Source organism: Catharus ustulatus, chromosome 11 (assembly GCF_009819885.2).
Source record: "Catharus ustulatus isolate bCatUst1 chromosome 11, bCatUst1.pri.v2, whole genome shotgun sequence".
Lineage (NCBI taxonomy): Eukaryota > Metazoa > Chordata > Aves > Passeriformes > Turdidae > Catharus > Catharus ustulatus.
The window spans coordinates 5,378,001-5,666,358 of NC_046231.1; the positions used below are offsets into that span (position 1 = coordinate 5,378,001).

Consider the following 288,358-nt stretch of genomic DNA (forward strand, 5'->3'; position numbering starts at 1 on the left):
CTGGCACACCACACAGCTCCCACCGCACGGCCACGCTGCTTCCCGACTTCGTCCCGGCTGGTGGCGGCCACACTGCTTCTCTCCGCTTTCCCGCAGTGCCGCCCCTCCGCTTCTCCCCGCTTTCCCAGGGCTGTGCCGCTTGTCGCCGCTTTTCCGCAGCCACAGGGGCTGTGCCACCACCACCACTTTCCCGCGGCTGCCAGGGCCACGCCACCGCTGCTCCGATGCTGCCTCCGGGGGGCTCTGCTCAGGGCTGTTGCGGGCTCGCACTTCTCGTTCCCCCCGTGCCCGGGCCAGGGAGACCTGGCTTCTCGTCTCCCCCACGCCGAGACCAGCACCACATGGCTTCTCGTTTTCCCCCCTGCACCCAGGGTGGCGCCGCCCCGCTTCTTGTTCCGCCCGTGCCTGGGCCGGGACCGGCGGCAACTCCCTCCCTCTCCTCGCGGCTCCTGCCAGCCATGCTTGCCCGCTTCCACCCCACCCTCTCGACTCGGCGCTCCCGCGGCACCGCCCCTCCATTGTGGCTCACTCTTCCACTTTGGCAAATTTCACAACTTTGTCCATTATATACGGCGCACCACACTATAAGGCGCACTTCTGGGTTCGGGGAAAAAAATTTAGTCAAAAGGGTACGCCTTATAGTCGTGAAATTACTGTACATGAAAACTTGTAGTAGTCTGTTTGTGTTAACTGATAACCCTAAGTACATTAGGGTGTTGAGAGGAGGAGAGAAATTCTTATAATATGAAACAAATATTATGACATTTCTCTATTGCCATTTTTTATTATTTGGTGGGTTTTTAAATGAAGTTGTATGGTTTCATTCTGTCCTGGTTTAAAGGGACAATATTGCCAGGAAAAGGAAAAGGCGAGAGTTTTTTTTTTCCAAAAAAATTGGATAGTGAAAATCCCCTCCCTCCGAGTTTACTATAATTTGGAAATTCAGGAACTCTCAGGCAAAAGGTATGGGTTTGAAATAACAGTTCTTTACTGATATATCTACAAGACAAAGAAAAACAACATCAACTATGAGAAAAAAAACTAGTGACAGAACAGAACGAAACTCAGTCTCAGTCCCTTTTTCCAGTCACAGATGCCCTCCTCGTCCGCACAGTCCTGATGGAGCAGGGCAAGGCAGCCTCTCAGTGGCGGCTGCTGCAGGAGCAGGGGAGCGAGGCGGCGGCGCCGTCCCAGGTGGGAGAAGGTGAGGGAAGAACTCTGCTCACCGTAGGCGTCCCAATTCTCAGCGCTGTTCTCAGACGCAGGAAGCTTTAGCAGTCAGAGTGCAGGGGCCTGGTCCCACCACGGAGAAAAGCAACCTCTCTCTCTGAGTTCGGGCCGGTGAGCCGCGAGTGTCCCCCCCCATCCCCGGAAGGACAAAGCAGCCCTCGACCATCCCTTTGTCTTGAGCACTTAACAGCTAAAGGGAAACCACCCCGGCCAGCTGAACGTAATAATGGGAAAAATTTCTAAAAACTCCCTCAACCCCCAACACATTCCAGATTATTTTCCCTTGTACTGTAAGCTACTGTCTTCAAAGAGAAATGTGTCATAAAGCCAAGCATTCTGCACTGGAGGCTAGGAACCTGCTGAAAGGATTTTGAAAATAAAAATGGATGAAAATGGTTGCTTGAAGAATTGAAATACAACGGGCAAAGACAGGGTGCTGTCAGACTGCTTCTAGTCCTCAGGATCCACATTCTCAAACCAATTTGGCCGTGTATGAGATAGCTCTTCCAGGAGGGTTTCCAAAGTGTCTAAAGTGTTTAAAAAAAATGACAAGCAAGCTACACGAGGATCCAAGAGCCCAGGATGTGCCAATTCAGTGCTTGCTGAGAGTGAAAGGTGAACTGAGGTGAACCCTGGAAATGTCTGACACCTTGCCTGGTGCTACAGGAACTCTACTGCAGAAAACCTCCTGAGTTGCAGCTGCACTTGCAAAAGCAAGGCGGCAGCAGGATGGAAAGTCAGGACAGTAGCTCTGAGAGATCAAGAGAGACTCCAAAGCAGGTCCGAGCCCCATTATCTGCCAAGGCAAAGCAGACAGTGAGGTGAGCACTACTCCAAGGTACTCCAGAAGTGAAAAACACTATTTCACTTCAGAGCAGGCGAGTCTAGAACTCCTGGGGGCAGCAGCCCAGCTCTCCTCATGGATGCCTGGGGAGCTGAGCTGCTGGAACACCATCCAGAGATCACAGAGTGCCTAGCACCTCACAGGATACACTGGCTGGTGCTCCTGCAGGGACAGGCTTTGTCATGTCCCAAGCCTGGGACAGGGCAAAGCCAATGCTTTGCTTTTACTGGGACAGAGCCTGCTTTAAACAGCTTCCAACCCAGCAGCACCCCCAAACCAGAAATAACCCTTAGAACTTGGCAGAATCACCCATATCCAGGAACAAACCCCAAAAACAGATGCACCCCACACCTGGTAGCAACATCCAAAGCCAGCAGCATGCATCTGACACACACAGAAACACCCCCCAAACCTTGAAGTTTCTCCCCCTAATTGGCAGCAACCACCATACCCAGGCACATCCCCAAAATCTGTTGGCAATGTCCAAACCCATAAACTTGCCCAAGCCCCGGGACCACCAACAGTCCTGCACGTCCAGGAAGAACCACCAGAGAAATTACTGAACCAGGCACCTTCCCCCAGGCCAGGAAGCACCCAAAGCTAGCAGCACTGCCCATTAAGCTGAGCTGTGCCATGTCCTCCTGCTAGGCTCCCAGCCCAGCCAGGACAGGGAAGGCACAGTCAGTGCAAGGGATGAAGAGAATCCACTGGTCCCATACCCTCAAGAAAGGCATAGGAGAATGGCTGACAAATGAGAGCGGGATCCCCAGGGTAGAGGCGAAGACTTTACTGTGCTGGGTGAGAGAGGCCCAGCCTCAGGGCTGGCATACGGCTGGTCCTGGGGTGGATGTCTGGACGGCTGTAGGGCTTCTCCTTCCGCCGTTCCTGCCGCAGGAGGTGCCGGATCCGTATGGGCCCAAAGTGGGAATGCCTCTCCCTCTTCATGGTCACGGTGCAAGGGGAGCACTCCCAGGAAGGGTCTTGCTGTGCCATGGCCAAACAGGCCAGGCCAGTGGCAAGCACTTGGAGAGCCTCTGTCAAGCCAGAGGGAGCAGCAGGACACGTGCAGAGACCCTGCAATGCCCTCCTCCCTCAGCAAGTTCCTTCTTCCGCAGCCCTCCTGTCACCTCCACAGGTCACCCAGCATCCTTTTAACACTGGTTTGGGTAATGATGTCACAGTGGCGGTTGTGACATCACCACTTGCCCATCTGTGTGCACACAATGGCCCCAGTTTGGGACAGGGACAGTGGTGATGTCTCTGCACAGCTTAGTGGGGAACACAGGGACAGGGACAGCTGTGGGGGATGTGGAACTGGGGAACAGGGGACCTTGAAAAGGTTGGGACTTGGTGATGACAGGAAAATCACAAACTCCGCAAGTTTATGTCCAAAAAGGAGACAGAGGAGTGCTTTAACTCTTTTCGAATGAAGTAAGAGAGTCTATTGGGCCACATACCTGTGGTGTTTTCGCTCTCGTGTTTGGGAGGGCACAGCCTCCTTTTATCCCAAACTCTCAGATGTTGCCCTCTTCTTTATCCCATTGCTGAGGCACTAGGAAGGTGCAGTCTTTCTGAACTGCCTACCACATATCCACCCTTGAACCTACTGTCTTACACCATGTTCAGAAGTTCAGGCTTCTTCAGACCCCCTTATCTGGTAACAGACCTGCTGCCTAAAGTCAGTAGAGATGTTAAAACTCCTTTCAAAGACACTAACACCCATACCTTTACTCATCAAATCATTCATGAAAACATTAGAAAAGAGGTGTGCTATCAGTGACATGCAAGTGTGGCATGGGACCATGCATGCAAAGGTATTTCCCGTGCTTGGTAAGTTTAGGGGTCAGCAGCTCTGTATGTGCAGGCTGCTGCTGGCACTGCGCTCCAGAGGAGGCATGTCAGGCCCTCTGGAGGGTGCCGAGTCGCACGCGAGGGGATGGGTGACGCACTTGCCAGTGCTGTGCTGGGCAGAGAGGGCCACTCCAGGCCGAGCGAAGCGGTGCGAGCATCCCCGGGCAGAACGGACACCGCTGTCCGTCTGCCAGGGAGCGCCCGGGCCGGAGCCCGCCGGGCAGGGGCTGCCAGACACGCGGCAGGGGGCAGTGCAAGCGGCGACAGGCCGCTGATCGCAACACGGGTGAGGCGGCTATGGACACAGGACTGGAGCAGGGGAGGCTCGGGGAGCGCCGGCCCCATAGAGTGACTGAGGTCCCTGCATGGCCCGAGGCCTGCGCAGTGCCCCGGGCGGTGATGGGCCGCAGCACTGGACAGCACCACAAGGCGGCAGCACCACCTTGCTACATCTGACATTGTTATTCATTAATGTATATGTACTTTAGTTATATTTGTGAAACCCATTAGATATAAGAAAAATAGAATAATGGATATGAGGCTATATTCAAATCAATTTTTGTTTGAATGTAGTTGTATATTATATATAAAATGAGAAACTTTAGTTGTTTTTTTCCACCTTTCCCTCCTATGAATTGTCAGGCATTTTGGGGCTACAATCTCCCTCTTCTGACAGAGTCTGCATGACACCCCTTCCTCTCTTCTGCTCCTCCACCCTGTCACTCCCTCAATGTCCTCGTTAGGGAAGGCTTCAAAACACAGGAAAATTATTTCACCGAGTTCCTTAGTGCAGGAGAAGGGTAGAAGTCCACATAAGTTCCAAAATGCAACTGCACTTATGCAAGGCCCCAGGAACACTCTCCTTCATGAAAACGTGCTTGAGGCAGAAGAATATTCTTGACATACTGCTGGTGTTTTTTACGCTGTTCTTTATAGACTGGGACTTTCAGCTGCTAAGAATGCATGGCTAAACCCACTTTTTGCTTCTATTTCACAGAAGAAGCCTTGTTTCTTAAACAAAAAGTAGAGGTACATCTCTTAAATAGCCCACTAGAGACTAATCTACCATTAAAAAAAAAACAAAACAAAACAAAAACAAACAAAAAAAAAATCTTCCATTATGTATTTAGAGATTAAGTCAAAGAATGGAACAAGCAAAGGCCATCTGCTCTGCAGGTTTGGTTTTTTTTTTCAAGTTGGTAATTTCTGTTGTCATCAGGATGCAGAGCCAAGACCAAAATACAGATTACATCAGCTCTTAAGTGTTCTTACACCAGGTACAGCTTTGCCAGTACCTGTTCTCAGGTGAAGATTATAATTAAACACAGCCACAGTCAGGTTCTAAGGGCATTAATGTTTTCAATTAACAGTTACATGAACAAACCATAATTACAGCATCTATCAACTCAATAATCAACAATTACACCGTTTAATTAACAATAATACAATTCTGATCAGAGGAGAAAGGAATTTCTCTCCCAGTTATTCATCACTTTCTGTATCACTGTCTTCTGAGGACTCAAACCAGTCCTCAGATCCTGCAGGAGGGTAACTCAGTTTTGCAGTACCTGGAAGTAATTAACAAAGTGCAACATTTATAAACCAGGACAAAATTAGCTCCAGGACAAATACATGGTACTATTAAATGACCAACCCAGCAAGCCCCAATGCTTTTGACTACAAACTAGACCAAAACACTCAGAACCACTTCTATCTGCCCTTAGTCTGTGCTAAGCTGATCCAAACCCTGCTGCCTCTAGGTTCACTCTAGAGGTCAGCTCTTTTCAGAGAATTTGAGCAACCTGCTGAAATAAATGAGTATTTCAGATAAAGCCAATGCAAAAAGGGGAATGCTGATCATTTTATGTATTATAAACACAGACTCATTCAATCCTTACCAACTGTAAAAGGCCCTTCATCTTCAGACTCTTCCCAGTGTTCAAAATCTAAGGACACGTGAACATTCTGTTGACAAAGACACTGTTTGAAATACCTGCTCTGATGTATAGCTAACATGTTCAGAACATTTAATAACTCTCAAATTAATTTTCACTTCACCTTGTTCTTCAGTAATTTGCACCATGCTCCTTTTTTCTCCTTTACCAGTAAAATCACAGCTTCTGTATCCTTAATCACACATGTTGACTTCTCTGCAATTACTGACTGATACAGCTCCAGGTCAGCCACATAAAGTTTCCCTTCTGAATAAGCACTGCAATATACAAGAAGTTTAAAAAAACTAAATCAAAGCAAAGACACTTTGCTGATTATAGTGAAATTTCTTAAACCTACCTGAAAGCCACCTTCTCTCTAGAGAACTCACATTTACTGTCAGCTGCCCTCAGTATTTGTACCTTCAGCGTCACAGTCATTTTATCTTGAAGCCACTTGATTTGCGGATGACAGCTGAAAAAGTGTTAATTTAATAAGTATTTTCCAAAGCAGGAAACCACTGAGGTTTAGCCAAGCTGTCTCACACAGAGCTAGAATTTGCCCATGAAGTCACAACTCAGCCAAGGAGCCTGGGCCATGCAGATCTGACACCAGCAGCAGTGCCAAGGAAGCAGGTAATGGGACACCATCTAGCTTCCTACAAAAGCACCACATTCCTAGTCTTTGAAGAAGCACATCTACAAGTTCCATGCGGAGACATGCTCCACTGACTTTAATATCCACAAGAATCACATTTACTGCTTCACTTACTGCCACCGTATCTGCCCTTCAAGTGCCAAAGGAAAAGCTAACAGCAAAACCAACCTCCAACAGATAAAAGGAACTTTTCAGCTGACAACAGAGACAGAACAATCCCATTTGGCAGTTCATACAAAAGTAAGATGGGAACAAATCAGTATTTTCTTACCTTTTCTGCTGATGCACAGTCGAGTCTTCTGCTTCTTTTGCTTGTACTACATCATCTAAAAAGAAGACATGCAGAAACATCTTTTATACTTCCCTATACTACAGAAACCAGGTATTTCCAGAATTCCCGTAAACCATCATAAAAATAACTTGCTAGCAATCAAATTACTGTCTTTGTCCTTTATATTGTGTACTTACTATACTGAAAGATTTCATGAAGTTAGTAATTCAACAACAAGTTTTAATTATCAAGAGTACTATAAGAAGATTTGAAAAAAAAACCACCCTAATCAAAGATGCAGTTTTCCAGCTCAGGTAAAGGTTTTTACCAGTTTCAAAACATTTATTTGATACCTGAAACATAACATTTTGCAAATTAGTGGGGAGTTTCAGGAATGAAATGACTAATACTGGTGTCAACACCACAGCTTGAAACATGGCATTGGTGTGACTATTACCAGTGGAAAAACCCTTCTATAACAAGCACTCCAGCCTTTTTATCTGCTGCAACTTCTTCACCTTCCACTGCTCCAAACTCATGTGTCAGCTGCTAGCAAGTAATCCTGTCCCCCTGCTATGCCAAAGCATTTCTAATGCTCTACAGACACAACAGTAAGCATATCCTTTAGATTAAAAAGATATGGGGGGGACGGTGGGGGGGGAGGGGGAAGCTCACTCAATTTTCTGCCATCCTGAATCTTGGGAAAAAAAATTAACCTCTCAAGCGAGCAGCATTATTATTCACACTCATATTTCAACAGATTTCAACTCATTTTAGCCCTGTGCCCTTGGACAGCAGACCTCTTGTCCTCTCTACAGCAGACACTTCCCGCTGACACGTTCAACTTGGAGCCAAAGAATTTCAAATGCCTGAAGGACAGAGCATTCCTCAACCAACCACACAGTTACAGTAGCCAGAGTCACTCTCGCAGCATCTCCTGACTGCTCAACGGAACGCAGCTCAGGCTGACTGCTAACATCACTCACACGGTGCTGCTCTGTGCAGCCAGAGCAATCTGCAGCTGCCAGGATGACTGCTAGGTTGGTATCAAGCACCTAACTTGAATTCACATTTGAAAACGTCAGAAATGATGGAAGGCTTACTGCCTGGAAGACCCACAGAACTGCTACAGTTTCCAGCAGAATTTTCCTGTATCAATGTATCCTGTGGACTGGACGCCTCCTCTGCACCAGCTGTGTCCTCTTTTGTGCTTCTGAAGACAGGACAAAGCAGTTTTAAAAGCAAACCCACAAACGACAGTCAGCTTCACCTTACTTTGCCTCCCCTTTCTTTAACCTGTACCTTACTAACAAAGCCTGTACTGAAGTTCCAAGTTTTCCAGATTTTCCAACAGTAGTCTCAGGTTTAGCAGGTCTGTAAAAAAATGATCCAAGCAGCTGCATCACACACATTTCAGCACACAGCATCACAGTAGAGTTGTCTGGTCCCTAGCATTACATGCTTTGACAATGACATGGAGGTTCTCAACCTTTCTTTGCCAGGAGAAAGGAATAAATGCAAACGGGTTGTGCCTGAGATACCAGATGTTTACTGACTGGTAAGCACCCAAACCAGCTTCTGAGCATTGTAAATTGTAACAATCTGAATGCAGACTCCTTACTTTTATTACTAACTCGCCTGTCTGCATCATGTAGGTTAGTATTTTCTAGAATTACAGTTTTCTTTTCCATGTGGTTACGGGGCTAAAGAGTAGTTCATGGGAAGCAGACACATTACAAACACAACTGTTTCTGCATTTAAATGAAAAGAACTGTCAGCAGTATTAATTGTATCCAAATAGAATTCTTCTCTTAATAAAGCATATGCTGAACAAAAATTTGCAAACACTTACAAATGCTCCAAGCTCTGTGCATGATCCAAAACTGCTATCTGTCTGCACAGCTTCTGAATTTCTCCTACATGTTCAGGATTGTCGGTTCCCAAACCCGTTGACAAAATCTCAGCTCGAATGTTGTACTCATTGATCCACATCTTCATTGTGGGAAGATTGGTAACCCCAACCTTGATTACACAACACAGGGAAAGCACAGCTCTTCAATGGTCTCTCTCAAACTCAAAGCTGCTTTTCCAGTCAAACTTCAAACGCAGCCCTACTGACTTATGCCTGCAGGCAATTTGGTTTTCCTCATTTTTAGAAAGGAACCTCTCCATGTTTAACTGTTTCCCTAGTATCACCATCATTTGCATTGTGATAATGGCTCAGGTAACTGGCTGTTTGCCCTACAGAACCAGGATGGCAATTAAGTAAACAGTGCCAGCCCTGATCATGGAAGTGACAGCCATAATATACCTCATGCAGTAAAGAACTGTGAGTCTGAAACAACCTGAGAACAGCTGAGGGGGACACAATAAAAATCTCCAAAGCCTAGAAATTGGTGAAAGATTGAGCTACACCATATGGGAACAGAAGCTACTGAAAACAATGACTTCCAGATAATTTTCTCTTTCCAATCCATTTTTCACTTGACTTGCTCCACAAAAATCAACAAGTCTGCTGGATGCTAATGGATGTGAAACTGCAGAACAACAAAAATCCAGGAACAAGAGCACCCATTTTTCCTGTTCTGATCATGAAAATGAAGAAGAAATGCTTGAACATTTTTAAATTTGCAGAAAAACTTAGACTAAAACCAACTGCAAACTAGCCTAAGAGAGCAGACTTAGCATTATTAACAGAATAAATTATGTCTACCTCAAGAGCTGTTGGGTATCAATAAACCATCTTGGAGGATCCAAGTTTCATTCTTCCATAGGAATGTGACAAACTGCACAACTGACTTCACAAGACAAACTACTGAACACCAGCAGCTCCCAAATACACTTCTATTACTAACTTTGTGGAATAATCTTGGACCACATGCAGATATACTGATTTCCCAGTGCTGCCATTCTATACCTACCATTGGGTCAACCCAAACTGTTCTTCCCAAGGTATGCACCACTTTTGCATGATGAAGTTTTCCTTTAATTTTGTGATTAATGTGGTCAGTCACCTAGGAAAAACAAGTTGCCACTGCACTTGAGATGTATGGATACCAACACAGCTTTACAGTCACTTCAATTACGATGAAACAACATCTTCTGAGCTTAACTGAAAAGGGCATCCAACAAATAAATACAGTTTTGAGTAAACCAGTGGAACACTAAGTTAGAAGAGTATTAGCCTTCAAGGAAAGAGTTTCCTTAACAAAAGATCACTCAAACACAGGTCAATTTAGAGAGGCTACACTTCCCCTGTTCCTCCCCCAGAATCCAAAGCAGTGAGAACCTATTCTAAAAGAAAGACATCTAAACCAAAAAACCCATGAACTTCACTGTATTATTTCACAGAAGAACAAAAAAGGAAACCAACCTTCTTAGAATCTGCCCCAATAGCAGGTATTTAGTGTCAATACTAGTAAGCAATGCAACTTGGTACCTAAGTTTACAGTTTGTAACTGCTTTCTTGTAGAAAATTACAGAAAGAGAAGGTAAAGAGCATAAAGGAAGTATCATGCAAAACCTGCTTATTACCTTTGGATTCCATTCAACTTCATTATCTATGGGTTTTACTCTACAAACTACAATTTCCACAGCCTGAGGTGGCAGACTCTGAAACTCTGAAGGTAAGTGAAGCAGCTGATCACTATTAACTTGACTTGTCCTGCCTTCATCTATATATTTAATTGTGACCTTACAGATGTTTTCTTCATCTTTTGCGGGAGTCTCTACCACCTGAACCCTTCATAAAGTAGGAAAAGAAACACAGAATTATTATTCATGTAACAAGTTGTGCAGAGTAATTTTTAAACCTGCTCTCATTTTAAAACTGGTATTTTCATTCTGCAACCAAGTGCACTTGTGGGCAATCATCTTGTTTGCCACTCAGGAACTCAGAGCAGGCAAAAGCTTTTCAAAAGCATTATTGGCATAACAGTGAGTTTTTGCTGCTTTTGAGTATGGGCTGACTTTTTCCTTTACCCAACAGTCAAGTTTTTAAAAAGCTTTGTATAAATATATGTACATGAATAAAGTAAAAAGCCAACAAAATTTTACCTGTGGTAATTGGCTCCCTCATGTAACCCATAGTACACTGACTTCTCCACGGTGTTAACGGATATCCTATGTTCCGGGACCTTGAAATAATCATTCATTTCTTTAGCAAGAACTGTATATTGATCCTTTTGTTTCTTGACTATTCGACCAAAGTAGTTTGTTGCATGTATAATGAAGAGAGGCAGGATCTGAAAGGATCAAATACATCAGAAGAAAGGAGGGATGGATGACTTCTCAAACCAATGAAATTTAAGCCTTTATATACAGATCACATACCTCTTTCCTGCCCAAAAGGTGAGAGATGTTGCCATACACACACATTTCTGAAAACAGTTGTTTATTGCTATTCTCAATCCTAACTGCCCATAGCTCAGTCAGTGGTGGACAGCAATGTATGGAGCAAGAACTGCTGGGTGGCAGGTGATGATACTCCACCCTCAGTGAACACCAGTGACTTCTGCCAATTATCTGCCAGGCTACTCACCACTCACATTCTGTACCACTCCAGCTCTACTTGGAATACTCCAGCCTTCCAGGAGTTTTACAAGAACTGACTGCTTTTTTTTTTTGCACCAAAATTACTTAAATAAAAGACTACAAACACACAGTGCACACCAATGCATAAAATGCTGCAGTGAGTGCACCTCAGAAAGCCCAAGTCTCAAAGGGAGCTAGAGACACATACTCTTACTGGGATGTCAAGAATCATCATAGCAAAGTCAACCTTCTAGCCATGAGGGTTTCATGAACGTGGAACTACTGAAAAAGAAGTCTGAAACATCACTCTGTAGCAGAAGAGTCTCCCAAAGCACTGATATTTTTGAAGGAAATAACTAAAATGTTCTGCCTACATGAGAGGAGTTCGCATTTCTTTGGCATACTATAAACAAAAAAATCATTCTCTAATCCCAAGGCCAGAAAATGCTCTTTTTTCAGAAGTTTGCACCAACATGTCAGCTAAGAAAAAAATCTTTCCGCTTCAACTTTTCTTCACTCCTACAGATCACTTTGTGTTTCCTCTACAAGAAATATGTTTCTAAAAACCTCCATCTTTGTTAATTTTGATCTATGGTCACAAATAATAAAGGGAATTAATACACAGCACACAAGTCCTCCTCCCGCAAAATAGGAATCTACAATGCAGAAAAATAGCCTGAGGCAAACTCAGAATCACCTGCAAAGTTCCAGTTCAAGCTAAGGTCACAAAGAACATCTGTAACACTGATTCATGCAAGGGATAGGGCAAAAAACTAGACAATAACGAACAGCTATGTCAAATGATATCCACACTGCAGTAAGATTAATGGAATACAAAAAAAATGAGGTAATGTGCCAAGCAGCTGGTTAAGACCTGTCCTCTTGGTACCCAAGCCCAAGGAAAACTGTAACTTACTGTCACACGTTCAGGTGTTTCTACCATCTCAGCTGCGATATTCTGGGCCATGTCTATCGAGAAACTGATTTGATGGCGATCTGGACACTCTGTTCTGTTCCTACATTAAAAAAAACACAACAGGTTTAGAAAAAAACAGTCGTTTACAACTGAAAGCAAAGAGCTAAGTGACTAGCAACAGGCAACAAAAAAGAATAAAAAAAACCCGTGAGCAAAACCTATTTTACATAAAAGCATCCAACAGGAAAAATTCCTCAAGGAATCAGCAGCGATCATCATTCAGGGCACAAAAAGCTGACATGTCCTTACCTGCAAATCCCAAAGGTTTTAAGGGAAGCACACAAAGGCCTTGAAGATTTCTCATTTTCCTCAGATTCCAGCACCTTGGCAGTCAAATCACAGAATTCTTCTGGAATTTCAGCTTCTGCACGCTTCAAATAGTGGAGAATCCCAGGTGCATGACAGAAACTGTTCTCTGCCAGCAGAATGACTGACTTGGCCTTAGTATGTTCCTCATCTACAGCAGAATCCTAGAAGTAATAAGAAATATTTTGGAAAACGTTGATGTATTCACCAGTAATAATCCCACGTAGCATCACCCAATCAAGGTTCACCCAAACCTTTATCCCAGCGCAGAAATCGTCACTCATGCTTTGCAGGCGCTGCTCAAAGACTCCTGGAGATGGGAAACTGAAATGGATCACACAAGTTGCATCTCTGATTCCCAAGGACTGCAGGCAGTCATCTGTTAAAACTAAGCACATTTTTCACACATATATATATATAACTGTAATAATTCAAACATGGGAAGGATCACATCACATGCACCACAGCTGATTTCCTTCTCCCCACCCACTGACTGGAAGAGGAATTTTTCCCCAGTGTACTCCTACAAGGCTTTTTATTTCTCCAGTCAATAAACTCAGCAGCATATGGCAGACACAGCATTTCATGCCAATCTCACAGAAGTCTCTATTTCCTGTCAGCACCACAGAATACAGAGAATTGAGCACCGCCCAGTAATTCACAGAGTAAGACAGGAGACAGCTGAAATAATGCAGGAATTCTTACAGCTCTGCATGAAACTACAAAGCAGAGGGAAGTCCATCTTCTTGGTTTTGTATAACATGAAAAACAAATTGAGTCTGAAAATGGATAAAGGCCTTCGTTACAGCAAAAAAAAATTGAAAAAAAAAACCACAAAAAAACCCCCTAATGAACTTACAAATCTGGAAATTATTTCAGACTTAGCATCTCCTCTGCAGCAGACACAACTGTGAAATGATGGAAAATCTCTGAAAATATTGGTAGTTCTTTTAACTAAGCACAGAAAATAGTAACAGGAGAAAAGAAAATTAAATAAAACCCAAAGGGTTGTAGCATTGAGAAGTAAACAGAGAACTGGAAAGAGTTCATAGGGATCTGCCCCTGTGGAAGTGGTAAGATAAGCCAGTGTAAGTTCTTGGCGCAGATCTTAGCTTTACACTAAGATACAATCCCAACCAGACAGAGAATCCTCACCTAACACAGCAGGAGTGCCAGAACTGTGCATTTTTCTCCACCTCTCCAAGACACACTTAGCATTACACTTGCTCTCCTTATGCTTTTTCAAGGAAACTACTGAGTTGCTCTTCAGTGCCTGCATAACAAAGTGAAAAGTTACACATTCCTGCAACGATGCAGTATGTGCTTCAATCACCTCTAATAAGCAGCATCTCTGGCTAAAATTTAGCACACCTTACTGTAGAGACACAAGAAAACAACTAATGAAATTTAGGTTGCTTACATGAAAAAAGAAAGGTATTAATGGAGATAAGGTTCATTATTTTCCTGCATAAAAAGAAAACAACAAGCTCATGTTCCCATGTATTAATACATTAGATGACATTTAAGAAAGTAAAAATGTCAAGCTTTTCCCCACATTAATGTGTCATCTCTAATCTGATTCCACGATCTAACAACACACAGATTCATGTTTCAGTCTCTCAGAACAAGCACTCTTCATTACATGAACCCCTGAAGTATTTTCATAGGCCAGGTAAAATATTTGATGTTGGTGTACACAAGGATTACTATGAACAGATTCAATCTAACATCAACAAGCACTTTTTAAAGTGGTGGTAGGGTTGGTTTTGATATGCTTGAACCCTCAAATATTCAAGGGAAATGTGTTAGTCACAATCTCAAACCAGAAACTTTTAAGTATCACATGATCTATGCCAGCTATTTGCTGGCAGTCAGTTTGGGGTTACTTTCAGCAGGAATTATTAACTTCCAAACTCACATTCCTCCTTTTCTTGTCAGAAACCGAGATACTTCAGTTCGTTATGACTTGAAAATTTTATAAAAAGCCCTGCTTAGCAATCTACATTTAAATGCTTTCTTACCTTATGAATCATCTCTACTTCAGTTACTGAGTCAGTGAATACCAGCACTTTCTGAAGATTCCTCTGGGTAAAATCCAGGATTTTGAGTAACTCAGCAGTTCTGCTGCTGTTCATGCAGGGCTGCACCACCTAAAAGCAAATACAAAACAGAGGGCTGGTAACTCATATAACCCATACATATTTTACTATATAATTCATCCTAACCTTAATGCATCCACTCATTGACACTTGGAGTTCTGCTCAACCATTAAGGCTTCTCACAAAAACTCGTGGGCTGTTTCCTGACATGCTCAGAGTATCTACTTTTGGAGATATCCCAACATTTAAAATTTGCAAACTACTCCATTCTGAGACAGAGTAATCCAAATCAAACTTAAACCATCTCGTATTATTCTTAAGGGCTATACCATGCTGACTGGAAACTAAGGGAAAAGATACCTAAAAATATGTAATAGACCTTCTAGACATTTGAGGCCAAAAGTTTGGTATTTTGTGAAAGCAGCAAACCAAGAACTTTACTAGATTTGCTCTGGCACAGCTTACCTTGTAGTTCTGATAGTCACAACTCAGAACTGCAAAAACATTCTGGCAACATCATGGTCAAAAACTGTACTGTTTGCAATTACATCTCATCAAATTCAGACTCATTTGCACTAACCACGAAATACTCAAGGGACTGTCTTCATCTTAGTCTTGAAGAGACCTCCAGCTCCTTCAGTGACTCACCTGCATGAGCTTTCTAACAGCCAGTTCAGCTCACACTGGGAGGCAGCACTGCAGCACCACCTGCTTCCAATAAACCAGCACCAGCCATGTATCCAAGCAATGACATCGTTTCCAAAGTTTTACCTGTTGCACATTTCCAAAGAGGGCAGCTTCTTCGATAACTGTTATCACAAGGTGAGGATCATTCATGAACTCCTTTATCAAGGGTGTGATGTGTTTATTCCACTGAGTTCCCACAGCAATGATCTGATGTGGAAGACCTCCCTGTGCCTGAGCAGTGGCTTTCTTGTAACAATCCAGTATAGTAAACACCTAGGAAGAAAAGAGGTTTTTCTTCTCTCCTCTCATCATATTCCAGCAAACACATGTCAGCCCAGAAAAACACATTGTTTTTTCCACTCACAAAGCCACTACCACAGCAAACTACAAGTTTCACACCTCAAAAGAAGTTTTGTTTGTACACTTTTATCCTATTCTTTGAATGACTTCTGAAGCAAGAGAAAGCAACAAGACAGCATGTAGTGACAGCATATGTGTGTGCACATAACTGTAATGCAGGATTCTGTCCAGAGAAGATGGAAATCTCAGGAAAAGGATCTGTTCAAACCTGCAATATAAAAAGCCTAGAAAAAGCAGATCTGAGGGCAGAGGCCTTCAGAAAGAACTAGGTGGTAACTAGAAGACAAGCCCAACCTGCTAACACAGTAATTTGCAAATTACAAAAAAAAAGGAGGGAAAAGGGGAAAGGGGAAAGGTTCTCCATAAATCCAATTCCAGTGGTTTTTCTCCTCAGTGTGTGCCACTGTTTCAGACACATGCACAACTGGAACAGCATTTTGCCCAGTGACTGTGTAAGCCATTTACCTGTTCAGTAGTGTCAGAGAACAGCACTTCAATCTCATCAAGAACAAGGTGGCAAAGCCTACACAAAAACCTAGTGTTGTGTTCCAGCAGTCTCAGGAGGTTGAATGGTGTAGTCACTACTACTTCACCTACAAGTTAGGAAAGACAGTTACCATTAACTTACAACTTGGAATAGTATCACTATCACACCAAAGAACACAGTAGCTTTATTAGAAAGGGTCACATTTGTATTCCAGATTCATCATGTTGAAGCTTGGGAGTTTGAATTTTTCTACTCCTGCAAGTATTCCAAGACTTAAGTGCACCCACTTATGTGAGGCTCTCATATTCTGAAATCCAATGAAATGTCTGAAGGTTAACAAGTTTACAAAGCAGAATGTAATTTCATTTTCCTGTAAGGTATTGGAAGTAGAAGTAAGAACTTCAGAACCAAATAGCCAGAAGGGAAATATTTATAAATACATGCAAGAGCAATCTCAGGAAAGTTGTTTCCGTAGTGGAATAAAGCACACATTGTAGCCTAGCAATTTACATAAATGTGTGTGTGCACATGTATCTATCTACACACAGAAATAAAACCACACTAATCTTCACTGGTGCAAATAAAACAACAGCTCTGTTGCTAAAATCCACCAGGCTCAAACTTGAATGATGGATGAAAGAATACCAACTGCTGTAATAGATAATAGAGTTGTACACAATTCTTCACGATTTTATCCATAGTTCTTATTCACTTGGCACAACAAAAGCTGCTTTTGAAAATGCAGGTATCAACCAAAGCTTAACAAAGACATCAAATCAGAACACACCTAAATGTTTTAAGTACATACATCCAAGCAGGGCAAGTCTCCCCACAGCTTTTTCATTATTTCTATGCTGCTTCTCTGTGGAGCACCCTCTGCATGCTACTGAGTTAGATGCACAAAGTACTGAGCATTTATTGCAACAGCAAGTTGCAAAGTACCATTTAAACAAACAAAACCCCAACTGCACTTTATAAACTAGGTACTTGAGAAGCAGAAATTGCTCTTTCACGTGCTCCTGCAATTAAGGCAGCCCACACAGCCTCCAAGCATAACTAAGATGACAAAATATTCTTACAGCCTTGAATTTCCACTTGGCTGGCTGCTTCCTTGTTCTGCCCAAGGATTACCAGCACTGGATGAAGGCGTCTGCCACCTTTCCCGTATGTTTTCAGCAGGTCAAAAACAAGTTGTGCCTTCTTCCATCCAGGACATAAAATCAGTGCTAGGGGCTACATACAGAGGTACAAAAATTGACAACACACTATTAGACAGAAGTACAGAACCTCAAGAATCTTGTCTTACTTGGGCTGTACTGGGCCATTTTCAGAGGTCCCTTAGAACCTCAGTAATTCTGTTTCTGTGATCTAACAAGCTAGAAAATGCATTATAGTATTTACAACAGCTAATACCCATTTTAGTTTAATGAGTACATACTACTCATGCAGAAATAAAGCTCCATCATGTATCTAAGTGCCAGGGCATGAACCACTCGTTAGGAATTGCTTTAAAAGTAAGTTTGGCACTCCCCCCATTCACACAGTCCATCCAAGTCCTCTAAGCAGAGGCCTTACAGAAACTGGCAGGCATCATGAAGATACACTGAGATTACATTAACGTATACATTCCAAACATTCAGAGTAACAACAGATTCTCTGGTCTAATAGATACATACTCCACTCATGTCTGGCAAGACTTGGCAGTCACTTTCCAACTGCAGAAGTGTAAGAACTGGTGGAATATATAATAAGGGATCATTTCCCTGATGAGAGATGGCAATGACATCACATCCCTGAGCTACTGGTGGCCAACAATACGACTCGGTGAAGGTAGGGCCTGAAAACTTGTTCCAAACAAGTTCCTACAGAAAGAGATATTAAGAGTTGCCCATTAAATCTGTGTACTTAAACGCCAACTAAACAAGACAAAGCATAACAACAAAAAATGCTTCTGACCCACTACATAATAAATGTCCTCAACAGGTAATATGAAATACCATCTTCTGGGCTGAGCTATTAAATCACTGTATTAAAATTCAAATCCACTTGTAGCAATAGCTAATATACCAGAAAAAAAGAAAAAAGTAAAGTTCTTACAGCATTGCTCCAAAGCTTCACTTATTCAATCACATGAAAAACCTTGGACACATTCCTCAACCAAACTGAGGTATTACTGTAATATTTACTATGTAGATTTGAGGTATGAAACTTGTCTTAAAAAATAATCAATGTAGTATCATCATCGCTACCTTTTTCAGACCATCAAAAAGCGGTGCTGTTTCCAAAACTGATGATGGCTCGATTTTCTTGCTCAGGAATACAAAGTTTTCTTCTTTCCCAACTCTTTTACAACTCTGAAACCATGAGACAAATAGATGACAAAGGTAACCCTTAACAAAAGGAGTTTAATTCACAAAAACTCAGAAGCACTCACTGTATTTTAGTAAATGGCTTTTTGATCTAAATGAATCAAATCCTAAATTCACTTTAAATATGATTCATACATACTGACCAAGGGCGAGATAAAAACTCATCATTGCTATTCTTGAAGAAAGATTTTCAAAGATGGTCTTAACTGTCTTAAACCCCTGAACAGATGCAGTGGATGCTCTGTTGTAGAGCAGGCACTCAGTCCCACGATGAGCAGCATGAGGCAGGGACTGCAGTCACAACGCAGATGGCAATTTCTCTCCACTGCTCCTTCTCTCTTCTCTTGTCTGCTCCAATACAGGTCCTCTACAGACTGCAGCCCCCTCAGAAACACCTGCATGGAGCTCCTTCTACTCCTCTGACCCTGGCATTGCCTGTTTCTCACTTATTTTTGTTCTCCTCCCTGTGTTTTTGCCCTTTCTTAAACTCAGAGAGGCATCCCCAACTTGGCTGCTGGCTCAGCTTTAGCCTGCAGAGGCCAGTGCAGGTGCAGACAGCCCCTGACCTCCTTCCACAGAGGCCCGATGCTACCAAAACCAACAACACAAGTTAAATGAAAGTTAATGCTTGAAATACCTGTTGGTCATCTTCCACTGTGTGTGTCTGGAGGGAATCGGGATTTAAGAACTGTGGAAGCCTGAGAAACAGAGTTATTAAATCCAACATCAATGCAAAAGAAAACTGTCATTTATAAATACCACCAAGTACTTCCCATGTGTCATGAAGCAATTCACTCGAAGTATTTCTGACATACCTATGCCAATGAGAAAAACCCTCAGTACAAAAGGAGAAATCAAAACTCACCACTTGACAAGCAAAATTTAGTGAAAACAATCCTTCAGAATATTTTTCAAAGTTAACTGGTAAATTGCCTGATATTAGAAGAAAAATAGACTGGACTGTAGAAAAAAAAAAGGTTTCTTAAAGTTCCAAAACATAACTCATCTTTGCATCAGTTAGCAACTGAAAGAAGGAATACTCCTGAGGTTTATTACATATACATCAACTAACCTGCAGCACAGTGAAAGCATTGCACAAATTCATCCAGTCATGTTCTATTAAATCTGAAAACTTTATAAATCACACTAAGAATAAAACTGAGCAAGCTTACAGATTTAATGTGCACGAAAAAACCTCCCCACCACACCCCCGTTGTCAAGCTACTACAGAAAGAACTGTTGTTTTTCTAGTCCGAGTAACTATCAGCACCTTCCAAATCCCTCCTTCCCTAAAAGTATGTGTATGTACCTTCCCTTTCCCTCTGCCCTTCAGAGGCCTAAGAACAGGAACTGCAACCATACTACAGCTCCCAACTATCTGACTACAGAATCATTCTGAATATTTGTAATGCTGCACCACACCTCTCTGTTTGAACTGCTTTATCTTCCTTGGAAGGTACAGCTGGCACCATGCTGACCACCTAGAAAGAAAACACATTTTAAGCACTAAAATACTATTCAAAACCAATACTTAAAACACGAAATTGAAAGTGGTTTTCTTACCAAGACGTTGTATTCTACAACATTCTTTTACAAATTGGAAGTTCCTCTAAGGCAATAATTTTGATGAAACAAACTTCAGAAAACTCTCTAAGAATATCAAGCTGCATGACTGCAGCACACCTAATTTGGCCTACACGTTTACTTTAGCTTGTATTTCACCATTTAATAGAAGATGTAATACTTACAGGCACAGTTTTGTCCTTTAGAACCGTGTGTGGCCTTTGGGATCTCTTCTGAAGAACAGAATTACAACCAGCAAGATCTAAAAAGGTAAACAAAATGGAGATACCCATCTCTGATTATCTGAACACATGAAAGCCACAGATGGACACCACGTGTCCCCGTCACCAGGATCCAAACCAAGGCAGGAAATTCCCATTCCACACATGCAACCAAACACACAAAGTGCTGCATGCAGGACTGTCTCCCACACTCGTGGGTCTCACCTGGCTCAAGATGTGGTGACACCTCCTCCCCAAAGGGCAGTTTAGGCCTGGCAAGAAATGTAGGACCAACAAACTCCACTGGAACACACTCAGCATTTAAGGACACTTCATCATCAGAATCATCTGCAGAACCCCCTGCAGTCCCTTCAGCTTCCTTGTAATAAGCAAAGTGCTTTGCAACCAGATCATCATTAACACAGATCTACAAAAAAACAAACAAGGTCTTTTTCCATCTCTGTCAACAAGCAAGAAGCTACAACAGCACATACTTGGTTAGAACTTATGTAAAGCCTTAAACAAAAGCAGTGCTTTTTTAAGTGATGAAAAGCCCCAAACAAAATCCAACCAAACAAAACCCCAGACATAAGGAGTACCAGTGAACACTTTCTGTCAAATATTCATTCCAAAAAAGCAAAGTCCTATCTTCCAGTATGTTCAGCAGCTGTTAACTAGTGAGTTTTATGTGTCTGGCCAAAATTCTGTACTGAATTTAACTGTTTCTATGAGCCCTACACATCTAAAAGAACCCTCTGATTCAGTCAAGCCTGTTTATTCCTTTTGGATCAAAATCTGGCAGAAGAAAAAAGTAGTATTAGGTCTAAAACTTCTTGTATCTACCATACAGCTGCTTAACTCCGGCAGAAGATACAGTAGAGATTTGATACAAGTTACACATTTTGGCAAGTGGAATTATACTGGATGTTTTTTCCAGCTCCTTGAGAATTCAGCTGTATGCAAGAGTGTGAAGTTTTAGTTATTTTTATTTATGCAGCTGCTTCACAAAAGCATCTTCAAATGTTTACCACAAAAAGTACACCAAATAACGCATAGTTAACCACTTAAATACTGGCTGGACTTCACTTGCTTGTCAGAAATTTCCAAAAAAATGTTCATATAGAGAAAAATACAGGTTCTGCCTATAAGAATTTCTCCAGAGGTTTACAATGAACACAACTGTAAGAAAAACCTCTAGTAAGTTAATGATTTGGTTTCTACTGTATCTGACTGAAATTACAAAACTCTTAACTCATACTTCCCAGTCTTAAACTAATAGCAAAGTACATCTATAGAGCTGGAAATACAAAAGTATCTTACCTTTTCATCTCTTATAGTCACAAAAAGAAATACCTCTAACACTTTATCTTCTACTGCCTGTATTGTGGCTTTAATTTCGGTAGCCTCTAATAAACACAAGAAAAAAGATTATAGCCTTATCACACTAGCACCATTGTTTACTTTCTGAGACAGAAAAAAAGAGAAATCACAATTAAAAATTTGTAACACATGTCAGTTCACCTAAGTGAAACAAAGAATTTAACAATAAGAACTTCAAACCTCCAAAAAGGAACCTGTCTTAGCCTTTGAAGGAAGACTTAAGAGTTGAAACAAATTAATTGTCTTGAGACAAATCACTTAGTTATACACTGGAAGTCATTGTTTGCTCTTACACTCTGACAGTCTGGGGCACTAGCATGTACTTTCCAAGTGTGACATTTCCTTTTCTTGAAAGAAGCTGCATTTGCACATCTGTACAGCTTTGCTGCGCTTTTCATTCAGGCAAACACAGCTGATAAAAGTCTGTTCCCAAACCCTGAAGCACGTCTGCATACACTCATGCAGGACAGCTGTGATGCCGATTCAGAGTCTCAGGCTGAATACACAGAGTGGTTCCCATGTTCAAATCAAATGTGACATGAATGCTCCCTCTGCCTAATCTAGCCCAACACCATCTACTTAGCTACCAAAATTTATGCAGCACGGAAGCACAGAGTACTCAAAGTACAGCTCCTTTCTCAGTGTTTGTAACAAACAATATTTGCAAATATAATCAAATTCACAGAAGTATAATAAACGTGTATGTAAGTATTGCATTGCTTTAACTATTGATTTTTCCCCAACCTGAAGTGCTATGTACCTTCAAGAAGTTTTCGAAAATGCTGGATAGCAGCAGTATCCCATCTTTTGGCTGGTCTAGGAAAAGAAACACAACCAGTTTTTCCACATTATAAAACATGAAAACAATAATTTTAAAAAACCTCTATACAAGCATAAAGATCTAAGTCATGCAAATTCTTACAAAGAGCAGAACTAGACAAATCAGCACAATCTGATTACTTAGCAATAGTCTTGGCAATATTGTTCCAGCTCACCAATATCATGAACTGATTAAAATTAAAATACACTGTTTGGTCAAGGTATCATCTAACATAAAATATGAAGAAATCACAGAATAATTTAGGTTGGAAAAAAAAAAACCAAGATCATTGAGTCTTAACCCCTAACTCAGCAGTGCCAAGATCACCACTCAACCATGTCCCTTAGTGCCACACCTAGTCGTCTTTTAAATCCCTCCAGGCATGGTGACTCCATCGCTTCCCCAGGGAAGCTTTGTCCTCACAGCTGGAAGAGAGCTGATTTTCCTCTTAGTAGCTGGTACAGTTCTGTGTTTGCTATGAGAATAATGCAGGTTTCTTCTGGAACTATAATCCCTTCTAAAAAATTCTGCACTAAACCCTCACACTTCAGAAATGCATGAATAGAGAACAGATTTACCAAACTCTCCTTACCCTATTTTGGCAGTGTTTTCACAGTAGTCAATATGCAGAGTCAGTGGCTTCGTGCAGTGCAGCCGACACTTCTTTGCTCTGTGTGGGATCTTTGCAAACGCTCCTGCTAAAACTCGAATGCTGCAAAACAAAATCAAAATGACCTCATTTTGCAGGGCAGAATTTCTTCTCCAGAAGTTACTGGTCTCATAAACCACCTCCTGTTTACCTGAACTTGACAACACAGTTCTTCCAGGAGTTTGGATCTCACTGGCTTCCATCCTGGAACCAGGGTCTTACTCTAAGGATTACTCAGGACCAGCTGGTGAACAGAACTGCTTTTCTATTCATTCAGCATCAATACACATCCTAGTTACTTGGAATCCTTCTGATTCTCTGTCACACCACTTTCAAGTCTTCTTGCTATTCAACTTCTAAATATCTACAATGGTATTTAACCCACTGTAAAGTTGCCTTCCAACAAAGCAGCAGTCAACTCACAAACTTTATTTCTTTTAAAATATTTTAAGTAAGTTCTAATTCTGTGGAATACCACCAAAACCAGTTTGGTCAAGTTTCTCATGCTCCAAGTTGCGCATTTTAATACAGAAACAACCTTTGAGAGCTGGACTAGGTTGCTCCAGAACACAGAACGTATTTTTCAAGATTTTAGAGACCGAAAGTTTTGCATTCATTTTATTAAGAACTCAGAACCTGGGAAAATTCACCTTTTTTGGCACCATAACAAGACAAACTGTCAGCTCTTAGAAAAAAAGTTGGACAACTGCAGTGGGAAAACCCCCATATATTTCTGTTTAGACCTCAAAAGCTGCTGCAGCAAGTGAAACCCTGCTTCTATAGATGACTTGTTGTGCCTGACCTTCACTGGCCATAATTTATTTTTTTAATATGGAGAAATTTATTAAGGAAGAAAAAAATATAAAAATAAGCTTTAACTGGCAAGCATACATTTCAATCACAAAAAATTGACATTATTTCTATTCAGAATCTTTAAAAAAGCAAAACCTAAAATGGAAAGCATCTTAAAAATATCACAAAGTAAGGACTGGTTTGCACTTAAGCTCTTTTAAGTGTTATCATCGGGTCAGCAGCTTCTTGTGGACACAATCACCTCAATTAAACCAAAGCATTGACTAAATAAGATTAATAGCATCTGTACCTATCAGCAAATATATCACAGCAATTAAAAACTCTTAATACATACTTCTCTGATGCAACAGAACAGTACTTGGCATAATCCACAAGGAAACATCTCAGCTGGTAACCATCTGCCCGGCACTGGACTGACTCAACCAGTGCCCTACACCAGCACTGGAGCTCCTCACTGAAAATCACATAAACCTGAAGAAGACACAAAGAACAAGACAGCAGCTCTTCCAAACGGCCCCAATTACACTCAAAGGTTTTTCAAAGGCAAGGATGCAGTATTTATTACACAGCCTTCCATTCTCTTTGCAAAATGCAAGCCTTAAATCTTGCACAGTTAGGACGCCTACAGATGAGAAAACACAATCCGTAGAGATGCCATTATCTACTTTTCTGTTTAGAAACAAAAAACCCCATATATTTGATACTTCACCCCTAAATCCATTCAAGTAATAGATTATTTCTATGCAGAGCAATGATCTTACCTGGCCTTTTTCTACCTCTTCTCCTTTTATTTCATCTGCATCTTTGTTATAAAAGTGTTTCATTTCAGTGTTCAGGTTTTCATAGACAGTGTCACTGAGGAGCTCCCCGACGCATTGTTTCATGGCAATCCAAAAGCAACTTGGATCTTCAACCTGCAGTAAGGAGCAGAGAATAGATACTACTAACATTTAGGAGTACCTGAGCAGCAAATGTAAAAACAAAACTTGATTTTTACAAGGCACCTTCAAAATTATGGTGACTGATACTGAGATGCACAATGTTAGAAACATCTTTCACCTTCACAGCATTAGCTCATGAAATGGCTTCTCAGGTTTCAAGTTTCTTTGGCATTGCAACAAACACCGTGTGTGATCTACAAGGGAGCAGCATTATCTAAAAAGTTGGTTACACCAAACATTGGGCAAAGTGCAAAGACAAAGCTTTTTAATTCCATATGAAGTCCTCCTCACCAAAGGGCTTTTCTTTGCACTCAGAATGTCTGCATGACAGCCAGTTTCCTTAAAACAGGGTGATAACTTTCTGCTAAGCCTTTGTAAACTGTCACATTCCAGTGTTCCAGCTGATCTGGGTCCCCAGCTGTTGCGGCTTAATCCCAGTAGACAATTTAAAGCCCCCAGAGTTGCTCCTTCATTTGCATCTGTGCAGTAGGATGATCAGACAATGGGAAGGATAAAAGTGAGAAAACTCACAGGCTGATATTAAGACAACGGAATAGGCAAGGCAAGAGCTGCAGGTGCAACCAAAGCAACACAAGGAGTGCATTCACTGTCTCCCACTGGCAATTGCTCAGCCATTTCCAGAACACAGAGCTTCATCACACACAATGCTGCTGACTTGGGCAGGCAAATCTGACAACCACAGACAAACCTGCAGCTTTTTCTGCTCAGCATAACATCATATAGTAGGGACTGTGTCCTTAGTCAGCTGTATTCTGCATTTTCCACAACCTCCTGTGAAATACAGTATAATCTAGTACTATACTACACATCACTTAACACTGTGTTGCACAACCTCCACTTCAGATTTTAGCTGCCTCCCTACTGCTGGGAGGAAAGGATCACAAGGATAAAAATGGTGAGGAAGGTGGTACAATTGCTCAAGTGACCTTGCAGCTGGGAATGCTGAGACCTGGAGAATATCAGAGTGGGAAACCCCATCTATTATGCCTACTACTGCTGATCCTCCGTTTGGAGAAGCAGAATTTCTGTGGAGAGGTAACACAAGTGTTTGGAGAGGCTTGGAGGCACTCTCATGGCTATCTTGAGATCCATGTTGGGAGAAAGATCAAAGCTCAGAGATCATACAAAGCACAGGAGAGCGCACAGGGCTCTTGAAGAATCCTGCTGGGATGGGCTGAGCCTGCCAGTGTCCACCTGGGTGTGTGCCAGATCCTTCAGTCAGCCAGACAACTAAATAAATTTACTCTCTGTATTTCAGCTGTGGTTTTGTGGTTATTCCGGCTGCCTGCCTGTGTTAATTCACACACCTACTCACCTATTTTACAAGAAAAACAAGAAAATAAAACCTAAAACAAATGACAAAGTATATATAACCCAAATATGACCCCACAAGTGCAAAGAAGTGCTGGTAAATGGAAATACACAGGCAACTTCTTGTCTGTAAACGTGACCTCCAGAAAATCACTTGGAAACAAACACCTGTCCTTCAGATTAAAAAAAAAAAAAAAAAAAGCAGCATACCTTTAACAGCACGACTTCCATGATTATCTCCTGTGTGTCACTTATCACTACTGTAAAAAACCACAAAAAAAAACAAAACACTGATGAACCATTTCTATTGTCACCATTTTTATCCTGGTCCTATTTGAAGAGCTTATGCCTAAAGTAAGCCTACAGATTTTTACTACTCATGCCAGGAGTATTAGTCTAAGCAAATGATTTACATGTTTTCAAATGGTTCAAACCAGCTTCCTTAATGAGGAACTATGATAAAGTCTAATTCGGATTTGCCATCCATGCTGCATTTTTTCCATTCAAAGGCCAGCAGAAATAGGCTGATCATAGACAAGGCCTGTTACAACCTACTTACATGACCAAATGGACTGAAAGACCTGAGGAGAATATTCACAACTTTAAAAAAACCCCACAGCCTAATACAAAAGAGGAATCCCAAACTCTGCAAACAAGTTTAACGTCAAGTTTTTTATTAGTACTTCACACTACATCTGTCTGCAATGGTACATTCCAGTTCTAGGAGTTACTCCAGAATAATGAAACTTCCAGCAACTAACTGGCATTTCATTTTAGCACAAACCGAAATGAAATCACATCGTGGTATCATCACTGCAGTGCCTAGCTTCCAACTTAGTAGAATTAATACTTTAAGTAGGTGCCTAATGAAATGTTTCAGAAAAGGAAAATCACCAAATTGTCCTTCCGCTTCCAAAGCTGCGGTTGAACAAGCCAGAATTAAGCAGCAACACAGGTACCCTGTGGTGACAGCGCCAAGCTCTAAACGACAGCACTGATCATTCCCGGCTTAACATGACAATGGAACAGCCGAAATCATTGCAGCTTTACCCAAGATCATTTAACACAAGCAAAGCTCCCGAATTACACACTCGTTTCTGACCCTGTACTGTAATGTACTACAAGAGATACGCGGAGGCGAGGAGCATCACTAACTTCAGCTAGAGTCTCAGGTTAATTAGTGCAAACCCTCTACGTGGCCCATCAACGTGGCAGGGATGAAGCACACCCACAGAAAAGGCCAGCTCTCCCAAACAGCTCCAAACAGCATTCCCGCTTTGTCAAGAACGGAGTGGGAAAACAAAGACTTGCTCAAATCCCACACTCACCACTAGATAGTATCTAACCTGTCAAATGCTCTAAGTCATTAAAACCTTCGCCCCAACCCGCTGCATTAACACAGACCCACAGAAGGCCGAAGCCTTCTCGAGCCACCCCCGTGAGTGCAAACTCTGCCAGAAAGCACAGCTCGCTAGCTGTGAAAAAATAACCCCATCCCTCTGCCCAGCCGTGCTCCACCTGAACGCCGTTCGCCCAGGAGGCACGGAGCACTGCAACACGGTTTGAAAAAACACTTTCTTCGCTTCCCTCCCAATCCCCACTACCTGCTATCCTGCCACAGCTCCTCGCTGTTCCCCGAAGGAGCAGCACCTCGCTCTCGGGCGCCGCCAGCCTCCGCACGCCGCACCGCCCCGCCGAACCTTCCAGAAGGCTCATCCCAGCATTCCGGAGCACCTCCCACCGCCCCCTCCGGACCCTCCCGCCCTCCCCCGCGCCACGCCCGCCCCCGGCGCTGGCTCGGAGCGCGGGGCGGGCCCTGCCCGGCCCCTCACGGACCGGGCCGTGCCCACGGCACAGCCGCCTCTTCTCGGCGTTAAAAACGCCCGTGACGCTGCGGGAAAGCTCACCGAACGCAGGGAAATCCTTCGTCCTGGGTTTTGTATCAAGTGGAAACCAGCCTCATAGTGGAAGAATAAAAGCCTTTATTACAGCAAACAACTTGAAATCCAGAATATTTCACTGGGACTTGAGAGGAATTACTAGAATAAATCTTTGGGGTTTGGAATTTATTTCAGGCTTAAAGTCTCTGTAGCAGAGGCAATGGTGAAATAGCGCTAGTTCTTTGGAAATACTGGTAGTTCTTAACTAATGCAGGGACAACAACCCCAGGAAAAAAGTAAAAAACCAGCTGTAGTACCAAGAAGTAAATGGACAATTGGAAAGAGTTCATAGGGATCTGCCCCTGTGGAGGTGGTGAAATTATTTAGTATAAGTCATTAGTGTAGTCCTTGGCTCTGCAGGAAGACATAACCCCAACCAGACAGAGAGAGCCCTCTCCTAACACAAGCGCCAAAACTCTGCATTTTCCCTCACACTTGGCATCACCTCCCCTGCCCACACTCCCATAGCCGCACTCCTGATGTGCTCTGGGTGCTAAATAACTTCTTCATCAAAAATATTTTCTCATAATACCCACTTTCTACCATAAGAGTAAACTGGTAGAATAAGCGTAAGGGGCAGAACAATGAAAATAAAAGATCTTTTGTGTATTTGAATTCGAGGGATATGGTCCAGAGGAATAAAGTGAAAATTCTAGGAGGGCACACTGTCACTTGTTTAAGGAACTATTGGATGAGAACTCCTGGAATCTGCCCTCAGGGATAAAGGAGCAGGGGAGCAGAGAGCTGGCAGCTCTTTTAGCGTCTTTTCCTTGAACCACAAAAACTCTTGATTCTCACATGTAAGAAATCGGACAAAGCAGGCAGGAGACGAATGAAGCTGAGTCTTCCCTTCTGGTCTGACTCAAGTGCAGGAAAGAAATGCATGGGCACTGGAATCCATAGGGGAGGCTACAGGGATGGTGTTTGGGGATATAGGAATGGGATCAGGTGAACTAAGGCACAGCTGGAGCTGAATGTGGCAAGGGAGCTGGAAAAAAAAATAAATAAAAGAGCTTCCAGAGGTATATTGATTAGAAAAGGAGAACTTAAACAAATGTACAGCCCCACCCCCCAGTACATCAGTGATAATCCACACAGAGAGGGCTGACAGGATTTCTTGACATTTGACTTCTTTTTTTGGCTCAGTTTTTCTGCAGTCATGCTTCGCACATTTCCCAAATCCCTGAGCTCCAAGATGAGGAGGAGATATGAGTACTTTGTTTTATAGGAGAAAACCCAGGTCAAGATTATCGGAGAAACCTGAACATAGACAGGTCCTTGGGACTTGATGAGTCCAAGGGTTCTGAGGGACAGGCAAGTGTGGGTCCTAGGGCACTCTCCACTGCATCTGAAAAATGATGCAGGCCGGTGAAGCCTCCAGTGACCGGAGAAAAGGGAAAGTCAGAATATTCAGAAGGTGTTCTAGTGCGTAATACACAGTTCTGCTTCACGTGGTCATTGTCAGCCTGGGTTTAAAAACCTCAGGAAGGTCTGCAAAACCACCAACAGCCTGGGTATGTTCTAAGAGACAAGAGAAAGACACGCTTTTTATTCAGTATTTTTTTTCATCCAAATGAATGCTACAAACCAATTTAATGGAATTGTTGCAGAAGGTTTTAATTGAAACACAGAACAAAAACTGGAACGAAGCTTTCTGAACAACTTCACTGACTATTCTGAAATCATCATTCATTCTCCTTCCAGACAAAGAATTTACAAAACTGCTCCACTGACTCCACTTATTGCACAAAAGACAAATCCAACCAAACAAAAATCCAAACCAAAAATTAAGCAATATCTTTCCTCTTAAATTCTAAAATCTCAGTTATATTAGTTATATTAGTTAAGAAGCAAAAAGTGGGATGTTAGAATATGGAAGTGGGTATTTCAAGGAGCAATATTATTCCCTTAAGTTGCTGATATCTTTTTGAAGCTTAAAAAATCACACTTTTAATTTTTAAAAATTGCTTACAACTTAAAGACTTTTTAAAAATTGATGAAAAGAATGTACTCAATTCCTGCATAGATGACTTCATTTAAATTAGGTCTACCTTTGAAAATTGTAGTTTAGAATGATTAATAGAAAAGATTTAAGTATATAAAATACAAAAATTAACTTTATAATATTCTTTTTAAAAGTGCATTGTCATTAATTTATGTATCTATATCTATACATTCATTGCTTTTCCCCAAAATGGAAGAGAGAATAGAGTGGGAAATGTCAACAAATATGGGAGATTTGATTCGTTTCTAGACACACATTGCAGTTATCTAGTGGATAACTTTGGGAAGCATAGTAAAAGAATTCTTCGGCTCCTCTCTGCTTGTTCTGAACATAATATATACTTAAATTTTCAGTGAGAAGAGCACCTTTGTGAGACAACAGTGGCACAACTGTTCTGTTTCTAAAGACTCAAGAGTAGATACACATAGATGTGACATCACACACACACACAAACATAATGCTTTGGCAGGACAGAGGAATATTTTCATGACTATTTGGCAACAGTTTAAAAGCACCAAACCCATAGTGACATATATGCAATTAAAAATCTAGATTTAAACCAATGACATATTATAATCTGCTATTGTAATCTGAATTATCAGACTTCATCATCAGTGGATTTATATGCTTATATTTTGCTTGAATATTAACATAGATAGCAAGATTGTTGGTGTTTTTTATTACTATCCTGTGAAATATCCCAGCCTCTTTCATGAGATCTTCAACCTTCTTATTTGTTGACATAATCATTTTCTTTTCTCCAGTATAATCTGGATCTTCTGGATATAACTCATCTCCTGGGTGTAGAAAAAAGATTTAGTTATAGATTGCCAACCTTACTTTTCAGCTTTTTCACTGAGTGACACTGGCAATTTTTTAGGATTTATCAGCACACGTAAATCAGTGGAAATGTACTTTGCAATGCAAAAGTGAATTGCCTCTAAACATCTTCAGATTTAAAGACAGACCCATAAATTTCTGAAGTATGTCAGTGACACTGCAGTGCACACTCAATGTTATGCCATTAATATGCTGTAATCACAGCCTGGGCAGGTAGGAGTGTATATAAGAGGTGGAGAACAGGACAAGCACTTCATGTGTACAAGGATAGGACTAAGATCAGAAATTTATTTTGTTCTATTTTGTTGAAGGAAATAAATGTTTTGCCATCTCAAGGCATTATACTCTTGTTCAAGACTGATAATATACCCCAAATACAGAAGTCCTAGAGGGCAATTGTGACCAAGAAAAGGCAAAGCATAATGAAAAACAAAGTAAGAAAAGCAGAAAATAATAAATAGTATATGCAGCTTTTCTTAGCACTACATGATTATGAAACGAGAGAGATTTAAGTAGTAGAAAGGGCAGGAGGAAGATGACTATGTGTATGGTTTTAGTCCAGTGCCTTATCACTGCAGCTGGGAGGTGTGATACTGCAGCTGTGCTTGATTCCCTTCTTACGAAGTGATAACTGAAGTAAAGGAGATTTTCCACGGAAAAGGACTAAACAGAAGTTCTAATACATCCTTCAGGTTACACAAAGCTGAAATGCTGGACTTTCTTCACAAATACACATACAAATACACATATGATAACATGGTGAGACAATGAAATCATGAGCAACTAAGAAATAACTGTGCTGTCCAATCCCCTGGCTTGTCTCTGACTGCAGCCACTGTCACAGCTGCAGCAAACAAGGGAGAAACGGTGTGCAGTAACTTAGAAGAGTATTTTCCTTACAGTTAAGGATGGGTTATGTCATGTGGCTGCAGCATGCAGCATTCAGAAGATGCTGTATATTTAGGAGAACCCTCCAGCATGTCCTTACCTGGCAGCAGCTGGATGAGTCCATCTGCAGCACTCAGCATCACCGGCATCCAGCGCTCACAGCCCTCAAGAGCGCGTTCGGAGCTGAACTTCTGCAGCTCCCCCAGGGAAGAGAAGTTGCACAGCCTGCAGAATTCATAAAACTGAGGTGGAGGAAACCAGATCTCTTGAGACTTAAAACGTTCGATGGCTTCTGGAGGTGATGACCACTGGAAGATGAAAGCAAGTCTTAAAATAATAGTTTAGCTGCAGACAGAAAGTCTGAATGAACTGAAAAGTCATTTAGCAAGGAAGTCTGTACAGCAAAGCAGCTTGCAACAGACCATATCTGCTGAACACAATAAAAGCCATGTGTAAATGATGTTACCAAAGTAACAGGAAAGATGTTCTTAGAATTGAAAAACGCAATAAGCAATCTATAAAAGTTACTCCTTTTTTCCCAATGAAAATAAGTCTTTATTTTACACACTGACATGCCGGGATTAAAAACTGACATTTGTTTTAGGGGCATGACTAAAAGTTTACTGAAACCAACAGAAAATATTAAACTTGCTATTACCAGAGGTTCCCACTGATGCTTTGAGAATTAAAAGTATCTCTAGACATCTGCTTCTTAGAAGCATTGTTTTCAGAGCGTGAACACCCAGCTATTCATACTAATTCTGCATATTTAAACTATTGGTAATCCTGATTTCATCTCACATGGTGAATTTAAGAATATGTGCATAATCGTTTGCAGTAGATTTATGCTGTTATTAACAAAATTACGACGTGAATTCTTGAAAGTAAGGTTTCAGGTACTTTTAAATTTCTGTAGCAAAATGTGTTAAACAAATAAATATAGCAACATCAGTAATACCAAAACTGTTAGGTAGGCTTGTACAGGACTGTCTGTTTTCTCATCTACTTCTAACTTGTAATCAAACTTTTCAGAATCCTAGAAAAATGTAAGGACCCTAATGTACCTGACCTTGAGCTTTCTTAGAGCTTCATGAAGTTTGTTACTTTTACACACTCAGTTCAAAAAGAAAAAACATTTAAAAAATCAAAATTTCAAAAGTTTTACTAGACTATTGCAACAAGTTGGCATATTACCTAAAACATGACAAAAATTATTAGCATCTCATGCAGTCCTGGAGTATGCCTGGATATACCACATGGATCTCTCCCAGCATACTGAGGAGATGTGACAACCTTGCACTATACTGCAGGAACGAATGTAAAAAAAATGGCATTTGTCAACTGCCCTTGGAAGAGACAGTAATTCACGGTGAAAGGGATCTGATGTGACACAGATCACGTACAACGACCTCACAAAAAACCCTCTCCCGGCAGCTGCTGCACCTCTGCTGGTGGTGGTGGCAGCTCCAGGTGTCCAGGGGAGAGGGGCACCATGCAGGTAAAAACCTTTCCTCCCGTCTCAAGGAGCGTTATCGGGAGGGCTTTGGTCTGGAGAAGAGACAGTTGTGTGCGGACCTCACAGCACCTCCCAGGATCTGAAGGGACTGCAGGGAAGCTGGACAGGGACTCTTTGTCAGGAACCGTAGTGACAGAACAAGGAGTACAATGGGTATAAATGGAAAGACAGGACTTTAAGATTAGATATTAGAAGGCAGATTTTTTTCCTGTAAGGGTGGCGGGAGCCTGGCACAGGTTGCCGGAGAAGCTGTGGATGCCCCTGAATCCCTGGAAGTGTGCAAGGCGAGGTTGGACGGGGCTTGGAGCAACCTGGGACAGTGGGAGGTGTCCTGCCCATGGCAGGGGGTGGGACACAATGATCTTTAAGGTCCATGCCAACCCATACCATTCTATGATTTTACGTCTGTTCGATGTGTGAGGGCGGCAGTCTCGGCGGAGCCAGGGGCCGTTGGGGAAGGTCTCAGGGAGGAGCGGCCGCTCCCATCGCAGCACCAGCCCGGCCGGGCTGTGCTGCACCCCGGGCACCCCCAGCCCCTCTTACCAGGACGGCTGTCACCTCCTGGTCGTCCTGCGACGCGTGGGGCGGCCGCTCCTCCAGGCAGCACAGGTAGAAAGCCGTGTCATAGCGGCGGCCGCCGCGGCCGGCCCTGCCCACGGGTGTCAGCCAGTTGCTCCACTCGTGCAGCGCCCAGATATTGGGCGCGCAGCCCAGGTGCCGGCACAGCCGCAGGAAGCAGGACGCGTCCTCCCGCACCCGGCGCCGCCACGCCCCGAGCTCGGCGGCGGGCGGCAGGCGCTCGGCGGGCAGCGGCGGGGCCGGCCCGCGCCCCGGCACCACCAGCAGGATCCCCGCCTCCTCGAAGGTCTCCCTGAGAGCGCAGATGCGGAAAGCGACTTCCCCCGGCAGCTGCGAGCTCGGGCCCTCCCTGTCGGTGGCGAAGAGCGGGGCGCGGCTGCCTCCGGGCGGCGGCGGCTTCACGGCGCCCAGCCCGTAGTGCGGCGAGGCGGGTAGCAGCCCCAGCCACTCGGCGGAGAAATCCGCCGGTTCCGCCAGCCCGCCCGGGAACACGTGGGCGCCGGGCATGAAGCCGCTGCGGGCGCTGCGGCGCAGCAGCAGCAGCTCATAGTCGAAGGGGCCGAGCGGCGAGCGCGGCGGCCGGCCCGGCGTGCCCGCCGCCAGCAGCAGCGTGGCCGCCTCCCGCCAGTGCCGCAGCCGCGGGTTCATCTTTGCGGGGCGGAGGGCGCCGGAACAGCCACGGGCCCGGGCGGCACCGCCGCCTGCGCCCCCGGAGGAGCCACTGCAGGCGCGGGGCGGGCCGGCCCGGGGGAGGGCCGCGGGAGGCGGGCCAGCCGGGATGCCTCAGCCCCCCTAAGCCGGTAAGTAGCGGGTGTCCTCGGACGGCGAAAGCTTAAGGAAATACGGAGGGTTTAGGGCAGCGATGGCCGGGAGAAACGAGGCGATGGCTTTGAGTGGCTTGGGAAGCTGTGGCTTGGGCGAGCTCGCGCCTCCCGGGTGTTCACAGCACGGAGTATATTTACAGCACCGCAAGGTGTAAATGTCCGGGAGCTTCCCCGGAGCCCTGAGCCTTCCTGAGCACAGGTGAAGGGTCTGCAGTGACCGCCCCGGGAGTCAGCACGGGGTCAGGAGCCAAGGACTCGGATCTGTGTTCGTAATACTGCTACTGACCCGCCAGCTGGCCTCACAGAAATCTCCTTATCTCAATTCCACAGCAAGCCATGCTGACAGCAAAAGTCATTTTAGGTCTGTAGTTAAGCGTGACGTTTGCCAAGTTGTTTGCATTTATTCTAGTGCATTCCAGATGGGAAGAGTTTGCAGAGTTTTAGTTAATTATTACAGAGCTCTTCTGTTTTGTTGTTTTGTTGCCTGAAAAAAAGTACTCAGCAAGGTAGCAAAACCTTGAAAGGTTCTTTGAACCTTTAGGAAACATTTTATTTTGTTAATCGATTTTGATTCCTCAATTTTCTTTAATTCGTCAGAAATTTAAGCAGAAAAAAACTGATGGCACAGGTTGAGAAGTTTTGTAGGAATGGTATTTGCATGTAACATGGAAAATCCTCCCATCCATAATCCTTCTCTTTGCAGATTGCATTTGGCAAATACCCATGTACCTGTACGTGCTTCTGGCAATCTCTCAATTTGATTTCATATTTGAGCTCGTACTTGATGCCTATGAGGTGTGTGTCACTGGAACTGAAATGAAGTTTAGAAGCAGCTGAACCAGTGGGATGCTGGATCATGTCAATTGACAAACCCAGAAATGACCTTGAGGTGTGCCCAGGTACAGCTGGGCCATAAGCTCACCCTGGTGCATGGCTGCAGTGGCAGAGCAGGGCAGCCAAGCCAGCCGATACAAAATGAATGGCCTGACAATAGACAAGCCTGCCTCCCTCTCCTTCCCTTGCTTATCACCGAAAATACAAGCAAAACCAATGATACCTTGTAACCGGAGCAGCCCTTTTTCTCGCTAATTTAATCCTTTTTGCTCGTCAGTAGTTACCTTAGGCAGTTGAAGCACCAGGCTCATTAATTTGTTATTTTCTACTAAGGCATTTTGAATCTAAAATCATGACTTTCATCTTGATATTTGTTTGTCTTTTGTGCTCTTTGTGTAGTTAACTATTTCACTGTGTTAAGCATACATCTTGTTAGAAATGTGCTTTGCCTAAAAGCTGCTTTACTGGTGAAATATTAATAAACTACTGAGATTTTTTTTAAGATTTAATATCCAATGAACTTAATGGCTGATCAAAAAGATGTAGGGTCCATTATGTCAGATCATTTCAGCATAAAGGCATTTTAAGTAGAAAGTGTTCATGTATCAATAAGGAATGGTGTCACTTTCTTATCAGATATAATACCAACACATATACAAAACTCTCTTACTATGGCAATAATGAGGTGTCTGATAGCCATGGAACATAGTTTCAGAACATACCTAGGAAAATCTGATACCAGAGAATAGCAATGATTATAGTGTTATCCTAAGTTCCTAACTGGAATATTTGTTTGGGTTTTTTTATCTTGGACAATCTAAAGGCTCACAAGTGCTAGTATGTAAGGCAGGGATACTCGCAAACAGTGTAGGATCGTACAATGGTCTGGATTGGAAATGACCTTGAAAATCACCTTGTTCCCCTCTCTCTCTGGGCAGGAACACCTTCCACTATCCCAGGTATTGCCAAGCCCTGTCCAGCCTGGCCCTGGACACTTCCAGGGATCCCGGGGCAGCCACAGCTTCTCTGAACACCCTGTTCCAGTGCCTCATTGCCCTCACAGGGAATGAATTCTTCCCAGTATCCCACCTAAATCTCCTCTGTTGGTGTGAAGCCATTCCCCCTTGCCACTCCAGGCCCTTGTAAATTGTTTCTCTTCACCTTTCTTGCAGGCTCCCTTGAGGCACTGGGAAGGCACAGTTAGGTCACCCTGAAGTTTCTCTTTTCCAGGCTGAGCAGTCCCAATTCTCCTTGCCTTTCCTCATAGCAGAGGGGCTGATCCCCCTGATCAACCTGGTGGCCTTCTCTGGTTTCATTGGCATCCACTGGTGTTAAACCTCATGGGTCTGATTGTGCAGGCATTCTTGCAGGGGAGTGTAAACGGGGTGTGTGGCTGGCACAGTGCTGTGGCCTCAGACACCCAGAGAATGCCAGGGCTGGGGTTACAGCTCTGTTCAGGACTGAGCTGAGCATTGAGAGCAGTTCCTTGGGCCCAAAGACAGCCAAGTGCAAACTAAGGTAAACTTTCTTCCCTGCTCCATTTGTTGCATTTTTCCACACAGTTCTGCAGTATATGTCACCTGTTAAGAAGGTGCTGTTCCTTACCTGACGGTCAGCAGATTCACCCTATTGCTGGCATGGGTTTTTTTGCCTTTCCTTCAGAATTGACTTAGGAAGAGTAGTTCAGTATCCATTCACTGCACAGCTGAAGTCATCCCATATGAAATTCCAGGAGCATGTGAGTCCTGATCTGACCTAGTTATCAGGACTGGAGTTTGCAGGAGGTTCTGAGAATGAACACTCAGAAACTATGAGCAAAGATAAGGGATGCAGAGGGGTGTGTTGCCAGTTTCCTGCTAAGAAGGGCAAAAGATCAGCTCTTTGAGTGTGTATCTGTTCCCTCAAAGCTACAGCTAACCTGCTGGAGGTAGCTCACATGAATATGTAACAAATGCTAAAGGTAAATCAGATGTAAGGTTATCTATAGAGCATGTTTCTTCAATCTACTTATATTATTTTTTCTTCAATATATTCTCATAGAATGCAGAGCTTATCTCACTTTTACTTAAATATTCTATAGCTTTATGAGCGATTTCAGAAAAAAAAGATACAATCTATCACTAATGCTAAACCAAGCACACCAGTTTATTGCATTTACTTGTGGAAGGATTCCAGCACAAGGACATTATTCTTCAAGGGCCAGTAGTACGCTGGGGAATACAGGGCACTTTAATGTGGAGAGGTCTCCCCATAGCAAGAAGTAGCTAGATACATGTGTGACACTCAGTCAAATGTAACAGAAGGCTGAAGAGTCAGTCACCTCCAAATTAAATCATTAAGAAAGGAAAAAAAAGTGGTTTTGCTAAAAAGTTAAAAATTCATGCTTCTTGTATTCCAAAATATACAATTGTTTACTTAATGGACCTCAAATACTTTTTTCAAAACCAGATTGTATGTGTTGTATTGAAAAATAAACCATTCTGAGTGATGCAAAAGTTACATCAAATTAAATATCTTAAGATTATTGCAATGATAATAATTTTTTGTGGCATTATATTTCAGCAATGCAGAGGTTACTTCAACGTTTTCCTGTACAGTTCAATTACTGCTTACAAGAAAAAGCACAAGTTTGTTTATAAAAAAGAAGTTTAGCTCACTAGGTATATAGAAATTATTGTCAAGTTAATTTATGATTTCATTCCTTCTGTTACATCTTTGCATAAATTATTTGCCCAGACAGGTCAGTGCAGATCTCACTACTGTAATAATTAATTTCAGATGAAAAACAGGGCCCACCAATATTTCATCATTTAGTTTGGTTTACATGCTATCCTGTGAATTGGAGCTGATTATACTAAGTCAGTTCTTGGTTTAATTTAGATGCATTTTTGTCCCCATGCAGATGTAGTGTCTACAATAATGAGTCATGACAACTTCAAATATCAAAAAATGCAGAGATTTTGCAAGGTTTGTCTACTGTTTCTTAAACTGGCTTATTTTACAGTACTGTAGAATCACAGAAACCTTTAGATTGGGAAAAAACCCCAAAATCATTGAGCCCAACCATGAACCCAGCACTGCCACGTCCTCAAGTGCCCCATCTACACGTCTTTTAATTGCTTCCAGCTATTTCAAATGGTATTTCAAATATCTCCAGGTCACTTCAAAATGACATGCTTTTAGATTGTTTAACTCATATAATATCAACAAATAGGCAGACTTAATAACTAATGTAACAAGTAAATAGATTCTTCACTGTATAGGTTTTCAAGTATTGTTTCCAAATTGTGAATAAATGTCACATCTAGGACATGCAGGTTTATGATTATAACACCATTATATGGATTGACTAAAAAGAAAAATAAAAAACCAGTTAACTTAATACAAAATTATATTCCAACAAATCAGGCAGACGAGAAAACTAGGTTACAGATAGTATTAACAACTGGAACTGTTCTACTTCCAACAAACACATAATGGATTACAGGTCTTATGGAAATGGAAATTATCGTTCTAACTCTGCAGCTTTTAGTTATGGGAATAGTTTTCACTTATGTACTTTCTTGCCAGACTGAGTACTGGTGGCTTGTTTGAGGAATCATTTGGAGCACACCTTCCAGGACCCAGAATTCAAAAGCATCTATCTTAAGTTACACCTGCAATTAGCATATTAAGTTGCTAAGGGAGTATCATGTTTGCTGTCTCTGGCAGTCCTCAGTCATTTTATATGGTATAAATAGTTAAGTATTTTCTTTTGTCTTGTTTTTAATTTCCCTTTTCTTGTTCCCCACTCACCAAGGTTTATACTATTTTTGTATAGATTTTTCTGGATCACACAAAGGAATTGCATTTAATTTTTTTTCCCAAGAGAGTTATAGATAACTGTAAGACATGAGGTTTACTATTCTTTCAAGAGCCCCATGATTTTTAAAGTCAATTTTTTGGCTGTGTGGTTTCTTAGTGTACATCAGGGAGTTCAGCTGTGTGTGTTATTTGAACACGTGTGTGAGAGACAGACTTGGCTGATCAGAGACTCCAGTGATAATTTCATGCACAGTGGAAATGATCAAAATAACAGACCACATTTATACCACAACTGTGACTTCCATTTCTGTGCAGCTGAATTATATCTAGCTTTGAGAGGATTTGTGAGTTTGTTTAATTTGGTGGAGATTTAAGTATATGATAAATAATGCAATGCAGTGTAGATAAAACATAGAATTCAAGGAAAGAGGACAAAACCAAAGCCCACCTGACCCTGTGGAGAGTTGAGAAGTCAGTTTCTGTCACTCTGGTAAATCACAGTAGATATTCTCACAAAAGACTGGAACTGAGCAGTAAACACAATTGCATTTGGTAAGTGGCCTCTGTGGGTGACAGTGCCTGAGAGGTTGTGATTGGATTTGTGTTTGCCTACGTGGCTTGCAGTCACATTGCTTCCAGCACGAACGCTCGTGCTTGGCTGGCTGAGAGGATCCACCAGAGCCCGGTGCTGGTTAAATGCCATGTGACTTTTCACCTTTCCACAGGTTCAGCCATGGCAGCTGCTAAAGCTATATCCCAACTGCACCTAGTACCACAGCAGCAAGCTGTAAGAGGATGGATGATGGAATCTAGCCATGTGGGACTGCCTTCTTCCAGGAGAAAGTCATTTGTAGTGTGAAACCGAGGGAGATAAGGATTGTCTTTTGTAAAATGGATAACAACATGTAGCAAATCAAAATATTTTTACTCTTACTTTGTATGAGTTAACAAGAGAATGGATAATCAGTTCCAGTCAGGGATATTTTATATCCTCTGTCCTATTAGGCATTATATACTCCTTTTTTTTTTTATAGAGAAGCTGTAGTTTAACATTGGGATGCTGTTGTATGTAACAAAAAGCAAACTGGTATTTACTACATACATCGATCTCCTTTCCTTTTTTTGTTCTTCCCTAAACACATGTGGATAATTTTATATGAAAGACATTCTTTTCTAATCCCACTTTTATTGTACACTTATTATAGCAAATGCTGCTCACGTGTGAACTATTTTGTCCAGATCTCTTCCTGCATTAAAAGACTTATATAATCGTATTGAGAGAAAGCACTTAGAGATCTGTAATCCACTGGTCTTACTGAATGACTTTTTACATAATGAAAATCTGTGAAGGGTAAATATGTTGACGAAGAGTTCCATTAGCACTTAAATAGAAGGTATTTCTGGAAAGTGAACATAAACAATACAACCCTTCCAGATAAGGAAAAGCAAGCCTGTAACCAATCCTCTCTATGAACAATAAGCACATGTTTAATTTTTAATCTGAGAGCTAATTACATCAGTCATTTAGTCCAGTGTTAAATAATTGCATTACTGTAAAAAATATTTTCATGCTTACATGAAGAAATTTGAAACTAATTTTATTTTATATTCATAGTGCTGAAATTTGATGTTTGTAACATCAGGAGAAATACTTTAATTAGGGTCCTGTGTTCCTTTTATTACTTAACTAGAAAACAGTGTAATGGATTTTGATGGTAATAGACTGGAAATCCTGGAATGAAATTACAACTTGCTGTGTTTAACAGACTCAGTTCTGATGGTTTGATACAGCTGTTGATCATTGTTGCTACCAATAGCTTAGGACCAGGTTTCACACTCCTTAGGTCGTGTATACTTTTGCTAAAGTAAATGCCAACTTTGCTGGCTGAAAGATCAAGAGTTTGGATCCTAACACAAGGAGAATCCAATTGTTAGTCCAGTCTAGCCTGGTTTTCAGGTTGTCCAAGCGACGATTCTGTACTTATCTCTGGACAAGCAGCGCTGAAGGCAGAATCATCTGTTCGCCTAAATGTTATTGGTGCTGTTTCCTAAGGGAGGGCTTTCCTGGCTTTTCTGACTGCTGATTCTCTGGCAGTGTAAGTTATATCACTATTCAACTTGAGAGCTTGAGAAGGCTGTGTTTAAGTTAAAAAAATTAATGAGAGAGTGACAGCTTAGCGTATTACTTTTATTACTGCAGTTGAAACAGGAACTTGAGTTTAGAACAGCCTGCTGCAGATAAGCTATATTGATATTCCAGCTTTTCAAAGAGACATGGAATGGTTTGAGTTGGAAGAGACCTTAAATGTCATCTGGTTTCAACCCCTGTCGTGGACAGGGACACCTTCCACCAGACCAGATTGTGCCAAGCCCTGTCCAGCCCGGTCTTGAACATTTCCAGGGATCCAGGGGCAGCTACAGCTTCTCTGGGCACCCTGTGCCAGGGCCTGCCCACCCTCACAGGGAACAATTTCTTCCCAGTATCTCTTCTGAACCAGCTGTCAGTGTGAAGCCATTCCCTTTGTGACTCCATCCCTTATAAATAGGCTCTCTTCATCTTTCTTGCAGGCTCCCTTCAGGCACTGGAAGGGTACAATTAGGTCACCCCAAAGTTTCTCTTCTCCAGGCTGAACAATTCCAATTCTTTCAGCCTTTCCTCATAGCAAAGGTGCTTTATTCTTCAGTCAACTTTGTGTCCTCCTCTGCACTTGCTCTGACAGATTGTGTTTGGTTTGAATTACTGCTGCAAGCAAACCAATAAGTTATAAGGAAGTACTTTATTTTAAGTTAAATAAATAGTCACAGTAACAGGTTTGCATTATTGAAAGTGTAGAAAACACCACCCATGCACAGGCAAAACCAATGTAATTCAAGTCAGGAGTAAGATTTTAGTATACAGCAAATTTAATGTGTGTATTCTGTGAAAAAAGACTAAAGAACTGAAGTAGGTCAACACATATTAATTAAGCAATGACCATTTTCTTTTGTACTATAATTACAGTCACACTAATCAACATGAGAGTATGTGCTTTTTCATCATGCTGTTTCAATATAGAGTATTTTGAAGTATGAATTCCCATTTTTCACTTACAAAGTTGCATTTCCAGTCGCATTCCAATAGGGGGGAAAATGAAGACTGCAAATCTGTATCTCTATTTCTTAATTTACAGGAAGCCTCCATACTTTTGGGTAATGGAGGTTTCATTTAGTTTTGGTTTTGTGCAGTTATGCCAAACTCTGTCACATGGAGCAAACACATGTAGGAGATAAATGGCAGCATTTTATCCATGTAGACAGTGCCAATCCTCTGTTAGAATTCTACTTAATCTATTAATTTCAGATAGCCTAAGTATAAGATGATACAGATTTTTAGGAACATACTAATGATGAATTAATTTGCAACCAGCTTTATCTTAAGATTTGAAAATTCTTTTTCCAAGGCCATGTAAATAATAATTGTGTGCATATTCATAATAAAGCAAGACTTACATACTTAGAGGCTATTTATATTTATTCTTTGAGTCCTATTATTAAAAAAATCCAAATGTAAAAAAACCCACAAACTGCAGCGGACTGAAAACTTTCAGTTTACCAAACTACTGAGGCTTGCTTTTGAAGATGACTATTCTTAAAAGTTCTTCTACACAACTAAGCATGGATAAACTGATTATCTATGGTTAGGTGTGTGGAAGATACCAAGATAAAAGATAATGAACATTGTCAGTGTTGCCATTTGCCTATCCACCAGAAAAAAGACTTGCATTCATGACTCGGGGTTTGAGAACATGTGGTTCTAAATGGTCTGATTTTACAAGGTATATGGAGTTTTCAGGAAGCACAGAATAGAGCCCAATGGCTTCTCTACCTTCCTGTCAACTGAAAAACGTGAAACATCCACAGGTCCTTAATGACAAGTGGTGACAATCCAAATAGGTACATTCTCCTTCAGCTTTTGCTGTATTTTCCTTAAATATGTTTACTTATTGTTACTGTGAAGGAGATCATCCAATTTAAATGAACACTCAGCAATTACACCTTGCCTAGGCAGGCTGGAACTGTAGCACCGATAAATACAGACCTGGCCTTGTTAGAAAGCTGTCAGGGATCTCTGCAGACATAGATTAACTACATACAAAACATTATATGGAATGAGTGAAACATAACAGAAAGGAATGTGGAGTTGTCTTGTAACACTCTGAATTCCCAAGAGAATGGAGTTAGACTGGACCAATGTGCAGAGCTCGCGTATATCCTTCAACATAAGAATAATCTATGGCTTTGATTCAGGCCTCTGCTTACTAATTTTTTCCTCACCTACAAGTGACCAGATTCAAATGCACTTTCGCCCCCATAAATCCAGTTTAAAAGAATAAACTGTTTGCTGCAGTTTTTTGAAGTATATTTAGTTCTTAACTCAGAAATATTAATATTAGGTGTTTATGCATGTTGTCAATTTTATTTACCAAGACTGTTCACAAAACATGTCTGATTATTACTACTTTTTGATAGTGTACTTGTAATAATCAATGAAGAAAAATTACTTCTTAAACCTCCAATATTTTGGAGTTTTTATATTTGGCTGTGGAGTGCCCCATACACCTATGGCACTGTAGCACATGTACCAAGCATTCCTGAACAGATAGTGTGTGTTCACAGCACTAGAAGGTATTTCCAGAAGTAAATAATAAATCCTTTTTACAAAATACTGTAAAGCTTCTCTGCTAAGTAAGTGTCTGTTTGCACAGTTTTACATTTAAATGTTGACAATTCCACAGGGAAGCACTGGAAAGTTTTATGCTGTTACATTTCCCTTCCAGAATTATAGTGTTATCAAATGGGACCGATCCTACAAGCTTAATGTTTCCCAGATGATTAATCAGACTCGACTGAAATATTATGTTAGCATTTTTATCTTTGTCTGGATTTCTGCAATTTGGGAGCTTGCAGAAATGTAGCTGTACACATACAGCCATCAGTCCCTGCCCGTCAACAGGAGAGGGGATCCCATTGGGAAGGTCTTTTTAACTTAACATCATTTCTGTTTGCTAAAATATATTTTTCCATGTTATTGCATCTGTTGTGGGTAGATTCATTGCTCTTGTTTTCATAGTTAATCAAGGAGTGCAAATTACTTCTTCTTTAGAAAGATTAGAACAAGTAGCAAGAATCAGTCTTTCTGCAGGGAAAGATAAAATTCTGGTAAATGTGAATGAAAACCATGAGGCTTGCTAGTATTTTTCTGAATATGCAACTCTCCCTTTTTTGTGTCTGGATTTGGAAACCGATTAGTCATTCACATATGCTGTGCCAATTCATGCAACTGGGTCCCGTACAATCCAGTCTAAATCAACAAACAGTACTTGGTATCAAACATCATTCTGTTTTCTCCCCCTCCCCAACTTATTTAACTTATTAACTTATTTAAAATAGAGATTGGTTACATTTTTTTATTTCTTTTCATCCTTACCCCTTTCCTTCGCTTAAGAAATACTTTTTTGTATTTGATGGGAAAAAAAGTACTCTATTCACAAAACACCTACGTTAGCCATCAAATTTATGTTACCCTCCAATACTGTAAACAGTGACCAGCAGCAAACACCAGAGCCTAGTGAAGAACGAAAACCACAGGCTTCTGAGAATAGTGACCTATTAATAGCAGGCAAATCCCTGTTACAGCCAGCAGTGATAATACCCTGATACTTGGCTTGACTGTTACAAGTCCAGTAAATGAAGACATTCTATTCTGCAGGCTGATTTGGATCCCTTTTCTTCAAAAAGCATGAAGAAACAAATAGTGCATTTTAGGATATCCAGAGGCAAAAGTTCTGCTTTGTTCTTTCAAGTGCTCGTTTAAAATTCTCAGCTCATCTCCAAATGACACTCTTTGAAGTAAAGGTGAGGCATGAAACACTCCCGAGACAGGCTGGAGAGGGGTCGCTCGTGTCAGAGCGCCACCCTAAGACAGTTTTACCACACACACTGCCAGGACAATAGCGATAATGAGCACAGCAGTGAAAATAATCCCAGCTAGAACCTTGCTGATATCGCAGAAGGATTTATTTTCCTCCACAGAGATCATGCCAATAGAGGAAGCGCCCACGCTGATGGTGGATTTCAGTTCAGCCCCTGGGTCTTGCTTAGCCTCTACTGTCCACTGGGGGACATTGACCTTCATCTCCATCTCGTACATCATCTCTCCTACCTGATTGATCTCGTTCTCGAGGTCTTTCAAATCCACCACGTCTATGTTGTGCTCAGCCTCGTATTTCATGTTCTGGACGCTCATGGCGCGGGCGGCCACGCCGGAGGTTCCCCCGCTCATGCCCGTCTGGATCAGGTGTTTTTTGGGGACGTTCAGCGGGAACTCGTGGCCCAGCTCCAGGGCTCTCCTCATGTCGATCTCCAGGATCTCTAGGCACGTGGAGAAAATCACCCATAGCCTCTCGAACTCGGCTTTATCTTCCTTACTCACGGTTTTGTCCTTCAGGACCGTGGTGAGCTTGTTCCTGTTAGCCACCGCCAGCTCCTGAGCTTTCTGCCGGGTCTTCTTGAGCTCCTCCCGCAGGTTCTGGGAGTCCGAGGTGCCGCCGATCGTCAGCACCATGTGCCGGTAGCAGGCGGTCACCTTGTTGAGCGCGTCCAGCAGCGCCTTGCACTCCTCCTTCACCATGGTGGCGGCGGGGGCCGTGCCCGGTGCCGCCCTGCCCGCTGCCGCCCCGACTCACCCGCTGCCGGGCCCCGGGCGCTACCAGCACATGGCAAGCGCTGCCTCCGGGTCGCGCCCGCATCCAGCACCCCCCTTTCCCTCTGGTCAGGCGACGCCGGCGCCTCCGGGAGCCCGGGCGGGCTGCGGGGAGCCACGGCGGGCAGGCAGCATCGCTCCCCGCGCCACCGCCGCCTGCAGCGCCACCGGGGCGGCTCGGTCCGCGCCGCGTTCTGCGGGGCGCTGCTGTTTGAAAAGTGCCAAACACCGAGGATAGAAAAGAAAAAATTATTAATTCAAAAAAGCCAAGGCTAAAACTCTGGGGAGCGGCAGCCAGCGGTCCCCACCGCTGCCACCTAACTCGCCCCAGCTGGGCGCCCGTCCGATCACACAGCGGGAGTGCCCGGCCCGGCCCTATAAGCCCTCGCAGGCTCCGCCTCCGCAGGCTGTGATCCTAGCGGTGCTCTCAGTTCTCCGCCGGGTTCTGCTCAGCCATTGGCTTCGTGCGGCCGCGCCGGGCCCGCCCTGGATCCCGGTAGGGCTCGGTTGGGGCGCGGAGCAACGGGGGAGGCGGGCGGCGGCGGCTCTGCGGCCGGGGAGCAGGGAGGCGATGGTGTTGGTGTGAGTAGCCCTCCCGCCCTGGGCTCCCCCTGGGACCGTCCCGCTAGGGTGGGAGCGCTCCCGGCCCGCTGTGCTGTGCCGTACTCTGCTCTGGGAGCCTCTCGGCCGCGGCCTGGGCGGCGGCCGGGCTGTGCCGGCTCGGCCTTTGCCCGGGCGGGGTCGTGCCGTGCGGACACATGGCCCTGGGCAGTGACCGCCATGGCAGGCTCGGTGCTCGCCGTGCTGAATCTCGCTGTGCACGGCTGGTCGGTCTTGCCCGGCCCCCCGGGTGTCCCGTGTGGCGCAGACGCGCCAGGACCCGGCTGGGGAAGGAGCTTGCTGCTGTTGTCATCCATAGGAAGGGCTGGCGTGCGATCCGGAGCACCTGCAGTTAGCTCAAGCCGGGCGATGGCCCATCAGGAAGTGCAGGAAACACGGCAATTCTCCCGTCAGAAGCGCCGCTCTGGCAGCTGCCGAGCGCTCGGTGCAGCGCGGTGAGCGCTGGTGGGCACAGGCCGTGCCCGTGTGTGCGTCCGGAGGCACGGAGGGGGTGTGAGTGCCCCTGGGCGAGCTGAGCTGTGCTGTCTCTAGCCCTGCTGTGTCTGCTGAAGTGGGCTTCTGGAGAGTTTGCCTGTCACAACATATGCTATGATAGATGCCCCAGCATTTGTGGGTAGCTGAGTGGTTTTGTGATGCTACAGAAGCCTGAAAAAGCTGTGAAGCCGCAAGAGTCCCACAAGGGGAGCATGACCCGTTTATCTTTTATTAGTACCCTTGCAGAGCAGTGTGTGTTATGAGCAAGATAAGTTACCGTGAGGAACAGAGTTCAGGCAGACTGCCTTTCTGCTGCTTAGCCCAGCTTCAAGAGTCTTGTCTAGACCATGTTCCTCTTTCTGAATTTTGGTAGCTTGGACTCCAGTGACTTGGTGATTATGTTTGTTTATCTTGCTTTAATTCTGGCCCTAGTTTCGAAACGTATGTCGCTTCTGCAAGTTACTACCTGTGGAAGAACTGTCCTCTTAACTTTGTGTAGGTTATCAAATTATTACCAACTGAACTGAGTAACTGTCAATTTGCATGTTCGTAGCCTAGTAAAAACAAATCAGTCATGCCTATTTCTTTGTAGGAGTAAAGAAACACAGGATGATTTTGACCTGATTGTAAGTGAAGTCTTATAATTGCCTAATCATTGTCAGGTGGAAAAAGGATTAGCTCTGGGTTTGAATCTGGAGTCCTATGTGACATAAGTGTTAAGCTTATTGCTGACCAATTTATGCGTATTTGTGTGTCTGTTTTAGCTGTGTTTAAAGTCTGCTACAGAGCACTGAAGTTATGTGAGAATCTGAAAGCCATTTCTCTGAATGTGTCTGAGAAGAGGAGGGAGGGAGTATTGGTTCAGAAACATGTGACTATTTAAACCTGAAGGTAGCACCAGTCATAGTCTGTATCAGGTAATGCCTAAGTACATCTTAGGTGTGTCGTGTGGGAAGAGCCTGGTATTTAGATTAGTTCTAATTTAAGTTCAGCTGCATGCACTTATGCAATTTGCTTAGATCGAGGAAATGCTTAAAATTCAGTTGTTAGTCAGGATGTTCTGAAAATCCAAATCTTGATACTGCTTTCAAATAAGATGCTGACTAGGCAAATTACTGTCCTGGGAAAGCTATTAGGATGGAGATGAAAATCCTTAGAACTAACTTAGGAAGCAGGATAATGAGTAGTAGAAAAAATTTATTTCCTGGTTCTGTGGCAAGGCTTTCTTGCAATAGATGTTAATGATTGTATTCTTCCTCTGCAGTACTCTTAAAACTGTTTGCAAAGTATTCTTTGATGCATCTTGAACATCACTAATTAAATGTTATAGCATCATTTTAATACCTTTAAGTAGCATTTTAGTAAGTGCAGGTTTGTTTTGCTTAAATGGTTGGTAAGCCTTCTCTGAGGGACTTGCTTTTAGAGTAAGCTCATATACTAAGTTTGGCCTGTGGACTGCTATGGTTTGGGAAAGTTTGAAGCCACTGTGAGATGAAGAAGGAAAATAAGGATGAAATACAGTGAAAATGAAATGTGGTATCAACGCATTCCCTCTCCCTGATCACTGATAAATTGTGTGCTTCTTTGAATTCTGTGATTTGCTTTCTGCTAAGATTTTTGCTTGTAGTGTTGAGAGGATTTGATCCATAGGAATTAATTGCGGGGGAATGTTAGACTGATACTTGTGATTCATGATGTTTACTTTCAGGAAGCTCTTAATTAGCTTTGGCTGTTACGTGTTGCATTGTGTAGCATTTATAACACCAGTAGAGGTTAAAATAATTTGTTTTGCTAGAGCTTACCGTCTGAATTGTTTTCCAGACTTCTTACCTTTTCACTGGTGGCTAAATAAATGAAAATATTTGGCCTAACTAAACTTCTGTGTATTTCAACTCCATAAGAATTTACCACTGCCTCCCTACCCCAAAGAAGGGGAGTGAGGTAGCAAAGTGCTGATGCCTCTGGGAGCCTGAGGAGGAGGTCACCTTAAATGCAGCTCACTGATATTTGAAGGAAACATCCTTGTTTGAGAAGCTATTGTGGGAGCTTTGTGTTTTTCTGTTAATGTTCTCCCAGTAAATGTTCCTTGTAATTGTTGGTGGTTCACTGAAAAGCACTTGCACTTTGTTCTAGGGCTTGCTTTGAGTGGCTCAGGGCTGCCCTTCAGAGAATGTAATGCTTCAGTAGTGCAAGCCAAAGAATGAAACTTCTTTGCAGCCACTCTGGTGGATTTCTAAACCTGTGAGAATTGGGAATATAGGGTCTACCCTGTTGTGAAAAGAGAATTCAGCTTGTTCCTGACACTTGGCTAAGGACAAGCAAGATGTTTTTGAACATGTTGGAGTGACTGGATACAAGTGGGAAGCTTTGCTGTTGAAGGATCTGCACACATTGCAGTGTGCTTCCTCCAGAGGAAAGGGGATACTTAAGCCCTCAGGTCTGATACAAGGATGGATGTGCCCACCTCAAACAGTAGTGCAAATGCACTGTTAAAATATAAAGGGAGAACCTCCTCAGTACTTCTTAGGAGTGAGCTCAGTTCTGGAGTTTGAGGTGGGGCTCACAAGGATCTGGTACTGCCCCATGTGCTCGGTGCTGCTGCAGGGTCTGGGGAGGCCAGTGCAAGGAGGTGGTGCAGTGGCAGCAGGGCCAGAGCTGCCAGGCTTAGGAAAGGCTTGGGGGTGTTGGATGGAGGCAAACCCCAAGCCACGAGATCCTGTGCCAGCTCTTAACCCTGCAGTGGGAGAAATGTGTGCCTGGAAGGGGGATACTGAGAGAAATTAGCATCTTCCTGGGATGCTCATGACCCCTCCTTTCCAGATTCTGTTCCATTGCTGTCAGGCTGATGTTCTGTGATGATAAAACTTAGTTTTTCACTGGTTGCTAGTAAGTCTTGTGCTGACTGATGTGAATTCACCACTCTATAATCTGATAATTCAAAGGTGGTATTCTTCCGTTTCACAGAAATCAGTACAAGCTGAACCTGAATCTAAATAGGGTAGGAATAGATTTACTTTTTTATTCACTTGTGATGAGCAAGATGTGCTGGAATGTGTCAGGTGTTTTTCACGGGATGCTCAATGCTCATCCTTTAGAGTTTTTAAATGCTCAGAAAAATAAATGATCTTCTGTTTTTATTTTGAGGTGAATGCTGATGTAGGGCTCAAGTTCAGATTGTAGCTTTTGCCCAGAATCAGAGTAACTGATGAGTAATAGTGCTGGTAAAACAGGAACTGGAGTGCTAACTTGAGTTTTTGAACTGTTAGATTCTTGTTTGCTTCTAAAGAGCTCTTAAGAGATGCTTACCTTTGGCTGATCCTTCTAACAACTGGTGCTGTTAAGGTGTGTGGGGAAGCACTACTTTAAAAAAAACCCCTTGACTTAGAACAGGGATTGCTTCCTTTTAATGTTTTGTTTGTTTGTTTTTGGTGGAACTGTGCAGTTTGCTAGAATGATACATTTCTGTTAAAGTTTGTGCGTTTATCTACTACTCTGAAGTAAAAATCTTTTAGTTGTGTAGTGAGTTGCTCTTCCTCATTTACTCATGATTTTGAGCATTTTAGCAAATACCAAGTTGCTGGATTACTAAACCTGTTGCTCTTGTAATAGCTATTGTGAGCTAGGGTGAAGTTGATGTTGTCACGTGGAACTTGACAATATTGGTAAAATAAAATTCAGTGAATTTATGCTTCTTGCCATGTTAATGGAGCTGGTGTTGAAGGTTTTGGAGAACATGGCATTGTGCTCTCTCGAAGCTGGATGTGTGTGGAGAGGACACTAAGGTACTTGATATTAGTATCCCAATGTAACATCCTAATCGCTGGGGATTGGAGTTACTGAATTTGGCTATAGTAATTTTTACTAACTTTGGTAGCTGTTTTTCCTTTGTTCTGCTGAATTGTTAAAATACCATAGTGAAAACACGGAATATTGCTGCTCAGCATTGACTGTGTAGTATTTGTATATGCCATCCATCATGCTGTTATGAAAGACACTTTCTCTGCAGAATGTTTTAAGTCTTTAGTAGGGTTGTCACAGGATGTTCAGAAGACGATGAGCCTAAGGTTTGAGTCAATAGTTGTACAAGTTGAACGTGGACAGGAGGTAACTGCTAAGTAACAATGCAAATACAGCGACATCAGCCACTTCTATGACTGTTCGTCTAAATTTCAAAGAACTTAAAAGGAACCGAAACCCGCAAGTTTTGGGAAAGGTTCCTCACTTGTCCATCTCTAAAGACAAACACCATCAATGAGAAAATGAACTGTCAGAATTTATTCCTGTTCACTGTTTTCAGTACCAAAGGTAATTAGGCTTCATTTCCAGTGTTTTAGAGAAAACAGTGATATGCTTAGATTCCATGTTTTTCACTTGAGCTGTCCTTTGTACCATAGTTATATCATTGGAATTACCACTCTGATCTAGAAAGGATTAGCCTGCTGTAAGATTATCCGGTTTTTTTAAACTATAACATAAGGCTTATTAGATTGTCTGATCCAACTAGCTTCTGTTCTTCCAGCAATTGGAGCTATTTCTGTGTTTACAGGCATGAAGCCATACACTGAAGTGATTCTGTTTAACCTTTTATATAACATTAGTGCTTGAGTATTGCTTTACTGCTCAGCATGCTAAATTTGGTAAACTTCAAAGTGGATATAGCTGATGATAGTTTTTAATGAGTGTTCTGTTAAGCATTCATCAGTTCTGGCAGTGTATATAAGGCTTTATGCATTTTCTGCTTTTACTGTAAAACTAGAACTGTCCAAGGTGCAGGTAGAAAAGTAAGTCTATGTCATCCCCATGTTAAATTAGGTTAAAGCTGGATGTTTTGTTCTGCCAACAAACTCTTAATGGAGAATTCTAATGTGTTCCTAGAATTACAGCAATGTATTAGCCAGTATTTTCAGATGCATTTAACTTTTGGGGTGGAAAGAAATTGACTTAATCTCAAAAGTGCCTGAGCTTTGGAGAAGCTTTAATGAACTCACTTGAATTTGTAGACTAAATTCCTTTGGTTTGGGTTTGTTTTTTTTGTTTTGTTTTGGTTTTTTTTTTGGTTTTTTTTTTGATGGCTTAAATTGTTTCTACATCCACACTTCTGTCTCACTGGAGAATGTTGTGGGAAGGTGATGGAGGGCCAAGTGAACTAAGCTGTTTTAGGTAATAAGTATTCCACGTGTTGTTTTTCATACTGGCATTTTAATCAGATATGATAGCTATCCCCTAATGAGACACTGAACAGCTGCAGGGGTAAGGGAGAGAGAAAAGGGAAGGAAATTGAGAGTTGTGATTCTCGAAACAGTACTAATGTGGCCAGTGGGGCTTACTTCCTGCTGTGTAAAAATGTGCATGCAGGGAGCAGTGCAGAGTTCCCATCTGCTCAGCTCAAGGGTGTGAACTGGAAGTTTTACCTTCCTTTCTGGGGTGGAGCATGTCAATGGCACCTTAGGTGTATTACAGTAACTAAAATGTGAGAATTCAATGTTTGCAGTTTCTTTTCACTCCTTGCTGGAGCTCCAAGTGTGATTCAATCCTGTCAGTAGTTTTGTAGTAAAACTGTGGCATCAAATAAGTGTTTAGAAAACTAGTTATTTGTGGTTTGTACTCATGAATTGGGAATTGAAGATTATAATTTCAAGCTCTTCCTATGATGGTCCATTAGTAATGATTCTTAAAGTATTCCAGTTGCTTTTTCTTATTTTTTTAGGTGCAGGCAGTGTTATAAGAAGTCGGACAGACAGCAAGCTTCATGAGGTCAGGCTTTCTATGGGAGCTTCTCCTCCTCACGTAAATTTCTTACATCCTTTTTTGCCAGGGAATGAAATGTTACTTTAAATTTCTTTCTGGACAAAGCTTCTCAGTTGGGATTTTTTTCATGGGGAGGTGGAGGTTTTTAGATGAGGAAGATTTATGGTAGGTGTTCTCTTCCCCTCCTCTTATGGGAAGAAGTCTTCGGATTTGAAGAGTTATTAGGCTGAAAGACTGGCAATAAAACTGTTGGAGACATTTGTGCACTGCAGTTTTAGCACTTGCAGTCTTGTGCTTGGTTGCCTCCTTGTGTCAGTATGCTTTTTCCCCTGATAGTATGTGGTATGTTAACAACTTTTCCATCACTGCCTTGGGGAGGATCACATCAATCCCATCTTCTGCTGCTTGGACAGGTACACAAGTTCACCAAACTAAAGGCAGATGAAATTGCCTCAGTGGGACAACTGCATTAATGAAAGCTTGATTTAGAAAGTGTCTCAAAAGACCAGGTAATCCACCCTCCCAGCTCCACCATGTCCACTGTCACCTCTGGTAGATGTTTGTCTGACACATTCTTTGAGACTTACAGCCTGAGAGACTTGATAGCTTTGCCAAGCAATTGAAACCATGTGTTTATCTTCCCTTTTGAAAGGTGTTCCTGATCTATAACCTGAGCCTGTTTTCTTCAGTTAAAGCCTACTTCTTAGATGTGGGGAAAATGCCCTTCACTGAAGGCTTGATCCACCTGTGGGGAAAAAAATCCTTACCTGCTTCATGTAGTTTGTTTGTTTTAAGCATCACTGCCTTCCCTGGATTAGTTTCTGCTTACAGGGCTCCTTTGCCTTTCTTACTTCAGGCTCTGCTCTAGTCAGTTTATCTCCTGTGATAAGGACAGGAGCATCCAAAACCATCCAAAAGAAAAGGCATGTGGAAATCTCAGGTCTTGCTGTGGCAAGCTATTTTGCAGTTTGCACATGTGTATACATACCCATGTATACACAAGCACCCTGTTTGTGCTTGACTTTGACTAAATTGTATTTACTTATATATACTAATTTGTCACTGAGTCATGTTTGGACTGCAAGTTGCAGTCACTAAGACTTAACTTGGAATTGTGGCCTAGCCAGGGTTTTTTGTAGCTAACTAGACCTGCCTAAGAAGGTGTGTTTGAGCCCTGCTGTTGTGTGGATCAGCAGTGAGATATCTGTGTTCCTGCAACAGACCTGCCACGGGACTTGTGCTGCCTCTTCTTCCCGCAGCACTGTGGCTGAGGAAGAAGCCCACAGCTTGGACTTGGATTGCAGCTACCTGCCGTGAAATCTTTATACTAAACGTGGTGGAATTACTGGTGATCATCCTGCTTACCCAGACACTGTGGTAGGACAGATCATGGATTATAGATTGGTTAGTCTGGGTTGGAAGGGACCTTAAAGCTCTTCTCTGGCTGTGGGCAGGGACACCTTCTACCAGAGCTGTCCAGACTGGCCTTGGACACTTCCAGGGATGGGGCAGCCACAACTTCTGTGCCCAGGCCTCAGCACCCTCACAGGGAAGAATTTCTTCTGTACATTTAATACAAATCCACCCTCTTTAGTGGGAAGCTCTTTTCCTTGGCCTATCACTCCAGGCCCTTGTCCAAAGTCTCTCCCCATCCTGTTTATGTACTGGAAGGTGCAATAAGGTCTCCCTGGAGCCTTCTCTTTTTCCAGGCTGAATCCCCCCAGCTCTCTGCCTGTCTGCAGAGCAGAGATGCTCTTTGTCCCCCTCTCTGGACTTTGTGCAACAGCTCCATATCTTTGTGCTGGGACCTCAGGGCTGGGGCAGCTCTGCAGGAGGGGCCTCATCTGAGCAGGGTAGAGGGACAGATTTTCCTCCCTTGACCTGCTGCCCATGCAGGGGGATGAGCCCAGGACATGGTTGGTTTTGGAGCTTCAAATGCAGATTCCTGGCTCATATTGAGCCCATGTTAAGCTGGACTTTTTCTAGGTTCATGGTCTTTAATTACTCAACTTGGTATTCCAAAGGTGTCAATTAGCAAACATTTTCTTCCCCATTGTGTTAGCAAACTGCATAGCTGTGCTGATATGGGAGCACTGGATAAGTAGTCTTTTACAGCTCTTGATGTTATTGTATGCTTTGAAAGCAGATGGGCCATTTTGTCTGGAGTTGTGCAGGAAAACTGCTTGAGGCACTTAACCTGCCACTACCACCAGATCAATGGTTCAGGTTGGGGTTGTCCAAGCTGTAAGTAACTGGTGATACCTTTCTAGTGGAAATGACTAGTGGCTTTAACTGGTTGTATTTGTATTCAGCTCTCTAAGGGAACTCTGCTTGTGCCTGATGAGAAGGAGGGACCAGAATCCAGCTCAGTTACCAGGCTGCAGATCAGCTAATAGCATGACTGAAACTCAAAGGCTATCTGGAATCCATGGGAATTGGGTGTATGTTTCTCACTCCCTTGAGCTGCCTTACAGTGAGCTCACACTGAGCAAATAATTCTGCATTGGAGGAAACAGGGGGATACTGGTTGTGTAAGGGTGGTGTGCTCAAATTAAAGTCTCTAGATACGCTTACCCTTTCTTACTATATACAGCTAAAATTGCATGAGGAAATCATGCAACTTCTGTTGATTACTAAGGAAACCTGCATGAAGGGAAAGATAGAGAAAGCTTGTTATTTAACTATTTCTATGCCTGTTAATCTCAATTCTTGTTAAAAAAAAATCTGAAGTTATTCCAGGAGGGACCTGTTAGGGTTTTTTCTGCCCTTGAGTATGATGTGTTACAGAGAACTGGAATTGAGGAAGTAAACAGTTGAAGATCTGATTGTTTAGAGATCATCTTCTCCAAGGCACTGTGACACCTAGTGACGCCATTTCCAATGTTTACATGTTGGATTTTCACTCTCTAGTTGCTCTTTTGCTCTGTTTAGCTAAATGTTACTTACCAGCCTGACCTCAAATCACTGAGACTCTTTTCAGGGGAGAAGAGATGACCACAAATTATGATAAATTTCATGGTGGCTTTTTAATTACAGCATGGGTATTCATATCTCCGTGGTGTACCCCTCTAACTTTCCCTGGAAAGTTGAGGATTGCCTTACATGAGGGTTTCTGTTACACTGTCTGGGTGTCTCATTGGTGTGTATGAGTAATCCTTATAGAGGTGAGTTTTAAGACTTACATGAGCACATGCAAAAGTATCCATGTCCTGTGGTGCAATAGAATCTGCTGTGAAAAAGCTGTTAATTTGTCTCTTGGATTTAGCTCTCAGCAGGAGAAGTTAGTTTGTGTATCAAAGTGGTAATAATTCTGATCTTTACTTCTATCGGATATTCACAGTTAGACTCCAACACCTGGAAGACCTTAAGGAGACATTGAGGACAACTGTGATTGGAAATGTATAATCATGGGAAAATATTCTGTCTGAATAACTTGTAAGCAACTTTAGTTAGTAGTTAAGCAATGCCATTGTCTGCTTACGTCAAGACCTGAAACTGCATTTTCCTTTCAGACAAGGAGAATCAAACTGCCTCTAGGTATTCCCAAATATTATGTTTTAAGAGATACCATGTATGATACATCAACTGTTCTCCATATGTATTTTAGAACATCCCCTTGGAATATCTGAAGTCCATATGGCTATGTATGATGAAGATATCTTGAAAAATCCCTTTTATTTGGCCATTCAGAAGCAACGTCCTGATTTATGCAGCAAAGTTGCCGAGCTCCATGGTATTGTAAGTATGAAATAGTACATTTAAAAGCTGCTTAGTAAATAGTAGCTATTTGAATTTAAGTCGTGTCTGCTATGAAACATATAAAGATTAGTTCAAGCCTGCAAAACTTGGAAATGAAGCAGAACAATTTTTAGTTTAAGTTGAATGTTATTTACTAGTATGGACCTCCTGATAATCTTGCACAGTAGTAAAAAGCTAAGGTTGGTATTGTTTCTAAACTCTACAGGAAACTTATTTGCTTTTCTATGAACTGATACTACATATTCTCTCAAGCTTAAAACTTAAAAGGGATTAACCTTTTGAAATGGCTGGTGGACAAGCAGTTACTCATTTGAAAGCATTTTACATAGCAGAATAAAGCTATTAAACTCACCTGGCATAAAAACTCCAGCCCTTTATATTTACTAATCTGAGTGTTTTGTGATTAATTTTCATTCACAATTAAGTATGTAGAGACTTAATTAAACGTGGAGGTTATTGTTACCTGATGATAAAATTTCATTCTAATTAAGAGTTTGTCCCAAATTGCCAATCTGTTGGCCTAAACCCAAGATGTTTATCTTAGATATTTTTCTTTCTGATGGATTTTCATTTGAGTTTGAAAATATACTTTACTTTTTTACTAACTGCTTAATTTTAAGTCATTTTTTGTCATTGAGTCATTTGTGACTGGCGCTAAGTAACTAAAGATTACATTTACTTCCCTTAGTGTTGTTTGCCTCAGTTGCATCTGTCAGCCTTTTTCAGATAAGTTAGTAGGTGAAATTTCTGGGTTAATTGTCAGACTGTATGTCTAGTGATAACCTTTCCTTTTTATCTAAATAAAAGCACCTATTGTTCCTATATGTTTACTGTAAATATTTATAAGCCAAATTTAATTGCTTGCCTCTTAATGGTATTGATCTATAGCTGGTAATACAGAGCATTTCTCTCTTAAGCATGATTTAACCTTTTTTTAGGTGCTAGTTCCATGCAAAGGAAGCCTTTCAAGCAGCAGTCTTTCTACCTGCCAGTTTGAATCTTATGTTCTGAAGCCGCTAGAAGAAAATTTTCAAACCTTAAATGGAAAGGTATTTCTGTTATCTGAATGTAGTTTGGGGGCACTCCAGTAAGTGAGTTGCTGCTGCTGCTGACTGATTGTGTGAACTAATGGTTACAGAATAGGCAAGCAGGACTGACACTGCATAGGATCCTAGGTTTTTCATTTGTAATTTTGCAATACAGTCTGAGAACTTGGACATACAACTTGCACTTGAAGTAGTTTGCAGGCTGCCATCTGGATCTTCCTATTCCAGATATCTTTACTGGAGTTGCTGGAAAAGAAAGCCAGGTGTGAGAAATACAGACAAGGTGTGTGGTGTTTTTGTGAGGCTGGGCTTAAGTCCTGATCTGAAGTAATTTCCTTTCTACTAGAAGTGCTCTAAAATCTGCAAACAAGACTCTGGTGATTGTCTGAAATCTCCTGTAGCAGTAAACTTGTAAAAGAAGTGGCTGTAAGCCAGGTTCAGACAACCATTGCACAAAGAAGGAGCTTTTGTTTCAGTGTCAACACAGAATGAAAATGTGGAATTTCTCCAATTTGAAACTTTCTTGCCTTGCAAGTTTTTCTCTTCTCCCCCCGCCCCCACTTTGGAAATGTAACTGTGCAAGGCAGAAGCCAAAGAGTAACTTTTTTTCTTGCAGTTTGACACTTGATCTGCTCTTTGTTTTGTTTCAGGAGGTCTTCATACAAGGAAATCTCATCATTCTAGGAGCTGGTTTTAATTACACTCTCTCAGTACCTGTTCTCTTTGAGGAAACCTTTTACAATGAAAAAGAAGAAAGCTTTAGTATATTGTGCATAGCTCATCCATTGGAAAAAACAGAAAGCTCAAGTATGTATTGGTGTCAATTTGGTGGCTGCCTTTGCACAGTGAGCAAATTAGTGTTTGATGTGCTTAATAAACATGTTCATTCTGGAAAGCGTTGGCTTGGTTAAAAGCCCCTGGCATTTGTGAGCTACTGCAGAGAAATATGTAGTTGCTCCCAGCAAAACTAGTGCTGAGACTGGGGCATAAATCCTGTAGAATTAAGAATCTTCTGTGAACTACTTAATCCAGCATGATTTTTCTTAGTTGTGCTCAATTTAGTGCTGACTACTTAAAAAAGGGATTTAATCCTAAATGTGACCATGTGTGTCTTGAGATGCAAGGTGGATGCACAAAAAAATGGAGAGGTAAATTCTTTCATGATCACTTTGTAGGGGGATTGAGGTTATGTGGCAGAGTTAGGTAGCAGCCTCCTGATGGTGTCGCAACTTATGAAGTTGAATGCCTCAATTTTTGTCCTGCACTGAAAGTACTCCTTGAGGCTGTAACACTGTTTTCAAGACTACTGTCAGTACTGTAAATGTTAACAGCATGTCCTTGTGTACTTGTATAGCAATCTGTGTTTACTAATTATGAAGAACAGAGGCTCCTTAAGAAGCTTAGAAGCTTCAGCTTTTTCTGAAATAAAAACATTAGTCTTCCTAAATAAATAAGAATATTTGAAACAAGTGAATGCAAAGATAAATAGTACTAGGGTAGTGTGAAAGTAGTGCTGTGAGGGAAGTATGGAAGACTTTCTGAAAAAGATACACCAACCCAGCTGCCATTCATATAGCCTTGAATTCTGTAAGTGTTAATGTATATTTCAGAAGTCATTCTTATGATGTTCTGTATAGCCATTACTTAATATAGTCATATCGCAGTCTTTCAGAAGTGAAGGAGTTTCTAATTTTAAAAGTAATTTGAAAAGAATGATTTAAGCCTCTTATTAGCTGGCTGCTTTTGACTACAGATGAAAGATTTGCCTAGAAAAAATTTTTGGAAAAACAGCAGGAATTCTAAGTGAGGGATTCAGTTGTCTTTTTCAGAAGAAAAGTGGATTTGCTTTAGTGTTGCTTTTTGTAACTTTGCTCTCCCATTCAGAGAAAGCATGTCTAAATAAAGAATAGCTTATGTAAAAGTCAAAGATGGGATTTTTGCAGCTCACTTAAAGCACCCTGACTTCCTGCATGGGCACTCTCTCAACTCTAATGTGCTTTTCTTCTGCTTTCAGGCTTGACTTACACAACTCCTAAGCTGAGTGCATGTGGTAATAAATTATCCCAGTGTAAAAAAACAAGTGAAATCTATTTTAGCTATTCAAAATAAATCCACGACATAAAAAGCAGGGGAGCCTGCTCAAATGGAGCACATTAAATTCTTTTAATTGAAAAGGCAATACCTCTAGCTAAAGGTGCAGTGAGCTGAGTTCATGTTTCAGTGCACACAAGCTGACTTGTGTGTATATGTAGGGACAAAATTTATTTTAGCGTGCATACAGATTAAGCCTATATGTTAATTCTTGGCTTTTATTTTAGGTGAATCTACAGCTTCATCAAACTCTTATTCTCTTAAAAACATTGAAGATGTTAGAGAGTTCTTGGGAAGGCACTGTGAGAGATTTGATAAATACCTAGGATCATTCTATAGAACATTTAAAGAACACGAAAGGAAAAGCCTCCGTCACTACATAGTCAGTATCTTCCTTCCTATGGCTAACTTGTTAAGTATAATTCACTTTACTGCTACTGTTATCTTTGCCTTATTGAGCTTTTCTGTGTCAGAGTAGCTTAGAGTTGTGAAAGGGGAGGAGGGAGAAATGGTAATTCACATTCAAGAATTGTACTATCTGAACTGTTTAGTAAATGTAATTATTATTGCTAAAACTCTTACCAAACTCTTACACTTTGAGACAGAAGATTGACTTTACTTGTTTAGGCTTTGTTCCTTCAAGTCCCATTAACCCAAATCTGATGGCTTTTATCTTTTCTCCCCTAGGATTCTGTCAATGCACTTTATACCAAATGTCTGCAGCATCTTTTGAGAGATTCGCACTTGGTAAAGACTTACCCCTAAATACATAGTACAGTGTTACTTAAACAATAAATTATCTGACTTTTTCTTGCTGTTTATGGCTTTGCTTTTCTAGAAGATGCTTGCAAAGCAAGAAGAGCAGATGAATCTGATCAAACAAGCAGTTGAAGTAAGCATCTGAAATGAAGGAAAATAATTAGTAAGCTGTTTTAAATTCTCCCTTTCATGCCTAAAATGCTTTTTTTTTTTACAGATGTATATCCATCATGCTATTTATGATTTAGTCTTCAAATATGTGGGGACGATTGAGGCAAGTGAGGTAAGTTTCTTTGGTTGCTGTATACTAGTGATGTTCATCTAAGGCATTTAAAAAACCTGTTGCCTTTCTATTGATTAGGATGCTGATTTTAATAAAATCACGAGGAGCCTTCAAGACCTGCAGCAGAAAGACATTGGAGTGAAGCCTGAGTTCAGGTGAGAGAGATGATCATGGATGTTTGAAGATATACTGAGATCCTGTCTTAAGCAGGATCATGCTAGCCAAAGTGTCTTCCTTCAGACACTAGCAAGTTTTTTTTGTATACTTTCATTTGAGATGTAAAATCAAAGCTTTTCAAGTGTCATAGGAGGACAATCTTTGCATTGATAGTTGTCTCCTTTACTTTTATGTTTTTAAGTCATCTACAGGATACAGAAATACAGTGCACTGGGAGTAGATATGGGAATATTTTGGAACAATTCTTCAATTCAGCTCTGAATAACTTAAAACTTGGGCTTTGGACACCTGCAGAGGAATTCTGTATGCTAATCATTCCTTTCTAATTATTTTGTAGTTTTAATATACCACGTGCAAAGCGAGAACTGGGTCAGTTGAACAAATGCACTTCCCCTCAACAGAAGCTACTTTGTCTGCGTAAAGTTGTACAAATTATTATGCAGTCTCCAAGCCAAAGAGGTCAGTAATTAGTCAATTCCTAATTTTAAACTTAAACAGCAGACACAGAGCGCTTCAATATATAAACAACTGCTTGGAGACCAGTTGGGGATCAAACACAGCTGAACTGGACTCTCTAAGATCTCTGAATAGGGCAAAAGGGAAGGGGAGTGAGGTGGATGTCAGCACTGGTTCCTGTGGGCTGAGGTGGGATACTGGGTTAGCTTGGACATGTAGGTTGCTCACATCTGCCAGGACACTGAGGGTGATCCATTTTAAACACTGGAGATTGCTGCTAGATCATTCTTGTGTATTTGTCCATGCTTCCCTTGACATCTTGAAATTGATACTCCTGAGATGCATCTTTTGCAAAATGCACTGTTGGGTGGGGCCAAACAAATGTGCTGCTGTGGATTACAGAAATGATTCTGTGATATGAAAGCACAGTCCTCTTAACCTGGCATTTACTTTACCTAGCTTAAAAACAGCAGATACTTCTACAAAGCAAATAGAGTAGCACAGTGAATTCTGCTTTCCTTACTTCATCTCTTCTCTAGGAAGATTGCTGGGTTATGGGAAAATATATCAACTTTGAGCATAGTCTTTGCCCTCAAAAATTTCAGAAGTCTTGAGCTAATGCTCTGGCTCTTGCTGTGTGGAAGGGAGGGATGCTAGTCAAATACTGCAGTGTGTACTGCACAAATTACATCTTTGTGTTGGCTCCTGGCAGATTATTTCAGTGAGAGACTGAGAACATTTGGAGGCCTGCCCTGGGCTCTCTATGCATTCTCCATTAGTAGAGCTGGCCCTAGTCTTAAGAGGCAGAACTTCAGAGTTACTGCTCTTGGTTTGAACAGTGACATGACTAATACCAAATGTGAATATATTTTTTTTTTTAGTTAACATGGAAACCATGTGTGCAGATGATCTTCTCTCTGTTTTGTTGTATTTGCTCGTAAAAACAGAAATCCCAAACTGGTATGTAACTGTTTTGGCTATATAGAACTCCTTCCTACCATCTTGTGTAGTGCTGCTGTAGGGACAAATGTTTCTGAACATACAGTAATAACTGTATTGTAAGTGTAAGAGGTCCCATTGAAATGCTGAAAAATTTTTATAGGACAAATAGCAAAGATGTGTTATATGTGTAGCTAAATGAAGCAGCTATCAGGAATGTGCCTTTGTTTTGAGTCTCAACCTAGAAAAAAGTTTTAGTGGGAAGCCATCTCTGACCAAACCTGCATGTCAATACAGCCTTACAGAGTGGTTCTCTCTCATGTGTGTTGGGAGCTGTGACACCTTTATACATGTCAAGATTTGAGGCCATTCTTACAGAGAAACTAGATGTGAATATTTAATTACTTCCTGCTAGCCTGCACCATTGTCTCCTCATTTTCAGTAAAAGTCTATCTGAACCTTCCAGCTGCACCTGAACTGATTCTCAGTGCTGCTATATCCTAGATCTCTGAGTTTAGAATTTGGCCTTTAACTTTTAGCTATCACTGTGATGCTTATGGTGCTTGAAGCATTGCTTCACTCACTTCAAAGATGTTAATCTCCCATTCTATTGTCCTTATCTCATTCTTCATATTCCTTCTATCCAGTTAATAACTTTTCATTGAATATTTAAGAGATAAGTAGAATTCTGATCACTCTGCAAGCTCAGAACAGCCATATTGGTGGCCTAACAAGCTCTTTAGAGGCTTTTTCCCAACTCACACCTATTGTCTGCATGGATTGCCTAAGATGAGCTGCAATATGCCATGCTAGTGTCTTAGTTTTAGTGGTTTGTGGCTTTAACTTTCTTTTTTTCCAGGATGGCCAACTTGAGTTACATAAAGAACTTCAGGCTTTGCAGCTCAGTGAAGGATGAGTTGGGATACTGCCTAACCTCGATTGAGGCTGCAATAGAATACATACGACAAGGCAACCTCTCTGACAGATCAACAGTAAGCTACTCTTAAAGTCTGTCAAAAGCCTGTTTGATAACTTGTAGTTCTGTGTACCATTGTGGGTGTAAGGCCAGCCACAGGATACAAATAATTAACATATGAATTTCCTTTTTTTGCTTAAAAAAAAAAGTAGAGGTGACTACCTGAAGCAAATGCTAAATTTACCGAAATATTTTAATCAAGTCCTATGTACCAATATTTGTTCATTGTATACTTGAGGAAGTACTTAAATGTCAAGTCTGTCTATTCATATGTTAGAGGAAAAATGACGACACTGTTTTTTACAGATGAGTCTCCAGTATGTTTATCTCCTGTTTGTATTCTACCATGACCGTGATGCAGTGCAGTTCTTGGGAGCAAGCACAGCTTAAAAATTTTGTGTAGTTTTAAAAAGCTTAGCTGTGTTAGCAGAATGGAGATAGCAGTGTAATTTAGAATTATTCAGTAAAACTTGATACTGGAAGAATTCCGAGTGTTTGCAGTGTGAGTTACAATGCTGCACTGAGTTGATGGCTTAGGGGGATTGCAGGGCTGTGATCAGGTGCTGTTTGAAGGTCAAATTTGGCTCTTGGGATCTCTAACCTGGCGGGGCAGGAAATTTGTGGATGCATGAGATATTTCCTTCTGGGCAACTAGACCTGCTGTCAATCTGGTCACATCCCTGCAGGCCAGCTAAGGGTGATGCTGATGTGACTTTAGAAACTTCTATAATTTAAGAACTTTGTAGATTATTTAGTTAAGGAATCCAGTCTTACCACTCCTCTAAAATTTTCTACTGTTGTAAAACTAGGTTTTCCTGAGCTGATGTGGAAATCAAAAGAAGTGAACTTGGAACCAGAATGAATTCAATGTGTCTCAGTCTGCCCTACTGCAAAGCACTGGAATCTAACTGCAGGGGCCGGAATAATGGTTCAGTGTGCAGGGCTTGGGATGGGACAGCCTGGGGCACTTTAAGAAGCACTTAATGTAACATTTTGGCTTCTTGCTGTTTTTGGTTTGGTTATTTTCTGGGATTTTTCCATGAACTTGTTGTGCAAGTTTGTTCTGTACGCTCAAAAAAACTCCACAAACCACCAACACTCTTTCATATTGTGTAAAGAGTGGTATTTCATGTCTGTAATTGACTTATATTTAAAAAAAATAAAGATGTTAGTTTAAAAGAAACAACCTGCTCTACATGATTTTGCTTCCTGCAGTCACTTGGCTGTCATTCACAATCAATATAGAAAGAGCAAATCTGGTGCTCTGAAAGAAAACTGCAACCAAAGTAGGATTGTCTTCCACAACAATGCCAGCAAGCTAAGATAGAAAATACTACTCTTAAATTTCTAGAATAAAGACTGTTTCCTATTAAATGCCTGATCCTGTCCCTCTTGGTGTAGCTAAGGATGGCAGCTTTTATACTAGGACTGCATTCAGGTGTTGTAATTTAAGTGCCACTTTTATTAAGGTACTGTATTTCTTTGGGAGGCACCTGTCTTGAAAGATAAACTATGTTTTTGAGAAGTCTAAATGAGGACTTCGGTGTCTGCACCACGAGAAGAGAAAGCCATAAGTGTTTCTGCCCATGCTTCAGCTGGATCAGCTCCAGACCTAGAGAACTTCATCACTTTAGGGTGAATGTGCAACACAAAGTCCTCTTTCCTTGGAGTCAGCCTGGCTGGAAGGCAGCAGAACCCTGAGGATTAAGTGAGGGACAACTTGCCCTTAACACTTCTGGAAAGAAAAGAGCCAGACCACCCTTTTCTCCAGGGTAGGAGAAGGTAGCCCACAAAGAAGAGACTCTGAGGGAGAAATGGAAAAAGAGTAATGAGAAGATGGAGGAGCATTGCTCTTCATAAAGTTACCAGTTGAGATACTTTCTTTAATCTCTGGTAAAGGAGATGAACTTTAAAGCAGCAGCAGCTGTCATCTTGCTGCCCTATGATTTCCTTTTCCAGATTGTGCTGGAAGGGGGTGTGGGATTGAAGTGAGCAGGACCATTGCTGTGCCCTAGGGCTTCATTACAGCCCCTTATGTGGTTATGCTTAATTTTATAGCTGGCTTCAGATGGAGCTGCTGGCACTGAGTAATGCTGCTGTCCAATCCCTAATGAAGCTGACTCCAGAAAGAAACTCAGCAGGGGACTAATGTACCCTGTGGGATAATGGGCATGTTCTCACCCTCATGTCAGTAAGTGAATTGCACTCAGGACAGCTCTTGCCAAATCCTTTTACCCAAGGTCATGCTAGTCTTTGTGAGACAGTTTGGGAGGAAGAGAGGAGCCTGTAAAACATGAGAGTCAGTTTTATTTTCTGAATTGTCAACATTATTCAATTGGAATTTTTGTTAATAAGTACTGGATACTAGCTCATTTCTGTGCACAGCTAATGTGGAGTAAGGCTCTGTAGTTCAGAGGGCGTCAAGTGAGGTATAAAAAAGTAGGGAGTCGGAGCCAGCCATGAGGGAGTAGGCAGCATTTTGTTTCCTGTATGGGAAGAGCTTGAGATGGGAAAATGATCCCTACTCTCTCTCCCCACCAAACACTTTATTAGCCTTAGTTTGTGCTCAGGAGTTCCTCTCCTGGTCTCTGCCACCTGTCTTTCCTCCAAGTCATCAGTTGTAAGCTGTGAGAATGACTTGTGTAATGAGCTGTCCCAAGTACATTCTTGTAGGTACAAATACTCCTTTACATGCTGTACGGTTAGATAAAAAAGGTCATTAATGTTTGGTTGTGTATTTTCTAGAAAACACTTAAAATAACTGAAAGTCCCAGTCAAAGCACTCTCTTTTTAAAAGAAATACAAATTGTTGGGCTGTCAGTAAAGCTGGTACCAGTGAGTTCTGACTTTGAAGGCCCAAACTTCCTTAACCCTAGAGTGAATATCTTATTCTCTTGTCATTCCATGTTTCACTATTGAGGATATGTGGTTTCACCTGGGTTTTTATTCTGATTATATAATAAATATATACTGCTACATTAGGGTTGCTGTGTCATGTGATTCTCTTAAATAATGATTTCATTTGGGGCACACTTCTTTTAGACACTCACACTAGAAGGAGCAATAGTAAAGCTACAGTTCTTGCTGATGGTTACTTAGGTTCTCCACAGTGAAAGCATGAAGCTGTCTGTGACCATCCACACTAGAAAATCTGATTAGACATTAGGAACTTGTACCAGCAGTCTGATTTTTGATCAAATATTTTGTAGAGAAGTTATTCCTGTTCATAGTGAAGAATCTAACCAAGGAGACTAGTATCATATGCCTTGTAATTCTGAGAAGATATGCCCTGGGTATCCTTAGCTAAAGCACTGCAATTTGAAAAGATTGGTGAATATTTATCACCTTTGTGTATCTAAATGCAAACACCTTCCTGTGAAGTACAGAGAAAAACTTTCACCTCCAGATCTTGCAAACATGTTTTTAATGATGTTATTTACTGAACTCTTAAGGGTATTTTTGGACAGCTTTATGAGAGGCATCTGTGTTGATTTTGAAAAATGAACAGTCTGATTTCTAGAAAGTATTAACTCAACTGATCTTGTTTATTTGCAGTTTGCGAGGCTCAAATTTCATGCTGACTTACTAATGTAAGAGTGGAGTCAGGCTGGTCTTACTCATTTGCATCTGGTCTTGACAGACTTTAATTGCAAAAGCCATAGCCCAGATCCTAAACCATCAAAGCTCGCCTGATATGTGGGTGTGTGTCTTAAATGCAGTGGCTTTCTGTTTTATGGAGGCTGAAGTCTTTCCATTTGTAGCAAGCCGTTATCCTACAACAGCACCACTGCCAACCAGAAGCAGCTATGGATGAGAACCAACCACAGGCAAAAGTTTCCATCTGCATTCTTAGAAAGTGTTTTCCTTAGGTTGTTTTATTTCATGGGAAGGCCAGTGCTGCCATCTCAAAATCTAACTCCACAGTTTTCACCTGGTTTTGGAGGCATTTATATTGTTTAATGCATCCTGAAGTGTATCTTTAGTTGTCCCAGAGAGTAAGTACTGATGCAAGGGTATGATGCTAAACTGTATCTACTTAGCTCAAACAAAGTAGGAAATACTACATGGATGGATCTGCTGCAGAGCAAGGTTTTGCCTGGTACAATCTTTTATTTTTCAGCCAGCAGCAGAAAGTTTAGAATTCTTTGAGTCAGAGTTGTATCTGGATCATCTTTTTAGTAGCCATTGGACATGTTTTATTTGAATTTGTCTTAATTTCTCCTCTTGAGAAAGCTATGTTGTAGCCCTTACAGTTCATGCTGTCTTTAATAAGTATTTTTTAGTTTTGCTGTGTTCTTTTTTAGATGGTACAGCCATAATTTCATTAATGTTAATTCACGGTGAATTTCAGTAAAGAAATATTCTGGTGAACATCTACTTCTTATTTCTCTAAGTGCCTAGTCTTTTATGTCTCAAAATCTTAAAAGTGAAACTGATTCAGATTTCACATGTGTCTGATAATTCATACATAGTAAATAAGTGTTTAATAGTTTAAAAAGTTAATTCTACTGTTAGGGTTCTGCACTTTTGCCTTTGAATGACTGTATAGATAACCAATCTATCTATTAATTATTTTCAGGAATCTGAGAGTCTGTGTGACAAGCTGCTCTTAAGACAAAGGATGAACTTGTTGTCCCAGATGTCTGCTGCACCAATAGACTGCTTGTTTAAGGTTAATAACTTTTATGGCAGAATATGTATGTATTTGCATATTTCATGTTTATATCCCTCCTTTTCTGCAATTTTCTGGAATGTAATGAAGGGTTAATTGCATTAGTACTGTGAAATGTGTTTTAGTAGATGCTAAAAGTGTCTTTTGAATCAAGTACAGTAATTTCACGACCATAAGGCGCACCGGACTATAAGGCGCACCCCCCGGGAGCTGGTAAAACTCGCAACTTTGTAGATCAGATAAGGTGCACCGGACTATAAGGCGCACTTTTGTTTTTGCAGTGAGGCCCCGCCCCCAGCTCCCCCCACACGGTTGCTGGCCGAGGCCCCGCCTCAACCTGGCAGCCATTGGCCCCCGGGCCCGCCTGTACCCGGCAGGGGCGGTGCCGCGGGCCCCAGGCCCGCCTTCACCCGTGGCACTGCTGGCTCCCCCCGCGGCTCGCAGCTCGCACTTCTGGTTTGGCAAATTTCGCAACTTTGTACATCATATAAGGCACACCGGACTATAAGGCGCACTTCCGGGTTCGAGGGAATATTTTAGTCAAAAGGGTGCGCCTTATAGTCGTGAAATTACTGTACATTTGTGCCAAAGCCTTGCTAACATAATATAATCTTATGGATTTCAGCACATTTTATGTGAAATACTGAAGCAAATGAGGATGAAGTCTTACTGCTGTTGGTATTGTGTGGCTCATTTAGTGCACAGATGTGATAATGCTTGTGTCTCACAGCTTTTAGTGCTTGAAATTGGAGGAGTTTTCTGAAATAATTTAAATGTAGTCACCTGACAGCTACTTCATATTATCTGTTAATCTCATACTGTCATTCTAAAAGAATTTTGCCTATACAAGGACACAAAGCAGAGCTTCTAATTATATGTGTTCACAGCTTATGGCTGGAGACTTAGTAATTTTATGGACATGTTTTTGCACAGAGGGAGCTCAATTTCATGATTGAGTCTAAAGAGGACAATAGGAATTGTTTTAATTTTTTTATAGAAAGTGAAGTAAGCCAAGAACAGTTTCTTTTTAATACTGAATGCCCATTAGAGCGCTTTGTGCTGTGACATTGTTCATTTCTGCTTTCTAATGCTTGAATATGTCTTTCATAATCAGTGCCTTTCATTTTGTGCTTCAGTAAATTACTCTTGGCTTTTTTTTTTTTTTAAAGGAGGCCTTTTATATTGGTTTCTCATTCTCTCTACTCTTGTTTATTTTGCAGCATATTGCTTCAGGTAATCAGGAGGAAGTGGAGCGGCTGCTAAGTCAAGGTGACAGTGATAAGGACACTGTACAGAAAATGTGTCACCCGCTGTGCTACTGTGACAAATGCGAGAAGCTGGTTTCTGGGTGAGCACTCTTCACCCTACAAATGCATAGAAAGCTGTGTGGAAGCCTTTCTCTAAGATTTGCTTCAGAAAGTCTGCTGCTCTTGGTTATAGAGGAATTTGGTGGCACTTGGAGATGTAGTAGAGAGTGTGTGTGTATGTGTGTGGTTTGAAAAAACAGAAGAAATGCTGAGAGCAGACAGAAGCCTTTGGAACCCACCCATTCTGTGATGGAGCCTGTGTTTCCTTTGGTAAACATTGTGTTTCTTCTCTTGAATCAAACTTACATATCTGGGACTAACCCACTTCTCTTAACAAAATATAAAGTTCTATATAGAATATTTTGTCAATGTAAAAGGATAAAAAGTTCAAAAATCAGTTTTTTGTCATCCTTGGCAGCTTTTCTCTTTCTCTCTTCCTTCCAACCACCAGCTGGGTAATTAAGCTGTTTTAAAACCATTGTATTTTAAAGGAAACTGAATGACCCTTCCATTATCACCCCCTTTTCCCGAGATGACCGGGGATATACTCCACTTCACATAGCTGCTATTTGTGGTGAGTGGGCTTCGCGTTCTTCACTAGTGCTTCCTACTCCTTTTGCTTTTGTATCTTTATGTCAGCCTGTTTTCCACCTTTGTAATAAGGTTGGAATTCTGCATTAAATTGTTTTTTTGCTTCTGTGCTATTGAAATTTTGCTGTTTCTATCTGAGCACAGACAAGTTGTTGTCGATTCTTTTAAGCTCATTTTCTTATTGCTGAGTTACTCTTTGTTTGCTGAGTGTTTATTTTTGTCATAGTGACTACCACAGTGGTGTGTTCTTCAGTTTTGAAGAAAAGTAAAAATGTGTCCTCAGAAACCAGTCTTGTTTTAAAGGACTGGCAGATTGAGAAAGGGCTTTTCTCTTTCCTGCAGCTGGCTATGCATTGTAGATCTGTAATACCTATATTGCAATGTACGTTATTGTAAACTGCATAATTTCTTTTATTAGAAACTGTATTGTTTTCTTAGTGGGTGGTTTCTTATTTATAATTTCCTTTTGTTATTATATTGAATCCAAATATTTTCTTTTGTTACTTGTAGGTTTACAAATATACTTTACTTTTAGCTGGAGGTTATTTTACGGGGCTTTGACCTTGAGTAATCTGCCACAAAAAACCCCAAATACCAAGGCAGTGAATATGCAGTATATGGAATCATAGTATGCAGAAATTCAGGATATCTTGGTTTATAGTTACTGTTTGAATTTGAAAATTGGCAGTGTTCTTGTGCAAAGTTTACTCCTTTCTTTGAATGCTTATTTTCCAAGGTCAAACTTCCTTAGTGGATTTACTCGTAGCCAAAGGAGCCATTGTCAATGCTACCGATTACCATGGTTCAACTCCCCTTCACCTCGCCTGTCAGAAGGGATATCAAAATGTTACAGTAAGCACAACCCCTAACCTAAATAATGCATACACGACTCCTACTAAGTTCTTCTACTGGCACTGTCATTTAGATCTTCTGGGGAGCTTTTACCAGAACTGTGTAAGCTGTCAGAATGGAGGATCTTTCATCATTGTAGTTTGCAAGATATTTTTTCTTCTACTGCAAGGTTTTCAGCCATTGGTTATAACCAACTGGCAGCTCTGCGTACCTGATAATTCATCCACTTTATTAATACCAATGTCCAATACATAACACAAATGGAGAGCATCTCTGCTCTTGCTTGAGACAGAACAGCCATTGCAGTCAGTGGACTGAGTTAAATGCTTCAGACTTTGTTTAGGATGGACTATGTAACTACAGTACTTATTGTCTACTTGAATTTAATGTATGTGATATTCTTCAATTAGCATTGTTGAAATCAAGCTGTGTCTTAATTGGCTTGCATAGGCTCTTGAAATGTGAGGTAGATGATGTTGTGAATATATTGCAGTGTTTGCTGCAATAGAGATTTAATTTTTTTCAATTAAAATTCTGAATATGTAAGAGGAGACTTTTTGATTCTCCGGGTAGGGCACAAACAGTGCTGCAGTGCCAAGAGGGTGATGTCTGAAACAGGAGGCAGAACTAGTGTCTCCTGAAGTGCTTCATCATGCCAGAACCCTAAAGGAATCTGCAGAGCAATAATTGTATATTAATTTTTTAGTTACTTGAATGTCTACTTTTGTTTTTCTTTTAAGCTGCTCTTATTGCACTACAAGGCAAGTACTGATGTTCAGGACAATAATGGAAATACTCCACTTCATTTAGCCTGCACTTATGGTCATGAAGATGTAAGTAATTGTTTTGTAACAAACCAAATGGGCATTCTACTGGAATGGAATTAAACTGATGCAAATTAGCACTAAATTTACATATTTTTAAAGAGTAAATAAAATTATTTGAAGGCTAAATTGTTTCGTGCTCTAAATAAGGACTTTATTTGGTAGTTTGTAATGATTTTTAATGTGAGTTGACATTAAAGATAGCAGTGCTTTGCAAATGTAGTTATTTAAGTGTTTATTTAATGACACTGTACCACTAAAGTCTGCTCTTTAGGTAATGGGTTACATGAGCAGCAGTACAAACAAAACTTTTAGGATTGTGCCTGTTATCTGAACTGAGACACAACACTATAGATTACTGATAGCTTTCCTTTTCTTCCCAGTGTGTCAAGGCTTTAGTGTACTACGATGTGCATTCCTGCAGGCTGGATATTGGCAATGAGAAGGGAGACACTGCTCTGCACATTGCTGCTCGCTGGGGCTATCAAGGGATCATAGAAGTGCTTTTGCAAAACGGGGCAAACCCAGAAATTCAGAACCGCATGAAGGAGACTTCCCTACAGTGTGCATTAAATTCCAAGGTATTCCTCTTTATCTTCCAGCCAGATTTCTTTCTGATGCAACACCTCAGAGGTGTAAATGTTCACTGCTAATAGGGTTTCACTGTTAAAGAGAAAATTCGTGTTTCACTCTGAGAAAGAAAGGTCCCATTTTAACTCCAGCAGCGGGAATGCATTCTGTGGGATAGAACATGAATTTGCAAATGGGTACTTTTAATCCTCTCAATCATAATCTGTTACTAATTATTAGATTGTCAACTAATTTGTGTTTCAGTCAGTAGATTCCTCTATAAGTGGAGTTGCATTGGTTCTTTTTAATATTTTTATGCAGATTTTGTCATTGATGGAATTAAACTACCTAACGTTTGAGAGAGGACAGAGTGCTTCTGAGGTAACAGCCCATGCAAGTTGCTAAACTATTTCTTGCCTATGCTTAACCTCCTTAATTTGATATTTAACCTTTTCCAGTTGTTTGATTTTTATATGTTTTTTCCCAACTGCAAGTCACCGCTTAGGTCTCCTCAGCACTCAACAGAAACTTTCAGCAGAGGATCCTCTGTCTCAAGCCTGTCATCAGCATCAACTGATATAAGGCAAGAAGAAGCAAAAAACAGTTACAAAGAGGTAAGTCTAAGATAGAGGTTTTGACAGTAAGCAAAGTGAAGGAAGCTAGAAGAGTGATAATTTGCCACAGATTTTAAAGTGCTTTTTCAAGAATAGTTTTCTGTGTGGTTTGGAAAATGGTAACTGCTGTCCTCAGGGACTTGTCATCTCAGTACTTGAGCACTTATTTTTGTGTGGTTTCAACTGCTCTGTTGGTTATTTCTGATGAAAAATTGACACCATCTCTGAAGTAGTTGTTCCTATTTGTTGAAGTTAACTGTCTAATTTGAGAATTTGTTGAGATTTGTCAAAATGCAGTCAGTGCCCCAAGGACCTGTGTGTTCCATCCAGGAATTAGTTGCCGCTGGTAGCTGACAAAATCTGTCAGGGAAAGGAGACTAGTACAGGCAGTCTGGCAAACAACAAACTGGAATGTTAAGACATGCTTTCAAAATAGGCATGGGAACCAATTTTTAATAAGTGAAGTAGTACAGACTATATATTAGATATCTTGCATGTATGTGTTTGCTGCTTTTGCTTTGTCCACACTGGATGGCATCCTCTGAATATTTTTCCTGTGAGATATCAGAGCCACACTTCAACCCCTTCCCAAGACTGTCATGCTACCGCTCATTCTGATGCTTCTGTTTATTTTTCCTAGTCTGCCTATTCATTTTTTTTCCTAATTGACCTCCTAAGTATGTTTGTTTCTTTCAATATCAGCACTACATTAGAATTCTTCCTTTTCCTGCTATTAAAAGGTTCTTCTCTTGTCAGAAGTTTTAGTTTTCTAAAAACATTGAAGAAACACAGCAATGCAAATTTTGACTGGACATTATGATTTCACACTTGAGTTGCTGTGTGAGAGACTCAGTGTAGGGCTGTACCTCTCTGTTTGTACAGAGTCAAGCACTCTGAAGAAGTTCTTGTAGAATGAGGATTTGTTTTTCTTTGAAGAAACAAATTCGTCACATTCAAGTGCTAAGACTGTAGTTCAAACCAGGGGAAAAGATTACAAACTGCTTACACCTGAGGTCCTTGGGGTTAATGAGCTTCTCTGTAATCCAGCTTTATTTCTGTGTGCCAAGTTTCACCTGGGCTCCCTGCTCAGAAGTAAGAGCCCGGAGCTGGGAGAGCTTCATGAAGGAAATAATGGGAAACTGGTATAGTCAGTTTTCTAGATTTCAAGGCTTAAGTATTTGGATTAAGGGGGTTTAGTCAGACCTTTATTAATCAATACTCTTAAATGAGCCAGTGATAGTGGCTTGACTGAGAAAAGAGAAAGTGAAAGAGCCAGGATTGTAAATTTGGGACTTGATCTGTTGTAACTAAAATCTCCAGGCACAGTTTCTGTTTAGTAGCTGAAAAGCTGGCCATGCAGGTGAATTGTAGTAGATTTGTTTCTTCTATTTTTGCTTTTAAAGGAAGGTTCTGTTCCATGGAAGAGGGAGAAAACAAACCGGAAAGATGGAGAAATGGATGTAGTAGACATTTTGCCCTAAGTGCTCTTAATAAATTATCTATAAGCTGCATAACAAATGTTGTACCACTGCTGGGGCCTAAGGCAGCTTTTAGTCCTTTAAGAAAGTTGTTATTTTTGGAAAGAAATTACAGAGCTTGTGGGTCACTGCTATTACTGTTAGGCCTCTTGTATGGCATAAGATGACTCCTGAAAAATCATTAAGACCTTTACATTCTCCAGTGACATTATCCTGTATGATTAGGGGAAGTTTAGGGGAGGCACAGACCTCCCTAGTGTATATAGTCCATTTTAGCTGTATGTGTGCAGAGATTGGGATTCAGCTCACCCAACTTCTGGAAGACAGTTGTCTTCACTTCAGACATCTATTTGTCCTCCTTAGTCAGTGGAGGGAAATTAACTCCAGAGAGGAGTTGATCTCAGATATGCTTACTTTGACCTGAGTTGCACTGAGGTGTTGTTTGTTGATTGCATTCTGTTCTGCAGAGAGGGAGTTTAAATGCCTGGCTGAGATTTAGACAGTTGACTTTTAGACATTTAAAGTTAGGAAAGAAAAATCAAAGAATCATAGATTTTGCCTGGAGTGACCAGTGCATGACTTCAAGAACCTTTATCCTGTATTAGAAAGGTGGTGATAAAACTTAACTTAGCATAAGAGGTAAAAATGGAGAGATTTAATCTGGCATCTGATCTTTCAGCTGTTTGTTTCCTGTTCTTCATCTAAAACCCTGAAGAAAGAGACCAGAGCAATAAAACACAAACTTCAGTCTCATTCTTCCTTGTTTGCCTTGCCAAGCACCACTATCACACTCAGCAAGGTGGTAATTTCCATGTGAAGGGTGAAGCATGACTGAAGCTGTCACTCCATGACATCTTCAACTTGCAAGGTGTTCCTTACTATTGAAACAAGTATGCTTACACAGCAGCATCTTTGGTCATTCTAGCACAGTGTGGAATAATTTGTTACAATGCTGGAACAGACTTCCACAAAGCTTATTAAATGATTCTTGATACTCTGCAAAGCCAGGTGAGTTGTGAGAGGACTGATGCACTCTCTCTGCCCTTTTGCTGGCATCTTTCCTATTCCTGTCAGGTTGCATCTCCTTCATGGGAGAGTAGAGAATTAGAGAAGTGAAGAGACAAGTTAATCTCCTGCTTTCACAAGCTACCTGAGGGCTCAGTGGAGTGGCACCAGTGCTCTGCAGAGCACCTTCCACCTCTTCCTCCCTCACGTGTCTCTTCTCCTCCTGCAGAGCTCGTGGACAGATCACCTTCACCCAGCAGTGGAGCCCTGGCTTGACCTAACACTTAAATGGGCTAATGCTGGTGCTTGTCCTAATGCATCCCCTTTGATATTTATACCTTTCCAGATTTTAAGAAAACAAATTTCACACTTACAGTCAAGTTATATTTGTAAATATTTGAGTTTTAGCACAGGATTAAAACAGTTAACTGCAGATGTAAAGGTAGCAATTAGAAAGCATCTTTTTAATCTTAAACTGTTGTTTCTCAAATAGCACAGTGAAACCTGCCATCGTTTGTAGCAGAGAGTAGCTCAGGAAGAGTCCAAAGAGTATTAGTGTATGTTAGGGTAGGAATTTGCCTCGAGCAGGGATTTTTAATGTCAGGTTCACACAGAAATGCACAGGGCAGCTGCTGCTGGAGCAGCATAATAATATATATCAGCTTACATGGCTTTGTATATGGGTGGGCCACAAATCCTCAATTTAGGTAAGTACTGTTTAACTAAGCAAGTCAGAGAGCATCAAATGGCCACAGGCCTTGCGCAGATTTTCTGTTTCATAAAGGAAGAAGGTTTTTCCTTTACAACTTTATCAATAAATATGAAATGGGCCAACAGTAATCCTACTGCATGAGCTTAGGAGGTTAGCAAAGGACATGGGATTTTTTGTGTTCAGCTTAATACCAATACTAACAAAGCAAATAAATCATTTTCTTCATACATAGGTGGAAAAACTCCTGAGAGCAGTTACTGATGGAGATCTAGAAATGGTGAGTGTTAATGTGGCTGTTGAATTTTACTGAATTCCGTTTTATCTCGTTCAAATTGAGGAAGTTTCTTGTAAATAGGATGGAGAATGCTTGGTAATGGGTAATAATCTCATGTAAAGAGGAAATTTAGGTGACCCTAGTCAGCACAGAGATGCTATTTGTGGGACACAAAACAATGTGTAGTTTGGATTTCACTTCAAATAGACAGCTGATGGCTATAATAATACCAGTGATGTTCTGTAATTTTTTATTTATTATTGCCTTTATTCGTTAAAAAATAAGATACTTCCAATGTCATTCTACTGAAAAATTGAACATGATGCAGGAATCCCTAGGAGTTTCGCTTTTGGAAATGTGTATAAGGCTGTAGATTTCTTGATTTTCTTGTAGTTCACAGAACAAAGCCAAAGAGCTTTATGAGAATGCAGGTTTGCTCTGCTGGGTGCATGTTCTGAAAAACCTGTTTGGGTTTTGTTTGTATCAGGAGTTACATATGCCAATGAAGCCTCACAGACTCATCAGAAAATAGAAAACCCAGGTTACAAAATATGTGCCATGTTAATACTGTTTCTCTTATGTTTTATTCCACTGAGATGATAGAAATAATTTATCAACTGATAAAGCAAAGAACTGCTCAGTTGTTGTGTACAAATTATTATCCTAGTTTACAATGTGACTTAATACAAGTAATTATTTCTAAGCCAGCTCTTAAGTAATTTCAAGAAGCAGTAACATGTGCAATGGCGAGATATTTGTCATCTTCCTGGCCAGTGGTAAATGTGCATGTTAACTTTGTATTGCAGTTAACTTTCCACCCACTTTGTAAAAATCTAACCTATGTCAAGAAAATTAAATACAGTGCTATAACTTGCAGGAAAATTAGTATCTAGCACTGCTCAATAGAGAGCAACAATGAAAAGCATATAGAAATCCAGTCTGTGCATTCAGATGACAGAATCATTTAGCTTTTGTGGCTTTTCTTTCCTCCTTATGAAGTTCATGTAAAACTGTTCATAATAGGAGAATCACGCTACTGGATGACAAAGGTTACAAATTGTATATCTATTAAAAAACCAAGAGTATTTAAAAACTCTGACCTTTTTCTGACAGCCTGAGGTCTGTCCCCATGGAAACAGCCACAGCAACCAGGTCATTAGGGCTGCTGTAGAGTTTTGCTGTGCCAGCCAACTGAGGTTTGCAAGAGAAGGCATTTAAAAAGTGCTGTGAAACTGGAAGATTTTAAAAAATTGTAAACATTATGATGTAATTGGCATTGTCTCAGCATAGCTTCTGGATTTGGTGCTCTCCTTGTACCTAGCCTGTCCAGAGGAAAGGATGTGTGCAAATCTTCCACAGAAAAAAGGCAAATCTCTTGTCTGAAATAAGTGTTGTGGAGCAGCTGAAAGGTTGGAGTGAGGGTACAGAGACTACAGCTAATATTTTGACAAAAAATACCTTTAAACCAAGAATTACAGGCTACTGCACTGTAATTATAGAGATGGGCACAGGAGTAGTGTGTCCAGGTTTTTGGGAGACACTGGTATCAGTGTGTTGGGGGCTGTGCATTGGATAATGAGAGCAGCAATATTGGGCTGTCACAGGAGGAGGAGGAAGTCGATTGTGAGAGTCTAGGTAAGTCTGCAGGTAAAGGGGGAAGTGAAGTAACGCTTCTGCTCATTTTAGACAGATACAAATGTGGCAAGTAGTAAAGCTTTGCTGAGCTGGCCTTCCGTTAACAGGCAGGCTTGAGAGAGGATTTCCTTTACTCCAGAGAAGAACGTGGAATTTGCAGGGAAAGCAATAGTCTGTGAAAAACATCCCTTTTCAGGCTCAAATATGTTATCATTCAGAATCAGGTATAGGGCCCTTCCTGGCTGTCCTAGGATTTTTTGTAGCTACATGTGTTTAAGTGGATAGGATATGGATGTGTTTTTTTTCCCCAGAGCTTAGTGGTGAGGAGCAGAACCTGTGACAAGTGTGAGAATAAACAAAGTGGGAGGAATGTCTCAGAAATCCCCCTGTCCCCATTCCCTTGCACTACAGCTGTAGAGATCTTGGCTTGGTCCAGTAGTAATGGAGACTTGATACAGTCACTGCTAATTCTAAGATGTCTTTAGTGAAATGTAGACTAATGAATTTCAAGATTAAAATGCACTGCTTAAACAGCATTTTTTAAAATGAAATGTGATGTAAAATTTACATGCCCTGAGCATCACTGTTTGCAGGTTGTGCATGAATGCCCTGAGCCCTAAGACTTCCCTGAAGGGCCTCCCTCTCAAAAATGAGGCATTGTACATTGAGGAAAAAGTGAAACTGTCCAGCTGCTGAGAAGTGACAGACCTAAGGAAAGCCAGTGCCCCTGCAAAGTTTAATGTTGTCATCCCTGTCATTCCTTATGTTCTTTAAAGCTAAAGATGAAACAAAATTCACATTGATAAGAGTTAGTACAAATCATCTGAGCTAAAAGGATTTGGAATGTTCAAGAGTGGGTGAACACTGAAGTTGTGATTAGGCAGCAGGAAGTAATTTATAATTCACTTCACTGCTGTACTTAGAGGACTTCTAGCTGCTTTGTCAACCATAACACTTGATTTTTTAATTTGGCCTATGGGCAGCTGATGGCATGAGTTAGCTGTTTGCTCTTCCTGAGATACTCTTATGTGTGTTTGTGCAAATCTGACTTGTCTACATATGCAGATCTGTTAGGACATGGGACTTTTGGACTCTATAAAGAAGGACTTGCTTTTTATGCCAGGTCCGTTATCTCTTGGAATGGGTGGAAGAAGACTTGGAAGATGAGGATGATACAGCCAGTACATCAAAACCAGAATTCTGCCATCCCTTATGCCAGTGCTCAAAATGTGGACCAGCACAAAAGGTTGGAATGTTCATTCTGTAAAAAGAATAATTTATATTCATGTAATGTAAGTTTTAGCTCCAGGGAAATAGCATTCATATTGCCCAGCACCTCTGGCTCTGTGTCTAAAAAGAAATGAGCTGTATGCAGATTTTCACACTTCATCTGATGCTATGAAATTCTTCTTTTATTTAATTGAACTGTTAAAAATTTTGGATACAGGAAAAGTGTTCATGGACTTGCTTAATGTCCAATGTATTGAGGAAGTGTCACAGTTTGCTTTTAGGATATGTGGAGTGCTGTCAGGAAGTTTTGGACAACTGTGAATAAACATTCTTTTCTAAGTCTCTGGTTCTCTTTAGTTTACACTGCTACTGGCACAGCATATCTGCTTACCTGTTAGTAATCAGTTCAGCAAGGAATACCTGCTAATCCCAGAATCCCTGTAATGCTGATAAAGTCTTTTTTTTTAATTGCGTGGCATCTTTTCTACAAGCCATATCTAAAGCCTCTTCAGAGATTAGATACAATTACAATGGTTTTCTTTTCAATTGCAAAGATCTTCTTCCCCCTAACTTACCACACGTGAATAGAAAGAGGCTTTACAATACACTCTTTTTATGGGTTGTTTTGGTTTGTTGTTTTTTGGGTTTGGGTGGGGTTTTTTGTGTATGTATTTTTTGTTTGGTTTTGTTGTTGTTTTAAATAAGGAACAATTGTAGCTTTTTGGAGATAGAAATTCCATAACTTGCTTCTGAAGGTGTACATGACTGGATAAGTCATTGCAAAAAAAATCCCAATTACAAATTTTCAGTTTATTTGCTACTTTGAGGTTAACAGCACTGTGAGATAGCTTAACTTCTATGTTCCCCACTGCCACCACAGTTTATTTTGTGCAGGCTGAGTCTGCTGTTGTCCTTAAATGCTTCACATTCACACCGTGCTTTTTTCTCTGGTAAGGGGTGTCCCTGTGCCCTCAGGACAGAGATCATGTGCTAAAGATGTCAGAGCTGGAGACCAAAGCTCATTTTATTGCTGACAGGGAGGGGAATGGCATCTGCTGTGGAATTTACTTGTCTGCTGAATGAGAAGAAGGAACTTTTAATTAATCCTAACCCCTGTGTTAGGCAAGCACAGAATGAAAAATTGTGCACCACTGTAAATGTCAGCCAGCCACAGTTTCCAAGAGGAGTGAAAGAGGATGTTCTGTACTGCTGGGTAAACTGTCCTCCAGGTGGTTTCCTTATCCTGACTCCCCAGGGGAGTCTGTTCTCTGCTTCCAGATGAATTAAATTAATTTTAGTTTGTATCCTTATTACCCCATGTAGCATTAAGGGGTGTTTACTGTCTGTCTCAAAGAGCATAAATATCTGTGTAAATGAAAGTAACTCATTAACACTGCCTCATATCCAGTAAGAACATCCTAACAACTGTATAAAAACTTCCAGTTTTACTTATGTCTCAACCTGTGCTGCTTTAGCCTCTTTTTAATATCATGAATACTTTGCCTGGAATTGCTCTCTATTAAGTTATCATGTTGGATGAAAAGAGATAACAATAAAAGTAAATTTCTGTTGAAAAATACTACCAAGCTGCTGTTTTACTGACTTTTTCTGAAGGCCTCAAATTAAGCTCTAGCAGAATTGCTTGTAATGCCCATCTGCCTGTTTATATAAACTTAGCAGGTATTTGCCTATTTCATTAACTAAAAACAAAGCATGAATATTTTGACAGCTTTATTGTGTGTTTTCCTCCACAGAAGTTTTCCAGGATCTGTGCCAACGGGCTGGGAGTGAATGTTTCAAACCAGGATGGTTTCACCCCTCTGCACATGGCTGCTCTGCACGGCCACAGAGAGCTGGCAGCTTTGCTGCTGCGCCACGGTGCCAATGCCAACACCAAGAATGCCCAGCTGGCAGCTCCCCTGCACCTGGCCTGCCAGAGGGGACACTCCCAGGTAACTCTGCCCTGGCACACAGCTCACTGGCACCTGGCACCCAGAGAAAGCTGCCTGGGCAAACTATCAACCACACCAAACTAGGGACAGAGAGAACGAGTTTGGCAGTGTGGGTGTTTGTTTTCAGTGTCTAAAATCTCCAGATGGAAAGGAGAACTTTGAGCTGAAATAGTTTCAGTAGACACCTTTTCTTTATAAATTACTTAAAATGCAATGGTGTTTAATAATTCGTTTTAATATAAATGGTTTAATGCAAGTGGTGCAAAAACCTTCTGTCGTACTTCAAATGCTTTAAACATCCCTTGTGCACTGAATCTTCTGTGTACATTCCTCTGTACCTTCTTCTCTAGGTTATGTTTGTGTCTTGGTGTCTTCAAAGCCACACTATTAAATAGTGACTGTATTTTCAACTCCTTTAATTAGATCATGAGCTGAGTGGAGCTTTGAGGCAGCAGATAACTCGTCCCTCCCTTCAAGTCAGGGAAGCAAAAAGCAATGGAGTAGAAGCATAAGCCCATGGGAGGGAAGGTGTGAATGCTGGAGGGAGAGTAAATGAGATGGGAAAATTACAAACATGAAAAAGCAGGGGCAGGCAGGCAAATGGAAAGATGCACAAAAGCAAAAAAAAGGATTTTAAAAATAGGAGCTGAAGACTGCAGGAGGGAAAAAAGAGGATTTTAAAAATGATGGGAAGATAAAAGCACTAGGGAAGCAAGAAAAACCAAGAATACAACCCAGAGTTGCAGGTTAATTCATGGGAGAATTATAGATTAGTTCATGGGGTAATTAGAGTATAAAGAATTTCCAAGTGTTGTGATGAGTTTGGAAAAGGATGCTGCTGCTGTGGTGGTTTGGTTTTTATATTTTGTTAAGTTACTGGTTATATTTGTTTTTCAGACACCTTGAGTTTTATTTTCTGGCCTTTCTTGTAGCTGATTAAATTTTTCTTTTTTAATAGCAGGTGTTAAAATATGAAAATTAGTCTCATACTCAGTAAGAGTAAAGTTGTTGCTTCTTTCAATAGGTGGTCAAGTGTCTGATAGATTACAATGCTAAACAAAATAAAAAGGATATATATGGAAATACTCCCTTAATTTATGCATGCGTGAATGGCCACTATGAGACTACTGTCCTGTTGCTGCAGGTAAGATCATTGAAGACAGTCTGTTCTGCTAGTATTTCTCATGTGATGTCTGTGCTTACCTAGTACTCGGGATCAGTATTTTTAGTTATGCATTTCTCTGTCAAAAATATTTGGGGAAAGAAATAAGAGTTTTTGTTAACTTACTGCTTTCAATCCTACCCCTTCACAGATTTTAATTAGATAAATATTACCTTGCTATTATTGTACAGGTAGCTGTTTGAATGGAACTTTTATGTGGCCAGTGACGGGTTTTCTTGCCTGGGTTTCTATCACATGGGGTTGGGGGTTTCTTAAGTACCTCTAAAGCTTGGAATGTATAATAGGTACATGCAAAAGTAAACTGAGCTGATCCATGGAGCTGTAGCTATGAGATGGGGCACTGACATGCCCAAGTGGGTTCTGGTTGCTGTGCTGGCAGCTGCCTCTGGCTGCGTGCAGCTCTGGGGCTGCTGCATGGCTCAGGTCCCTCCTGCCATCCTAACTCGGATTTGTTTCCCTTTGCTGTGCAGCACGGCGCCTCTGTGAACCTCTGCAATGCCAAGGGCAACACAGCCCTGCACGAGGCCGTGGCCAGCAGGAACGAGGCGCTGGTAGCCCTGCTGCTGCAGAACGGGGCCCTGCAGCACCTGCGCAATGAGTGGAACTGCACCGCTGCCGACTGCGCTGAGCCTGTGAGTGCTGCACCGGCCTGGCCATGGCTCACACCAGCCTGGCCCTGGCTCACACTGCTCACACCAGCCTGGCCATGGCTCACATTGCTCACACCAGCCTGGCCCTGGCTCACACTGCTCACACCAGCCTGGCCCTGGCTCACATTCCTCACACCAGCCTGGCCCTGGCTCACACTAGCCTGGCCCTGGCTCACACTGCTCACACCAGCCTGGCCCTGGCTCACACTGCTCACACCAGCCTGGCCCTGGCTCACGTTCCTCACACCAGCCTGGCCCTGGCTCACATTGCTCACACCAGCCTGGCCATGGCTCACATTGCTCACACCAGCCTGGCCCTGGCTCACATTGCTCACACCAGCCTGGCCATGGCTCACATTGCTCACACCAGCCTGGCCCTGGCTCACATTGCTCACACCAGCCTGGCCATGGCTCACATTGCTCACACTAGCCTGGCCCTGGCTCACACTGCTCACACCAGCCTGGCCCTGGCTCACACTGCTCACACCAGCCTGGCCCTGGCTCACATTGCTCACACCAGCCTGGCCCTGGCTCACATTGCTCACACCAGCCTGGCCCTGGCTCACATTGCTCACACCAGCCTGGCCATGGCTCACATTGCTCACACCAGCCTGGCCCTGGCTCACATTGCTCACACCAGCCTGGCCCTGGCTCACATTGCTCACACCAGCCTGGCCATGGCTCACACTGCTCACACCAACCTGGCCCTGGCTCACACCAGCCTGGCCCTGGCTCATGGGGCAGGACAGGGGAACAAGCAGCAGTGCTGCTGTCACAGCTGGGCTGCACTGACTGAGCTGCATTCAGCACTTATGGGGGACTGAAACACTGAGATGCCTGCTTGTTCCACAGCCTACAAATGACTCCAGTGGCCTGTGAAGCCGGTCTTGTTTGTAGAATAAATTATCCTAGGCAAAAAGGATGAGTCTAGAAAGAGTGGAAGCACAGACCTAAAAAATTAACATTAAAATCTCTGTAAAGGCAGAGAGCAGAAGCGATGTTGGATGTAGGCAAATGAACACCATACACTAATCAGTTGCACTGGCAGCAGTGTTCCTTGTCCCACTCACCATCTTCTGCCTTCAAGCCGTTTGATTCCTTTTATCTGCAATAGATAACTCTGACCTTCCCCTTTATTAATAGCAATAACATTACATGTAACAGTAAATGATACAGAATTATTTCACTCTTTAAAGGATTTGACACATGGCCCCTAATTTAATGTGCTTAAATGGCCTCTGAGATGTAGCTCAATGACCACTAAATTCTGTACTGAATCAATTTTAGTATGTATGTTACCATTTAAACTGAAATTGGCTTAACCATAAGTAATACAGCTTAAAATAAGGGGTCAGGACTCCAACATTATCACTGCATTACAGTGTAACTTGTGGAACACTGATTTTATCCCTACTCATAATTACACAATTCAATTTTTTTTAATAATGAGTTATTTTATGTGTGTTGTATTGATTCATGGTCAATGCAGAGACTAAAATACTAAATTGTACTGTTGTTTTTCTTTAATAATGGTGAAAATGGAAACACTTAAAATCAAGAATTCAAACATCATGAAGTTGTTGGAAGCAGCACCAAGCTGCGTCCCCACATCAGCAGAGGGAGAGAAAGAGAGCATTGCTGTCAAGATAAGGAAAAAAGGTACCTGTGATATTTCCACTGATATGAATAAAAAGGGATTTAGGAATTAATGGGTGACTACATAAAATATTTTATGCAATTGCTTTACATATAATAATAGAACAGTCAATTATTTTGGATATTTATAGTAGGTAACACCTAAACACCTAAAATACATGTACAGTAATTTCACGAATACAAGCCGCACTGTTTTGACCAAAATTTTACTCCCATACCGGAAATGCAGCTAATAGTCAGGTGTGGCCAATATGTGAATAATTTTCTGACATTTTCAACCCTGGGAGTGCAAACCAAGTCAGTGCAAACTGCGAAGTCGAGCTCCTGCCAGTAAAACCCTGCATTTACGCGGTTGTTATAAATTGATACTCTGTTGCGCGGCGGGTGGAGCTGCTCTGTGCAGGCAGCACAGGGGGTGGGGAAGGCAAGGCAGCTCTCTCCTGCTGGCCCCACGGCTCGGGGGAAGCAGGGGCTCTCTCCTGCTTGGCCCGCGGCTTGGGGCGCTCCCGTCCCCGCGTGCCGCCGCCGCAGGAGCAGGCAGGCTACATCCCCGCCTCCCATGGCCGCCGCAGGTGCCGGCGGGTTCTGTGCCCCCCCTGCCGCTGCGGGGCAGTGCCAGGCTGGGGTGACTGAGCCCAGCAGTGGCGGCAGCCGGCCCCGAGCATCCCCACCGAGCGGCAGCGCCGAGCTGGGCCACCCAGCCCTGTCGGCAGCCCCGAGCCCTCATGGCCCGAGCTGAGCCAGTAAACCCCGCCCTGCCGCGATTCTGTTACTAATTGGCAACTTTGTTGCACGCAGGTCCTCCCTGCGAACACAGAGCGGCTTATACTCGGGTGCGGCTTATTTATGGACAAAAACCAAAATGTTTGCCAGCACCCGGCGATGCGGCTTATACTCAGTGCGGCTTGTATTTGTGAATTTACTGTAACTACATGCAGCAGACTTTGTCTTGCACTCATGACATTGGTTCAAACTTAGTTTTCACCTACTTTGGGTATATGTGTGAATTTTACCTACAAAAGATTTATAGGTAAAAACACACCACATTTAAGATGATATTATTAACCATGTAAGAACTGTGCATTTCAGTGCAAAGAAAACATGTAAATTACTGTTGGGTGTCATTTATATTGCCCTAAAAGAGGTCAGGGAGTGACTCTTCATCAGTTGCTGTCTGTCATGTTTTGGGAACAGAAATGAGAGCTACAGAAGTGATTTGTGAACCTTCCAGCACAGTTTGCAGAGGACTTTGAGCAAGTGGCAAGAGGTGGCACAGTGTGGCCCTGAGGTGCAGAGACAGACAGCACAGCTGGGCTGCAGCAGGGCCCTGGTGCCTGGGAAAGGATGAGTCACCATCCTTTTGATACCTTTCATCTTGCAATGTTACCTCTGACCTTCCCCTTTTTTAATAGCAATAACATTGTATGTTATATTCAACCATGCAAAATTACTTCACTCCTTAAAGGATTTGACACATGGCCCCTATCTCAATTTGCCTAAGCAACCTCTGAGATTCTCCCTTCTCATCTCTCACCCTCAGCTTCTCATCTGCCTTATCCACTGCTCCCATTATACTGGCTCAGAAGTTTTTCAGGTGAATTTTCAAGTTCACTACCCGGGGGATATAAGAAAAGCTGTGCCTCCTGAGCTGGACAGCTCAGCAAAAGACCTTATGCCACCAATACTGTAGAAAGAAAGGGAGGCTTTGCAGGGAGGCTGCAGAGCAGGAATTGGGGAAGATGAGGAGCAGGAGTGCACATTTCAGCATCCATGAGTTTTCCAAGTAACTCTTGCCTCCTTCCCTCAGAAGGATTCTGAATGGTCAATAGCAAACCACAATTAATCATAGCATGCTGATACCTAAAATTGAGAATAGTTCTTTCAAATACTATCAATAGTAAAAGAGCAACAGAAGATGCGATTAATACTAATGAAGATGTGGTTTAGCATCTGTGTGTTAATTCAGGTTGGTAAAAACTGGAATTCAGGGCCTCAAAGTCCAGAATTATAGTCTCTTCAGAAGCTTGGCCAGTTGTACTAATATAAGGAAGAATGTTTACTTCTACAACTTAAAAATTTTTAAAATTTCCAAAGATAAATCACCACTCTAATTCAAGTTAGCACTGTTACAGTTGTATGTTAAATTTAAAATCAGAACTGTGGTTTTTTTGATTCCTAAGTGTGACTCTGTTGTAATTTTAGCTTCCTGTTCTTTTAAACCCCCAGTGCATCCTAAGCCCTGTGAGGAAGCCGATGATCCCATAAGCAGACAACTTCAACTGGTCCAATCAATTAACAGATTTAACAAGTAAGCAGAGAAGCTTGCTCAGAGTGCTCATAAGCAAAGGAGAAGTGCAGCTGCTAATAAAGCCCCAGAGTGGGTCAGGGGTGGTTACACATGACATGGTGGTGTGACAGTGGATGTTAATCCTGGAGGGCTGGCACGATCACATCGCCAGGCAGATGTTCTGGGCATGACAAGCTCACTGGGGTGGTGAGGGAGGGCTTGAAAATGTATCTAAAACTGGGGTTGTACTAATACTTGGTGTACCATCAGTTAAGCATTTCAGAGCCAGACTGCTTAAAAATACTGCAGTGGTGTTCATTCATTAGCTGGGTTTTGCTCATTATCTTTTTAAGCCTTAATGTATATTCCATAGTAAAATACAGGGAATATGAGTAGGCTGCAATTCTGGGAAGGTGTTGACAGGGAGCTGCCTGTCCCTGGTGAGACAGTTCCACCTTGTGGGGCTTCTGAGAGAGGCTTTTATGAAAGGCTTATGTGAAGACATTTAATTTCTTTGATTTCTTTAAAATCTTCAGAGAAAAACACTTACGGAGAACAATAACAAGAGATAAAAGTGTCCCTAATTTTGACTATCACTTACTGCACAAGGTAAGTGGAAATACTTTTTCAGATTATTCTTATATTACAGCAAATATGTGTTTGCTCTGCTGTTACTCTGGGTACATGTAAGAGAAAGTTTACTAGTGGTGGTCGTTGAATCACAAAAGTTCTGACCTGTTTGCCAAATTGCTCATTACATTATTGTTCAAACTTCAGTGGTGCATCTATGACACCTCTTAAACACTTCATTCTTACTTTTAAACCTCTTAAGCCTCTTACTGCAGGCTTCATCTCTGTCCTGTTTTCTGTGTCCTGTCCAGCAAAACCTAGAACTGGATAACTCTGCAGCATCATGGAGCTACAACTTGCTTTAGCAAGAGAGACATTTTTCAGTAGATTGAAATTAAGTTTTGCTTTAAGTCTCCTTGTAAGAGGAGACTGTCTACAAGGGTGGCAGCAAACTGCATGTTGCATTGCCAGCTGTGACACAAATGTATGTAATGGATTCACCTCTGCTTGGGGTGCAGTGACACCTACAACAATTGCTGGATGCTGCCTTCCCCAGAGCTTGTGTTCCTTCTGCTCCTGTACACTGGCTTTGACTCTCATTGCATCTTCTGCTGAGCCATTTCAGAACACTAAATTAAGAGAAAAATGACCTGTCCAAAAAAACCCCAGTTTTTACCAGGTTAGTCCAGCAGCTGCCCATCATTAGACTGACACAGCCTTGGAAATGCAGAATCTGCTGCTCATGTCTTTCTGGAAAATGGGATACTCTTCCTACAGCCCTTTGAATATTTGCCAAAAGCCTTGAGAACACTAAATTAATTCTATAAAGCTGTAATATTTTATTAATTCTTTCTAAATGATAATATTCTACTACTTAACTTGGGATTTAGATTTTGTAACTGTGGATCACTGAAGGCAGTATGTCATTTTAGTGCACTGGTGTCAGAAAAATATTATGTGACCCTGATACAAAGCACTCCAGCCCTGTTCTGTGGTTGTGAGTTCATACTGCTGTGGCTGAACTGATTCATGAGTCCACAAAGCTCTGAATTGTTAGTGGATTTAAATGTGCATAACTTCTATCTGCAGCTTTTACAAGATTGTTCCCATTATTTCAGTAAAAAAGCTACTCCTTTATTTCTTGTCTTAGAAGATCTGTCATTAGCATGCTTGGATTCTCTTTATTTCTCCTGGTTATTTTAACATTTGCAGAGTGGCCAGTAATCCGGGACAGCCACCCACTCTGTACAGGAGAAAACAGTAGCAGGTGTGGAAATGGAAGATATGAATAGTTGGAACGACCAAAAAGAGGCACTTAAGGGGGTGGGGAGGGTGGGTGTCTCTTCCCTGACAGGTGACCTCTGGAGGCAGGGAAATGCCTTCAGGGGTATGCGGGTGACTCTGTTACTGCTTCCACTTTTCTTAACAGTAAAAGAAATGGCTGTTAATTTCAAGTGCATTCAGACTTGCATTACAAAAGGTGTTTAGAAGAGTTGGGATGATGGTGGGATAATGAGGTGAAAATAAGTTTTGCAATGTCTGTTGTTTTCAGTTCTGGTACTGATGTGTGTGTAGCCTGGGGCAGGTTGGCCTCTTGTTTTCCCATATGTAGCCCAAATATAATTATTCTCTTACAAAGTATGCTATTTAAAATCTTGGCTGTGTTCTCAGTGTCATGAAATTTACGAGATAATAACGTTCAAGAAACAATATATTAATTTTCCTTCTTAATGAAGAAAGTAGACAAGGTTTTAACATACCATTTCTCTCTCCTCAGATGGCTATTAAAAGCTTTGATAAAAGCAAATTAAAACCTGTTGGAATGCTGGACCAGAGCACAGTACAGATGACTGACACGGGGTGCAGTGGTGAGTTTGTGGAAGATGATGACACGACAGCTCCTCACAGGAGTAAATTACTGCAGCGCAGACACACAGTCAATGTGCCACTGTCAGCAGAGGAGGGCAGCGCCAGTGGCTCATCCAGCCCTGCAGAGCCAGGTGATCCACAGTCCCAGGACTGCGATGGTTCCATCTCAGATCACTGACAGGGAAGCACGGATTTGAAGCCCGGAGCTGAGGAAGTTGGTGGTGTGAATTGCAGTAGCCCTTCACTGTGTGCAGATGTCCCAGTTCAGAGCAGGCACAGGCTGGCTCTGCAGCACAGCTGGAACGTTCTGGGACCTGCGCCTGACTCCTTTGTTCATGTTGGAGGTAACCACACAGCCAGGTCATTACTGATCTCACTAACAGGGATGTAACGAGATGAAGACAGCAAAATTACTTTCCTATTCTATTCAGCACTTATTAAAAAGTTCTATGTAACAGTAAACCAAATGAAACCCTGTTGTATTTTTCAGCCACCTGCTTTATTTTAAAAGTCTTTGAATAATTTTTGCATTTTCAGTTTTTATCACTACATTCAGAATTAAATATATTTATATATATATAAATGATATATTGGATAACAAGGTATTTATTGCCAGAGGTAATTGAAATGTCTCTATTTTTATTGTAATGTTACAAACCATTATAGTATATATTTCTGTATATTTCAGTAGCTGGGCAAACAATAGTCCATAACATCTGCATTATTAATGTGAAGGGATGTAATCCTTGCTAATTTCTCAGCAATGCTCCCCTGTACTGGAGCTGTAATATCAAGTTCTTACAGAGGAGCCAAGATACTGGGGGAAAAGTGCAGAGCTCTTGGCAAAGCTAAACTTTGGACTTGCTATTCACAGCCTAATAAAAAAGCAGAAGCAAGCACATGGTGCAAGGGCACATAAAATTAGGCTGCTTTTCCCCTCCTCTAAAGCAAGTAACACAAAAATGCACAAGTATTCCTGATTCTGAACCTGGGCAACATCCACAGACAAAAGTGCTCCAGAGCCTGCTCTGGACTGCTCCTAAAGAGGTGAAATTCCCATTATGAAAGGTACTTCTCACATCAGTGAGCACTGGCTGAAATAGGCCAAATCCTGCCCCATTCCCAGGGTTGATCACTGAAGAACTGAAAGCTCACAGGGAACTATCAAGTGACTGCTTAAATCTGAAGTTCATTTTCTACTGTTCAGTTATGGGAGGAGAAGGTGTAAATAGCACAAGCAAGGTTTTGCAGTGCAGTATTTTTTTATTCTTGGCTCATCACATCCAGCTTGCATTTTATTTCATGAACTGTTTGTATAGATAATTCTCTTTCTTCTAACTGTGGTATTAGTAAGCTATCTGGCAAAATACAAAGCTGGAAGAGAGAGTGGTGGGTTTTTCAGATAAATTTTTAATCTAAGAGATAAGATGTCAAATGACATTTGGATTTGAGGGTAATGTGTTTATTTTTCTAATAATTTATGAGTTCATATGATTTTCTGATGTGCCTTGGATTTGTGCCAAATGATGGAAAGAAAAAACTAGTAAAAGAACTCTTGAAAATGCTGTTTTCTTTGAGTGCTTTTGTCCAAGCATCGAATCTATTCCAGATTTCTTTGCTTGGTTTTGTAGGCATTTGAAGACTTTACCTTGTGTTTACTCTTGGTCTTTCCTTCCTCCTCCATTTACAGATAACATTATTAGGTTATGTAGTTTGAGATTCATGCACAGAGGTGTACAAAATAGAACTGTTAGTAAAACTGAGCATTTTCAAATAGCTTCCTTTTCTAGCCCTGCATTCACATTGAAAAATTAAAACAGATTGTGTTTTAATTGTAGCATGCGTTTAACTGAATTATCCTTCAGATTTCTCAACTATATAGGTAAAAAAAAAATCAGTTCACCACACTCTGGCTTCAAACTCAGTAAGGGTGATTAGTCTGAAGAAATTTGGCACACTCAGTATCACAAAGGCATCCTAATTACAAACACAGAAGAAGCAAAATACACCAAAGGAAACAAAAATAATAACTCATACTTTTTAACCACATGCAGACAAGATGAAAACACACCCACTAGTGCTCACTTGAAACAAGTTTATTCTGTTCCAAAAAACACTGCAGTTGGAATTGTACACAATCCTTTAAATTATGTCAGATAAGGGGGTTGTGGTGAGAGAGTTTATCAGCACATTACAGTATTTATCCTACTGATTTCCATAACCATATTCTTGAATAAAGGTACAACACAAGTTCGGTTTAACTTTATGCATGCAGGAGTTGCAGTTTAGGAAAATGATCTTTCTGTTTTTTTCCAGGTCAGAAACACTCCAGCCATTTGATAAAAGTGGAGGTAGTTGTAAGAATACACGATATCAAGTGTCTGAACAGTGCTGTGTGTGACACAGTTAACTTGCTTTGAGAGCCAGGAACTCACATGGGAACAGTTCAACTGGTTGCTGGTAGCCTTTCTTTACACAGACTGCCTGATAGAAATCCCCTGATCCAAACACTATTTGGATACCTTCATTTTTAAATTTCCAGTAAGGACTCAAGAGCTGGTGACTGGCTGTACAGGCATCCTTCAGGGAATCTCCTTTCTAGCACTTCTGTGACAGAGCCTGGACAAACTTTAAAACTCTTGAGTGGCTGTTCCCTGTTTCTCACGTGGCTCCTATGTTTGGTATCTCCAATAACAGCAAGTTAAGTGTGTGCAGTGGCTGAAAGCAAAGCTTACAGTGAGGAAGGGGCAACAAAACATTGATGCTAATGAAGCCACAGGGAACCCCACACTGCTCAGGCTGCTTATACTACAAAACTTTAAGTTATAAAATCCCCCTTCTCAGATTTATTTTGCAGGTTGATTTGTTGGCCTTTTATAATAATAAAAAAAAAGTCAAGAAGCGTAAACATTTTCAGATCTTGCACTCTGCCTGCTAACAGCATTTTTCCAGGCTATTGTTTGGCAGCCTTACAGTAGTATTAATAATCATCCTCTTCATCAGAATCCAATACTTTCCTTCTGTTGAACTACAATGGAATACATAAAGTGAAAATTGAAGGGTTATGGTAAATGCAGGCGGCCACAAGCCTTTCCCAGTCCATGCACGTGGCAAGGAAGGCACTGCCTAGGCAGAACACCCACCCTGACCCTCAGCTGCCACCCCAGGCCCAGTGGGACAGGACAGAGCCAGGCCAGGCTGCCCCACACCACACTGGCTCCAGGAGCTGCAAATAATAAGGACTGCTCTGACAGAACCCCAGCACCCACCAGGGCAGGGGAAGAGGTGTAAATACAAAGTTCCACCCGAACTTGTCTCACACGTGCAATTCTGCTGCTTTACTTTATACAACATGACATTTAGGAAAGAAAACGCACCTTCACTGTTGTTTTCTTTTCTGTTTGCTGACTCACTTTTTCAAGTATTTCTATCAAACCTTGTTCTGATACCTAGGAAAGTCAAACAAAATGTGGATAAATACACTCTGAGAAATGCTTAGTATCAAACAACTGAATCGCAATTTCCTTTCTTACAAAAGGTTTTTGATGAAATTATATAATAGTCTTTAGGAGCTATTTACTCCTAATTTAACTTCCATGTATTATAAACATCTTTTTTTAGAGTGACTTGAGTTTAAAAATATGAGAAATAATTGGGAAATATACTCACCTTTCCAGCTAGCTGTCCAAATCTTGCCATCTGTATAAGATAATTCTCTACTGCTTTTGCTTTGTCTGGTTTCACAAGTGCTAAATTGCTTACTGCAACAAAAACAGGCTCTGTTCACTTAGGTTTTAAACATTCTCCAATACTTCACTAGTAACAAAAAAGTGAGAAATGTCCCTAAGAAACAATCTTCTTCATATCAGAGTTGTGAAATAAATTGAAAAAGGCATTTTCATTTACGCCAGGTACAGTTACTTTTCTTACTTTAAAATATTTGCTCCTGATTAAACAACTTTGACTCTCAGTGCAATTCCTTTTAAATAAAACCCAAAACATTAGCATAATTCAGCTATCCATTAGTCTCTCCTTTCTAATCACTGATATTGCCAACTGAAAAGCTGTAAGTTTTTTCTTCTCAGCAACAACAGTATTTTTCTAGTCTGGCCTCTGTACAACACACACTTTGAGGAGTTACTTAGATGAGTACTTCTTATTAGAAATTTACTTGGATACTCACATCTTGCACGAGCTGCTTGATCAAGAACTTGAGCTAAAATAGTATTTCTTATCTCTGCTTCTCTGTAAGGAAAAGTGAACCACACATTAAAAGTGGCATTTCAAACACCTAAAATAACATGCATAGAACAGCAAACTACAGAAGACTTTTGAATTGTGCAAGTGGCTTCTTGAGGTCACTTCAAACCTTACATTTACATGACATCTTTTACAGCACTTCTTGTCCTGGGCACTCTACGCATGCTGAAGTTACACAGCTGGCAACACAGCCAAGAAATCAAGGTGGAGTTTCATACTTACACTTTCTCACTGCTCACGATTACATTTTAACAGACAAAAGCTGTGCTACCCCTTACATTCTGCATTTATCCATGTGGAATTCACCTCAAGGCAGTGCATGGTAAAGCAGGCACAAGGAATTGTCCATGCAATTCCAAAACCAAACCAAAGCTCATTTATGTATTTAGAACTTTTCACTAAGTCTCCATGTTTTTACAATAATTGATGTAAGCATCTGCACAACTGGAACTTTAGTTTATGAAACTTTAGTTACTACAGACTTGGACTGTGAAAAGTCAGCTCTTCAAACACTTGTTTACAATTTTCCCCTTAGCACAAATATTGAACATTGTTCCCACACTGAGCTTTGACAAAAATAATTTTGCTTCAGATTTTTAGCTGGATATCCCAGAAAAATCAAGTCAACTGGGAAAAGCTCTTCCCACTACAGTAACAGCCAAATCCAACCCAAACCCAGTTTGGGAGGAGTTCTGCCAGCCTTCAAGACTTGGATCATGAACTCCTACCAACCCTGAGGAGCCAAGGATTCTGCCTTCCAGAAGCAGGTGACAGTGGGAGGCATGACACTTCCCCAGAGCACCCTACTGTATCACTACAGCTCATGAGGTTACTGAACTCAGACAAGTCCCAAGTGAAAATGAGCTGCTGCTGCTTTCTCATCTTGCCTTCCCACCTCAGCAGGGCTCAGGCAGTATGGTCATGGCATGGAAGCCACACCTGCATCAAATCTTTGATCCATTTCAATTCCTTTGTTGGTGCTTTTCCCAGCAACAAAACAAATGTAGGGCAGCATTCCAAAGAAATTAAATACTAAAGAAAAAAAAAAAGTAAATGGTTAAAAATTATTAGATGCAACACCAAAATTCAGTAGCCTCAATTATACCTCTGTTTTGCTTCCTGTTGTGATGGATCAGCAGCTGGATCCTGAAGAAGGAGATCAGAGCAAATATCACAAGCCAGAATCACTCCACATAGGACACAAAGTCAAAATATTCCAGCAGCATCGATGGAAGATAAACCTGCCTGCTAAACCCACCCGCCCATGGATGAGATCCTGGAAATGGCAATCTGCTGTCCAAGCAAATAAATGTGCCACCCTCTGCTTTCCTCACAACGCAACCATGCCAACAGTGGGGTGAGTGCTGCTCCTGGTCTGTCTGCAGATTCCTGTGGCTTTGGGCAGAAAGAGGCCTTCTCCTTAGGTCTAGGATAATAGGTTTCCCCAAAGCCCAGAAAACTGACAAAAGTATTATAAATCCTTTGAAATAAGTTAAGGATAAGTAAAATGAAATGTAACACATTCTCAGCATGGCAGCTGAAATTAAAGAATCATGGAATATTCTGAAGGAACCCACAAGGATCAAGTCAAACTCCTGACACCTATGAAAAGTTTATGAGGGGGGTTCGACAAGAGTAGGTTCCTGCATTAAACATAATACATATGTAAAACAGAAAAAGGCAAACTTCCAAGTCACTAATACTGATGACTATTCAGAAGCAAGCAAGAAAAAAAGGAAAAAAAATCTGAACTTTATATAAAATCAACACCTCGGATTTTACAGGTAACATTTGTGAGTGTGAAAACCACACAGACAGGAAGTGGGGCTGGCTGGAGGTAGGGAAAATACTTCACAGGAAAAACGAAACTGACACTTCATATAAATATATATATGGATTGTGTCAGAGGATGTGTCTAACTCTGTTCAGTGGTGCCCAGCACAGGACAAGGAGCAATGGCCACAAACTAATACACAAATTTCACCTCAACACGAGGAAGAACTTCTTTCCATGGAGGGTGACAAAGCACTGGAGCAGCTGCCCAGGGAGGGCATGGAGTGTCTCTCTGGAGACATTCCAAACCCACCTGGACACGTTCCTGTGTCACCTGCTCCAGGCGACTCTACCCTGGTGGGAGGGTGGACCGGATGATTTCCAGAAGTTCCTTCCAGCCCTAACAATTTTGTGATTCAGCTCTGAAAGCTGAGCTGGCTAGAAGGTAGTAATCCATGGAACAGTGAGTGGTGGGGGCGGGAACATTCGTGCGCCGAACCTCCCAGGGCAGGAGCGGAGGGAGGTGGCGGCGGGGCCGGGGTGCGCTCGGTGCCATTTCCAGCCAAAGCTTCGGGCATAACCGGGCCTCTTCCCGCTCCCCTCCAGTCTCGATCACGCAGATGCCTCTCCTCTTCCCCTCCAGTCCACGAGAGGCGCCGAAAGCAGCTCGGGCGGACGGTCGGGCGCTGCCTCACCCCGTGCTCGGCCCTGATCCCCGCTTTCCCTCACCCCGTGCTCGGCCTTGATTCCCCCGTTCCCTCACCCCGTGCTCGGCCCTGATCTCGCCCAGCCTCCGCTGCCGCAGCGCCTCCAGCTCCTCGTCCGCCATGGCTGAGGCCGCCCGCGCCAGGCGCTGCCAATCCACAGCCGAGCGCTGCTCTCGCCCCGCCGCGCCAGGCGAGGCCAATCCACTGCCGATGGCCGAGCTCCCGACCGGAGCAGGGGACGCCGGGACGCATCCGGGTGGGTTTGGGATGTGTCCAGAGAGGAGGACTCCACACCTCCCTGGCATCTCTGCCACCCGCAGTGTAAAGAAGTTCTTCATCCTGTTGATATGGAACCTGTACTTTAGATAACGGCTATTGCTTCTCGCCCTGTTGCCGGGCACTACTGAACAGAGCCTGGTACCATCCTCTGGAGATACTGGTATGGATTGATGAGATTCCTCTCAGTCTTCTCCAAGACCAGGTCTCACAGTCCCTCCTCATCACAGAGATGCTCCAGACTCCTCGTCACCTTTGTGGTCTCTGCTGGACGCTATCCAGCAGCTCCTTGACTTTCCTGAGCAGCCCCTCTTTTGGGAGCTGCCGACGTGAGGGAGCGGAGCTGGACGGGGCCAGCCCGGGAGTGCTCTGTGTGTGAGGGGACGGGGCCAGCCTTTATAACCAGCTTTATAACCAGCTGTTAATAACCAAACTAGCCTCCAACTGGTCCCATCAACTCACAGGGGAAGTTCTCAGGGAGAAAAACTTCCTTGTATGCCCTCCCCCCAGGTGCCTTCAATGCACAACCAGCGCTGTGTGTGAGGGCACGGCGGGACGGGCAGGGTCCCGCTGGGCTGATGGAACACCGAGGTTTTACCGTGTCCCTTTGTGACAGTGACTGCTACAAATGTCACCACGGACTAGTGGCCTGGGTTCTGTGTCTGCCACGGGCTCTCCGATTTCCTCTAAAAAGCAGCCGTGGGGACGCGAATCGGTGGACCATTCCACCGGAGCGGCAGAGAGTGGCGCTGCCCCGAGCTCTGCTCGGCTGGGGCTCCCCTAAAGTGCCTCCCTGTGCTGAGCCACCCCGCTCCCCAATTCGGTCCTGAGTCCGCAAAGGGGACTAAAAGACATCCTGACCTTCAGCCACGGCCTTGTCTCTGGAATCAAATAGAAAAACAACCCCAAACCCCCCCAGAAAGCTCACAAAGGTACTGGTCTTCGTCAGACTGGTACAAAGACACTCCAATAGCGTTAAAAACAGCAATGCAAGTGTTACTGACACTCTCATTTAATAGCTTCAATCCTGTTAAAAAAGTACCTTTCACACCTCACATTTCAGTCTTTATCGTTGATTGGTCACACTTATTAAAGGCTGTTGGTTTTCCACTCATACTTTTAAAATTTAATTTAACTGAAGAAACAACCCCAAAAGCTGCTCTACCAGGATGAATAAGCCACAACTCCCTTAAAGAACGGCTAATAAAGATGTATTACCAAATATTTCTGGTCTAGTTTTAAACAGTAACAAAATGTGTCAAGTTCCTTCAACAACTCTTGCAGTGAGTGAATGCAGACAAAACAAGTGCAGTTCATTTTCTGTGGATCTTTCTATGTTGCGCCCTCCAGATGGATCACAGGGGCCAGTGCGTCCTGTCTGAAAACCTCGCATCCATCCTCGTGTTCTGAGAAGCAGACTGACTAAAAATCAGGGCTATTTCGGGATCACGTTTTTAGAGGCTCAGGAGACAAGATTTGGTTTGTCCTACCCCGTGGGCAGCAGAGGGAGCCCTCGTTCTACACAAGAGTATTAGGTGCTCATTGTTAAACCAGAAAACAAAACAAGAAATTGTTGCTTTGTGGGGGTTTTGTTTTGTTTTTTGTTTTTTTGCCGTGCAGTATGTTCTCCCAGATGAAGCTTTAATCTATATCGTACATCTCTGCTGCTGTAAATTCATGCTCTATTATACCACCATATGCTTGGCTTCGCTCAGAGAAAGCTGCAGTAATCCCAATACTTCATCTCGCTTTATAGATATTTATGTTGCGGCTTTCACTGCATATTGTTTGCTCACACACTTAAAGGTTATGTCTTCATAAGTTGTTCAGGATCAGTTTATTAGCAGGGAGCTGGCAGTTGGTGAGTTTTTCTATTTTGAGAAGATGTCATAGTTACTACCAGTTACAATACGAGGCTCAGGAAGCAAAAAGAGAGAGTTTGGTTCATTAGAGAAATCTAGAGGCAGCAGTACTTTAGGTCGTTTATATTTGGCTTGTCAGCTTCCTGGTTTCTTTTTCAGCTGCTCCCAGGTATAGATAATTTCCTCTGCAAACTGGGCAGCTCTTAATGCGAAAGCATGAAAGGATGGACCAGAGTTTTCCAGAATCAGTTGAGTTGTTTATAGTGTTCAGAACCTTTAGTTGTGATGCAGAAATTGTGCATTCCTGAATGTTCTAGACACTTTTGATACACCCACAGAATTCTATGTATCATTTGTATTGTTGCAGAATGGTAAACAGAAAAGAGAGGCTTTAAAAGATTGCTTTTTCTATTTTTTAAACTTATACTCTGTATTCTTTAGGAATGTCAGCTGTCAAAAATGCTCAGTAGGAGTTGGTTTGCAAGTAATAATGCTCTATGTGTGTAGGAGACTGTAGGCGGCGATGGTGGGCAAGGACGGTGGGGACAGACGGAGGGATCTCTAAAGCCAGGTTTGGAACATGTGGTTTATTGTAAAAAGGCGTGCATGAAAGGGCCCTGCTTGGAGCTGCCAGCTGCAGCTCAGAGCAGGCAGTGGGAGAGTGGGGGGGTAAGAGAAAGAGGTGAGAGGGTGGTAAGAGAGAGCTAAGAGTTCTAAGGGACTAAGAGTTAAGAGTTGTAAAGACTAAGAGAGCAAGGTTCATGTTACAATACAATAAGTCCTCTGTATTGAATATTCTAATTTCCACTACCCAATCTAATACAAGATACAAATCCTATAGCATTTACATACAGACTATAAGAATCATTACATTACCATACTGTGTAAACCTGTAAACACTTTAAACCTGAAAAACTACTCTTTGGACCCCTTCTGCCAAGCTAGCAGGGTCTTCTCTGACCCTTGGACCTGCTTGCAATCAGAAGGAATTGTTTAGTCAAGAGGGGATTACTTTCAGCCGGCCATTCTATTGTTTTCTAGTTATTTAGTAGCTAAGGTTTGGTATTCAAAGATGGCTTTCATTTCAATCTTGCTTATAGTTTCCATATTCTGAAAATCTTTTACCAGGCAATCATATTTATAAGGTTTTCCTGATTCATCCTTCCCAACATATGTGTACATTAGGAATTCAGCAGAGTTATCAGGACTACTTGAGATATGTAAAAATCTCCAGGAGATCACTTTCAATAAGCAGGATCCTTCACAAGCCCTTTGAGACTCAATTTCAAATACCAGAGGTCTAAAGAAAAGCTGCTGATTTTTTTCACCAAGGTTTTAATCACTATAAACGCTGTCTTTCTTTAAGTAATACTCACACTGACCTTGTAATCATACTTGGAATGACACTGTATTAGAGTAATAACAGAATGCATGAAAACACTCATGAACAAAACATCTCATTCCTCAGGTATTTGTAAATGAAACTAAGTACTGATGTTGTGACAAACTCTGTATTTAGCACTTCTGCTTGGAAGATACAGTGGAAATCCTCACTTGATGAAATCCTTGCTTGATAAATCTTTGCTTAGTCATCTCTGGCCTAAATTAAAATTTTAATGAAAAATTAATCACAGAAACATTGCTATAAAAATTAGCAAACATTCCAATGCCTTCAAAATAAGCACTGCAAGGTTTTTCCACCTTACAGAAGCTGAAGTAAGATACCTTAACAAAAGTAATATTAAGAAAAAAAAAACTGAATTGCATTTGATGAGAAAAATTAAGAAAAATTTACAGCAAGAGTGGAAACTACAATCTTCAATAATTAACAGTGGATTTTAAGCATCTAATTACTAATTATAGAATAGCATCGTGCCTGTTCCAAAGCTTACTGAAGCCATAGAAGATTTCCCCTTTAATTTCCATTATCCTATAAACAAACACACCAATGCAGACAAGGATTGTTTGCAATGCCACACTCTGAATGGTTCTTCAGGAGTGGGCACCAATTAATAAATAAATGTGTCCTGAGAAACATTGTGCCCAGGCTGGGACATGGCTTTACAAAGATTTGTATGCAATAATAGCAAAATACAGTGGAATAGATTTGGAAATTGAATGATATCCATATGTCAGGAGATCTCAGATTGTAAAAGACAGGAGTGAGAAAAGGAAAAATATTACTCTTTACAGTTTTGTTGACAGACTTTTTAATTACATTTAAATTCAAAGACTAAATGGCAAATGTTTTGTAGGAACATAATCCATGTAGTGTCATCAAATGTGAGGAGCACATTCAGGTGTTTCCTTATTTATACATATATCGTGGGATACAGAAGCTGTTACTAGGTGAAAGTATCTTACAGATTTCAGTAGGAACTGAATTGGGGTTTAAGTCAAACCTGCAAACTACTCGAGTTCATGAGTAATTTTCAGTCCATTGAAATGACTATATATATGTATATATACATACACATATGCATATTTCCTGTTTTAGGATTGCCATCACTCATGGATTTGCTCTGCTACACAGGTGTCCATAGGTATTTTAACCTGGCTGAAGCCATTAAGGGGATTTTTATTACTATATATATGCCTACACACCTTATTTTTTTTTTTAAACATCTGTGTTAAATGTGGTTTGGGTTTTTGTTTTTTTTGCCTTATGAAGAAGTAGAGCATGAAAGCTTTTGAGTTTTTTGGCTAAAAACTCATTCTTCAGGTGGTTCATTCTCCTTCTGGGTATTGTACTTGTGCCCATGGGAAGCAGCTGTGTGTAATGAGCTGGAGCACAGCAAAGCAAATGAAACAGGAACTCTGCATTATCAGCACATATATGAAGTGAGGGTAGACTGTAGCTTGAACCAATTCCCCTTTTTCTTTTGGAATTGTGATATTTTCCTCTGATACTATTTACTGTATTGTTAAATTTCTACAAGATCAAGCACCAAGTCACTTATTTGTTGGTTTGGTTAATGAGGGATGTTGAGTGTATTGTTTTACTGTCCCTTCTTAAAGACTTCTTTCCCATATTTCAGGTTCAGAGTAGGAATTAACTTGAATGGGACAAGTGTATTGACAGTTTAGAACCATTGCATTCAGCTGTGCAGGTTAAGCACTGCCTGTAAGAGAAGGTCAGGATTGTCCTTCTTCCTTAGCTCTCCTTGCTGCTGAACATTGCTTGTTCTGAAACACGTTCCCCAGCTCCCAAAAAAATATCTGAACTACGAATTACAGGGAGTAGAAAATGTAGAAATATCCCTCTAAGTTAAAAGGAAAGCTCTTGCAGTTGACAGAAGTATTGTTTTATTTAGTAAAATTAGATACTTATATAGAAGCATTCATTTAGGAGTTTTGTAACTGTTGCTACACACAGATGTGGAAGTTTATCCTTGTTGTCTACCAGAATTACTTTTACTTTTAAAAAAACCAACCTGAAAGAAACCCTGCAAGAAACCCTTCCATATTCTTTGAACTTCATAAATTTGAAGCATGGCTCTATCAAAAGATACTACATCAAGCCAGCAGTTCTCTCCTGGGAGTATGTACTTTAGTAATAGACATGAACTAGTGCTAGTTTTCTACTTGTTTTTGGAAATGATACAGGTAGGAGATGCACTAGATTTTTTTATTTTTTTCTCATTGTAAGTATTTATTGCATTCTAACTATTAAATTTTGCTGTAGCTTATGGAAATATGTCTACTTTAAATGGTCTGGAACACTATTGATTCTAATTATTTATTTAAGAGCCCATGGACTAAAAAAATGCACATTAAAAATACTGAAGTTACTCACTTTACCTCACTGTCTGTTTCCCCTTTTGGTTGCTGTTTCACTGAGATGAAAAGACAGAGGAATAAATCGAGGGCAGATTTCACAAGAAAGGTAGAAGGGGATGATCAAAAGACTAGAGCTGGGAGAGGAAAGGTGAGATTGGGTAGAAAGTAGTGCTTGCTCATGTTCTACTTCTGTCATTTGCCTTTGCTTAGGTCAGGGTTTTGCTGAGAATGCCTGAGCTGACCCCGCAGAGCTTTGGCTGTTCCAAACTGTTCCCATGAGCTGTTCTGGGAGAGGAGAGTGGAGCAGGACAAAAGTGAATATTCTAACTGTATTATGAGGAAAGCAGGGGATCTGCTGCCTGAGCAGTGCTTTACCTGCAGTTATTTCCAACAGAATTAAACTAGAGGTAGACTGACTGCCTCCAGCTTGTCTCACCATACTTTCATATCACATGAAAGATGAATCTTCACAGAGGCATCATTCCTCACTGATTCCTTGGGCTGTACAAACAATATTTTCTCTCTATCTCCCGTTCAGCAGCCATAAGCTTTGTTTTCCTAATTTCCAGTATTAACATGCTTGATTATTTTTAACTCAAGAACACAAAATATAAGTTAGATAAATCAGAATATTAGTTTAGGTTTGTATCACTGCTGACCTTTTTTCATTTTCAAAGATGAAGATGAGATAATTACTTTATAGGCGGTTTCTGCCCTTGCTGATAGCATATTATTCTTTATCACTGACTAAGCCAGAATATTTCTTGTAATACTGTTCTGAGTGACACCCTTGCTAATTGTGATGTACAGTATAAGATACTTCAAATGAACCAGACACCAGTGCATGGTACTGTCACACTGTTTGGAGTTATTTAAACAAATGTTGTTTTCAAAGGATTGTTTATAGAAATCTCTTATAAGTACCTTTCTGTTAAATGTGCTAACGTGTGATACTTCAAAGTTTGCTTCCTTCCAGCTGGAAGCAAACGCCTCTCAAACCCAGGAAGTCTCTATGGAGGAGTGTTGTGCTGGACACTGGATATAGGTCAGTCCATCTGTGACTTTCAGAGCTACTGACCTGGGCAGATATGGGCGCCCTGATTCTGTGGCAGTTTTGTGCTCCAGACTCTGGAAGCCTTCACATCCCAAGCCATAGGGCTGCAGTCCAGTGATATCCTTCCCAGAACTGGGGAATCTGGAAGACCAGAAGCCCTTTAGGTGAGATGTTGAACAGCTCACCAGAAGCCTGCCTGGTTTCTGCTGGAAGCTGGGCAGAATGGAATAAAAAAATTTTCTTTGCCAAATCTGTACATTCCGACAATGTAATTTGTTCTTCTGATTAGTTCTGCTGAGGTAAAAATAGTTTGGGTTTCACACGCAGAGAAATGTGATGACCAAAACAAAAGATACTGAAGTTATGGAGAATTACACTTATGAATAGGAAAAACAAGCAAGAATGAATGGGTTCTTTATGTTTATTGCATGTATACAAATAACTGAAAATTGGAACAAGGTTTACTAAGATTTATTGTTGGGCATATATATTTGTTGTGTTTTATGTATTGAATGTGAAAACAGCAGTCTGCTTCACACCAACATTTTATTAAGGCAGAATGGGGATGGATCATAGTTTAGAGAGTAGGAGAAAGTCATGTGAAAATCATTATTTTAAAAAGAAAGTTAAATTTTTTGTGTCACTCACAAGTCAAAAACATTTAATCATGTGAAGACTTAGGGGCTTAAGAAAAGCTTTTCTGTAAAGGTTTTCAAACTATTTAGTGACATTATTAATAATGTGTTTGTATTGGTAAGCAGTAAGGCACCAGCCAGGGAAAGCAGAGTATAGCTTTAGAGTGTGTTTCAGTGACAATTGATTGTGACTGTTTGTCTGGTTTCAACACACCTCAGGTTTCCCTTTTTGATATGACTGTATAGCTGATTGAATTTGATTATAAGTCATGCAGGAGGTGTTTCTGGCTGCATAGGTATGTCCTTTCAGGTACATTATTGTAATTAAAACATTTGCTGTAGACTTCTTGGACTTGTATCTAGCACACCATGCTTAGTGGCAGAAAGGGTCTTCCAGGTGGTTGAAGTAAATTGGAAAGCAATTGTTATAAAATACTGAAAGATATTGAAAATGTCACAAGCTTTTCCCTTTTTGAGGAAGAATTCTGCTTTTAGCATGACAGAAGGTTTCTTGCACTCATTTCAGAGCTAGATTCCAAGAAAAATTTTTGACTTAGAGAAAGCTGCATAAAGAACTAGCAAGGATTAGACAACAGCAGCTGTACTTCTGAATAATTTAGGTTTAATTTGCAAAATTATACAGGAAAGGATTACTACTTGTACTTGCATTTGAGAAAATAGAGCTACAAGTGTTGTTATAAAAAGTGACAATGTACAAACCATCTCAAATAGCATGGGGACTGTTGTGTCACTCTGGGCTGGATCCTACAGAGCTGCTTGCCAAGACATTTGTAGAATCCTGAGTGGGGAGTAAACAGCTCAGGAAGAGCTTCCTTTGTCTGGATACACAGCAGAGCAGAGCCCTTCCTGGAGGTTTAAACTTGTGCTTGGAGGAATGTCTGTCAGGTGCATCTGGTGACACGTACAACATCTTGCTCTGGAGGGGTCAATTAATTCTGTTATGATTATATATTTACAGTTATTTATAGTAAAAGATCTTAGGGGACTTCCAGCCCCTTTCTTCTCCTGGAAAGCTGGCTATTGAATATGTGGCAGTCAAGAGCACTCACTGCTTCAGGCATATTTGCCTTTTGATCAAAAGCAAAGTTGATTGTCCCACTTTTCCCTAAGCCATCCTGCTCTTCAGCTACAAGGTACATGTAAACCAGGAAGAGTGTCTTGTTCTTCTCTCCTGCCTCGATAGCAACACTGCAGTTCCATAAGGTAAAACCAAGATTTTCCTCAGAATGTTTCCTGCTCATATTTTAGAGGAATTCTATTCTGTAAACTGCAAATTCTGTGTCAAATTCTTGTCATGATGTTTCTGTAAAAAACAAGGTTTATATATAAATCCCTAAGTTAGACAGTTACATTTCAGTAATTTCCAAACATGAATTCATAACATTGACAGAGTTTATGATTTTTTCTTGGCCTTGCCATCACCTGATCACACAGGTGAACCTCAGTAACCAGCAGGTTGGTTTAGCCTGATGCTGTGTGTGACCAGGAGATAGCTGTGGTCATGTGAGCTCTCTGGAAATGAAGCTCATCTGCACTCCAGGCTTGCAAGAATCTGTGCAGTCTTTAAGCCTGGGCAGAAGATTTACTCTCAGGTATGTAGGTGTACTTTGAGAGTTGTAAGTTCTGGATTTTACAGAGACAAAATAGGCAAATTTCTAGTTACTGTAACAAAAGATGCACACATGTAATCCAAGGCAGGACCAAAAAAATTTTCATGCTTTAATGCAAGAACTGATGCATCTTGACAAATCCAAATTTAGAGGTAATAGAAATAAAAGCTTTTGTAAATGGGAGAATGGTCTGGAACATACATTGGACCCTGATGGGACCTCAGAGAGTGCTATTCAACAGCCAGGAAAAGGAAGAAAATGATGTGAAAAGTTTATTATATTCTAGATCTCAACAAACTTGTGAAGTAGAAGACCTGAGGAGCTTGTACTCTAAAGCCACTGTGATCAGGATTTCTGGAGGTAAGCTGAAGTCAAAGGAATTCTGACTATACAATATCCAGGCACCAATTCAGATACACACTGATTTGCAGAGTTGGTAATAGGGTTAGAGAGTCTCAAGTATTTTTCTATGATTACCACAGGGCACTGAACTATAAAACAACATCCTTTTATTTTTTTAATGAACAATAGTATAAGGTCTCTACTTTTTTTCTAAAAAAACCTTGTGCAATCTCCCAGTTTCCTGCCCACATGCTGATTAGGATAATGTAGGTTGAGTTCTACATTTGAAATCATGAATGAGGCTCATCTTTAGTCTGATAAAACCACATATGTGTTTAAATTACTTATCTGTTGAACTTCTGATGCAGAAGTGAAAGACCTTGCAAAATACAGTACTGTTCCTGGTATGTTTTTACAGAAGGAAATCCTAGTGGATGTAGAAAACAGAACTCACTACAATGCTCTCACAAAATAGTTTGATCAAAAATTGATCAAATACTAACTGTACATTCCTTATAGTATCCTACTAGTCAGGAAACACTTGGAAAAAAATCTTTTTATCTTGAAGCCATATTAATCTTTGTGACCAAATTATGGGTTCTTCCTATTCCATTTTTTATTGCCCTTTCCTCTGCACACATCCACAGACCTCACAAAGTTTCTATTTTAAAGCAAAGAAGAGCCCGCACAAAGCACTGAAGATAACATCCCATATAGGAGGGTGCTTTTATAGAGACATCTCAATGTGAAGTGCAACTGGAGAGAACATATTAATGTGTGAAGTTGATGATTTGTATCTCCTTGATTGCTTGCAGAATGAAATGGAGATAGTCACTCCCCATTGGTAATAGTAGAGCACTTGGATTTTTTGTTCTGAGTTTCCTACACTGCCAATTCCTCAGAAAGGCAACCAGTTTCTCTGAAAGGCTTACAGAAAGGCACAATTTTGTGTCTATAAACTTTTTTACAGTCTTGGATGGCACACGTAAGGGAAATGCACTGTTTTATATGAAATGTAAGTAAACATCATTCAGTCTCATGAAATTTGAGTAATGTGACCAATATGGAGTATCTTTTATTATTTTGCTGTTCTTTATTCTCAGAATGATTTCTAATCTTAAATGATTGATGTACTTCATAAACAGAACCAACCCCCATTTTATATTGTGTTGGACTTCATTCTCGAAAGCACTGATCTGTTTTGAAGAGGAATTGCATAATCTAGTACTTTTTTCTATAACATCCCTGATTTATGCAGTCATAACATGGCAAAATTTAGTTTTATTGGGTTTTTAGTTTTATTCCAAAAATTCAAACAGCCAAATAACTGTTGAATTATATTTCTCTCTGGTTATCACTAGAAACATTCTTCAGTCAAGCTACATTTCATCAATAATTTTTTTACCTTCACAAATTGGCAGGTATAGGGGAGCTGATTAATTGACCAAAGATGTGACTTTAGGTCAGTGACAGTGCTCAAGTACAAGCTGAGAGCAAAACTGGCATATTAGAATAGGTAGCTGTCTAGAAATCAACAATTGAATGTTTTCAGGGGACACTGGAGTGCTGGAGGAGTCTGTTTGACATGTGACAGACTGCAGGACGTCACCTGTGCACTGATGCCCGCGGCGCGCGGACGAAGAACTCGGCTGCAGGGGAAGGTGGCAGACTGGAGGAGGTAAAGCGGAAGGTAGCTTGTTACATCAGCGGGATCATTTGGGCAGTTCGCCCTCTAGGAACATCCTAAAGCAGGCGCACGGGACGGTTCGTTCCGCGTGGACTCGGACCGGGGGGAGGCAGGGCGGGGCCGGGAGCAGCTCCGCGTGCCCCAGCCCCTCCCCGCCCGCCCACTGCGGGCAGGGCCGGCCCGGGCAGCGCGGGGAGCGCCGCGCACCCTCCCGCAGCCGCCGCCGCTCGCAGCCGGCATGGGCCCCTGCGGAGCGCGGAGCAGAGCCCGGCGCGCCGCCGGCTGCCTGCTGCTGTGCTGGGCTCTGGCCGCCGCCCCGCGCAGGACACCCTCGTTCGACGGGCACGTCGCGGAGAACCGGCCGGCGGGCACTCGGGTGCGCGGGCTCAGCATCCCCCTGACGCGGCTGGGGCCCGAGCCCTGGTGCGCCAAGGTGCAGGGGCGCCGCTGGCACCTGCAGCTGCTGGGCGAGGGACACTCGCACTTCCAGGTGTCGCTGGACGCGCGCAAAGCCCGCGTGTGGCTGCGCACCCGCCGCCCGCTGGACCGCGAGGCGCGGGCGCTGTACTCGCTGCGCCTGGGGCTGTGCTGCAAGCGCTGCTCGCCCCAGGGCGCCGCGCCCGCGGAGCTGGCCGCGCTCACCGTGCGCGTCCTGGACGACAACGACAATGCGCCGCGCTTCGTGGGCCCCGGCTCTGCGCAGCTCCGCGTGGAGGAGACGCTGGCGCTCAAGTCGCAGGTGTGGCAGGCGCGGGCCGAGGACGCGGACGCGGGCGCCAACGCGGAGGTGCGCTACTTCGCCCTCCCGCGCAGCGCGCACTTCTTCGTGGTGCCGCGCAGCGGGCGCGTGGTGCTGGTGAGCTCCCTGCTCCACCTGCGCGCTCCCATCCCGCTGCGCCTCTACGCGCGGGACCGCGGCCGGCCCGCGCTGCTCAGCGAGCCCCTGGAGCTGGAGGTGCTGCCGCAGCCCAAGCGCCTCCCGCCGCAGCCGCCCCGCCGCCGCCGGGCCGCGCTGCCGCCCGCCGCGCCCCTGGCGCTCGTCCTGCCCGAGGACGCCCGCCCGGGCACCCGCCTGGCCACCCTGGCCCCAGCGCGCTTCGCCTCCGCGTGGTTCGAGCTGCTGTCGCCGCCCGTCGAGGCGTCGCCGGTGAGCGTGGAGCGAGAGAACGGCGAGGTGACGCTGCACGCGGCCCTGGACAGGGAGGCGGTGGCTGCCTGGGAGCTCGTCGTCCGTGTCCAGGAGCGCCGAGGTGGGTGTTAGGCAAAATCTTAGACGAAGCAGTGGTCTTGTCCCATCATGCGAGTCGGAGGACAAGCACCTAATGGTGGTTTAGCATCCGGTGTCACATGCAGTGTTGTGGATTGTACTTTTGGTCTTTTAACTCTGTAAACTATTAGTATTAAAGACACTGGAAGTGACAAGAGACACTATTAGGAAAAGTGAACTGTACAGCTGTGTGGAAATGCTTGGAGCAGTAAGGTGTTCAGCAGAATTTAAGTGTTTCACCGGTTACGATTCTTAGTTGTTAGTGAGTGGTTGAGGCACAGCATGTTAGATACAGCACGCTTCTTATGCACAGGTGTTTGTTGTTCAAATGTTCTCTGTAGCTCTCATCCTGTAAGTGCCTAACTTGAAGCATGCAGCTGAAGGAAGTCATTGAGTTTTGAGTCATTATTAAAGTTGAGAGTGTTTGGCTCACAAGCATGATATGGGACTGGAGCCTTTGTGTTTAGGCAGCTGTTCTTTTAAAAAATGTATCTCAGGAGTTCAATGGGCACCATTAAAATGGCACATCTGTGACTTAAACTGTCATTTTTCACAAGATCTTACTCAAATGATGGAATAGCTAATTTAATGTACTGATTATATGTACTGCTTTAAAAAGTTCTCTTTTTAATTATCATCTTGATTAATATTTTTCACTTACAAATATACAGATTAGTTTAAGCATATTTTTAATTTATGAGTGGTGGCTCTCTCTGCACATTCATCGTGTTGCTTTTTTAATTTTTATGTTACTTGCGATTGTAACAAGGTTCCAAAGATTGCCCAGAATGACTATTCTGGAGAAAATCTTATCAGAAGAGATGAGTTGGTTGGTCTGATTTCTCATTGATCTTGAACAGGTTCAGGAAGGGTTTGGGACTTCTAGCGGTTGTGAAAACGATTAATTAATTGCTCAGAGCGATTTCCCTCAGCCACAGAGCAGCGCAGGCGGGAGAGATGAAAAGCTTCCCACGCGATTCCTCTCTCTTATCTCGTCTGTTTTCTGGCTGAGGGACAGCCCATAGGAGTGAGAGGCAGTTTATTCCTCGGTGTCTGAAATCCCTGCGGATGCCTGCAGGGCTCTAATTAGCGCTGACAGTTTCGGTGACACGGGTACTTCCCCTGCGAAGCAGGCTACTCCTTTCGCTCGCGTCCTGAGAGCAGCTCTCAGATCCTCCTCTCGTTGTCTCGGGGGTTTTGTCGTGCCTGTCGCTGTCGAGTGTTGGTATCAGTCACTTGCACTGGCTTTGTGCTGTGCTCCAGCCTGAGCTTTGGCTGCAGACCAGAGCCTGACAGACCAATTTCCAAAACACAGCACTTTGTGTGTCCTGCCCCTGCTACTCAGCCTTGAGCAAGGCTACCTGCCAAGGGGAATGTTACTGCTCCGAGGCAGTGACAGTATCCATCGGGGCAATCCGAGTGTGCTGCTGGGATGTTCACCCACTCTGTCATGTAGCTCAAGTTCCAGCTCTTTGCTGGTGTCACAGTTCCCTCTGTCAGGATCAAGAAATGTTGTTAGAGAAGTCATAGATAACCTTGCCCCCGGTTACTGCTGGTCTCACCTTTGTGATCAGTTTTTCCCTTACCTAGTCTGAATATAGAAGTCTGAGATTGCCTGGAACAAAGCTTGTCATTCTGTCATACCTGAGATTTCACTTCCAAGGCAATGCTTGCTAATGTAGTTTAAAAAAAATCTAAAACGAGTTTTAACCTAATTTTAGGGAATTCTTTTTATCATGTAATTTCACTAAGTAGTTTGGAGCATTTTCCACACCCTAATGTATTACTGCTGGTAGTATGCAGTAGTAAGAGAATAAATTTCTAAGAAATATATAGGACCAAGTTCTGACTCTCAGATTAGGTAGACTGCAATTAATGGTGGGCAATCTGAATGCCATACTTGTGGTAATTTTAAATGTCTTGGTTTAAAGGAGACTAAATTAAATATAAATCTTATTAATACTATTGTTTTCATCAATTAAAAGTTAATAATGACTCAATACTTTCAAAACTCTTTCAAGTTGCAGAATTCTTTCATACTCCTTCTGGAGGAGTCAAAATACATTAACATAATATTTTGAAACAGATTTAGAAAGTTGAGTTTCTCTCCTTACTTACAATCCACACTACAGTAATCTGAGAAGAGAAAACCCAAAGGAAGAGGTAGGAGAAAGATGCCTAGCATAACTATGTGTTTTACTTAGCCTGAAACAGATGCAGAATATTGCAAAAGCTCCAGGAGAAAGCACAGTATTTACAGAAGTGAACTTTCAGGATGAATTAAAGTGTGGAGATAGCTACACTGAATTTTGTTGTGAATAAAAGTGCAAGGCCAGGTTTTTTCTCCAGTTTATTTACTTTGCTTTTAACATTTGTGGTCACTTTTTTTACATTATACATGACCACAAATATTTCAATAACTGTGGGTTTCCAGTATTAGAGTTTATGATATCAGGTATCTATTTTCAAGGGGTATAAAATTGTATTAATTTCTTCAATATTTTTTTCCCCCCGCTTTCCACTGTTCTTGCTGCCTGGTAACTGAGAATTGAAAATGAACCAATAATTATTTCTGTCATTACTCTCTTTTTCAACCCAGGCAATGACATCAAGGATAAGACAAGATGTTTAACTACTTTAGCATATAAAGTCTACCTTCTTTTCCATTATCTTTTCAATGTAGTTTTTTGTGATTCATTTGTAATGTGCACTTCATTACCTACAGCACTATAAAGTGCTTAAAAGCATTGTGCCACAAGTGGTCCTAACGCATCTCTGGGCACAAGAACTGATTTTTAATTTTTTTTTTTTTTTTTTGTCTGACAGAGGATTCTCAAAATAGTAGCAAGAAGATGGATATATGGTAATAAAGCAACATTGAGCAGTTTCTTCCTAGTTTGTGACAGCCCCCACTCTTTAGTTCATAAATGGGACTGTGTCCTTTACCTGATTTAACTTTTCTTCAAGTGACATGTAGAAGGCTGTATGTTTGTTTATTTTCCCCCCTTCAGCTAAAATAGAATTTTGAATATTTTTCTGTTTACTTCCTCTCATTTCTGTCCTGGATAATCAGCACAGCAGTGTACAGGGCTGCTGTTCCAGATGCAATCAGACCTTTAGCATCTCAATATCCAGATATCTTCCATGACAAGGAAGGGTTTTCTTTCTCTGAGTTGCATTTTGTTGAAGGTATGAGTTAAGTGAGCTCACTCCACTTGGCCTGACAGGTAATATGATAATGTTACACTCACTCATCACTGCCTGGAGTATTTCTTAGCAGACCATGGCTTTGTGCTGGTGTATGTTTTCCTGTGTCAGGGGTAGATTTGAGGGGCTTTCGCCGCATGAAGAACTTGTCAGCATTCAGGGTAGAGGTTTTCTGGCAAAGCTGCATTTGAGCTCTAAAATTTTTGGTAGTGATGTGCACAAATCACTACTATAATTATTATGATCGTTATCAGTGTGTTACAAGCTGTGGTTACTTTGTGATTGGACATATTTTGGTTACCAATGTCATGGTTTTATTTTAATGTAGATGCCAAAACCAATCTTTTTTTATCCTTTGAAGTAACAATTTTGTCTATTTTACTGCTACAGTAAAAATACCTGCAATTTGTAGAGGAAATAGTTCTGTTTATTCATTGTGTATCTCTCTGGCTTTTTGATACTTTGCAGACTTAGTTTTATAATACTTTTTGTTTTCTGGAGGCAGTAATTAGTCACTGTAAAGTAGCAACAGAAAAATCTGGACCTATAGTGCTCAGCGTTTTTTTTAATGGAATGGGCTCTCCTGTGCCTTTGGAAGAGTTTCAGGTCCTGGACAAGAGAGGACATAGTGCCTTGGCCGGTGTTTAAGCTTCAGGTGAGCTCTTATCCAACCTGGACTTGCACACTGCCAGGCTGGGACCATCCACAGCCTCCCTGAGACACCTGTTCCAGTCTCTGCCACCCTCACAGTAAAAGATTTTTTCCTAACATCCTAACCCTTTCAATTTCAATCCCCTCTTTCAATTTGTACACATTACTCCTTTTTTTGTCACTGCAGTTCCTGACAAAGGGTGTCCCTCTGGCTTTCCTGCAGGCTCCTTCAGATACTGGAAGGTGCTGTTAGGTTCTGCCTCGACACTGGATATAAAAATCTGTCTTGAGAGCTGAAAACACTTGAAGTATGGTCTGGCAATCTTTACATTTTTCATAATTAGCAAACATTTTATCCAAAAGAAAAGAAACAAACCCACAAAATTTACAACCCCAAACGGAAGAGAAATAGCAGGAAAACCTTATGCATTCGTTTGTGCCATGAAATGCTAAAGAGAATGCCAGAATTTCAGGGCTTAACATGATTTTTACCACATGGTCCTCAAGGAGGAGTTTCCTCTAGTGATCCCACTGATCACTCAGCCCTAGCTTATATTCTTCAGTTAACCTTGCCTGGAAGGAGTGATGGTTATGCTCATGTTTTTTGTGGCATTTCAGGATTTTATGCCAATCAGTTTATTGGAACACAATTTATTCTTTGCAAAAGCATAATGCTATTTTAAGTTTTTACCCAGTGAGCGGAAGTTAAAATTTCTTAGACTGTCGTACACATTAATATTTCAACATGGGGTAGCATTTAATTTGAGAAGGAGCCATTATTGTTCCATTAGTGCTTGGGGGAAGTGCATTAAAGATCCCGCCTCTCTAATCCTGCTGTCTCCAGCTCCCTTGACCTGACTTGATCCATGGGCATTAGCTTTGTAATCTCCTGTCGTTCATTTTTTCTTATCAGGGGATTCACTGAGGGTGATGTTTGACTTGCCCTCCAACAGTTAACAGCATCACTTGTATTTTAAATATATTTATTCTATTTAAGTCAACATCGAGAGTGGCAATATCAATTTTAGTAATATTTTCACCTTGAAGGGCTTCATGCTTGAAAGTCAAGGATCATTGTTTTAATTTTATCAGAGGCCTTCGTGTCTTACTGGCTGTATTGATTTGGGGGGAGATCATCCCTAAGAATTAAGTAGCTTCTGGGTGATGTTTTGCCTTTTACATTTCTTATTACCTCTTTCATGAATTTCAGCTGTCGACAGCTACACTTCGAGCTGAGCTTAAGTTGAAATCATCATCTATTATCCAACAGATGGATTTCATTAAACACAAGCGGGGTTCATGCAATTAAGTAAGAAAAAAAAGTGTATTCTGTGTGCATTGAGTGTTTACAGGCCTGGAATGGTAATGATTTGTGATAGAAAGGAATGTCTGAGGAAGCTGTGGAGCACCATCTTGATGTTTGATCAGTCTGAATATTTTGAAATTTTTTGCTTTTTATTCCAAGCAGTCAGATAAAAAATATCTTTCTGAGACTGCTGCGACTTGAACACCAAAGCTATTTCAATCTTCTGGCTGTTTATCATCTCAATCATGCAGTTTCTTCAAAAGAAATGAACTACTTTTTTTCTCAAGATCTAGCTAAATTTCAGCACAAATTTGACAATTTGATAGAACTAATAAATTATAGAACATACAGGCCAGATTGGATGGGGCCTGGAGCAGCCTGGTCTAGTGGGATGTTGCCCATGTTAGGAGGTTGGAATGAGATGAGGTCTAAGTTCCTTTCCAACCCAAATCATTCTATCATTCTATGATTCCACAAAGATCTGAGGAAGTACAGCAGGCTCTGTTGGTGAGGCTACTGGGTGAGGCTACTGATTATGGTGGCATTTTTACCTTTTTAAATTTTTTTTCTCCTCTCCTTGAACATGAAAGAGTACAGAGAAATAAGCAGGATTTCCTCCAAGAAATTCTAAGGAAAATTTCAAGAGAACTTCCCATCTTAGAGTGGCACAGTAACTGCTCCTGCTTTAGCCAAGTTTTCTACTTATGATAATGCTTTTTGGCAATCAATAGCAATTCATTAATACACGTTTTGTTATTTAAGGATGTCTGTTGTGATTATTAATTTGCAGTCATTATTTCACATCTGGGCATGCTTGGTTTCCCTGACTGCCACCCTTAGAAGATTGATGCCATACTGGGAAGTCCCTGATAACATGGTCATCTCGTTAATGTCTTTTAATTGATTATTCATGCTAATATCCTTTCTGCCATGATCATTGAGCTCCTTTAGTTTTCTGGTTCACTTTAACTTCCATTTTAAAAGCCATATGATGCTAAGGAGCAGAGACATACCAGGCTGCCATTATTCTGTCTGCAAAAAGATGAGGCATAATAGGAGAGAACATGGGCTGTCCCCAGCTTGAGTCCATCAAAGTTATCTCTTTAGAAGGCTTATGTTTTATGAATGAGCAAAGTACTATACTTAAAAGTAGCCCATCATATACCTCAGGAATTTTCAGAAATGACAGTAGAGAAATGTTTGTGCATAATTGTCCTATTTTTTGAAGGATATGCAGTAGAACTGGGTACAATAGATTGGGTACAGTAGATTTTATCTCATGTTATGGTATGAAAATGGGAAAAGAGATTTCTCCTGATTGCAGCTAGAGGCCTGGGGCATTAAGATTTTTTTCTGAAAATGTATCTTCCCAAACTCCATGTCAGTAGGTATTTTACATGAAGACATATTATAGAGTGAGGTTTTAAAATAGTACAGTATGATATTTGCAGAGAGTCTTTAAAATGCTGGTATCTTCTCAACCAACTCCAAACATTTAACTTGAAGTAACCCCCAAAAAAAACCCCTGAGTTTTCAAGAAACGCTTGTCTATTTAAGGTAAGAAGTGGGAGCAACCTAAAAAAACCCCACAAGCCATAAAGAAAAATACCAGCTTGAATACTTAATTTGCTGATGGATATAGGGCAGTATGTAATAGCAACAGTAACCTCGAGGCTTGCAAGACTTTTAGCACTCTCCTAATCTGCTTTTAAAAATAAATTGTAATGACCTGAAAATGCCAGGAGCAACATAGCTTCTCACCCGTTGTTGTTTAATCATAATAATATAATACCTCTTCCTTCAGTACATTCAAGGAATGTATGATGTTTGTCCACAATTCCAGAGACATGTTCAGTCAACTACATATTCTCTATTGTCAGATTTTTAAAATCAGAATGTCTGGCATTGTCAGTTTTATCAATTACAATGATGCAGAGAAGCCTACATTTTTAATGAATATAAGGATTTTATTTTCAAGTCACATCTTACAGAATTATCCATTGGATTTTTGAGAGAAAAGACAGTCTTATAATCCTAATGCAATCAGAAATCAGAGAATATGTTGGATTTCACAGATTTGACAGCATCTTTTAAAATTTGACATGGTGAAAAGAGATGGTTTTAAAGGCAGATCTGACCTACAGTATTTGAAACTGCAGTCAGTTTCAGCAGACACGATTTTCAATGCTTGGTTTAACCAGAAGAGCCTTCAAAAGTTGCTGTTAACTGAATGATTAAGTATTAAATCCTTTGCCTTCTTCCTACCGTCTTTGGTGTAACTTTATTGGTTGGTGGGGACATCTTTTTTTTGAGCTGCTGTTTGAAATGACAGGATTCATGAGTTTGCAATATCTCTGCAATTCAATGAACCTTTATAACCAGCTGCAATAGCAGGCTGGAGGAACTGGTTTGTGTTACTTTATGTTAGAATCTCTCCCCAGGAAATTAATGGTGAACATCACAGAAGAGATTTTTCACATGAGCCTGGATTGAGTAAAGCTGTGAGGAACCTAAAGCAGAAGAGAACCATTATCCCATCAAGATACCTGTTTGCTTTCTGTAATTTTCAAGTTTGTAATTTGTAATTTTGACAAGTCTTTAACTTGAACCGTCTGAAAAAGTTCATGATTTTTGAGAGGGCTTTCCCTTCCTAAGTTCCTCTATGTATCTTAAATTTGATGTGAGAAATGTAACCCAGCTTCATAGTATATGAGTATTAGGGCTTTTTCCTTTTTGTTTGGTTGTTGTTATTGCTGTTTAAATATTTTAGAGACTTTCTCAATTTTTTTGACTGACTCATTACCATTTATTTCCATTTTTACTATGATTAAACTTCCCAGTGAGTTACTTAATTTTTTGTTTGTTTTTCTTTTTTTCCCCAATGGGATGAAAATAATGAGTGATGACATATTATATATTTCCTGTGAGCAGAAACATGGCCAGCTAGTGTATTATCTTACCTAATGTGGTTGGATTTCAGAGCAAGGCAGTATAATAAATCCTTCTGTTTATCAGTTTTCAACCACAGATAGGCATGAAAAATAAGCAATTATAGATAGATACCTAAGATGAGTCGTCAGCAGTGGATTATGAAGATTGATTTAGATGATAGGGAATGAATTTCGGTGCTGCAGCTTTTGTCGGTAATGTTAAGTTAAAAGGAAGTAATTCCAACTGAAAGGAATATCAGAGAGGAAAAAAGCAGACTTCAGGATGAGCTGCCCTAAGAAGGATTTTTGATGATACACGAATTGACTCTAATAGGGAATTAAGCAGCTAAAGTAGGAAAAACCTCTGGACTAGAGTTTATAATTTCAGTTTTAGTTTTCTGTATAAATTGAAAAGAGAGCTGTAGAGAGGGCTTAGATTTGATACTGTGAAAGGCAAATAAGTGGTGTTTGCAAATACATGGGAAAAGCAATCTGCTTACACAACTTATTTTCATTAGTTTCCATACTGAAGAAAAATAAGAGGCAAGATACTTTGATTTACCCTTTTAAATATGAAATATTATTTTCTCTGACTTCTGAAAAGAATAATTTTTAACATAAGATATTCCGGTGTTATGTTACTGTCATGTCTGTGATCAGCAAGGGCCATTTTGTGTTTTATCTCCTCTTTCTCAGTATCTGTGAGAAAGCAATTTTAATTTTTCTGTTGTCTGAAGCTTGAGAAGAAAGTCTGTCAAATGCAAAATCAGTGTGTGTGCCAACAATCTAATTAGCAGAACCATTCTTTGAGTAGGATTTCTTTTGAATGGATGACATTGTGTAAGATATCTAGGGTGTGCCTGGCTTGAAAGTCAAACATCTAGCATTTAATATTGAGACAGTTGTAATTTGTATTGTGTTGCACAACAGTTTGAAAATTCTTTTTGGGAAAATGAAACCTGGGTCAAGTTCCTGGCTTAGATTCTCAGTAGTGGTTGACTTGCACTGCTGCATGTGGAGGCAGCTATCTCCACTGGTTGTCAGGGCCTGGTATTGGGAACAGATAATTTCAGTTAGAACCTCCCTGTGTGTTGGTAGGACTTAACCCAAATCCACAGAGGATTATCAGTTTTAAGCTGTTTCTGCCAAGATTTTAGTGGAATTGTAGCATTTTATTTTCTTCCATAATGTAGCAATATTACTGCACATATACTACTAATAAATTACTAATAAAATAAATTCTATCCATCCACTGTCTTAAAGCACAAAAAATTTTCATAAGGGAGAAAATTAATTTTATGTACCTTATTCAAAGTTAGTTGAAAATGTGGTTTAAGGTCTGTTCTGCAGGCAAGCAGCTGTGTCAGTTACAAAACACAAGAGACTGCCTTTTGTGTGTGTTCTGGTAGAGCAAAAAAGCAAAAACTTGGAAATACTTGCTGGGCTAATTAAAATGTGGAGTTATGCATTAAAAAAACCATGTTCATGAACATGTACTTTGAAATCCTTAATGCATTGTCCTGCTAGACACCCACATATTACACAGACATTATTGTTGCTGTCAGTCTCTTCATCACACTGTTGTCCTCTGGCAAGTCCTTGTCCAGTCATGCTTCGCTGGACACCCTGATGTTGTTTCCACAAGTTGTCAGGTCACATTTGTAGGTCTCTGCAGGGAAGCCCAGACCTGTTTGGTGTTTCTGCTGTAGTTTTTCCTTTGATATATGGCATGCAGTCAAGGAAGGGGAAACTTACTTGCAGTCATTTTCCTCCAGACTGCCTTTATCTGGGAAGTCATGATGATTTATTCAGCATTTTTTCTTATGAATCAGGTTGTCTGGGCTTGATGGAAGAAGATAATATACCAATAAGATCTGTAGAGTCACATGCAGTGGAAATGGATGCTGGTCAGGAGAGACACTTAAATCCTGTCCCTTCCATTACCTGCACTGCAGTTCCCACTGACTGTCCTAACAAAATTCTTAAGATTATTCACGTGTTTCACAAGTAACCAATATATTGCTGAAAGCTTTGGTCTTGCCAAGATCTCAGAACGACACTAAAGTCTCTTAAATGCTAAAATACAAGTGCCTGGAGGAACGTGCCCAAGTCCTTTGAGTTTTTGAGCAATAAGGTTTGCTAGAGCATGTGAGGATTAAGCATGGTCCTTATGCACTTTTGCAGTTTTCTTACAACTATTTCTCAGTTACAAGTATGTTCTAAGTGTCAGCATATTAATTTTTAGTGAATTGGCATTGATTAAGTGATGAAAGTGGGATTTGTAACCAGATTTATTACTACTTCTTTAATAAAAATGAATTATTCTTAAATTGGGACTTACTTTTTGACAGAGGAATACATAATAGATGTGTGTTAAGAAATGTAGCAAGACTTGAACCAGAGTGAGTTCAGGGGTTGATTAGGAGAGTGATTTCCAGACTCCAGAGAGACCAGCATCAGTAACCTTTCTACTCTTAGCAGGGTTACCAAGGTAGCATTCAAATCCTCAATAGGTCTTGCTATTATAGGGGCAGATTTTCAAAGGTTCTTAACTCAGCTTCTAATTTAGTGCTGCTACTTTAAGCTCACAGTATGCCCAGCCAAACTAGGCTAATAGTGGGTATTTACAAACTTGGGGCAGCTTCCACCAGAGCTGTTCTTTTGATAAAAGACAGGCAACTTTGCCGTTAACTTGTATCTTTTACGACTACTCTGTTTGGGCACCTTTTAATTGAAATTTTAGGCATGTTCAAGCAGTCACTGATTGCATTTGGCACTTCTTATTTAGAACTCACCCTGGTGTGGGCTGCGGTGGTGTATTTTAACCTTGGATCAATGTCCAGCACGTCCCCTTCTCTGCATTTTCTTCAGTTGTCCTGGACTGGTTCACCTGGGACTTTTGAGACACATTCTGACATGAAAGCAAGTCTATTTAAAACATATATGGTACTATTTAGTACAATAGAAGCAATACACTTTTTTTTTTTTGGTGCTACAGAGAGGAGAAAGCAAAGCAGCTGCTTTCAGAGTCAGTCCAAATGCTGAAGGGAATGATATCTGGGTGACTACAAGGGAAGTGCAACAGCAGAGTGGGCAACTGTGCTCTCACCCTGAGGTGTGTCAGCTGAGTTTTGTGGTGAGGCAGGTTGTTTATCTTTGGAAACTTTGGCTTGACAGGCACTGTTTTAAAGAACATCTGTCTGCAGAAGCTGAATTGAGCATCCTTACACAGGGCTTCCCAACATTTCTGTCCATAGAGGTGCAGTAACCCATAACACACAGGTGGTCTCACAGTCAGGAAGGCTTTGTAAGACTTGGATGCACGTGGTAACTGGGAATTTTGCCATAAAAATGTTAGAAGCATGTTGCATGTATCCGTGGTCTGCAGTGCTGCAAGGCACGTTTAATGGGCAAACACAATGCCAGTTATTTTTCAGTAAACTGATAACTTCTGTAATTTACTGTTTGATAAATTAGAGATTGTGTTTTGCTATAGGCACTTTTTTCATATATACTACTGTGCAGGGTATAATTACAAAGAAATTAATTTAGATTTATCAAGTTACTGTCAATGCATTTTTTGTTGCTTTTTAGAGAAACAAAAAAAGGCCATGTACTCACTCACAGGCTTAAAATACAGATGAATTAACACAGTTTTACAAGGTGAACTCAAGAGAGCCTCAGTGATTATCCTGGGTGACTGCTGATTTTTTTCTGGGTAAAAATAGAATGTATTCAAAGGTCGTGATGGATTAAGTCTCAGGAAACTAAACTAAGAAACTGTTATTTGACTTTGCCAGTCACAACACCAAGGAGTTTTCTTTACAACAGTCCACGAACTGGTTGCTCACAGATGGCAGATTCTGATATGCTGTGCTAGACTTGCACATGCCAGCAGACAGGAACTTCTGAGTATGGAAAGGTGAAGCTGCAAGAGGTGATGTTTCTGTGGGAGCGAAGGGATATCTGTAAATGCACACCTCATACAAGGGAACAGATTTTAGTTGGAATATGGATGTTTTCGTAGAGTGATGTCACTCTGCAGCAGAGAGGGAGAATGAGTATACAGCTTTAAGTGAACTTCCTGGGAGAACAGACTTCCATAGCCACACTGTCTGCACAATTAGATATTTTAGCAACACTTTCTATGACAATATATACTTAAACACTAAGGTCTTTGTGTTTTTAACTAGATTTAAATTAAACCTGATAGTTTTAGATGTCTCTTTTTGCACAGTGTTTCAATTCCTGTAGAGCTGTTTTGAAAATAAATGCTTGTCTGTATGTTTTCATGCATGTATAATAAATCTACACTGAATTCAAGCATTAACACCATAAACTTTAAAAATTCTGACTTCACATCCATTATTAAGCATGTGGATAAGTCATGTTGTAAGTGTAGATGGCTGTTTTTACGTGGACCACATTCCAGGCTGGAGCACAGTGCAGTGCCAGTTCAGTTTTGCTGCCTTTTCTGAAGCCAGAGGCATTGAATATGGCCTGCAGGAACACTCAGCTTGGCTTCCGTTCGCAAGGTCAGCGCCAGTCTACTGGAAGCCAAACTGGCCACAGGCCTGTTTTATTCATACTGTGCTCCCTGATATTTCTGATAATTATCAGTTAAAACCCCCCTTTGCTCCATTACTGTCTCAAGTGTCCTTTCTGCCACCTTTTCAGCAGTACCTGGCTGATACTTACTACTTGTTAGAAGCTCTGCTATTTCATGGGTTAATTTAATAATGGTAAAAATATAATAAATATTTTTTTCCTCAGTTTTTTAGAATCTTACGCTGTTGATTTTTGGAAAAATTGATAGTTCCATTTTGTGGTGGTTTGTTCTTACAGATTTTGATTGTATGTATTTAATAATATTTAAACTTAAATAGGAATGACAACTATATTAGGATTTCAGTGAACGTTATAGAAGGACAAATCACTGGTTAGGGTGGATGAGAATTTTTTGACAATAAGTAATTTTCAAAATTCAGAGTTGCTTTGCATAAACAAAACGTTAGATTTTTTTTTGTTCAATCTTCAGAAAAAAAGCCCAACAATTTTTAGAAAATAGGTATTTTAAGTTTGAAAATTTGAGAATATGCGATTTTTCCTAAGAAGAGCTCTCAGAAGAATGTGATATGGGTGGCTCCAGTCTTGCAGTTCAGCGGTGCTTGTGCTGGTTATTTCTTCTCCACATTGTGTCTTCATTCCAGACTCCAGGTTTTTCTGGATTACATGCCAGCAGTATTGCAGGAAGTGCACAGTCAGGTTGTGATAGCTTTCTGTTACTCTTAGTGCCATGAAGTAGCTGTTTAATGATTTCTTCCTTTTCCTGTGACCTTTAGGGAAGGATTGGTACTTGGTACACATGTCACTTACAGTGACAGATGTGAATGACAACGTCCCTGAATGGGCCATGGAGCCCTTTCCCTTCCTGGCTGTGGTTTCCCCTGAGGCTGCAGGAGGTACTGAGGTGTACAAGCTGCTTGCCGTAGATGCGGATGAAGGGATCCATGGAACTGTAGAATATTTTCTCTTGGAAGGTAAATTTTAATCCTCCCATTCCCTGAGTATTATTCCTCGCTATTGTGACCTTTTTTCCCTCAGCTTTATTTTCCTTTCCTCCTGCAAAAGGTTCATAAACCTTCAGCTCTCTGTGTGAGAAAAGTCAACTTTTATTGATGTATGGACAGATTTCTTTTCGAAGTTGAGTTCCTGCCCATAGATATCCTTGAGGATGTTGGGGACTGGAGCAGTTAGTAATCCCAAGGCTTTGGCAAGGGGGTGTCAGTGGGGACTATATTTATGAGACAGTCTGTGGAGGAGTAGATTGTTGGGTGGAAAGGAGGGTTAATGTTCCTCTCCCTTGTGGGAGTCATGCTTCTGGTTCCTTTGTAACAAACTTTTAAAGGTCTGGGTTGTACAAAGCTTATCTAAACTCAGTGATAATATCTTGTGTGTCTCCTTTTAAGAAACTTTAGTAATAGTTTAAAAGTGTCTGAGCAGATGGGGAGCAACAATACTCTCCAGTGGAGTATTTTCTGGTAAGAGATACTTGGGGCCAAGCAACAGCAAAGTTTTGGAGAATAAAAGAAAGATGGGGAGAGACTATTCAGAAGAGCCTGGAGTGACAGGACAAGGGGGAATGGCTTTAAACTGACAGAGAGTAGGTTTAGGTGGGATATTGGGAAGAAATTCTTCCCTGTGAGGGTGGGTAGACCCTGCTACAGGGTGCCCACAGAAGCTGTAGCTGTCCCTAGAAGTGTCCAAGGCCAGGTTGGACACTGCAGCTTGGAGGAATCTTGTCTTCTAGGTGTCCCTACCCATGGCAGGGGGTGGAATGAGATGAACTTTAAGGTCTCTTCCAATCCAAACAGTTTTATAATTCAATTAAAAAGAAGAGTGATAATTGTCCAGAGAGTGAAATGGAATTTTGAAGTGCAATCATGAATGATGAATGTAATGACTGTTTTCTAAGTTCTGAACAAACTTTTGAACCTTAGTGTGCATACTGATCCTAAGCCAAAGCTAACTTGGGAATTGAGACTATTCTCCTGATTTTAATAAAGTAAAAATATTCTCACTGATGACAATTTGTGGACGTGTTCCTTTTAGGTGGTGAAGACAGATTTGAAGTTGAGAAGGACACTGGCTGGATTAAAACAACAGGTTTGCCACTGGTGAGGGACAAGGAGTATTTGCTGACTGTACTAGCAGCAGATAAACTTGGAAGCAGAGGGTCCCCAGCCTCTGTTTCTGTAATTGCTGGACTTCGACCACCACAGTTCACCAACATGTCATACTTTGTGTCTGTTCCTGAGAGCACCCTGCAAGGAGAACCGTAAGTAACAGCTCAAAATAATGCAGTGAGGTTGTGATCCTTGTTTTGACTTCTGATCTCGCCACAGCCTTGGTATTGTTTGTGAATCATGAATAAATTCTGTGAGAAGCAATTTAGGTCTCTTAATAGAAGTGATCCAGACACAGTTGGATGATGTATTGTTTTAGTTGCCCTTTTATGGAGAAAAGTCATGTTGAATGGTTGTGCTTTCTTACTTTTTGAAATTATAGGGAAAGGATTAGATGTTGATTGCTAATTTTCAAACAAAATGCAGAATACCAATTAGTACTGTTACATCATGAAGAAAGATACTCTGTGTGAAAGAATACATTAATTTTATGTGTCAAATTTGGAGAAGTGCCTTCTCCGTCAAGTGAAAATTGGAAAAACCAAGATTCTTTTTCCTGTCTTCATCACAATGACAAACTGAGCTAAAATGAAGATGTCATAGGACTTGTAAGTTTATTTCTCTGTCCTTTGTATAACCATGTCAATTGAAATATTACAGAAAATGTTAGTAACATAAATCCACCTGAACACTCAGTCCCTTCTTTTCCAAGCTGTTTTGTTCTTACAAGTATTTTTCTTTCCACTGGAATTGAGAATACTTTGGTCCAGTCAATGTGTTCCTTCTGTGGCAGTTCAACTATTATTCATATTATATTATCTGTGGTGTTAAGGTTGAGTCTGCAACATTCAGTTTTACAGTGTCTAAATAACTAAGGACTGTTAAGATTTTAAGAAAATATTAGTAGATAACAAGGTTTTTCTTTAAAACGGCAATAAAATTAAATTGTACAGGCATAAAAGAAATTGAATAAGTGCAAAATGCTATTAATATTTAACAGGTACCTGCTGTCTTGGGTTAAATAATGTTTAGAATTAAAAAAAAAATTGTAACTTTTTTCTCACTATTAGAAATAGATTTGCACACCTTACATGATACTAGATTAGTCAGTTGATCAAATGACTTGGTAATATCCAAAAGGAATGAAGTATTTTGTGTGGTTATTACATCTGAAAAGGTTTGAATATGCACATTGAAAGTGTGAAAGTTGTTTCTGTGAGGTGTTGGCCAGAAATAGCCACGAAAATCCATTTAGAATCCTAAAGTTCTCATATTTAAATTGGACCAGATACCCAAGTTTGCAGATGTAGTGGTTTTCATTTGTCAAACCAGAACAGAGCTGCTGTCATGCACTGGATTTCTGGGTTTGGGATTTCCTAATTTGAGCCTGATTTAAGGCTGCTGCTGAGCAGAGGAGCATTTCCAAATCTTTCCCTTCCTTTGGTCTGTCTGTAACACCTGAGCTACAGCTGCATGGGCAGGCTGAGCCAAGGAGACAAAAAAGGTTTTCAGTTGGGTTGTTAAATGTGCTCCCAGCATGGCCTTGAGAGTTTCAGTGCTGCAGGGGAGGAGAGATGGCTTGAACATGCAGCCCGGGCAGGGAACTGGAAGGAGAGCAAAATAATTCCTGTTAGCAAGAATGCAGTTGTGCACTGGCTGAAACTGCCTGTGAGAGCTCAGCACAGGAAAATACAGGAGAAAACTAAAGTGAAACAGTGACCTACAGAAGTATTGTACATTGGTTCAGTTGTGCACCAGAGGGAAGTGAGACACATGGGAGCAGGGGGGGCAAGGAAAGGAATTTGCACAACATGAATTTGTGTTTTTGTGACTGTAATTGCCATAGGATCATGTTAGTGTGCTCTCCTGGGAGATGGAATTCTTTTTCCTAAGAAACTTGCATGTTAAAGCAAGAGAACTTGAAGAATTAGTTTTCTGGTTTAAATCCTTTAAAAATATTTGTTTAAAATAAAGTTTTAAATTTCTTCTTTTATTTCTTACTGTGGATGTTTCCACTGGAAGGCTTTAAGCATATTGGACTTCAGTAGAAAAAAGATAGTGCCAGATGAGCTAAAAACACATGTTCAGTGTAAGCTGTAACACACATTGCTGCTGGGCCTGGCTTTTATCCTTTTGCAGTTATCTATTGGAACTTTAGGATGGTATGACTGCAGCAAACTTACTGTGCTGTTATTAAAAGAAATCTTTTTCATCTTGCTTTATCTTTTAGTTTCCTGCCTGAAAACCATCACTACCATAGAAGGAAATAGAAGTAGGCAAATTCAGTTGCAGCAAAAATTAAATCCTCTGTTCCTGCATTTTTAATCCTTACTGTGTTCTGCTTCCAAGAATCCTCTTTATCTGTTTAACCCCAAGGTGATAGAACCACTGTGTAACAAAATGCTTGAATTTGGTGTTTAGATACAGCTGTCACTGACTTCATTGAGGATACCTCTGAGCAGACCTACAGGGTTGCACCATCATTTCTGAGCATCGCCTTTGTCATATTTTTCAGAGTGTTGTATTATGTCCTCGAGTGCTCTCTTTTTATATTTTTTTTTTGCTGCAGCTTTCTTACAGTCACTGCTGTGTCACATCAAAAGAAATCCCTGAGCTACAGTTTGCTCACTAATCCTGGAGGTCTGTTCAGTATTGGCCAGGCAACAGGAGAGATCAGTCTAACTCGGAGTGTGGATTATGAGAGTGACCCCCACCAGTACCTCCTTTTGCTCAGGGCAGAGGAGAGTGGGGAGCAGCTCAGCAGTGCTGCTGAGGTAGGTGTGCATTTCCATCTTCCTTCACCCTTTTGAACTCTGTACAGGTTCACCAGCAGCTCCTGTTTCCCCACACTACTCACTCTGCTGTCCATTTTAAAAGCTTTTCTGTCTATGGGGAGATGTTGAGGACTGGTTCAGGTACTCCTAGATTTCACTCCTGCAGATGCTTTAAAGGCTGTTTCTGAGGGATCAATATGCCATCCCATCATAGATTCCAAGCCTTATGTGGTAACACATGGAAATGGATGTGGCCAAGCCAGACATGAAGATTTGTCTTACTCTACTTTCATCAAATATGAGGTACATTTGAGATGATTCCACTCTAAAACAAAGGCAGGAAAAAAAATATTTGTTTTGTATCAAGAACACAAAGTGAACTTGTAAAACAAGAAAGTAATAAAAATTCACTGATACTAAAAACTGATGGTTTGTGGTATTTTAGAAATCTGTTTGCCAGCATAAATATTATTTTACAATAATAAATATTATATAAAATATAATAATTTTATTACTTAATATAGTTATTACAGTTATTTGAATTCAGAGGTTCACTGAGCTAGGAAAAGCATACCATATGAGTTTGTTCCTGCTGCAGGAAATAAGATAGAGAACTGGAGACAGAATTATTAGGATCAAGTGTGAGGACACAGAGAGACAGGAAGCAGTATGCCAGTGTAACAAACACTGGCTGTAGTACACCAGAGCCTGATAGTTTCTGTTCACCCTTGTGTACTACAAGATGAAGAATGGTAAAATATGACTCAAAGGAGAATTATGAGATGATTTGATACGTTTAGCCTAGAGGTAGTTTAACTTGACTTGCTTTACACTGATACAACCTCAGCAGTTGAGAGAGCAGCTGTAGTTCACGCATATCTGCTCTGCAAGGCTCATGGGTACACCTCTGCCTGCTGCTCTGTAATGCAGAATGCCTCAAATAACTGCTGCATGAGGTGCAGCAGGATGAGCTACCAGAAGGGCTCCTTTACACACTCCTTACTGCTGGGAGTGTAAACTATGCAACTGTGGACTCATATTTGACACAGGAATAAGAAAGCATTTGTAAAGATGTTGGAGGCAAAATTGTATCTCTTACTTGGTTTACCAGTACCATAGAACGTTCTGAGTCGGAAGTGACTCACAAGGATCGAGTCCAGCTGCTGGCCGTGGACAGACACACCAACAATCCCACGCTGCACCCAAGAGCATTGTCCAAGCACTCCTCGAGCTCTGTCAGGCTTGGGGCTGTGACCACTTCCCTGGAGATCAGTTCCACTTATATCTGATTTGTGCTGCTGTAATTGAATTCAGAATTTGGTCTTGAAGATTTATACTGCTAAAATGTAATATGCTTGGCAGTAGAGTTTTTAGTGTTACAAATCACAGAAGATAAGATAATGGAAAAAGGGTGCTTGGCAAGCAGATGGTCCATTTTCCTTTAAATTAGTAATAAGGAATAATCAATGGGATGAAGGGTGAGTGGAAAACATTGCTGCAGGGTCAGGGACTTGGCAATTGCTAGTATGTTGGAATGTAATATTTCAATGGCACTTAGCAGAAAAAGAGCAATGTAAGAAAAATGTCTTATCCTATAGCTGCTGAAGACTTCAAGGATGTTTTTGGGAAATTCTTCCATGTGATATTTCCAGAGCAGTGAGGTCATTCCCTTGATTCACTTTGCTGTTTAATATTCCCCTCTTCTCCATTAAGGTTTTGGTTGTAATCACAGATGTGAATGATTGTGCCCCTGAATTTCATCAGTCGATTTACAGCAAAGTCGGTGTTCCTGAAACAGTTCCTATGACAACTGCACTTCTCCAAGGTTAGTGCTCCTGAAACCATTTATTACATTCACTGTATTTTTCTCCCTTGCACTACTTAGAATTCAGTTCAGAAAGCAAAATTACCGGTCCCAGCATGGGTAGTTGCAGCTCTCTCTGAAGGCAAATGACACCTTGTCATTAATGTCAGAATTGTTTACTACTGCCACAGCCCTAACAATTTTGGGGGACAGGAAGGCAAAGGAAACAGATTTTCTTTGTGGAACTTTGAAGTAACAGAGCTTTGTTGTGGTTGGTAATACAGCAGTGGGCTCATAGTAGCAGTCTTGCTATGTTTCTTGAAGGAAGAGAGTGATGCTGGATCAGAAGTTATGGACACCTCAGCTTGCCTTCTCTGCCTGTCTCAGAGTCCTGGGTAGGCTTGCTGTAGGAGTTCTGCTTTCCTGCATTAAAAGCCTCTTGTGAAGTTTAACTATTCTATGTGAGGTTTTGTTTGGATGCTTGGCAAGAAGACTTTGCTTCTTCCCAGTGAGACCAAGAATCTGAGCTTCAAGTTGTGGTGCTCTGTAAAGTGTAGCAATAAGACAAATTTGTTTCAATTAAGCACTTGTGCAAGGGCCTTATATAAATCTTTAACACTTACATAAACTTTCTCTAAATCTTGAGGGGACAAAGGAAATTCAACTGCAGGAAAAGTGCTTTTCCCTAGTAAATAGGATTTTATAACCTCCTAGTGTTCTGCTTAGTGATTTATCCTGTAGTAGTGGTAGTTTGTCAGTTACTGGTCAGTAACTGTGCTTTTAGCATAGTTTTTTGTAGGTGTGTGGATAGGATCTGACAAACACATAATGGCCATCAGTTGAATAATGTATGTAAATATTTCAACTTTAATTGCACAGTGTGTGATCTGAGTGATTTTAAGTCAGCAGTGTAGGTCAGGTGGACATGAGAATATACTTCTCTATGTGAGAATATATTCTTGATGATACAGGACTCTTTAACAAAGTCAAGACCTAGCATCCTAATTCCCCAGGGACTTCACTTTTGTGGTTTTAAATTACTTACTTTTGAGTAAGGGTTAGTTCAGTAAAAAGCACAAGGGACAGCAGAGTTTTCTGACTGATTTCAAGCACCACATGCCAAGGCAAGTCCTGCTACAGCAGTAGTAAATGTACTTCCCATTCCAATTCACTAACTTTGATCTATACAATGTCTTTCCCTTCTAACAGTGACAGCCACTGACTGTGATTCAAAGGAGAATGCCCAGTTGCTGTATTACACTCTGAGCCAAGACTTCAGCATTACTTCTCAAGGCACTATTTTTCCAGCAACACAGTTGGACTATGAGCGCCCTAATCACCTCTATGAGTTCATCATTATGGCTGTAGATCAAGGAGAAGAGCCCAGGACTGGGACAGCCACTGTTAGGATCCATGTCTCCAATGTGAATGATGAAGCCCCTGAGTTTTCTCAGACAATGTAAATGTATATTCTTCAGACTCTGTTATCTTTTACTGTTGCTTTTACTGTTGTTGTTTTTGTATTTTGGTTGAAAGGCTGCTCATGCTTTGGTTGAAAGGATGGTAACTGGCTTTGATTCAATCAAAGCTGAGCGGCTGGACTGACAAATATGAGGTGATATTTTGACTCTGAGACTCTCAGTAAAAAAAAAGAAAAGGTACTATATATACAATGTATTTTATTATATTTTTATTTCTTATTATTTATTATAGTCTTTTAGGTACTTTTGTTTTTGCCCATGTGTACTGAAAGATACAGTAAATGGATGGAGTAATTTCTGATTATACAGTTCAGGAGCACCCCTCCACCACCAAAGGAAATCAGGCAGAAAAAGCAGGCAGTTGTTGCCATCAGCCCTCATCCAGAGACATGAGGAAATTTTGCCTTTTAATTAGGCAGTTTAAACTTAAAGTCAGCAGTCTGCATCCCTGGTTGATAGCTGCCAAAGAGAAATACTTAGATGACACAATCCTAAATGGCAACTGAATTACAAAACCCACAAGATAAATGCCATTAAGAGGAGTTCACTTAATTTCACTTAGTCCCATGCCCTACGAACTGTATGTATCTTTTTTTTTCCTTCTGAATATATGTAAAGACTTTTCTTCCATAGCTGGGGCTCAGAAGCATCCAAAGCAATGCCAGAAGTACTACAAACCTGCAGTGATGTTTGAGACTTAGTAATGGAATTTTCAGGCAGCTTTTGCACCAGCCTTCTACTCTTAAAAGTAGAAGTTGCTCAGAACAAAACCAAGGCAAAGACTTCAGTGATGCTAAGCACATCAAAGCTTTCTGACAGTCCTTGATTTATGTACAGATAACCTCTGGCTTCGAAATCTTGTGCCTTCCTTTCTTTTCTAAACATTACTAAGGAGATATGGCTTGAAAAAATTGATCTATTTTTAATTAATTTATTTATTTTATTATTTAGAGATATTGAATATTTATCTGCATCTGTTCCTAATATTTTAATTGGAAGCGAGTGATACTATGATGTAGAGGCTGTAAACATCTCTCTAACAAAGTGGAAACAGAAAACATAGTTTGAAAAAAAAATCCCTGCCAGTTCTTGTACTTAAAGTTCACTGAAAAATATGATTAAAATTAATGTAATTTTAAATTACTAAGCCTTCACAAGAAGCTTTTCTGTTCTCTGTGCAATAGCAGGGAAACTATTGTTGTGTGCACATGTAGCTAGGCATTGGAATTGAATTAATCTCCTGGAATACAAACTATCTCAAGTTTTTTGGTTAAGTAGGCTTTGATTTTGCTTTATCTTTTCTGTTATGAAAAAAAATCTTGAACCCAGAGATAAACTTCAGACAAAGCTTAGCTGAAATTTTCCATGAAATAGAACCATTGTGAACACATGTAAATTGGGGCCTGTTGAGAGATTGTTTGCCGTTCATGTTGTGCTCTGTGGCAGTCTAGTACAAATCTAGGTGATGATGTCCTTCTAGCCCTTTGTTCAAACAGATTTACAGCCCAGTATAGACTCATGATTCCTTTCCATGAGCTCTCTTTCATCACAGTTATTCTTTATCTCAGTTATGAAATGCTTAAGGGTACCACTCTCTTACACGTCAGTTTTTACTTTCTCTTTTTCAAGAGATGTCTTCTGAACTCTTCTCTCCCTGTATTTCATGTAAAAAATTATCAGAATTCTGTTAATTTACTTTTGAGATGAAGAGTTAAGATAGTGTCTTGAGGATTGTGACTGAGCTAAACCAGAATGATTTACTTCTCTTACTTCATTCTATATAAAATTGGGGGAAGAAAAGAAGCTGTTTCTGTGGAGGTTTCCTAGAAAACACATATCTTGGCAACAAAAGCGAAGGAAAAGTTTTTCTGTGCATCCATTTTCTTTTCCTTTAAATTTTTGGCTATTCTCAGCATCTGGCCAGTGTGTCCATAAGCACTTTAACCCAGTGGTGCATCTGTGTTATGCTGGACACAGCCAGATGCAGTTCATTCTTGCAGCTGAGCTTTGGGATATCTACTGTGGACAGGCCTGGTGGATGCTTAGTCTGACACATGCTCAATTCAGTCAGATAAAATAATAAACATTTGGGACTTTGCTAAAGCAGAGGGCTTTTCTACTCCAGAGAGCATTAAGCTTAGGCTGATAATGCCTCTTAAGAGCTTACAATGTCAGTGATGTGTCTGGACTTGAGCAGAGATTTTTGTAAAACTGACATTATGCACAGATCCACCACATCTCACTCTGATCTTAGTCCTGCTGGGGCAAGGACTGCACTGAAAGTCTTTTGAGGGCTGGTGTCAGAAAGTGCTGTAATGAGAACTGCTTTAACTTAGCAAATGTTTGCTTGGAGTCTGTGAATCAAGAAGCTCGCTTTTTTATAATTAAAAAACCCCAAGTCAATTCTGCATTTATCACAAGTCTTGTTGCACAGCTCGTCTTCAAGACTGTAGTACTGCTGGAAGTTTGGAGTGGAAATATGAGGGTAACAACAGAAAGATGTGGATGGTTGGATAGATCATCATTGCTATCATTTCACTGGTGAACAAAAAAGCATAGTATCAGTGTAATTGTATTAAAAAATTACAATTTCCTGCAGTGCCCTTTGAACAGGTGTTGTAAAGCTTAGTTCTCTATGTTATACCTTTGTTAAAGTCATGAATGTGCTGTTGTCTGGGTTTTTTTAACAGCTACAGGAGCTTTGTTTCTGAAGATGCAGGCCCAAACACACTGATTGCCACAGTTAATGCTGTTGATCCTGATGGAGATGGTGTGACATATGAAATTCAGTCTGGGAATCAGAAAGGGAACTTCGTTATTGACCCTAAGAAAGGTAATTATATATTAGCTCTTTGCTGCTGTGGTCATAATTTTGATTCTGTGCTGATGCACCTTTTATTTGGTCTTACTATCAAACTGAATAGCATACGCTATCTTTGAAGCTTAATTTTAAAAAGTGCAGGGAAAGAATGCATATACTGTCTTACAATATTTTAAAACCGATATAATTTCCTAAAATTTGTGTATAATCGACCTCTTTTACCTGCTCAGTGTTTGCTTTCAGTCAGTAACTTAATAGAGGTCATTATTATAGATAACAGGCAGCTTAAGAGACAGTAACTTAATAGATAATGTTATTATTGATAACAGGGTGACATTCCAAAATGTCAGACAAGTATCTGAATAGAATTTAATATAAGAAACTGGACATCTGGGATTTTAAACGAGGCTTTTCCTACCTTATGCTTGTGTCAACGTCCTGATTATGCTGGTGAGAGCAAATATCTCTTGACTGAACTTATCTGTGTTGTGGTGACACAAAATGATGTGTTTGCAGGTGGAATGAGACTACCACTGTTTTATGTCAGTGAAGGTAAAAGTATATATCTGAACTAAAGAAGTATATTTTTAATTTAAGGCTAAAATCATTTATATGACCAGTGTTGTTTAGACAAGAATACTACATGCATGAGAAAAAAAGATGTGTGGAGAACACTTTGCAGTTTAAGGTATTTGTTCTGACATGCCGATTTCTGCATCTTTTTCAGCTTTTTTCAGTAGTCATATATTTTCAAAACATGAAAAAAGATTCCCATCACATTGGTGTTTTCATTATAAAAAAATAATTAAGTGCACAAACACCAACCTCAGTGTAGGTTGGCATATCCCTTTAATAGGATTTATTTGCTGTTGATTGCTTGAAAAAACAGAAGAGGATGTTTTGAGATTGAAACAGGCAAACAAATTGAAATCCCATTGAAGGATTGAAGAAGTAACTTAATTAACTTCAGTTAAACTACTTTGTATTTTGAACTGCAATCAAAAACTGAACCTAGATTTTCCAAAGCAGAAGCATTGAATACATAGGAAGGAATAAGGTGTCCTTAGTTATTCCTTCACTGTATTTCATAGAGTTCACTTAACATGATGATTGATTTCAATGCAATCATGGTTTTGCAATATTAATGTTAGTTTATAAAATGTTCCCAAAAATACAGTCTGCAGGTAACTTGCAAGCATTGAATCACGACCTTGAGTTTACTATGAGCTCCTTTACTTCCTTTGTGACTTAAAAATAGATTTGCAGGTTCAAAGAGTTAAATTCAGATGCTTTGCACCTGAAGAGGAACGAAGGTTTTGGGAGTGTCTACATGCTATAGAATTAATGTACCTGACACTTCTGAAAATCTTTTTTGTAAGAAACAGATTTTTTTTGGTCAAAGCATCTTAACATTTAATTGATAGCATCTCTTGAGATTAGCTTCACAGTTTTAATATAGAAAATCTTGTGTAGGTACATTTATACTTTTTTGCCAATTAATTTTATAGTAGTCGAGACTTCATTTTAGGAACGTTAGCATTTTTTCCAAAAAATTTTTAGCCTTTTGTTGCTGAATGAACCAGTAAAATTTTATACAGTGGTTTACAGCAGTTTCTCTTCAGGAATGATGTCAGGGGAATAGTCTGTCCCCTCTTGTAGTAGAAATGTGCAGGTAAAGTTGAGAAGTGTCAGAGAAAAGTACTGCAGCTAAAACAATAAATTTTTAAGCAATTTGAGTGACATTGATGCTGTGAAAATACTCTGTTGTGATGACAATTGTGATTATTACTGATGAATAACAGATGTGATGGATGGTGGAGCAGAAGAATGACAGCCCATTTCTGCAGGATCTCAGGCAGCTGTTGTCCCTTTTGCATTTGTAGCACTTCTCTTTCTGCCAGTGCCTCTGTGTCCCACCCAGCAGGGTGTGTCCTGTGGGAATTCGGAGTGGCAGAATAGAGGTTTCTCAGCCTGTGCCTCTGTAGCTCAGTGCTGCTGTGACTGAGCTGCAGGAAGGTAAACTTTAAGTAGTTTCAGCTGAGCTGGCCATGGCAGCTGCAGATTGATGAAAGCCATTATGTGCAGATCAGCTAAGTTGTGGCTGTTGGCTCATTTTGCTCTGTAGACAAACCTGCAGGCAAACCTGTTGTGACGTCTTAATTTGTTTTAATGTGGGACTGCAGTAAAAACACTGTAGTTAAATTAAACAACCTTATGGTTTATTGGTGAATAGGTAACCCAGAAAGCTTTGTTGTCATGCTTACTAGTGAGAACAATCATAGGAATACCAAACTCCACAATCTGTTGTTTTTACAGGGCTAATAAGACTTCGTGCAAGCCCATTTCCTAAGCTTCAGGGGACAGAATATGTCCTGAATGTCACAGCTACTGATGATAATGCCTCAGGAGGGCCCCATCCTCTCTCAAGTATTGCCCAGGTTGTTGTGAAAATTGATGATGTCAACAATAACAAACCTGTCTTTCAGAAGGTAAATATATGAGCCTCTGTCATTTGTACTGGGCTGTGTAAAAATGTTTTAGCTCTGTTGGCACTGCAGACATGCAGCAGATCTGGTCAAGAGGTGCTCTGCTTCCTTCTAAGTCCTGTCTTCTTCTTTCTGTCCTTCCCTGAGGCTTTCAGGGTTTGTTTTGCTCTTGTGGCAGAACAGCTGCTGTGAACGCTTGTCTATTCCCTGAACCACACCTCATCTTTGGCATTTCAGAGGATGAGGCCAAGGAAACACTTTTGGAGATCCCATGTGACACATGTGAGCAGGAATCCATAGGGATAGCTGTCTGTGCAGTGGGCTTGTTCCAAACTGCTCCAGAAAACCTCTCTAAATGTGACATAGGCTTCCTTTGATGATTGCGTGTCTGGAACTAATGAAAGGGAGACAAATGAGTGTTTTAGCTTAAGTAGTGAAGTGCTGTAAAAAATAAATGCTTGAATTTGGTTTCAGAATGTTAATTCATATCAAAGATCTATTATCTAAAAATTTCAGGTGTGGTACTGATGGCTCAGATGTTGATGAGCGATGTTGCATATTTTGAAAAGTCAGCAACTATTCATGTCAGTCATAGAAATTCTCAGTAACCTCTCCTTGATAAAGTTACTTTGTGTAGAAATTGCTTTCAGATCAAAACAATTCTGTGTTTTGGGCAAATGTATGACCTCTTTTTTTATTAGATCTTTGTTAATACAGAAAAATTTTTGCATTTGGAAGCAACTTTAACTTTTTCTCCAAATATTTGCATTAGCTGGAGATGCTCAGAGGCCTCATGTTGTGTGTTGTTTGTATAACCACAAAATAGCAAGGGAAATTTAAATTAATCATGGGTACAGATAAAGCTTTAACAGCACAGCATGGCAATGCAACTGTAGCTAAATAATTTTTTCCCCTGCTAGTATATCTTTAAATCAAATGGCAAGGGAAGCTCTTGATTTTCCTTTTTAAAATTTTTCTTTCTTTCTTTTCCTTCCCTCTGTTAGTGCCAGTATTATCGGGAACATGCTTCTGTCCTGGAAAATCAGCCTTCAGGGACTGTTGTTCTGCAGGTTGAAGCCACTGATGCTGATGAAGGGGCCAATGGTATAGTGAAATATGGCTTGATGCACAGAGATGGTGTCCTACCAGCATTCAGCATTCATCCTGACACAGGTAAAGCAAATGTCAGAACTGATAATGGCATAGAGAAACCACCTCGTAACACTGTTGGAGAAAAGGCTTAGATAAAATCAGACTTCATGCTTTTTCATTTAGTGTTTTGACAGCAGACCAAATATAAACTGTATTAACTGCATGAACAAGTCTTCCATGAAACTAAGTTTCATACATGTCTGGTACTGAACTGAAACTGATGTTTTCCTTGAAATGTGAAAGTTCTGCTTTGTGAAGTAACTTGTGTGCTTTTGTAACTGGATTAAAAAAAACTCAAACCTATATTTAGTGCACATTATCTTGCAACATTGCTAATGGCATTGTAAGTGATTTATCCAAATGACAGCAGTCTTACAAACAGCAAGGGAACTAAATCTTAGAAGGCCAAAACTAAGTTAAGTCTGAACTTCTGGAGGATAAAAGATACGAAACATTCCTTTACCCTCTACTTACAGTTCTTCAAAAGAAATATTTTTTGAGAAACTCATTCTCTTAGTTTGCACTTATCTCCATTTTCTAAACTTAAATTACACTTCCATTCTAATTCAAATTCCTATTGCATGTAGATGTAAATGTAACTAAAGTTTGAGCCTGCCTGAGCAGTACAATGTCACCAGCTGCAGTTGTTAAATCTCAGGGTTTGGATCCTTGAACCTAAAGCCAATGTTATAGGTGTACTTAACCTAATGCACTGTATCCCAGTGTATTGACAGAAAAATAAACATCTGCATGTAGAATATTGCCAGATGCACAGAATTTTAACTCTTTGATATTTAATTTGTTTTCAGGAGTTCTGACAACTGTTCAGGTATTTGATCGAGAAAAACAGAGGGAATATCCCATCACTGTGACAGCAACAGATCAGGCAGCGGAACCACTCATTGGAATATGTCAGATAAACGTTGTCATCCTGGACCAAAATGACAATGATCCCAGATTTGAAAACACCCACTATGAATGTAATTGAGAGTCATTGGATAGAGTTTCAGTGCCTTTGCCTGTCCTGGCAGTAGGACATGTGACAAATTTTGATGCATCCAGAGATGCACTTTGCTTATTTATTGCAGAGCTGTTAGTCTTTGTAATGTATGATGAAACATGTACAACTTGGCTCGTAAGCCTGCCTTATGGGAAAGTTCCTTGAAACAATAGCCATGTCATGCATACAGTGCTATTATTCTCTGGGTTAAAATACAGTTAAAAGAAATATCTTAGAAGAAATAAGAATTCCAGGTTATGAATGGGGCAATATGAAGTTCAACTATGATCTGTCGCTCTGGAGTGATAGCAACCCTTTAAAATACTCCGTGTGTGTGGCCATTGTTCCAAGGAAGAGAAAATTATACTAAAGTAATAATGTATGGCAGTTATTTCTTTATGACTTACTAGAATGTCCATGGTAGTTTAGCAAATAATTAATCAATTTGAAATATCATTTTCTTACATTAGATTTCCTCAGAGAGGACACAAAAGTTGGGACCAGCTTCCTGCGTGTTGCAGCCCGTGATGATGACTACAGCTCAAATGCTGCCATTACGTATTCCATAGCAAGTGATGAACCAAATTATTTGCAGATTAATCCTACCACAGGTTGGGTGTTTGTGAACCAACCCATATCTCAGGTACGGTGCCTGATTTCCTTTTTAAGCTGATTATTTCAATATATTGTAGGAGGCACTGAGGTTGTGAGTTTGGGCTCCCCCCTCAGCTTAAAGGATCAATACATCTATTATACATAATAACATACAACTTAAACTAAACATGAGTCTCAGGCTTTTAGCTGTTGGGTTCATAGACTGTGAATTGCATATGAGCAAACCCTGCTTTCAACTGAGAAGCAGCAACCACAGCATTGCCTCTGCTTTTCACATTTCCCTGTTTTTGGCACGTTGATTCTAAGGGCTGAGGCCATAAGCAGGGGAGCAAGAGCCCAAGTGTAGGACTTCATTGTCTTAACAGGCAATGAGTCAAGACACAAACCTGAATGGGAACAAGTGTGAAATTTTGGTTCTGAAACAGATTCCCAACTTGATATATGTCAGTTGTGGTGCATGAAGCATAGCTGTCCCTCAGGCAGGTGAAAGCATAATTCATGTAGTTATCTAAAATTGATCAGTTTCAACCATTTCTAAATACCTACACAAGCAGTTTGATATTTTCAGGTTTTAAAGTAATTTGTTCTGAAATGGAACTATACTTGTAGATGTCAGTCTTTAAAAAGGTATTTTTAATACTGACATTTAACTTCTAAGTAACTGACACACAAAGTTTGGTGAAGGGGTATCCTTTTATCGTATTTTCTTTAATGAATATAAGAACCCTACAGACCTAATAGCAAGAACGGTTAATGGGTTAGCTTAAGAACTCAGAGCCTCCACAAAGTGGGTTATTTTGTTCTGTTTGGTTTTAAATTTTCTGGGACATTTGCCTAGGTTTATTGAGACATATAGCAAAATTTGACAACCATCTTCAGTAAAATAAATAGAATTTTCATCAAATTTACACCTAGTTCATATTTTGAGTTCAGTTTCAGATCTTCTTCTGTGAAGGCTATTTTTAACTGTACTTTTAATTTTATGTATTAATTTATTTTGGAGGCCTACTCAAAACCTTCTGTAATGAAACCTTTTCTACTGTTCAGAAGTCATCTATAATTCGAGAGATTACTGCTACAGATGGAGGCAACAGGAGCAGTAAAGTTGAACTTGCTGTAACTGTAACCAGTGCAAAAAACCAGCCTCCACAATGGGAAAGAGACAGCTATGAAGTTGTTATTCCAGAGAATACGACACGGGATGCCTCAATTTTGGTAAGGTTGTCTGTCTATCTGTAGGTCTCAGGCTGCAGAGTAACTGAACATTGTTTATTTGCTTAAATGCAGTGAACTTTTGTAAGAGTTTTGTGTTTTGTAGCTGAGTATCTGGGAGAATCAAAGCACAAAAGCTTTTAGAAATGTTACTGTATTTACAGAGGGGTTGATTACACACACTTTTTGAACTGTGCAGACAATCAAAGCAACTTCTCCCCTTGGAGATCCCCGTGTCACTTACAACCTGGAAGAGGGGCTTGTCCCAGAGACCAACATGCCAGTTCGTTTCTACCTGACTCCAAACAGACATGATGGTTCTGCTTCAATCCTGGTAGCTGAGCCACTGGATTATGAAACAACAAAGAGCTTTCTGCTGCGGGTACGAGCACAGAACGTGGCTGCAGTTCCTCTGGCAGCATTCACCACAGTCTATGTTAATGTCACAGGTGTGTCAGCTGTTCAGTGATGTCACAGTATAATCCTGTACTATTTTCCTTTAAAGTTTTATAGTTTTCTCTCTTTGTACTCTTTTTGATGTTCTAGATGTCAATGATAACGTCCCATTCTTCACTTCATCCATTTATGAAGCCTTGGTAACAGAGGGAGCTGATGTGGGGACATTTGTCACTCAGGTGTCTGCCACTGACCTTGACCTTGGTCAGCATGGTGAGGTAAGAAATTGGGGACCTTCATCTCTCCTGATGAAAGATGGAATAACTTCTGCATAAACAATGGCTAAATCTTCAAATCCCTTCTAGAAAAGGGATGACTAAATGGGAAATGTGGAATGAAATAACATAGTTAGTTACATACTTCTCTGTCTTGCCATGTGAAAAATGCAACTAAATCTAGTAGTGTGAGACAGAAAATAAATAAGAAATATTTAAACAGCCTGTAGCTTATTTGAAATGCTTGCTTGTAGAACTGCCTTGTTTGGAAAGTTCTACATAGACCTAAAATGAGATTGGATAAACGAATGGAAGAAAAGCTGTGTTCAGAGCTTCTGTGAGTTGGAAATCATTGGCAGTACTGCAAAATGAATTCTTATAAAATACAGCAAGTTAACACCAAAGAGGATGTATTCCTTGCTGATTAAAAAAATCAAAAATAGATACAGCCTTAGAACAAGAGTACAAGCTGAAGTCAAGTCACAAAACCGTACATGTAGTAGAGGGTAGAACATGGATGGTAGAACATGAGAAGGTTCAAATGCAACTCATCTGGGGCTATTTTAGAAATACTTGGGATCTTTAGCGGAGTTTGAGTGCTGCAGCACAAGCACTATACAAACATGTGCTAGTGAAATCAGGAGCTGATTAGACAAATTATTTTCCTTTACAGATCAGCAGTCAAGGAAGTTAGTTGACTTTAGACCAGATTGCTGAAGCTGCAGTTTTACCCAGTTTCCATGGTCTGATCAAGTACTTGGACACAGGACAGCTCTTCCTTTCTTTAAGTACTATTGTAGTTGTGAACTATTCAACAAAAGGAAAGTATATACTAACCACTTCTTCTTAATCCTGTAGATAACTTACTCCCTGTTACATGACAGTGGCAGAGACTACACCTTTTTTCGCTTGGACCCCCAGACAGGCTCCATTTACACCACCTCAGTGTTTGACAGAGAGGAGAAGGGCTCCTACCTTCTGGAAGTCAAGTCAGTGGATGGGTCTGAATCAGCTCGACCTGGAAAGCATGGGAAGCCAAACTCTGGTAAGAGACAGATGGCTGTGCTAAGTTTGATATTACTTGGATTGTGTCTGAAAACAGAAGCTTTGAAATACAAGATTAAATGGTAATTTTTTTTCATGTCTTATGAAAGAGTGCTGTTCTGGTTTTGTGGTGGTTTTTTCATCCTTTATCTGTGCAACAGTTGTGTCAGAGCTGGAAGATAAACTTTACATGATGATCAAGTAAGTTTTTTGTTCTGAAATTAAACACTATAGACCTTCATATTTAAAGAGTGTTTTCTAGCTAACAAAGATGTGCCTGCTGTCTGTAGGATGCAAATCTTTGGGCAGTGCAAGTGTTTCTCAAAGCACTGCATGTGGTATGGTATTCAGTCAAAAGTAATTATGAAGCAGGAATATGCAAGATAGAAAATAATTTTCTCAATTGATCACCCTGCTTTAATAAAAATTTAAAATTTTGTGGCTTCAGGATGAAAAGTTATGACTAAACACTGTACAACTGCCATGTTAGGCATCAATTATTCAATTATTCATGTAGTATGTGTTTAAACAAATTGGATGTGACATTTATTTGATGCCCAAGTGCTTTTTGACTAATGTTGGTATATATACAGTCCACAACCCTAAGGGTTTGTTTCTGTATTGTCTGCATATTTGTCTTCATTTAATGTGCAGGCAGGCAGGTTAAGGGATTGTAGCTGACAGAAGTGGCACAGCTGGGATTTGACTCTCTGGCTCCTTGTCTCTGCAGACACGGCCTATGTGCGAGTGTCTGTCAGCGACGTGAATGACAACCAGCCCGTGTTTGCCCAGAGTGTCTATGAGGTGAATGTGGATGAGGACCAGGATGTGGGATCCACCATCCTTACAGTCAGTGCTAGCGATGAGGATGAAGGTAAACCAAAATATTCATCAGTTGATCTCAGCACACCAAGACATACTTGGTGGTGTGAGACAGGGAAATGCCTTTCTGTCTCTAGATTTTAAAACTCCTTTTAAGTGTGCTCTGATCAGTCATGAACATTAGTTCATAATGGAGCTGTGAGGCACGTTCTCTTATTTCAGGAGACATGCACTAATATGGGATGATAGGAAATAATTTCTGTGCCCACAGATACAAATTTTTTATAGAGCAGATCACTTTCTTACAAATGGGTGCCAATAAAAATGTCATGGTTAGCTAGAATAAGTCAGACTTGATTTCAGTGAGATTCATTTGCTTTGTCAATGATGGACAGTATAGTTTGTGTTTGGTTTGCTTGTTTGTTTTACTTGAATGTAGACTTCCTAAGTGCATATGATGAATTTTAGCTACATTATTTGATCCACAAATCAGCCAGAAATTCAGCCACTAATCATGTAGAAGTACATAACCAGTGCTCATAAGAGAGAGAGGGATCAGTTTATGCTTCCATCTTGTGTCCATGGAGCACTGCTAATTCAGCTTTACTGCACGGTGAAACACTGCTTTTTTTGTTGGTGTGCAAGTCCCAGGGACTGTTCTCTGTGTATTTGTGAAATGCAAGGAAATCCTGACTGCACTGGATTCCTCCCACTCTGTAGGAGGCTGAGGTAAATGTGGTGAAGATGTACTGCAGAAGGATTTACCTACTCAAGGAACTTTTAGTTTGATACTGTAAATCTGCTCTACAGTGTTGGACAGGGGACCTGATATGATGTATATATGGCACTTCATTTCTGCCCTCTAAATAAAGTAAAAACAGAATTATTACTTCATTGCATAGCCACATTTTGTAGAGACAAACTACAATTGGACACACCAGAATTGAAAATGCTGCTAAGTAATCTGACATAGCTGCATGTTTTAAAAGACCACAAAAATTATAAAATACAAACTACTAATCCCACTAATCAGTTATTGTGTGATTTGTACTTCATCTCGCCATCAGCCCACTTCAAGAAATGAGTGTTTTCTGACACTGTTGGTAATTGACAGGAACAAATGCTAAACTACGGTATCAGATCACAGCTGGAAACACAGGAGGAGTGCTGGATGCAGATCCAGAAACAGGAGCCATTTTCATTGCCCAACCACTGGACTATGAAGAAACAAAAATGTATGAGATCCACTTGTTGGCCTCTGATGGGAAATGGGAGGATTATGCAGTTATCATCATCAACATCATGAATAAAAATGATGAGGCTCCAGTTTTTTCTATCAACGAATACTATGGAAGTATAATTGAGGAACTGGATGTGTTACCAGTATTTGTACTTCAGGTAGTGTATGCAGTTCCACAGATTATAATATTTCAATGAAAGAGCACAGATTACTGTGGTACAGTTATGTTAAAATAACTCAGCACATATATATTGATGAAGTTCATTTTGACAAAGTTTTTTGTCACTGAAGAGAAGAAATGGACTTTAGTGGAAAAAAAATTATAGGGATAGTAAGTAGGATAAACAGGATGGATCATTAGTTGATCCTGAAAAGCAAATAATTAACAATTTCAAGCAGCTCTCAGAATTTCATATTTAAATTACCTGTATGAATAGAAATATAAAATATTTATGATATTTAAATATATTGATGAAAAATATATTATTTTAGTAATAAAATTGTTAAATTGTTAACATTGTTAAAAATGCATATTTGTCTGCTCTGAATTGTACCTGGATTTGCTGTTCTCTGGCATGCACATGTTAATACCATGTCATATGCTTTTGCTTGGGCTCCTTTAGACTGGAGCAGCATATAGGATGTGATGCAATCACTGTGTATTTCATGCTTTCTATGCCTGTTTTTTTTTCAAAACTTTTGTAGGTTATGGCCAGAGATCCTGATAGTGTTGTTGATGGAGGAGATTTGAGATACTCCTTGCATGGATATGGTGCAGGTGATATTTTCACAATAGATGAGAAAACAGGCAGCATTTACTCACACAAGAGGCTGGACCGGGAAGAGAGAGCACTGTGGAGATTCATTGTGTTGGCTACTGATGAGGGTGGAGGAGGACTTACAGGGTTTGCTGATGTGATCATCAATGTGTGGGATATAAACGACAGCGCACCCACATTCACATGCATGCCTGATGACTGCAATGGGAATGTCTTTGAAAACTCTCCTGCAGACACCTTAGTCATGGAAATGGCTGCACTCGATCATGATGATCCAAACGTTGGCCTAAACGCTGTTCTGACGTACAGGATAACAGAGAATGTGAAGAACGAGTTTGGTACTGACATGTTTAATATCAATCCCAATACTGGGACCATCCACGTGGCAGGGGGACTGCTAGACAGGGAGAGGACTGAAAGTTATTTTCTTACTGTTGAAGCAAGAGATGGGGGAGGGCTAACAGGAACTGGCACTGCCACTGTCTGGGTTGCAGACGTCAATGATAACGTTCCAAAATTCACAAAGAAGTTGTGGCAGGCAGCAATTCCCGAGAACAGTGTCATCGATTCAGAAGTCCTGCAAGTGTGTGCAACGGATGCAGATATTGGGGAAAATGCAGACTTCATGTTCAGTATCATTGGGGGAGACCCAGATGAGAAGTTTTATATTGAGAATGACAAAGAACGGCAATGTGGCACTGTTAGACTGAAAAAAATGTTGGATTTTGAGAATGCCCGTGAAAGACAGTTTAATCTTACTATTACTGTGGAAGATCTGGATTTTTCTAGCATTGCAGTGTGCCTGATTGAAGTGGAAGACTCAAATGACCACAGCCCAGCTTTCCTTTCTCAGTTTATTCAGACAAACCCTGTGTTTGAAGATGTGCCTGTAGGTACTACAATAACCACAGTGAGGGCTACAGACAAGGACTCTGATTTGAATGGGAAGATTATCTATTCTATAAAGTCAGATTCAGATCCTATGAGACAGTTTGTGGTTGACCAGTTTGGTCACGTGGTTGTGGCAAATGCACTTGATCGTGAAGTCATTCAAAAATACGCTTTAATTGTACAAGCTGCAGATCAGGGGACACCTGCCCACACTGGAAGTGTTACAGTTTTAATTAACTTGCTTGATATTAATGACAATGGACCAAAGTTTGAGGCACCATACATGCCTGTAGTTTGGGAAAATGCAGTGAAGCCTGAAATAGTGCATATGAACCATACATCAAAGCTGCTTCATGCATTTGATCCAGATAGTGAGGAAAATGGGCCACCCTTTACCTATTCATTGCCACCAGATTATCAGAATTCCTTGGATTTTTCTCTTACTGACAACAGAAATAACACAGCAACTATAACGGCTTTGAGGTCCTTCGACAGAGAAAAGCAGAAGGTGTTTCACCTGCCAATAGTTGTAACAGATAGTGGGATTCCAGCTATGAGCTCCACAACCACCCTGACTATAACAGTTGGTGATGAGAATGACAACTGCCACGAATCTGGCCACAAGGAGGTCTATGTGTACAGCTACAAAGGTAAGTGCTAGATGGATGTTAGATCAGATTCTGGATTTGTCAGATTCATGAAATAGCAGAGATTTACACTTACAGTAATTTCATGACTATAAGGCACACCCTTTTGATTAAAATTTTGGTCCAAACCCAGAAGTGCGCCTTATACTCGGGAGCGCCTTATATATGGACAGAGTTCGGAAATTTGCCAACCCGGAAGTGCGAGCTGCGAGCCGAACCACAGCCAAAACAAACCTCAAACACTGACAAAGTGTCTTGGGTTACAGTACAGGATGTGATCAAAGTATCTATTCTTCCACTATCTGTTGTGACCAGGTGGGGCAGTGATCCTTATCTCTGTGGGATATACTCTACTAATGGGCCATCCATTGAAACCAGTAGGGCATTCTTTATCTTTGCATCCCCCCATCCTTCCTCCAGGGAGTTCTCTTCTGCTAATGGCCCATTGAGTCCCACTGCGGGACTGATAAAATTACTGCATCCCATTGGGAGTTGTTCCAGCCAGCGGGGAGAGCCAAGTCTTTCTTACCTAGATAAAAACTGAAATTCTAGGACACCGAGTAGCCCTTTCTCTACTGGACTCTAGAAAAAAATGAGATTTCTCCACATCACTACTAGACCTCTGGAAGGAAACTGCACCTTCTACAAGACCACTGCTTCAACTAAACCACATCTGTCACTGCAAGAGGACTGCAACCACCGTTTAATCAAACTGCTACCAACACCTTGCCTGACAGGGTGTCAGGTTGTACTCTGACTTTGTCAGGGTTTGGAGTTTGTTTCTTTGTAATACTGTATTTATATTTTAGTTTCCCTACTAAATAACTGTTATTCCTAATTCCCATATCTTTGCCTGAGAGCCTCTTGATTTCAAAATTATAATAATATGGAGGGAGGGGGTTTACATTCTCCATTTCAAAGAGAGGCTCCTGCCTTTCTTAGCAGACTCCTGTCCTCCAAACTAAGACACAAAGTCAGAGCACAACCTGACACCCTGTCAGGGTGACACCCGTCAGGCAGGGTGTTGGTAGCAGTCCCATTAAATGGTGGCTACAGTCCTCCTGCAGTGACAGATGTGGTTCAGTTGAAGCATGGTCTTGTAGAAGGGTGCAGCCTCCCTCTGAAGGCCCAGCAATTATATGGAAAAAAAGTCTGGTTTTCCTCTGGGATCCAGGGAAAAGAGGATGACTTGGTGTCCCAGAATTTCAGTTTTTATCTAGGTAGGAAATGCTGGGCTCTCCCCCCTGGCTGGAACAACTCTCAATGAGATAAAGTAATTTTATCAGTCCCACAGTGGGACTCAATGGGCCATTAGCAGAAGAGAACTCCCTGGTGGAAGGATGAGGGATACAAACATAAAGAACAATGCCCTACTGGTTTCAATGGATGCCCCATTAGCAGAGTATCTCCCACGGAGATAAGGATCACTGTCCTACCTGGTCACAACAGATGGTGATAGAATAGATACTTTGATCACATCCTGTATTGTAACCCACGACAGCAGGGTTGGTGTGATTGTTACAAATTCATTACTTTGTTGTGCGCAGATCCTCGCTGCAAAAACAAAAGTGCGCCTTATAGTCCGGTGTGCCTCATATATGGACAAAGTTCAGAAATTTGTCGACTCCCGGAGGTGCGCCTTATAATCTGGTGCACCTTATAGTCTTGAAATTACTGTAATTTCTTTCTTACAGTCTGTTAATCTATTTTTTTCAATGGTTTACAGACTTCAAAACTGCAGCTCCTGTTCTGTAAACTACTAAGTAAAGTGGAATAAGTGAAATATATTTGTGAAACTCAGACCTTAGTGCGGGAGAGACAGGACTTCTGGACACTAAATCAATATGATTATGCAGAAGCAGCTTTATTGTTTACTTTTAGCCCTAATTATACATTCTAAGGCTACTGTCCATGCGATCATGCATTTCTTGATTGGCGCCGCTATCTTGTCCACGTGCCTTGCACGAGCCCTTCAAGGTACTCTGATTGGTCATTGTCCAGGTCCTCACCACCCACCTTTATCTTGGGTCTTCTAATCTCGGCATGCTGTTTTTCATTCTCTTCTCTCCCAGTTCAGTACAGTTTATATTGCAGCAATCTTGAAGGGTCTCAAACAAGTTACAGAAAAATCCCCTAAAACTGACTCATCCATTCACCTGTTAAAAACATTGCTCCAAAGTAAGAAATATGCAGAAAAACAGCTAGGCATGGGAAGGTACAGCAAAGTACAGAGAAAAGCATCTAAGCAGCAAAATATGGAGAAAAACAACTAATATAGTTTGGCTGGTGCGCTTGATACAGACCATGGCCTAGACTTCTTCAGACATGTCTAAGGTCCAGACTTTTTCAACATTACTGCACCTTAGTGTGTAAAAGATTATTTACCAAAAAACCCCTGTTAAGCTGCGAACGGGTATATATTGAACTTGCAGAAAAAGCAGTATTTTTATAAACCCATAAAATCAATTTTCCATTAATGAGTGTTCACCTACAGAAGGTATTTGGCAGTTAAATTTTCTGAGTTTGGATTGCCTAACTTAGAAAAAGATGTACCAGATCATACTGTGGAAATGAGAGAATGAAGCATCTAGGTTGGCTTGGCTTCAGATTTGAACCTTAACAATCTCCCATGTTGCTGAACCTTTCAAAAGTCTTCTTCCCTGGATTTGTTCCTCTTGCTGTTTTAGAAAAAATGATTGGATATTCCACTTCTTTGTCAGCCCCCAAGGGCCTGGAAAAATCACCAAGACCTGCCCCAGCTTGGTGTCTTTTGCCCTTTTCCTTTTTCCAATCATGTCCTCTCTCACAGCTGTACCCCAGAAGATGCTCTCCCTCTTTTGCTGGGCTCCACTTGTGTGCTTTTCAAAATAATAGAGTAGCAATGAAACATTTGGAATTAACTCCTGATGTGGTGATTTTGAATTTTTCTTTTGTCTGAGAGTTTTTTTAGAGAGTTGTATTTATGTATTATTCTGGTGTTGTTTTGTGCTGTTTCCAGCTTTTCTTCTTTCATGTGACATCTCCAGTGTGCTCACACTGCCAGAACTGGCAGAAATCATATGACAGGCTATGCATTGTTTTAAGAATCCTGGATCATAACCATCACTAAATTGAGCAGGAGTCTGAAAATAATAAATGCAGTAATGAATGTGACAGAATATAAAGTGCACGGAGAAGCAAAAATTAAATGCAGATTTATAATAATTTATCTCAACAGGAAAATGGTCAACAACAGTGCTTGGGGAAGTGTTTGCACCAGATCAGGATGACTGGGACAATAAAACATTTCTCTCTGAAGGAAAACTGCTCAAGTGAGGATTGTATTTCTGTCAAAATGACTAATATTTACGCTTCTGTAATTATTTAACTCACCGTGTATTTCTCTGTGTTCAGGATGGGCATAAAGGCAGGGTTATTGAGTGTGTTAAGGGATGTACCTTATGAATGCTCTTTTTCTTTTTCACTTAGGTTACTACATATTAAGAAATTATTGCATGAAGCATTTTTTTCCAAGACAATGCAGGATCGCACCATAATGTTGATTTTTAGTCAAATGTCATAGTTAATTTATGTAAAAATATGCTTTATGTAAGCTTCAGTTTAAAAATGAGGAAAGGTTCTAATGCTTGCTCTCAGATGTTAGGGTTGATGGAATAGAAATCCTGAATTTAAAAGCAAATAATGGAGTCATTTCATCAAAAGTGGAAGGGAATTTGGTGCTCTCCTTTGATGGCTAAATTTACAATTGCATGTGAAAACCATGACTCAGATTAGTGGGGTTTTTTTTCTATTAATTGAAATGTTGAATTGGACCCTTAATTCCTACTTAGACATTATTTGTTCATATCATGAAGTGAGATGGTTTGTGGCATAACTATATGCTGTTTAAAAGAGAAAAAATGGATGTGAATGTGAGTTTTAGTCTGTGCTGTGACTAAAAGTTTAACACCTTTATGTAACCTGGAATTAAAGACTTTCTGTCCATCAGCAGCCCCTGGGGCTGTTTCCATGCTAAGAGGTCACTGTTCCATAATAATGGTCATGGAATATTTCCATAATTGCTTATTACTGGCTCTTTGAGGTGTCAAATGAAGATGCTGTGAGAGATTTTATACAGACTTACCCTGTTCCAGATAGAGATGTGAGAACCTGGGATGATCAGTGTGGGTTTGCCACGCCGCATTATTGACCTCTGAGGCTTGCCCATGATGACTGTGCTGAACCACGTGGTTCAACTGCACGTTGCTTTTGTTCCAATCTGGGAAAGGCTGAGTGGCAGTAACCTCTCTTTATAAGTTCTGCATGTTGTCATTTCTCAGTTAAGGTGGCTGAGGTGCCTTTCTGAGGTTGTTGGATAATTCCTGTTAAGTTTTGGCCCTATAAACTTCACAGTAACATTTAAGGCCGCCTGAATGGTGTTAATGAATAAAGTGAGTCCTCAACTTTGATTTATGAAGATTTCCTAATTGAAAGTTTCTGTCTAGATCTTTCAGATTGAATCAGAGGACTGGGTCTTTGCTGATGGTGGATAACACTCCTCAGGGAATATACAACTTAAGAGTTAGAGTTTCTGATGGAGTTTGTCCTGATACTATATCTACAGTACAAATCCATGTCAGAGACCTGGAAAATGAAGCCATACAAAACTCAGCCACTGTGCGTTTCTCAGGTTGGTTTTATTTGCTGGTGAGAGTTTAGAACAACTGCTTCTCTAACTGAATGTTTATTATTACATCAGTGCTTGATTTGCTTACCACTGTAGAGCATTTTCTGATGTTTCCATATTGTTAAATAAGAAGTAAGTTGAGAAATTAACCTGTGAGCTCCCAGGTGCTCACATTTATCTGTTTTTGAATCCCCTGACCAGATCTCACAGCAGAGGAGTTCATAAGGAGAGATGAACATGGCAAAACGCGACATGGCGAGTTCAAGGAGTTCCTTGCAAAACTGTTACCTGCAAAGCTGAGTGATGTGATTGTCTTCAGTGTGATGAGCAGGGATGGAAAACAGACAGATGTGAGATTTGCAGTCCGTGCTGGCTTGGCCTATTACAGACCTGAGAAACTGCATGCAGAGATGGCAGCGTTTAAAACTGAGGTTTGTTCTCTGGGGGCATCTGTGGAACTCACCCAAACACTGAGTTTGCAGGGTGTATATCCCAAACTTCAGTGGAAAATATACTACATCTACAGATAAGGGTTTTATTGCTTCACTCAGGACAAAAATGCTTGTCAAACAAGTGTTTAATTCAAGCGTTCTCCTTTCTTTTTAGTGCCATACATACTGGTATTGTATGGCTGTACTAACTTCTGGTTCAATTAATTGTCAGTGGAAAGCTGCAGAAAAATGGGTCTGCATTGCTGTCATGGGAGAGATACCTGTGTTTTCTCCAGTCAATGTTTCATTGTGTAATCCCCAAATCCCCACATCAGCTTGAGTTTAGAGTCTTAGAGTGAAGGTTTGATGTCACCCTAAGAGAAATTCTGCAGTACCAAGCGGTGGCACTTCAGAGGGGAAGTCCTGCTTGAAGGAATGTGTGGGTTGGGAACAGTTGCAACAGGTGAGATGAAGACAACCAATCCTGTGTTTGCATTTATCTCACCAAAGGACAACTTCAAATACAAAGAGACACCCTCCCCCAACTTCTTTCACTATTGTAAGGGGAAAATATTTTTCGGATGGAAGATGTTTTCCTCCCCTTCTTAGTGTTTCCTGTCTGCCCTGCTCTCTAACTCAGTTATACAAACACAGTCTGTCTTGGCCACAGCTGGATTTTTCTGTAGCCCTGCACAAAGGCAAAATGACACTACTCAGCTTTTCACTTGCACTGGCCATATTTGGGTTTACTACATGGTACATCATATGGATGATTTTTCCAAAGAGAAATCAGCACTTTCCATTTGTGTGAATATGGTGGAGTCTGCGTGAGTCTGGGAAGCAAACAGGGCTGTCTTAACTTACTACCTGTGTCCATCTTGGTGTATCTTGAATGGCTCTGTGGGTTATGAGAGTCTTCAGAGTGAGCAAATGCCAGACAGAAAGTATTAATGAAGGATAATGACTGCTTCTCTTGCATATTTATTGAATTACTGCAACAATAATACAGAAAATCCCATAGATTTCAAATACTCTCTGCCATAATACATGACACATGAGTTCATCAAAGTGGTACCAAGGGGATTGCTTCACGTATTTTAATGAAAAAGTATGTTTTTATTAATTATATACCACCTTTCAATATTTAATGAATAGCTCCAGTGAGTAATCACCAATAGCTTACAGAAAACCAATCATAGCTGGATAATTCCTCCAGTTGTTTGCTATGTGTATAACTATAAATACTGAAAATAAGTAATTAGCACTGGAATTATTCATTGAATTGCCACATAAATAATATGTTTGCATTACCTCCTGGGGATATAGTTTTACAACAGCAATTTTTATTTAGCATAAAAATAATCCATCCTAATACTTTAAAGGAGCCAAGGTTGTTTACATACAGTTTTTCAATAACAGTATTGCATAGATTACTAAATGGGCATTACAGACTCTCCACTGATGGTGATAAACGTGGGCAGCAGACACAGGCCTGCATTGACAGGATGCATCATGTCATTACAAAGTGTACTCTGTGCCTTTGGGGGAATGGGCATCAATACATGTTATGATATTTGAGAATATAAAGACAAAGGATTATAAAGATCAAAGTTCTTACAGTGGTGAACTGAGATGACTACACAAATGAGAAAAAATAGAAGCACTTTCATATTTATGTATTTGTTTTGATCTTTTCAAAGCTTATTTTTAAGGTATTTGCCATATGTTTTGCCATTTGGAAAAAAAAAGCCCCTTGTGTTAAATGCATAAAGCTCTAGTGCTGTTAGTTTTGCGTTTGTATACCTTGTTCACTTGTGTACCACAGTGAGAGTAGGGAGGTCTTTTGCCTCACTCACCCAAACTCAAGTTTGGGTACTAAATACACATTTCAGTGTATTTGAAACACCAAATACAAATCAAATTCTGAAACTTTTTAAGAGACACCTGTGCAAAATTCCCAAATAAGTGGAAGGAACAAACTGTGATAGTTTAGGTGTGCAGGCTGAAGGACCAAGAGTCAGGACTAATGGCAGCTCTGTTCTTGCCTCACACTGTGAGCAACTCCCTTCCCTTCTCTGCCACTGCTTTCTTGCTCCATTTGGAATGGAAGTTGTGATCTCAGAGTCACTATTCCTGCATTACCAGACCTGTGGTTGCCCTGAGGCTCTTTTTATTTGGTACTTGGGCTTTCAGGTGCAACCCCAATTAACAGTAAAAACAGTGAACTAGCAAAGATTGATGTAGCATAGAATAAAGTATCCAAGATGCTGAACTGACTGTGTTTTGTTGCAGACAGCTTGACATGAAATGTAAATTTACGGGGCACAAATCGTTAGACTGAATCAAAGCTGCTGCAAAGTTGTCTTGTCAAGTCACTGTCTGTGGCCATGATTATTGAAAGCAGCTCAGCTCTGCATTTTCCCGTGTCTGTATCCTTTTGTGTGAGAGAATGTAACAAATAATATCTGGGTGTTACTGCTGACGGATTTGTCCTGGCCTGAGCTGAAACACTCCTGGTTGCTGTTGAAGTGTGGAGAGGTGTGATGCAGATGCTGCAGCTCAGAAGGTGGAGTGTCACTGCTCTCAGAGCTTTGGTCCTTGCAAATAATGTTATTAGATGAGTGCAGATTCAGCATGTTCACACTCAGTCATGTCAGTGATTAAATTTTTAGGAAATGCTGCTGTGAATTTTAAAGAAAATGTTTCCTGAATTTTTCGGTGTATTTTTCTTGCCTGTGTAATCAGGGATGTTACTAAGTAATGCTCAAGAAACTAAACACTGCATTAAGTCTCTGATGGCTTTGATTTTTCAGAACTGAGGTAAAAGCCTTCATTAGGATGAGAGTGGTGATGTGTTACACTGATTTTCTCTTAGATGCAGTCAGCTCTACAACTGAACATTTCCCAGATTGATGTTGACGAGTGCAGGAGTGCCAACTGCAGCGAGGGCTGTACAAACCACCTCAGTGTGAGTGACATCCCCACCGTGATGGACACTGGCAGCGTGTCCTTCGTGTCCCTCACCACCTCCAGCCACGGGATCTGCACCTGCTCCGCCCGCGAGCGGCTGCACCAGCCCTGCTCCTCCTACCCTGGCGGCCCCTGCCTCAATGGGGGCATTTGCATCGACACTCTCAATGGCTACAGGTGAGGAAATCTGCATTGCATATTATTTCTCCCCTCTATCTTTCAAGTGTTGAGTGGCACTTACATGGTACTGGTCTGAAATAATCATCAATGTACTTCTGCCTGGAGGAGAAACAAAAAAACCCACAAGTGCACTGGGGTGTAAACCTAATGGCAACAGGGGCTTTCCTGATGACCCTGATGGAACTGTGGTCCCAAAAAGTGCATGAGTAACAAAGAAAGCCCTGGGGAGCACAGAATTAACACTTGTCCTTTTTTAAGAGCATCTAATTCAGGATGAAGGCATGTGTATCTTGTTTTTTTCCTCTTATCTGGGAGAGTAATAATAAAAGTGAATATCAGTGGTAGCAGCAGGGATGTAGGAGTGAAATGTAGTTCAAACAATGGGTAATAAGGAGCCTAAAAAACATTAGATAGTAAACTTGCTTTATTATAGCATCACCTGGTGTGCAGCAGTATTCCCTTAGTGAAATTAATTCCAGCTAGGAATTAACCTCCCAGACTTTAATAAATTGATGTTTGGTGTTCTGTGTTGTTTAGGAAAAAAGTTCGTTGTTCTCAAAAACTGGCCTCAAAAATGCTATTTTTTTGAGGGAGTTAGTACAGGGAATAAAAATACTTTGTACTCTTTGAATGTTTTAATATTTGCCAAACACCCCTAAGATTCTGCTAAAACCTTTGTTTTGCTGATTTTTAAACTGTGATTTAAGTTCTCCATTTGCTGCATGTAAAACCAAAAAAAGAGCTGAATATGGGGTAATTTTGACTATTTCTTTTGTTTATGGTCTTTCAGATGTCTTTGTCCTGCTTCCTTTCATGGACCAGACTGCCAGCAGACTAAGCACAGTTTCCATGGAAATGGTTATGCATGGTTTCGTCCCATCAGACCTTGTTTTGAAAGCTCACTCTCTCTAGAGTTTATTACTGTGGTTCCAGATGGACTTTTACTATATAGTGGCCCTTCATCAAATCCAGAACCTGGGAGTACAGAAAACTTCATTGCAATAGGTAAGGGTGTGAAAAAATTAACTGTCTTTTGGGAATGGATTGTTTGTGAACAGTGTAACAATTAGACAATGAATTCTCTCTTTCTATTTAATGAGGTAACTTATTTTCTGGTGTGAAAAAAATGTGAAGCATTTCTTAACATGTCTTTCACCTTTGATGTCTATTTTTGTAGCCTGCACCTCTAGCTTTGGGTTCATTGCAGAGTTGTAGAAATGGAGGGGGAAGCAAAACAGACAGATTGATACATATATTAAAAAAATAATCTGAAAATAGAAAAACTGTAGTAGTGCTATAAAGAAATTTAGGGACTTTGAAGATAGTTATTACATGAGTAGTGCAGTCTTATTTGCATGTCATTCTTATCTAGCTTGGTGAGAAAAGAAATCGACTTAAACTCCCTTTGGTCTTGGGGCAATTTTGCACATTTTTTTTGAACAGGCAATGATGTGATGGATGAATCCAGCCCCACATGCCATTCTGGGAAGATTCATTCACAAGTAGAACTCAGTGCTTTATGTTGACACATATTTGAAAGGTTACTGCTGCTTATTTTTTTGTGAATTAACACACAAGATGCACAGTATGGCTGGCATTTTATATTTTCCTGATTAGTTGAAAAGTAATGTGGTTGAATAGTTAATCATTTATCTATTTTTTTGTCTTGCTTTGCAGTTACTTGTAAATTTGAGTAGAAGATGGGAAGGAAGAAACCTGCATGTATTAATTGTTTTAGAGCATCATAAAATTGTAGATTGCTTCTCAGGAATTAGTTTCAGTGTTTTGACAGAGAAGTAGAATAATCTAAAGTATAAAAGTAAATAATAGACTGAATGAGTACTTCTGCTTAACAGAAGACATAGGGTATAATTCTAGTTATTTCTGTAGTGAACCCCCTGTATGTGACTAGCAATAATCATAAAATCAGTACAGTCACTAACTGCTGAGATACCCAAAAGTGACATTTTGTAGCTGATTTTAATTTCTTGTTCATGTTGTATTAGAACTCTCTAGTGGTATTCCTGTGTTGAAGATGGGCCATGGCTCAGGTTCTGTGGTGCTGCAGTTTCCAAGTCATCTGAATGTAGCAGACAAGAAGTGGCATCGACTGGAAGTCAGAACCAATGGTGAGGTCAGTTATTGGATTTTTTTTTTTTCCCCACATCAGGATATTAAATTTTCTAAAAATATTTCCTTGTGCAGAGACAGGAGGGTAGAAAGAACAGCCTTTCAATAAAGAACTGACAATATGTATTGTCCTAACTGTTTGTGTAGGTTTGATGAGTAATAGAAATTTTGAGACAACCTCACTGTGAATTCCAAATCCACTAATGTTATAATCCATATTCTGCAATCTTTACCTTTTTTAAGCTCTGCTGCAGCACATGTAGAATGTGGCCACTGGAATCCATTACTTATGCACAAAAAGCAGATATTTATTTTCTTGCAAATGCAATTACCGGTCTTGTGTAAGGCGTTAAATTACTCAGAAACATGAAGTTGAGAAGTGCCTACAGTAATTTCACGACCATAAGGCATACCGGACTATAAGGCGCACCCCCCGGGAGTCAGCAAAATTTGCAACTTTGTAGATCAGATAAGGCGCACCGGACTATAGGGCACACTATTTTTTTGCAGCGAGGCTCTGCCCCCAGCTCCCCCCACGCATTTGCTGGCCGAGGCCCCGCCTCAACCCGGCAGCCATGGGCTCCTGGGCCTGCCCAGACCCAACAGGGGTGGTGCCGGGGCCCTGGGGCCTGCCTGGACCCGGGAGTGGCGGTGCCGCGGGCCCTCGGGCCCACTTCCACCCAGCTACTTCAGCACTGCGAGCTCCCCCCACGGCTCACGGCTCACACTTCCGGTGTGGCAAATGTCACAACTTTGTACATCATATAAGGCGCACCGGACTATAAGGCGCACTTCCAGTTTCGGGGGAAAATTTTAGTCAGAAGGGTGTGCCTTATAGTTGTGAAATTACCGTACTTTTGCAAAATGGTTCCATTTTAGCTCTACTGGTTTTTGCAAGGTCAAGAGAACACGGAACAACCCAACCCTTTTTGCTTCATAGTATGCACGAAGTAAAAGCTGAGGATGTGATGTACAGGTGTACTGGACTGTGCAGCAGCTGTGGCTGTGTTGTGTGCTCTGTGCAGGACGTGCGCTTCACTCTGGATCAGTGCAGTGCAGCCGTGGTGTCGGAGATAGAAGGGGTTGGCCGCTGGCTGTCCACTGAAGATCGCACCAATTGTGAAGTCCTGGGGTCTGTTCCACGGAGAGCAAGGTACATTCCTGGAGATTCCCTGACAGGCTGTTGATTCTAAGGCCTGTGAACATCTGACCTGTTAGATTGAAGCCAAGTTATTTCTGACTAGGAACATAAAAAGCATTTATTTTCTCAGGCCTTCTTTTCTTCAGGCCAAGCCTGGACCTTAAAGCACTAAACAAGTTTTAAGGAACCAGTCTTCTTCTGAGTAATGCTGCAGTACTAAGTGACAGCGCCAAAACCCTGTGGCTATTACTGGAGTTTTTGTGGGTCCTGTGTACCACCCTCCACCCACAGGATTTCTCTTTATCAAGTCACTGTGAACCTGTTCTTTAAAAACTCACCTGGGACCAGTTTTTGCCCCACAGTGCAGGGTGGACAAGGAGCAGCTTGGTACAGTCCAGAGGAGGCAAATGACTGATAGCTCACCCTGAGAGTAAGAATCAAGAATGAAGGAATTGAGGTCAGTTAACAGAAGGGAAAACTAAGGAGAGATATGATAAGTCTCAGTGTGTATAAAAGAATGGTGCAAAGAGGATTTAGACAATCTCTTCTGTACAGGGCCTACAGTTACAGTGAGGAATATTCAGGTTATATTTTAGGGAAACCTTTGTACTAACAAAGATACTTCAGCTGTGGAATAGATAGTCTGAGCAGGCGTTCTGATGAGCATTGGGATTAAGCCTTGTCCACAGCTGTGTGGAGCTCTCCTGGTCATGAAAGGAGAACAAAAAAAGGGAAAAATATAAGGACAAATGAAAACAAAAGAAATTAATTGATAACTCTGGGGGGAAAGGAAGTATGAGGACTAAAATACATTGAGTTCTTTGGCTTAGAGAGGTGATTGGGAGAAAGTGCAGAGCTTGGACATGTTTACCATGCCTTTTGGACCAACTTTTAGGTTTCTGACTTTTGTCATACATAGAACAGCCTTTCTTGTAGTATTCCTACATCATAGGATGTCTCTGAGCACACAGAGCACTTGAAGGAGAATACGGTGTCTAGAATATCACAGCTGTTTCTGACCTGTACACAAACATACCCAAAATGTAAATTCTCCCACAGTTCAACTTCCAGCAGGTTTCCCTCTCATGTTTTAAAAAATACCCTTTATTTTAAAGGGCTTTATTTCAGAGAGAGAAGATAAAATAGTTGCATTCTACGGTTATGTTATAAAGTCTATATTTTTTGGAAATGCAGTGTATTTATTTATTTATCTACCTATGTTTGAAGGCAGATGCACATGTATTTTTATTATTTATATGATTTTTAAAGGTATTTGAATGTGAACCATGTTCTCCAGCTGGGTGGTGTGAAAGAGTCATTACCATATTCCTACCCACAACTGCTACACAAACATTTTTCTGGTTGCTTGCGCAATTTCATCTTGGATACTCAGGTAAGAGCAGAGTAACGTTTGCTTTAGCAGAGAAGAAAACTTCTTTATTCAGTTTTTGGGAGATTTATATTATACATGAGGCTTCTGCTTCCATCAATGTATTCAGTATGTCCACATCCATCAGTGTAAAATACAAAAAAAATTCTGGGTTTTTCTGGTGATAATTAGAATAAGTACCTTGAAAAGTTATTTCTCAATAGAAGGATTAATGAGGCAGGAACTGTGTGTTTGCTTATCCCCTGCTTTGTGCAGCTGTTTTCCAACCTTCTTTGTGCATTCAGGGAACTTCTGAATGGCAATTGTATAATGGTATATTTATGCCAGCTGTCTGCTTTGTTAGGAAGTATTAGGGTTTTTTCGGTTGAGTTTATTCAAAGGCAAAATATGCTCTTGATAAAATCAGCTGAAGTCTGAATGTCAAAAAGCAAATTTAGTAACTTAAGCAACGCAGATGAGGAACTGACAGTGAAGTGGTGCAGCTATTTCTGTTTAAAAATGAAATATGTTTCTCAAATAATATTTTTGTGTCATGAATTGTCTCTTGAAGGTATATGACCTTCAGTCTCCTGCAGAGTCCCTGAACAGCTTCCCTGGCTGCACCCTGACGGATGGGAGCTGTGAGACCATGGGATCTTCCTCCTGTGGTATCCATGGGAGGTGCCTTGGGGACTGGGGCTCATTTGCTTGTCACTGTTTGCCAGGCTACCACGGTTATCGATGTGATAAAGGTGAACTCTGCTTTTCTGTTTCATTAGTGCTAGGCTGCTACATTTTACAGTACAGAAACTTCAGTTATTTGCAGGTAATGATTGTTGAAGTGATTTTACATTGCATTATGTAAAGCCATGTTGCAGTGTAGTTGCCTGTGATTGTTAACAATTTCTTTTCTAATTCCCTTTGAGAAATTCCTCTCTCAGTATAGGATCATTTATTTAATCCAGGGTGTTTGTGCAGTGACTGTATAATGACATGGCTGTATGACAAATTGTGAAAAAAGTATTTTATTTTATTACAGTTGTTTGATTTGCATCTGTTTACACTTTCAGAAATACCTAATAACCTAAAAATATGAGTGTGCCAGTACCACTTTCTGTGCAGAATTAGAACCATACAACTGGAATTGGAAATCACTGCTCCCTTGGTGTCAGGAAGAGACTCTACTGGCTTAGGGAGCTATGCTTTGGGAATAGTAGGATCTTTAGCTCTCATCGAGCCAAAGATTGCACCAGAAAGACAATTATAAAAAAAACAGATTGTGAAATTTGATTGTGGTACTTACACTTGGTCTGCAGTCTCTTGTCTTGGTCAGAGCTGCTGCTTCCCTGCTATCACCTCATGTGAGCACTGAGAGAAGCATTAGCAGAATGATGTTGGTTGAGAGAACACCTCTTTGCAGAGGAAAATGAAGCGTGAGAGAGAAGCTGTGGAAATAAATAACAGGAGCAGGTCCCAAAGGACAAATTGTCTCAGGGATCCACGCTGTGCATCGCAACTGTTTCCTTTTACATTCAACTCTTATTATGACATTAGGGGCAATAATAATGTTTCCCTCTCCTCATGAGATGGTTTAAAGGTTTCTCTCCCTTGCAGTGGCCAAGGCGTACAGGTTTGAGGCAGGCAGCCACATCCGTTACCAGCTCCCTGTCAGCGTGTCTGCCCGCAGGACGCACTTCCAGGCCCTGGTGCGCACGCGGCAGCCCGACAGCGTCATCGCCACCATGCTGTCCCGGGGCAGGGATGAGCACATCACCCTGCAGGTGAGGGGCACCCCACACACACTCTGACATCAGTCCAGAGACAACTCCGACAAACACTCACTCATAAGATGGAAACAGAACCTTATGCTGAGCGTCAAGACTCTGCAATTTGTTTTATGGATGGACACATCTGGTCCTTTACCTGAGATATGTCACTACTCAGCTATGGCATCCCATTGGATTTCAATGCCAGTTGCAGAGAAATACAGGTTCTACACAGAATAGGATGAATTGGGTGTGTACCTGGTGTTCTTTTGAACCATGTGGCCAATTCTGTGTAGTTCAGATTCTGCCAAGCAAGGTGCCTGTGGCAGGTCTAATGATGTCAGGCTCTCAAAGTGACAGTCTTCTCATTTTATACACACCACTGAATACACACCTCTTCAGCCAAGTTGGTTTGAGCTGTCACTCTGGCTGTGACACACCAGACTCTCAACTATTTGAAATTTGTACAAGAGAGATCAGGATAAAATTACTCCTAAGGTGACTTAGCTACCATTGTGAGTATTACTCACACATTGTGAGTATTACTACCACATTTAGGTTGCCTAGTTCAGTAGCACCTGAAGTATTTTTATATTTCACCTAAATCTACAGTGTAAACATACAGTAGTTTCACGAATACAAGCCGCACGGATTATAAGCCGCACTTCCGGTGCCTCGACAATGTCGCTGTCTTTGTCAATAGATAAGCCGCACCCCGAATATTAGCCGCACTTTCGTTCGTCGCGAGAATCCGTGCGCAGCTTTCACAAATTGGCCAATTAGTAACAGGATCGCGGCATAGCGGGCTTTACTGGCTCGGGGCGGGGCCAGGAAGGCTCGGCCCGCTCATGGTTGCCGACGGGGCCGGGTGGCCCAGCTCAGCGCCACGGCTCGGCGGGGCTGGCCGGGTGGTGCTGCCGCCGCTGCCGGGCTCGCTGGCCCCCCTCTCCCGTCAGCACCGCCCCGCTGCCGCGTTCACTAGCCCTGCCGGCGGGCTCGCCGGCCGCGCCGCGCCGCGTTCGCTAGCCCCGCCGCTGGGCTCGCCGGCCGCGCCGCGTTCGCTAGCCCTGCCGGCGGGCTGCCGCCGCCGGGCTCGCCGGCCGCCCCCTCCCGTCTGCACCACCGCCGCGTTTCCTCGCCCTGGCCGGCACTGCAGGCCCCCGCACCGCCGGGCTCCCCCACCCTGCTGACCCCGATTCTGCTGGGCTTCCCCCGCTGCCAGGCAGCCCCACCCGCCGGGCTTCCTGCTTCTGCCATGCTCCCCTGCACTGCTAGCCCCAGTTCTCCCGGGCTCCCCTGCCCTGCTGACCCGGGCTCTGCCGCCCCCCTGCCCCGCCCTGCTGGCTCAGGCTCTGCCGCCCGCCCCCCACACTGCTGGCCCCGCCTCTGCCAGGCTTTCCCACCTCTGCCGGGGCCGGCCGGGCTCCAGCTTGGCTTGGGGCTGCCGCGGGCTCTCACTTCCGTGTTGGCAGCTTTTAGAATTTTGTTAATGTATTAGCCGCCCCGGAATATTGGCCGCACTTCCGGGTTTCCACCAAACTTTTGGTCAAATTGGTGCGGCTTGTATTCGTGAAATTACTGTACCCTAAATTTAAACAAATATTTTAAGATTGAAGTTACAGGTCAATATAAAATGCCAGGCAATGACTTTTCTTTCTTTTTATTTGTTAATTATCCACAAGGTTGTTCAGGGACTCTTAGCGGTCTCCTACAATCTGGGTGATGGAAACTATTCTGTAAGCCTTCCCTCCTACCACATTGATAATGGTGAGTGGCATCACATCACATTGGAGAGAAATGAAAATGAATTTACTCTTCGCCTTTATGAAGGAGGTGGGAAGAGAGAGATTACTAAAGCAGCAGGAATATACAAAGAGATTGTCATTGACCCCAGCAGCTTGGTCCTTGGAAACACCTACCCATTCAATCAAGACAAGAGTTTTCAAGGTAGGAATTCTCAATCTTACTGTTCATAATACGGACCTGTGAAAATAAAGGCATATTGCGGGAAACTTACTTGTTTATATAGAGCCCAAAGTACACACATTTCCTGCATGACACTTTGCAACAGAGAGAGATAAACTGTTCTGACCAGGAAAAGGTACAGGAAATACATTTGCCTACTGGACCTGGAACAATGATGGTCACCTCTTGGCTTGGCTGCAGAGAGTTTGTACCTGGAGATCCAGAAGCTTCTCCCAGATGAAGTGTGCATGGCTCCCGGCCTTGGATAGACAAAGCTGGTTCAGTGCATGGTTCTACCCAGTCTGTTTGGCAGCTCTCCTTCCCTCCCAAATACATCTGTTCCTATGCTAAAAGGAATTTTTATAAGTGCATTGCATAGCACCCACCAAACCCTGGTTTATTACCACAGTATAACACTCAGTCAAAGCATTAACTAAAATTATAAATGGTTTATTGAATTAGAACTAAAAATGTGAATTTTTAGCAACTGAGTGGAAAAGGTCACAGTGTCTGTTAAAAGCAAATCAGTTTCCAGCCTGGAAATTGAGTAGTTCCACAAAGGAGAAATATAAAGAACTGGAAGTTTTGGATATTCATGGCAGCTCTTTACTCTGAGCTCAGCTGGAAGTTTGGCCTTTGCCTAAACCCACAGTGTAAGTAAAGCAAATCAGCACAGCTTTTGTTGCCAAGGAACACACATCACTGCTAGTTACACCTGTCTGGTGTCTATAGGTCACCTCTCTCCCATGCCTTTCACCTCTTTAACCAGGTCTTAGTAAATCCATTCAAAGCAAGCTGGTCATATTTTCACCATGCAAAAGTACTTCAGTGAGTAATAAAAAAGTGGAGAGAAATTAAATAGAGTAATAATTTACAACTTCAGTGTATCACAAATTATTTAGAAAAAGATTGTTTTCTATTGCTTTACTAGAAGTATTGCAATAAATAAAATTTATGATGTGAATTAGGGAGCATATTTTGAACTTTTTATTTATGGGAGTAATAGTGTTTGTTTTTAAGTAAATAAAGAAGTCAAATGCATGAAGATCATTTTAATTAGGACTATTAATGTTGCTGCTAAGTAGCTGAAACTTTAAGGACTTCAAAGTCATAAAATGTACTTAATTAATCAAAGTATATGTTTTCATGCTGAGACATCTTGTGCATACAAAGTTAATGTCACATCTTCAGTGCAAATTTTCTGTCCCTGATAGAAGACTCTCACAATTATTTGTGGTTTGCTCTTCATACTGTAAAGGTAAGCCATAAGCTACAATTTAAAATCAGCTAAACACAATTTTTACTGGTACATTGAAGAATAGAACAGGTTATCCACATGTAACAGATTCTCCACAACACTTGGACTTTTCTATGGAAATCACAGTGGAGGGATACACATTCCACTGACTACCTTAGGCAAAGAGAGGCCCTGTCATGGTTTAGCCCCATCCAGCCTCCAGCTCCTCCAAGCCTCTCACTCCCTCCCTACCAGCAGGATCAGGGAGAGAATCATAAGGATAAAAGCTGAAAAACCCCAGTTTAATAGGGAAAGCAAAAGCCATGTACACAAGCACAGCAAAACATGGACTGAATTCCCTGTTTCCCACAGGCAGGCAGATGTTCAGTTATCTCCAGGAGACCAGGGCCACATCCCATGGAATGGTTAACTGGGATGACAAATACCTTCTCTCCAAACATCTCTCCTTCCTCCTCCCTCACTGCGTATCCTGAGCATGATATCACATGGTCTGAAATATCCCTTGGGTCAGCTGGGGTCACCTGTCCTGGCTGTGTCCCTTGCAAGCTTCCCAGGCAGCCCCAGCCCCCTCCCCAGCACGGCCCTACAAAAAGCAGGAAAGGCTTTGGCTCTGTGTGAGCCCTGCTCAGCTATGACAGAAATATCTTCATGTTATCGACCTCATGTTCAGTACAGATCCAAAACCCAGCCCCACACCAGCCCCTGGAAAGAGAATTAAGTCTGCCCCAACCAAAACCAGCACAGGTCTGCAGCAGCACTTGATTCTTGTGGAAACTACTGGGAATCTTGATCTAAAACTACAGCAAATTCAGTCCAAAAATGAAGGACAATGTTATGAAAATGTAAGTGAATTCAGTCCTGGATTTAAAATTTGATAGCCTGTGTCCTTTGTTAAACATAAACTGCCAAATCTTACAGCTGCTTCAAATGATTCTTGTTGAATGGTTTTTAAAACTGTCTCTTTGTGCCTTGCTGTAGGATGTATGAAGGATGTCAGATTTAATAACTACAGAATCCCTCTGGACACTCATGGGAAGGAGTTGGTGACAGTATTGAGTGCTCAAGGCATCAAAGAAGGCTGTTCTTCCGATGCCTGCAGGAACAACCCTTGCAACCAGGAATTTATTTGTATTGATTTGTGGATGATGCATGAATGCAGGTAATTAGTGGAAATAGAAGCACAAAACCCTTCAGAATGAGGTGCTAAAGGGTGGATGCTGAAGTATGCAGCTTGAAGGCTGGTACTGGCGATCTCATAAATTCCCTGGAAGCACAGTGGCACACAAAGCTGCACACCTGGACAGGAGGCAGATTACTGTGTCCTTAGAGACACCACTACAGCTGATGTAAATCATCCTGGCTCCAGGGATTCTGGAGCAAGTTCAGCTGCCTGTCTAATGGAAAACATTTAAAGAGCAGCAGCAAATCCAGAATGCTTGTAAACCCTGGAACCAGGAGAGGAGGGTGTGTGAGCTGCAGTGGCACAGTTCCCTGGCTGTGCTGTGAAGCTTGTGCAGTGTCAATGCTTTCTCTTGGGAGGGTCTGATTTCTTACACTAAGCTGTCACCTCTGTTCCCTCCTGGGCTCCTCCAGCTGCTTTAGGAACACCACTCTACTGAGCTCAGATTCTTGTGTTTGTGGCTGGGGTCAGGACAACACTAATTCCTGTTGGTTGTGGTGTGCAAATGAACAGTTTACTTACACACACTTTAAGGTTTGCACACACTCCTGACTGCCACTGTCCACACAAAGGGAGTTCTCTAACTCTGGAAACTCAAAGAACATTGCAGAGCTTTGTTGTAATTCACTGTATTAGATGTATTGAAAATGGTATAATTCTTGACCCCTGCAATGGCCTGTGGTCTGACCCCTCTCCCTTCTGGCCAGACTAGGTTGGCTGAGATCCAACTCCCCCACCCTCTCCCTGACACTAGAAAATACCTCTGTCCCCTGACCTTGCCCTCTTTCTCTCCTGGAAGCCCTGAAGAAATAAACCTCGGAATTCCCCAGGGGGAAAGAGCCTCCTTTGTTATCTTTTATTCTGTCCATGCTGGGTCTGAGGCTTCTTCCTGGGATCTGAGCTAACCTGGGACCAGGGGGAAGTCTCAGCAACCACAGCACAGCTTGCCCTGCCTAGCCAGAACTGCAGATGCCTACCCAGCTGGTTCTCACAAGGAGAACCTTGCAGAAAGCAGTGGAACTACCTGAATTCTGAAAGCCCCAGATAAAAGGGTCTGAAGGTGTGGAGCTCATGCTATGGCTGCCTCAGGAAAGGCTATGATCTGTCACAATTTCACATAACTTACTCCCAGTAGCTACTTGAGAAACTGTGCAAAAAGTGTCACCAAAGTGTGTTTTAAAATCTTCAGTGCTGCCTGTCATGGCTGTTTTGTCCCAGTCTAACGGTGCCATTCTGCCCTGGTGTGTGCAGCTGCCCTGCAGGACACATGATCCTGGAGAACGCCTCAGGCCGGCAGTGTGTGTACACGGCGTGCGCTGAGCGGCCCTGCCACTACGGCACCTGCGTGGCCCTGTCCCCCAGCACCTTCCAGTGCCACTGCCCCGACGGCTACACCGGGCGTCACTGCGAGATCACCCTGGCCATCTTCCACAAGGACACGGGCCTGAGCTTCACCTCTCTCTTCGCCATCTGCGTCTGCTTCCTGGCGCTCCTAGGTAGCTACGGTAACTACGTCTTGTATTACCTGTGGTGAGCACACCTGTCCTGAGCCATCACCTCATCTCCTGCTGAAAACAACTGAGGGAGACTCAACTCTGCCTTCATTCCTTTGCTGTGGTCCCATCACTGATTTCTCATCCCTCTGCGCTTCCATCACTAAGTGAATCAACATTTGTGAGCTATGGAAGGTCTCTGCAGTTTTGTTTTCTTCACATTTTCATGTCATGGTTGAGGAGCTGTTCAGATGCATAATTGGAAGCAAATGCAATTGAACAGCAAGAGTGAACACTGCTACCAGATAAGCATTGTTTAAAGTACTGCTGAGCATGAAACAGATTTTTCAGTCTAGGAGAAACTTCCTGTCTGATAGGAATACACTGGTCAGGCAGGAGCAGACTTTGCATCTTGCCACTTGTGTCCCAGCTCCTAAACAGCTGATTTTGTCTTCCTCAGCCGTTTTCAGGCCTAGGCATTGGATCTTGAAGAGGAAAACCAGAAGGATCTTACTAGTGAGGAAGGATCACATCTTGGAGTCTTTCTTGTTTATTCAAATGTCATGGAAGTTTGTCTGAGTAAGGCCACGGGATTTTTCTCCAGGCTGTTAGTGTTAATGCAGTTTTGCTCACAAGTTGTATAAGAGTATGGAAATACCATGATTTTCCCCAATTCTGCTAGATACTATGTTTGCCATGCAAATATGAGCAGCAAATTCATGGGAAGCTAAGTGGTACCACAGCTCTTGGAATCCCAGATAGCTGAGGTGGATTATAGATCTTTATGTCAGAGAACTGCAGGGCATGACCTCTGTGTACCCCAGTTTCAGTCCCAAAGTCATTTAGATGCTGCTCCACAGAACTGCTGCCATGTAGATATTCTGTAAGAGATTCTGGTTTCTTTAGTTCACTACACTGGCAATTTATGGTATTCAATGCTTTGAGGTCTTACTCTGAGCTTTTATTGATTTTTATACAGTTGGTAGCAAGGTAATGCACAAGTTTCTATTCATAGAATGTTCAGTATCTGATGTTGAAGCTTGTCAGTTGTGTAAATCCACTTCAGCATTTAAGAAAAATGTGTAAATTAATGAATGCTAAGGCAAAATGTGCCTGATTCTTGTGTTCTAGTAAACCATCTAAAAGTAATTTCCTCTTCTCTCTTGTGTCTTCTTGTGTTTCATTTGTGTGTAATTGCATCTGTTACTGTCAACATGTTGCTACTTCTTTGTCCCCCTCTGTAATGCATTTTCTGTGACAAAGTTCAACTCCACACGGGACAGAGGCAGGTTAGACACTTGGTCTTTAACCAACTTCGAGTTGGGCTTTAAAGGGTGTTGCAAAATACTCTTTAAAAGCTTTTCTTCTTCTATGTTTGATGTTCACCATGCTGGACAGTGCAAACCCCAGACATTTGCTGACATGCCCAAAGTGCAGCTGTGCTGGCCCTGCTGGTGCTCTGGAGTTTACTGGTGTCTGCATACCTGTGCTGTGCTCCTGTGTCCCCACAGCTCTGCTCAGCGCTGGCTTCCTCTGGGCTCACCGGAAGACGCACAAGGCTGTGCACGAAGGTGTTTACCATGCATCTGCTCATCCTGAGGATCTGGAGGACATCAGGGAAAACATCCTCAACTACAATGAAGAAGGGGGTGGGGAGCAAGATGAAGTAAGATTCACTGTCATGTTACAATTAAGACGCAACTGATGCTTCAACATGCTAAGGAAAATGCATTTTGTGCTTTGTCCTCAGCCTTTGTTCTGCAGATTCAGCCCTGCAATTGGCAGATTAATTATTTAGAAGGGTCCATACATGAGGGTGCATGTTTCCTAAGCAGAGAATTTTTAATTTGTCTTAGAGCCAGTGATCCTGAGTGCATGTTGAAAGGAGCCTGTAGGGTGAGTTTAGCAGTAGGGAACAAACAGCTGCTGGATTTGGTTTCAGGAAACATTGAGGTTCTCAGGGCTCATTTGTGATGGAGCTCCAAGGGCTTGGAAGATTCTGGTATGCTTGTGCCTAATGGCCAGGCTTTTCCAGAGAGTGCTCCCAACAGCAGGTATTCATATCTCTCTTGCTGGAAAGGGGAGATGCTGAACAGGCTCCTCTGAGTCCCTGGGGCATGTGGTGGTTGTGGAAGGACCTTTCTGCATTTTTGTGTTTAGGAGATAAATACACCAGTGACTGCAAGCTGTTAATACTTACAGTAGAGCAGATTATACCCAAAGCAGGTATTCTTAACATTCCTGCTGACTTTTCTAAGGTTTTTACATGTCAGTGAAAGGCAGGGCTTTGAAGGAAAACTGTGGATATTATAAACAACTACCCCTAACAGATTATTAACTGATCTACAGATGCTTTCTATGTTTATAAAAGATAAGAAACTTCATTGCCAGCTGTTCATTTCATGGATTCAAGGGATGATGTGACTGTGCAGAGGTAATAATAGTCATGGTGCCAGTGTGATGGCCCAAAAAAAGCCATTGATTTAAAAATATTCTTACTTGTAGAGCATTCTTGTTTTCTTAGTGAATTAGTGGGAATGTAATAAACACAGACATTTCCCATGTGATAACATAGACAGCTATAAATCCTTTTCCTTAATCAGATTAACTTCCTCTGCAATATTTTGCAATTTTACACCCCGAAGGTCTCTTTGAGGAAATCTACAGTTACTGTATGGCATGTTTAATTACTTTTGGAGAATTCTTAAAATACACTCTTTATTTCAAGCAATGGAAGCAAATTAGTGTCTGGAGGATCTCCATCAGAGGAGACCTATTACTGTTACTCTGCCTGAAGAAACAGTGCTTGGAGTGAAGCCTCTCTGGATTCTGTGTAGTCTTTGTAAATTATTCAGATTTAACAGTTGCTGGGATTGCAGCTAAAACTTTTTAAGCTAAAACATAGTTGTTTGTCTAGATTTAAAAAGCCAAACAAACCAACCAGCCCCCAAAATACCTAGAATTACACCACCTTAGTTGTGTTCTAATGTCACCTCCACAAAAGGATCATGAGGCTGCTTGGATAAGAAAGTTTCATTTTTGTAATGTTTGTGGATGGTAGGGCTGTGGGGACACGAGCTTGTCGTATGAAGGAGTTTCTGCAGCTGAAATAAATAGAATTTTCCCGGAGAGAAATTGGGAGCTCATATAAATTGCAAGAGATCATTGCATTGTTTGAGTACACACTGAACTCAACTGACCACCAGCTCTGGACCCAGAGGCAGGGCTTGAGCTCGATTTGTGAATGGCCAGCCAAGAAGGGTTTATTACCAGAAGAAATGTGTCGTTTTAATGAACAATTAGTAGCAGTGAAGGATGCTTTAATATCACTCAGTTCTGTGAAGGGATGATCCTCAAGTTTGTATTGGAACAAGCTTGCATTTAGCTTGTGTCTGATGAAAAGTTGCTGCATGTCATGGATTCTCCTGGTATCCATGCTCGGAGTGGGGCTGGACTGGGGCTTGCATGAATTTAGGACATGCCTAAAGCAGGGATCTGGACTGCGTGTCTCAGTGTTCATCATTAACACTCCTCAGTCTTGGGAGGAATGGGAATAAGCAGCTCCTGTCCCAAACCCCATCCTGCCACTGAGGCAGATTCTTGATTGCAGGTGTGAGGGTAGGGGGTTAAGTTGTTCTCTGTCTCCAGGAGAAATTCAGCACAGCTCACTGAGGTTACCTCAGTTAATCTCTTACACCATGGTTATCCACAATGACACGTGCTGGAGAACTAAAGAAATCCCTTGGGAAGTGCTGATTCCTCATCTCTGTCACTGATGATGCCTGTTCCCATGAACAGTATTAGCAATACAAATAATTACTTGTTTGCTCTAATGAATTGTGTCTCCCACCACCCGTCTGCATTCTTCTTTGGCTGTAAATCAGTCCAGGGACGCAACCTTTGGGTTGTGGGGAAGTGAAAGATACTGAGGGACAAGACTTCACTGCAGGTGATTCTGATCAGTGAATGCCATTAACTGTTGGCATTGGCAGCTTTGTGCCAGAGCTTGTGGCACAATTCCCAAACAGCACTTACTGCGGCTGAGCTGGGAGGGCATTGGTGACTTTTTTGGGAGTAAGTAGTTTTACTTGGCTTTTACAGTTGTGCCACTGTCACATAATTAGGCATTATTCCAGAGACTGGTAAAATTTTATCAAAAATCACAGTAGATTTTTTTACTCATGCTGCAGAAGAATTTCTTTAACGTGCTGTTTGTGAATACCCCTTCTCACCTCTTCTGCCACTCTTGGGGGATCAGTGTCCAGTGATGAAAAGACACTTGGTTCTGAATTTCAGAATAAAGATTGGGGCATTTCTATCAGATTTATTTAGCTTTTGGTATGAAATCAGACTTGATTCTGACCCTGACAGCAGCAGTGCAGAGTGCACAGCTGTTTCTCACAGGCTTTCTCAGGTGCATTGCAGGTGGCAGAGCTGGCAGAACACCTAACCCTTCAGGAGTTCACAGCGAACGGACTGACTCGGGATCATTCCTTCTTTATTCGCAGCAAACACGAACTTTTGGAACCCCCAGAGCATTAACTGCACGTGTCCGATTTCTCCCTGCAGGACGCCTACAACATGGCAGAGCTGCAGGTGTCCCTGCAGGGCAGCCCGGCCTGCTCGGTGCCCAGAGCGAAGGACGGCGCCGTGAGGGCGCGGCCCGGGCCGGCGCTGGGCCGGGCGCTGCTGAGGGAGGCCGAGCGGCGCGGCCCGGCCCTGCCGCAGGACTCGCTGCGCGTCTTCTGCACCGAGGGCACGGGCTCCAACGCCGGCAGCCTCAGCTCCCTCAGCTCCGCGGGGCTCGGCGGCAGCGCTTGCGAGGATATCCACGAGTGGGGACCCAAGTTCCAGAAGCTGAGCGAGCTGTACTCGCACAGAGAGGCAGGAGACCTGTAGCTCCCCGAGACTGCTCTTCTCACTTCTGGAGGCGAAGGTGAGGCACAGTTTTTATACTCCTGCTCTGTATTACCCCCATCAGGCCTTTTTCCCTCGTTACAACAGGGATTCAGATTCCCACTAAGGAGGCACACTTTGCAGTAGGTTGAAAGATGAGTAGGAGCTAATCTTGGGATGTATACTTACTGGTAAGAGCAAAGAGAGAATCTGGGGTACACAGTCATTCACATACTGTGGTTAAGAAGTATATCTGAGGAGTATTTTCTATCACTGAAGTAACGCAGAACTCTTGAGGGATCCAGTGCACACGGCTGGAGCTGAGGGAAGCATGCTGGGTGTGCTGTTTTTGCTGCTCTAACACTTACTTGAAGAAAACACCTTATCTTTTTCTCAAGTAAATGAAGTCCGTGGTGTATTGTATCCCTCTTGTATCCCCCAGTGGCCCTGGATAGTCCTGCTCACTGAACACAATGCAGGTACCAGTCCAAGGGCACAGGTAAAGGAAAGAAGCAGAAGGATGAACTGGAACTTCAGTTATACTGTGAGGAAATCCCTTTATGCAGCCATACAAGGGCAGAAACTGGATTTAGGCATAACACATGAACCCAGCTGTTTACAACTATGTAATTTTCCCAGGGAAGAGGCCGGGTGTTCTAACTACATGCCTCAAAGGGAGCTGGTCAGGAATTTCAGTAGCAAACACCACAGTTCACCACAATCTCTCATTCCTAATGAGCTGCTAAACTGAGCCTAAACCAGCCTGAACTGTGCCATTTGCATCTACAACTCTGTCACTCATGTTTTGTTAAATCTCCTTTGGTAGAAGTATTGCAGGACGTATCTGGGGACAGAGAAACAAAGGGAAAAACCAACAGCAGTACAGGGGGTGAAATATTATGCCTTAAATTAATCAGTCTGTTTTTCAAACCATTTAATGTCCAACTACTATGATGAATTTTTCTTAAACTTGACAGTGTTTGGAAGAGAGACGGTGCCACTAAAATAATTTTATTTTTTTTAAACTAAGACCACTTGTACAGATAAATGGAGTACAGGGCAGCAAATTCAAAATCTTAAGCTGTGCTGTTTCTTCTATGTCATATATAAATAATATCTATTATAATATGTAAACTATATGTAATATGTACATTATTATGAGCTAATAATATGAATACAACCTAGTTTCTAATAATTTGTTTCAGTAAAATGAAGTATGAAACAATGTATTTTAGCACACATTCAAACTGTTTTGGTCACAGTAGCTTGTTTTGGGAGGCCTGGCTTTTATTTTTACACATCTATTAAAACCCATAAGTAGGTGAATGCTGTCTGCAGGCCAGCTCAGTTTGCACGTTTCCCAAATGAGAAATGTTCACACAGTACCTTGTTCTCACGTGCATTTCTGCCACTCTCTGGAAAATCTTGAGTGCACCATTAAGCACTGGTTACACACTGCAGGTGGTGGGCATTGCCCTCTGGAAAACCTAAACCCTGTTTTTACTCACACCCAATGGTCTTGGTTCACATCAGAGAGTCTGTGATTTGTAATTTTACTGACACATTTATTTGACTGGGGGGAAACCTTGGCTGAATTATCTTGCAGTGTTCACCAGCTGTGTGCCAACTCCTATATTCCATGATCTCAGCAGTCACAAGCAGGATATGGAAAATGAACTAAATATGTATTATGCACAAAAATCTATTCCTTCCTGAAAGAGCAATAATTTTGTCTACATACCTTGTGTTCTTCCCAAACCTATGGATGTGGTGTTGCTTTGGCTGGTTTTAATTTAATTTTGTCTGTAAGCTCCTTGGGGACAACACTGTCTTTATTTGTCTGTGAAGTGTCCTGCCTATCTCAGGCACCATGTAAATAATAAACCAGCCTTCTGTCCCGGGTGTCTCTGCCTTGTTTGTGTTTAAGGATGACTGAAGGGTGGACTCTGTTGAATTATTTCTCTCTCATCCAAACTCTTCTTCCATCCCTGAGGGACTGGACTGGTCCCTGGGTAAGTGATGACAAGCACAAGCAGTGCCCAGGAACCCTGTGGGTGATAAACATGGGTCACACAGGGCTACCACAGAGCTGCTGATGTTCAGATGTCCAGTGCTGTTCCAAAGGTTGCTGCCCTGCTGCTGCTTCCTTCCTCCTTACAGCTGTAGCCCGACTTTGTAACAATATGAAAACAACACGCCCCAGAGCCTCGGAGCTGCCTCTGCACTCAGAGTGAGCCCCACCTTCTACAGAGCATACAGAATAAAACAAAAGGGCAGAAACCCTTTCCAAACTGCTCTAGGAGCTTGTGTCGATACAATCTCAGTAATAGGACACACTCATTTGCAGCTGTCATGCCCTATTAAAGCCTACTCTTCCTCTTTCCAGAGTTTACTAATTAGTTCATTTAATTTATCTATTTTAATTTGCATGCTCTTTTAATTACTGTGTAATTGCTGAAATCATATCCTCACTTGTTCTGCATTTGCACAGACATACACAAATATTTCAGTGCCTCTGCAGAAAGGCTTATCCCAGCACTGCCATGGCTCCCAGGGAGAACCAGCTGGCTGTCCACAGAAAGCTGTGCCATGGGTCAGGAGGGAAGGAAAATACTGAATTAAAAAACCCATTGGGTCCCTAGGTAGTTGGATTTTCAGTAATCTAGTGCTTTTATTAATCTTCTTCCATGTTCTTTACAGACTTTAAACATACAGTAAGAACATTTTATTTAGCATAAAATGTTTATAAAGGTCTGAAATTCAAATAATTGTGTGGATATTAGTATTTAATCTGGCTGCCTGTCAACTACGTTAATCTTTGTGGTTTTACCCTGTTAAAATAACATTCCAAGTACATGACATGGAGCCAAGCCATAGGAAAGCTGATTTGTCCTTAGGTCTGACCTACTGACCAGCAGGTTTAGGAGGGAAAACAGGGCTGTAAAGAAGCAGCATTAGATGAGCAGAAGAAAGTTGAACATTTTTTTAATTACAAGAATGCTAAAAGTCATGGCCATCTCCTCGGGATTTAAAGGAGGAGGTTCCCTGGAGCTCACAATCCCCTCTATGCAAAAACACCGCGTGTGGCTCACATGCCATCAATTACATTAATCCTTAATTAATGCTGGTGACAAACTCCCCCCAGCCCCCTTTAGACCAGTCCTACACATGGGCAGTTTTATCTCCAGCTCTGCACATCCTGCAGCTCCTACTACAAGTCGCATCAGGAGATCCTGCTGCACGTACAGCCCTTGAAACGTGCTTCTTCACTCCCAAAGAATGCACTTCTCTCTTCATCAAAATACTAAACTTGAGCTACAATGTGCAAACAAGCAGGTCCCTGTTGGTCAAAGCATTTAATATATGATTTTATATATATTTGTAATACACTTAATAAAGAAAGAAATAACATTTATTTAAATGGATATACTACCTCAGTCTACTGCCCTTACAGGAGCTGACATGCACAGGGTGATGACTGGTAAAAATCATGGTACCTTTAGCTTCTAAAGGAAGCCCAGTGAGCTGTTAAAATACAAAGGTGATTCTAAAATCAGTACTATACACAATTTAATGAGCTTGAGAAGCCAAAACTTCCTCATGAAAAATATTTTGCTTTCCTCCATAGGGACTGAAGCAAAGCTGATTTCCAAACCATGTCTTTCTCAACCCATCCCAACATAAAAACAAGCAAAAAAAGTGATTTTCAAATTACACAATTTATTTAGTATACAACAGTCATTACATCTTTTTACAACAACATATTATAAAATAGCTGTGTTAGATCCCACCAGCAGAACTCTGAAACAAGAAATGGAAATACACTTATGGATCTGAAAGGCTTTTCTCTCCTAAAACAGTCCTGGCTCCTTGTTAGCATTTTGTCTCTGCAATCTGAAAAAAAGCAATTTATACCACAATCCCACTGATCACATGCAGCACCAAGTCCTTGTGGCCACCAAGGAGCCCACAGGAGGAGCCCTGTCCCTGCCGTTCCCACTGCTGCTATCAGTGAGTCGGTACCTCAGGAACGGGAGGTGCAGCCCTTCTCCCCCAGCCCCTCCCAGGCCTTGTCTCAAACTGGGGCAGGGAGGAGCTGCTCCCTCTGAGCTGGGAACTGCTTCTGGCCCGCAGCATTTGGATTTACTGTTTGAGCAGCCTAGTGTCTGAATGCTGCACTACAGTCCCTGGAATATCCCTTAGTGTTACACCTTTCTAACAGTCTCTCATAATACATCTTTCTGTCTAAAAAACCCCAAACAAACCAGTTTGCACTTGGTAGTTTCTATGAACAGGTTAAATTTCTCCTTTGGCCATACTAGAGACTGCATTTTTGAAATTAGTCTTTTTCAAAATAATTACTGTTCCAGTCAGGATTTCTTAGTCTCAGCTGTTATCTACAAGTAACTTCTGAAGAAAACAGGCTATCACTGGGCCTGGCAATCCCTCCCCTCCACCAAAGGAAAGTTACTGCACCTTTCTGAGAGATCCAATTGCATTCTAGAAGAAGCCATAAGAGCCCAGACATTTTTTACCTTTTGTGTGCTTGTTTTCAATTACTGAAGGCACTCACTGAGGGATTCACTGACCCAGGCTTGCAGCAAGAACCACCATGCATCATTACAGGCCTAATTAAAGTTTTAATACTGATTAAAATGCTTTATTACTGTATTATGTTAAACTGCAGTGGTCTTCAACCTCATTAAAGGATACAGACTAGGAATTACTCAGGAGTTTCAGCTGCTCAGTGTAACAACCCAGCTCCTGTCAGTATGTGATTTAACACAGCCTGGCTACAGCACAGCCTTCTGTGCCAGAGAGAAAGGCAGAAGGATGTTCAACATTATTTAATGAGTATTTACTGAATATAAAATTGTTTGAGCATGTGACATAACCATCTCCATCTCTTCAGTAATTTACCTTGGTACAACTGAAAGGGAAAACACTTAAATCATTTGGAATTGGAGCCCAGCTCAGTTGTGACAGCTAATCTCATTACACATCTTGATTAAATTAAATGTGGAGTTTGCTATCTGTAGCACTTTAAGTTTCCCATCATTAGAAATTAATTGCAGTGGTAATTATTATAACTGAGTTATTTGCACAGGCCACAAACACTCTTATAGGTGCTCAAATGTTAATTCAACCTGGGCCTAGAGGCACTTGATTATTACAATTTAAGAAACAAATGAGCCTAGTGGATGTCTAGTTCAAGATGGAGAATACTGTGAGGCATCCAAATCTGATTTCTGATTTCAGTCTGAAACCAAAGCAGTGCTAAAAACACAGCAAAAGCCATGTGGTACCTTCTTAACATTTAGAAATCTAATACAAATCACAAAGTTCAGGCTGGTAAAAAGACAAAGGGTACAAACAAATCACAAAATTCTCAGCATTGAGGTCTGCCTTTCCTTAATCTTCCACATAATTTTAAAATACTTGTAGTTTCTGTTTTAGGCTAAAGAACGAGGACACAATGATTTTGTGCTAAAATATAGAGCTTTGTGTCTGAAATAATACAAAACAAGGCTCTACTATCTGAATGTATTTGAAATACTGGTTTCCTGCTGATTTAGAGATGAGTTTTTCTTTGTCCAATTTTGCTATCCTAGTGGAATTCACACAAGGAAAAAAAGGCTCTCCTGTAGTTCAGAAAGTATATACAGAAAAGTGTTGTGACAATACAAACTGAGAAATTTGGATTTTTGTTTGTTCTGAGTATTTTACAAGGATACAAACATGCAACATGTATCAAGCATGCTCCGGCCTTTTTTCTCACTAGAAATACGTAACACTCCATCATTAAACACTTAATTTTATAAACCAGTTTGTTTCTGATCAATAAAAATGCTGGACCAAAGATTAAAGTTTTTTCTTCAAAATTGTTTGCTTAATCTGCACTCACTGATTCTGCAATGACACTCACAAGACTGGAAACTCATATCCGCATACATTCCCAAAGAATTCAAAAAAGAGGCACTGAAAGAGCACAAGGATCTGTCAAAAAGGATCAGACTGTAAGACAAAACTTCCTTTTGTGACTATTTTTAGGATTCACAAAGGCAATGCTTACTCAGGGCAGGAGCAGCATGGGCGGCTTTCACAGAATTTCTACCATTTGAGAGGAAAATCTGAACTGCTGAGTGGAGTCACAGGCAGGCACTCAGCAGTGCTCCCACAGGCTGCTGCCTTTGTCTTCCCATCACTTGGAACTGGAAACCAATTACAACCTAATATTCTGAGGGTCAGAATTTATAATCGAAATGGTCCCTGCTAGTGTTTATTTACGAATTTATGAAAATTTCGGCAACATCAGTAATGTTATCAAAATTAAACTGTCAAAAAAACCAATCACAGTAATTAAACAAGAAACCATTGGTATAAAATGTCTTTCTTATAAATGTAACCTGTTTGTAAACTTCATCTGCATTTCCTAGTGTGGGTCCTAGCAGTGAAATAACTGAACTTGAAGTCACGGTTGGAAACATTATTTATGCTTGGCAAGTTTGTAAACATGGAATGTTTTGTTTTGAAACACTTTGGTGAAGTGCATGGTGTAAGAAGGAAGGTTTTTTTTAATTTCCTCACAGAAGCGAGGATACAATGAAGGTTTCAAATCAGGTTCATTCTCTCCCAAGCCATCCATGATCTGCAATGAAATGGAACACATGTGTGAAATTTCTTTAGGCAGTTCACAGTTACAGGCAATAACAAGTTCATAAAAACCTCCACAGTACATTCACTGGGTCAGACTGGCCAGGTTTGTTTACAGTATGAAAAAGTGGGAGGAAGAAAAACAGCTTTAAACTTAGAGTATTGTCTCTTAATGATAAAGCTGCTTTGTCAGAGACCTTCTATATCTGCTTGGGCTTGTGCAGCCTGCTCTGGCTCCACCTCAGCCCCAGAAATGCCTGAGAACTCCCCTGACACAGAGTGGTAACTGGTAACAGAACCACACTGTGCCTGAGGGAACTGAAGCTCTAAAGTGATTTACACCTGGGAGGGAACTCTGCTTGTGTGCTCCTAACCTGGAGTTTGTTTGGAAGTGATTACTTATTCTGCCCAAGCTGAAATTCCCACTTTTTTATTCTCAAATACCCTTAAAAGCAAGCAGTGTTAATTTGGCCATTTTGAGAATGTCTAAAGGCTCCAGTAGGTTTTCCTTCCCACAGTGCAATTATGCTGTGCTACCTCAGATCTTAGTAACTGGGTTTCAGAGTGACGTCAAGCAAAATGTATTTTGTTCCTTCATCTTGTCTGTAGCACTCACATGGCCGTTGGCTACATCCAGCAGGTCGCGCAGGCGGCAGCCCCTGCTGTGCCTCCTCTCATAGCAAATGCTGTCCTCCAGGATCACGTAGTCCGTGCCAAAGGAGCGCAGGATTCCGTGCACATCACTGGGAGAGCGCTTGGCATAGATCTGGTAAATCTGGAGAGCAAGGAAACTGAGCTCCAACACACCACATCACCACTCACTGTTGGTTTGTTTGCTCTATCATGACTCCTCTATCTTGAGCCAAAGAAAGAACATGTCAATTAAGTATTATAGAAACAATCTAGAAGTGCTTTATTCAGTGGCTGTGTGGAGGTGTGTGTTACGGTGAGGGTGCTGCTGGCTACACAACACTGGATGGTGCTGTCAGGCTTTGAGAATGCATCAAGTCCAGAAAAGGGTAGGTGAAAACAGTCTCCCCAGCTCAGTGTGCAGTTTCTCAGGGTGGTTTCTGTATCAAATGCTGTGTACTGCTCTGGAAACTGAAGGGAGTTATCAGGGAATGCTCCATGTGGGTTTAACAGCCCAAGTGGGCACAAGCATCTACTGATGCCACAGTAAGCCAAACCAGTGCCCTTGGGACTAACTGGGTACCCAGGTACAGAGCTGCTCAGACACTCACCAGCTGCCAGGAGTGAGTCAGGAGATGCCCAAGCAGCTAAATCCTGGGCCTGTGCCTGATAATGAGCTGCTCCATGAGTAAAGCATGAGATGCCTTTTGCAGTGTGCCATTAGGACACTACTGTTTTCTCGAGTGGAGTCGGTGATATAGGCAAGGATTATTTTAAAAAATCAGAAATCTTTTACCTGCTTTGTTCTCTCTCTCAGATTCTTATCCTCATAGTGGGGATGGTTGGTTAAGGTCCGTCCAGTGCACAGTTTGACTCCTGCCAACAGCTGCATGCTCCCAGCAAACACTGCTGTGTTTGGAGTGTTTGACCTAAACAAATGTTGATAAGTCTGAGGAAGTCTCTGCAGGGGTATTTTTGCAATGCTTGTGACAGATCAGAAGGAAAAAAAAGACTGGCAAAAGTATTTTTCTGCTTCTCTTCTATTCAGGGAGCAAACTGTTCAAGCAACTGTGTTTTCTTCAAATGCCAAGTGGATAAACTATGATAATACTCAACTGCAAATAAAAAATTTACTAAGTACTTTGAGGAATCTAAGGAAAACATGATCCTGACAATTTCATATATGTATTTCATATATTTCTCAGGTTGATAAAGCCTCTGAATATTTTTAGGTTTCTATATTCTAATTATTTTAATATTTCAAGAAACTTATTGTGACTTAGGTTTGTGTCTGATATATATAAATTTATATAATTTATATAAAATGAATTATTTAATATGAATGGTAAAACTTTCTATTCCTGTCCTGGCAATCACCATTCACTTGGAATGAAAACTTTGTTCCATAAGACTTTAATCTTCCTATTCTGACAACTGTGGGAGAGAAATGATGAAAAAAGACACCCCAGTTGCAAAAAGCTGGGGCAGGGGGATGCAGAAGATGCCAAAATAATGCTGTCACTTATTGTTTCTGTAACCTTTGAAATTCCAAATAGCAGTCCTGGTATCTCAGGATCACTCAAATAGCAATAATGAAAAAATTATCTTTGCTCACCTTCTTCCCAACAAGTTTACAATCTCAAATATTTGCAAAGACGCAACAGAAGGGCAGAGCAAAAAGAAAGAGTAAAAATTCCAGGCAATGGACACTCCTATCATCAGGCTAATTGAAACTGGCCTAGTATGCTGTAGTGTTTTCTAGTGCTTAGTAGGCACATAACCACGGAAGGGTCTGTGAAGGTTAAACCAGCAGAAAGCAGCACAAATTAAATCAACTAAAATGAAATTAGAATGTCAATAGGTGCCTAATATCCTCATGCATGCACTGAAGTACTCCAGTAACTGTGACACTTTGAGGTTGAGGTGCACTTCAGGGAGCCTTTGGAAACTGCAGCTACAGTCATCTTTAAGCGCCATGATCAGCTTGAAAATGTTGAGAGACAAGTATTAAATTTTACTATTGCCTTTCAAGAGATTATCCTTATTAATAATTACAAACTCTTCCTAAAAAATCTTGCACTGGTACATTAATCTCATCTAGGAAGCCAGAGATAGTATTTTTAATAGACCAGTTTAACTTCACTGATAGACTAGTCCTTCAGCACATTATAAGACCAGTTTCATTTTAAAGTCTGAAAATATTTAATCTCTTAAGAAATTATTTATTACTTAAAATATTCAAAGCCACAAGTGTCCTGAAGTACATGTTCCATTAAAAGAAATTAATTGCTGTTAGAATTTAATACTATGCAAATGGGATGGCCCTGACAGGCTGTCAGCCAGGACTCATCCCTGGAGCTGTGCGAAAGCACAAGTCTGTAGGATGAAGCTGCAAAAGACATGGGCTGGACTCACTGAGGGAATGGGGAGGGCTTAGACACCCAAATAAAAATGATGATTCTTAAAGCATCTTCAGCATGTTTGTGTTTGCTGCCTGGGCCAGGAAACTTGTAATGTGACAAGTACACTTCTGTGCTTGTTCAAGATTAGTTAAAATTTTAAAACCTGACTGGCCTTCCCAAGGCCAGCTCTTCTGATTGGAGATTTGCATTATAATGGGCTCTGTAGCAGACTCAAACTTTCTTAAACCCACTCACACAGCCCCTCCCAACAAGTACCAAAGGCAAAACCAGGAGAAAAAAGCAAACAAACAAGAGCCAAACCAGCCTGCAGGCTCTTTTCTCTGAAAAGAAAGCTAAAGGGTGATAGTGCCCTTTATCAATAACGTACTGGTAAAAATGCTTGTGAAAAATGTAGACTGAGATAATACACTGAATTGGAAGGTAGCCACAGGGCTCATCCAGTCCAACCCCTGTCCCTGCAGACCACCTAACAATCCCCCTGTGCATCCCTGGCAGCGCTGTCCCAACGCTCCTGGAGCTCTGGCACCCTCGGGGCCGGGACCATTCCTGGGGAGCCTGGGCAGTGCCAGCACCCTCTGGGGGAGCAGAACCTTTCTCTGAGAGCCATCCTAACTCTGCTCTGGTCACAGGGAGCAGAGACTGGAGCTGCAGCTCCCAGTGAATCTCCCCTCAGAAAATGGATCATGGAGAAGATTCAGGGTTCCATTTCTCCCTTTTCCAAAAGCATTCACTCCTGCCCAGAAGGGGTGAAATACAGCTGAGCTGCATTCTTTACCAGATGGAAAAAGTTTTGCCAGCACTTCCTGCTCTCCCTGTCCTTTGAAGACCATCTAGTGATTCTTGCTTGCTTTTCAGATAACTGCCTTAAGTGCTTTGGTCTGGGGTTGAGTTTAAAATCTGGTGTTCGAGGTAAAGGCAGATGTTTCCCTGAGATTTACAGGTTTGAAGTCCTAGGAAATGATACTCCTTCAGACACATCACTGTTCATGTTTTACTGGCCAGCTCAGATGTTCCTAGATCAGCAGGAGCTACTGGAAGCCCTTTTTCCCTGTGCTGCACTGGCAGTGCCAAGAGCACAAGTGCTGGATTTCAGAGTCCTGGGCAGAAAGCTGGGAGATGACACAAAGCCACAGGCAGTGTCTGCCCTCTCCAATTCCCTCCCCAAGAGCTCTTGGGGGTGCCACTGCTGAGTTCTGGGGACACAGCAGTGCTGAGGAGCATTCCCAGGGCCAGTATGGTTCCTGCATCCCAGGGATGCGCCTGCCCATGCCCTGCCTGAGGCAGGCACTACCTGCAGGGCTCTGCAGCCAGGGCACCTCCTCTGCTGCAAACCCCTGAATGACACTTCTCTATTACACAAAAACCAAGCAATTTTTACAACTGTCTGAGCAAATGATGTATAAAATGAAAGGATAATTTGTTTTTATAGCTCTCTGCCAAGCTCCATACCACATTGCCCAACCTGCAAACAATTTATTCTCTAGGAAATGTCACTAAATAATGACAAGGACTTACAGGTCAAACTGATTTACATTATATAATTTAAATGCCATTCCAAGCAGACCTGATGGCATTTTGAACAAATAATCTCATTTATTTTTGAAGCTCTAAGCTTTCAACAAGTTAATTACAGCTAAGTTAATGGGTAAACTAAGCACTATATTACAGTGTAGGAACCTTTTCTTTACCTTACACTTCAGAATTTAGAGAATTATATAAATACTAAAGAATAACTCATTAAAAATAAAAGGGTTTTACAGGAAGTACTTGCACAGACTCTGAAAGTGGTAGTAATTCTTCCTCTTAAACTGCTAAAGAATTATTGTGAGTTGGTTTTAGGAAGCACTAAGGAAGAAACTGCCATTGCAATTACAGGTTACATCATTAGACATAAAATGGCTATTTCTAGTAGAAGTCCTCCAGCGTTGAACCCTGTACTTGGCTTTCAAGGCCATAAAATCTGACAAGTCTCAGATTATTCCTTTACTAGTGCCTGAGTATGGTATGAATCAACAAAGAGAAAGGATTTGAGAAAAGGAGATTCTGAGGAATATGCCATGATAGATTTTTCTTTTTCTTTAAAATAATACCTTTTTATTTGCAGAATGCAATATTAAAATATCACAGATTTAGCTGCAGATGATAGGCAGTAAAGCATATTCAGTCACACTGTCATGGTTCTTTTTTTTCCCTCTGGTTTGCAAAGACTGAAAATTGCAAAAATAGAAAACGACAGCCACAAAGAAAGAGCAACAAATGCATATTTTTGAGTCCCAGCTTCACTTTTATGCATGCAGATTACTCTCACATAAAGGAGTGCACCTACACATATGGTATAAACCTACTTCTCAGACACTCTCAAGTTCATGCCTGAGATTTACTCATGTCTGTCCAACAAAGGCCCAAGAATTTACGAACAAGAATTTTTAAAAAAAAGTGTAATATTGCCTTTAAAGTCTGGAACATGTGTTGATTTCAGTGTGACTACCCTTGAAAATCAGGAATGTAAGTAATAAACTTTAAATCTGTCTTGAAATTAAAATATAGCCATTAATATAAATTAGTATAATTTATTATAAATTACTAAAGGAAAGAATCATCATTGAAATACCATGAGCGTTTCATTTGCATAACCTTAGGAGCTTTTTGGAAATTTGTGGGGTTTCCACTAATATACAAATTTGCCTGCTTCTCCCCACACCTGGTTCAGGTACAGCTGACATCTAAAAATGCTCTGCTGAATCTCAGTCTCAGTTAACTTTTCCATTGTTTTGGCTGTTGGCCAAGATTTCTAAGAATTTCTTCTGTGAGTTTTGGTAACTGCTATTGAAATATTCCACAACTGTAGACAGATTTCCCCTTTAAAGGCAGAAGACATTGCTTCTTTAACACTTACCAGGAGTAAACAGAGTAGGGAAGTTCACGCTATTGATTTGCTCATTCTACTGATATTCTTCCCCATCTCACAAATGAGCATGTTGTTCCTGTTGTCTTAGGGAGAAAGACCAAAACTAAGAATTTTAATGTACCTCCCAGCTCGGAACAGAGCTGTGAACTATCCTTGGAGCATTGGATTCTTGACTTTTTTTTTGGAAAAAAGCTAAGAAAATGAGATTGTGGGTAGGAAAAAAGCAGGGTACTAGGATATGCAAGATCATTATGTAAAAAATTGTGCTCTGCAATTGTACGGATACAAACCAGTAGATCTTCCTGAAAATGCTATGGCAATTTTAGTGGGAAGAGTAAGAAATGCATCTGCAGACACTTCACAGGGGACAGACTAATAGTTGGCCATTATTCAGATTGCATATTTGGACAAGTTAATATGCATTTAAAGCTAAGCGGACAGAAGGGTTTTCTTGTTGTGAAGAGATTGCAAGACAGATGAGTTATTCCTAATTCACTGCTATACATGATAAATTAGAGCTTTTCATACTGAGTTTTAATAATGAATGATTAGTTCCTGACACCAGCCTTGACAGGTCATTAACTACAACACAACTATCAAGTGTTAGTACAGTAAAAGTGTTCTCTTACACATCAAACTTAAGAAAATCTGTCCCACTCTGAGAAACTTACCATAAATTTTGTTGACTGGTGTTTAAAGCATAGATAATTAACTCTTCTTCATAGGAATAATATTTCTAAATACAATAAATTCTAAGTAAAAAAAGAACTCTGTCTGTCATGACATGGAATGAAGAGATGACAAGCAACAGTTTAGCATTCTCAGCACTAAGAACACATGAAAAATTATTCTCATTGGAGCCAGTCAAATCCAGTTCATGGCTGCGAATAACTCCACATGCATATTTTATGTACAAATCTATATATAACTCTATAATACTGCACACAGGAGACCTGAACTATCAGACATTTCCCATCTTTTAATAAAACAGTAGTGCTAAATGGAACTGGCTGGTAAACATTAGTCACAAAAACATGTCAATAAGGCTGCAAATATTCTAAATGATGGAAAAAATCATGGCCTGCTTTCAAAATAAGTCAGTGAAGGTTTGTAATATATTTTACTTCTAAATTACTCCTTCTAGTTTATGGATTAAAGAAATACAACATTATGGAGTGTAAATATGTTGCTATGGGGAGAACAGGCTGGGTGACTGGTTTCACTGAAGTTCATTGCATATGAAGGAAACACTCCAAGGAAGTACTTCAGAGAGTTCAATATTTAACGTGTATATTCAGATTTACTTTCAAAATGTTTTCCTCCATAACATAAAACCAATTTTTTTTTTCTAAAATCATTGCTGGAGTTGCAAATAATACAAGTCCCGGGAATCTCCCTTTCAGAAATTTAACCTGAAAGCTTTTAGTGGTAACTCTCTGTTGATAGAGAACCTACCCCTTCAGTTCACAGCCCTCCAGAGAACATCCTACCTGGCCTTTTTTCTCAGCATCTTCTACATGCAGTATTCCAAACTGTTTGCAACTAAAAAATACCAACCTATGCTTTGTGAGAAAGCAGAAGTGGTGAGGTGGGGTTGGAATGATTAACTCATGCTCCTGAAAGACTGCACCTGTGCTTAGGTGTGACAAGTTCAATAAAAAATATTTTGCTTGCAGTTTGGAACAGGAACACATGCTGGGTTTAATTCTAACAAGCAGAAACAACCTAGATTGTATTAAAGTTTAACAAACAGACTGCAGAGTACAAATTTTCCAGCACTGCATCCAATCTTTTAACATTATAGAGTTGAGAAGGACATTGGGTTGGGGAGGGGGAGGAGTGACATAAAATTATTTCCCTACAGTGGTCTATTAATGTAAAGAAGTAGTTATAATATGATAAGAGAAGCTTGACACCTCCAAATTTACCTCTTTTGACTGGGAAAAATGTTTCCTTATGGGAGCAAAGGGATCAGCTGGCTCCCTGATGCACATGGAACACAGCAGTGATACTGAACCCGAGCATGGAGCTGCTCTCCACAGCTGCTCATACCCAACCTCCTGATAACCCACTCACCCTAACTATCCTCATGGGTCACCAGAGTTCACTGCTGAGCTGTGACAAATAAGGAGAACACTATAACTAAGAACATTAGATCTACACAAATAGCATTTAACTGAAATAGAGAAAAAATCCTCTTACTTAATCCAGTTCATCAGCTCCACAGTGTCTGGGTCATAGAATTCTCTCAGCTCTGATAGCTCATCCATTATTCCTGGCCAGAACTAAAATGGAAACAAAATAGAACAACATGAAGACAGAATGAACAAAACAAGTTCTGGATGCTGACATGTACTATTTCCTCTTAGCTGGCAAATAATCTTGTTGAGCTCATGGGTAAATTGCAAGGCACAAGTGTATCTATCCCCTCCCAGGAAGGAGAGGTGGCTCTCACTGCAGGATGAACACACAGTTTCAGAGTCTGAGATCTGCAGCTCCTGCTAGATGACCAGCAGGACCAGAACTGCCCATTGTCAATGACATCAAGAGAAGGAAAGGCCCCAGGAATTAACATTAACTTTGGAAAGGAAATACAAAACTAAATTTAAAAAGACAGGAAATTTGTATCAGAAGTAAAGATTATTAGATGTACTGCAGATGCTATTAATGGTATTTCAGAAGTTTGAATTAAAAGAGAGCCACTCAAGGCAAAAATAAAAATGTGACAGAATGACAACAACCAACAGACCATCAAGGGAAACCATTTCAAAATTTATTACAGACAAAGAATACATAAATCAAATCTGGAGCAGAGAAAAAAGGACTGAAACTGATTCTGAAAAGCTTAGCCCTCCCGTCCAAAAAGCAAAGAGAACAATGATTCATTTAAGGGCTTATTGTTTAAGCCAGGGAATATTCCAGGGCAGAAGGGAGCAATTGAAGAAGATGATGGCAATACTAATGACAGACTGCTGTGCATCAGTCTTGAGAGGATGTTAGGGTGAAACTTATTCCAAAACTGCTTTCTTCAGATAATAAGGACTGCTGGTTTGAAAAACTGAAATGCTACATGAAAAAGTCTACGAAAACCCACTTGATAATCTAAAAAGTCATTAATCATCACATTTATATAATGCTCATGCAAGAGCTCAGAAGAACTTTGAATGTGGTGCTGCTGAGCCCCTTAGTAAACACAGGCATTCCTTCACTAAAAGTGTAATTACATGGCAGGACTGGGGGCAGGAGGTATGACTGGGCCAATTAAGATTCTCACTAGTGTAACTGCTTGCTAAAAACACTTGTTCAAGTATTCCTGGCATCTCCCAGGTGGAGCCATGGCAGCATCACAACTCTGGGGAAGCTTTGGGAAGTACAGCAGTATAACAGAGGTATTTCTGCTCTTCAGAAGCTCTCCCAGAGATCAGTAGATTCAGCTGTTGTGAAAGGAGATTGTGGAGTCTCATAATGAATCAAAATTTCCTCTACACATTCTGAGAGCTTGGAGTCCTTCGAGGTGGAAGCAGAAGGAATGGGCTCTGCTTTGCTTTTCAGTCAGTGCACCCTGCCCTACAACCTCTTAAGAAACCAGAGGCACAGCTCCCTGCTCAGTGCTGGGACTATTCCATGGCATTCACTCTGTGAAGGTTTTTGAAGTCACAGTACTGCAACTTTTAAGTGAGTACAAGCAGTTTCCACAGGAGGAAAATTCTGGTCATGGGGCTTGCTATTACTGAATTGAAACATTTCCAGGTAGCACTACATTCGATTAGTAAAACCGAGAGAAAACTAAGGTACTTCAGGAGTTCCAAATACAAGAGAATGACAAATAGAAAGTAAAGCATATGGGAATATGGACCAGTAACACTGACAGAACTTTATCTTGTAAACCAAGTATATATGTCAGATGGAGAAAAAGTCTGGCAACACCAGGAGAGGAGAAAAAGAACAGATGGAGCACATCAGGGATGTAACAAACTGCTCAGAAGAGTGAGGGAAATGTGAAAGAGGTTTCCAACTTGTAACAGTGCTTGTCTCTGGGGTCAAAGCCTCCAGGAAAAGAAATCAGTCACCAAGTGGCTTAAGTTAGCCCTGAACTGAAGCTGTTCAATACAGCCACAGACTGCTCAGACCATGGGTATATGTTGCAATATGTGCAGCAATAAATGTCCATGTTTGGAACAAAACAACTTGGCCATGATGAAGATAAAAATGCAGCTGGAGAGATAATAGGAATAGAGAGTTTAGTGTTAAAGAGAAATCAAGATAATTTGGCAATCCTTGGAATTAGAATGCTCAAGCTCAAGAGCTCACCTTAAGTACCACCAATTGCAAATTGATGAGCATTACCCTGAAGTTAAAATAAATGAACACAGATAAAGGTGAAATCTATCTACAAAGTGTAAGAAGTAAAACAGATTCTACTTGGTTCTGCTTTATGCCTGTGTTGTGTTTTCAGCAGCACAGCTAAAGTAGGCATGGAACTACTTCAGCATTTTCACTTTATCTGAAAGATGTTTTCACTGCAATAATGAAGAACACATGTAAACAGGAATACAGATGTCTTATAGGTCTCAAAACATCCTGTACCTGAAATGCGAAAGCCAGAACCGTAGCTGCATCTGCATGTCAATAAGTTATTGTTCAAATGATGTATTTGGGGCTGTAGTAACCACATGCCTCAAAAGAGGCTTTCATTAGCTTATTCTGGATTAAGTTAATAATCCCATAAAAGTCCTATTTTGAGGAACTGCACTGAAGAATAGTTCTTCTGACAAATCTAACAGATAATGAAACAGCAAACTGCTCTCCTACAAATTCAAGAAAACCAGTCCTGACAGCCAGTTAACTTTGTGGTATACAGAAAGAGTGCCCCTGCAATCTGAGCAGTCACTGACTGAACAGATAAATTCTTGTCTGGAAAAGAGAAAGATAAGTAACTCTCGGTTCCAAAAATCTCCTTCTACTGTCTGTTTACACAGTATTAGAGAGAGAATATAAAACCACATTGTCACAGAAGCAATGGGTACTTTTTGGATCTCTCTGTAAGAATTCTTGTCTGCCCACTGCCAGGGCACCTGGGACAAGAGCCTTGTGGGTCCCTTCCAGCTCAGAATATTTTGTGATTCCCTCAGGCTTCTCAACAACTCCTTTAGCTTTGCAGAAAAGACCCACAAAGAGATCCACTCTTCTGCTAGCTCAACTGCAAGAACTCAGGACAAAAAACCACTGAGAGGTGATGAATTTCTCATTCCTACTGAGACATTTGAAAAATAGTCTTTATAAAGTCAATAAAAATATTTCCTCTATTTAGAAGGAACACAAAAATGACACTTTTCAGGCAGACTGAGCACCACTAATGACTGTTCTAAAGCCCATGTAATCCGTAGTTTCTGTTGATTTCAGAATTGAATCTGACAGGATTTAGGAACTTTACATCTGCTTGTGAAGAGTGGGAGGAAAATTATTCCTAGTGATCTGTCACATTACGCTACCAGAATGGCATGCTCTTGGTATCCCCCATATCAAAAGAAATGGCATTGTTTGTGCCATGTTCAGAGATGATGAAAATGGTAAATGACTTCCTAACCGTCACATCAGTGGACCAAAAAAGTCCTCTAACAGAACAGAAGACATTTTAAGTGGAAAACAGTATTTTTTTACTTTTTGTTTCAGCTTTAGAGGAGGGAACACAACACTGGAGTGAACTATTTTGGCACCTTTCTTAACTGCTTCACTACTGCCTTTTGAACTGTATCAATGAAATTAATCTTCTGAAGGGAATTATTTAACAGATGTATTTTCATCTCAGACTCGTAATTGCAAAAACAACTTCTCCATCAAAGCAGACTCTGAATTTTTTTGTCTTTTAAAAGATTAAAAGGATGGTTTGCCCATTAAATCAGTGTTCTAAATCTCACTGTCATGACAGACTGATAATCTTGTACATGTTATTGATTTAGGTATGTTTTATGCATTTACATTAAAGTGCTTGACAATAATAATATTCTGTTTCTGGAACAGACAGAAGACAAACCAGGTACTTGACCATTTAATAATTCAGTACTTTAAAACATATCAGATGAAGCATAGCAGTAGAGATTATGATTATTTCTGCTCCTACAATAAATCGTTACACCGTGTGACAATCTGCATATTATCCACAACTTAGTTAATACCAAAAGAGACAGCTCCCATTTCCATAAAATTCTGCATTTAAATAACACCTGTTACTTACACATACAACCAGATAAACATTTGTATCTACGAACAACTACTTTGGATCAAATAAGCCCACAGACAATTTAATAGGCACAGCTATCCTCATTTTTAAAATTCAGTTACAATTCTCACAGTAGTTACTGAAAGTATTAGTTACTAATAAGACAACACCCTTCTAGGAGAAAGGAAAAATTTCATGCAACTAAAAAATGCTAAAACATTAAGAAAAAAAATTCTTACCTTAAATGAAATGTAGAGTAATGTAATTATTGGTATAGAATACTTAATTACTTGTGTCTATGAGAAAATGAAAATAAATTGGTTATTTTGATGATACATTTAATAGACTTAATTTTAGTCTTAATTGATATCTGAAATATTTAACATGTAGTGGAATTTAAGAGATTGAATTTTAAGCCTATATTCTGATTTTATTGTCAAGTAAAACCCTAATTACAGACCCATCACAGAAGATGGATTTATACCTTTAAATCTATATTATACATGGTGGAAAACATTGTCATTCAATATAATTGACTGCAAAGGTCTTTCAGACTGCTGATGATTTCTTAATATGGAGACTTTTAAAGTAAAACTGTGGTTATTTTTCATAGCCACATCTATATTGCCATCTAGTGTACTCCAGTGGAATTGTTTAATATAGAAGCCACCAGAAAATCATTTTCCTTACCAAATGTATACAAACGTACAGCAGAGATACCTGGTTTGAGAGAAGTACAAACAATATTCAGCCCTGAGCCTTGACTTGGTTTAGATACAGTCCAAAACCCAGTGCATGAGATGCTGTGACTACAGTGCTCACCCTCTGGGATGTGTAGAGATGGAGACACTTGAGGATGAGTTTCCAAACCTCTGTACTGCACAGGCCAAAGGATGCAAATACACACATGTGGGATGTCCAGAGGTACTTCATCCTGGAAGAACACAAGCTTTTGTCATCATTTGGAGCTCTGCAAAGCTGCTTGTGAGAGCAGCTTATATCTAGAGAAATTCTGAACACAGTTTCCTTGGACTTTTAGGCCTCTGAAATAACTGATTACAGGACTGACATTGCACTTAGCTACACGCTCTTCAGAATATCTCTGTTCCCAAACTTTTATTCTTTATGGCAGAATTTTGGGAAATTTCAAGTAGAAACACACCAAGGAGAGAAAGAAGGTTCACGATCCTATCGGTTTGTGGTCAACATATTTTACGCTCTTACAAAAATACACTCAATCATCTAAACAAGCCCTTAGCAAAATCAAAAAAATATACCTCATTGTGCTTAATGCCAGACATCCAAAAAGAACTGTGTGAACTAAGCTGTAGGCAGCATCAGGCTTCAGTGTCACAGTGTACTCATCCATTTTTTCCTTTAACTGGACTTGATTTGAGCCACTAATTGAAGAAAAAAAAACAGTGCTATATTAAGCTCTGTAAGATATTTCGTATAATTATCTGCATTTTATAAAGCACCGAATCTTTCTGAGGCCAGAAACAACAACCACTGTTATGAGTCCACAATCTTCTATTGTATCTATGATAAAATTTAGCCTGATGCCACCAACTTGTTGCAGCATCAGGTATTTCTTTTCATGTGCAGATTTCTGGAAATGCAATGGGTTTAAATGAGCTGGATTAGAATGAGATAAAATTGTTTACAGCAAGGCAAGCTTGGTTTCTTGTTTGAAGCAGCTACTCATGTTCAGAGGGCTTTTGATGAGAGTGAAGAATTTAGCTGTGATTTGTGGGGTTGTGCTGGTCTACCTGATGCCACAGATTGGAAGCAGAGTTAGGTAACGTGAGCCCTGAAAGGGGTGGTTATTGCTTGAGGTGTCTACCCTTGTGAAAATATGTGGAGGGCCCTTCAAAGAAAAAAAACTCAAAAAAGAAGCTGCTTCAGTGTGTGGGGTCTTCCCATTTTTATCAGGACAGGGGATTAAGTGAGATAAATGCATTAAAAATTAGGGACATGATTGGGATTACATCTGGAGTTGCAGAAAATAAGGGTTACAGAATATTTCTTTTTAAAATTTACTGATGCAGTAAGTTTTTAAAGAGGCTGGTTGAAAAGTACCAAAATTATTTACAGATAACTGACATGTGACAATTACTATTGGAATATATAATTCTCCTAACACAGTTTTGGAATGTCTTGGATACTTTCCCTTTCTCTTGCTCTCTCTCCTTTTTATCCAGTCTTCCCTAAAATCTATCATAGTGACACTAGTCAGGTGACAGCCCTTGAATTTTTGCTTAATCAAGTTTTATGTGATCCCTTTCTACCTTCTGCCTGAGTTGTACACGTGAAATTGAGAACTCTAGAATGAACCTTTTTTTTTAGTAATTCTGTCACCTCAGAATTCCACAGATTAGCTCTGGGAACTGCCAGCAGTGATGCACAGTTACAGCTCCTGCTCCTTCACAGAGATCACGAAGTTCAGCACAGACTATTCCAGCTCATTTCTGGGCAGTGAGGATAACACCTGGGAAATCTGTGCTTTGGGGTGCTTTGCACAGGGAAAATGGGATGAACTGAAGAAACTAACATTGTTTTATATAAAGACATCCTTTCCCTGCTTTCCCTCATCCCAAAACACCCAAGCAACATTACACATACTGCAGTACTTCAACAGCAAAGAGCTTCACTGAATCCAGGGAAGAATGCTCCTTTGTTTACATTTTTAGTTTCAATAGGAAGTTACTTATCCTGCCTGATTTCTCTTATCATACACCCCACTCCTCAGCAGCTGTGCAAAGCAATCCTGTATTTGCTGCTGTGTTCACCTGTCAGTTCCTCAGCCAGCTGAAAAAAATTGATAAGAATGTGAATTATCTTAAAACTATTTACCTGAGGTTCCGAAAGGCAACAATTACAGCTGCTACTGTCAGAAGGAAGAGAACAAATCCATAGATGTAGAAAAGTAATGTACTGGAGAGTCTTGAAAAAGTGTTTAAAGGTAGTAAACCAAAGGCTTCTTCACAAAGATACAGGTTAGCATCAAAATCTCTAAAAAAAAAAATAAACGTCTTTGTCCATCACAAATTTCCTAACTTGATGACAAAAAGGATCAAAGTTTTGTTTTATCCTAAGAAATTATGAAGCCACAGTTGTGCAGATTATTCTTAGGGCAAGTATGACATAAACATGAGATAAAATTGTGATTTATTGCACACATCTGAAATAAAAATAACCCAAAGACTTAAATTAAAGAAGTCAAACAAAAAAGTAAAACTGCAGTTAAATCATACCTTGTTGCTCCAAATCCAAATTTTGCTTTCAGGAATTTGAATATATGCTCATCTGATTCAAGATTAAGAATTTTCTACAAAGTAGGGGAAGAGAAAGGAAATTATATTTTAAATATCAAAAATGTCACACAGTAAACAGCTTTTCTCGTCATTTAAATGTAACTCTAAAGCAATTCAGCCTTACTAAGATGGGTGCTTTGCAATCAAAGAAGAATTCTGTTTTAACTGCATTCTTTGAAAAGAAAATTCAGTGAAGAACTTTCCAAATGTTCAAGAGTATAGATCTACAACTGATATAAAATTACAGATGAGCTTCAGGTTAACACCAATTATTTGGTGTTAATTTATGAAGTTTTCAAATCCATATAGCAAAGATTAGCAAAATGATCTTTAATTTCTAAAATGCAGGTTCTGAGATGCGGAGAAATCTCACTGCAGTTCTTATTAAATGATATTCCTGTAATGGTTAACAAATAGCTTTTAACATAATACAATGTGGAATTTTTGATATTAAAAATTATTTGCCTACCTTAATGAATTTATTTATTAGGAGAGTCAAGCACAAGACCAGTAGAACATGGAGGATAAGTTTCCCAAGCCTATTAAGAAAGCCACCCTTTTTTAGGTTTTTCTACAAAGAAGAAAATATTAGTATTTCAGTTTTTTTTTTTTTTTTTGCAATGTATTTGGAACAAAAGCATCACAAGCTATTCGAAACAGCTGATCTGCTAGTCCTGAGCAGCACCAAATTTGCATTAGGGTCATGTAAGCAAAAATGGATACAGCAGCAAGTACTCGGAATAAAGACATACTTCTTGCACAAAACTGAAGGGACAAAGTAATGAAAGCTTTGATCTGACAGTTTTAGAAGTAGTCAAATAGCCTTGTTTTGGCAGCAGTCCTCTTGTACTTACAGAACTTACTCCCTAATTTCCACAATATTGTGTTGCTTTTGAAATACCCACTCATTACACCTTCCACCTAAACATGGCAAAGATATTTTCTGGCTCTGTCAGTTGATAGGATTTTGAGCAATTTTCCAGCTACAAGCTCCAGATCCAGATGAGCTGCTCACGGCAACTGAGAATAAGTGTAGACAATAGGAATGGCCTCCTATTTATTTATTCCATTATTCCTAATGGAATGCAAACTCCTTTATTGTGGTCACAGGCTGTCACCAATGCCAGAATCAGAAAAAAAAGAGAACTATAACTACAGTAAAAAACCCCTAATCTTTGAAAGAAACTTCAGGACTTCAGGGAACTGAACTCAACATGAGTCTAGTTGTCCTAGTTGTGACACATTATTTTGTTGGAGGCAGATGCATAAATTCAAGCCAAGTCCTGATGAAACAGGTGCAAAGTCCATTTATGCAATTTTTTTTTTCAGGATCCAAACTGCAGCTTATGCAATCATTAATGTTAATAGCAATCATGGAATTATGATGTCTGATGTGCTTGGTTAAGCTGCAGTTAATGTAATGGAATTAATTATTTGATCAGGCACTGTTTAGGTTGCTGTATGCTATCGTAATTCCTCTAATTAGTATTAGTAAATGAAAATTATAATGCATCTAAGTTACTCACACACACACATGTATAAAAATACTCTTTCTTTAGTACTACAAAAATATTTTGGTACCTACCTGGATTGTTCTTGCTATTAAGACAGAAACATTAAAACTTATAAGTAATGATCCAAGAATCATAGAATTGAAGAACTGTAGGAAACAGACCAGCAGTAATCCAGAAATCTGAATGATATAGAGCCATGTAACCTGTAACAATAATGAGATTTTTGTGTCTACAAAACTTTACAGTCAGAACTGCTTTTCTCTGAATGTGCTTTATAATTTATTTCAACATCAATTATTTCTGTGAAGAACATATCATCTTGCAGTAAATCATTACATTTAAAGCTATTTTACTATAACTTTTTTATATTTATGTCCTGAACTACTTAGGTTAATATTTTTTACCCATTTTATACTTAAGGAAGCCTGATCTTATAAATAAGCAGATAAATAACTGCAGTGTGAGGAATTTATTACTTATATTTGGAAGATGTTTTTATTTTCTTTAGTCCAAGAACTCTTTCTGTAGCCTCTGTCATGTCTTTATGACTAAAGAGTTGTGGCTCAGTGGAGTTCAGCAACCAAACATCACCTGCCTTCTAAAACTTTTCAGTAATAATTCAGTATAATCCCTTCTGGGTTATGCTAAACTATTATCAGTGTTCAGCTCAATGTAAACACTAAACCCCAGCTGATTTTCTGACACAGTAGTACCAAAATATACATTTTACCTCACACAAAGATCCCAAGTTCAGTCTTGTATTACCGCAGTTGTGTAAATCAGTACCAAAGACCCCAATAAACTTCAACAGTTGTTAGTAGTGCTTTTTTGAAAATGAGAACAAACACAGTGATGTGGTGAGTCTGTTTTGGAATAACTCAGGATGAAGCTGGTAATTTGCTGACTTTTAAAGCAGCTGACTAGTCACATTAAATGTTGACTTCAGCTTGCAGTTGCAGATATAATGAGGAGTTCAGAAACTTAAGTAAGCCACATTTATCTTGATATGCAGGCACCATACTAATTTTAATAAATTAATAAAATCAGTAAAGTTCAAGTCTGCTTCAAATTTAAAATGAATTTACATGAATTACTCTTCATTCTCCTGTAACCTTTCCAAAAATTAGAACCTTTTTCAACCAGTGCAAGCTTTCACCATGCCTAAAATGATCTTGGTAGAATTTCACAGCAATGCTAAAGTCAAAGCCAGCATTTTCATCTTGTACAGTACATTTCTGTTTTGTAAGATTGACTGTCAATGATCCCTGACCTTCTTAGTGAGAGTTGTTTTATTTTCTGGCTTATCCAGCTCAGCAACACAGCAGGGGCAATACTGTTATTTTGTGGTGAATGTCAATGCAGGCAAGACAGCTGCTTCTCCCCAGCAACCTGGTGTTCTGCATCATCCTCCTGTGTACAGAGCTTGGCCCTGACTGGCAAACAAGGATGCACAATGCTTGAGGCAAAATTCATACACTGCTTTGACTTCAGCTTGCACAAAGATTTCCTGTAGTACATTTTTCTTCTGGCAGCTTGGAGAGGCCACGTTAAAGCTGTGGTACCAGATCAGTTGTTAGGATGGTGTTTGGAAGTGTCAAATAGTGTCTAAACAAAAGTAGACAAAAATTAAATAGACATGAACTACATTAAAGTGAACAAAAGTCAGAAATTGTGTTGTTTTATCATTCACATTTACACTTGCAGGTATATACACTGTGATACTTCAAAGCACAAGGCACACTGTGTCATCTGTATTACTCTGGGCATCCAGGCCACTGGTTAGGAAACTGTTGGCTTTGTGAAGACAAAGCAACAAAAGTAGATTATTTCCAAAGAGAAAGTTACCTTTGCGGTGGGAAGCATGTCCAAGCAGTCCAGTATGAATAATGCCAATGCTTGTATCAGCATCATAAACTGGTTAAATTGCCAAGTCAGGCTAAAGAGAAACGTTGCTATGAATACAGCCATGAGTGTGAGCCTCTGGAAGGAGGGAAGAAAGTTTTATTTTATTTTACAGTTTCCTTCGATAAAACACAAAAAATCAAGCAAAAAAGAAACCCCAACAAACCCAACCAAAGCCCACCTCAATCTGTTTTTTTTTTTAAACCACTTATAAAACACTGAATTTTCTAACTGCAATAACAGCTTGGAGGATAAAAACCATTTTATTAGAGTTACAAATTCTTGACTTATGCCTACGTTTTATCACTGTAATACCATTTGCAAGATTTTCAGTGGGATCTCAGATAGTTTCAGCCCCCAGATTAAAATGCAATACGTGTTTTACTGTGGTATAAACAGCAGTTACTTGATCAAAATGAGGAGCAGCAACTTAAGAACTGTTGGTCAAAGAAACTGTATCACCCATGGGCTTTAATTCTTGTAGATCAGGACAGTTTTCTGTTACTATGTTTATTGTGTCATACCTGTCAGAAATACTCACTTCTTGAGCAGGCTGTAAATGAGTTCTGAGTAGGTAGGTGATGGCTGCTATCTGAACAGCAAAGAATGGCAGTGCCCAGTTCTCCCTTAAAGGAATGGTGAATTCTACCCTTGTAGTATCTACTCTGTACAAAACAGAGAGTTTCACAAATTTAAAATCAAGTAAACACTTGGTGACAGAGAGCTTGAAATGACAGGCATCTTTGTACTATTTTAACGCCTTATTTATAAAAACAGAGGCTCTACACTCCAGTTCCTTCAACACACCTGGCTCTGAAAATAATTTACTATGAAGGTTCTGCAAATTATCCATTGTTTCTGCATCTCAAATGATGTACCTCTGTTTCACTAAATGTAAAAAAAATATACTATGGATTACATCTTACTTATGAAGCACAGCTTAGGTAATTTGGAAATGACAAATACACCCCAAACTAAAAGCACTCCCAAAATCCAGCTTGTGGATTTCCACACCACTGGTCATTTTACTTCATTTTCTGGTTTGCAAATGCACATATAAGAATACAAACAGAACATAGTTTTCACTGTTATTCCAATGACTTGAGCTTGAACACAGTTTAATTGCTTATGAGCTTTTGGTCATTTTTTGAAGCTTTTGAACATAAGAGGTATGTGGTGGAAGAATTCCCCAAAGAATGGTCATTTGCAAAACCTGATTTAAAAGTTGGAAACAAAGAATAATTCTCTTTCTCCTGGTGTAGAGAAAATACTTGCTAAAAGGCAAGTAAGCAACATATCTGAGACATGGTTAGCTGGAGGAAGAACATGTCTAAACAGAGTTACACAGTAACCTCAGATGTAATTCATCTGTACAGAAAGTCTTTGTCCAAATCCATTCCATGCACTTCTTATATTGCATAAAGGAAACAAGTACTCATTGGAGAAATTTGCTCGAAATATTCTGTAAGTGGAAGAGATGACCTCATGAAAGAAATGTGTGAAATACTGTTCATTGCATGCGGGTTTTAATATTTGGAGAAAGAATCTTGCCTCCATACACCTGTAATTATCCTGCAGTGGATGTGCTTGCTGATAAATTCCTTTAGAGTTGCTCATTAGCATATCAAATATTTCTGGTAGAACCAAGACTGTACTTTTATTTTCTTGCGTAATTTACAGATAACAGCCAATGTCACCGGTTTAGGTTCATGCTAGCAGATTAATTCTGGCATAAAGCCAGTTTTTAGGTTTTTATCTCCAAAGTCAAGTGATAAAGCACTAGAACAGCTCAATTACCATGTTCTTCTCTGAGGCTTAGTGCAGGAGATGGCTACAGGCATAAGGGGAGAGAGAAGCTCAACTTCAGATGAGCTGAGGTTGTGGAAGGCCCCTGGAGGAAGGTGTGGGGCAGTGAGGAGACATCTGAAGGGCTTTCATGCAGATGTCTTTAACATCTGACAGATCCTAAGCTGGAGAAGACAGGGTGCATCACCTGGAGCTCCAGACACACAAGATGTAGTTCACTTTCAGAGACCAATTTAAGAAAAATTTTCTACTCAAATTTCCTGAACCTTTAAAAACCCAGTCTGATACATTAGCTCATTTCTGATTATTTTCTAATTATTTTTGTTATTTAACTAATTTTTCCATTTTCTGACTGACTGGATAGAGGCCTTACAATTTCATGTATTGTCCAATTAATCATGCAGTTAAAGCTTTAATACCTTACCTTTGAAACTAGGTACAATTTTTGAAAGATTGAATGTTTAATCTCACTTACCTGTTTGTAATATACCAGCAAGCTGCCAACAACCCTGAAAGCCATGTTCCACTAAGAAGCCAGCTTGTTACATACAGAGCAATGACATAAACAGCCTGAAGTCCAAACAAAGTGTAGATATAAAAATAAACAGGCTCTAGGTATTGCTGTAAAACACAAGAATACTGATGTTGACATTAAAACACTCACGGCAGGGGGATTATACTTAGTATGAATTAGGTTTTGCTTTTACAAATTAAAAAAGCATCAGGAAGATTTCTAATTAGAAAGTATCTACAAAGGGGAGCTATGATTCACTGCGCAATCTTCATAATGCACTTACAATCTAAAGTCATAAATGAATGCCTACCTGAATTGGAAGAATCCTATACAGAATGCTGAGAAACACCTCCTGGTAAACATTCATTCTTTCAAGTATGTTAATTGTCCTCACAGATTCAGTTTTATTGTCATATACTAAACCATGTAAACCTTAATGATAAAGAGAAATTGAAATAGGAGATTGTCATTTTCCCCCTCCATCTTCATTTGAACAGTGAATAACTTTTTCAAAGGTATTTTAGGATCTCTCATCAGAAACTGCAAACTTTGAGTCAATGATTCAGAACATATTACCTCTGAATCAACATGACCTTCTGAGGTCTTCAGCTTCCCTGCTTCAAATGTGACTCACAGTGCTAATTCAAGTACTATATATTTAGTAGTACATGAAACATTTATTTTTATACTTCCATCCCCAGCATAGAATCTGTGGTACATTCTGGATCCTGAGAACTGTTCTTGGCACTTTAATCATAGGTGAAGTTAATACTGAAAAATATGTAGTATAAGCAAAATTTCTAGGGAGCAACAGTTAAATATCTAGAAAACATGAGATTGTCTGAGAAAAGCACATCACTCTATATGATTTCCTTGGAAGCTGCTCCTTCTGTCACTTATTATCCAGGAATACAGCAAAAAACATTGCCCCTTCCCAGAAACAGCTCATAGCTCAAATTAAACAAGTGAAGAATAAAAAATGAAAGTAATAAACTGAACAAACCAGCAAGCTGAAACCTTAACAGATATGAAAGTTGTCCCTCAAAGTGATTGCCTTCATCAGCATGTGAAGGTGTGGCACAGAAATCAATGTGTCATTGTGAAATTTATTATGTCCATAACTTAGTGGCTCTCTGGCATAGGAAGAGAATAAATCTGTCTCCAACAAAATTGTTACACTATCTTTCATAGTTATGGTATGCCTTGTGCTCAATTATATTTGACAAAAAAACCCAACCAAACCTACAAACAGTCAGCTGCAAAACTTACTTTACAGTTTACAATACCTTGCTGTATGGAAGCAGCCTGAATCATCTGTTTGTAGTAGGAATAATAAAGTCCACATTCAGTTCTGAATGAAATTTCTCTTTCGACCTCCTGCAAGTGAAGTTCAACAGTAAATTCACTTTCCATTTGCTTTTCACCATCATGCAAAGCTGCCTTCAACTCCAATTCCTGCTTCACCAGAGAATCTGACCTCCAGAGAGGCTTCAGTCTTGGGGTTTCATATTCTAAGCAACTTAGTTCAACTAAAGGTAAACTTACATGGACAAATTAGCGTGAGGGGCAAATGGCTGGCTTGTGAATGACTCTAACTGGGGAAATGTACATGCTTTTCGTGATTCTGATATGCTGTTTGGAAATATTTTGGGTATTTCACTATTTTTTGTGATATGACAAGCTTAGATTGGCACAGTGGCCTACAGTTGGAGTGTAAAGCTGCATATCCTTGCTTTGTGCATTTAACCTTTTTTCCCAGATGTAGTTATCCCATTGTGTTCCATGGCTTAGCCAGCTCAGGGCTCAGTTAGTTCTGTGTGCTATGTGGGGGCTGCACCATAATGCCAGGGAGATTTCAGCTGGCAGGGGATGCTGCTGCCCACTGCAACACTGCTTCTTGCAGGAAGCCAGCTGTCATCACTCTCACTCTTAAATTTCAGGTGAAAGGAAAAGGGACTCTTTACTTGGCTTTAGGGCTAGGTGAACTTCTTATTTCTAATTAAAAATGTTCAAATTATTTGAACTGGGTACACTTCAAACCAAGCACATTTCAAACTATGCCTTTTTCTTGGCTGATATTGCAGCAGATGGAGTCTAATAAGATTTGAAAGTTCTTTGCTTTGAAATGCACCTCCTTTTGTTACCTCACTAGTTGTGAAGACCTGATGAAATTTAACAAATCCACAGCTTTGGGCAACCACATTAAAACAAAGATGACACGAACAACCAATCTGATGAGAACTAACAATCGTTCTTGTACAGAATTTTCTATTACTAGTGATCTTTTTAGTAGTATGTGTAACAACATCCCAGCAAGCATATCTCCTAAGCAGTAAGTTAGAAGAGGTTTCTATCCAGTTAGAAAAGGTTTGTACTGAGATTTGAAAATCCAGTGAAATCCCTCTACGTGGTATATGCGAGTTACCAAATAATTTGCGTGATTTACAAAAATAACCTTATGAATTCATCTTTCTGCACAGGACCCCAAGACTTTCTATTTTCTTATACAGTTCCAACTCTCATGCTGGAGCAGAATCAATTCTATTTCAGAGCTAGGATAAAGCTTGACAAAAAATCATGCTCTTCTCTACTGCCAAGTACAGGTTCTTATCTCAAAGCATGTGTTTTATTGAAGTCAATTGTTGACAAACCAATATCAGTTCTGGTCTGAGAAAAGTCAGTAGATAAAACCACAAGTGATTCAATCTAAGTTCACAATTACACTTTCCAGCTGCCCTGTGACATATAAATAATCATCACATACTTAGTAAAATTAAAAGTGCTGGATTTTGAACAAGCTCAAGTTTCAAATTCATCACTACTGAAAAGTTTTCTAATACCAAAAAGTGGCTGACTCTTAAATGCTCATTTAAAAAAAAAAAAAAAAAAAAAAAAGGAATGCTAACATTTGGAAATTATTAAGGGGGAGAGAGGAGTCACAGAGGGGGATCTAATTAGCAAAAATGCATTCAAACATGATTAATTTGTAATCCTGGCACCAGCTGTATTCAACCAAATGCTATACTTTATGAGACAAACACTAGTGAGTTTTACATCTGTTTCATGCTAAGATAACATCTGTTTTATTCACTCAAAATACTTTTTCAGTTCTACAGCAATTTATACTTTTCCTAGCATTCCATGTCAATAAAAACATACAGACTTATGGGTAAACATTGTACAAGCACATGCCTGTCTGTATATCCACTTTGTGAGGTTGTAATGAAGAAGTTATCACAGTTCCAAGGGAAAATAAAGAACACTGTCATCCAGGATACACAGAGAGCTGCTTATTATTTCAATCTACAATGCAACTGTATCCTAATAATATTAAATATTCACAACCAAATACAAAGGACTTTCTCTCAAGGGCAGTGCAAAATTTTAGAGCTTATGATTCCTCAAACTCCTTAAGCAAGTCCTTCAGAATGCTGAGCAAGCAGCCAAAGTCTGAGTTGAGTTTTTCTATAAATAATGAACATAAATAAAGCTCCAATTACTTTTCCATTTTTGAGATAGCTAAAACAAAATTTGTGTAATTGAAACTATTTATTAGTTTTTCAATTTAAGACCAGGAAGATTTGAAAATTTTCTCAAGTGTACAAGTGGAAACTCAGCACAGAGAGCTGCTGTCACTGTTCCCAGTTTAGAATAAGCCTTCAGTAAAGGTATTTAATCCTTGGACAGCTCTCCTGGCTGGAAAACCTCAAGCCCATCTGTTTGAGTGGCATGTTCCAGATCAGATCTGTTGCAGAGTAGAAGGACGCCTAACACCTCAACAAGCACTTCTGTGGAAAAGTACTGCCAAAGTTCTGGATGCCCTCCTTCCCCTCATACCTGAGCATTCACATCCTACAGTTCTCATTACCTGCTTTTCTTCACAGAATTACTGAATGTTTGGGCTGCCAGGGACCTTAAAGCCCATCCAGTGCCACCTCCTGCACTGTCCCAGGCTGCTCCAAGCCCTGTCCAACCTGGTTTGGGACCCTTCCAGGGATGCAGGGGCAGCCACAATTTCTCTGGGCAATAATCTTTGGTTTGTATTCAAAATGTTAAACGGGAAAATACGAGCACTTCACAGATCCTAAATCCTGGCACAGATCCTAAATTCTTACAATTTTATATTTTCATTCTAAAGATCCTAAAGGCTTACAATCTTGTATTTTCATTCCTGACTTCCTGCAAGCAGCAGGAAGGAAAAATCAGTAACAGTATCTAAATTTTTACTCAGAAGGGGTGAAGAAGCAATGAATGCTCTGAAGTTTATGTGCTTTTCTTACAATATTAATTTGCTGCGTGGTCTTGGCTCATTCCTGTTCAAAGTTCCTTCAGAATTTGCAGTTAAATAAGCAGTGCAACAGCTGACAGGAGAGGTGGTCCCCCATTTTGTTATTTGCAGATTCTGTTCCCAAAAGATGCTACATTGGAGGGGCAGCCACTAAACTGCTACTGAAAATCACTGAAAATAGACAAGCCATTTCAGATGTGTTATGCCAGAACATTTACAGAAAACTGAGAAAGGATTTTTGGATAAGAAATCTGTTTTGACTTCCACCATCACAAACAGAAATCTTTGTTGGTTTAATGTATATAAGAAGGGATTAAAATTTTTTTCTTCAAAATTATTTCATCAAGATAAGTGATTATAACCTGTGGTCCCTGCTGGAAGGGGACACAAACACAGCTTCTGATTACGTGTCATGATATGCTGAATCTTTTCAGTTTGGTTTTTTTTTTAATTCATTCTTTCAGGAAGTCTTGAAATTAAAAAAAAAAAAAAAAAAAGAGCAATGGTGTACCTCCCTCATTGTACAAACCACTCTTGAAGATGTGCTTTTCAGCTTTTCTGGTAAGAAAACAATTGTACGTCTTTCTCCTGTGACCATGGCTAATTGATAATAGCAGGCACATTTACCAGCAAACAAGAACAAGACTCACACACAGAGCAGCAGCTGAAATCAATGCACTGTTGAAAGCCATATTCAAAATACAGCACAACAGTTTAACAACGACCAGACAGTTTTTCTACTTGGGTGAACCGTTGCTGGAAGACACCCAAAACTGAACTGGCTTTAGATGAATTGCAATTGAAATTACAGAAAGGCAATCACTGCAAGTGTGTGTGCAAGCCCTGACTCCAATTATTTAGGAGTTAGGAATCATGACTTTGCATAATAAACTCTTTTTACTTCCAGTTTTTAGGGTTGAGTATGACTGCATAAATTTTAAATATGTTGTTGTGGTGTTCATGTATCAGTAAGGTCTTCAGAACAAAAATCCCACCTTTTACATCTAAAAGGTGCAGGTACAAACATCTGCCTGGTGCAAAAATGTCAGAAGAACCCTGCAGACCTTCTTAAAATAGAAGAGGACCTTCATATAAAAGAAAAGATGACGAAACAGGTCTCCCATTACATCTCTGTATTAATTAAATTGCTACACAGACCCTTCTGGGCATGAATTCTTATCATCTGACTAATTGTAGCTTATTGGATGAAAGGAATAAAGTTCAGGGGAATAATACACTGTTATATAATTTTTGTATCATATTTCAGCAACATAAATCCTCAAATTTGCCCCATTTAAGGTCAATTCAGGGTAACTGAAGTTAGTAGTTTAAAATTTATAGAGATAGAACCGATTTAGAATTTTTCTTTTCTGTGTTGCAGAGCAGTGGTGATGCTCTTCTGTATTTCATAGGCATGGGTGTTAACAAAACATTGGATATGCATTTGTAATGCATCCATTTATTCTATGTTATGTTTAATGAAAATATAATGAAATGAGATCACCATTTCATTAAACAAAGCATGCAATAGCTGTGGGTCAAGGATCAGATCACAGTTCTCCCTTCTGAGAATCTGGGCAGATTCAAACTTTTGGAAAGTTTTGCAGTTAATACCTGCAAAAATATATGCTTTGGCCAAACTGTAAAATGTTATAGAAAAAACCAAATTTTCCACTTATTTTCCATGTAATTTTTGAAGGTCTTATTGTTCTTAGTATATAGAATGTGCTGTAATGAAAAGATTAGCCAATTCATAAGTGCTGGAAGACATGTACCTATCCCTGGAGAGACCACACTCCTACACACAGGCACAGAGACATCTGTAGATTGTTTTACAAATACTGGGATGGCCTTCCTGCCTCAGCTTTGCAGGAAATTTCAAACTCATCACAGGCTGCCTTCTCCTCCCATACTACACCTAAAGCACAATTTTGTTTAAAATGAGCCCTGTAGCCACATGCATGCTCTGGTGGAGATCACATCCCACTGAAGAGGGGACACTGTGAAACCAGAGTGTCTGCAACTCTTTCTCCTTTACCCTGCTGGTAGATGAACTTAATGCTTTTTAGAATCTTTCCATCAAATTGGCTGAAATTGCTCTTGTTGTAGTGTTACCAGCTACCCATTACCTCCGTGGGATGAAATAACAGCTACAAAGACAATAGAATCCAGACTACAAAAAACCTAGAGGGGTTTATTTCAGTTTTGAGATCTAATGGCATTCTAGTGTACTTAAAATGAAAACAATAATTATCAAATAAAACTACTGTTTCATCCATTGAGGGGACAACTTAATTACAATTACAGAAATGCTTATTTCAGTGAACTCTGTGCTCCTCTGGGTCAGTGTGGCAGAATAAAAAAAAAAGTATCCATTATGTTCATACATTGCCACAAGCCCATGCCTGCTTGTACTTGGAAATACAAATCATCTTGAAATTATTCACTACTTGCTTTTGGAAGGAAAAGGCAAACCCAAGGTGTACCTTCAATATGCTGTGTACAATCTCTCGAGCTAAGCAAGGGAAGAACAGGGTGGGCACAACACAGTGTTACATGTATAATACAACAGCAATTGTTGCAGTAAATGCAAATTATTTGTATTAGGGGAATATAAATGTTTCTGGGCCACAAAGAGTGTGTAGTATAGAAAAGACATATTGCAAGGCAAGTATTCCAGTTAAATATTTGACTCTTTGAAAAAACAATACATAGACCTAGCAGAATGGATTTTAAACATTTGAAAGGGAAATGACTCACCTGTTCTTTTCTCTGGTTAAATTTAGCTGTGGGTAACATTATTTTCTCTGCAGTGATTCTGTGAAAAAACTAAGTTCTGGGTCTTGGGAATGGCTGGGTTTACATTAGTGAATGGCAGAAATACCTTTTGAGGTTTGCACATTTAGGATTGGCATTACTGTCATCCTAAACTGTCCCTAAACAGTGTTACAATACCACAGTGTAAACACAGTTCAAGAACTATGTGCCAGGATTTTGCATATTGTTTCTTTTAACTGTTGGTTTTTCTTTTAATTTTAGATTGCTTGGGATAAAAGTAAGATGATTCTAGAAAAACATAGAGTAAAATGTTGAAATTCTATTGTAAAGATCAATTTTTGGAAAAACCATAACTACAACTCCAACAGGAGCACTCTAGCAATATTTTTAGATAAAAAATTGGGGACAGGTATTTATAGAACTGATGAAGTATGGTGAGAAGGGAAGCACAGCTTTTTTTAAATCCAATTTTTTAAAATGAAATATTCTGGTGTTGAGTAGGTTACAAGACAAATACACACAAAAAAGAAATTTCAACTATGCTCCACAAAACTACTGATGAAACTAGGAAAATGATTGTTACCTTGATATTGGAAAACCACAGGTCATTTTCATGCAGTGTAGCCACATAAACAGAAGTAAGAAATCCGAGAGAGATGGCAACAATTCCACCAACAGTTATTGAGAGTATGTTCCACAGCTTTCCACCTGGAGCATCTTGGAAGAAAAATATTTCAGTCTGTAATTATGAAACATATTCTTGAACCTACAGGGATTTTGGAAAGCCATTTATCCATTGCCTATGCTAGTACAGTTTACATTCTGCAGGTAACAGGACACCTGATTTTAACACATCTTTATGGAGATGTGATTTTTATTTTCTTATCTAGGAATAGCAGAGTATTTTATTTACATACAAAACTAATTTGTAAATCTGAATTGGAATATCTTCCAGAACTTTTTGTATTCAAGCAATACAGGATGACTGATGACAAAGCAAGAAATTCACATCTCCTTCACAGGTCTAAAAATAGCTGCCTTTCTAGGGGGGCTGTCTTGCTCAGGTTTTGTAAAAAACAACAGTGAAAGTTCAGAAGCCTCACTAAATACCCAGGAAGAGACTGAACAGCAGCCAAAGCAGCCTCTGATGATGTTGTCATGGTTTGAATTGCAGATGGGCTCCTGCTGACACTGGAGCAAGGTCAGGGATGGGACGATGGCAAAGGAAAAGGTTCTGGGCACCTCCAGGCCTCTACCAGGCAGTTACATTCCTGGGGCTTGAGTTTGTTGGGGTTTTGGTATTTTCAGTGTTAATGTAAGGTTTAATATGGATTAAACCACATTTAATCTTGAATTGTATCTTTGAAATGGCTATTTTATACTGTGTGTGACATGTACTTAACAACTATGCAATTCCATGGAACTGAAGGCTGGGCTGCAGGAGAACTGTGATCACTTGCCCTTTTCATATATAGCCCAAGTGTGTTTGTGCAGAGACAACAATGAAACTTTCCTTTCATCTGCCCAAATGCAGAGAAACATTTAGAATTTAGACAAGAATATCCCTTAAAGTAAGTTAATCTCAAAATCCCCCAAAAAACAAGGAACTTTGTTGGCTCTAAAGCTATAATTACTTACAAAATGTCAGAATTTAATTACTGAAACAGATCCCAGAATTAAGACACTTAATAACTCTCTTATAAATTTACATAACCAGTGTCCTGTAAATTAAAAAGCAAAAGTTTGAAGACAAATTCAGATTTTATATGAAACCTGCCTATTTTTAAGTACATTTAATCAGTTGTCTTTAAATCCTTTTACGTTACCAATGATGTGGACTGGGATTCTTTGGAGAACTTTGGATGGCTGCATATAATCTGATAGTGTGTCACCAATAATAAACTGAAAAAAATGTTCTCACCAATTCAAATTAGGATTTTAAAACAGAGATAAGACTGACATGCAGCAATCTGTATGAGACCCTCTGTCTCAGCCAATCAATTTTGGTGATATTCAAGTATGGAAATGCATTTGGCACATACCTAGTTCTGAGCTGTGCTTAGGACAGAACAAAATCAAAACACTACTAAAAAGCCATAATGTCACTTTGCTTTCCATTACCCACCAGGTGGAATTTTCCCATCAGGCTTCACATTTGTCTCCTCTGCAGGCTGATCCTCAGCTGCTTCTGTACCTTTTCCAGCCCTTCTCTGTCTTATGGTTGTCATGATGTCAGTCACTTTAATTCATTATTCTTCAGCCTGACTCCTAAATGGACACACACAAGCAAAGCATCTTCCTACCCAAACAGTCACTTGATACTGTATGAAATATGTGAAAATAAAACCACATCTTACTGAGATCACAGACTTTGATTTCTATAACTCTACTGTACATAAAATCTGTCTTCTCAAAAATGCAAGGTTTTTCTTTTAATCTGTACCACTCGGCAAATGGCAAGTATAGAAAACATTAACTTAGAATTATAAACACTAATGTTCAGCATTTTACATTCTCTTGAACAGGTTTTCAGAATGGTTCATTGTTTTGACTGCCCTCAATTTTTTAGCCCTTGACTCAAAACACACCTGGTCCCATTTTTAAGAAATCTAAGCCCTTCAAAGAAAAATTAGTCTTTTCAGCATATTTTAGCTGGGTGCCTAAAATATGAAGCCAGTCATTTAAATCCTGGCATTCAGAAAATCTCTGAAAAAGGGGTCAAAAGATGCAAAAATGATGCCAGAGAACACTTGTGTTATAAATAAGTAGAGAGAGCATTAAAAGAATACTCGATGTTTTACACACCATAAAATTTGAGAACATCACATGACGAAAAGCTCAGCCAGTCGATGCCCTGCCGGCTGCCAGGTGCTCTGTGCTCTCTGAGCACGGGACTGCTTCAGAGAGCACCTGGCAGTCAGTGCCATCCCACCTCGGGCACAAACCCCCGGCAGTCAGTGCCATCCCACCTCGGGCACAAACCCCCGGCAGTCAGTGCCATCCCAGCCGGGGCACAAACCCCCGGCAGTCAGTGCCATCCCAGCCGGGGCACAAACCCCCGGCAGTCAGTGCCATCCCAGCCGGGACACAAACCCCCGGCAGTCAGTGCCATCCCAGCCGGGGCACAAACCCCCGGCAGTCAGTGCCATCCCAGCCGGGGCACAAACCCCCGGCAGTCAGTGCCATCCCAGCCGGGGCACAAACCCCCGGCAGTCAGTGCCATCCCAGCCGGGGCACAAACCCCCGGCAGTCAGTGCCATCCCAGCCGGGGCACAAACCCCCGGCAGTCAGTGCCATCCCAGCCGGGGCACAAACCCCCGGCAGTCAGTGCCATCCCAGCCGGGGCACAAATCCCACCGCAGCGCAACAGCTGCTCCTGCGCTCCGCCGCTGGAACCCGCTGCTGCTGCTGCTGGCAGCGCCGCAGGGAGCAGCCTCAACTGCACAACTTTGGTTAAAGCTTTTGCAGCGGATTAGCTTCGCGTCCGCCTCACACACCTGGCAAAACACATGGGGAGCTACGCGAGCTAACGCTGTGGAAGAGCGGGTTTGCAGCACACCTGACAATTAATTAACAAAGGCAAGATGCTCATCCCCACCCCGCTCTCCGAGCGCGCTGCCAGCGCCCCTCACACGCCGGTTCCGCAGGGCTGTGCTCCGCCGGGGCAGGCAGGTCCCACCCGGCCCCACAGCGCGGAGAGCCGGGGCCGGGCCGGGGCAGGGCAGGGCAGGACAGGGCCAGGCCGGGGCAGGGCAGGGCCGGGCCGGGCCGGGCCGAACCGATCCCGGGGCTCCCCGCGGCCTACGCGGCCCCGCCGCGTCTCCCCCCGCCCGCCTCCCGGCCCCGCGCCCCGGTACCTGCGGCCGCTGCTACCGGCGGTGCGGAGCACCGGCCCGGGCCCCGCCACGGGCAGGGACTGGGACGGAAAAGGAAAAGGGGAAGGGGCGGGCACGGCGCCGGGTGCTCGGCCCTGCCGGGCGGAGACCGAGAACCGGGGCGGGCACAGCCGCCCGTCACAGGCCCGGCCCCCCGGCCCGGCCGCCTCTCCATCACTGGTTCTTGCTCCCCGGGGCTGGCGTGCGGCGGAAATCCGGCACAGAGGGGCACAGCGAGGGCTTCGGTCCGTGCGGCTCTCGTTGGGAAAAGCGCTGTGGGGCCCGGCAGCGGGGCCCGCTCCCCACGAGGGTCGCGCTGTCCCGCCGGGCTTCAGCTGGCGGGGAGGATGCTTTGCTAAAATAGTGCCCTAGAATTTATTTGTAGTGGTTTTTTATTGTGTGTCTCACCGCCGCCTCTACCATATACTACCATATATGTGCGATTTTAAAATTGAAATTAGAGCAGCGTATTTCTGTTCAACGCCTTATAAGCTCCACTGTATTTCTTGCTTAACTGCACCATAAACGTTTAAAGGGGGAAAAGACCTTTTGTAGCTGGAAGATAAAGGCAATACCAGACTTTGTTCTACTTAATGGGTACAGCCAACCCGTGCAATAAGTCTTTATTGTAAGTTTTATTTGCACTGTCTTTAGTAATTGTGGAAAGAAAACATACCACATGAAGCCATACGACTCCAGGCCCTATCACCGAAGGCTGATTTCCCAATAGTCCCTACAAATTCTGTGGAATTGACGGGGAGAGGGTTCACTTCTTCAGGACAATATTTAGTTGATTTTTCCATTATAATTGTATAGTCCAGCAATACTTTTATTTTACTTTTTTTTTTTCCCTCTCTCATTACACAACCTTGAAAAAACTTAGTATTTTGAGCAGGAAGAGCCATGAAATTCATAGAAAGTGTGCTCAGAGATACCAAGGAAGCTATGCAGTAATCATCCTGGTCATTCTGAACTTTGAAGTCATTGGCGCTAGAAATCAGGAAATTTTTCAGTATCTGCTCTGTGGGCTTATTTTGTTTTGTAAGTATTTTTTAGAAGCAACAGAATTATCTTACTTCCTCTGATCAAGCCCTCGAAATAGTTGAACATTTCTACTGTAAGTAAATTTACAGCCATATTTCTTTTGGTTTTGAGTTTGGTTTTTTTGAGCAATAAGGCAGGCCATACATTTGTGGGGAATGCTTAAACTAAGAATGAAAACTCAGTAAATACAGCTTTACCATGGGCATTAGATTTATCTTCCTTTCATCACTGCCACATCACAGATGTCATGCATTTATTGAAATGAACACATTGTATACGTACAAGAAATTTTACAGATAAACACCTTGAGTGTGTGTAGGTTTGTGTGTAAAGCAGATAATGTACTTAAATTTCTAAGGAAGGGGATGGTGTAGAAGATATTTCCTGGAATAAAAGTTCTGCTTATCCACTACTTGTAAAGAGGGCACTGCAAACTAAATTCTACAAGAACAAGCAGTTACAGAAATGGTTTAGAAAGCATAATCAGTGAAGAGCTTTAGAAATTCCTGAGAAGGGAGGAGCTGTCTTAATTCTCCTGTGTTTTATGACGTGTGCATGGATGTAGTGGATTTGTATGTGATAAGCCACTGTGCTCAGTGGGGAATGATTGCACAGGATCAGCAGTACAAATCTCACTGACATTCCTTGAAGTACTAACATAACGTACACTGCTGGATAGTGTTATTGGAACTAAAAAGTTTCCATAATATAAATGTGCTACACAGCCTTACACAGTTGTTAATGTATCTAAATGCTCAGCTATCACCTTCCTTCTGAAACACTAGCACTTACGGTTCAAGTTTCAAATAGCAGAAGATTAGATAGTAGGGGAAATAAAAAAAAGCATTTTCCCTCAATTCTGTATATTTTAAAAAGTAATTTCCTGTTGCAATAAGTGTTTAAGTACAGCACTAGGAAAAAGTGGGGTTATTATTTAACATATTCTTGCTGAAACAATTTATTATTTAGGCAACATGTCTGTTTGATAAAAATTTAATGTTTCAAGTTATGAAAATACAGAAGAACTGAAGACCTTCCAGATGGATATTAATACCTAAAATTTGTATTATAAAATGCAAATTAAAAGTCACCAAACTGTAGCTTGCAATCAGGAATACTGATGAGTATATCATTACTGTATTATTGTAATGTTATTGCAATGCTGGCTTCTTACTTGCCAAAATAACAGAAAAGATATTTAACAATATTCTGTTTGCTCATTCTGTTCCAACTAGATCAAAGTAGTGGCGTGTTCATGTTAGTACCAAGTTACCCATGATCCCAGCCAAACATCTACAAACCATTGTGTACAGGAAATGGTTGGAAGAAATCTAAAATTCAAATTATCTGCATTTTCTTTTGGACTGTCCAATTCAGTACTGTAAAAAGAGCTACCATGAGCTAGAAAAGCAGAACTCAGGTTCTGCCCCAGTAATTTTTAAGTCTAAACCTGCAATGTTTTGAGTTGCTGTTCAGCAGCCTTTGGGTGGGTGGCAAACATGCCAAATTTCTGGCTTCCCACTCGTCTCAACTTTTAAAGCTCTTCAGGATCCTGAAGTTTTTGCTTTTGGGCAAAAAATCTTGGTTTTACCAATAGTGAATTTAATTACCTAGCTAATCTTAGGTCAGTTCTAATGGTGCCTCCCTTTCTAAGTGGCTCTGTGTGACAGCTCTTCCCCAAATACGCCTGGAAGGGATGCAGAACAGAAGCTCACTGTGGTGCATCAGCTTTCTGCAGCGGTTCCAACCTTAAACAGTTGCCAAAGATGTAGGACAGAGTGATTGAATCCCCCTTCTATGTGGCAGGGTCTTGCTCCTTTTCTCCCAAGTCCCAGGGGTGTTACAGTCACCACAGGACCCCTCGTGCTGCTCTGTCCCAGCCAGCACCGTGTCCAGTTCTGTTTGTGATCATGAATGACCAGGTTATTTATGGGGAAGAAACTTCTGCTGAGGCCCTTGTGCTTTATTCAGCTGAAGTGAGGAAGGTGTTTTAGCCCAGTGAAGAGGATAATGCGTGGATCCACATCCTACCAGACAGAGCTTTTTTCCCAGGTTTGCATTAGAGAAAATGTGAAAAAGCTGCATGACACAGCGTTCTGTAATGTTGCATCTAAACCCATTTGTAGTTCCAGCTTTTATTTCAACATGTTTGGCCCAGGGCCCTAATAATAACAAGAAGATGGCAAAAGATTGCTTGTTTATGTAACTGTAAACCAAGCTGATATCAGCAGTGGGTATTCTGGCCATACTCTCTTTTCTCCCCAGCAACACCAACTGACTTTATTTTTTCCTGAGAAAGATAGGAAGAAAAGCTCCAGCAAGGCCAAGAAATGCTGTGTATTTAAAAACAGGTTTCAAGATATGTTTTAGCTTATATGATGGAAAAGCAAAAGTCAATCACCTGAAAAAAAAAGCTGTTTAAGGCTTTCACTATTATTTAAATTAGGGAAAAAATTCCTACTAGTTTAATTATGAATTTTGAATTTGCAGTTCTTTCCTTCAGCATGGTGCCACCCTAACTGCATGCATGCTTACAAATATTTTGACTTAGTAGTTTCATATTTCTTCACCACAGTTGCTTTGATAAAGCTTGTATTAGCAGTATTTAAACCAGTAATAACAACAAACACTAATAATTTCATACAAGAGTAAGAAATGGTAGTAAGGTATTTCAAATACTTTTTGACTCAAACAGTGGTTTAGTGTTTGGATTTTCCGTATTTGTTTTTCAAAGAGACCAAATAAAAATGACAAAAGCATTTAACAAAAAAAAGTTTATTACCAAAATACAATATTAAAGTCAATACGTGACAAACTCCTGTAAAGCAAAATAAATTATTCTACCATTGTACAGTATTCCAGAAGGTAGTTAAAGTAGTACTACAGACTTTGCTTCATCCTTCCAAAGAGTTGTCTATCAGGAACACAATCCTAGAGAGAGCTTAAGGCATGCAGCTTAATGTGCTGTATAACTTTATCAAACAAAACTCATCCTATTTAATAAGATACAGTATCAGAATGAACTGCAGTCTTTACATGTCAGTTTTCTAAATTTTTTATACTTTGGCTATAAAAGCAGTGCCATAGTGTTACAATACCTTTTCTTAAAAAAATACATGTACCCATGTCCATGAATATCAAATGCAAATGTAAATTTCTATTAAATATATCTTAACAAATGTTACTTTGAGCACCAACTGTACATTTCTTCAAATGATTAAATAAGTGCTTATGAAAGAGGAAAATACCATAACTCTGACTGAATCTCACTCTATTTTTCCCTGTCAAGCATAAATCAGGAAGATGAAATATGCACCCATTTTTCAGTCCAGCCAAATATGAATGAAGTTTCTCTTTAGTGGAAGTACAGACATTGCAAACAAGGCTGCAAGTTACAGTTTGTATCACAGAATAAAATCTAATTTAAACAAATAGCACGTGAATAGCTGATCACCTGGTAGTGCTGTGACCCAAGAGACAAAAATAGTTTGAAAGCTTAAAGAAAGGGGAAATTTGCAGTGTTAGTGACTTTGAAATGTTCTTAAAACCCCTTACAAGACATGCAACTAAGCCAGCCATACACTTTTGAAAGCAGACAACCTGAGAAACAATTTGCTTTCAGAAAAACTAAGTCTATAATTATTTCACATGCAGGACTTCTGACAAAGCCCCTGGGAATTGTGAGTGGGTAACTAATTACAAGCAGCATGGAGACAGCTAAAAAAAGTAAATCTCTGTGCATATGGAAAAGAATTTTTGTTCGCATTTGTCAGGACAGATAATGGTTTTAGAGGCAAATAGCTTTCTGTTTTACAGGAACACATGGTCAAAAAGAACAGAGCAACAAGATGGCAAAGAACAACAGTGAACGGACACATCCTGCTTTGGAATTCTGTGACACTGATTCCTGGTGCACTGCACAGAACGCTGCAAGTGTGGCTTCCACACACACCAGAGCTGTCCATGCTGATTCACGATTATTTTACTGGTTTTTGAAATTTTGGTTCATTGCCTTCTCATTCTTAGCTTACGAATGCGAGTTTCTCCTTTTTTATCTTTCAGTAGCTGAGCAACTTTAACATAATTACATAAAAATAAAAGTGTGGTAAATATTGTTTCTGTGAATACTGGCTGGTAGTTTAGCATTACTAGGGATCTCTCTGTCCTTTAATTCTTTCAACAGATGGGATTTCTGAGTGAGAAAGTTGAGATATATTCCAGATGATGCAGTATTTTCACATTAATTCTATACTGAAGGTAAAATAGCAGTGTCAGTAAGACAACATGAATATCCCAGTAAAAGTTCATTATCTTCACTGGAATTTGGGATCATGTAAATAAATAATGTGTTTTTCAAATGTAAAATCCATCTGTAGGAATATGAAAAATAACTATTAAGTGAAAATAATGTATAATTAACTTCACATATGTATTTAAAATATCTCAAAAATTCAACACAAAAATGCTTTGACCTTATATCCTGACCAATTCTTCAACTTAAATGTGTACTTTCTGCTACGTAATTTATAAACAAAATAATACCTATTTAATCCAAAAGAAGAAGTAAAATTCAGGAAATCTCTTGAAAACAAACATCAAATATACTTGAAGTCTTGATGCTTTTACCCTGACCTCTACATTTTGTGGTACTTCATGAACCTGTGCCTTCTGTTACTGTTTTGGCTTAAGACATTGTTTGTAATTTCTTTTTTAAAATATGATTTTCTACAGGAAGATTATCTTTCAGCTCATTATTTCTACAGTTACAGCTCTGACAGACAAGTGGGAAATTTGGCCAGCCAGTGGCATTTCAAAGACTGCCAAAGCATGTAGGTGTTCCTGAAAATCCCAATTTGTGCTCACCTACATCTTTTGGAATCTACATAGGTTTAATTTACATCAATTTGTGGCAATTACTGTTAAAATCTTCTTCTCATTAAAAGCATTGCTCATCCATACTGCAAAGTAATCACCACAAATGGAAAGTGACATTATGAACTTTTCTTTTTAAAAATAATTCATCTGAATGTGTCAAGAAAACCATGAAGAAACAACAGGTTATTGTTATAAAAATAAGCTGTTACACACTATGAATTGAAAAGATAGCAGTTTTGTAGTTAGGATCCAATCAAACAAATAGTTATTAACAAAATGCTTCTAGGTCCTTCACCTCCTGCTGCTCTAAATCGATGGAAAGGATGGCAATCTTTGTTGGAAAATAACTTGGGAGTTTGTAAAGCCTTAAAAACAGAAAAATGGAACTCCTGTGTGTGCATACAACACATGTGTCCAGGCCCACCTCCCCTCTCCCCACCTTCCAGAAGGCAGGCAGGGGGTTTTAGCAGATCATATTGTAACAGTTTTATCTGATCTGTTGCCAGATCATCTTTCAAAAACCAGGGTAAAAACTTTCTTTGCTGAATTACTTGGAAAACAACAAAGAGGGAGGAAGAAAAAAGCTTTTCAAGTGATTCAAAGCTTTCACACCTTTGAGTTTTAAAGTACTGTTCTAATGCATTATTACTGACTACTACCTGACTGGAAAAGAAAGAACAACAATCCTACATTCTTGGCACCTTATGAAGAAGTAACAGGTTAAAATGGATTGATCTATTCTCCACACCTTATATTTATCTCTTAAATGATTCATCAGTCCATGGTTAAAACACTGTACTCCTACTGAAACAAGAACTCAGGATAGGAAATCAAGTTTTGCTTTGCAATTCTTCTCTTTAGCAAGTTTGTCAGGCAAAAATTAGCAAAGAAAGAAAATATTCACTCTCTTAACTTACTGCTTCACCTAGTTTGTATTCTGAGCCGTGTTGTGGTCCTTGTTTAGAATGATGTTTATGATTTCACCCTCATGTTCTTTCATATGATCCAGCAGATTTTCTTTGTTGGTGGACTCAAAACCACAAATGCAGCAGCAGAAGAGAAGAACACAGTATTCTGTGCCAAGATGGGGTAGAGTGGAGTTCTTTTCTAAACTGCATGAGGTATTCATCAAGCTAGGTTTTTCATTTTCATCAGAACCTGAAATTTCATTTGTAGTCTGGTTAATTGACTCTGTAAAAGACACCAAGTTGTCTGAACTTCCTAGTATAGGTACTGTACTTTCATCTGTGCCTTCTAATAAGGTTTTGTCAGTGAGCTGTCCTTGAAGCCTGAAATAATAATAAAAACCAAAACAAATATTAAAATATACAGCGGTTGCTTTTTGATAGGAACTTTGTTTTGGGTCAGGCTTGGGTCTTTTGAGAGATAATAGGGCTTGACAGTAAATCAGACATACCTACTGCTTTGTGAAATTGCATCATTAATTGCCTTGTTCACTTGTTCATAGTTATAATTTTGGTCACTTGCATGTTTCCACATGTGGGACTTCAAGGATGGAGGATGGCTACATACATATCCACAGAGAGAACATCTAGGGGAAAAATGGAGAAGAAAAAAAGAGAAACATTTAAAAGTTAAATTTTATTAGTTTGGTAATGGTTTAGTTCTGCCAAAAGAATGAGTAAGCAGAGAAATCCATGTCAACCTTCTTCTGGCTCCCCCTGTTCAGTTTCATAACTGGGTCATGTTAGTTTGCAAAGTTTCATCCTGAAATATAAGACTATTTTTAAGGTCTGAGAACTTTTTAATCTAATTTTTTTTTATTTTCTAAACAACTGAATTGAAATCTTATCTCTTTGGCCTGATAAAATTGTTTAAACACTGCAGAAATGCAATATTTCTGCTGAGTGGAGAAACATGGCATCTGGGAGGGAGGTAGTGAGCTCTCTCTGCCATTGCTCTGAACCAAGCGGGAACTGTGTAATTAGCACTAATTATGTCAATTGAACTAAATAAGTCTTTCCTGGTATAGCAGGTATTAGTTTATTAAGGATCACAGAGTTGTTGAAGTTGGAAGAGACCTCTTGAGATCACATAGTCCAATCCAGCCCCTCAAGCAGGACCAGCAGGTTGCTGAGGGCAATGTCAGATCTGGAAATATTCACAGATCAAGATTCAGACAGGTGATCATCTTCTCCACTGAGTTTTCCATCAGCTGCTGCACCACAAGACTAAATTTGCTATTTCCCTGTAAAACACCATCTTATGCAGTAAAGAACAAAACCTTGAATAATAAATCTTATTTACAGGGACATGTAGTATATGTTTATGGACAGAAATAACCCAAGACTGATCAATTCTGTATAACCCTTTTCATGCATGAATATACAGAGGAGGTTTTTTTACATGTTTTTTCAGATGATAAATTAGTCACCTCAGCATGAAGGAGATGAGTGATACTGCATGACATCACTTCAGAGCAGGATCTGTCTTTTTGTCTTTTGGATAAAAAAACCTATTTTGCTCAGCTGCCTGCTACTTTGGAAGGCTTCAGTTCCCCAAATCCCAAGGAAAAGATCAGAATCAATTGAAGGTGACCTTGTGCTAAGAAATTATAACTAGGAATGCATCTCAAGCAGTGAGATCCCAGTATAGTTACTATGATGAGTCGGTTAAAATTACCACAATGAAAGTTCGTTTTTGTAATTTCTAAGATCTTTTCAGAAATGTAACCTGGAAACACAAGAAGGCCTATATAAAACCACATTATACACTACAATTCAGTAAGGTTTTATGACTTTTCATGATGACAGTATAGTCCTTAAATGCCCTGCAAATAATCATACACAGGAAACAATTTCTGCTCAGCAGAAGATTGCAGAGAATAGCAAAAATTCCAAGATAGGTGAAAGCATGGTACATTACCTTGCTTTTGGAGCAAGGTAATTCTGTCCTGCTGGGGAACAACAGGTGTGTCCTTCTAGCTCACTTTTCTCTACTAATTTGGAATCTAGGATCCTATTTGTCTCTTATCCTTCTAATCTGGAGCCTTACAAAGGAAATGGATGCTTTCAAAGATAGGGGAGTGTATTCTCAGAATGGGAATCTTAATATCTCTAGCAAGGCTGTCACAAAATACATCATTAGATAAAAGGGAGACCTTATAGTTAATTTATAGATAAAATTAGGCCAAAAGAATTTTTTTGTAAAACACAGAGATCAACAAATAAATCTTAATTTCAATTAATGTGCCCACTAGTCTCACTATATGTATGATTTTCTGTGCCACTAACACTGCTTGGTCAATGGTTTGGGAACACAATCTATGAAGCCACAGCCCAGCATCCATTTTTAGTCCCTTTTAAATACTCTCATTTTTTGAAGTTCATTAATTTACTCAGGTGATTTACTAATAAAATTTACTTTGCTGAGAAAAGTATGTTTTGAGCCAAATACTGTTGACTACTTTAGCATCCAGTTCAAATCAGACACAGAAACTCCAACAGCTTTTAGCATGCTGCACTACAGTTAATGATTATATATTTATAGTTACAGGACATGCAACACTTTCTCAGAGAAACAAAATTATCCACCACTGAGTTGAGTAATAGAAGCCTTTCAATTCCATAACATGAGCTGTCCTAGTGCTTGATTTGTGCTGAATTATTAAACTCCACTGTTCAGGTGTATTCTACACTGACATTCTAGGGAAAAAAATTCTCTTGCAGCTTGGGGATCAGGCACCAAAGTGTGGAGGTTTCCAGCAATCTCTGGTCATACCCAAGAGCACTCAGCAATACTGTGGAAAGTATGACAGCTGAGCAAATAGAACTTAATGCTTCTATGAACATTTTGGGGAAAAATGCAGTGGAAATACTTTTTAAGTTTTAGAAGTAGCTTTTCTTGAGAAGAAACCTCAGTGTGAGTGTGCTTTATTTGGATTCTTCATATTGCCCTTGAAATCTTCCACTAGGAAATACTCAGAATATTCCCATTTTTCTTTCCCTTCCCAATTTCTATTTTTTGTTGCAAATTAATAGTAGACAATTACACATACTTGTGCCAAATTTCTCATGTATCTATAAACCACCCATACCTATGGACAGACTGCAATGGACACTTAACAACTATTCATACTAAATCTTAACTAAGTGATGCCAACCTGGATTCCAGCTCATGTGTACGTGCAAAGGCTGTGCCTAGACAGGGATATTAAACAAAGACAGGGAACATTCCTGGATACTGGAATTTACCTGTCTATAATGTTCAATGTTAGAAGTGCCATGGCATGATTTTGGCTCATACAATCTCCTAAACAATTCCAGGCATGCTTAGGTAATTAACACGGCCCAGAAACTACAGTAATTTCACGAATACAAGCCGCACCAATTTGACCAAAATTTTGGTGGAAACCCGGAAGTGCGGCTAATATTCGAGGGTGGCTAATACATTAACAAAATTCTAAAAGCTGCCAACACGGAAGTGAGAGCCCGCGGCAGCCCCAAGCCAAGCTGGAGCCCGGCCGGCCCCGGCAGAGGTGGGAAAGCCTGGCAGAGGCGGGGCCAGCAGTGCGGGGGGCGGGCGGCTGAGCCTGAGCCAGCAGGGCGGGGCAGGGAGGGCGGCAGAGCCTGAGCCAGCAGGGCGGGGCAGGGGGGCGGCAGAGCCCGGGCCAGCAGGGCGGGGCAGGGGGGCAGCTGAGCCTGGGCCAGCAGGGCGGGGGAGCCCGGGAGAACTGGGGCTAGCAGTGCAGGGGAGCATGGCAGAAGCAGGAAGGCCGGCGGGTGGGGCTGCCTGGCAGCGGGGGAAGCCCAGCAGAATCGGGGCCAGCAGCGTGGGGGAGCCCGGCGGTGCGGGGGCCTGCAGTGCCGGCCAGGGCGAGGAAACGCGGCGGCGGTGCAGACGGGAGGGGGCGGCCGGCGAGCCCGGCGGTGGCGGCGGCAGCAGCCCTGCCGGCCGAGCGAGCGAACGCGGCAGCAGGGCGGTGCTGACGGGAGAGGGGGGCCAGCGAGCCCGGCGGCGGCGGCAGCACCACCCGGCCAGCCCCGCCGAGCCGTGGCGCTGAGCTGGGCCACCCGGCCCCGTCGGCAACCATGAGCGGGCCGAGCCTTCCTGGCCCCGCCCCGAGCCAGTAAAGCCCGCTATGCCGCGATCCTGTTACTAATTGGCCAATTTGTGAAAGCTGCGCACGGATTCTCGCGACGAACGAAAGTGCGGCTAATATTCGGGGTGCGGCTTATTTATTGACAAAGACAGCAACATTGTTGAGGCACCGGAAGTGTGGCTTATACTCCGTGCGGCTTGTATTCGTGAAACTACTGTACTTGCAATAGGCAGTTTGTGTGCAACCATCACATTCTGGAAAGCAAAAAACAGAGCACTGTCCCAGAGGGAAGTCATGGACATGTTTAATCAGCCAGCAGAAGCATTGCCTGGGAATGCCATGGCAAATCCATCCAAAAAACCCAAACAACCCCAAACAAGTCTCTGGAGCAAAGAATGACTCTAGAAGGGAAGGCAATAGAATCTGAGCACTGCTTTAACGTAACAAAACCCCCACTGTCAGAGCTTTTTGCCACATGAGCCCCGTTACATACTTGTACTGTTCCAAGAGCTGCACTGCCTGATGCTGCTGGGGGTGCCGCCTCATGTGGCACTTCAAGCTATTCATATTTGTGGTGGCGAAGTCACACACGCGACATCTGAAGAGACAACAACAAATGAACTAATCTGACAATCCACTGTTCCAAACCCCAACAGCTACCAGAATGCAAAGGTGCCTAGAAAAACTACAGCTGAGGGCTAACAACAAGTACAGAACTCCAAGTTACGGTGTTAACCTGCTGTTGGGCAGTGAGAATCTTTTGCAGCTCAAAAAAGCCTCCACCTTTCAGCAGGCATTACTAGGCATACAGATTATGTTTCTTCCTGAAATCTCTCTTATGCCCCTCTCCGGATGTGGGTAAGTGTCAGTAAGTGTGAGCAAGGTGAGGATGCAGGTGGCTGGGTGCAGCCCTTCCAAAGCACAATGTGACCCTAAGAGTTGCAGGGGAGAGTATGTGCTCTGCTTAATGCACCAGCAATGTTCTCATGACATTGTAAAAGCCAAACCAGTAACAAAACACCAAGTTTCAGGACTTTATTGCTGAAAAAGAAGTCAGTGACAAGATTAACATATTCAAATTTAGGTGCCCTAAGCGTGTCCCATCGTGTCATTCAAATTTTTATTTCTTTTACTTCTGTCACAATATCTTTGTATAAAACCAATACATAAAGCAGTCTGGATCTAAATTCAGATCCATGGATTTAGATCCCAAAGTATTAGATAAATTCCTTGTTATTAATAAATATCAATATACTACCATACAACCTTCCTGTAACTACTATATTAAAAGAGAAACTACGAAGGTCAGCTAAAACTCTTATGTATTTGTTTGAACTTCAGATGTTTTTTTCTTTTTCTGTTGTTTTTTAATGGTAAAATGTCCAGTTATAAAGCCTGTTCTATAGTGTGAAAAAGTCTAAGACTGCAGAATACATAGCCTGAGAATACTTGCTGTATTTTTAAAAGGATTTAACTGCAATATTAAAATACAGAACATACCAAATCTACAAAAACGTATCATTTAACGCTCTAAAGCTTAGTTTCCAGCTAGTTTTGTCAAACAAATAATAAAATATGTTTACAGCTCTCAAAATGGCAGCAGTATAGCAGGCTGCTGTTTGATAGTACAGAAGGCTTGAGGAATTCATGTTTCAGAAGGAGAAATACCATAAATACTGGATCATTATGGTTTTCAGACTGTGGCTTAAGTATCCTGCCAGGTTTTCAGATTTGTCTAAGGGGTTTATGAAAAAATAATAAGAGAAGCAAGGCAGATGGGTTGGTTTGTATTTAGTATGCAGCAGTCTGTATCACCAATGGAAAATTTCCAAGGGTTCCTAAATCAAAACAGGCTGCTAATACCAATTTGAAAACTACCACGTACAAGACAATCTACAGTATCTGCTGCTCCAACCTCACTAAGTAATAAAAAATGGTAGCAGTGAAGGTTCTGAGGAGAAAACCATCTATTTGTATTCCACACTTGCACTCTGAGTAAACATCTTGTGAATTTTTGCCAGTGTTATGCGCTATCATAATAATGCAAAAATCAAAATACAACACGTTTTCAAGGTTTGTTTATCTAAAAGAGAAAATCCCTGCTTAGCTCAGTATTTCAAGGTGTTGTGTTTCCAGAATTTACATTAAAGGCAGAACATTACATTAAAGATCAACTCAAAAACTCTGTTGACTCAGATCTATTTTCTAGCCACTAGAGAGGGACAGAGATCCACACTGAATGAGCACAGATTGAATTTGGGAGAATTTACGCAGCCACCAATAGGAAAATGCAGGATTAAATTTTTTTTGCTGGGGACCTCAGCTGTAGTATTACATGTTCCTATATAAATCCATATGATACCCTTGTAGAAAACTTAAAAAATATGATCCTAAGTATGTTATTATTGTTAGAAACCAGTGAAAAAGATAAGGCAGTTGGTGACAAGGGCAGAATTTTTCCATACTCTGTAGCAGCCAATATATAAAGCAGTAATATGACAATGGAGAACATTTTGCAGTAAAGCAAATCCAAAATGAAGTTAGGTGTGCAAGAGTTTTGAGAAACATATTATTACTGTTGGCCAAAGTCCAGTATTATAACAGAATTATCTTCCTCTCCACATGTGAATGCTTCAAACTGAAAACAAGCAGCAGACTGCCACAGCAAAAGATGCATTCTGGAAAAATTAGCAAATCTTAATTACACAGCTTGAATCAGCCAGCAAGTGCAGCTCCTTCAGTAATTTGCATTAAAATAATGTGATTGCAATTCTTTACACCACCTTTCTCAACTGCGTGAGTAGTTCAGTGACCCTGCCAGGGCCAGGCAGGCCCAGCACTCACCTGTATGGCTTATCCGAGTTATGGATCCGGCGGTGATTCCGGACACCCACGTACGTTGTGCTTGTGTAGTCACAGACATCACACCTGAACAGCTTCTGAACTGAAGACTTGCCTCCTATTGAAATAAAATCCATTCTTTTAGAGAGCTGCACTCTGTTGTAAGGAGTTCTCAGATTGTAATTTCATCACAACTGAATTATGAAACATGAATTAACACTTTAAAGCAATAGTTCTGAATGCCCATAAACATTTAATACTTTTAAAGTACTACAGACAACAGACATAGAGGTAAGAAAGGTATGGTTTATTTTACCATACTGTTCTGCATTTGCCCTGCCATTTATAGGAATTATTAAAATTTTAAGAAAACACATTCTTTTTCTCTATGTGGACACTTCCCTTCTCCCTGCAGTTGGGTAAAATCCTGTTACAGCAAAAGGTGATAAAATGTGGGACTGCTGAACCCAGCAGTTTCACAGCTTTGTAGAATGCATCAAATCAAAGGAAAAGACAGGGATTGAGAATGGATGAGTTTCAAATTGGCAAACAGAGAATAAAAGCAAAAGACCTCCTGAAGCCTCTAAATCCTCTTTATCATCCAACATATACTCATATTTTCTGAAAGATATGAGAGGATTAAAAAATAGATATTGACCAGATGTCTTAATAAATAATTTGGAACTTATCCAAATTACTAAAAAGCAATTGTAACAAAAGTAATTTTTTTCCTTCCAGAATGAAAAAGACTCTTGAAAAATTAATGGTTGCAGAGACAAAGGCTAATGACTCCTTAAACACAGGAAAACGTGTGCCCACGAGTGCACAGTTGGAATATTTTTGAGATATAAGGGTGTACACTTTAACAGCCCTGTTCCTGCTCCCACACTGAATAATGGCTTCAGATATTAAGATACTAACATTTGGGAAGAGGGATGGCATTTTTTATGCAGGTAATTTTCCCATTCCAGTCTATCATGTTGTACCTCATGCACTTTTTTTTAGACTGAATTGTCTAATTATCAAAACAATTAAGAGTCATGATGGTAAAACTCTTTTAAGGAGTCATTTTCCCACAGGCGGGCACTGAATTATGCCAGAAAGGGTTCTAGATATTTTATTGATGAATACAGTCACACAGCTAAACTTCTACAGTAAGGGAAAATTACAACTAATTAAATTTTCACTCTAAAATTTAGCACTTTTGTTTCAAGATGCAAAGTACAGTAATTTCACGACTATAAGGCGCACCCTTTTGACTAAAATTTTCCCTCGAACCCGGAAGTGCGCCTTATAGTCCGGTGCGCCTTATCTGATGTACAAAGCGGCGAAATTTGCCAAACCGGAAGTGTGAGCTGAGAGCCGTGGGGGGAGCCGGAAGTGCCACTGCAGCCGGCTGGGGGCGGGCCCGGAGGCCCGCGACACTGCCCCTGCCGGGTGGAGGCGGGCCAGGGGGCCTGAGGCACCGCCCCTCTCCGGTCCAGGCAGTCCTGGGGCCTCATGGCTGCCGGGTGAATGTGGGCTAGGGAGGCCGCGGCACCCGCCTTCCCGGGTCCAGGCAGTCCCGGGAGCCCATGGCTGCCAGGTGAATGTGGGCAAGGGGGGCCGCGGCACCCGCCTTCCCGGGTCCAGGCAGTCCCGGGAGCCGATGGCTGCCGGGTGAATGTGGGCTAGGGGGGCCGCGGCACCCCCCTTCCCGGGTGGAAGCAGTCCCAGGAGCCCATGGCTGCCGGGTGAATGTGGGCAAGGGGGCCGCGGCACCCCCCTTCCCCGGTGGAAGTAGTCCCGGGAGCCCACGGCTGCCAGGTGAATGTGGGCAAGGGGGGCCACGGCACCCACCTTCCCGGGTCCAGGCAGTCCCGGGAGCCCATGGCTGCCGGGTGAATGTGGGCTAGGGGGGCCGCGGCACCCCCCTTCCCGGGTGGAAGCAGTCCCAGGAGCCCATGGCTGCCGGGTGAATGTGGGCAAGGGGGGCCGCGGCACCCCCCTTCCCGGGTGGAAGCAGTCCCGGGAGCCCATGGCTGCCAGATGAAGGCAGGCTAGGGGGTCCGCGGCACCCCCGCTCCTGGGTCCAGGCAGTCCCGGGGAGCCATGGCTGCCGCGTGAATGCGGGCTAGGGGGGCCGCAGCACCCCCCTTCCCAGGTGGAAGCAGTCCCGGGGGCCCATGGCTGCCGGGTCCAGGGTGGCTCGGTGGCTCGCGGCACCGCCCCTACCGGGTGGAGGCGGGCCCGGGGGCCAATGGCTGCCGGGTTGAGGCGGGGCCTCGGCCAGCAACCCCACGGGGTGAGCTGGGGGCGGGGCCTCACTGCAAAAAAAAAGTGCGCCTTATAGACCGGTGCGCCTTATCTGATCTACAAAGATGCAAATTTTGCCAAATCCGGGGGGGTGCGCCTTATAGTCCGGTGCGCCTTATAGTTGTGAAATTACTGTAATTAGGTAAGGCTGATAATCCCAGAGGGTTATTGTGAAAAATATATAGAATATCATATAAAATAAAATGTCAGTCTGAATACAAAGACAGTGAAATAAAATTGGAATATTTCTGTGTGTACCAAGATGACCAAAAATGTATTTCCTATATTTCATTTTAAAAAATAACATAGTGCTCACTCTTTAGCATTCTTATAAGAAATAATATGGAAGTAATATACAACAGGCACTCTTTGCAAGTCAACCTTCAAGCAAAATATACTGGAGTTTTTCCTACAATAGGCTCATAGAGTAAAATTTATTAGTTTTGTTTTTCCTTTAAGGCAAAAATTATCAAAACAATCCTAATTATTTACTTGAAGACTTTGGAATTTATATTTCTGCATTATTCTTTTACAAAAACACATTCATGTAGGAGACCTCAAGTGGATCAAGAACACTCACTGGACTGCAAATCCACGGGAGAGCAGGGGCTGTGCTCTGTTTGAAGGGGTTTTCCATCTTAAATTCTGCAGCTTTAGAATAAACTGCTTCTACATGTATTTTCTGTTTCGAATTTGGTATTTCAGTGGGCAGGCAGTTTAAAACCAACAGTATCTAATGAGATTTTTAAAGCATTATGCAAACATATTAGCTACAGCATAGTTCTAAGAGGCTCACACCCAGCAGCACACACTTAGGAGCAATTATTTATACCAATCACTACTTTATATTTATTCCTTCTACAAAATGCACATAAATTATAATACATCACATCATCTCTTGCTGTTACAAAATAGCACTTGTGTCCCTCACCCCCTCCACTGGCTTATTTCTTGTGGGTTTGGAGCCTGTTTTGCTTTCTGGATGGAGAATATCAGGTCTCCTACAAGTGAATACGGAAATGACATCTTTGTTGCAGCAGCAGTAACAGGTGCTCCTGTAATGCTGCTTATTACCCTATTCCTTCATTATTAGACATTTACAATCCGATCATATCCAGTGTCATAATGGCCCTTTTAATTTATTGTACAACCATGATGAATAAAGAGACTTTTAGGACTAACTATTTCATAAACAAGAAATGAAACTGTTCCAGCTCAGGCATCTTTCACATTAACAGATGCTATGCCATAAACTTCTTTGTTTTGTGTCGCTTTATAGGGATGACATCTGTTTGACAAGAGATTGCTGTACTGCAGTGGTGCTGCAATTTGATTATAAATCGGTTCTGAAATAATTTAAGCATTCCACAGTACGAGTTAATAAAAGTTTAAAAGGAGAACTGTTTCATTCAAGCCACACTACTAAATTTCATGTGGGGTAAACAACCAATTAAAGTGCATGGCTGGAATACTTCTGTAAGATAATAATGAGAAAAACATATTTATAAAAACACCACTAAATCAATTGAAAGCAGGCAGATTTCTTGAACAAGTTCTTCCCTTTCATGGAAGTTAACTTACAAATCAGGATATAAACTAAAACCTCATTAATTGTACTGATTTCAAAATCAGATAGGACTATTGATTTTCACATTACCAGTCACATGACCAGGATTGGAGCTCAAAAGGTACAGTATTTCTCCAAACCTGACATGTTTCAGTCATTGCAAAGTAGTTATTCCTGTATCACCACATCTTTAGGAACACTGGTTTACAGCAAACAAAACACGGTCAGAAATAACAGTCCAAGCTAAGCTGTGCTTGTAGATATTTGTAACTTGATAAACTAACAATGTTTCATTTCCTATCATTTCCATTAAAGCAGAAAACCCCTATTATGTAACAGGAAACATTCCCACTGCCAGCAGACCCTCCCTGGCAATTTCTCTGTCTTCCCCTGGCTTTGAATGGCTCTCTCAGGCTTAGATCCTGGGGATCTACTGAGCACTACAGATCAGTTTCCTGAATTTAAATGCCTTCTGCAGTGATGAGAGCAAAAAGGAGCTGGGAATGGTCATTCGACCTGAGGCTGATAAGTAATTAACTTTTAACTTGTATACTGAAAGCCAGAAAACGAGGGAGTGTGAGCTAAGAGAGCAGAAGGCAAAGCTGGGAACTCATTCTGTTCTGACATGCACGAAGTTGTTTTGGGCAAACCATTGCCCATCCACCCTGGCTCATGCTGCTCAGTGCCTTTTTTCACAAGAAATTGCATCCATTTCAGAAACTTTTGCGCTCACTGAACAGCTGTAGAGGAGAGACTAGAACCCAGAAATTTCCACTGCAACCTAAGTACCACTGGAGTGCACATTTTGCTGTCTAAACAAACAAGAGAGCACAGTTAGGCCAGAAAAGAGCTTTGTGCACAAAATGGAAATACTTCAACTCACAGTTGTTCAGAGACTATCTAATTACTAGTATTTCTCCATAATGCTCTAAAATTGCAAAATGCTAATAATTACAGTGTTGCCTTCAAAATAAAAATGCTGTAAATATTTTCAGTAGAGAAGAGGATGCATTCACACTGCACTGATACATAGTAGCTCTCTAGGACACACAAGGGATTTTAAGGTCACATTTTCTCCTAAACTTCAGAATTTGGTTAATTTTTCTCCTATTTGATTACCTTAATGCATTAAGGGTTTGCTTCGTTTGTTTTTGTTTTGTTCTTTTGTTGCTGTTTATGTTTTGCAAACAAACACTATTAAATTAGAAGCAGATACACAGTTAAACAAACAGGAGGCTCCAAGCAACCTGGTCTAGTGGGAGCTGTTCCTGCCCATGGCAGGGCTTGGAAAGAGAGGAGCTTTTAAGTCCTTCCAGCCCAAACCATTCTATGTCTCTATGAAAATGATACCTCTACTGTTACCCTGGCAACTCTTACAGATACAGGTTGCATATTTAGAATGTCTTACATTTGCCTCACTAGGGCTAAAATAAATGACTCATTTTGGACATTACCATAATTAAACAGAAATTTCTAAACTCAGAAGGAATGGCATTGTATGCTGACAGCAAACTACATTACCATGGTGACTTAAAAAAAAGGCTTTCTTTTGTTTAGGTCATTTGGAAAATACTATAGCTGCTGAAGGAAGGAAGGAAAAAAATATTTTCTTCTTAAAAATTCAGAATAATATTGCATATCAGTTGTTTTTAACAAGAAGAAATGCAGGGTTTAATTACTGGGGCTAAAAATATATCACCTAGCAATAAATGCTACTTCAAGACTGACTATGGTAAATTTTGCCCTCTGGAAAGAACATACATTTAAGGTTATGAACAGGGATGAAAACATTTCAGCACAAGAGATCTTAAAACCAGTTACACAAATACAGCAAACAAGTAATGTTATGGGTGACATTTTTGTAATTTCAAGTGTAAATGTAAACAGTACCTTCTCTATCATCTGCTTCATTGGAAACTGTTAGTTTGTTAGCTGTAGCTGTAGAGAAGAGATCTGGAAGACTGTGTTGTTCTCTTTCATGATTTCGCAGCTGGCTCTGGAAAAACAGTTCCTAATGTTTAAACATACACTACAAACATACAGTGATCATTTGGAATATTGCAATCATCTGTGACATTGTTACTGAAGCTTTAATGACAACTGACATGAGATGTATGTTAACTTATATACAGATTATCCCTTAGGTAATTTTACTACAAACAAAAGAAGTAAGTGTCATGAATTAGTAACATAAAGGACTGAGGAGTGACTGAGAGGATTCTATGATTAGTTTTTATTTAGAAAATAGATTTCCTTCTTTCCCCATTTCCACAGACAAGTGGCCACAGTTCTTCCTCCAAAATTGTTGTACTCCATAAGCAGTATAAGATTAGAGGTTTGTGTGAAAATTAACTGAATCTTCATATTGCCTACTGACTTAAGAATACACCAGTCCCATTTCTACTTGCTTGGGCAGGAGAAAGAAGAGATGGCCTTTTGCTACCCCACCTGTATATTTTTTAAAATGAGGACTAAATGGCAATAAATATGGGAAAATTTGCAAGACCACTGCTTCCAAGAGGTTCAGCTGTACAGCTGGATACTGATGCAATCTGTTCTGTATTCCTAAGTACTGAGGTGAGTACATAGGAACTCACTAATGCTTAAAATAGCAATTATGAAAATGGCAGAAGTGTATTATTCTGCTCTGGTATGTAATATTTCAATTCTAAGTTCTACAGAACATCCAGAGCAACACAACAGTGGAAAAAAGAAAAAATATTCTGCTTCAATGTGTCTCATGTTACCCCCAACTGCCACACTCACAACAGGAAGGCATGTTTGAGCACTCTTTTAAAGTTTCATCAATTACGTTCTTTGATATTTCCATTTCTTCCTGCAGTTGCTACGTGTGGGCAGAAAAACAACATGATATTATTACGTCCATAAGCTAATTCTCAAGGGAAAAAAAGTTATGTGAGGAAGTCAGGTTATTTCAGTGGGTACAGCAGTATAATTACAGCTGAATCGTATATTCAGCACGCGCTGCTGGCAATAATCCCTAATGGTAATTACAACGAAGCCAGGATGTCAGACTGAATTAAGTTAGAAAGAGGGATCACCAGTTATTAAAAAAGCAGCAAAATAGGTTATTTAGCGATTCTAGACAGACACAGGAAGAGCTTTACCTTGTAGTGGAAGGACTCCTGGCACTGCTTGCACTGGTACATACGAGCTTTGCAGTGGTTGATCATGTGGCTCTCCAGGCCCTTGCTGTCACCAGCGACGTGCTCACAGATGGGGCACTGGTAGGGCTGGCGCTGGCGGTGCACCCGCAGGTGCTGCTTGATGTAGCCCTTGTTGCCGCTGCTGTAGTGGCAGAGGCGGCAGCGGTACGGCCGCTCGGCGCTGGGCATGAACTCCACCAGGTTGCTCCCAGCCACAGCTGTGTCACTGGTGTTTTGGCACTGGGCATTGTCCTGTAATTCTTTCAGGATGTCATCGTCAGAAGCGTTCTGGTCTGTCCTCTCCTTCAGTTTTTCAATGACAGTCAGCAGTGACATACTGATGCCCATTTTAATTGGTGCTGCTGATAACTCTGGTCTCTCTTTCTTTATCTCAACTATTGCACATTCACTTTGGTTTAAGCCACTGAACTCCTCTGAAGGATCCTTAAGTGAGGACACCACTTTAGAATGAGCCATGCATGGGCCATCAGTGCCCTGTCCTGCACCTGCATCCACAGCATCTTCTCCAGTCAGAGCCCTGAGGCTGGACCGTGTCAATTCTGCAGCTCTAATTGGCATTGTAACAAGAGCTTCTGCTGCTAAGGAGTGCAGTCGCAAAGACTCTGAATTTGTCCTCCTTCGTGTAGGAGGCACATTTTCATCAGCTGTTACATTTTTATTAGCACTTAATTCACTATCTTTCTTCTCGGTGTTATTCCATTCTATTATTACTTCTTGAATTGCATCTGAATGATAAACTTCATCAGGTTCTTCACAGGTAACAGACGACTCCTCTGAGATCAATTTTTTTTCTGTTTCAATGTCAGTGTTCATTAAAAATGGCTTTTGTAAAACACTTTCTTCAGCACCTGGCAAACGCTCCACTATGACATTAATGTGACCCTTTTTATTTGGGCTACAACTGATGATTTTCTGTGCTGATGACAGCAGGCTGTCAGTTATCAAATTGTCGGGTTCTGTATCTGATACAGTCTCCTCTACAACCTCTGTAGTAGGAGAATGCACCACGGAGTCACTTAATATCTCTTCCTCTTTTACATTTGCTCCTATGGGTGATTTACATGACAGTTGCTCAGAATTGCAAATCTGAAGTTGAACAGAAGGCTCACTATGGATATCAAGTTGGTTTTCCAAAGAAAGGACAACTGTATCCAGACTATGAGGTGTGTGAGTTACAACTGTTTCTGACAAGCTGGTGGTTTCATTTTCTTCCTCAAAGATGGGGTAGGAACAATCAACCTCCCCCGCATGTTTCCAAGCATGTGTTTTCAACATCCTCTGCTGACCACAGGTGTACCTGCAAATCAAACACCTGTACATGCCATACTGCTCGTAGGTGTACCATTTCCTCTTACCCATTTCAGGCACAGGAGCAGACTGAGTTGTATCCTTACATTCCAGATTTCCTGTCTGATCAGTCCCTGATTTGACACTTCCTTCCACTGGCCCTTGCAAAAATGAACTTGTGACATTGACACACTGCTGCACTTTTGTCTGGATGCTGTTTTTACCAGCATTCTCATGGTGATTTTGGAAGTGGGATTCAAGTTCTTCTTGGCTTTTGGAGGCAAAATAACATTCTGAGCACATTAATATCACTTCATTTTTCTGCCCATGTTGTTTTATATGTTCTTGTAGAGTTAAGAGTGAAGGCGATAGAAATGTGCAGAGACCACACTGGTAGCACGTCACCTTTTTTTTGCTTTGAGGAAGACATTCAGTCATAAAATAATCTGCTTGTAACTCTTCAGTCTTTTTGGTAGCAATCACTGAGAGCTCGATTGCTTTAGCCGGGATTTCACAAAGCTCCTCTGCATCCAAGGACTGCGCAGAAGCATCAGCATGGGAACGTTTCTTTCCTATTAAAAGGCATCTTTGTGACTTCTCACTTTCCACTATTTTGCTCAGCTTCTGGATCACGTGGATCAGGGGGTCAGTTTTACATTTTCTCTGGTCTTCGCTGCTCTGCAGTGTTGGGCCAATGACTGTTTCAGAAATCAGCACAGCCTCCTGCTCCCCAATATTTGGCATCAATACTGCAATGCTGCTTCCTTCTTCCATAATACCTAGGATAATGGGGGTTATGAAAAAAAAAATTATACCTGCACAAGAGTGGAAATACAGCCCAGTACAAAGTACAATTTTCATTTCTCTCTCTACCAAACACAAAAGCTCAATTCCACTAACCTAATAAATTTTTTCAGAACGGCTACAAGAACAGCCAAAGATACTGGGGACATTTAGTGGATATTGTGGATGCTTTTCAATACAGCTGGAGAGAAGAATTCCAAGAGAGTCTCCAACAGGCTGCCTCCAAGCTGCAAGGGCAAGACAAGTATTTTCAAGTGTAAGCTGAAGAACAGTGTTATAGCTTATTCTCCTTTTCTTTACAAGCACCCATCTGAATGCTAAACATTAAAATATCAATTGACAGTAACTGGCATATTGATGTTTAAAAGCACGGTAGATGTTTAAAAACACGGTATGATATGAAAATACATTCCTAATGTACTTTAATGCAATGATGCTCCTAAAGCAAATAACAATTTGTAAAAATATAATTTACAAAAATAAGCAGTTTTTTCCTTGAAATGTTAGAAGAAAGTAATTCTGGCATTTACTTGCATTAGTCATTTCACTATGACTATTTTAAAGACCATTCAAATGTCAAATCGTACTTATCATTATAAAAGTAATTTTCTAGAAAACTTACCAATTGTAGCTGTTTCTACAATTTCTTATTTGTAGGGAAAATTAAAAAGTTATAAAGAGCAATTATCTTCTGTTTTGAGGGAAAGCGACAGGTAGTTACTATTCTCAATTAGCCCTCCTTTAAAAATATCAAACCATAAACCACAGGCAACAATGTGATAGTGCTGGAGGTCAAATTAGAAGCCAATTTACAGAAAAACATACCTTGTGATGTGGGCAGAGCTGTGGGGTGGGGCATGTAGGAGCTGGACAAAAGGTCTTACAGTTAAATTTACTTCTGAAAAAATGTCTAGAAATAACCTATTCAAGCACCACTATACACATATATTTTATATAAAGTTTTTATATACTATATATAAAACTGAGAACATAAAGAGATGAGAGATATTTATCAGTCATTCTTAAACATTATGGAAAAGTTAATTCATGGGGATTCTTTTATTTTTTTGCAAGAAACATAAAGAGGCCAAAAAGGAATTTCCAGAACTGGTCTTAAAAACCAATGAAATCAACTAATTTCTACTTATGGATTTAGTGTACAGCTTTATAATGCACAGACACATAAGAGCAAGGCTTGTGGTGCCCCTTTTTGCAGAAAATTCTGGGCAGAACTACTCAAACTACCTTCATCTGTCATTCAGCTTCTAATTCAGGTTATTATCAAGGCTATCAATATATGCAATGTTAGTTTTTTAGTATCATCTGCACCTCATGTTAAATACTTCAAGTTGAGAACTATTATTTGAAAACCACCCTAATTCAGTTATATAAAAACACTTTGCTGTTTGTTTTAAATTGTTTCAAAACCATTATGAAAAGAGAACAAACCTGCTTTTTCCCCCTAATTGCTTTTTCTGAAAGGAGATTTAATGGAACTTTCAAAGAAGTAATGTCTACTTGAAATATTTTCGATTTGAAAATGAGTTAAGGAAAATTGGTACTACCTTAAATTACCCTTGGTACTTTTAAAACTTTGCAAGGACTGCTTAATAGACAAATATTTTCCCTGAAAACACTGGAAAGCAGCACAACAACTAAGAAGAGGAGAAATCCTTGGCAAAAGATCATGAAAGAAATATGCTGCAATATATTGTTGCTATGTCAAAAAGGCAGAGTACCTGTATTAATCTGGGATGCTTGGAGCTGCTCTCCCTTACCAGATGCGTAACTGTGGTATATATGTGTTATGTCACCCTCTGCTTAGAGTTTAAAGCTTTCTGTTGCAGATTTTGGTTTTGAGGTAAATCAAAGGGATGGTAAGAAACACATATTTGCACGCAAATTATCACAGTATAAGTTCGAAGGGACCCACAAGGATCACCGAGTCCAGCTCCTGTCCCTGCACAAGACCATCCCCAAGAGTCCCCGAGAGCGTTGTCCAAACGACAAAGACAGTAATTAAAATATCGTGTGTGCGGAAGGCAAAAGGGCGCGGAGGGGAAGGTGCTGCCCCGAGGGGATCGCCTCCGAGCTGCCCATTGCAGCCGTGTCCCACAGCCGCCGGACAGCGCGGCAGGGCAGGGCGGAACGCCTCCAGGGCAGGAACAGCCAAGCACGCTTCGCACAGCCTGCCTGGGAGAGCGCCGTGTGATAGCATCACAGCTCCTCAGGGCAGGGAAACTCCCGGCCGGCCACCGTGCGGCGGGGCGGGACGGCCCGAGAGCCCCGAGCTCCGAGAGCCCCGAACCCGCTCCGTGCCCGCAGGTGCCGCCGGCACGGCTCCGGCATGGCTCCGGCAGCGCTCCGGGCGCGCTGCAGCGTCGCCACAGCGGCCGAGAGCAGCGAGGAGCTGGCCCGCCGGGGTGGCCAGAGGGTGAGGAGAGGGGAGGAGCGGAGGGGAGGGAATGGAGGCAGCCCCGGGCCCGGGAAGGCTCCGCGGGGAGCCGCTGCCGCCCGCGGCTCCGCACATGGGCTGCAGCGCGTCGCCCCGGGGCCGGCCCGCCGCCGCCGCGCGCGGCGCCCTGCAAGGCACCCAGCCGCCCGCCGCTGCCCGGCCGCCCGCCGCTGGCCCCGGGCCGTCCCCGCCGGCTGTTTGCCGGTAATAATGCAGAAAAAGCCCGGTTATCCTCACCTCCGGCCACCGCTTCAAAATGGCGACGATGGAGCCCGGATCACGTGATCCGCGGGCCCGTGTCAGGTGACCGGCGGGGGGCGCTGCCACCTCCCGTTGCCATGGGGACGGGGAGTGACACTGGCTGAGGGGCGGCGGGGCTGGGGTGACACGGGGCACGGCACAGCAGTGTGTGTGTGTGACACGGGGCACGGCACAGCAGTGTGTGTGTGACACGGGGCACGGCACAGCGGTGTGTGTGTGTGACACAGGGCTGGGGGGACACAGGGCACGGCACAGCAGTGTGTGTGTGACACGGGACTCGGCACAGCAGTGTGTGTGTGTGTGTGTGTGTGAGACACGGGGCTGAGGGGACACGGCACAGCAGTGTGTGTGTGTGTGTGTGTGTGTGTGTGTGTGTGTGACACCGGGCTGAGGGGACACGGCACAGCAGTGTGTGTGTGTGACAAGGGGCACGGCACAGCAGTGTGTGTGTGTGTGTGTGTGTGTGTGTGAGACACAGGGCAGCTCCAGTCCGGCTTTGCATATTTTAATACTTCACCAGAGTTTCAGTTCTTGGTAGCCTGGAGTTGACCTTCTTGGTGAGGTAGATCCACCACAAAAAGATGGAATTTGCCGTTGCATTACAATCTGACTTTTGTCAGCCCAGACCCCGCAATATTCCCATAGCCCGCCCCATAGCACGGCAGCACGATGTGCTCCAAAAATTGTAGGGTGTCCCAAAAGGAGTTTTTTTCCAGCACAGTTTCCGATGGTATACACCTGTACTTAAAAACTCAACAACCTCTACATTTTGGGTCTCAAGCTGTCGAGAAGGTATAGCAGTTTTACATGGGCAGAAATTCAGAGTTTAACGCATTCAGTGCATGTCAGGGAGCTGTGTACCAGGAATGTTATACGTGGGGAATTCGTGAGATATTTTGTATAGACTAGAAAGTCAGGGGAGTCATGAGTTTCAAAAGTGATTTCAAAAGTGGCTGGGTGATGGCAAGTGAAATTCAATCTTCATTCCAGAATGGGGATTGAAGTGTATTGATGTGGAAATTTGGATTTGGAGGGATCTGGAAAAATTGTAGGAACTTTTTGCAAGGTCACTTCCTCCCACAGCTGAGAGCTTTGTTAATGATTGTATATTGTTTCATACATATATGGTCTTTTCGAAGTATGTGATCTTTTTAAAATATTGTCAAGTCAGGTATTATTCAAGAGATGGATCTGACCATCCTTTCAATAGGTATCTCTAGTTTTACGTTTTCTCTTGGACTTCTTGAATTGTGAAGCTCTATTTAATTATATAAAGTTTTAAGACAATTCAAGGCCTATCTTACAATCTCTGACTTAGTAAGAAAAACTTGATAGGCCTTTGATAAAAGAAAAAAAAATTCAGTTAGGAAAATGCAAGGATGCAACCTATCTTCTTAACACCTATTTAATGCATTTAATAAAAAAACCCCAAAAAACAAACAAAAAACAAAAACAACTTTAGGCTGTATAGTATTCACAGTGTCAAAGGTGCTAGTAATAATAACAGCAGCTTGTTTCACCTTTTTCTGCCATGTTACATATAGCCTTTTCATAGAAAATGATTATTTTTCATGTACCCTGTTCCTTTAAAAGCTTTGTTTCCACGTCTGTATATGTCATAGTTTAATTAACTGTTACCTGAGATGAATCGCACTTGTAGATACAGAATTCTCACTCTCCTTTTTCCAATCAAAACATGCTAGGATCTGATAGATCTGAATTAAAAATACTGGGTTGATAATGAGTGATCATCTCCATACACTCTGTTATTCTTCTCTGTTGTAATTAAACCTGGACTAAGTTAAAGAATTCATTCTCTGTGCAGATATGATTGTACAAAAAGACAGATTTAGATTTTACACTTTTACATTAGTTTGGAAGGCTTCTTAATTCACAAAGTTATTTTCTGATTTTTCATTTTCATTGCTTTCAAGTTGAAGGAGACATGAAACCAAATGAAATCTGGATAAGGCACCTCTCCCTGAGCAGTAGAGATGAGACTCTTGTATTGAGGATAATATGTTCAGAATGTTGATGGTTTTGTAAAAGTTTGTACAAAATTGCTTCCTAAGTACTGTAAATATGTACAGAATGTTGGTGGCATGAGTTTTATGGTAAACATTACAAGCTTAATTTAAAAGAGTAACACATAGTGTAGAAACACCAGGTGAATTTCGACCTACATCAGCAAAGATGCAATCTTGAAATAAAAACATGCAAAGTGTACACAGGCTTTTGTGTACACTTTAAAAATAAATCTACATGTAGTAGCTTTCCTATATGGTGCCTATTTCTTCTTTGTGGCCTCAGTCTTGAAACTCTTTTCAGTCATCAAATGAACAATTAGGTTTGTTTTCATTAATGACTTGTATCAACAGTGAGTTATATAATTGTCAATGAAAAATCCAATTTAGCCCGAGTTTTCTACGTTTTCATGCCTGGCAGTTCCCAAACCATTCAAAAATCTTTTTCATTTTCACATTGTTATAATCTATTACATAACTGGAGCCCCAGACTTTATTGAGTGGGCATTAAATAAAATGATTTGTAACTCTGTGTACAACAGAAGTGAACCTTGCATGGAGCCCTGGTTGGAAGGGAGGCTTTGACTGGTGCATCCCTTCTGGGGTGAGCAGTGCCATGAGTGCTGTATGAGCACTCGGAGTGGCAGAAGAAGGAGAATTTTAATTTAATATTTCACCTTAGTTTCAATTCTTGGTAGCCAGGAGTTGACCTTTATTGTGAGGTAGATCCAACACAAAAAGATGGAATTTGCCATCACATTACATACTAGTGGAAAGTAGGGATTTTTCTGTTATCTTTATAGACTAACTACAACATAGAAACTTGGATTTAGTTTTTTTCATTCTTTTTGGCTGGCAGAATGTGTTTCATGTTGTCTATATCTGCTCAGAGCTGTCTTGTTTCTGGGTAAAAAAAAAGTTTAGAGTGCATAAAATGCAGTTCACTATCACATGAAAAATGAAATATTTGGTTCCTCAGAGAATGGAAGAATCTGGAAGAATTTTCACACAGGTGTACAAGTATTGTACAAGTACTTCGATTTATCAGACTGGCATTGTGGAAACCCTTATTGTGAAACGGAGCCTTAGGGAACATTTTGGCCTCTAAATACAGAAGTTTGCAAATGTGAGGCATCATCTAGGAAAATGCAGAGCGCGAAAGAAGTATTTTAAGAACATGCATTAGGAAAAATGATATTGTATTATTTGTTTATGAAATAGAACTACATTGTATTCTGAGAGAAAATACTGCAGGTGGATTGAGAATTGTTAGGAGTACTAAGAAATTATGCAGGGAAAAATGAACACTGTCTCTGCATTTAGACAATACAATAGAAAGTGATTGACATATATGGATAATAAATGGTATAAAGAAAATAAATTGCATTTTAAATATGCTTCTCCTGCCATTAGATTAACCAGTTATTTAGTGAATAATGGTTTTGTACTTTCAAAACAGGTACAGGAAGCTTTAGATTTCTTTTTTTGTCTCACATAAATGCAATCAACCTCTGGAATTCATTGCTATAATATATGGTAGAAAACAAAACTTTGCAAGAATTAAAATTAGTATTTTAAACCCAAGTTTTTGTATATAATGAGAGAACATGTACAACTGTTCCAGATAGAATCAGAGATGTAAATATTGAAATAACATTTCAATATTATTCAATGTATTTCAACTGTTATATGAAATATCATTTTTAGGATCTAAGCCAGTGTTGATGGGAGTTAGGAAGAATCTTCCCTTGGGACAGGTGTGTGATGCTTTATGCATAAGGTTTAGAATGCAATTTCCTTTGGGGTGGTTGTGCTTCTCTACTGCCAGAACTGAAACCTCACACACAACCCTTCTGTGTGTGACTTAGTTATCTTTTTGTTAGAACCTCAGAGCTCTTTGTGCTTTGGCAGTGAGGAATTAAAGCTGAGCAGAATTTATATTACTTATATGGTTTATTTTGCTTTCCACAGCCTTTTCTGCTAGAGAATTAAGGAAGTTCTATATTAAGTGACATTTCAGCTGCAACAATGACATCTAGGGGCTGATTTATATTAATTTGAGTTAGATACGTATCTCCTGTTTTTGAGAAGATGGTTACTAATATGTTTACTAAATCTAAATTATTAGTATCTGCTAAAAAGCTGTGAATCTGATATATGTAATATATTTGGAGAATAACCATGACATTTTAAACTTCTTATCTTTTTGTCTTTTGTTTCCCCTTGATCTGTCTTTTAATTATTTTAGTGCTGCTACCATTGCGAATCAGTGAATCTCTCATTACTTTAGACCTTGTATTTTTCCATGACACATTATCAAATGATGAAATTTTTTTTACTCTGTATGTTAGGTATACATTTCTGTGAATTAAAGGGAAAACACTTTGCCTCTGCTTTCCTACATGACTTATTCTGTCTCCTACAATCACATCTACCTGATTTTGTATAAGAGATGAGACTAAAAATCCCTGTATTCAATCCCCTGCTTCCCCAGCTTTATGGGAGTGTAGATATAGGCTTGACTCCAGATTTAAACCCAGTGATTCAGGGCCACCTCTAAGCTCTACGTAAATCTAATTTTATGGGTGCAAGTAAGTGTATACGTAAAATATGTAATTGCAATTTAGAGATGATTTAACAGCATCTGTCCTATTATTTGCAAACTTACTCTCATTCCCTTGAATCTTAGTTATTTGACCATAAGTCACTTATTTGGAATTGCTTTTTACAGAAAAAAAATTCTATATTTCTTTCTCATCGGCTTCTTCACTTATATTTACAACTTTTTCTCAGGAATAAGAGAATATAATTTTTTCCCCAAATTCTCCTCATGCAATTCTGTGGAATATTGTTATTATCTCCATCACACTCACTTCTCATTGGTCTTGAGCAGAAGAGACAACTAGGTGAGCTGAAAAGAGTGAGACCGTGGAAAGCTCCACATTGGCTCAAGGCAAGGCGCTAAAATGTCCTCTGCAATAAATAAGGTTATTTTTTGGATACAACTGTACCAACAACAACTTATATAATATAATTTATATGGAAGTTACACTGGCACAGCAGTGCTTTTCGCAATTGCTCTATCTGTTGGTATCATCCATGAAGGAAGTGAAATTTTATTTCTGCCAATGATATTGACAAAGCATACAGTAATTTCACGAATACAAGCCGCACCAATTTGACCAAAAGTTTGGTGGAAACCCGGAAGTGCGGCTAATATTCGAGGGTGGCTAATACATTAACAAAATTCTAAAAGCTGCCAACACGGAAGTGAGAGCCCGCAGCAGCCCCAAACCAAGCTGGAGCCCGGCCGGCCCCGGCAGAGGTGGGAAAGCCTGGCAGAGGCGGGGCCAGCAGTGTGGGGGGCGGGCGGCAGAGCCTGAGCCAGCAGGGCGGGGCAGGGGGGGCAGCAGAGCCGGGTCAGTAGGGCGGGAGAGCCCGGGAGAACTGGGGCTAGCAGTGCAGGGGAGCATGGCAGAAGCAGGAAGCCGGGCGGGTGGGGCTGCCTGGCAGCGGGGGAAGCCCAGCAGAATTGGGGCCAGCAGCGTGGGGGAGCCCGGCAGTGCGGGGGCCTGCAGTGCCGGCCAGGGCGAGCAAACGCGGCGGCGGTGCAGACGGGAGGGGCGGCCGGCGAGCCTGGCGGCGGCGGCAGCCCTGCCGGCCGGGCGAGCTAACATGGCGCGGGGCGGCCGGCGTGCCTGCCAGCGACGGCGGCGGCTGGCCCGCCAGCAGGGCGAGTAAATGCAGCAGCGGGGCGGCCGGCGTGCCTGGCAGCGGCGGCGGCGGCTGGCCCGCCGGCAGGGCGAGTAAACGCGGCAGCGGGGCGGTGCTGACGGGAGAGGGGGGCCAGTGAGCCCGGCGGCGGCTGCAGCACCACCCGGCCGGCCCCGTCGGCAACCATGAGCGGGCCGAGCCTTCCTGGCCCCGCCCCGAGCCAGTAAAGCCCGCTATGCCGCGATCCTGTTACTAATTGGCCAATTTGTGAAAGCTGCGCACGGATTCTCGCTACGAACAAAAGTGCGGCTAATATTCGGGGTGCGGCTTATCTATTGACAAAGACAGCAACATTGTTGAGGCACCGGAAGTGCGGCTTATAATCCGTGCGGCTTGTATTCGTGAAACTACTGTACAGTAAATTCACGAATACAAGCCGCACTGAGTATAAGCCGCATCTCTGGGTGTTGGCAAATATTTCGGTTTTTGTCCATAGATAAGCCGCACCCGAATATAAGCCGCTCTGTCGTTCGCAGCGAGGACCCGCATGCAATTAGTAACAGAACCGCGGGAGGGCGGGGTTTACTGGCTGAGCTAAGGCTGTGCAGGCTTGGCCCGCTAGGGGCTGCCGACAGGGCCAGGTGGCCCAGCCTGGCGCTGCCGCTCGGGGCCGGCCGCTGCCACTGGGCTTGGTCACCCCGGGTCGGCGCTGCCCCGCGGTGGCAGGCAGGGACGGAGCTTCCCCCGCTCCTACGGCAGCGGCGGCGGGTGGGGACGGAGCTTTCCCGCGCCCGTGGCGCCGGCGGCGGGCGCGGACAAAGCACCCCGCCTCCTCCCCGGGCCAAGGCAATGGCTGTGCGGGGCTCCCATCGGCTCCCCGAGACGCGGCAATGGCGGCGCGCACTTCCCCCCCCCCTCCCCGGGCCGTGGCAATGGCGGCGCCCCCCCCCCCCCCTCCCCTGGGCTGCGGCAGAAGAGGAAAGAGAGCTCTCCCGCCTCTCTCCCCGCCCCCCGTGCTGCCTGCAGGGAGCCAGGGCAACAGAGTAACACTGTAACAATCGCGAAATGCCGGCTTTTACTGGCAGGTGCTTGGCTTGGCGCCCTGGCTGGCACGTCTGGGGTTGTAAATGTCAGAAAATTATTCACATATTAGCCGCCCCCGACTATTAGCCGCACTTTCGGGTTTCCACCAAAATTTTTGTCAAATTGCTGCGGCTTGTATTCGTGAAATTACTGTAATTAGAACTGCATTCTGTATTAAATCTTACATAAAAATGTCACCCAAAATCACACCCCTAACTGCTATTAGTGTGATTCTTATGGACTAGGTTAAAGTACTGGTGTGGCACATTTGTCTCTTGTTGGAAGGTCTGCAGTGACTGGAAAGCAGGATAAACCTGGGCTGTAGCTGAGTGTGAGGGACGTTACTGCCATCTTTTTCTTTTTTTGGAGAGGGAAATTATAAACTTGCACATTCTTAAGGGGTGTTCTGCCATTGTCTCCAAGTCTCAGTGCTTCTCACAACTCTCAGAACAGGCATTTCCTTACACCTGGGTTAATATAAAGTGTGGTCTGTGTATTTGTACTGAAGACAGATCTGTTTTAAACTAGTAAAATCATAGATTTTGGATGGGATTTTATAGCTGAATTGGCCATGGGGAAACTCCACTTAGAATAGGGACAAAAATTATTTATCTATAGAGAAAATATCAAGGCAGTCCACAGAGCCTTGCCACATGATGTACTATATTGTAATGTCCATTATTTTTTTCCCTTTTTATTACTTTGCATAGATACTGATATTTTTGCCAGCTCTTACTCCAAACAGTGCTTTAGGTCTATAATCCAATTCAGGAAGTGCAGAATGTGATTTCTTACTGTCAGTTGTAGCAGGGGGAGTCGTATGCACAAAAGACTCCAACAACAATGACAGCAAAGTACCACTCTTTATCTTGTTATAGTCAGTGAAAATACAGAAGTGCCTTTTGCATTCTTAAGAGAAACTATCTGTATGTGAAGTGTTGCATTAGAACAGGTACATACTGATCCCAGTTGTTACATTTGCCATTCATAAATGCCCCAGTGACTGTCCTCGGTGTGTATTTACACATTCCAGGAGAATTCATTTGTGAGTGATAAGCTGCAGTAAGCCTGGAATCAGATAATGCATTACATAAATTAATATTTCACCCGTAAAAGGAGATCCCCTAAAAAGAAATGGACTCCCTGGAGTTCTAATATACCTAATATTCCTATATTGATTTAATTGGTGATTTTTTTTTACAGTTATAGTTAAAAGACATTACTTTTCCCTCCTTGTTAAATTACTCAAGTGTGGACTAAAATACCCTAATTTCTGGTGCAAGCAAGACCCTCTGGGCTGTGTACTGCATGCTATTTTCTCCTGAAAGAGAAAATAACACCAAAAATTTAGAAGTCCAGTCAGGTGTGAAACTCTGGTATATCCATTACTGAATTTCAGTATTAATTACCAATGTTGGCCAGAATAAAAATATTAAAACTTCCTGCTGACCATAGAAACTAGATAGTTCCAATCAAGAAATAAGAAGTGCCCTTGGGTACTTCTCATATCATTAAAGGGAGTCATGGACCAGTCCTTTGTCCCTCAATGGGTGGTTCTGGCAGCTTTCCTTAAATTCCATAGGCTGATGTCCTGCAGACTTTTTTACTTGAATTACAATCAAGTTTTTGACAAATGGTATTAGACAGAGGTTTTTTAATCAAGCACAAAGCTTCTTGAGGTGGGTTTTAAGCAGTAGATTGTTGTTTTTGAGTGTGACATTTTCCACATAATTTCAGGATAGCAGTCACATTAACCTAACCATGTTAAATTTTACAAAATTTATGTAACTGAACACATATTTGTCATGTGGATGATGGTGTGAGGTTTTTACTGTGCTCCTGTAGAACTTTAGGGAGTCTAAACTTGTATTATTTCTGAGCATTCATAGAAACACATTGCACTGCAGATATTTTTTAATAAAGACACAGTTCTTCATTGAAACATTGATTTTCTCTACAGAATCTTAAATAAAATTTGCATGAGTTTCCTGTTTGGGCTACAGAACATACTATGCACTTGTCCCCTCAAAATCTATATCAAGATATTGACATAAATGTGGCAAACTGGAGTGGTTCATCCTATCGTGATTTTTATCAGAAAGCTTTAAAAAGCAACAAACAAACAAACAAACAAACAAGCAAGCAAGCAAACAAACAAACAAACAAACAAACAAACAAACAAACAAACAGCCCTGGCCTGGAAAGGTAAGGGACTGACATTTCCTTTGCAATTTTACTAAGTTCAAATTCTCATTCAGGAGAATTAGGAGACTGCATGGTTTGGCTCACTTTATGAACGTTCCTCGGCATCCAAAGCTTTTTTTCCCCTCTAAGCCTCAGCACTGTGCTTGCCTGCAGGTCTGCAGGTCCTGTGTCTGTCTTTTTGTCTGTGTCTGCACTTTCACAGAGAGAGAAAATCAGTTTTTCATTGCAAATATGCACATGGAATCTGCACCCAGTGAGCATCAAACAACTTTATGAAAACAAAGGAGCTTGTTCATTCTTAGTTATTCAATCTTCCTACGTTTATTAGACAGGAGTAGACCAAAAAGAACCATCACAGTTTTCTGTAGTGACCTTGAGGTGGCAGCAGCATTTCATTCAATTCTGCCATGTACCAAGTCCATTAAAGGTGAAAGTAAAATTTGCAATAAAAATAATACTGATTGTTATAATTTTATTACCAGAGCATTAAGTCAATAAAACTTATCTGAAATGTCATTTACATTGTATACAATTTTTACTAGTTATCAAGTATGTTTTAAAAGCATGTTTATAGCAACCAAATGAAGAAATTGGTGATAAATTGTTGAAAATCTGGGATTTGTCTAATGATGTAGTAAAACTAAAGTCTGTTTTGATCTCTTGTATTGTAAAAGACTGTTTCTGAAAGCATTTGTTAGTACAATAATGTCTTATGTTTTGACTTACTATATTTAATGTCCTAATGTCTGATTAAATATTTGTATGCAACTTGTCAGGTCTTTTTTCATTCATGATTTTATGTAGGGAGGTCATCTAATTATATGACACCCTTTCAGTGAAGGAGAATGTGTTTGTTTCTTTTAATAATGAGGAATAATGAAACTTATTTATGTTGGAAGTCAGGGAAATTTATTGGAGAATTACAACACGAGAAACATGAAAATTAAAAAACCCTTTTAATAGCATATTCATTACTGAGAAGCTTACAGGTAATGAAATAGTTGTGTGAAAGCCAGGATGCTGGGTGATATAACTCTGCTCATGTCAGCTTTCAGGCCATGGTTATTTTGCATTTCTGTGCTGTCAATTACTGTTAGGTTACCAATTATGATTAGGTAATTAGTCAAATAGGAGGCACTGGAAGAAAAGGAATTTACAAACTTCTAAGCCAGCTTTGGGCTGGGAAGGCAGCTGGGGTGTTGAGATGCTCCTGGTGCTCTGGCTATGTGGGGGCATTGCTGCTCCAGAGCTACTGCTCTGCAAGACTGGACTAGAATCCAAATTAGATTTCTGTTATCCAGTGTAATGATGGGGAAGCAGCAACACTCAAAAGTCTTTTCCCTAACAAATGAATAAAAATAATCATAGTGGTGTGTTTACATCAGTTAAAAACTGGTGTGAAGGAATCCCTTTATGTAACAGATGCTAAAGGAGTCCCAATAACTGCTTGAAAATAGCTTATGTAATAGGTAAAACAATTCAATGTAATTCAATGAAAAATAAGATTTCTTGTTCATTTAAGTTTTGAATTTTTTCAGTCTTTAAGTTTTAAGATATGACATTTATATGTGTTTAACCTTATAATCACTTTTTTCCACTTGTTTTGTTTGTTGACAACTTCTCCAACTAAGGAAATAGAAGTATTAAATATAAACAAGTATAGAAGTAAGTAAACAAAAATGTAAGTTAAATTATAGTTCTACAATAAGGTGTTATTAAGTTTCAAAAACAGAATCACAAACCACAAGCCAACAGAGATTACAACACACAAATGCTGTTTGGGCTGTGCCAGTGGTTGCTGGAGCCAATACAAATTCTGTTACTTCTCTGAGACATAGATCTGGTCTTTTACTTCTGGTCTGTACTGTCATTTTCTCTTTGTCACACTTCACTGTTTCTTGTACTAACTTCTGTGATTCCAGTGCCTGAAAAAGATGCAGAGAGACTTTTTACAAGGGCACATAGTGATAGGACAAGGGGAATGTTTTTAAACTGCCAGAGGGCAGGGTTAGATGGGATGTTAGGAAGAAAGTCTTCCCTGAGAGGGTGGGGAGACCCTGGCACAAGGTGCCTAGAGAAGCTGTGGCTGCCCCTGGATCCCTGGAAGTGTCCAAGGCCAGGATGGATGGGGCTTGGAGCAGCCTGGGACAGTGGAAGGTGTCCTGCCCATGGCAGTGGGTGGAATGGGATGACCTTTAAGGTCCAGCCCAAACCATTCCAGGATTGTGGTTTTTCAAAATTTCCAGAGACATGAATGCAGTGAGTGACAAAAAAGCGGAATAACTGAGATAACAGCAGTACTCCTGTGGGGAATGTACAGTAAATTCACGAATACAAGCCGCACGGAATATAAGCCGCACTGCTGGTGTGTTGGCAACATTGTTGCCTTTGTTAATAGATAAGCCGCACCCGGAATATTAGCCGCACTTTAGTTTGCAGCGAACTTTCACAAAGTTGTCATTTAGTAACACAATCGCGGGATCGCCGGGGCTTACTGGCTTACTGCCGACCTCGGAAACATTGTTTCCAAGTGAAAAAAGACACACCCTTTATTTACAAGCCGAAAAAGACAGGAACAATAGTGTGGTCATTTTGTGAGCATTCCCAATGGATCCGTGTTGCCTTTAAACAACCACTTAGCCACGCAGGCAGGCAGCTGAGCTCCGAGCGGAGCCACATCTCCGTGCTGGCACAGGAGCGGCCGTTGTAGCCCTCGCAGCCGGGCGGGGGGAGCGGCCGTTGTAGCCCTCGCAGCCCGCGGGGGGAGCGGCCGTTGCAGCCCTCGCAGCCCGTGGGGGGAGCGGCCGTTGTAGCCCTCGCAGCCCGCGGGGGGAGCGGCCGTTGTAGCCCTCGCAGCCCGCGGGGGGAGCGGCCGTTGTAGCCCTCGCAGCCCGCGGGGGGGAGCGGCCGTTGTAGCCCTCTCCCTGCGAGCCGAGTGGCCGTTGTACCCCTCTCCCTGAGGGGAGAGAGGCTCCCCCAGCCCTCTCCCTGCGAGCCCAGCCAGCCCCGTAGCCGCACAAGACTGAAAACACTTTAAAAAGTACAGAGAAATATCACACACTTTTATCGAACTGCCGAGGTAACTCACCCCGATAACAACCCCCGCCCCTCAGTAACGCCGCCATCCACAGGCAGGCAATAAGCTGTTCTCTGATTGGTTCATCGTCGGAACAACGGGAAACCATGGATTTCAGACTGTTTTGACTCGGGACTGGACCAGCATGATACTAGGTAAGGGCAGATATCACATTTTTGTCCATAGATTAGCCGCACCGGAATATTGGCCGCATTTCCGGGTTTCCACCAAAATTTTAGTCTTCTTGCTGCGGCTTGTATTCGTGAAATTACTGTAATTCCCTGTGAGCCTATTTCTTCTTTCTTTCTGATTTTAACCTTATGGCTCTTTATCATCAAAATATGTTTACCTCAGAAATAAAAGTAAGGAAGTTAATATATATATGTGCTGAACATAGTTAATCTGGAAATTAAATGAGTAATTTCTTAGAACCATATAGAAAGGATGTTTAGAGGGTACCCCTTATCTCTGTTGGTCAAGGACCTTGATTATCAGTATCCCAAAAGGGAGATGTGCTTTTTTATTTGTCTTCAGAGCAACATAGACACATTTTGTTGGAGAAACATAAAAATAGTTGTCACAGTGGGGGCTCTTTGTAAGTATCCAAAGTTCAAATATACAGATTACCCTCAACTTCAGTGGGAGATGTGGCAGGATATTCCAGAGATTTTGATCTGGAACCAATATTTTGGGTTTTATTCAAGTGTTAGCGTAACATTTGCCTAATGCTCTGTACTAATGTTAAGCAAGACCTTGTTGTCCTGAAATCACAACATTCTTTTCTTAATGTATCACTGTTAAACTGAAATGGAAGGTACCTGATGTGATCCATCTCTTTGGTTAAGCTGTGCAGTATCTGATAAAGGGTATTTCATTATTTTGGGGAGTAATTTGTATAGCAAAGAATAAATTGCAAACTGTTCAGCAAGCAATACTACCATTCAGCATAATCCCATTACCTAGAACATTAAAACAATCATTCTAAAACATGGTTTATAATGATTTGAACATGTTTGTAAAAAATAGATGACCACTGTACATTTACAGTTGACACAGAGGTCCCTAATGTCAAGAAAGCACTCTTGACCTTGATGGGTGGTTGCAATTCCACTTAAATCAATTGCCAATACAAGTCAAATGAAGTTCTTATGGCTGTCTAGTGTGCACTTCACTGTTCTTCTGACATTATTGTTCTACTCCAAGTCATTCTTCAATCTTAACAGCTGAGAGGGACCTGCATTCTGCAGCTTTATGGGGAAAGCACTAAGTTCTACTTCTCTGTGTTTTGAAAGCTTCTGCTCCTTTTCACTGTTTCCAAGCTAAGCAAACCACATTGTGTTCTACTTAAAAAACAGTACTTGGTGTGCTGCTGGCAAAGCCAGGTGTTTGTCACAGTGAATACAGAATGCATTTTCACTGCCCACCATCTTACTGGTCCTTGATTTCATTTGATAACCCTGAAAACTGGAGATTTTGTTAATTTAGCTTTATTGGCAGCTTTCACTATAGTAAATATTTAGAACATACATTCTAAACATACATGTTAAGAATGATGGTGATTATAGCTTTTGAGGTTTTTTGTGGTATGGAAGAGAACAATTACTCAGAAAACATAAGTTGAACACTTATCCTGGGTTCGTGCCTGTCTGGATTCTTATTTTGTCAAAGGATTTTGTTAAAATTGGAGATAGATATATGAAAAGTGCTAAGGACTTGTTAAACATTTTGCTTAGGAAAGAAAATCCTTGGCTGTACAGAAGTTTCTAAAAATACCTGAGTTAGTGTTATTAACTAACTTGTAATGTATTTGCTCTTCTAAATTAATTTAAGTTTCTACTTTTAACAAGTGGGAGTATGAAAGGCTGACATCATGGCCCAGAGTTTACATGATTTAAATAAACTGAGGACAGATAATATAAATTATGGCTAATTCTCTTTGGCCCCCACCCCCAGTCTCTTTCATAAGCAGTCCAAGCTTTCAAAAGATCCCATATTAATGAGAATAATGGAAAAACTCAACTGAACTCATATGTTAGCATTAGATACATATAATAGCTAATAAGAATTGATAATGAAAAAAGTGATTCTGGTTGCCAGTGAAACCTGGCTGGGATAGTATTAAGAGAATGCTGCAATTAATGTAAAACTAATCACCAGTCTTCCATGGGGAAATGCAAATTGCAAGTTGTTAGAGGGCCTGTTTTGTTCCACAGGACTTGTATTGCTGCTAATCCACTTAGCAGCACACACATTCCTCTGCTGAGGTGGTTTTAAATGAAAGTTTTGAAGCATTATTCCTATTTTAGAGATTAAATAGATTTATTTAGAGTCTATATTTTGGCTCTTCTGTTTTTACTAAATATGTAAGTATGTTTCTCTACTCTTTCTTTACCAGATCCATGGGCTGAGGTCCAAGTAAGTGGCTCTATTTTGTTCATTCTCCTAAGCTCCTGGAAACTGTACTGCACACAGCTATTGAAGTAACCACTTGACAGACAGTAAATGTGGTGCATATTCTCACCTTGTCAATGCAGGTGAAATTCCAGAGTTCTGCTGTATCTAATGTCCTGTCCTTCGGCTGGTGAGCAGGAGCAGCTGCACAAACCCTGCATGTAAGTTACCTCCCATTTTCAGCATTGAATACAGTGTGCAACAAACTTCTGTGCTTTGTGTTTGGTTTTATTAATTCATTTAAAGGTACTCATAGACAACTGCTCTTTCTGGCAGTGCCTGTGCATTCTGGCAGTCAGCAGGAGGAAATGTGTCAGCCACGGCTGGGCTGTTCCTCAGCACAGGAACTTGTCCCCAAGCCTGGGTGTTCAAACACTTCCGTTCTGAAGAGCAGCTGTGCTCAATAAAGAGGTGCAGATGTCCTTAAAGTCCAGGAGTATTGTGGGAAGCTGTCCTTGAAGAAAGACCCTGAATCACATTGACCTCATTTGAAACAAATGACAAGTCCTAACATTTGTCCTTAATCTGCTGGAGAAGCAAGTTCAGGCTGAGTGTTGAAAGGAAGAACATTGGAATGGTTGTGCTTGCACTTACAAATCCGGTTTTGATGCCAAATGTTATGATTTGTTGCCACTTTGAAGCTAAAGAGCAAAACCATAGAAGGTTATGAAACCTCTTGTCTTCTCTATACTACTGAATGCTTGACCTTTTATCATATAATGTAATCCTTTCAGACACTGAAGACTTTGATCCAGGTATACAATGAGCAATTTCCAGAAAAAGAAATAATTTTGGTTTGTGCAGCTCTTTACTCTGACATGAAAGCCATTTCTGAAAAAAACCCCATCTGCTATTTTATTGTTTGATATCAGTGGCAGAATAATGTCCAATTTTAATATCATACTGTTGGCTATGTACTGCACTAATTTGTTCTGTGACATCAATGAATCAAAGTAGAGTTCCTGATAGAAGAACATCAAAAGGAAATTAATCTCCCTGTGATAGTATTAATAATTTCAGAATGGACGTGTTTTGCTCAATTATGGTAACCATTGAGAGCTGTGTTTTTGTGGGCTGTTAGATCAATATCACAACTGCTACACAAATCGAGGGTGTAAAAATGAGACTGGTGCTCCTCAGTAGCCAGGAGTGTCATTACTAATGGACAAAAATCCAACTGAACATTCTTGGTAGAATTTTATGGTTACTTAAGGAAAGGAGACACGGAAGTGGCAATTCAATGAGGAAAGGGGGAAACTAGAAAAAATCCCATTACTTTTCCATATGTTGGGCAGGATGGTAGGCCTGGCATTAAAGGTAGCATTTACAGAGTTTGTAACCAGAAATTAGCTGTGTGATTCTGGAAAAATTCTGAGGAATTGGAAGCTAATTATGTAGCAGACAGGAGGTGTCATAAGGTTATTCAGCATATATCTCCTGAAAATATAGTTTTGAAGTATTTTATTAGTTTCTTTTTTCGGTTGTTTTTGTCTAAACACTGTCAAATTAATACAATGTTTATTGGAAAGCATGTTTCTTTATGTATATCCATACAGTTTCACATCTTTCCCTACAAATAGATATATACAAGATCTGACACAATAGAAGAAATTGAGCATTTTTAGATACAGATCCTTCCAAGTGCTTACTCAATTCAAGAAAGAAATGGTTAATGCAGTAAAGCATGCTTGTTGTAGCTGCACAGCATGATACCCCCAGACAGACTGGGACTATATTTAGGGTTCTGGTTGCATGCTGAGAATAGAACTAAATGAGTACAGAGGCCCAAATGTGTCACTGAAATAAATATTGGCAGTATGGATGTGTGATCAAAATATCCAAATATATGACTGACTGCAGAACTTAAGAGTCAAAAATAGCCCAGGTAGGGATAAGATTTCAGATAAATTTAGTAGTCCCTTTTCTTTATGTTTACCGCCTTTATCTCTCCCCTCTTTTTTGTTCTATTCCCCCGTCAGCTGGCAGTCAGGGGTGTTGTTCATCAGTCTGGGGATGTGGAGGGTTGACCTTGTCCTACAGCCAGCCTTGGGTGTCAAGGCAAGGACTGGGAGATCTCTTTCTAGGGACTGTTCTGGGCAGATCAGACCTGACTTGGGGAAAATTAATTTAATTTATTGTCAGACGAAACAGATTTGAATGGTGAGAAACAAAGACAAAATAAAAAAACCCACCTGTCTCTGCTCCCCTCCTCTTCTTCCTAGGCTCAGCCGCAGTCATTCCTTCCAAACTCCTCTGCCCACCCCAGCCCCAGCCAGTGACTCTTCCAGGCTCAGTGCTCTCAGGGTTGCTCCTGTTTCCACTCCTGCTTTCCACTGTGCTTTTCCTCACCCTTCCCCTCACTGCCAGGCAGTTTTCCCTTTCCCAAATGCATTCCCATGGAGGTGCTGCCCTGTGCTGGGACAGCTGCAGAACTGGCCAGAACTATCCCAGTGCCTGGGATCAGCTTTATACTAATCAGCTCTTAATTTCTTTATTCATGTAGGACTGCTGCTGATATGAATGAGCTTGGGCTTTGTCTATAAGGATATAATGACTTTTTAAAAAATTCTGAAAGGTTCTTAACAGGACTGACAATCCTTGTTCTAGATCAGCACTGTGAGACCGAGGACTTTTCTTGCAGTGACTGAGATAACATCATTGCTTTTCCAAGCTCTCTTTCCTTCTGAAATGCTGCAATCATATCTTGTATTAAAGACAGCAGACAGTACTGTGGAAAGGCTTCCACTGACTAGGAACCTTGGGAGGACCAATACAAATCCAGGCATCAGCATCTCCTCTCTGGTCTCCTCTTCACCACCTCTTTTGCTTTCCCTTCTGCCCAAGCTGGAGTTTTCAAAGGGAAGCCAACTTAAACAGGCTTTGATAGTGTGCATGAAGGAACTGTTCACAACAGTCAGAGATTCCCAGCAGATGTGCTGCTGAGATTGTCCTTGCCTGGTTGTAGTAATGAAGAAAGCAATGACAGGAAAACAGAGGTGATCTCCTGTAGTATTGAACAAGGGCTATTTCCAATTGCTGTCATGGAAATTAAAGGAAAGCTTCACAGTTTTTATGGTAAATATTAAGGGGATAGAAAATTTTGTCTCTCTGATTTTGCACACAACTCTCAAGAATCTACTTTATCTGTAAAATTCAGATTTTTTTTCCCTCTTTCTTCACATGCATGTTCTAAATAGCATAAGCCTAAATAGCAAAGACTGTCAGCAAATTATCACCATGAGAGCACAGCAGTCTTGGGAAGCCATTCATATACCACATTCCTTTGTTTCTCTGCTCCAGGCTGATAATGTCCATTTGGAGAAGAAACTTACCCACTTCCTCTGGAAATGCAGTTCAGAAAACTTCCCTCTTCTCCAACGTTTATATAAATTCAAATCAGGAAAGCAATGAACTTTAAATATGTCTTTAAGTGAAGAAATATCAGGCAGTATTTGTGAGCATGGAAATAGTATCTACTATTTGGGCTAATAGCTTATCTTCTTTATAAGAGCAGGTAAAGATAGCACCACATACAAGCATGTGGAGTTACTGTCCATTCAGGTTCACTAAAAATCTGCATTGTCAACTGAAAAATTTAGGTTATTAAATATATAATAGATTGTGACTATATGTGCAATGGTTATCTGTTTACTAGCTCCCTGCTTTTCCAAAGTCCTTCTACAAAATATTTTTTATTGAGATGCAACACGCCGTGTTTCGATGGAGTCCTGCGGGGAGAGATGCAATTAAGAATGTTATGCAATAATACATTGTTTTTCTTGCACATAATGCATCTGTGAGCATTATACATGCAGGCAAAAGTGCTGAGCTCTGTAATTCTGGTCTTTACATCTTGGTACCATACTGGCTGCTTCTGCAGTTTTTGCACAAAAGTAGTAGTCCCAAAACCAGTATTAATGATAAGGAGTTGAAAACAGTTCAGGAAATTTTTGTAGAACAATATAAAAAATATTGCAATCTAAAGTTTGCCAGATATTAGTTACATTTTCCCTATTTACTAGAGATGGCTTACCTCTGAAAAAAAACTCTAAAAAAGTGATCATGAAGCAGAATTATTTGGTTTTTCACACTCAAATGAAATATCATTGTCAGTTAATACTTCTTAAAAACTATAAAAAGTTATAGTGGTAAAACCAGTTGTTTTCCTTTTGTTAAAGCTGGACTTCATATTTTTTTGTCATTTGTCCAGGTTTTTTTGAGTTTCCCATATTCTGGACTTGCTAAAAAAATCTTTTTTTTTTTTTTTCTTTATTATGTGCACTTCTGCAGTTGCATAAATTTAAGATGAAGGGTATATTTTGAAAATATCTGCCCTCAATTTTTGCTTTTCTAATGATAACACAAGTTCTATTTTCTTCTTACCAATGTTCATAAGAATTCCATTTAACTTGCTCTAAAACTAGATCATCTAATTAAACTGAAAAGGTAAAATCCTTGTTTTATAATACTAAATTCAGTAGTTCAGTAGGAAAAAAAATCCAGTGAATGAGTTTTTAATACTCTGATAAATCATAGAAATACCTTTTATTGCTCAATTAATTTACTACTATGTACTGTAAGTAATAATTAATAGCAGTCCAGTCTCCCTACCTTGTCTGCCGTTACCATCATGACCCTTGGTAGTGCTGAAGAAACATTTTAAACCTTTTGAACTCTAAATGTGGGTGGATGTCTTTCATGGGAAGTAAAACAAAGTTTCAGAAGCTAAATTATTGATGTTTTGTGCATGAAACTTGTACCTGTTAGGTAACAGTGAAAACTTTGTAAACAGATGTCTGATCACTGAGAAAATACGTTTTGTTGTGTATCCAAGATATTATTGTATTTTTAAGAAAAAATGGAAAGATCAAAATGTATTCAGATATAGGAATTGATGTTTTATTATGCAAAAATCCTCTGCAAACATGTCTAAATTAAAATCTCGTGGAAATGAAATACAGTAATTTTCCCCTTTGCACTTACCTTTTGGAATTTACCAGTGACCAGACTAATTCACAGAGTAACTGCAAAATGTTTTCCTCTTACAGACAACTTGGGTGTCTCTGTTGATGTATTCCTGAGTGCTCACTGACACATTTGTTTGAGTTCTGGGTGGTGGTTTTCTCTCTGTCCTTTAAAGCAAGAAACACCTTTGCAGCTAATCGAGAAGTCAAGGACAACCCTCAAGGATAACCCTAATTTTTTAGATTTCTCTATTTTGTCAATGCCAGACAGGGCCCCAATCAGCAGAGAGCCAGGGAATACTGTTATGTCAGCTACAGGTGTGGGCACATAATGTATGGCTGCTGAAATCACTTGCCTGGGATTATAAGTTAAATATGTAACTAAAATTAATTTTAGAATACCTGTAATCTCCTTACAATGTTGTGGAAGTCAGATTTAGTGGGGTGGTTGATAAATGGCTTTTCATGTTAAGCCTTTTAAAACAGAAGGTTTTTGTCACTGTGGTGAGTACACACAGAACTCCAGGAGTGTCAGCTGCTTTTAATCTGTATTGCATTTGCCTTCTGCTTGTCTTTCTGTGGTATCTGTGGCTTGTAAGCCAGGATTTTACTCCTGTGCAGCCATTTCAGTAAGTACAGTGGCATGTTGTTAATTGATGAGTTAATTATAGCTGTTGATTCTCGTGTTGATCTTGAATCGTATTTTCAGCTGTGTGACAGGAGCCTGTTCATTTCCTTGGGACACCTGTATGTGAAGAACATGTGATCATGAGTTATCTGCATTTCTTAACACTGCCTCTTGTGTGCTGGACTCTTGGATATTAATTTGCAATAGATTTAACATTAGTAAGCAAGCTCTTATTCCAGAGTTGCCAGTTCCCTGATGAATGGAGCTGAAATCGCCTCTCAGGAAGAGTGATCAGTAAACTGTGTTTGTGAAGACTGCCTCTATTTTTGTGGAAATTTCACTGAGGTGAAGATTGTGACTGGAAAGATACTAACTAAGATGACAACAGTAATTCATAAACACCCCATCCCTGATGCATTCTAGAAAGATTTATCACAAGCTGCTGAAGTGGAGTTTCACCTATGACAACGGTAAGGTCCTGTGTGGAATCAGGGCCTCAAAATTCTGAATAACTTGCAATTTCTATGGTGGTCATTAGCATTTAGCTGCTTGGAAGTTACCATAGCTCTAGGAACCAGGAAGGGTAGTGTGTGTGGGGAGGATCTTCATAAGGAAACAGTGCCTTCTGGCTGAAATGAGAAATGGAAGAATTTTTGATTGAGGTAGAATATACTAAAAGGTGTCTTGGAATTAACATTCAGAAAATTTTATGCAGATTTGGGTAGCAAATAAATACTCCATTATCATAAACCTTTCTTTTTGACTGCAACAAGTTTCATGTGCTAGAGAATATTGTAAGTACATCTTGAAAAAGCCGTCTTTATTACATTCACGTTATACACACCAAGCTGGTTCAAATAACTCTTGAGAGCAATGATGTTATCTTGAAAACAATGTAGAAATTTTGTTGATGCTGTGGATTATTGATTGACAACAGATGGCAGTATAGCAGGTATATTTACCTTGTAAAGAAGAAATGCCAGTATATGAGACATGGCTGAAATTTATAACAAGGCAGTTGGGAGCCTAGTTCACTTATTTTAGATTATTTAGTCGCTCCAGAAAATACCATCCCTTTGTTAGGAATTGACTTGTGTCAGAAAGATGTGGGGTAATAAAAGGTGCATTGAATTCTGCAGGTCAATTCCTTACTCACCCAGGTGAGCTGCTGCAGAGACTGGAGTAGTCTCCAGCCCACCTGAGGTGATCAGAGCTGTCCTTTCCATTTCCTCCTCACCTCTGTGTTCAGTTCAGCCTTATCACAGAAAGGAAATGTCCCGGTTTATTTTGTGGCATTCTAATTTTAGTATCTTAGCTGGAAATGCCTATTTCACCATGTGGAGGCATGAGATAGAGTTGAGAGTTTTTCTCTAAATTGTTTCTACTCTGGATTTTTACACACATCTTAAGGAAACACCTCTTCAAAGTTGCACTTGCCCTTCATGTGCTTGAGAATATCAACTCTGATGATCTCAAAATCACTAAATATTTGAAGAATCTATGAGAAAACTAAATGAGCAAAGAAAGTCCACATTTAGACTTTCTTTTATAGATATGATTTTGCAAATATTTTTTTAATGTTGGTTCACGTCTAGTTTTAAGGGAATTTGGATGTCTGTAACAAAGTAAACCTACCACACTATATTGTAGCTGTATACCAATTTCAGTGGATCTAAAATGTGACAGTAAAGATCATTTGTATGCATTCAGCTTTATGTACGTGTCTAAACAGCAATCCTATTTTGAGTCTCTTGTAACCTATGTGTGCAGTTGGCTAAACAGTTAAAGTATTCATGTGCATTATTTTTATCTGATGGAGTGCAGTGCAGTAAGTACACCCAGAAGGACAATACTGCTCACTCCTCTTGTGCTGGGGGGACCAGCAGGGACTGGCCATTTAGGGCTATGAGTAAACCAATGCTGTGCTAGGGTGAAAGGAAGCATATGAATCATAAATGTAGCATGCTTCACCTGTTTTGTTGCTAGCTTTATGATTTCATGCTGCTTAAGCATTATGATTTTGTGATTGAACTGTCTGTTTTCCTCCCTTGCAGAGTAATAAGATGACATTGAAGAAAACCCTCCTATTTGGGTTGTAGCATGTGCAAATATATCAACATTGGATCTGAATCCCTGAATTAGCCCTGATTTGCCCTCTATTCTTTTCAGTCTGTGAGTTTGCACTGTCTTCTAAATTCCTGAATGGATACTTCGAAGACTAACAAGAGTCAAGAAGTTTTTCTTCAGTTTGAGAGGGTTTGACTCCTATTTTATTGTTTGTACACCATCCTTTATAAATTAATTGGTCATTGAAACTGTAAATATTGTGTTTTTTCTTACCATTTTGTTTCTGTTTATTACACCAGCCAAGGAAGAGATAAATCTGAAGTTTTTTTCAGCAGAAGATATAATTTGACTCCAGAAGATCTTCCTGTGCTTTTTCAAATAAAAAAATGGAAGTTTTGTTTTGAATTCAGTGGAAGTGAGATCAAACTCTCAGTCACTTTGGACATAAGAAATGAACAAAGGGACTTGACACAATAACATGCCATTCAGGTTGTTCAATTTACACTTTTATTTGCAGGTATTCTCTTCTTCTGAATAATTAATTTATTTTATTATCAGTGTAATGCTTTATGCCTTGGATTTTTATAGTACAGTAGTCTGACAACTATAAGGCGCACCCTTTTGACTAAAATTTTGGCCCGAACTCGGAAGTGAGCCTTATAGTCCGGTGAGGCTTATATAATGGACAAAGTTGGGAAATTTGCCAACCCGGAAGTGTGAGCCATGAGCTGCGGGGGAGCCGGCAGGGCCGCGGCTGCCAGGTGGGGGCGAGGCCGCGGTACCGCGGCTGCTGGGTGCAGGGGGGGCTGCGGTGTCGTGGTTGCCGGGTAGAGGCGGGGCCTCGGCCAGCAACCGTGCAGGGGGAGCCGGCGGTGGATCCTCGCAGCAAAAAAAAAGTGCGCCTTATAGTCTGGTGTGCCTTATATATTGGCAAAAGTTTGGAAATTCGCCGACACCTGGAAGTGTGCCTTATAATCCAGTGTGTCTTATAGTCGTGTGTCTTATACTGTAAATTTGCATTCTTGATGCTGCTGTGAGACAGGAGTAATAGAGCTTGATAACAGTAGAGAGGCTGGATACAAACATGTTAGGAAGAGAAGGAATGAAAGTTCTATTGGGACTACAGCTTTAGAGCCATTACTTACAGGAATATTCCAGAACAATGACCGCTGAAATTCTGATAAAAAAATTACAGTAATTTCACTACTATAAGGCACACCGGATTATAAGGCGCACCTCTGGGAGTGGCAAATTTCCCAACTTTGTCCATATCTAAGACGCACCGGACTATAAAGCACACCTTTTCATTGCAGCGAGGATCTGCGCACAACAAAGTAATGAATGAGTAACCATCATACCAGCCCTGCTGTCTTGGGTTACAATACAGGATGTGATCAAAGTATCTATTCTATCACCATCTGTTGTGACCAGGTAGGACAGTGATCCTTATCTCAGTGGGAGATACTCTGCTAATGGGCCATCCAAAAAAACCAGTAGGACATTGTTCTTTATCTTTGTACCCCTCATCCTTCCTCCAGGGAGTTCTCTTCTGCTAATGGCCCATTGAGTCCCACTGTGGGACTGATAAAATTACTTCATCCCACTGGAGTTGCTCCAGCCGGGGGGAGAGCCCAGCCTTTCCCACCTAGATAAAAACTGAAATTCTGGGACACCAAGTCGCCCTCTTTTCCCTGGACTCCAGAGGAAAACCGGACTTTTTTTCCATATAATTGCTGGGCCTTCAGAGGGAGGCTGCACCCTTCTACAAGACCACTGCTTCAACTGAACCACATCTGTCACTGCAGGAGGACTGTAGCCACCATTTAATGGGACTGCTACCAACACCCTGCCTGACGGGTGTCACCCTGACAGGGTGTCAGGTTGTGCTCTGACTTTGTGTCTTAGTCTGGAGGACAGGTGTCTGCTAAGAAAGGCAGGAGCCTCTCTTTGAAATGGAGAATGTAAACCCCCTCCCTCCAAATTATAATTTTGAAATCAAGGGGCTCTCAGGTAAAGATATGGGAATTAGGAATAACAGTTCTTTTCTAGGGAAATTAAAATAGAAATACAATACTACAAAGAAACAGACCCCAAACCCTGACAAAGTCAGAGTACAACCTGACACCCCGTCAGGCAGGGTGTTGGTAGCAGTTTGATTTAAATAGTGGCTGTAGTCCTTTTGTAGTGACAGATGTGGTTTAGTTGAAGCAGTGATCCTGTAGAAGGTGCAGTTTCCTTCCAGAGGTCTAGTAGTGATGTGGAGAAATCTCATTTTTTTCTAGAGTCCAGTAGAGAAAGGGATACTCGGTGTCCTAGAATTTCAGTTTTTATCTAGGTAAGAAAGGCTTGGCTCTCCCCTGTGGCTGGAGCAACTCTCAATGAGATAAGTAATTTTATCAGTCCCACAGTGGGACTCAATGGGCCATTAGCAGAAGAGAACTCCCTGGAGGAAGGATGGGGGGATGCAAAGATAAAGAACAGTGCCCTACTGGTTTCAATGGATGGCCCATGAGCAGAGTATATCCCACAGAGATAAGGATCACTGCCCCACCTGGTCACAACAGATGGTGACAGAATAGATACTTTGATCACATCCTGTACTGTAACCCAGGACACTTTGTCAGTGTTTGGGTTTTGTTTCTTTGTAGCGGCTTGCAGCTCGCACTTCCAAGTTGGAAAATTTCCGAACTTTGTCCATATATAAGGTGGTTCGGAGTATAAGGCGCACTTCTGGGTTTGGACCAAAATTTTAGTCAAAAGTGTGTGCCTTACAGTCGTGAAATTACTGTATATTGTTTACAGCATTAAAAAAAAAAAAAAAGCATTTTATGTTCATTTCCCGTAGTATTCTGAAACTTTCGGCTTTGAACTTGCAGTGTGTTCTCATAATTACCAAATGTTAGAAGCATAATTTTAAAAGAGAAAATGAGATTTTAAAAAATACAATAATACAGCTGAAGGAGTGGTTAGATGAGAAGAAATACCAAGTAACAGGAGACTTGTGAAAAATTGTAAGTGTTGCCAATGTAGTAACAAGTAAGAGAGATATAAATCAAAATAAGCATTCATTGGGTTCTGCTTCCTTTCTCATTCACCTTCTTGGAAAATAATGCTATTATGTTTCCATTATGGTGGATTCTTCCGTAGGCATTACTAACTGTGCTGAAAGCTGAATACTGGAGCAAATACAGCAGTTCAAGTTCTGAAAACTGTGCTTCTTTATCAGTGGTAGGTTTCTCTTTGTTTTGCCTCAAAATGAGATGATCCTACATATTATTTCTTCAGTAATCTTGATAGTGAGTTACATCTGAAGGGAGTTCTGAAGGAACACTGGTAAGTCTACCAAACTGGTGAACATCTATAGTCAGCAGTAAAACAAAGGTCAGTGAAAGAATCTCTTAGGTTCAGTTCCTCTCACGCTTTGAGATGTGGGATCTCTGGATCTCTGCACACTTTCCAGCAGCTGCTGTTGAAAGACAGTTATGCTTGGGATCATGTAATGAGCCCCCTTGGTAAGACGGCTTGTGAACAACCTTGGCAAAAACTTTGTGAAAAAAGTTGCCAGGAACAAAAAAAAGTTTTGAAAAATAAACCCAAAGCATTTGAATATACCCCCTCCTCTAAATGCCAGAGGGAGATGAATGGATTCTGCACAGACAATAAGCCACAAGGAAATTGTATTTATTTTTAAAATTGTATTTTAAATAATGTGAAGGCTGCTGTTAAGTCCTCTCAACTTTGAACTATATATCCTCACAGGATATACAAAATTCTATCTGATGAAGGCTGAAGACAATACTGTTCCAGTCCTGTGCTCAGGAGGATCACCCAGCTATCCATAGTTCAGGCTGTTGTGTTTTCTACTGATCAGTAACTGTAACCTGTCTCCTGAAGAAGCTTTACCCTGTGGTTAGGAAAGAGCTATCTGTGGAGAAACTGAGGAACACAGGTTTTAGTGATGTGTTCACCTATGAGAAGTCTGTAGCAGAGCTCAGAATAAATTCCAGAGTTCCTGCTACCTGTTCTTCACTTACAAGACTATTTTCTCTTTGGCAAACCCTCTTTTGTTCTGCTCATCCCTCACTTCATCCACATAGACATGTTAGTACTTTCCATAAAATTATTAAGTTTTGAAGATGAAAACAGTGTGGAAAAAATAACTCTCATAGTGATATCCCCTGTGCAAAATACATTTCAAAGTAGATGTTTAATTCGAGGGAACACCTTGAAATCTTGAATTAAGATAGGACTACATATAACAGTTCACATGGTAAAATAATGGAAAGTAATAGAAAAGATATTATAAAACAAGGTGTTTCAGGTTGAGCTGCCAGATTTGCAGGTGAAATAATTTTTTTTAATGGTAAAACATTTTATTCCTTGTATATGTGAGCTGCTAATCCAAATGCTCATACATGCCTGTATGAGAAAGAGAATCTGAATACCTGAGCACTGCAACAGCTCTGGTTGCTGAAAGGTTCTGTTCACAAAGAACTTTAATGTTAAAAAGGCCAAAAAAGTCAAAAACAAAACCCCCATAAAATTAGATCAAGTACAGAGGAAATCAGTTCTATAGGCTTGAGAATTTCATGAACTGAATGCTATATATGCTATTAGATAATTTCAACATTCCTTTAGTCCTTCAATTGCTACTGAAATCATAAGGTAATGAGACACAAATGATGCCTTCTGTATATGCTGTGCTTTGTTGAGATAAAATAATGATATGTTAATTATATATTTCAATAAAAGTAACCAAGTCTGTGTAGCTGCTGCATAGATGCACATTTGAAATAGAAATGGCAGGGGGAAAATACAAAAAATAGAAAAGAAGGAGAAATAAAAAACAACAACAACAAAAAGGCAAAATAGCAAAACAGCTGCTTACAACTACCTGAAAGAAAGATTATCTCTTATCCTAGTTTCCTCTTGCTGAGGGAAATGTGATGTGATCAGGTCACTGCATGTAAAATGCTGAAAGAATGTGATCTGCACTTCATCATTATAAAACCCAAACATTCTTGAACCTTTTATTCCACCCTTTTCATATTTATCTTTTTGGTCCTGCCTTCATTGGGTACCACATTTGTATTGATAAATTGTAGGTACTTGGAGATGTATTGATGGGCTGAAGACAGTTCAAAATGTAGAGTGCTGTGGCTTTGCATATCATTACACCTAGCTCAGTCTTTGCCTCTTGAAAGCTGTCGATTTGTGCATTATTGCTATTCAGGCTGATAAATGACAGTAATTGTTCTTAAGTTGAAGAGCTGGCTTAATGTGCTGACTTGCTTGGGAATTCTGAGCACCAGGGTTAAACTAGTGCTCCACTGCTTCTAACAAAATGGTCTTTTCCAGCTCAGAATAGATACTTAATTGAATTACTTAAGCTTTCATGCATTTTGCAGCTTTGCATTTGAAGAAAAAATATTCATAACAAGATCAGGGAATTCAGAGCTGTTCATAGGGAGGTCAGGCTTAGTATGTGCCCCCACTTCAAGGCACCTGCTCCCAGTGGTGCCACCACAATTAAAAAAAAAGTTGAGAGGGAGAATATGTTAGTCCCATAATGACACTGAGAAAGACATAAAAAATTAGATGGAGATGGATCACTATTATTTTTTTCTAGTGTCCCAGTGATGGAACTTAGTAAGATGTACTTATAAAGATGAAATACAGCTCATTTTGTATGATTTTTAAAACCAATGTTTATTCATTTGTAGCAGCCTTGATTTTTTCAGGTAGCCTAGTTTAGTTAAAGCCTCTTAATTTTTTTAAGAGATTTTTTTTTTCAGGGATAAATCAAGAATTCCTTATGAAATATGGATATGATTTCTTAAATAATGCTCACAGAATTAGAACTAAAATTCAAAATTTTCAGAAGTTCAGTACAACTTGTATTGAATTGTTCATGTTTGGCACTGTTTATGTGTGATACAGTACAAATTAAGGTTCATAATCCAAACGATTCAGTGTCTCAGTGATTCAGTGCTTAGGCCAATTATCTGTGTTTTAAACAGTTTCTCTGCAGTTCTTTGGGAGACAGCTCTGCTTTTCCACATTGACATAAAATCACATCAGATTATAAAAAACTAGCTGTTAAAAAAAGAAAACACAAAGATTCAGAGTGAAATTTATTTACTTTGTTGTGATTCTCTATGATGACTTATTTGTTCTCATGTAAATATCGAGTGGGATCAACCCCTTTCACACGAGGTGTATAAAGTGTTTCCTTTTGCCTACAAAGATAATATAGTTATTAAACGTTTTCTGTAGTTCCAGGTGTGGTATTTGGGATTTCTTGGGTCACAATGCTATTGCAAGATTCTTTTCTTGTTATTTTTAACGCTGGAGCTTCAATGTCTGATGTGTATTTTCAAACAAAAGTTATGAAAACACTGGAAAATAATTCAGTATTTGTTTAGTCATCTTAGCAAACAGGAGTCCTTTTCTGCAGTCTTAAAAAGGGAGATTATATTCTGACATTATCAGGAAAGCATATCTTTTTCTTTTACAAAGACTCTTGGCTGTTACCTGATGTAATTCAAGGTTATTTTTCATTCAGATACTTTCCTCAGAGCTGTGTTTTTAAATCAGTCACCTACATCTACCAAGTAATCATGGACCAAGTGCCATGAGTTGATGTTTAGGACCACTGAAGACTCCCTGAGCATGCAAATGTGCTCAGCAAGGACCTTTAGTTGATCCCAGAGTGTTTCTTAAGCTGACAATTGAGCAGGAAGGCAGAGAGGCTTATACTAATCATTTACTACCTACAGTTTTGGATTACCAACTCTTTGGAGAACATTTATCCTGTTTACATTCACTGAATGTTTGGGTTCACCTACTGGATGTAAAATAAATACTCGGTTATCTAAGATGTAAAAATATTCAGGTTTTTCCCTTCCTATTCTTTTGTGGCAATATGAATTTCTTAGCTCTGTGTGACAGATACTTGTGTGTTTACTGAACTAGAATTCACTGAAGGTACTACTTAATTGTTATATCCTCTGTTCCATGCCTGAAATACATTTCGCAGAAAGGACAGACTTGTTACCTGACTATAATAGTCTGTAAAATGTAGATTTTCCTCATTTATCTGCTTTAAAATTAAACAAATAGTAATTCCGTACATTTGTAACAGGAGAACAGCATTAGCTGAGCTCATAGGAAGGTGGATATTTTAGGCCTTGTGTAGATACTGTATTTCTTCTCAGTTTTATTCAACCACTTTTCCTGACTGAGCTCATTTTTTGTTATTCATGAACCCTAAAGCCATTGCAGCATAAACCTTAATGGATGCTATCTTTCACATGCTGATCTTCACATGCCCAGTTTTCTTGCAAGGTCTCTGAATGAAGGTTAAAGAATATTATGACTCAAGCATGTATTTTATTTTTCTAAATCTACTTTTCTCCAGTTCTTTAAATCTTTGCTATTCAAGTGAGGATAAAGAAGATAATAGCAAAGTTCAGCTCATAGAAGAACTTTGTAAATACATAATTCAGAAATAATGTGCTAATGAGCACATTTAATATTTGTCCACTGATTTTTACATAAATGCTAATATGTCCCTGCCTGCCCCACCCCAAGGAATTAATTTTTATTTTAAAGAAAAAATCCTATCTTTTTAGTTCCATGAGAACTTTTAAAACCTAGACCTGCTGTTATGGATTAGTTTTTGCCAATGTTATTAATGCACTATACATAGTGGCCTTTTAAAGCATAGAATGTTTCTCTGCTGAAGACCAACAGATGCCATCTATGGACTGAAGTAATATTTGTGAACTGCTTTATTCAGCCACATGGGATCATGACTATTCAAAATTTAGAAATCTGTGAGTGATTACTTTTAAGGTCTCTTGATTTAGAGGCAAGGCCAGGCACTGTGTAATCCAGACTCCATCTCTAATTCCAATATAACATGGAGAAAAGAGCTTGTTTATTTTAAATATCTGAGCATATGCAGGTTCCACTGAAGCAAAATCCTGAAGAGATGGGCAGTTATGAAAATTTGAAGCTTTAAATATTTTGGGCTGATTTCTTTGTTGGATGTGAATTCCTCATGCTTTTGTTTAGAATGAAATTTAATTTCTCTTAATTGAAGCGTTAGAGTAATGTGCTATAGGAAAGATAATACTGAGGAGAAAAGTGAGTGTTTAGAACAAGAAGGTGAATTTGTATTTTTCTCTCCATTCTCTCATCATTCTTTTCACAGGATCATGAAAAGAATTGCAAGGCTGTGGTCTTGCATCATGCTGAATGTATAATTATAATTTCTGGCTGGTTGACTGTCAGCTGAGCTGATGAAAATTCCCTGTAGTGACTTCGTTCCCTTGGACTTCATTCAGCTCCTCAGGTGGTTGGGCTGGAAGTTTGGACTAATCATGGTTGGTTCAGTATTTTCCATGAAACCAGGCTGCTCATGGCTGGGCTTGGTTCTTTTATCTTTCTGGGCATAGCTTCTCTTTGCACGTGTTAATGGAGCCAGCGGGAGATAACTAATGGAGATATTTCATAGTTGAAAAGGATAGAGAGGGTTTTGCTGCCTGTTTTTTTACTTCCCAATGTTCATGAGTATGCTATATATAGATGTGTCAGTGTTAATTTCTGTTTGTATTCAGTGCTCTCTCCAAATCAGAGTTCCACAGCTTTAATTGGCAAGGTAAAGCCATTTAATGGGAAGGTGCCTTCACCAGAAATCTTACCACAATTGGCCAACTCCTTCTTCCAGGAAGGAAAAGGAAGGAAAATTACGTTTAATTGTTGAGCAGAATAAAGACCATATTTTTCAGAAAAAAAAATCTACCAGAAGCTGGAGTGGAGTAGATCTTGTGGCAAAATTCCTATTTAAATCTTATTTAAATTTATGCCTTATGCAATATACTCTGTGAAGCAATGTTTTCTTCTAAAAGGATGGACTATTGTGCTGTAGGCATGCAAATATTGTTAGAGCAACATATGTATCACCCTTAATTTAAGTTTGCCTAACCTTTCCAATTAAAAAAAATGGTTTTCAGTGTCATGAAAATTTATCAAATATCACCTATTTTTATGGGCTAAAACTTGTAAATTCATGAAATTTCAGTTTCAACTAACACGTTTTAATTTTTAACTAAAGTGTTTTTGAAAACTAGGTTATAGGAAATGTGCTATTGGTTAATGTTCAATATTCTTGCAGCTGAATTCTGGAAGCTTTGACTTTTGCTTTCTTTGCTATAGATTTATTGCAGGAGGGCACTTTTGTTGGTTTTGCATTTTGGTGACCACATTAAAAAATCCCCAACCATCGCTTGGATATGTTTACAGGTGTTCATTAGAAAGTTTTAATTTGAGAGGCAAGTTTGTCAGGGTCAAGATTTCTGCTTTGGAAAATGCTACATTAAATTGAAATTACACCTTGACAATGCTCTCCTGCAATTTTAATATTTGTTCATAGAGCATCACGGCTGATACACTGGTAGGAACAACTTCAGTACTGTGAAAGCATTAAGGATTCATTAGTAATTTGGAAGTTGTCCCGGCATCTGTGCAGTATTCTGGCTCCAGGTCCCTTTTTTGGCTGAGGGGTTGCAGGGACTCTTGGGCTGTGACGTGGGTTCCACCTGCAGAGCCAGTCTGTGGGTCAGGGGGCACAGCTGAAAGGTTTCAGGTGAAATTACAGCAACCCAGATGCAACCTCACACAATCTTAACACCAGGTCAAAAGTCTCAACCTCCAAATCCCCCCGTTCCCCAGCACTTCTCCCTTCCCCATCCATCCCACACCTGCTATAGAGCCTTGTTAGACTAAATGGGTGCAGCTGGTGCTCAGCCCAGCCCCAGCCCACCTGGGGACAGGATTTGTGAGGGTGTGTCTCAGCTCTGGTGAGCTCTTTGTGCTTCTGTCTTTCTACCTGTTGGTAGAAAACATCCAGTCTTTCCTGACAGAAAAGATATGTGCATGGAGGTCATGAATAGGTATGGCTGGTATAAAAATCATCCCCTTTGTGTGAGAGATTTAGAGAGGAGTGTTTGATAAATAGTGTTTATTTGGTGATGAGTTAGACTTCTGCTTATCTTTGAAAATTTCTATGAAAGCTAGGGCAGAGTGATCTGCAGTTTTCAGAATGGGGTACTTTTAAAGCAACAAGCTGGCAAGATGTCAGCTCTGTAGCTAGAAAGGCCTTGTTAAAACATGTCATATACTTGGATGAAGCAACCAAAAGAAAATGGAGAGGAATTTGCAGCCCTTTAAAATAGATTGTGTATTTTACATAGGAGACTTCAGGTAAACTTAAAAGTGTGCAAAAATACTTCCCTTCTTGGTTGCTATTTTTAAGAAGTACAGCAGTGTGTACATCACAAAGGGATGTCTTTAAAACTTTTCCTGTTGCATACTTTGTAGGAATGTTTTATGCTTTGCAGAAATTAGCTGACAATTTGAAATGTTACAGAAGCATTATTGTATCCCCCACCATCTCTTTAGAAAACAGGGAGAAGAGGAAAATGGTGATCTGGAAGTGCTGCTGGAAGAATAATTTGCTTAAGATAGACAAGAATCTTTAAAATTTAAAGCTCTCCTTATTTCATGTTATTAATGTTCCTCAAATGTTTTAGATTCACTTCTGTGGGACCTCTAATAATACAAATAAGTGAATCTCTCACAGTAAAATGCCTCTTCATAAACTTTGCAGTCTGTTCCAACTGCATTTTTTTCCCCTAAAGAAATACTTGGAAGCTATTTTTGTGGAGTTAAAATTGTTTATAGGTTGGGCTTGTTTGGTTTTTTGTTCTGAGTGATTATCATGAAATTGTTTTGTGTGTCTCTTTAAAAAAAGTGTTAATCCAAGGAAGAGTTACCAATACTAACAAAGATATTGGAATTCTGAAGGCAGTGGATTTTTTTATAGTGTCTTGCCTTTTAAAATTAATTTTCCAATTTCTCAGTGGGCAGGAAAGTAGATATATGTATTTCCTTTTGTGTCCTTGCAGAAACTCATGTGTTCAGTGGGAGCTTTTGTGTTGTTTTTGAATGACATAGAAAAGTAACATATGGCTTTCTACAGCAATGCACTTGGATTTTGAATGCATAATGGCTATTGTGTAAGAAAACAAAACTGGGGAAAGTTTTTTGTGCGTTTCTGTAATTTTTCTTCCCTTGATTGATAAATGAAATTGGGGAGTAAAACAAATATTCAGAATCCACTCCTGGGCACTTGCCCTACCTCCTCAAACACCTGGTGTCTTGTTAACTGCAGCATGACTTGTCTCTAGGAGTTAACCATGGGGAGAGATGTTTCTTTCTGACTGTGAGCAAATCAAAGAACTAGCAAAGAAAAGATTCTCCTTCTCTAGAATGCTATGTGGGGAATTATCCTATGAAAGGAAACTTTAACTATTTGGGCCATGAATGGACTTGCATTTAAATCCTGAGTTTCTTAATATGGCAACATACGGTGTTTTCTCCCTTTCATCCTAAGGCAGAAATATTTGTGCCAATTTCCCAGAAATGTGAGAATGAACTATATTGGCTTCATTAGGTCAATTGATTTCTTTTGACAGAAAAGGGAAATAATAAGGATACAATGTATAGTCACGTTTGAATCTACCAAACAGATGTTTGCTCCTGGAGGCTTTACTGTATACAAAGCTAGAGGATTAAAGTAACAAAGTGATAAGTCTATAAGCATTTTCAGAACGAGGAATTTTCAATTTATCTTCTTGTCAGCAAGATTTCTGCCTCTACCAGCTTGTACTCCAGGATCCCAGCTCATTTCCTGTACTTGGGTCTTGGAGTTGTTTCTGCATTCGACTTTGTTTCCAGGAAAACACAACAAATCTGTGATCATTACAGCATGTCATAGTAATTAATAACCTTTGGTTTCTCTTTGTGGAGCAGACCTGATTCTTTTAAAGGATATTTTAATCTAAAATCAAGTAGTAGAGAGATAAGGGAGCATTAGTTTGTTTTGTTGTAACAGATGTGTTTCTTGCCAAGACTGACCAAGTGGCTGAAATAGCTTCATTATTTTAGATGGATAGCTAATTACTGTCCTTTTTTTATTATTCCTATTTCTGTCCTTCATGTGGTGGTTGTGAATTAGCTTTGTGCCATTTTCTAAAGTATCAGGCATTTTTATACATTTGGTATATTGAATGGCAAATGCTTGATGTAAAGTCTGCAGTTTTACTCCATAACCAGATTGTAAAATATGAACTGAATTAATCATAACTGCAAAGAGTAATGGCACATTTTCTCTTATTTTATCTTTACTGCCTTTCAGATCATGGTTTAAAACCTTCTACATCTGGTGCACAGAATGAGGCAGCAGCTTTGGTAGTGGATAGCAAGAGGCAAAGGTCAAACCAGAGGCTGCACAAATATTGTGCACTGGATTTATTGTTTTAATTAAGAGTGTGGCAGTTCATCATAAACTGTTTATGGTGTTTTTGCACAGTGCAGCATTTTGAAATCAACTGTTTTAATGAAAACATAATGTCATATCTGTCAAAGTTCTAAATATTTTGAAAGTGAAATATGAAAACAAGAACTTTAATTCTGGGTTTACTGGGATTAGCTCTTGGAATTGTTTTGAAATCCCTTATGTGTCATATCACAGGTAGCATAGTTCTGTGTTAGAAAGGAAATGGAAAATACTGTGTGGACCTTATTTAATTGTGGAAAAACATGCTGAGGGTTAATGTATTGAAAGACAAAGCTGTTAGGATTTGCACTGGAATGCCTGAACTAAGACAAAAACAGAGATAAGGCATTTCCTTTTTTATAAGCAGTATGTAAATGCTGTATCCTGATTGTGTGTTAAAAAACAACCAAAGAAGACCCAACAAATAAACCCCTAAATGGAGTGAATCCTTAAACCTGGAAAGAAAGAAATATGCTGTGGGTCATATGATGCTGTAATGTATTATCATCAGGGTCTTTGTAATTATTTACAAGACCTAAAGTCTTTCTGTGGAATTTTCAGGCTGAACATTTCATAGTCTAACAAATTTCTGCTGCTGTTCTGTATTCATGTAGATATGTAAGGCAATTTTTGTCACGTTTTTTGTGTAGTTTGATAAAATATTTGTATAATCTGGAAATTATATTTTTGTAGTACTCTCCTTGGAAAATAGAAATTAAGTCTGTCATTAGATGCTAGGCCACAGTAGTTGACTGAGCAGGGTAATGTATGTTACATTTTGTGCTATACTTGGTCAAGTTTCATATATATCGTATTCCACGTTATTTTATTAAATTTAATATCTGCACTTCCTATTACCAGACATGCCTCTCATTCAAAGCACAGAGGCACAGTTCTCTAATCAGAAGTGACAAGCTATATACTTTCTTTCAGCCATTATTCGGTAGCCTAGAGCAAGGAACTATGTTTCCTTGAAAATGTTTTGAATTGGGTTATTTTTATTGAAGTATTAAAGTAATTCTTCAGATTTTAGGCTATTATTTAAGTACTTTTGGGAGAATGCAATAACCTCTGGATTCTGTAGCCTTTGTTATGTTAACAGTTGTAGCTGCTAAATGTATCTTTTTAATGCTTGTTATGTAAGTGTCTGGAAAAATCATCGGACTGATAGAAACTAACAGTATTTAGGATATAAACAAGATTAGTTGACTAAATTAGTTGAATTTTGATGTATAATATCAAAGTGACTTGCTATTTAAATATACCAAATGGATACCTTCACCAAATGTTGGAACATAAAATTTGTATTTTCAGGTTTATTCTGGGAGTATGAAAATTATACTTTCCTATGTGAGGGCGATGTTGCTTTTGATGATGTTGGTTAAAGCCCGCTGCAGAAATTCCTAATGTTTAGGTTTGGTGAGTATCTTTGTTGAAAGGGTTTCTGGAACCTTTGCAGATTTTATGTCCTTCACAGAAGCAGAATGAAAGTGTTGGAATAGGTGGGATAGATTTGGTACTGAAGGAGGAAGGAAAAAGGTGCCTCTGAAATAGGATGTATCAAAGAGAGAATCAAGGCAGAAAAACTTTATTCGGGGGTTTAGGAGTTGAGGTACACATGTTTTCTGAAAGGTGAAGTCAATAGATCAAACATCCCTCCCATGTGTTGTGTGTGTATTCACGGGGGAAGTTGTGTGATGTTCTAGAGGAACTTAGCAGTATTGATTGGAATTAGGTGAACAGAAGAGAGTTAGGTGAAGAGAGCCAGAGTGTTGGAGTGGATCTCCCTGACATCAAAAGAAAATTCCAGCCTTTGATAAATGCAGACAGTGAGCCTTGTGGAACTTTGTGGTGATGTAGATGTACATGTGAGAGAAGGATAATGATGAGAAAGTAACTCCAACCTTAAATGAAGATCTTGTTCTTACTGGCAAACATTATGGGCACAATTCAAAATATTTTCCCAGAAATAATTTAATAAAAAAAGTCTGCCAGTTGTAGGCAATATTCATAGCTTGTTCCTGCTACAGTGTTGTTATTTTTTGAGTATGTTTTAACTTTTGAGAGCTTTCTTTTGTTAGTACGCTGAATTGATAGTACCTGTCGTGATATTGGACATCAACTTTTTTATCAGTGCTCTGTACGGTTTTGGTTTGTTTAAACGTGCAGTGGGACTTAATCACAATTTCTGACCAGTACTATCCTAGATCTAAACACAGCTTAATGTGTATTTTATCAATTCAAAGGATAGTGTTTTTGTCTGATTCAGAGCAATGAGAATGTAGGAGATCCACATGCAGTGTAGACCATGCTAGACATGGAAAAAGAAAACCAAACTACCCATGAACATGTTAAGGGGGAAACAGGAAGACTTGCAGACAATGCTAGTAATCCTGAAAACAAGATTGAGCTCCATTATATTACCAGGCCCAGTGGCTGTGTATGTAGTATTGATTAAATAATTACATGCACACTATTTTATTTGATTTGCAAATGCAAATTATATCACAATCACAAAAGTCAGAGACTTTTCTGGGGAAAATATGGCCCTGAATAGACTTTCAGAATAACAGTTATTGCACTTGGTGGATTTAGAATTAAAAATCAACTATATAATTAATTTTTGAAATGAATTTATCACTAGTTGAAATATAAAAATGAGTAATATTAGCTTGGTTAATATTGAAATAAATGAAATAGGTAAGAATGGATGTGAACCGGTTGAGTAAAAACCCATCAGAGGTGACCGAGACATGTTAGAAATTAATATTTTAATTCTAATAATAGCCAGAACTGCATACAGAGATTGAAAACATCAACAGAGTAATGACATTACACACCTTAAATATTTCATAAGACGCCTAGCAATACTTGGAAAAGATACAGAGTGGCAGTAGAGGGCTTTGGCAGACGTGTAGATATACATGGAATTGTGACCTGGGAGGTGAGAGGGAAGTGTCTCATCCTGGCCATGGGTGGCTTACATCCAGGGCTGGACACAGGATGCAAAGTTAAATCACCCTGGATCTGACCCTGTTTTTAAGGGCTGGAATTGGGATGTGACTATGGGATGTGACCGTACAAGCAGCTGGAGAATGCTGCTGGGTCCATGGCTGAATTTTAACTGGCTTTCTTCACTGCTGGGACTGATTTGGCTGGCTGGGTGTGATCTGGGAATTGCTTGGTGAACTCATAGTTAGAAGGGGAGATTCCTTTGGCCATGAAAAACTATGGATCCTCTTTGGGTATGTGGGCTTTAAGACTGCTGATGAATGTCAGAATTCATTTGGTTCTCTGTTAAAATGACATGATACAGAAGTCACCTAGAGATGTAAAGAATTTCATTAATGTATACAACTTGACTTTGTTTAATTTTCAGAATGTTTATTTTGAGATCACAGGTGTGTAAAATTTGGAATTGTGCCAGTTACTTGATAGGGCAACATAGGAATAGTGCAGTGTTTCAGTGGTGTTGGATGAACATTAGGAACATTGTGTATTTCAACTTGTAAGTCCTGAATTTAAAAAAAGCTCCCATATTTTTGCAGATGAAATTTACACTGTGCCTAATGTGCGCTGGGTAGAAAAAGAAAAAATCATCATATTCGCTTTATAACCCTACTCCTGCTTTCTGATTTGCACAAGTTTTTATAACCTGCTCATCACTGATACAATTTCACTTGTAGGAAAAACCTGTTAATGTTAATCTGGATGTAAATGCAGAAATGACAAGAGGTTATGTAAATGGAATCAAATGTGCCGAGTTTTTGTAAAACACTCTTGTCCCCGGGACAAATATTTATTGCAAAATAGGACAGGTAGATAGTATTTGAGGATATTATGTTTAAATGTTAGTGGAAAAATATGTGAACAGAAGAAAAAGTGAAAAAAAATCACATGGGGAAACAGACCTCCAACTTTTTTCCTTTAGTTTTTCTTAAATGAGTATCTGCTTATTACTGAGTGGTATTGAATAGTGACTATTAAAATTTATTTTGTTAAATATACTGTCATGTGGCAACTTAAATGCTGCATTTTTAACAAATGTATAATTAGCACTTTTAAAGAAAAACCATAGCTTGATAGGCCAATTTCTATTGTCTTAAAGCAACCCCCCACATATTTATTGAAATAATCTACAGCAAGATAAAATGAATAGAAATATCTGAAAATATATTAAGATATGTATTTTTACATTGGGCATTGGTGCTATATACAAAATATATTTGGAATGTGTTTCAAAATATTTCAAACATTGTTGACCTTTCTTATATAATACCAAGCTCAGGGAAATATATTTGCATAGATTTAGTAATATATTGTAAATAACTACATGGGACAGTGCACATTTTTCCTTAAGATGCAGCATTATAAGCAAGACATTAAATTATGCCTATCAGACAAAGCACAGAATCTCAACATTTTTTTATAGCACATTCTATTGGGAAGACATCTCTGCTTCTAAAAAGCACATGCATTAACTGCCTGATTCATGTGGTGACATGTGGCATATCCAAATGTGTTATGGATCTCCCAGGAATAAAAACAACATAGCAAAATCATCACCTTGGGATGTTCATTGAGTGAATATTTTACAGACATACTCCTTTTATATTTATATAATAATTTAGTGTTATGACAATTTTTTTAGCAGTGTTGGCAGTTTTTCTTTTTTATAATGGTATTATATTTGTGAGCCTATTAAGTGCACATGGGCTAAACTAGAGAAAAAAGTATTTTTCATAATTCCTTAGGGTGCTTGTAGCACAAGAACCATATTGGTATAGAAAAATGTTAATAAAAGGTCAAGCAGAACTTTCCAATGTTTATCATGATAGCAATAGCAATTTGGGGCCTTTTTGAATTGTATATTGAAGAAGCAGATTTATGGAGTACATAGAGAGGAAACTGTACCTGCTATACTTGGTACTTGAAGTCCTTAAGAGCCACATCTACCTTCTAAAAATGATAAAAGTAAATATTTTCTACCATTTTTCCTTTTAACTATCTGGAAGTTGGTGTGAAATTGTACAAAATGAGCTGTAAGCAGTTGTTTTTTTTGCTGTTTCTGTGTCACAGCTCTGAGCTCTGGAGTTGAGAACAGTGCTCACATTGTGCAGTCACTTCTGCTGCTCCTGAGACTTGGCATCCAAAATGGGAACAATGCTTTTGGTACCAGAGATAAGACATGCTGGCTTCTAGTTTAGGAATTTGTCTGTATTGGTGCACCTTAGATTTATATTTGCACTAAAACAAGGATACCTTGCCAGACTGTTGTCCATCTACTGCAGATATGCAAGAGTCTCAGCTCAAATTCTGATTTAATGGTTCTTTCACAGCATTTCTTCTTGCAGAGATGCAGTGATTTGTTTAGTTATAGAACAGATATGTCTATTTAGAATCTGCAATTTATATAATGCCTATCCACATTTATCCAACAAAGCTGAAATAGTAAAAGGTGCAGGATTTGACTGCCTGTGAACAGGATGAAAGGCAACTGATTCAAATGTCATTGGTGTCTTGTCTGATGTTTTTTCAACTGAAATGGGTCTGCTCTTGCACTCTTGAAGTCTATGGGATTTTATTTATTTTTTGTTAAGGACATTTAAATACAAGCTATGATGAGATTAACTTTGGCATGAATGTATACACGTGCCTTTGCACTCTTGCTGTGAGATTACATCCCATCAGTTATTACCAACTCTTCAGTGAAAGAGGAGTAAGTAAATTTGTGTGCTGCTGCTTCATACCTTAATTTGCTTGAGTGTCTGTGCTCCAAAACAAAGTGATTTCTTTCATTGTCTTCCTGCTGACAAGAGTGGGCTGCACCCTTCCATTGCCATACCTGGTAACTGGGTTGGGATTAACTGCAACGCTTCCAAAATCCGGACCAGCTCAGAAGATTTGGATGATCCACAAATCAGTGCCAGCATCTTCAGGCCCAATATTGTGACAATATAATTGTCAGATAACTTTCAATTTCTCCTTCAACAGATGAAACTTTACTACATGTGTATGTATAGGTCTGTGTACAGTGCATGAATATTATTAAATATTCTCAATTAGATACTTCTCTACCTCTTTTATACGATGCCAAAATAATTTTCCTCAATTGCTTTGTAAATCTTTCTCTGATAGTATGGGTTGCTTTAATTATATGCAAGTTACAACAATGTTATGCTGCAGATTAAAATACTGACCATAGACCAATATTGCATCTCCTGAAAACAGGACTTTCTGTGCAAAAGTAGAGATCAAGGCTATTTTCCTGAAATTGATCCAAGCTGGCTCCACAGGAACAGAAGCATGAGCATCCAAAGTAGCTGTAACAGCAGGAAATTCACTTTTCATTGTCATTTTGCTGTATCCCTTGTGAAAAGGGTTGAAAATAGTGCAGAGAAACTACAGGAAATCTATATAAAATTTTCTTAGAGATTCATCTTATTGTTTAGCAATTTTCCATTGTATCATATTAGCATTGTATTTAGTATTTCTTTTTGGCAGAGTCAGTAGTGATGATTTTTTTAATATCAAAATGATATTAAGAATTAATAAAGGAGTGTTAATGAAGAGCAAATGATGTTGGTAAAATAAGGTAGATAAAATATATAAACAGTATCAGGTTTGCCAGTACAAACTGATCTGTAATATGCTGCTTAATATCTGGTGCCATTTTTATAATAAGATTTTTTTCCCTAGACCATATGTGTCCATACAGCATTAAAAGGGGGAAAAATAAATTTTTTTTTTTTAAAAAAGGGTTTTTTTTTTAATGTATAGCAAGACTTCTCTGGGAGCTATGCTCTGCAGTGAAATTGTGATGCTTTTCACATGTACAGAAATCCTTTTGTAGGTAGATCTGAAATAGCTGGGGAGTTGGTGAACTAAACTGTGTGAAACCCACACAGTGGGAAGATGAAACATCCTGAGGATGGGTAGCATAGCAAAGCATTTTGATTATTGTCAGCTGGGGGAATAGGAACTTCTGTAACGTCAGGTGTCTTAGAGGAATGTGGACAGAGACTGGCACTCAAACTTTGCCTGCCTACAGAATAAATATATTTGAAATTGTCAATTCATTTTCTGATCCTGAAATATTTGAGTTTGACACTGCAGTTTGGAGTTTGGCTGTAAGTGTTGGTTCCCAGCTACCAGGGGTACACCAGGAGTGTGGAGACATGGCCTGAAACCTAAATGAATAAATGAATAAACTCCTTCAGGATTATTAGGCTGGGTCCTCTGTTGGCACTGCCAGCTTGGGCAGCTGGGCCAGGAGGGAGCAGCAGGGACCAGGGGAGTGAAGGATGAGGACAAGGAGCCAGCATCAGACAGTGACAGGAGCCAGTGAGGTGAAGGGCAAAGAGGTGGGTCAGGAGGAGAAGGGAGTGCAGGTAACAAAGCACATTGCAAAACAAAAACTCATGGCCAGGGAGCAGCTTCACTCAACATAACGTCAAGATGAGACCTGACATGAACTTCTTCTTAGCTAAAGTAGGAATTTTAAAGGTAATTTTTCTAAAATTAAACTCTTGGGGGTTTACATATAGACTTTCTCTCTGCTTTAGCCCTTGTTAGATGTAAGCCCTGTTAAATTTTCATTGTTAGCTCTGGAAACAGGACAGGCATTAACCAGTCCAAAGGAATTCCATGTAGTCTGTACACCTGGCCAGGCTGTGAGGATGATCCAAAATGTCCCATTTCTGTACAGTCCATCCCCAGCCCTTCTCCAGCCAGCCTGTCTGGAAGGAAGGTGGGAGAAAAGCCAGAGCAGTGTCTTGGCCTGCAGTAGGTTGTCTGTGTCAGAACAGAGCTCTCAGCTAGCGTGGTGTGCTTTTTGTCTCTGCTCTGTCCCTTCTTGATGAAGGGAACAAGAGTTCTGACAGCTTCTCTGCAGGTGTTTTCTTTATTCATCAAACCCAGGAGGAGCAGTAATTTGGACACAGGCAGTCAGTCACAGGAAGTGAGGTTTGTGTGGTACAACTTACTCCAAGTGTTGTCACTCACTTTTCATGGAGTATCATCTTTAATTGAAAATCTTTTTCACTTTCCAAGCATCTGTGTACTCCTTCCTCTTCTACTTGTTTCTGTTTTAATTTTGAGTGCATAAGATTACTTCCACCTTTTGTTGGCTGCCTTGCCAAAAATATCTAATGTATTTCGTGATCTGGAGTTTTAAAATAACGTGGCATAGAAGCAGGTTTGGGAACTTTGAAATACACATGATCTGTTTTTAAAACGTAGTTGCCAAATTTTGAGAAGGTCCTGGAGATGGTGCCATGAGCTGCCCAAACAGATGAAAATGTCCAATACTATATCAATGGCAATGTGCATTTGTTTTCCATTTATCTTCCTGTGTTATTTTGGGGACACTGGGAAATTGCTACTGCTGACTCAGGAACAGTTATTCAGAGCTGAGGAGTTTGTGTCATCCATATGAACTAAAAATGAGTGCATTGCCTTGTTATTCACAAAGAGCTGCAAACAGGCTCTTATTAGGAACATAAATGAGAATTAGACATCTGTGACCTCTTCAATGACTTGGATGTACCTCGCTGCCATTTCTGCCTTTCACCACTGCTAGGGTGAATGTTTTGTTTGGACGTGAATGAGAATTTTAAGGTATTTTATTAAGCAAGAAAAACATTCTAGGAGACATGTTCAGATTTCTCAAGTTCTACTCATATTTTGGTTTTCACTCAATGGAGTTTTTAATTTATTACAGCATTTTCTCCTTAAGAAACAAAATAGTAATGGGTAACTTTTATATTAAAAAAAAAATCCTATTAATGGAGTTTCATGCTAATAACTACATGACTGTAAAATCAATAATATTAGATTTATAATATAAAATTAATTGTTCAAAAGATGACACTGACCTTCATGGAAATAGCAGACTTTAGCTCTTTGTTTACCAAATCCCTTTTATCATATGTAAAAACACGTGGGATTTTAAAATGCCACATTTGCTAATATAGTTAACAAGACTATTGAGCAATTAGTTACAGAAAGAGAAATTTTGGGCAGGTGTCTAAAACTTTGTTAAGATAAACCTCACCAAAGCCTCTTCTATTTACATGTACCGGATGAGGATTGTCTAGAGTTATTTAATACATTTATTAGTTTTAAGAATGCTGCTTTAGAGAGCTGCCGTGCATTTGGGTTTGTGGAGAGCAGCGCTTGTAGCTGCTGCTGAAGACAATTCCAGGACAGCACTGGCGGTGCCAATGGCTGGGAAGAGTTTTTTGGGCGCGTGCTGGAGCTGGAAACGGGGATGAGCCCAGAACTGCACAACACCGTTTCCAACCCCAACAATTTTATTTTTTTCCTCTCTTGCATATACATGTTTTTATCCAAACCCATATTTCTTCTTCCTTGATTCAAAGAACTTATCCGTGACTGAATATTCAGTCTTTGGCCATGCAGCTTGATTTGGGTTACTTTAAGTTAAAGTGTAGGTGAATTTGGAAATCTAGCTCACATCCATACCTGGTTAGAAACACTCCTGACATGAACAGCTAGTAAAAAATCTCAGTTCCTCCGAGATAAAGGAACACTTATTCTGAGGTGCGCACGGCCCCGTTCACGGCTCCGATTCCCGTGTAAGGAACGGAAACGCAAACCCTGCTGGGGATTCAATTCGGGATTTCCCCGAGCAGCGGCGGCCGCGCGGGCCCGCGGGTGCAGTTCCGCGCGCGGCCGGGCGGTGGCAGCAGAGCCCCGCGCAGCCCCGCGCTCGTGCCCGCGGCGGGAGCGCGCAGCGGCCGCAGTGCCCGGTGCCATGGGAGGGAAATGAAAACAATTGTTCATGGGGGAAATTTATGTGCTTCATCTGGCTGTATGATTTCCACAGTTGTACCAGTGCCACTTAGGGACTGGTATTGCGTTTTACATCTTTAGGCTACAACAAAGTAGCTTTTCCATCTGCTGCGAAGCCTCTAATAACGCCTGTCTCGCTGTGTTTTTGTAGTACAGTGTTTCATTTGAATAGCAGACTTCTTCAGCTCTTTGTTTAACAAATGCCTTTCATCTGATGTGAAAACTCCACTTTTGTTTTAAGGGTGTTTTGCTTTTGTACTTAGTGAAAAAAGGATTCCAGTTTCTTTTCTCCTGTTACGTGCTGGGTACAAATGCAGGGAAGTACCTGAAGTAGTCGTATCCAGTTCAGTTCTAGATGGAAATGTTTCCTGGGCATTATGCAAAGGGGCTCTGCATTTATTCCGTCATAGGTCTGACACTGTTCATCCTGTTCTCTTCCATGCTTTATTTATTCATGTAGTCCCATTAAAATCAATGGGATTACTCGTGTAAGTAAGGCAAGTGGGAGTAAGGTTTTAATTCGAGTGATTTTTTTTTTTTTCTCACTGTAGCTTAGTTGTTTTCATCATGTCTCAACTTCTGTAATGATTAAGCCTATCATATTTTCTGATTTTAACACTGCTTTTCTGAATTTTGTTAGCTTAAAGTCCTCACATATAAGCACACTTGTGTAAATTTACCTACAAATAAATTCTTTCTCTGCTGTTTTACAGGATCTTAGCACTGGCAATTTTATCAAACTGCATTGTAGTGTTCAAAGCCTTAGCATTTATTTCAGTTACAATTCCTAGAAAGGTAAATTCTTTGCTTCATCTTTGCAGATTAGAATGGGGATATATACACACACCAGATTCTGATCATTAAATGAGAAATTTCTCTCCTTATCTCAGCAAATTCTGGCGGTTTACTGATAATTTTTGGATGATGTTTAAACAAAATTCAAGCAATTTGTTTACACAACTGAACCAGATATATAGGTGGGAGAACTATTCCAGTATTAGAGTGCTTGGAATTTGCATGTTATAAACTCAGAAATGCATGACTCCTGTTAATAGTAAATACATTTCTTTACAAATACTGGTATTTCTAGCAATATTCATCATTAGATATTTTTTAATGATACTGAAGGTATGTGTATAGTAACTTTGGTAATAAAAATTATGAAGTACTGTGATCTCTGATGGGTTTTATTTTTCTGCTGTACTGATTGTATTTGTAGTGCTTTACAGATTGGAAACAGAGCCAGATTAGCGTTCAGAAGAAGCTTTACCTGGTTTTGGTATATATTTTACAGGCAGATTTGATTTTTCTGTTTAGCTGTATTAGGATATGTAAACCAAACCAAAAAGTGTACATGCTCAGTATATCCTGATTTTAGTGCTAACACAAGCACCTTGGGGTTTCAGGACCTATATTTAATTTATTTTTTATCTGTCCTTTTGTTTTTTAGAAGAGATGTGTTTGAAATGCCTTTACTGTAGTTCTTTGCCTAATTTGAGAGAAAATGTACTTGCTGAAAAGCAAACTTTTAAAGTTACTGGAAAGAAGCACCAATCTCCTTCTGAGGCAACTGGGTCCTTGCTCAGATAATTAGAATTTGCCCCTTTTCCCTGCAGTCTTGAAATTGAATTATTCAAAATTGCATTTCTTTATTGCAAGTTAGCAAATTCCAAAGTGAGAAAATACTAAGATAATGAACAATTATTTGTGACAAATCATTACCAGTTCTGTATAAGAGAAACAATATTAAGATTATTACCTATGAGAGAATGTGTTATACTAAAACTGGACAGGAGATGGTTTGATACTGAGATACAATTTGCTTTTGAGCAGGTAAATATTGATGGTGGGAGATAGGTATTTGTGTGTTGTGCCAAAAATCATAAGAGGCTGAAATGCTTCTCTGGTTTTTGTTGCTGTTTTCAGTAAACGCAAAATGATAAAAGAAGTAAAGAATGTGAAATATTTTACTAATTTTATTTGCATTTAACTTTAAAAAAAATCTTATTCCTTGAAACTGAAGTTAACTTTTTAAATTATTTATGTTAGCAATAATGCATATTTCTGTTATTGAACTATATCTCTGTGGTTCATCTAGTGAACAAAATCCTCCCTCAGCTAATTATAACTTACAGTATTTTCCCAGCAGTCTTACAATCAAATTATTCAAAATTGCATTTCTTTATTGCATATTGCTAAAACCCAAGACAAGCAGACATCAAGATAATAAACAATTATTTATTGCAAATTATTACCTAATATATAAGATTAACAGCTTGTAACTATTAAGATTAATACATGTGGTAAACTGTATTTATTATACTTATTTTGTAGCAAATATCTTTGTATAAAACATATGTTTATGTATTGCAATTAATGAGAAAAAGTGTAAGATTAACAATTTAAACTGTGTTTTGTTCTTAGATTTATGCACATTGTAAAATTTATTTATTGCACTTATTAAAAGTATTTAATGATGGACTTCTCAAGCTATATTTTTAATGTGCAAATATAAACTAAAGGAGTGTTAAATTACAAAATGGAAAATTATAACTGAAGTAAAAGTATCTAACTATTTTCTGCTATAAATCTACTTTAAAATTATCATCATTGGAGTTACAGAATCCTTAAATTGTGGCCTTTATAGTACATAATGAGTTGTGATGAGTTTTCCTTTTCAAAGGCTTTTTTCATCATTAGAGCTAAATGCAACATCTTGCTCTTAAAGATAAATGTAGCCCATAGTATAAACATTGGAATCGTATCTTTTTATGATGAGGAGTTAACATTTCTGAGAGGAGAGAGGGCAAGCAAAAGCAGCCAACTTGTGGTGTGCTGCAGGGAAGAGACTGAATTCCAAGCAGAGGCTCCTGTTTGTGTTTGCAGAGGAGCTGCTGCTCGAGGCTGCACAGGTGGCCGAGGTGTTCCAGCTCTCCCACTCTGGCCAGGCTGCTTTGCTCCAAGTCCTTCCAAACTGAATTTTGCTTTTGCAGAATCTTGATGTTTTTCAGCATCTTTTATTCTTTCTTCATTTTGCCAGGAGTTTTTTTTACTGCTTCAGCCTGTCCTAGATTAGGGTCTGGTATAATATATTGCCTTTTGCATTTTGTTGTTGAAAATACTGATGTATTGCAAGTATATCCAGATTTCATTTATATAGTGGTTATTTTTTTGGAAAGAAATTGTTTTTCAGGGAAGGAATCTTCCAGCTGAAATTTATTTCTATTTCTGCTTTTTCCAATGTGAGACTATGCTTAGTATCAGGCATTTAAAGTGTGCTTAATGATGGAATCATCAGAAAAAAGTGATGTGATTTTATCGGGATTTTATACTTCAACAAGCAAATACGTACATGTACAGGTTGGGTGGGAAAAAACACATTTCATGTTTTTAAAATTTTGCATTTATAGGATTGAAGCTCATTAAAGACTGTACACACAGTATTTTAAAATAAATTAAACACAATGTGTATTTCACTGATTGGGTATTTTTATTAGATTATTTTTGCTACAAAGCTTTCAAAAACATTGCAATATAAAGAGAAGGATTAATAGAAATGGCAAGCTGTGTTTTATAATTTTTGTTCTTTAGATATTCTAAATAGTTTTTCTGACTGTTAGTTTTAGCTTTCTATACTGGGTTTATACAACTTTATTATGTCTGACTTGAAATATTGAGCTATAAGTGTATTGCAAGTCAGGTGATAATGTAGCCAAGTTTGCTTATGATAACGAGTGATTTGGTGGAATGGGAATCAAGTAAAATTATGTTGTTAAAAATAGTGGAAACTTTGAACTGAAAATAATTTGTTAAACTTTCTGGAACATAAGAAAATCCCTTTTTGTTTACAGGATGGATTTTGAGTTTTGTTTTTTAAATGCATTAAACTATCGATGTACTGAGTTCTCCTTATTGCTGTAAGTGTTACTCCTGCTTAAAAAAAAAATTCAATCAGTTTTTTATCTAAATGCAATTTAATATTATAGAGACAATAAGATTTTTCAACCAAGTGCTAGTAGGATGAACTGAATCTGTTTCTGTTGAAGTCAAAGGCTCTCTGAGATTTTTTTTTTTCCTTATTTGCAATAGACAGCTTGCAAAATCTGTGAGTCTGGAAATTCCAGTCAAGATATGTGAGGTTCTGTGAGGGTATTATAAAGCCTTATGTACTTAGTGTGGTGCTTCAGATCAAACCCAGTGACCTCAGTTTGCTAATTTTGGTATGTGGCCAGCTGAATTTTCTGAAGTGGGAATCAGTTCTGCAGTGCTCCCTCACACCTCCAGATTTATGATCATTAGAACAACTATTGCACAGAGACCGAGAGCCTTGCAGGACACTGTCCTTTTTGTGACATTGGCCACGAAGGATTTACAGGGAAGAAGTGGAAACTGCAGAGCACAAGTAGGGTTATATTTTCCCAAATTTGTGCTCCCTGTTTCTGGAAGCTGGCAATTTATGACCTGTACTCTCATGCTTCTGATGATCCTGGTTTCTTGTCTCCAGTGCCCTTTTTAGTTCTGTTTTTGTCTTTGGAGAAATGCGGTCGGGTCTAAAGACTCTGGCTTTGGGAATCTCTGCTGAAGGAGGGCAAAAAAGCTGGAGAGCAGCACAGAGCTCAGTCCTTTTCTGGAGTAAATTCCCACAGCTGCTGGTGTTCTGTAGGGAAGTGCCCTCGCTGCTCAGAGCCTGTGTCCACAGTTACTGAGCTGTAATTAAACCACAGTGCTCCTTGTTCTCGTGTTCCTCTTTGCAGCGCAGGACTTGGGTTCAAGAGATGCTGAGCTTATGGTCAGTAACAAAAGACATGTTCCCAGTGGGGGTCTGTGTGTGTGTCCAGGCTTGGTCCTGGTCCTAAGAGGTCCTGCCTGTGGCTGGAGTAGCTCTGCAAGACCTCACAGCATGAGGTTTGGTGGTTGCAGAACTGAATAAAACATTTTCACTGAGGCCACAGTTCCGCAAGTCCCCTGATTCTGTATTCATTATATCTGTTTCCTTTGAGATTAACTTGACTGTGGCATTTCTGGAATTTTACTTAACTGAAGTGAGAACAAAACAACCAACTTTTGCAGCTGATCTGTGAAAAGCCATTATCATTAGGCCATCTGGAAAAAAGGCATTTTTAGCTCTTCAAGAGTGGCTAAGAGCTCGTTCTTGAAGAATAGATTTCCTGTGATTGCCACATGATAGTGACAGTGCAGTACAAAAAAAAAAGTGCTGAAACAAGTAGGGTTTTATAGCACCATTTATATTCTAGGTTTATTTCTGCAATAATTTAAACTTTTTCCTGCTTTGCAATTTCTTTGTTCTAGTAAAGGTTTTTACAGCTTTGGAGACAGTGCTACCTGCAGTGTTAACTGTGACTGGATCACCCCAAAACCACAACAGCAGAAAAAAATGGACTACTTGAAGTAGTATGAAGCTGAATGAACGGAACCTGCAGTTTATATGAAGTTTGAATTTTCTGTGACATCAGAACAGACAAAATAGAATTGAGGGTGTTTTCCTGGAAGATGGTGGTGTGGTATTTTTAGATGTTTGAATGTTTGTTGCAACAGTCTGTAGGGTTTGATTTCTAATGTAAAAATGGGTGGTTTTGATTGTGTGCTTTTAATTTGTTTGTGTTTTCTTGATTTTCCTTTTTTTTTTTTCCTCAGCATATCTGTTCTCCACTGTCTATTAAGTACAGAGTTGAGTCCATGACAACAGGGGATGAATTTGGAAAATGTTTTACAAGTTCTCATGTGAGAATGTTTCTTGATTAGGATTTCTCATTGTATTTTTTTAGAAAATCCAGGCAAAAATATGGCTCAAGTGTTTGGTTTCTTTAAAACCAGGAATTGTTTTAAAAATAATCTGCAAACAAATTGTACTTTATTTAAAAGTCTTTGGGAGAGAGTCCTCTTCAGTATTCCACAGATGTGGTAACTGGGAAATTGTATGTTGATGGAAAAAAAATTTAGAAAATATACTTTATTTGAACAGGGTAAAGGATGTATCTTCTGTCAAAAAATACTTGGCACTGGTGAGACCTTGAAGGTTTTTTGCAGTTCTGGGCTCCTCATGGTAGATGCACATTAAGGGGCTGGAGAAGGGAAGGGAATGGAGCCCCAGGAGGGGCTGAGGGAGCTGGGAAGGGGCTCAACCTGGAGAAAAGGAGGCTCAGGGGGCCCTTCTGGCTCTGCACAACTCCTGACAGGAGGGGACAGACGAGGGGGTTGGGCTCTGGGAACAGACACAGGATGGGAAGACACGCTAAAGCTGCAACAGGGAGGTTGAAATCAGGAGGAATTTCTTCACAAAAGGATAATTGGACCTCAGATTGTAATGGACTGCCCAGGGAGGTGGTGGAAGCTCTGCCCTTGGAGGTGTCCAAGGAATGACTGGACATGGCACTCAGTGCTCTGCTCTGGGTGGCAAGGTGGGGATCAAGCACAGGTTGGGCTCTGTGGTCTCAAAGGTCTTTTTCCAACCTCAGTTACTACTCTGTGATTCTATCTAAAGAATGGGTGTGAAAAACTAAGCTCTTTTACAGAGGACAAATATTAACTAAGGATGGCTTGAATGAAGATTGTGAGGGTGCCTCTGCAAACATCACAGAGCAGCCAAGAATGGGCTTGCAGTGAAGCTACTTGCCCTCATCAGGATTTAAGTGCTGGATTTAGGTGTACTCCAGGCAGTAGGAAACAGTAAAGAAAAGGTTCTGTTCATCCTGCTGGTTCCTTGTGCATCAGCTGCCCAATGTCACACTGGGGGCTTTGTGCTGCCAACCAGCACTTCATCCCTTGTGTGGAAAAGAAATCAGAGTGGCCAGCTGGAGGGGATGGGGTGTTTTCTTTGTTTTCTGAGTGTATTCCATACGCATTTTCTTGTACTTTGGACATACTCTTGAAGGAATAAACTGTCGCAGAATATTCTACCCAACTGAGCCTGTATCAAATCCTAAACTTTTGCCATAGATTTTTGTAGTCTAATGATGATGTTTTCCTCCTCCTTAGTTTATTTTTTTCATTTCTAAATCACATGTATATTTTTAATACATGAGAAGTACTTTTAAATATTGCTTTTCCATATGCTGCTCTAAATGTATACATTCCCCATATTGCAGTGTTATTCAGTGGAATTTATCTGTACTTCAGGAAATCTCAGGCAGGACAGATGGAATTCTGAAGCCCTGGAAAGATCCACACTTGCTCCCAAATGGTGATGGATATGAGTCAGGATTATGAGCATGAGGGAGCTCGGTCTGTGAAAGTGCAGATGATAAAATCCATGAAGTAATCTTTCCATTTACATGGTGTCCAGAATATGAAAATATCAGAGGATCCATGATGATTGAGTTTTAGTTCTGGTATCCTTTGGTCATAACTCTGAATTAATAGCCACTAATCTTACGCAGTTTTACAGAATGAAAATATTTTTTTTCTCTAAAGTTAATAATGGCTGGATCCAGCAAGGAATGAGTTTATATATATATTTTTATATATGTGTTTTAATGGAGATGTACAAGTTCTTTTTGAATGTGGCTTATTTCTTTTTCATAGTTTGTGCTTTCCAAAGCTCAAAATCATGCAGGTCTCAGTGTCAGAAGCACGGGAATGCTATTATTTCTTCAGTGAACACTAGGTCTCAAGGATAAGCTTTTGTGTTGGAATTCAATTTATTATTTCTCATTAGTAATAAAAGGGATATTATCAGAAGATACTAAAATATTTTGTGGTTTTCCCAGTGATTTTCAGGTTTGGATTTGGGGGATTTGTATTTAAGTTTTCTGTGCTATCTATTAGTGTTTTAGAGTTTTCTTTGGAGCCTTGAAATACTCAGTGGATATGACCATGCACATTCTTTAATATAAATGTTTAAAAATAGTCCTGAAATTTTGCTTTTAGAAGTCACAAAACCTGCTTGTCTGCCACAGGTCCTGAAGATTGATTAAGAAACAAAGGATATTTGACAAGTTTATAAAATATAATTATTGCCCTGGGCAAATGAGTAAGTAGTATTTTGATTTCCATGTAGGCACTTTTGCAAACCTTGTTTAAATGTGAGGTTTTTTTAAGGCAAAGTAAAAACCCCTCACAGCAGTGAATACATCCAGCTAGGAATATGCAGCCAGAGATAATTCTGGATTTTTGAAAACTCTTGGATCTTGGGGGAAAACATTTCCACGTAGTTAATTTAATCAGTGGCTTACATCCTGTTCCTCATGTCTTGGTTAACTTGGCAGGTTCATGTATGATTATTGAGGCTGTGAAAACATTCAAAGACCATTGATAAAACTTGAAGTATTAGTAGCTGATTGGAATGAAGGGATGCTCTGGATGTAGCAGCCTGGTAGGAGATCGGGGTCCAAGTGGTTGTGCTGTAGTGCCCTTCAGCAGGAAGGAGCTGGGTTCAGGAAAAATCTCTGCAAATTCTGTCCTCTAGCTGGGCTTACCTTATACCTGAGTATTGTAGCTTCTACAGGCTTTGTTGTAAATGTCATCTTTACTCTTAATTTTTCCAGTGTGGTCAGAAAAATGTGTATATACACCTCTCAAATTTGGAAGAATTAGAATAAGATAGTGGAGTTATTTAGCTTAGATTCACTCTCTCATTACTGGATAGATTCTGTTGGTAGATGGTGGTGAGAAGCTCTTGGAATGTGGGGTTTTTTCTGTTATTAAGGTGTGATAAGCAGTATTTAAGGATTTATGTTTGCACAGGGATGAGTTATACTTCGCCTGGGAAAACAGACTCTGATAAGAAAGAACTTGATGTCTTCATGACACTACAGATAACCTTGGAACCTTATGAGCTGTTCTAATTATGCAGATTATTCTATCCAAGTAAAGAAATAATGTTAGCATTTTAGGGTACAAAAAGTAGGCCTTCCTGACTGCAACTCTCAAGAGTTTTGGGGAAAAAAAATAAAGCAGTTCCTGTGTTCT

General features: G+C 40.5%; 7 protein-coding genes and 1 long non-coding RNA gene across 16 annotated transcripts; 3 read left to right on the forward strand and 5 right to left on the reverse strand.

Moving 5' to 3' along the window:
* Positions 1–4,472: 4,472 nt before the first annotated feature.
* On the reverse strand, positions 4,473–34,663 carry LOC117001386 (putative ATP-dependent RNA helicase TDRD12). 2 transcript variants are annotated; one of them, XM_033069688.1, is made up of 33 exons: positions 34,054–34,663; positions 32,095–32,302; positions 26,532–26,581; positions 24,810–24,962; positions 24,383–24,519; positions 23,179–23,298; positions 22,527–22,582; positions 21,707–21,792; positions 20,612–20,813; positions 20,351–20,427; positions 20,025–20,083; positions 19,240–19,300; positions 18,483–18,587; positions 17,910–18,095; positions 17,313–17,466; positions 16,212–16,339; positions 15,471–15,659; positions 14,622–14,750; positions 13,756–13,873; positions 12,855–12,988; positions 12,544–12,764; positions 12,235–12,334; positions 10,842–11,029; positions 10,320–10,527; positions 9,707–9,799; positions 8,638–8,807; positions 8,088–8,159; positions 7,889–7,998; positions 6,786–6,840; positions 6,218–6,331; positions 5,984–6,137; positions 5,824–5,890; positions 4,473–5,493 (listed from the first exon to the last, which is right to left on the reverse strand). In XM_033069688.1, the coding sequence occupies exons 1-33, from the start codon at positions 34,594–34,596 to the stop codon at positions 5,408–5,410; spliced, it is 4,533 nt and encodes a 1,510-aa protein (XP_032925579.1). In that variant the 5' UTR covers positions 34,597–34,663; the 3' UTR covers positions 4,473–5,407. The 2 variants fall into 2 exon arrangements, with proteins under 2 accessions (XP_032925579.1, XP_032925580.1); XM_033069689.2 differs by lacking the exon at positions 34,054–34,663 and adding an exon at positions 33,570–33,732.
* A 149-nt stretch (positions 34,664–34,812) lies between these two features.
* Positions 34,813–91,390, forward strand: ANKRD27 (ankyrin repeat domain 27). 3 transcript variants are annotated; one of them, XM_033069919.1, is made up of 29 exons: positions 34,813–34,889; positions 56,744–56,874; positions 57,834–57,944; positions 58,592–58,748; positions 60,260–60,414; positions 60,720–60,779; positions 60,871–60,924; positions 61,009–61,074; positions 61,153–61,229; positions 61,589–61,710; positions 62,589–62,667; positions 63,506–63,638; positions 68,202–68,294; positions 69,515–69,642; positions 70,093–70,175; positions 70,929–71,044; positions 71,785–71,877; positions 72,252–72,449; positions 72,760–72,819; positions 72,933–73,052; positions 76,480–76,524; positions 79,280–79,402; positions 81,141–81,338; positions 82,363–82,482; positions 82,992–83,153; positions 84,731–84,830; positions 87,054–87,135; positions 87,651–87,723; positions 89,462–91,390. In XM_033069919.1, the coding sequence occupies exons 2-29, from the start codon at positions 56,773–56,775 to the stop codon at positions 89,729–89,731; spliced, it is 3,180 nt and encodes a 1,059-aa protein (XP_032925810.1). In that variant the 5' UTR covers positions 34,813–34,889; positions 56,744–56,772; the 3' UTR covers positions 89,732–91,390. The 3 variants fall into 3 exon arrangements, with proteins under 3 accessions (XP_032925810.1, XP_032925811.1, XP_032925812.1); XM_033069920.1 differs by lacking the exon at positions 34,813–34,889 and adding an exon at positions 46,707–46,789; XM_033069921.1 differs by lacking the exon at positions 34,813–34,889 and adding an exon at positions 46,814–46,875.
* Positions 42,310–46,590, reverse strand: LOC117001512 (regulator of G protein signaling 9 binding protein). Its single transcript, XM_033069922.2, has one exon. The coding sequence runs from the start codon at positions 46,219–46,221 to the stop codon at positions 45,508–45,510; it is 714 nt and encodes a 237-aa protein (XP_032925813.1). The 5' UTR covers positions 46,222–46,590; the 3' UTR covers positions 42,310–45,507.
* Positions 91,391–91,634: 244 nt separating the features above from the next.
* Positions 91,635–96,456, reverse strand: PDCD5 (programmed cell death 5). The gene is made up of 6 exons (XM_033069924.2): positions 96,350–96,456; positions 94,919–94,959; positions 93,737–93,798; positions 93,223–93,314; positions 92,931–93,002; positions 91,635–92,581 (listed from the first exon to the last, which is right to left on the reverse strand). The coding sequence occupies exons 1-6, from the start codon at positions 96,413–96,415 to the stop codon at positions 92,534–92,536; spliced, it is 381 nt and encodes a 126-aa protein (XP_032925815.1). The 5' UTR covers positions 96,416–96,456; the 3' UTR covers positions 91,635–92,533.
* An 11,342-nt stretch (positions 96,457–107,798) lies between these two features.
* On the forward strand, positions 107,799–172,389 carry LOC117001456 (neural-cadherin-like). 2 transcript variants are annotated; one of them, XM_033069817.1, is made up of 34 exons: positions 107,799–108,810; positions 122,264–122,461; positions 123,534–123,759; positions 126,177–126,381; positions 128,095–128,206; positions 129,395–129,644; positions 132,357–132,499; positions 134,804–134,976; positions 135,978–136,146; positions 136,935–137,105; positions 137,596–137,768; positions 138,788–138,955; positions 139,152–139,401; positions 139,499–139,626; positions 140,482–140,668; positions 141,398–141,541; positions 142,604–142,887; positions 143,435–145,049; positions 148,264–148,357; positions 149,531–149,715; positions 149,914–150,143; positions 153,019–153,290; positions 154,084–154,298; positions 155,300–155,427; positions 156,449–156,576; positions 157,834–157,957; positions 158,505–158,685; positions 159,548–159,714; positions 161,382–161,646; positions 163,901–164,081; positions 165,354–165,598; positions 167,107–167,261; positions 170,165–170,531; positions 170,934–172,389. In XM_033069817.1, exons 1-33 carry the CDS (start codon positions 107,799–107,801, stop codon positions 170,492–170,494), a joined length of 8,508 nt encoding a protein of 2,835 aa, XP_032925708.1. In that variant the 3' UTR covers positions 170,495–170,531; positions 170,934–172,389. The 2 variants fall into 2 exon arrangements, with proteins under 2 accessions (XP_032925708.1, XP_032925706.1); XM_033069815.1 differs by having other exon boundaries at positions 170,165–172,389.
* A 1,802-nt stretch (positions 172,390–174,191) lies between these two features.
* DPY19L3 (dpy-19 like C-mannosyltransferase 3) lies at positions 174,192–209,433 on the reverse strand. Of its 3 annotated transcripts, XM_033069819.2 has the most exons (19): positions 209,300–209,427; positions 207,568–207,710; positions 206,026–206,159; positions 199,663–199,753; positions 198,687–198,808; positions 198,338–198,483; positions 196,598–196,721; positions 196,000–196,134; positions 194,226–194,357; positions 193,110–193,211; positions 192,581–192,654; positions 192,180–192,338; positions 190,604–190,726; positions 190,149–190,260; positions 189,566–189,622; positions 185,309–185,391; positions 178,572–178,704; positions 177,762–177,920; positions 174,192–177,140 (listed from the first exon to the last, which is right to left on the reverse strand). In XM_033069819.2, the coding sequence occupies exons 2-19, from the start codon at positions 207,668–207,670 to the stop codon at positions 176,979–176,981; spliced, it is 2,151 nt and encodes a 716-aa protein (XP_032925710.1). In that variant the 5' UTR covers positions 207,671–207,710; positions 209,300–209,427; the 3' UTR covers positions 174,192–176,978. The 3 variants fall into 3 exon arrangements, 2 of the variants coding, with proteins under 2 accessions (XP_032925710.1, XP_032925711.1); XR_004419057.2 differs by lacking the exons at positions 174,192–177,140; positions 177,762–177,920 and adding an exon at positions 183,095–183,189 and having other exon boundaries at positions 178,617–178,704; positions 209,300–209,433; XM_033069820.2 differs by lacking the exons at positions 174,192–177,140; positions 177,762–177,920; positions 178,572–178,704 and adding an exon at positions 183,103–185,221 and having other exon boundaries at positions 209,300–209,433.
* Positions 209,434–213,120: 3,687 nt separating this feature from the next.
* Positions 213,121–235,024, reverse strand: ZNF507 (zinc finger protein 507). Of its 2 annotated transcripts, XM_033069758.1 has the most exons (7): positions 234,973–235,024; positions 230,130–232,255; positions 228,892–228,997; positions 223,143–223,257; positions 220,792–220,896; positions 216,654–216,788; positions 213,121–216,525 (listed from the first exon to the last, which is right to left on the reverse strand). In XM_033069758.1, the coding sequence occupies exons 2-7, from the start codon at positions 232,248–232,250 to the stop codon at positions 216,162–216,164; spliced, it is 2,946 nt and encodes a 981-aa protein (XP_032925649.1). In that variant the 5' UTR covers positions 232,251–232,255; positions 234,973–235,024; the 3' UTR covers positions 213,121–216,161. The 2 variants fall into 2 exon arrangements, with proteins under 2 accessions (XP_032925649.1, XP_032925650.1); XM_033069759.1 differs by lacking the exon at positions 220,792–220,896.
* LOC117001421 lies at positions 233,784–257,804 on the forward strand. Of its 2 annotated transcripts, XR_004419049.1 has the most exons (5): positions 233,784–234,714; positions 249,494–249,513; positions 249,633–249,710; positions 255,223–255,611; positions 257,196–257,804. It is a non-coding gene; the product is annotated as an uncharacterized LOC117001421 (long non-coding RNA). The 2 variants fall into 2 exon arrangements; XR_004419050.1 differs by lacking the exon at positions 249,494–249,513.
* Positions 257,805–288,358: the final 30,554 nt, after the last annotated feature.

Bases quoted from the DNA above. Each gene is read 5' to 3' on its own strand.
- LOC117001386 (XM_033069688.1), bottom strand. From the start codon at position 34,596: ATGCCCGGCGCCCACGTGTTCCCGGGCGGGCTGGCGGAACCGGCGGAT. The intron at 12,765-12,854 runs GTTTGGGTGAAC...TATTACTTCTAG, and splicing joins ATTTCTGCGCTGGGATAAAG to GATTCTGCTGTAGATGAGGA. The intron at 10,528-10,841 runs GTAAAATTTTGT...TACTTTATGAAG, and splicing joins GAGGGAGCCAATTACCACAG to GGTTCAGGTGGTAGAGACTC.
- LOC117001512 (XM_033069922.2), bottom strand. From the start codon at position 46,221: ATGGTGAAGGAGGAGTGCAAGGCGCTGCTGGACGCGCTCAACAAGGTG.
- ANKRD27 (XM_033069919.1), top strand. From the start codon at position 56,773: ATGGCTATGTATGATGAAGATATCTTGAAAAATCCCTTTTATTTGGCC. The intron at 60,925-61,008 runs GTAAGCATCTGA...TTTTTTTTACAG, and splicing joins TGATCAAACAAGCAGTTGAA to ATGTATATCCATCATGCTAT. The intron at 69,643-70,092 runs GTGAGCACTCTT...TGTATTTTAAAG, and splicing joins TGCGAGAAGCTGGTTTCTGG to GAAACTGAATGACCCTTCCA.
- PDCD5 (XM_033069924.2), bottom strand. From the start codon at position 96,415: ATGGCGGACGAGGAGCTGGAGGCGCTGCGGCAGCGGAGGCTGGGCGAG. The intron at 93,799-94,918 runs GTATAATTGAGG...TTTTCCTTACAG, and splicing joins CAACAGGAAGCAAAACAGAG to AGAAGCAGAGATAAGAAATA. The intron at 93,315-93,736 runs GTGAGTATCCAA...TTTTTGTTGCAG, and splicing joins TCAAGCAGCTCGTGCAAGAT to TAAGCAATTTAGCACTTGTG.
- LOC117001456 (XM_033069815.1), top strand. From the start codon at position 107,799: ATGGGCCCCTGCGGAGCGCGGAGCAGAGCCCGGCGCGCCGCCGGCTGC. The intron at 128,207-129,394 runs GTTAGTGCTCCT...CCCTTCTAACAG, and splicing joins GACAACTGCACTTCTCCAAG to TGACAGCCACTGACTGTGAT. The intron at 137,769-138,787 runs GTACGGTGCCTG...TCTACTGTTCAG, and splicing joins TGAACCAACCCATATCTCAG to AAGTCATCTATAATTCGAGA.
- DPY19L3 (XM_033069819.2), bottom strand. From the start codon at position 207,670: ATGACAACCATAAGACAGAGAAGGGCTGGAAAAGGTACAGAAGCAGCT. The intron at 194,358-195,999 runs GTAACTTTCTCT...TTATTGTTACAG, and splicing joins ACATGCTTCCCACCGCAAAG to GTTACATGGCTCTATATCAT. The intron at 189,623-190,148 runs GTGAGCACTGTA...ATTTTCTCATAG, and splicing joins ATCTCTACACATCCCAGAGG to ACACAAGTAATTAAGTATTC.
- ZNF507 (XM_033069758.1), bottom strand. From the start codon at position 232,250: ATGGAAGAAGGAAGCAGCATTGCAGTATTGATGCCAAATATTGGGGAG. The intron at 228,998-230,129 runs GTAAAGCTCTTC...CTGTTTTTCCAG, and splicing joins AGGAGTCCTTCCACTACAAG to AGCCAGCTGCGAAATCATGA. The intron at 216,526-216,653 runs GTATGTCTGATT...TTATTATTTCAG, and splicing joins GCAATTTCACAAAGCAGTAG to GCTTCAAGGACAGCTCACTG.